Source organism: Tamandua tetradactyla, chromosome 1 (assembly GCF_023851605.1).
Source record: "Tamandua tetradactyla isolate mTamTet1 chromosome 1, mTamTet1.pri, whole genome shotgun sequence".
Lineage (NCBI taxonomy): Eukaryota > Metazoa > Chordata > Mammalia > Pilosa > Myrmecophagidae > Tamandua > Tamandua tetradactyla.
This window is the reverse complement of record NC_135327.1, coordinates 67,426,145-67,677,820: the sequence shown is the minus strand read 5'-3', so window position 1 is coordinate 67,677,820 and position 251,676 is coordinate 67,426,145. Positions and strand designations below refer to the sequence as shown.

At 46.0% G+C, this 251,676-nt stretch overlaps 1 protein-coding gene and 1 pseudogene across 3 annotated transcripts; both read right to left on the bottom strand.

The window, feature by feature from the left end:
• Nucleotides 1-10,682: 10,682 nt before the first annotated feature.
• ADCY1 (adenylate cyclase 1) lies at nt 10,683-226,199 on the bottom strand. Of its 3 annotated transcripts, XM_077118667.1 has the most exons (20): nt 225,567-226,199; nt 183,042-183,191; nt 151,644-151,762; nt 147,768-147,879; nt 118,652-118,779; nt 108,038-108,196; nt 101,281-101,422; nt 94,383-94,538; nt 71,541-71,735; nt 71,226-71,323; nt 69,983-70,067; nt 61,818-61,907; nt 60,732-60,988; nt 60,256-60,382; nt 38,827-38,943; nt 37,260-37,406; nt 36,396-36,494; nt 31,010-31,124; nt 29,069-29,193; nt 10,683-21,769 (listed from the first exon to the last, which is right to left on the bottom strand). In XM_077118667.1, exons 1-20 carry the CDS (start codon nt 226,197-226,199, stop codon nt 21,431-21,433), a joined length of 3,393 nt encoding a protein of 1,130 aa, XP_076974782.1. In that variant the 3' UTR covers nt 10,683-21,430. The 3 variants fall into 3 exon arrangements, 2 of the variants coding, with proteins under 2 accessions (XP_076974782.1, XP_076974786.1); XM_077118671.1 differs by lacking the exon at nt 29,069-29,193 and having other exon boundaries at nt 21,543-21,769; nt 225,567-225,672; XR_013158577.1 differs by lacking the exons at nt 10,683-21,769; nt 29,069-29,193 and having other exon boundaries at nt 31,012-31,124; nt 36,396-36,513; nt 225,567-225,672.
• On the bottom strand, nt 40,993-50,691 carry LOC143648494 (anaphase-promoting complex subunit 7-like; annotated as a pseudogene).
• Nucleotides 226,200-251,676: the final 25,477 nt, after the last annotated feature.

The window sequence follows — 251,676 nt, the reverse complement described above, 5'->3', positions numbered from 1 at the left end:
GGCAAGGCACTTTGCTTATCTGAGCCCCATTTCCATATCTAAAAAGTAAAGAGGACCCATCCCAGGAGAGAAGAACAGAACACAGAGGCAATGCTCATGCAAATGAGGCTCCTCCAACTCCCCATCACATCTGAAGGGAAAGGAGGTGGGTTGGCACGGGCATGGAGCTATTTTGGACTCTTGTTCACTTAAACCCTCAGACACTTGGGACCAGAAGGGAGGCCGTTACCTTAAAAAAAAAAACAACAACCTAAAAACCCTATCTGGCCCCTAGTTTCTTACCCATCCCCTCCCAGGGCATATATGAACCAGGGTCAGAAACTAATGAGGAAGGTTTGTGTCTAAGACAAAGGAATTAGAAGCCCTGATTTCCTCAGACGTTGCCTCTTTGAAACCAACCCTCAGTCCGTCTGGCCTTTCCCAGCTAAAAGGAACCGTGTTCTCTGAGCTGGGAAATACAATTCTGGAGGAGGAGGCAGGGCTAGGAAAGTACTGGCTTCCACACTTGAACCTGGGGCTCAGGCCCTGCCCCACCCCTAAGCACAGAGAAGGTCTCCCTTAGAAGGTTAAACTCCCCTCCTGGGTACAGTCAGCTACTTTGTCTAAGTCTTCTGAGAAGTGTCTGCAGGAGAGATGAGAGGTGGGTGCTTTGGATGGGTTCAGGTTCTCTGAGATCAAAAGAAACTGGTGGGGCCTGGAGTTTTGGATTTAGTCCCCTCCTTAGGAAAGGATCTGGCTACTTCTCTGTGGGGTGGGAATCCTTAGGGAGGACATGATTAGAGCGAAAGTTTAGTGCGGGGTGGGGGCAAAAAATAGTCTCATCACTGGATGGAATGTTACCACCCATTTCGTAATTGTGATTTCCTTTGAAGGACCAAAGTTAAGGTATTTGCCTTTTTAGTCTAAAGAGAAAGGATCAGGTTCAAAGAGGTGAAGTGAATTTCCACCATACCACCGGTGAGAGGACCCCAGAGTCATACTATAGCCCCCCCACGTACCATACATCCTTCCACAGCATAAGCCACAGGAGGAAAGACAAAGTGTAAGGTCGTGTGCCAGAGGGAATGGTGACATTTCGCAGTTAAAGACCAGGTCGCTCTGGGGGCTCAGAGGCTGGCCCTGCTGCAGGGCCAGGGAGTGAGCCAAGCCTGGCTTTTACCCCTGGGTCTGGGCGATAGATGGGAGGCTGCCGCCCCCTGGCTGGGCTGCAGGTGTTGCTGGCTGACAAGGTGCAGCCTCGGGCCGGCCTTCTCAGAAGACTCTGTCCAGCTGGGGTGTCTGGGAGACCCAGCAGAGAGGCTTGGAAGGCTACCTCTTGGGGATCTCCAGGCCTGCTTCTTTCCTCTATGCTGCGGGTGACTGACACAAAGCCCCCAAATCAAACTGCCCAGCTCTGTGACTCGCTTTGTAGTGTAACAGGTCCTGCGCAGGCGTGAGTGAGCCGGGAGCCCAGGGAAGCTAGAGAGATGAAGCCCGGTGGGTGAGCAAAGGGAAGGGAGCTCTAGGCAGAGGAGAAGCCAGGGAGGAGGCATGCTCACATGATGTGAGCATGTGAGTTGGAAGCAGCTCAGTGGTGCTGGTGCCTGGAGGTCTAAGTGGGGGTGCTTTGAGGAAGCAGTTGGAGAGGGGGCCTAGGGGCAAGTATGAAGGCCTCCAATGCCATTCTGGGGGTTTGAACTTCATCCTGAGGGCTGATGAAAGCTTTCAAAGTCATGCTTCGCAAGTGGGGGTGGGCATTCTGGAAATTTGTGGGGGGTTAGTTTGCTTATTAAATGATCAGAATTTCTACAGCACTTAGGTGGTCCCTCCCTAGCTTGGATAACATAAAAAATTTTCACTTATATTTGGTTGTAATAAATTTAACTTTTTGAGTCCATCTTGAATTTATTTTTGTATATGTTGTAGGTCATTCTTCTCTATATAGAAAGACAATTTTCTCAACACTTTTCTGAAGGGTCTGCCCTTTCCCTCCCACCGTGCGCTGCCTTCCCTCAAGGTACTAAGGACCCACATATCAATGTGTTTGGGTTTGTTTCTGGGCTCTCACTTGTACCATGTTAGGGGGATGTTCATAACTTTGGTAGACTTTATTCTTAGGTGTGCAAATGCCACTCCTGACTACTTCAAATATGTCTTGGCTCTTCTTAGAATTTTTACTTCCACGTTTGAGTCTTCAAAGCAGTTTCTCTATTGCCAAGGCAGATTTTTACTCTGTTGTTCTTGTTTTCCTTTGTGGTGTCTTGATTTCTTTTAATGTAGAGATATTTGTTTTAGATTCCTTGACTGCTCAAGCAAATACTATGTAATGGGTAGGCTTAAACAATGGTAATTTATTTGCTTATGGTTTTGAAGCTGGGAAAAAGTCCAAATCAAGGCATCATCAAGGTGATGCTTTCTCCCCAAAGACTGAAGTTCTGGGGTTAGTTGCCAGTGATCCTTGGTCCCACGTTCCTCCATCACATTGCAGTATACAGTGGGGGGGGCTCTCCCTTCTCTTCTGGGTTCTTTTTCTCTTCAGCTTCTTACTTCCTTTGACTTTCCATCTGTCTGAGTTTCATTCTGCTTATAAAGGACTACAGTACAAGGACGAACCCATCTTAATTGGTTTGGACCACACTTTAAATGAAGTAGCCTCATCAAAAGGTCCTACTTACAATGGGTTCATACCCACAGAAGTGGATCAAGTTTAAGAACATGTCTTTCTGGAGTACATACAGCTCCAAAACACCACAATATTGAAAACATTTGTAGTAACTTGTTCAGTTTCATTGCTTACCATGTGCACTTTATGAGCTATCTGCTCTATGCCTAGTCTTTGCAGAACAGAGGAGAGAGGAGGTAGTAGAAGAACAGAAGATAGTGGAGAATGTTCAAGGTCTTATCACAACAGAGGCTTAGGTATGTGGAAGGACTAGGCAGCAATACAGGGTTCTTATGGAAACAAGGAAAAGAAGGTAGGTTCTGGCAACTGTGATGATGTTGGCCAGACCATAGCAGTTGGCATGGGACTGGCATGGTTGAAAGGAATATAGAAGAAATCACTTCAGTGAGGATGTTTCCATCCAGGTGATCAGGGGGAAGTCAGTTGAGGCAGGTAGCTGGATGGACGTGATACTTGGTAGGTTGACTTGTGGGTTAGGGTTCTCTAGAGAAACAGAACCAACAGAAGAGATCTGTAAATATGAAATTTATAAAGGTGGCTCATGCACCCATGGGAATGGGAGAGTCCAGAATCCGTAGGGCAGGCTGTGAAGCATACAACCTCAGTGAAGTGTTTGGAAGAATTCATGGGAGAGACTTGCTGGCTGAAGAAGCAGTGAAAGAGTCTTTCTTCTTTCCTAAAAGTCTTAAATTGATTGGATTATCTTATTGTGAGAGACAGGCCTTAGTTGATCACAGATGTAATCAGCCACAAATGCAATCAACTAACTGATGACTTAATACACCAGCCTTTAACTTTATCAATGAGCCACAAAATATCCGTGTAGCAGTGGGCAGGCCAGTGTGTGCCTAACCAGACAACTGGGCATATCATTTAGAAAAATTGACACCAGAACTTAATGATCCCAGTCCACCACTTGTCAACTTGGCAGCTATACAAACATAAACTTGAGACACACTTAATTTCCAAATAGAAAACAATAACAGAGATATGTTTCACCTAACAAAACTCAACTGTTCTGTGTACAACAAGAAATGCACTACATCTCTTCAGAATAGGGTGCAAGTCCTTAGGTCACATTTACTCTTAAACCTTATGTCCTATGACTTAAATACTATAACATGAACAATGCAATTTATTTCATATGATAAGAGTAAAACAAGATATTTGCTTATGTACAAATGCAAACATACTTGTAGCAAAGCAGGGAGGAAGTATTCTTATGATCACTGTCCTCATTTCTATAACTGGTCATGTGATCATAGTTAATATTTATCACTACCTTCTTCTACTACCCATTCCATGCTCCCTTTACCCCCGGCAAACATTTCAGCTGGCCGTGGTTCTTTGCCAGGTGGTGTGACCCAAACCTTCATTCCCGAAGTTTCTGGGCCATTGGTAGTTCTGCTTGGATTGGTTTTGCAGTTTTCCATTTACTTTAATCACAAGACATGGAAGTAATAAGAGACACACTAGAGGATCTGCTGTATTTCAGGAAATCTCTTCTTTACCTCCATTGTGTAGTTGCAGTCCTATTTCCCCTTGACAGGATCAATTACCCCAGACAGAACAGTAATCCCCTTTTGTGCCTGTTGATTCAGTGGCATGAGAATCCCCAAGTGGCCAGGTGGCTATCTTAATTTCCAGTTCAATGGAATCATTATTGTGTCTCTTGGAAGAAGCACTCCTCCTTTTGGAACTAAGACCTGTAGACCTACAGACCTTAAGGTTTCAGGGACAGGAAGCAAAGCTTCTCCTAGTAGATCACTAGGGGTAATAGTTAGTGGTGCCACTCCCATTCCACTCCTTGATTCCTGGTGAAGGGAGTAATAGCACCATAGAGTGGAAGCTGATTCAGAGCTTACCTAGTCTTCTGGTGAACATTGCCCCAGCCCTGCAAGGTATTTCCACCTAGTTAGGTCTTCAAAAGGCCATTCCACGGTTCCATCAACACAGCTGCCTCTGGATGATGGGAAAATGGTAAGGCCTGAGAATTCCATAATCATATGCCTCTCCTGCACTTCATTTGCTGCGAAGTGGGTTCCTTGACCAGAAACAGTGCTGTGTGGAATAACATGATGGTGGATAAGGCATTCTCCAAGTCCATGTATGGTAGTTTTTGCAGAAGCATTGCGTGCAGGAAATTCAAACCCATATCTACAGTATGTATCTATTCCAGTTAGAAAAAATCATTGTTCCTTCTATGATGGAAGTAGTCCAATTTAATAAACCTGCCACCAGGTAGCAGGCTGATCACCTTGGGGAATGGTACCATATTGGGGACTGAGTGTGGATCTCTGCTGCTGGCAGATTAGGCACTCAACAGTGGCCATAGCCAGGTTGGCTTTAATGAGTGGAAGTCCATCTTGCTAAGGTAATGCATAATGACCATTCTTACCACCAAGACCACTTTGTTCATGAGCCCATTGGGCAATGGCAGTAGTAGCTGAGGAAAGAGGATGATTTGTATCCACAGGATGGGGCACCTTATCCACTTGATTATTAAAACCTCCCTCTGCTGTAGTCATCCTCTGGTGAGCATTCATATGGGACACAAATATCTCAAGTTCTTTGCCCATTCAAAAATGCCTATCCACATATCTCTTCCCTAGACCTTTTTGTCACTAATTTTCCAATTATACTCCTTCCAAGTCCCTGACTATCCAGCCAAACCATTAGCAACAGTCCATGAGTCAGTATACAAATGCACCTCTGGCCAGATCTCCTTCCAAGCAAAATGAACAACCAGATGAACTGCTTAAAGTTCTGCCCACTGGGAGGATTTCCCCTCACTACTGTCCTTTAAGGACATCCCATAATGGGCTTGTAGTGCTGCAGCTGTCCACCTCCAGGTGGTCCCTGAATATATTGGAGAACCATCTGTAAACCAGGCCAGAGTTTTCTCTTCCTCAGTCAACTCACTGTAAGGAGCTCCCCAAGAGGCCATAGCTCTGGTCTGGGAAAGAGAAGGTAATGTGGCAGCAGGAGTGGAAACCATGGGCATTTGTGCCACTTCTTCATGTAACTTACTTGTGCCTTCAGGACCTGCTCTGGCTCTATCTTGTATATACCATTTCCACTTTACAATAGAGTGCTGCTGTGCACGCCCAACTTTATGGCTTGGTGGGTCAGACAATACCCAACTCATGATAGGCAACTCAGGTCTCATGGTAACTTGGTGGCCCATGGTTAAGTGTTCAGTCTGTACTAAGGCCCAGTAGCAGGCCAAAAGCTGTTTCTCAAAAGGAGAGTAGTTATCTGCAGCAGATGGTAAGGCTTTGCTCCAAAATCCTAAGGGTCTGCGTTGTGATTCTCCTATAGGGGCCTGCCAAAGGCTCAAGACAGCATCTCTATTTGCCACTGACACTTCCAGCACCATTGGATCTGCTGGATCATATGGCCCAAGTGGCAGAGCAGCTTGCACAGCAGCCTGGACCTGTCGCAGAGCCTCCTCTTGTTCAGGTCCCCATTCAAAATTAGCAGCTTTTCTGGTCACTTGATAAATGGGCTGGAGTAACACACCCAAATGAGGAATATGTTGTCGCCAAAATCCAAAAAGACCAACTAGGCGTTGTGCCTCTTTTTTGGATGTGGGAGGGGCCAGATACAGCAATTTATCCTTCACCTTAGAAGGGATATCTCGACATGCCCCACACCACTGGACACCTAAAAATTTTACTGAGGTGGAAGGCCCCTGTATTTTTGTTGGATTTATCTCCCATCCTCTGACACGCAAATGCCTTACCAGTAAATCTAGAGTAGTTGCTACTTCTTGCTCACTAGGTCCAATCAACATGATATCATCAATATAATGGACCAGTGTGATGTCTTGTGGGAGGGAGAAACGATCAAGGTCTCTGCGAACAAGATTATGACATAGGGCTGGAGAGTTGATATACCCCTGAGGTAGGACAGTGAAAGTATATTGCTGACCTTGCCAGCTGAAAGCAAACTGTTTCTGGTGGTCCTTACTAATAGCTATTGAGAAAAAAGCATTTGCCAGATCAATAGCTGCATACCAGGTACCAGGGGATGTATTGATTTGCTCAAGCAATGATACTACATCTGGAACAGTAGCTGCAATTGGAGTTACCACCTGGTTGAGCTTATGATAATCCACTGTCTGGATTATCATAATGTGTCAGAGCAGCACACCCAAATTAGGAATATGTTGTCTCCAAAATCCAAAGAGGTCAACTAGGATTTGTGCCTCTTTTTTGGTTGTAGGTGAGCCAGATGCAATAGCTTGTCTTTCATCTTAGAAGGGATATATTGACATGCTTCGAACCACTGGATACTGGATACTAAAAAATTTCACTGAGGTGAAAATTTTGTTGGATTTCTCTCCCATCCCCGGAATTTGGTTGGATTTCTTTCCCATCCCCTGACACGCAAATGCCTTACTGATCAGTCTAGAGTAGCATGATTTCATCAGTATAATGGACCAGTATAATGGACCAGTGTGATGTCTTGTGGGAGGGAGAAATGATCAAGATCCCTGCAGAAAAGATTGTGATCTAGAGCTAGAGAGTTGATATTCTCCTGAGGCAGTACAGTGAAGGTATACTACTGGCTTGATAGTGGTTCTTACTAACAGCTATTGAGAAAAAAACATTTGTCAGATCCATAGCTGCATAGCAGGTACCAGGCGATGTACTGATTTGCTCAAGCAGTGATATCACATCTGGGACAGCAGCAGCAATTGGAGTCACCACCTGGTTAAGTGTATGATAATCCACTGTCATCCTCCAAGACTCATCTGTTTTTTCCACAGGCCAAATAGCAAAGTTGAATGGGGATGTGGTGGGAATCACCACCCCTGCATCATCTGTCAAGTCCTTAAGAGCAGCACTAATCTCTGCAATCCCTCCAAGAATATAGTATTGCTTCTGATTCTTTATTTTGCTATGTAGAGGCAGTTCTAGTGGCTTCCACCTGGCCATTCCTATCATAATAGGCCTCACTCCATGAGTCAGAGAACCAATGTGGGGATTCTGCCAGTTGGCTTGTGTGTCAATTCCAATGATGCATTCTGGAACTGGGGAAATGGCCACAGAAAGGATCTGGAGAGCCATTAGACACACAGTCGAGATGGACCTGAGTTAAAACTCCATAACCTGATCTCCATAAGCTCCTACACTGGTGGATTAGTGTGATGTTTTGGGTCTCTTGGAATTTGTGTTACTTCTGAGCCAGTGTTTAATAATCCCTGAAATATCTGATCATTTCCTTTTCCCCAGTGCCACTGAGTCTAGTCAGAGTAGAAAAACAATTGTAAAAACACATTTTGAAGATTCTGTTTCTCAAAAACCCCACTTCTGGTACCAAGCTGTGTTAGTAACGTTCTCTAGAGAAAGAGAAAATATGAGATTTATAAAGGTGTCTTATGCAATCATAGGAATGGAAGAGTCCAAAATCTGTAGGGCAGGCTGTGAAGTTGGTGGCTCCAATGAAGGGTCTGGATGAACTCCACAGGAGAGGTTCACTGGCTAAAAGAAGCAGTAGAAGAGTCTCTCTTCCTCCTTAAAAGCCCTCAACTGATTGGATTACCCTCTGCCTGAATGAAAGACGGGATTGCCAGGTGAGCCATATTTACTTTTTATAGACATGGAAATATTGCAAGGGAGAATGGACGTGGAGAGTTGATTAGGTAGGTGAGTGAGAGGTTTGGGGAGGAGGGAATAGCTATGGAGAGATGTCTGCAGGTAACTGTTGTACCTCTCCAGCATTCTTGAATGTTAGGCAGAGTTATTGGGTTAAGAGACAGATTGTCCAGAGCACGGAAGACTGAATGCACACATCTGAAGAAAGCTTCCATATATGAAATGAGAAAGATGGGAATACAAATTGTTGCTGCCACTGTGGATATCAGTTTGGCGATTTCTCACAAAGTTAGAGATAGAATCACCACGTGATCTGACAATCCCACTTCTATGTATATACCTATGTTCATGGGTTGCTCTCCCATGGACAGTGCTTCTCCCCAGGCTGTCATGTGCCCTTAGCATGCAGAACCAGGCAGGACATGCTTGTCCCTATCTAGCAGCAGCCTGTGCCCCACTGACTGCTTCAGTCCCATTTACCCCCCTCTTGAATTTTCCTTCTGCCCTGCTCTGCCCATCACTTTCCAGGTAGACATCCCCATGACTTGTTCCTTGGCCTCATCCCCTTCCCCTCCCTACTCCCTCCTGCCCACCTCTTTCTTGGCCACTCTTCCATCACTTTCAATCTGGACTTGAGATTCTGTGAAGGTCTAGGGATACCATCTAAACTGTTTTGAGGGAGGACATGGGGATGGGAGGCAGAATCCAGTGATATTTTCTGAGAACAGATGAGATTTAGAAGCTGCCAAAATGAGGGAGAGGTGGTACAGATGGTCATATCCCTCTGCCTCAAAGAAATTTAATTATCCAAGTTAGTTCATACCCCAGTGATCTGGGTTCACTCGAGGAATGTTAAAGTCTTCTCAACCTTTCCCCCTATTTCTCATGGGCTTACAGGAGTTCCAAGCTGAAGGACACTCCTCTCTGAGCTGGAATGTATTTTTGTCTAAATCACTGTAAAGAGAAACAGATGATGGCATGACTAAATAGGGTTTTAGTCACTGTTCCTTGCTAAAGGCTATTCTGAGCAATTCTGGATGGATTCAGCTTTGCTGCCACCCACTGCCTGAAGGTGAGACTCTCCCCTCACCCAGAGAGCCCAAAGCCTTTTGGGGGTGAGGGCAAAGCCAATAATGAGAGTGAATCTCAACTTTGATACTTCATTTGGGGCAGGAAAGATGCTTTCCCATTTTTGATGGTTACATTCTGATGTTGACTTTGCCAAGTGATTATGCCCAATTGTCTGGTCAGGCAAGCACTGGCCTGATTGTTGCTGCAAGGATATTTCATGGCTGGTGATAAAATGGAAGGCTGGTGTATTAAATCATCAGCCAGCTGATTGCATCTGTGGCTGATTACATCAGAAGTTAACTAATGCCTGTCTTCCACAATGAGATAATCCAATCATTTGAAGGCTTTTAAGGAGGAAAAGAGACTTTCACTGCTTTTTCAGTCAGCGAGCCTCTCCTGTGGAGTTTGTCCAGACCCTTCATTGGAGTTGCCAGCTTCATAGCCTGCCCTATGGATTTTGGACTCTTCCATTCCAACAATTGCATGAGACACCTTTATAAATCTCATATCTACACATCTCTCCTGTTGGTTCTGTTTCTCAGGAGAACCCTTCCTAAACACCAGTCTTTTATAAAAGATTGAAACAGTGAGAGCACACTTTTTTTTTAGAAGAGAGACTGGTCAGGGATATACATGAATAAGGCAAATTATTCTTTCCTGGGAGTCTTTTGTTTGGGGTCAACAGGCAAGAGCAACAGCAGGGACATCCCTCCTGCTCCCACCTGTTAGGGATGATGTCTGGGACCTCAGGCCCAGAAAAGACCCTGCAGGGTTTTCTTGTAAGACAAGTAATCCTCATGTCAGCTCTCCAAGAAGCATTTGGACAGACAACCTTTTAAGAAATGTTTTAGTCTCCTGTGCTGTTCATGCAAATACCATGCAGTGGGCTAGCTTACACAATGGGAATTTATTAACTCATGGATTTGAAGCTGGGAAAAAAGTCCACATCAAGGCATCATGAAGGCCACGCTTTCTCCCTGAAATCTGTGGTGTTCTGAGGTTGGCTACTGTCAATCGTTGGTTCTTAGCTTGTCCCATGGCAAGGCACATGGCGAGGTTTGCTAGTCTCTCACTTCGCTACTGGGTTCTATTGATGCTCAACTTCTGGCTCTCCCTCTGTGGCTTTCTCTCTCTTTCTGGGTCTGAATTTCATTGCACTTTTAAAGGACTCCAGTAATAGGATTAAAACCCATCCTGATTGAATTGGGCCACACCTTACCTGAAGTGACTTCATCAAAAGGTCCTACTTACATCTTTTTCTGGGGTCTCCAAACTACCACAAGAAACTACAGAACATCCCCTAAAGGATAAGTGAAACAATCAGGAGTAGTCTTTAAGGTATCCACACAACCATTTATTTTTCAATTAAAATGGCCACAGGGTTTAGTCAAGCAGATTTTCCCTTTATTTTTGTTAAATAAGATTCCAGAAAGTATAGTGCAAACACTTAGTAGAAAAGTTGCAATTAAGAAATGTACATTCACAATTTAACATTTCAGTCCATTCACTTTTTTAAAATAAAAATAGGACAAATTATTCAATTACTTGTCTCAATTTAACAATCTTGAAAAAGACTGGAAGATACTCTACAGTGTTCAGTTGACATAAAAATAGACCCGTATTGTTTATACAAATCTATCATGAGAAGTTACCCAGTGATATTGAGTTATTGTAATTCTGAATATAGTCTTATTGTTTTGTTTTCACACCTACAGAAGCATCCTCAATGAGTTATATTATTTGGGAAAAATGACATCTTTGCCTGCTACATTCTCCATTCTATTGTGGGACACACCCGCCTTGAGCCAAATACAGGAGGGACATGGGAAGTTTACACCACTTTTCTCATTGAGTAAAGAGAGTCCAAGAGTAGACCTTGGGTTTATCTAAATTGAATATGGAATGTATCTCTAAAAGATGGTCTTAATTATTACATTACTTTCATTTGTGCAAGTTGGTGTGCAGTCATCAAATGAGAAACTAATGGAGGGAAGGGGGTTTGGGTTGATGGGAGATAATGCATAAAAACTGTATAATAAAGATCAACACCCAGCCCAGATTCCACTGAATTCACGGTGGTTCGTGGGATGCTCTGAGGCCAGCCTACAGATGATCCAAGAAAGGGGCCTGGGCCTGTCCATTTGTATATGCTACAAGGTATCAAGTTCAAACTAATTTCCACACAATTAGAAATCTCATGGCATGCAATTCCAGAGTGCAAGAGGGTTTGCATATACACAGTTTTACAAGATGAAGGCAAAATTGCACACCTCTCTAGCACTGGGTGTTTGTGTTATTGATTTGAGTATTTCAATACTCCTGATTTATGCAAGAGGTGCCATGGGCTTCCTTGGGATTCCCAGAATGTGTGAGGGGTCTCCTGAGACTTGTGCTTCATGGGCCTGGGACCCAGGGTTGAGTGGTGGTTGCTGGTGGAGGCAAGAAACAAGTTCCTGCTGCTGCTGGGCAAACTCCATCACCACACGTATCCACAGCTGAGCTCCTCCAAATGATTCTCCTTGCAAATTATTCCCCACAGTTTATTAAACCCAAGAGGTGCAACCAGTCTCTTGAGATTTGGTCTAGGACATGATCTCTGAACATTTTTTCCCCACACATAGGCAAAACTCGTTTGCACATCAACCTGTTTGAAAATCTGAGCCACCTGCGAGTGGCAGGAATTGGCCAATGGGAAGATACAGGACACTGTATACTCCACTTCTCACTATCCATCATAATCCCCTTCTTGCATTCTGAAAATCCCTGATGGAATTTGCTCTTTAAAGGCATTCTAACCCTTGGAGAGAACATCAATCCATTTAAACACATGCCAGAATGTGCGACAATAATATGGGATAGTCCTATCAAAAAGGAAGATAAGCCTGGAAAAGCCAAACACAACCAACTGCCTTCCAGCAGCTCATGTGATTTCCTGGCCAGGAATGGGCTCAATGGAAGTAGAGACATGTTTGGGGGAAGTTTGGGCATGAATGGACCATACCCACACTTCTCTCCCTATTTGATGTCAGAGGCCTGTCCTCCTTAAGACATGACAGGCTGTGCTGCCATATAGTTTTAGAATATAAAGTATAAGATAAATTAAAGGTTTTTCATGCTGAACATTTTATTTCCTTGCTGGGGGTCAGTTATCCTTCTGTGGACCCAGTTGAAGAAGAAAGATGGATGTGCATTTTTCTAATTTAGCAATGTGAGGTCAAGAAATGCAGCATGCTTATGCCAGCAGAGGAGGGCATGCCACCTGAAGTCTGAGCTCTTATCCAAGGACAGACTATAAGCCACACCCTGCCCACTTAGGACCTACAGTCAACTGTCTGGAAATTGTCACCTTGACCATGGGCATTTGTGTGCCCAAGAAATAGGGTTCTACATCAAGTCCAACACAATATTTGCAGATTTTATCATTAGCTACAAGGCAATAAACTATAATGGAAAACAATGAGGGCTTAGAATTGCACAGAACTGGCCACCCACTGGCCATATGACTTTGCTAAAATCTGTGGCCTCTCTGGGCCTCAAAAGTCTTTATCTGCAAAATGAGTGTTATAGGAAGACTGACCTCAGCTGGCTGTTTGAAAGAGAAAGTGACATAAAGCATAAAAATGATCATGTGTTCACTGTAAAGCTATATTTGGATATTAGTAATTATTGTTTCCTTAATTTGTGGTCACACAAACCAATCAGAGTCATATTTTAACTAGAGAGGAGAGTGATTATTGCTCACTTCCCTGTAATTATTACCACAAAACAAATTGAATCTAAGGATGTGTAGAAAGGAACTCACTAATTTCACAAAGGAATGAACTCTAACATGACAAATACATATTGGGTGTGGAAGAAATAAACAGTGGTCATTTGCAGCCAGCTTTAGACCAAATGGTTGCTCTTGGGGTTGATTTTCTGATTTCCAAGATGTTTTCTTCCAGTCAGCTATGAACTACAACCCAGGGAGACCACTTTATAAGGTTTCCTTTTCCCATACCCTAGTGTTACACAGCCAAGATTTAAGCTGACTGGCAAATAAAGAGCTCAAGAGGGAAGCCCCTCACTTGAGAAGGATGGCCAAGTTGGCTGCTGAGGTAACAGGGAGAGGAGATGTGAAGAGTTTGTGGTACCCTCTTCCAGCTTTTCTGGGGCCAACACTCTCCTTGGGGGCCCTCCCTATAGACCTTCATGCAGAGTAAAAATTCACAAAAAATAAGCAAAACAACCTACCCCCCCAAAAAAAAAAGGAAATAAGACCATTTTTGTCAAGAATGCTATTTTAGAGAAGGACTGAAAAAGAAAAATACAAAACAAGACTTTCTTATTCATAGAGCAGTTGTTAAGAAATGGAGGCCAAGGAACCATGTCAAAACCAGTGGGGATGTTTGTCAGGCAGCAGGGAGGCTGTGGCTGCTGACCACTGCACCAAACTATGCCTTAAATGATCAGTATTTTCCAAGTGTGCTCAAGCCAAGAGCACTTCACAACTGTTTCACCCAATGTCTTGGAGGAGGGAGTGGGGGGGTCATCTGGCTGTATTAAAAAAATTAATTTTGTTCCTTATATGAATCATCTTAATCTCAGGACCAAGTAATTGATTTTTATTTTGCTTATGCTATGTAATACACACATGCAAAATAATTTCTATTCATCACTGCCTCTAGCTGAGTATTTTTAAGATAACAAGCACATTTGATATGGGACATAATAGATTATACTTCTATGGAAATTAAAAAATAAAAATGTAGGAGTCATCACTGTAAATTCAACGTGTTTAGGAAAAGTCTAGTCCCCACATATGATATCTTAGATCAGGGTTTGTAATGTCTATGGAGTGGGCAGAGGAAGGTGAAAAATTTTCATATATCACACTGCATGATCTGCCACAAACAAATGTGAAATATTAGGAGGTCAAATGGAGAAAATTCACGGGAATATTTTCAAGTGTCTTGTTTGGTTTCATGGAGATGGATCATGGCCAAGAGGGCTATTAGCTCTCACTTGGGCATGGACGTCTTGGGGTTAGGCTCACAGGGCTAATCTGACTCCTTCAGACAGAAATATATACATAGACACCAGTTAAGAGTCCAAAGCAGTCCAAGGGGCCTCACAAGGAGGTGCTAATCTGGGTCCTGTTCTGAATTTGGCTTGGTATGGTGTAGATGCTGATGGCCTTCCAGGCTCCCCCTGGCTGCCTTAGGGCTGCTCCTCCTCCAGCCTTTGGGATTCCTAGAGGCAGCTGCCCCAGGGCCATGTTCTCTCCTATTACACAGGCTCTGGCCTCCAAGGCAGCAAGGCCTGGACCACCCTCCTCTATTTATGGATAACTCACCACTAAAAGACAAGAATTCTCTTGGCTGAGTCTAATTCTGCTTTCCTAGACTTCTACCCATGGCTGCAGTTTCACTCTTTGGAATGGGGTCCATTTGATGGCCTTATGGAAGCAGAAGATGGTTCTTACACACTTGACCTCAGAAGTCTCCTCTCCCTCAGTGCATAGGTTGCAAACCTCAGTATGGTGTAGCTGCATCCTGCAGGGCCTGGCTGGGGAGATGTGTCTCACTCACTAGACTTTATATTTGCATCCTATAGGATGACTGGGTGACTGGCCTTGAGAAAGCCCAACATGACCCCGAGTCCCCACTGGCCACCTGTCCAACTGTGTCATGTGGCTGCTAGCCCTTTGCTCTTAGTGCTAAAGAGAATGGAATGATGAGTGAGCCTATGGTTGTTTTGGATATTTGTGTTCCTCAAAGAATACATATCTCTGGGGGGGAGGGGGTCTCAAGAGCCTGCTTGCTGAGCTCTCTTCTGGACTCCTCCTGAATCTAATTTAAATTCACCCCCAGCAGCTCCCTGTTCGGAGACCAGGAGCCATGAATGCAAAGCCCAATTTACTTTATAGGGAAATGATCACATCTTTTCATCATTGGCATGCTATCCAACCTGGAGTTTTAAATGATAATGAGGAACCACTGGCTCAAAAATCAGATGTGGACTTTCAAAGCAAACTATAACTGGGCAGTCAGGAGATCCCAAAGCCCAGGGCAAGAAGCTTGCTATTTCACCTTCGAGTCTGCCCTGCTGGCTTGCCCTTTATTTATGGATTTTAGCAAACCAAATAAATAGTTTGAAATCAAATTACCTCCTATGTTTTTTTTTTTTTTAATTGACGCCACTGCAAAACATCTTAATGGAACCTGGCAGTAAGCAAGTTAGCTTTGGGGGACAGAGGTGTCAGTTTATATGTAACTAGTAGACCTGCAAATTTTCAGAATTAAAGAGTATTACCAGCAATTCTATTAATCAGCTCTTGTTACGTGCGCAAGATACTTAAGTATATAATTGCCTTTCCTGACTATAATGTATAGAGTGACGTGTGTAAAGCAATGCATCAGTTACTTTATAAACTGTGTACAAGCATGCTGTGTGCAATATACCTTCCACAAGGGGAGTACAGACCAGACAGTATTCCAGGAAATGCACATGGCTGAAGGGCAGGCACTGTCCCACAGGAAACACTGATGGGTCCAGAGTTTCCAAATGACACTGAGACACAGGTCTTGATATGCCATTTCACATTCTTTCCTTGGAAAGTGGCAGGTTCAGACAAATAATTTAAATAATATTTCTAGGCTGCTAGTAGGAGAGCACAGCACTCTACTGATATCGAATTGAAATAAAATATGCTCACTCTGCAGGTTGACTAGATCCTATCCAAGGCTCTGACCCCAAATCCTCCAGATTAGGCTTTCCCCAAAAGGCAGGCATCCTGCTTAGAGAGCTGTCTCCCACCAGGAAAACACACCAGAAGGGGAACGGGGACTAGTGTGCTTATTTCATGGATAACCCTCAATGCCTCATCAGTTATCTAAAAAATGCATCTCATAAGCCTTGGGATTTTATCCTTTTAACCCTTGGCTGTGAAATCCTTTAATGACAGATCCCCTTCTGATCACTGATCTGAACAGACTTTGGGATGAGGGTGAGCCTCTTTGACCCTGCCTTCCCTCCATTCTTGCCCCTGGGGCATGGTGATAAAATGACCTGATAAGGTGTTTGAAATGGCTCTGCCTGCTCCCCACACCTGGGCTGCTGAGTCTTTACCCGCATGGATAGTTCAATCCACAGTTGTGCCCAGAGCTGGGACATCATGCAAGGGGACAGAGAGGTTTTGGGAGGCCTGGTCCCCTCCCTGGCCCCGACAACACATTTGAATTCAGGCAAACTTAAATGCATGGCTTGTCTCTGAAATGCAAATGTACTCCAAACCAGGCAGGTCTCTACAGTATAGAGTTACAGTTATTGCTTCTAGTGACAGAAGGTTGGAAGGACGGGTCAGGTTTAGAGCCTGATGAACAACGGCCTGGCAGCTCGGATCACGTGGGTCTGTGATGTCCACTCTGCTGAACACACACGTACAGGCGGGTTCCAGCCCTGGGTCAAATTGATCCATGGAGCATCTAGAGGTATTCCTGGGCTCCATTCTATTCTACTGACTCCAGGCATGAGAGGCATGCAAGGGTTGCTAAGGGAATGCAGAAGGGTCATTTCCAAAGGGCCAAGCCACCACTGCCAAGTAGGGGCATGACAGGCATTTATACATACCACCCCTGGTCAAGGTATGCCTTCTGCCCTGGTGTCAGGGTTGTCTTCATTTTTGGTAGAAGTGAACAGGCAATACCTGTGATTGGTATACTATTTACAGAACGGCCTGGAAGAAAGAATTTAGAGATAATCCTACTTGAAAGGCTCTAGCGTTGGTATATGAATAGAGTACAAGAGTAAAAATAAATAAGGCAATATAATACGGTTTTATCACATGTAAAAAGAAAGTTGCTTTTTCACCAAACCCCACAGAACATTATGGCTAGATACAGTTCCTGTGCTAACAGGAAATCAGTAGGATTTGGGATTGCTGATGATGAAAGAAATACTTGCTCATTTAAGGAGAAACCCTGCCACTGGCTGTCGCTGCATGCCATCCACTTCAGAATAGTCAACTGCCCCGAGATGCAGGGTGGTCTCCTGGATATGTTCCCAATGGCTGCTATAACAAAAGGCCCCAAGTCAGTGGCTCTGAACAACGTATGTTGGTGATCTCGTGGATCTGCGGACCAGAAGTCTGGACACAGTGTGGCCAGTTGGTTCTTCGCTCAGGGTCTCACAAGGAGGAGATCGGGGTGCCGGCCAGGCTGGGCTGTCCCCCAGGAGGTGCTGGCAGGTGAATCTGCTCCCAAGCTCACTGGAGCCATCAGCTCACTCCAGTTCCTCATGGTGGGAAGTGAGGTCCTGGCTTCTTTGCCTGTTGTAGGCCCCAAGTTGTTCTCAGTTTCTAGTGGCCAGGGCACTTGGGGCTCGTGGCTTCTCCATCTTCAAACCACAACAACAGACCAAGGCTCTCTCATGCTTTGAATCTTTTCTCTTCTTCCCCTCCCCTGTCTGACTTTTCTATCTCCCTCTTCACCTTGTAAAATTATCACGTGATTATGGTAAGCCCACCTGGGTTATCAGAAATGGCCTCCCTTTTTTAAAGCCTGGAATCTTAACTCCATCTTGCAAAGTACCCTTGGACATGTAGGAAGCACATTATTGACAGTTCCAAGATTTAGGGCATGGGCCAGTATTCTGTCTGCCACCCCCCAACCCAAGCTTCCCTGAGGCGGGCTGTACATGGGGCCAGGAGCCCTGCAGGAAAACAGGAGTGAAAAGGCTCCCGGGGTTCGGCCAGGCCAGGGGGCCACAATGCTCATTGCCTCTCTGATGGTGCCTGTGCCTGCGCCTGCTCACGGACAGCCTGCAGACCTATTGGAGGAGGGCACAGACCCCTGCAGAGCCCAAGACCCCATGTTCCAGGGCTGCATTCACTCCAGCCCCTGGGTGCAACGGGGGCTCCAGGTGGCCTCTATATGAAACAGCCTGCTTCCGATCCAGTGATACTGACATGGCGTTAGTGAAGGAAGGAAAGAGGGTGGAGATGAAGAGAACACAGAAGCAGAGACAAGGCCTGGTGGCTCAGACCTGGCATACCAGCAACAGATGCCCACCAAGGGGAGAGCAGGTGGCTGAACCAGCATGGACCCCCTCTCTTGGGTCCCCAAATCTCAGATCTGCTTAGGAAGAGCTAGGACTCGGCATCCAGGGTGAGGTGAGGGCCCTGCCCTGTGGAACTCTGCTGTGCGTGTCTCCAAGGAGCCACAGGAACAAGATAGCTGTGTCACTGGACAAGAGAGGCCTGGGTGCCACAGCCCCACTGTACAAGGGGACACAGTTATCACAGTGGATGTGATCAGTGAAGAGCCGGCAGGGACAGGGCTCCCAGCTCTGGGGCTTGGCCTGCCCCCCATCCCACCTGGCACTCAGAGCTGAGCAGGTGGGGTCCCAGAGGCCCTGTAAGCCCAGAATCGACAACTGGGCAGAATGCCCAGGGATTCATTCTGCTGAGTGAGACTGGTCTTCAGAAAGGGGGCAGGCACCAACCTTGGGTGGGTCGTTTGGGAGGTCCTGACTCAGGGGGCTGGGAGGAGACTGTGGACCTGACCTCAAGAGGGCAGGGAAGCAGGAGTGCCCCCTCTGGGGTGTCTCTGCCTTCTCCCCATGCTGTCTCTTTCTGGGGGAGAGCCCCTTTCTGTACCAGACCCATGTGGGTCTTGGACCAGCTTGGACCAACTCACAGCTCCTTCTGGATGCCAGGGTCACCATCTTCTTAGGAAACCCTTGCACAGTTCAATACACCCTGAGCTCTAGTCCGAGCAGACCCTGGGAGCTAGGAAAGAAGTCTAGCCTATTCTCAGAAGCCCTTGCAGTAGGTAAAGGGATGCTGATAGCATGGAGCTCCTGCAGAAGCACAAGGGCCTGGTGGATCCCCCACATATCAGCAGGCCTCTGCTTGCATCCTCTATCCCCATGGCCCCTGCCCTTAAGCTTCACAATCCTGCTGTCCCCAAGAGCACAGCAGCAATGCTCAAGGCACAACTCACACCACCAGGGTCCGTGTGAGAGCCAAACGAGGGGAATGGGGAGCAGCCTGTCCCCAGCTGGATCTGTGCAGTGGAGAGATGAGCCAGCCGGCCCGGCCAGGGCAGGTGCAGAGGGTTAACTGATAGCAGGCATGTCTCAGTCACCCAGGAAGCCCAGCCCCTTCCCCACAGAGGATGGACTGAAAGCAAAAGGTACCTTCCTCACCACGTCAGCCCACCCACGGCTCTAGGCCTCACGCTCGACCCCACTCCGTCCCACCCCACACAGGCTCTCCCACCTGCAGCTGTCTACCTGCCCACTTGGCCTGGAGCTTCTGCCAACAGGTTAGGGAGGCCACTGCCCATTGACCCCTGAGACTGCTGTGCAAAGCTGCTCACCCTGCCCTTCCCTTCCTAGCAACACCGTGTCACCTGCTGCCTGTGAGTACTGCTACCTCCCTGCCTGTGTGTTGTGTCTCCTCCTCCCTGAGCCCGCTCAGGTGGGAACACCACCACTAAGGCCACCCTAATCAGCTTGAGCAGGAACACAAAGGTCTGTGTTCTTGGGAGAGAGGCCTGTGCTTTCCTCCACTCCTACGCTGAGAAGGCGTAGCCCCAAGAAGGATGGGGAGACCTCGCTCGGCAGCACATATTCCATAAGAAGGGTGCCGAGCCCTGGAGAGGGGTGGGGAGAAGGACTTTGAAATCAGCCCCCTTGAGCCCGCTGGCTGTGACCTGGGGCAGGGCTCACCATCAGTCCACCCAAACCCTCCTGGATGGGCTTAGGGGCTGGGCTGTGTGGGCTCCGGAAGCTCACCCTCCTGGCTGGCCCAAGGACAGATGGCAGGACCTTCTCTCCCTTTCCTGGAGGGGCCCTCCTGCATGATCCAGAGCTATGGGGTCTACTTGCTGTGGTTGCTCAACCAGGACTTTCCCCAGGCGTCGCTGCCCTTCTTTCTCCCACTCACCTCCAAATGCCTCTCCTCGGTGCTCACCTCTATCACAATCCATCAAGAAGTCCGAGATTGGAGGTGCATGGACTACAGCCCTGCAGTTGCCTGCCCCTTGGGAGCAGAGACCTCATGTTTCAGCCTCAAGTGGGAGCTGCAAGACCGGGTCTTATGACAACAACCTAAGTCTGAGATGACATATCCAGAGAAACAGCAGAGTCCATCAAATCAGCTCTCATGGGGCGAGGTCCACTTGTTTTCAAAATAAATGAGGCTTTGTTCTGTTCAACTTAGAGGGACCCAGAAACCCTAGCTGAACAGTATATGAAAAGAGGCCCCTCTCCTTTTCTCCCTTGAACAAAAACATGAGGATGTGAGGAGTGAATTGCTAGGTGGACAAAAAGCCACTTGCCGTAAATGGGGGGTAGGGTGGGGGGTGTCCAGTCAGCGCCACTTGCCAACACAGGTCACACTTATGGAAGTGGGGTGGCAGGTCTTCAAGGCTCTTACATAGCACAACACCGCTCCTGCAGAAAGCTGGTGGAACCGCTATCCGTGCAGTTGAGAGAGGGCACACCAGTTTCCTCGACCTGTCATACCTGAGGCCCACTCTGCTCCGCAGCCCTGCCTGTGTGTCTGTGACTCCCACAAAGGCTGGGCTGCCAAGTGAGGCCTGGACTCCTGTTTTCCCACTGCCGGGGCTGCCCCCGACACCAGAGGGCCCTTCCCTGGGATAGGCGTGGGCCTCCGGACCCAGCCAGGTTTGGCACGGGGCAGGGACCTCACCTGCTCGGTCACCTCAAGCCTGACCAGCCACACTTTTGCCGTCCTCACTACCACCCTGGGCGAATGTTCTGAAGTTCCCAATGCCCAGTGCTAATGTGGCCAAACACCTGTCCCTATACCATGATGGAAGAGGCTGTATGAACGAACCACGGTGCCTTTAAACCTTCAATGTCCATGCAGAGGAACGGGGGCAGGAGCCTAAGACACCCCTCATACAACCTGCTGCAGTGCCTCTTCTGCAAAGACCACAGACCTTCGGACAAGCCTCTCCAAGCCCTGGCTGTCCAGATGCCTCTCCCCTGGCTGGGCTGGTCCTTGGTGCAGCTGCTGCCTGTGGCCTCTGCCTTCTTTGCTTGGGAAGAGACCCCTGAGCAGTCCGGCCAGCATGGGGTTCTACTAAGCCTCCTTCCTAGTGGCTCCGGAAAGGAGGTATTGATGGGTAGGGTGTGGGGGAGGCCCCGTGCTCTGCAGCGCCCCAAGCCCAGCTCTGACTGTGAAGCCGGCCACAGAGGATACTGGGGGACAGTTCGTGGCCAGCCTGGTCTGGAGGTTGGCTTGTCCAAAAGGGTACATTTTCCGCTCCAGGTTTAAAGACCTGGTCTGGGAAGTATTCCCGTCAGTTCTTCCCTCGAGGAAGTAGGTCAGCATTTCGCCTTTCCCCTTGACGCTGACTTTTCCTCGGCACACAAATTGGTAACTGCACCTTTTCAGGAGCCGATGGACTTCCTCCGTCACCTGTCAAAGGAGAGACTGTGTTACTGTCCCTTTGGACTCTGTGGAGAGATATCCGGGGAAGGCCCAAGGTGTTTGATCTGGTAGTGCCATCACCGTGGGGACCTGGATACAGCTTTCTCAGCTCACTCAGGCTTGGAGCGTCACGGCAATCTGCTTTTCTTCCAGACCAAGCTAATGATTCCACAAGAGGCAACTGGGGCCAAAGTTCGGCCTGGGTAGGGTCTTGGGGGTGTTGGGGAGCAGGCCCTCCTGGGGGCCTGGATAAGGAACGGCAGGCAATACTTCATATGGGGTGGGAGAGGAGCTGAAAGGGAGGTTCGGCTGAGCAGGGCTGGATCGAGGCGCACCTCAGAAGGGGTGGCAGGTGGGGGTGAGGGGAAGGTGGGCGTGGGACCAGAGGGGGTGGGCCTCGCTGTGGGTGGGGGCTCCAGGCACAAGCAGGACCCTCCAGACTCCAATGCTGGTGGACAGAACTGAGTCAACTGGCTGCAGAGGTGTTTGAGGAGGTGGGGTAGCTGCAGAGGGCTGGGAGCTCACAAGGGGTCTGTAGCAGCTACAGATCCGAGCTCTCGTCACTTGATGGGGTGGTGGTGGTTGAGTGGGGGAAACAAGTGGGTAAGTTACCCAGAGGGGATGAGGTTCATTACTAAATGCCTCAGTGTCCGGCTCCCACCCAATAAATCAGCTGGAAGAGATAGTACTTAGTAACAGATGAAGTACTATACATGGGAGGCTCATGACTGGTTTCTCTTTGCTTTACATTGGGGAGATGATTTTGGAACTGCCAGCCTCTGTCTTTCCCTCACTCTTGGTCCCTGGATACCCCTCCCTCAAAAATCCCTGTTTCCCCTACAGGTACTCCCTTTCCCTAGAGGTGCCCCTACCCCCCAGAGATGCAGCCCAACAGATGCTCCTCTTAAACACAGATGCTCCCCTTGCCAAAGAGATGTCCCCACCCCCCCACATATCCTTTTCCCCCCACAAATGCACCTTTCTGCCCCTCATACTTCGCCCACCCATAATGTCCTACAGCCAATTTTCAAGGCACAGCCATCCAAACTCTGGCATCTCTAGTTCTAACAATTCAATCCATTCCAAGGCCACCTTCCGACATCCCCCGGGGGAGTGGCAGGGACATGCTTTTCTGAGGATAGCTAAACTTGTGCCTGGACTGGCTTGCTTCATAGCTTTTATCACTGCCTAAGCACGTCAGCATCACCCTGTCTAGTTCCTTCACCAGAACACAGGTGCCATAACCTTGTCTATGTCACCCCCATTGTATCCCCAACTCCAAAACACACATCAGGCACTTAATGGACACTCATTGAATGAAAGAATGAGAGAATGAATGAACAAATGAATGAACGAGGACAATTGCAGCCTGCTGGAAGCACGTTCAGGACATAACAAAAATTAAAAATCAGCAACAAAACAACAGCACCTGCCCAGCTCCTTGTACTGTGAAATCAGCCACCTGCAGTGCCATGATCTATCAGTGCAATGTAAGGCGTGAGCTGTCAGTCATCCTGGGGTGGGTGGGCAAGCGGGGAGGGCAGAGGATGGAGAGCATTCACATGGAAAAATAGAAATGGGAGTTCTGAAATTCCCCAATGGTGTTCCCCTGGTTGAAGACCCCAAGACTGCTGACCCAAGGCCAGGGAATAGGAGCTTCACTGTCTCCAGCCCACTCTCAAGTGCTAGCAGGAACTTCACACACGCCTAAAATAATGAGCCAGTATTGGGCAATAGCCTGGCAGGTTATAAAGAGGACTTCACTCCATAAAATAAACAAAAATAAAACAATTGAAATAAAATAAAAGTCACTACTCTGTTGCCTCTTAGATCCAATGCGGCATAATGGATTGCAATAAAATGTTATGTTCACTCTTTCTACCATCGACCCCACAATTCCTCCCTTCAAAGCCACAGAAATGAGATCTGGGCTTTCTCAGCCCCTTGCCATTCAGTGTGAGCCCCAAAGCATCACATCCAAAAAAAGGCTACAACATATTATCAGTGCAGGCCCTTGAATTTTGCCATTTTTCACTCATTTTATGAAAGGCAAAAAGCAATAAAACACCCAAACAATTACACAAAGAGACATTAAAAGCAAAAATGACCCCCAACCACTGCTGGCTAGTATGCAGTTTCCTGTTAGGGACTGAATTGCATCCCCCATGAAGACATGTTCAATCCTAACCCCTGTTCCTCCGGATGTGAGCCCATTTGTAAACAGGATCTTCAAAGATCCTTCTAGTTATGATGAGGTGAAATGGAATCGGGTTGGGGGATGCAAACCCAATATGATTGCCTGGTAAACAGAGGAAATTTAGACACAGCAGGAGGAGTCAGAGAGGGAGAGATGGCCAGGGGATGGAGACATGAACTGAACTAAATGGTTAGCAAAATGTGGCAGACTTTGGATGTTGGATTTCTAGCCTCCAAACCATGAGATAATCAGTTCCTGCTCTTTAAGCCAACCGGCCTATGGCACTTTGTTATAGCAGCCCTGGCAGGGTAAGACCCACGTCCACCTCTCACACTGGATAGCAAGAGGCTGAGAAAGCCCAGACTTCATTTCCATGGCTTTGAAGGGAGGAACTGTGGGGTCGACTGCAGAAGGAATGAACAAAATTTAAACACTTTATTGCAATCCATTATGTCACATTGGGTCTCGCGCAGAGAATGCAGGTTACCAGGGGCTAAGCTGAGGGTGGGAGGAGTCTGGGCATTTGTCTGGGCCACTGAAAGGTCAGCTTGTACAGGTCCACCCATGGACTCCCTGCTTTCAGAGGTCAGCTATGAAGCTTAGATGTGTGGTGTCCCAGTGCAGAGCTTGGAAAGGAGCTGGGTCAGGAACTCGGAGAGAGGCTGAGGGACGCAAGAGTAGTGCCCAAGGTCAGCGAAGGGCTGGGAGAATGGTCAGGCCAGGAGCCCCTTTGAAAATCCAGGTGACTTAGCCATCTTCCATGAGCCCAGTCCTTCTTGCATCTCTAAAGCAATGGTTTGATACCCTGTCCCTAGAGTTCTTTCTAGTTCTTTCTGTGGTACCAACAAGGGGAGGGAGAAGACCTGCTACCAACTGGCTATATTTGCACTTTGGTCTAAAGGAGCTGCCTGCTGAGGCCAATCTGCCACTTCCAGAGAGGTGCCCTGCTTGGGGACCCGAGTGACATGGGAAGGCCCTACGGATGTCATCATGGCCACCCAGCCCTGGCTGCCTCCCTCATGGGAAAGCAGTGTTGTGAGATGTTCTTGGGACTTTGCCATGCACAGACCCTCCTGTCCAGGTTTGGAATTTTGACACAAAAGAAAGCAAAGGGCTGAGCACTCAGAGCAGGTAATATCTGGTTAGTTGTTGTCTTAAGAACAAAATAAAAGACCTCTTTGCAAATCTTTTGGATTTGATGTTTGTTTCTCTTTTTGTTTGTTACTTACTTCCTTAAAAACAGCAACAATGTAAAGTAAATGCTTAATGGGGGTCCAGCAAAAGGAGACAAATCTCTCTTGGGCCTTGACCATGAATTCCACAAACTGTCCCATAATGGAGCATCCACGATGGCTTATGGGAGAAAGAAAGTAAAAAGCTTGGAAGGGAACAGGGACAACAAGCAGGAAGGTGACAGCCAAACTGGTGCGGGAAGTGACCTTTGTCCTGAAAAGAAGCTTCAAGGCTGCAAAGGGAGTGGGCTGAGGCCTGAAAAGGCGAGATTCGTTGGGTCTTGAGTTGGGAATTGAGTTCCAAAGCTGCCTCTCACTGTAAAAGCTCCAGTTCCAGCCCTGCACCTAGCCGAAACCCACAGATGTGCTAACCTCTCTGAGCCTAAAATGGAGGAGGGGAGTGGATTCCGTGGCCCATGAATTCCTTCCCAGATGCAGCACCCTCAGATGTGGTCCATGAGGGAATGGGATGTTTGTGCAGGCCTGAGTCCAGCCATGCCAGACAGGTCAGGAAAGCAGGCCCTGGTGGCAGTGTGTCGTGAGAGGGCAGGGAATGGCAGAGGTTTGGGTGTCCAAATTTTGTCCCTACTATGCTGAGTGGTCTTGAAAGACTCTCTCCAGCTCTCTGAATAGGTTATAAAGCTAGCTGTGACCTTTGGGGCTGGACACATAACAGGAAACCTGGAAAGGCAGGCTGAGAGTGCTTTGGAACCTGGAAGATGCCTATGGTACATGGGGCCATAGCTATACTGCAGGTTCACTTGGAAGCACACTCTATCCTCTATACCCAGGGTTCTCTTATCTGGGTTTATGGTCATCAGGGCTCAAGGTCTGGTGGGTAGCATGCCCTGCAAAAGAGACCCCAGCCATGGCCAGGGCTGCTGCAGGACACGAGGTGGAAGGCTGGCCCCTTGGAGGATAGCACCTGCCCTGTGGCCCACAGCCTAAGGAGAAGGCCCCACACAGGGTAGGGGCCAGAAGCCAGAAGGCCTGTGTGTGGAAGTGAGGAATAGCTGGGTCAACCAGCAGCTGGGGTGGGGGCTTTGTCAGGGAAGCTACAGCTGTAGGGTCCAGTCTTGGCCACAGAGGGAGGCAGGGATGGTTTCTAAGTGGCAACTACATGGTCAGATCTGGTTAGAAATGTCACATCATTGGCAGCTGTGATAGCCTGGAGAAAGGAATGGGGTTTCTGCCACACTCTCCTCTGAGGAATAATCAGCTTTGAGGGAAAGTTGAAGAGTGCAGAAGGGGTGAGAGCAACTAATATAAAGTCCAAAGAGATGCTGTGTGGGAATTACTGTCTGTGTTCTAAGCAGTAGAATAAAAACTTCCAGAAGATTCTGGTTGACCTTTTTAAAGAAACTGTTGACTCCAAGGAACTAACCAAAGTACCTCACCTATACTTAGTACCTAATAGGTGCTTGACGGATGATGTATGGATTGAATGAGGCAAGGAATCTCCATCCTATGCCTTGTACTCAGTAGATGCTTGATGGATGATGTATGGATTGAATGAGGCAAGGAATCTCCATCCTATGCCTTGTACTCAGTAGATGCTTGATGGATGGACATGGACTTAATTAGAAGGAGGTGTATGCCCTCTAAATTTTTCATATAGCTCTTAGCCATAGGTTATCACACCACCTGAGTGGTCCAGAAATTCCTTGAATTAAGTGTATGCGCTCAGCTCCCTACCTTTCCAACACCACTCTTTTATTTTTTTCTTTCACATGGGCAGGCACTGGGAATCGAACCCGGGTTCTCTGGCATGGCAGGCGAGCATTCTTGCCTGCTGAGCCACCATGGCCCACCCTCCAACACCACTCTTGCCTGCAGAGGTAGGCAGGAAAGAAAGAGCAATGCTGGATCTGAAAATAAGGGGTTGCTTTTTTGGGGGAGAGAGAGAAGAAAGAACACCCAGTAGAGTGTTGATGTGGGCACTGGGTAGAAAGGGGAGCCAAACTCCTCCCATCATATGTTTACACTTTTGTCCTTCTCATCACTCATTCTGAAAGGTGTCGCTGAACAGAACTATTGCCTTGAGCTAGCTTCCATGCTGCTCGCTGCCCACGTGACTTTGGATAGGTCCACTCCCACTGCTCGGCTCTGCTTCCTTATCTGTGATGTGAGGAATAAAAACCAGGGATGCAAGGAGGATTATACGAGCTCACCAATGGAAAGCACTTAGAAATCTCTGTTTTAAAGCCAGTGCTTGGTCTTCGTGGCTTTCATATTACAGCGTTTGCAGGTAATTGTTTGTCAGCATTCATAATTTCATAACAGTCATTCTGAGTTCTGCAACTGTGGAATAGGACTTCACATCAGCCCCACATGAGCCTCAAGAATCTGGGATGAACAGGTGCTGAGAACCCATGATGGCATCCAGGGGCCTTGGATGAAAGACCTGAAGGCAGTGTTGCTAAATGCATGGATTTACCAGGCATGTGAAGAATGCATAGGGTGTAATCACAGATGGACATCATGTTGAGTGAAATAAGCCAGACTCAAAAGGGTGAATGTTGTGTGTTCTCACTTATGTGAAATGCCCAGAATAAGCAAATCTACAAGACAGAAAATAGATAATAGGTTACCAGGGGCTGGGATGGGTATGGGTTTGTGAGAAGGGGGAGTTATTGCTTAATGGGTACAGAGTTTCTGTTATGAAAAAACTGGGGCAATGGACGTCAGTGGTGGTAGCATAATACTGTGAATGAAATTAATAGCACTGAATTGTATACCTTAAAGTGAAATAAAATAACAAATTATTTCAATGAAATGTGAAAAAAGAACCGAAAATGAAAACAGAAACAAACAAAAAAATTGGAGTGGCTGGGGGTTCTTTACGTGCATCAAGGCACGGAAGAAGGGAAGAGCTCCAGGACTTCAGGGCAAGAAGACTGACTATGGAGGCTGGGGTGGCAGGTGAGGAAAGCTGGGGAAGGGGCTGGACATTTGCCCTGGGGCCTACTGGCAAAGGGCCTTCAGCAACCAGTAAGGGATCTGGCTTCCTTTTAGGAAATGTGGGCCAGGCAGCCTTTGGGGTGGGCAAGTGGTACCCTCAGCTTTGTTTGGGAAAGACGCCCTCTCTCCCTGCAGCCTCACTCTACCCTAGGAGGTTCCAGATGAATACCTGCTCACTTGCCTCTGGCTAGGAAGGAACTGAGATTTGGAGGAATAACTTTGTCCCAGTAACACAGTCAGAAAAGGTGGGCTCAAGCTGGCCCACTTCTCCAGTCAGCGGAGCCTGTCCAACATGGTGCTTTGTGCCTAAGCAGGTGAACCTCAGGTGATTAGTGAGAATCTGGTTATTTCACCTCTGGTCCCAGCTCTGGGAGAGGCTCACTTTGCTCATACAACTCTACAGGGCTCAGGTCAGGGCCTCCAGTTCTCTCTGCTTTGTGGGAATGCAATGAAAACTGTGAGAAAGCCCTTTCCCTTTAAAAGTGGCCAGACGGGTGTCAAGGAGTTACCAGGGAACGATGGTGGGTAATAGATACCTGGGCCTAATTTTGGGAACCTCCCAATGCTCACCAACACTGCACAGGGTTTGCTACAGCCAGTACCTCGGAATGCAGTGACTCACGCTGGGTGACTAGTTAAATAGCAAAGTCAACGGTGAGGACTAGCCTTATCCCACATGGCAGACTCACAAGAATATTCAGTGAAGTGTTTCCCACACATGCAGGCTGTGGGATCTAATGGAAAATACATGGCTTTGGAGTTGGACATGGTTTCATTCTGCTCTGCTGCCTATGGGCTGGGCAACCTTGGGTGTGTCCTCCCTTTTGCTCTGATGCTTCACTTTTCCTCATCTGTTAAATGGGCATCTCTACCATAGGGATATCTGATTGGACTGACCTGAATTTTCCCCTGGACCCCAGTGCTGTCCATCCGGCTGGCCACGTTGACCGTGTTTCCCCAGATGTCATATTGTGGTCTCCGGGCCCCAATCACGCCAGCCACCACAGGGCCAACGTTGATGCCTATAAAACAGCAGCCACATAGAATGTAGTTAACTGAAAAGTTTAATTTACCTCAGCTAGGACCACTCCTGTTTCCCAATGGGGAAGTCTTCTACATTTGGGGTTTTGGATCCTGGGGTAACCTGGTATTCTCCATAGAGAATTGGAGAGGGGGTGGGAACTCTGACTGCATAAAGGGGAGTTTACTCCCCTGCAATGCCACCCCAGCTCCTGTGGAGCAATGCTGGCTGCTGGAAACTCATCCCTAACCCTGAGACATGGTCTCGCTTCCCAGAATGTCCACCTCTGAGCTGAGATCTGCCCTGGAGCCTCAGAGACATCGATTGTCCAATATATGTGATCATAACCGTATACAGTCCCCCCACCCCAATGCATCTTCTCTTTTCCAGACAGGGAAAAGCATCTTCTAACTTCCCCCCCTTGATGTGATCCTACTGCTCAATATCTCTTCTATCTGATCTGAACTGATCATAGCAAACCCTCTAAGGGAAGGAGTGAAGGCCTCCTACCCTTGATGTAACCCAGATGTCCTGGCAGACGCAGACCTGGAATGTATCCTGGCGACCCAGATCCACCGAGATAGAATCATCACTGTGAGACCTTTGGCCAAGGATTAACCGCTCAGGTTTCCCTAGATTTCAAATGGTGGATAATACAGCTGCACATCCCAGGGCTTTTTCACGGGTGGAATGTCAGAGGGCTGAGCCCACCATGGCTTCTGTTATAAGGCTGTGTCACAGCCAACTGCTGCAACGGAGTTCTCATCCAAGCTACTTTCTGTATGTGTGAATATATATTTCTGAACTTGTCTAAGGGGTTTTAACAATGTTTTGGCCACCGGCCCAGTAAATTTCCTTTTATAAAGACGGCACAGAAGAGCTGGCATGGCGCAGGAGGAGAGCAGAGAGTGCAGACGTGACTGCTTGAGCAGGCATGGGCTCAGCCTGCCAGGGGCAGGTGGATGTGTGAGATCCCAGAGAAGCTACAAAGGGCCACATCCAAGACGATGGAGAGGAAAGCGGAGTGCCCTCCTCTGACAAGCCTGATACCCAGCCCCATGGAAAAGAATGAGCTGGAGCCAGCTTGATGGGCACTGGGGCCCCAGGGACCGTCCACCCAGCCCCCACCATAGGATACCCAGGGAGACCTCAGTGAAGGATTCCTACCCTGGAGTCCTCTATGGCAGAAAGAAGATCTGAACTTCCCTGCCTTGAATGGTTCTGCTTTCTTCATGTAGGTATGCCTACCAATCAGAGCCCTGGGCCTGGAACAGTGAGGTACCCCACCCCTGCCCAACATCACCCCCCAAATTATAGCCAATTGGAGGTGCTGCTGGGCCAACGTCCTGCCTGATAGAGCTTGCTGTTAAGAACATCAGAACTCTGGATGCTCTGAAATGGATCTGGTACCACCACTGTTCAAGATAGCCTGGAGATTTCTAGTGAAATTTTAATTATTTATTTATAAACAATAGTTAAAATAATAAAATTATTATTATTTGTTAGCTGGACAATAAATCTTTAAGACCCTAACTCTTTGTTCTGCATGAAGCTTCTTCACTTCTATAACCAGTGTTTGGAGGCAACTCTGAAATATCTAAGGCTCTGTGTCCTATTGCTAATATCCATGCATTCTGCAACCATACCCCCTCTTGCTGAGAGGCTGGGAACTGTGCCTGCTGACCACACTCCCAGGGGACCATAGCAGGAACTCAGGACCAGACCACCCGGCCCATGGGAAGAGCCAGTGTGCGCTGACCTGTGGGTCTAGGAAAGGTGACCTTGGCCCCTGCAATGGGATCATCTTAGAGCCTTACCCACTCGGAGGACAAAGTCGTTGTAAGACTGATAGTTGATCTCATCCAGGACGTCAAACATCTCCATGGCAAAATCTGCGAGGGTGCTGAGGTGGGAGGAGATGGACTTTTTCGCCTAGGCATGGAAAGACACAGATAGTTAGAGCTGGGCAGGGCAAGGGGCAGTCGGCCTGTACCATTGACAGGACTAGGGGTGCTGAATCTTGCATCCACAACACAGTACAACACAACTCTCAGTGTTCAGCTGGGGAAGTATTTGTGGATGCTTTTCATCAGACATTGCTCTTGGTTCCCCTGTGGTCTTACAGTGTGTTTATAACCCAAAGGCTCCAGGTAGGAAGCTGAGATGAGAAGGAAATCTTGCCCAGAGTCAGAACACCCCCTCCCCAGTCTGTGAGAACCTCAGGCTGTGCTCTTCTACTTCCTTATGCATGTACGGACTGGACAAGTGCATTCAAATTCCTGCTTGGGGACAGTGTTCTCACTGGTCCTTCCCAGGGGTACATGGACACATGGGGAAAGTTCCAACTCTCCCTCCTGGAGAGCAGGATGCAGAGATCCTGGTTTTTGTTTCCTTTTTTTTTTGGAGCGTGGGGATTTCAGAGGTCTTTTCCTTTGTGAAGAATGACAACCCTAGATGGTTTCCTTTTTTAAATGACGTCAAGGTTTCACATTTTTCTTTATTGGGGAGATTTTACTTGCCCTCAAATTGTGGAACTTTTTCTTCAGCCACTATTTCTTAGACTGTCCTCCAGGTAAGGATCCCATAGGATGGTCTGAGGAGCTGCTGGGTAGCAGGAGTGGGTGGGAGGTTGGGGCAAGAGGGTCCCAAAATCCCTGCTCCTAGCCAAATAAGTGGCTCTGTTCTGTCTGCTTGGGATACAAAACAAAAGGTCATCTGACTAAGGGAGGGGGAACATTTTGAGGACCATGCCATAGAGGAGAAGCTGCTCCCTTTTCTGAGGTGCCTGGAATGTGGGCATCACAGACCAAAACACCCCAGCAATCAGGGGCCTCCAGTTGCCCAAAGCCAGGGCAGCCTGGCAGTGAGGGTCTGCAACCTGAGGTTGCACATGGGATTGTAACTCCACACATGCATTTGAATGGATAGGTTACAGAAAGAAAAAAAAAAAAAACCACTTGAGTCCAGATGCCCTTATTTTTCAAGTCAGTGTATGCCCTGGCTGGAGCCATAGATTGTCCCCTCATTGTTGAGCCATCCTGCCATGCCCAGCTGCCCCCAGCCCCACATGTAGGCCTCTGCTCCTTTCAAGCTGGGGTGCAAATGGATGTCGGTCCCCCAGGTACCCAGTGACCTCCTGTGTGTGGCCCGGTTGGGGGCTCCCACACAGTAGGTAAGAATGTCACAATCATGGGCCAGGTGTGGGCTTGGGATGCCTCCAGGAGGTAGGCAGTGGGATGGCCTGGGCGGGCAAGGGATGCCACAGTTCTCATAGGGACATGCATCCAGCCACACCTGGTAGCCGGTGCTCGGAGCAAGAACTGCAAACGGAGCTGAGACTGCGAGGAGGCACATGCACCGCAGATGCGGGAGGCATTTCCTAGTTTGCCATCCCTGGGCCCTGACTGTGCATGGAGTTCTATGGGGTGCCCTGCCCTGAGATACGCCCCCTCCTGCAACACCTGATGGCGGGGGTGGGGGTGGGGACAGGAGTGTGGGTAGGGCAGCCCGTCTGTGCGGAAGGGAATCTGTCTCTCTTACTCCTGCCAACATGTGCAAGGAGATGGATATACAAAGATGTGGATCCCTGCATCTTCCTAAAACAGTTAAAAAATAAGCTTCAAATCCAGACACAGTCATTTATACCTGTTGAATAGCAGTCGGGGGCAGACAAACTGAAAAGACAAAGCAAGGCTGGGTGAAGAGACAGCCCTGGCGTGACCCAGGGGCAAAGGCACTTAGGTGCCCTAGGAGGTTGTATGTAGACTTAATCGTGGCCCCCCACAAGGACATGTTCACGTCCTGATCCCCGTCCCCTATGGGGTGGATTCATTTGTAAATGGGATCTTTGAAGATCCTACTAGTGGAAGCCAGGTGAATCAGGCTGGGCCCTGAGCCAATGTGACTGTCCTTCTGAGCAGAGGAAATTTGGGCACAGTCATTAGAAATCGGAGGAGGAGACAAGGCAGATTGCCCTGTGACCGAGGCTGAGATTGAGCCACCACCAGAAGGCTACAGACTTGGGAGAAATCATGGCCTTGCCGACACTTTGATGTTGGACTCCCACACTCTATAAACTGTGAGACAATAAATTCCTTTTGTTCAAGGTCTGCAATGACTATCATAGCAGCCCTGGCAGTCTAAGACACCCCTCACCCAGGGTATACTCTGTGTCAGCTGAGGGTGGAATGTTGTTAGAAGTCAGAGTTCAGCTCTGATCCACTTGTGGACAGAGAGAAAGTACGAGCTGAGAATATCCTAGTGATGTTCTAGCTCAATCTCCTCATTGACAGGAGGGGAAACTGAGGCCATGGCAGGGAGACTTCTCTCTCCCAGACAACTGGTATCAGCAGATGACCTCTGCATTCAGGGTCTCCCCTAGACTCTGATGCCTCTGGCTGAGAAAGGCTCTTGAGTGGAAGCCCCAGGGCTGGTTCGAACGTGCACTGTGGCTTTCTCTCATTACTCCATGAGGTGGCCCCCTCTTCATGGTCAGTTTATACACCCTGACCCACCAGGGTCACCCAGTGGCACCTGCTCTCATGTCTCTGCATCCTGTCCTGTCTGCTCCTGGAAGAGAGCTGGCTTTGAGAGACTGTGGCAGGTGGCTCAGCACCAGGTGAGGCAGAGCCTCAATTAGCCACAACCCTTCCCTCTTCCTCAGCTGCAGCAAAAAGAAATGGAGCTGGTAGCAGGAGGGGTCAGCCCTGATCTCTGCCAGATGTTTTAGGTGAAGATGCTCTCCTTTCTCCTGACGGACTGGTACTGACTTTACTTTCTGCTTCATCTGCATCTGCAGACATGGGGGTGAGTGCGATCGAGATGCTTGAAAGGCGAGGCCAAGAGAGTCCTGTGTACAAGTACTCAGTGTGGTTCTCTGCTCTAGGCCACCATCTTGCTTTTTTCATTTTAATCCTCACCAAAACTAACTTTGCAATCCGCTTTTTATGAGAGACCCCGTGGAAATATCCTTACTCTTTTGGGTGCCTCAGGGGACAGACCTAGTCCTGGTGAGTTTCCTGCTTCCAGGATGGTTTCTGACATCTGCCTCTGTGATGTAGGGCCACCTCCCTGACCTCCAGACCCCAGGAATTACACAGGCCAGGGGCAGGAAATGTACTCAAATGTGACCACAGAGTTTGCAGATCTGGTGGTCACACTTGCTGCTGATCTCCAGCAAAGTCCCTGGGGCATGAGGGAAAAGCCTGGCCTGTTTTAGGATTGGCCTGGACAGCCGGTGTCTACCTCAGTTTCCCAGTTCGTGCCTGAGAAGCACTGAACCTCTGGAAGAGGAACTCTTCTTGGACCAGAGGCCTCCTGCTTAGAGTCCCTCCCGGTGGCCCTTGACAGCCTGTCCTGGGAAACAGGGAGGACCACGGAAAAGGGGAAGGACATTTGGCTCTCTGCTCATTCTGTCTGGGTCCATCTGTACAGGGTTCCACAACAGCTGACCAATCCTTTCTCTGTGCCTTCTCCTACCAAACAAAATCCACTTGAATGGGGAAGACTCTTTGCTGGTGGCAGAGATATTGTTTGGTATGTCAGCTCCCTGAGTTAAAGGGCCAGCAGCTTTGTCCCTGGGCTTCTGATTCAGCCCGTGGCAGGGAAGGATGACATCTGCTGGTGAACTCCCTATCTTGGATCCTGATGTCATCTAGAGCTTATCTTGAAAATGAAACACAAGACATTTTCAAGTATTTTCAACCTCTGGCACCTAATGTACTTTGGAGAATCCATGCTAAGGCACTGATTCTAGGTGCTTCACAGATAATCAGAATTTGATGTTCAAGAACAAGAAGTAGTTAAATGAACAATGGTGCTTTCAGACAGCTGATTACCATGCAGCCATTAAAACGTTCATAAAGACTTACAGTTACATCAAGAAAGTTTAAATATAATGTTAAGTGAAGGGAGGATGAGAGAAAGCTACACACTCCACAACTTCAAACAAGCAGCAGCAGTCCATGGAGGTGAAATCAGAAGGAAATACATCTCCATTCACTCTTTTGGCACTTGTCTTAAATAAATGTCCTTGGAACTGGTATGCCATGCCCACTGCAGAAATCTCTGGTTCTGCTTGTAGCTAACTGGAGTTTGGCTCCTCCTGCCTGTGATGGCTAATTTTAATGTACTAGCACAGTAAGGTTATGGAGTCCAGTTTTTTCAAACACTTCCCTGGATGATGCTGTGTAGGAATGTCATAGATAGGATTAGCATCTACAATCATTCAATCAAAGATTACTCTGCACTGGGGACTGGATCATGTACTCCGGGAAAACATGTTTATTTTTAATTCATTCGTATGGTTGTGAACCCTTTGTGAAAAGAACCTATGGGAAGATATTATTTTTGGTTAGACTATGTCTCTTTTCCTGCCCCCATCACCCCAGAGCTCCTGTCCTGAGGCCTTGAGTTGCTACTACCTCAGGGCCCTGAGCTCCCCTAGACTTTGTCCTGCCCAGAGCCCTGCCGGCTCCAAGGGCTGTAGCTGGGCCCCAGTGACCTGAAGCATGGATGAAACTGCAACTCTTGAGCCTGGGCTAGCAGCAACCCTGCCAGATATTAGCTCTCCCTCCTTGCCATACTCCTCCTGCCCTCCAGTCAATGCTCCCACCCCAGCCCTTCTCAGAAGGGCTCACTGCACAGGGCTTTGTTTTCTCAAGTGAAGCTCTTGGAGGGGCACATTTTCCAGAATGCTCAGAGGTCATTATGAACTCCCCACTGGGGTGTCTTCCGCCACCTGTCTCGGGATTGGGGAGCTTACTGCTTCCAGAGCCTGTGACCCACAGTATGCTTTGTAGACATCTTAGCTGTACTTGGGAGGCAGGTAGGAGGACGAGTTGCTGTCATTTAAGGGTAATTGCAGCGGTTTACCCAGAAGGAGCTTGAAACACTTCTAGAACATAAGTTCTGTGATATTGAGTTGAGAATGTTTCTCTTTGGGAGGCCTTGGGAGTGTCAAGAGGAGCCCTGTCCAGGGACAGCGGGGAGGGGGAGCTAGGGGAAGCTCTGTGGAATCTGCCTTCTGGATTGAGGTTTCCTAAGAGGCTGATCTGGAGAGAGAGCTGCACTGATAAAATCATCTACAAACTGTTCCCCTGGGCCAATCCACAGGGTCAGACTAGACCAGAGAAGGAGGGCAGGGGGGAAGTGTTTCAGGTCACAGAACATCCCAGGCCAGCCTGAGGCCTGGGCAACACCTACCTTGGTCCCCGCAGTGGGTGTCAGCCCCACGGCCGCCATGTAGGTGCTTCCGATGGTCTTGATCTTCTCTAATTCCTTATACAAGTCTTTGTCCATGAGCTTTGTTTAAAACATAAAACTGTTAAACATTACATAACATTTTAGACAAGTTACCGCAGTCACCAGCCACGCGAGCAAAAATAGAACTGACAAGCACATTCTCAACGGCAAGTTTTCTTCTTTGTTTTGGGGGCACTGCAAAGGGTGTCCTGGGACTGAACTGAAAAACACAAGGCTCAGGAGGCTTGGCCAAGATATTGTGAAAATGGAGGCAAGGCAGGAAGTTATAAAAACACATCCCTCCCCTTTCACAGCCAAGCTCTGGGTCATCTAGGAGAAAAACCGTGTCTCTAATTTCGAAGGGAAAAAGGGAATGACCCAGAGTCCAGTAAAGCTCAAGGAAGGATCTTAGAGGTGCTGGACCTTGTGGACAGAGCCACTCGGCCCTCACAACAGAAACATCCCAGCCCCGATGACTCCAATGTCAAGGTGAGGCCGAATGGCATGGCATGTCTGGCTTCCCTGCTTCCTACCAGGAAGCCTTCCTCCCACCTCCCAAAAGAGCATCTTTCTTCCTCTGTAACAGTTAACTTTCATTTCCAAAGGAGATACAATGGGTAGGTATGCTTCCCTGGGATGTACGTATTTCTTAATTCTCCCTGCAGAGAATGTAACTGACTGTAGGCCACAATTCAAAATTCAATTAGGGAATGGGGCATCTGAGTGAAGCCACAAAGCCAGACATGCTCCCGGTACCAGCCCCCACAGACCCAGACTGCTCAAGCACAGCAGCGGGTTTTAGGAGGATGGAAATGTGGACATCACCTCATCGAAATCCGCGATGATTTCATTCAGAAGGCGCAGACACTCCACACCCATGTTGTTGCCATCCAGCTCAATGTAGAAGTCATTGAAGTTGGGGATGGAGGCAAACATGACACCCACCTGCGAGTACGACTGGTAATAGAGGTCCTGGAAGTTCAAATAATCAAGCAGCTCAGGTAAGATCTGAAGAAACAGCCAGGCTGGCCCTTGAGAGGTAGAGTTTGTTCAGCCCAAAGGGATCCCTGAGAACTGGATTCTCTATGTGGGTGCTGGATGGCAGTATCCCAGTATATCATATACTTCAACACATACAATGGCACTGCCAAGGGAGGTGGCACAGCCCCATTCTATAGATAAGGGAAGTAGGGCTCAGAGGGGTTATGCAATCACTCAAGGCCGCACAGCTGACCAGTAGCAGGCTGGGATTTGACTCAGGAGTGAGTCCAAAGCCCCATCGCTGCCTCTACTCCACTGCCTCGTGCTTGACAAGAGATACATCTAAAAAAAGCAACTCACTCTGGACAGTTTCAAAGCATGGCTAGATTAAATATCTGTACTGAAAAATATCTATAGCCAAAGCTGTTCAAGCTGAACTCTGGAATCTCATCTGTGCCTTGAGTAGCTAAAAAAAACAGGATCCAAATCTTTTTACCTTTGAATTGGCACTTTCAGGCACGCTTTGCACAACACTGGCAGTTATTGCTCTATATTGCAGCAGTTGATGGTATTAAGAAATTAAAACTGACCCAAACCATGCTGAGAACAGTGAATGAGAAAATGAGATAAGGATGGTTCAAACAGATGGTCAAAGCTGTCATTCTGAAGCTGGGCAGATTCTATTTTTTGAAGGTGCATATTTGGCCATAACTATGTAGAAAGGAAGGAAACTCCATTCAAAATTTTCAGGCTTTATGGGGAAAAAATACCCCTATATAAAGTATGGACAATAGTAATAGTACTACCTTAATAATCTTTCATCAATTGTAACAAATATAACTACTGTTAAAAAAATAGCAGAAATACAGAGTGTTATCATCAATTGTAACAAACTTTCCTCACCAATATAAGTGTTGGTAGTGGGGAGGTACATGGGAATCCTTTATTTTATGCATGACTGTTCTGTAAACCTACAACTTCTCTAATAAAAAAAAAACACTTAAAAAATTTTTAGGCCTTGAAACAAAGTACCCCCACCTCCACCCCATTTGTGGTTTATTAAAACCCATTTTCTTCCTCATGGAGAGAAGGAGTGCTATTTTCTCTCCCACCATCAAAGGAGAGAACAAAAAACAAACTTATACTGTGTTCACTATCCACCCAGGAATTTTCCTTATGGCTCTATGGAGTGGGCAGGGGGAGGCAGAGAAGGAAGCATGTTCCATTCAATACAGGGTCTGAAAATAGGTGATTTTAAGCAGAGAGAGAAATAATAAGACAGTAGAGGTGAGTGGGACCTCCAGATTTGTAACCTCCACTGACTATATGAGAAATCCAGCTCCTCGCTGGGTTCAGACACAGTGGGCTTCCCTATGCAAGATCCATGGGTCTTGCCAGGTGTTCAGCTCACCATGTTCCTGGGATTTGACATGAGGAAGTGCTGGGCGACGTGGGCAGGCAGGAGGTTGAAGAGAATCCTCTTATTGTCCAATTTAACCCTCTCCATGTCGTCTCTCTCCTCTTCTGCCTGAGGGAGGGTTGAGATGATGGTCCATCAGTCACCTGTCACCTACTCACATTTCAATGGGTTGCTCGGCCCATTGGAGCTTCTTTCAAGACAACCAAATGGAACACCCAGGCTTCTCTCTAAAATCCTTGCCAGACAGAGGGCACTGAGAATAAAAGTTCAAGGGTCCATACAACCCAAGAACTTTTGCATAAGATACTACCCCAGTCAGCTGGAACTTCCAAAGGACAGACCGTGACTTCCCACCATGTCTAGGGTCTGCCCATAGTTGCTTCTGGGGATGGTGCCAGCCTCCTGGAAGCCGCTAGTATACCTCCCAGGGTATGCATGGGGCACTACCTTCTGCCTCACCCAGAATGCCCATGGCTTGTCAGGATGGGCCCTTTACTAAGGCTAGCATCTAGGTCCCTCTAGAATCTCTCTCTGCCACCACTGGGCGCTCACTTTTCTGCAGTGCTGAGGCAAGGAGAAAGTTGCATGGACCTCGGACAGTGCAGATCTGGGGCCAGTTCAGGTAAGCAGAACATGTGACTCTCCACATCCTGGGGGACAGTGAGCAGCACCAGGGCTCAAATTCCAGCTGGTATGCATTTAGCTGTAGGACTTTGTAGCGGTCATTTAAACCAAATGGTGAGGGTGAGGTGAGGGAGAGAGAGCGCTGACTGCAGCATCCTGGAGGGCACCAGAACTCAGAGACAGGCCACAAGGAGGACTGCTCTTTACTCACACTCTTGGCCCAAAGCCATGAGTGGAGCTCGGTGTATGCATGCCCCTGTACTGAGCTCAGGGATTATGGCTGAGCACGTTGCAGCAAATACAGAGGCACCTGAGTCTTGCATGTAATAAAATGGGTGTATATTTAGAGGCATTGTGGCATGACTTAGAAGGCGGCACACCTGGTGTGCGTCACAACTCTGCCCCCAAGTCCTGAGTGATGTGAGAAGCACATGCTTGTTCCTCAGTGCTTCTGTTCCCTAGTCATACAATGGGCGTGAAAACACAAATTTTTAGAGCTTCTCAAGTGGCTAGAGAGGAGCAAAGCATGCTACCTAGTGAGCTTCAAAAACTGTAGCCTATGTTGGGTATTGTTGTTAAAGGTGAGTTGGCTGGTTTACATGCTGCCAGATTTCATGCAGTGGTTCTAACCACTTAAAGTAAGAGGTTGCAATTTCCAGAGAAAGAGGGAAGGAGGCCTCTGACCACAGGAGCCAGGCAGGAACAGGTCTCCAGCCAGAAGGGGGCAGCAGTTGGGCCCAGCCAGGGAGCACCCCCTGAGGGCTATATGCTGGGAAAACAGGGCCAGTGACAAAAAGTGTTACTAAGGAAGGTGACTGCCATGCTTTCTCAATTTCTTTTATCATGCACCTCCCAAGAGGATGTTCCATCACCAGATGAGGAAAACGAAAGAAACCCAAGTATAGGATTAGAACTCTTGGGCTGTGACTAGGAGATTGTGACCTAACAGCCAACTCTAAAACCAGTTTAATGGATGGCACCATGCCAGGGAAGCAAGTCCTAGAATGGAAGAGAGAAGATGGGCGCAGGACCTCAGATCTGGGTGCGATGGGCCACGCGTGCTGGCAGTGAGCCTCGAAATCAAGTCAATTCCCTACTCGGGGTTTTGAAAAAGTCTGGAAACCAGTGATTCCCAGTGACAGTCTTCAAAGCTTTTTACCTCACACACTCCTGTCAGTAACAACCTCCTGAACACATGCCTCTCCACAATGGATAGTTATTAGTTATTTGTTAATATGTTAATTGTATTAATCACTGGTTAACTTGTATTAATTATATGTCAAATATATTAATAATTTGTCATTATGACAATTGCATGAATCATTTATTAATTTACGTCATTTAAAATATATCAATTATATTGTTAATTTGCTAATTTATCTTAACTATTTGTTAAATATACCAGTAATTTGTTACTTCATTAATTGATAAATATCAGTATGTTAATTATTTTAATTAGCTGTATCAATAATCTGTCAATATGTTAATTATTTTAATTAATATGTTGATACACAAAAAATTTTATAGGGTGAAATAAAGAGAAAATACTTTTAAAATAATAGCTTTGTTTTATTTATAGCACAAAATTTCTTGCTCCCTCAAAATAATATTATTAATATTAATAGTTTTTTAGTGAGAGCAATATGATTGTCTGGGTCTTATTTATAAAAAGATCTTGCCTTCTCAAATTGTGATTAAAAAATCTGGTTCTGACTTCAGTTATTTCAACATTTGGATGTAATTTAATGGTTACCACAGTTGACTGTCCTTGTCAAATCATCGTGTATTTTTTCATCCATCCACAAATGCTGAGGTATTTGTTGAAATTTGACGGACAAATGGCCATCTTTCCCACACCAGTTACTCTTACAAACTAAGTGGAAGTAGTGGTATTGTTTCATTTTTAACAAATGACATGAAAATTCACTAAAGTTCTCTGTAAGATTTTTCCTCTAGCCAGGAAATTTCAAAATGTTTTTAACAGAAGTTTTTGCAGTTGCTACCCACTGCTTCTGTTAGCAAAATCTCATGACTGATAGACACCAAACATTCATTTTCAAGGTGTTCTGTCTAGGGCAAAATGTTTTCTCTGTAGCCTAATGTGTAATATCCAATAGCATTTCCTTTCTCATGTCATAAAACTCACTTTTGACTTTACAAGACAGATGATGCATACTTATGTTTTAGAAGTCATTTACTAGAAGGCATTCTATTGACAGTTCCTTGACCTCTCAGGAAAGGTCACTCACTACTTTGGAACATTTATCTTTTGGTCAACAGCAGAATGGAACAAAACAAAAAGTAGCCTAACTTGAGGACTCCCTTGACCTTCTGACACTGATAACTGGTGAACTGCTCTGTTCAGAATGACTCAACAGTTACCCCTACAAAGGGGTGAAGAATTGTCATTTTGCACTAATAAAGTCAGTCAATCCCTAATCCACACCTGTAACCAGCAGCTTGGTTTCTCATTTTCTTTCCAAACCCCACTGGGTTGTCTTGTGGGTCTTCAGAGGTGTCCACAACACTCTTTGGGAGACAACCCATGTTCTGAGAACCACCACCATTTGTGGAACGGCAGAGGGGGAAGGGGTTTTTCCAAGCATACAGAGCAGTACAGACAAAGGGGCTTCAGCTCCCAGGTCTGTAGAACTTAAATTCTAACTTGGGAGAAATTTGTGTCATGTTACTTTCCTTTGGTAAGTTATTTTCACTTAAGAGTAAGACACTCTAGAAAACATCCAGAACAGCCCTGACCCACTCCGAAGGGTGAGCGCCCCTGCTGACAAGAGTGCTAAAACATGTCTGGGTGGGGACAGTGTCAGACCCCACACCCCAGAGGGTCCCTTCTACCACCGAGCATGCTCTGATTCAGAGTCCACTCAAATGAATGCTTGTGGTTTTCCCTCCTCTCTTAAAGGCTTTGGAGTAGAAATTCCTCCTGTTCACCAATGTCTGGCTTCCTCTACTTTCAAGGGACAAAGGAGACTAAAAAAGCTCACTCTCCTGAACACAAGCAAGACCATGTGACTGGCCCAGCCAATGCCTTGTGAACTGAAGCAACGCGCATTACTTCTGGGCTAGAACATTCCAAGGTCAGCGTTTGAAGCTCCAGTCCCCTCTTCCCCTGCCGTGGCAATTGAGGAAGCCCCTGTGTCCATCAGCCTGGACACCCAAGGGACTACAGTGCCATAACCTCCCACCCCCCTTGCTCAATTGCACTGAATATATAGTAAAAGGAGGAATTAACCTTTGCTGATTTGGATTGCTGATTTGGATTACTCGTTTGGGGGACTGCATGTTACTGCAGCACAACATAGCCTACACCCTCCAAATGCTACATTTGGGTGTGATTCTAAAGCTCAGAACCAAGAATATTTTCCACTTTCCCCTTGCCATCCCCTCCCTTGCAAGTTAGAGCCTTCATGTGCACCTGGTCTCACTATTTCCAGCTTCTTGCCCATTTCTGCACCTGCCAGTCCCATGTGGGTGCCCTCATGTGTCCCTTATGGATGGGTGTGACCCACAGCACCTTTCCCCACACCTATCCAGGGTTAGATCTGATATCCCCAGGGCTCTCCCTTGGCTGGTTTAAAGGATTCCCCCCAAATACTGAAATCTCAAGAAGCAATTTTAGAAGATCATCTTGCCTTCAAGGTGATTAATGAATTTAGTCTACAGCATCTCCTTGAACAGCTTTCCAACCGTGATCTGAAAACTCACAGAGATGGTACCTCATTACTAGCCTGTCTCACTTCTAACTCTCAAGTAATTGGAAAAACTCCCTTACATTGAATCAAATATACCCACTGCTCCTAGTTCTGTCCTCTTGCTGTCCCATAGTCCAGCCAACAGAGTTGGAGGGCTGGAATCCCATCTCTCTACACCCTCCCTTATGAGAGGTGAGTATACTAAATTCCTCTTATCTCTGATGATTTCCACAATTCCTCACTGTCCTGGATGTCCAAACTGGAATCCAACAGGCTAAGGCCACGGACTGTAAGCTTTCTCAGGTGGGAAACCAGCCCACATCCATAGTTAGATGCACAGTGCTCTCAGCCAGCAAACACCAGCTCCCACCTGCTGATGCTCCAGGCCTCTTGCCATGAGCTGCTGTTGCAAAGCTGGACTCAACAGAGCACTTTTTTCCAGTTTTTTTTTTTCTCAACATACAAAAAAACATTTTTATTAGTTAATCACCCCAGGTGTGTCTCTGTACATGTTTTAGGTGTCAGCTGTTTCTCAGATTTGGCTCAAGCTCGTCAGCAAATAGGAAACTTGTTCTGTAAAAAAGCAACTGTCAGCCTGAGGCATTACTGACATTACAGAAGCCAGGTTAGCTGGGAAGTTTTGGACAGCCTAGACTTCTGGGAAGAGGAAACTTTCTGACAAAAATCTGGCTGGGGAGAGGACTGCTCTGGGATGGTAGGTTACTCCTTTCAACTCATTCACAATATCAAAGACAAAACACACTTCTGCTCCTCAAGCTTGCAGATTTAGAAATCAGTTATAAAATAGTGCTCTTTGTCCCGGAAGTCCCACCATGTGTGTGGGTGTCAGAGTGCTCCCTCTGTCTTCCCTGGCTGGAACATGGGGGAGAATGGAGACATAGGGAGGTTGGTCAGGCTTAGTTTGAAAACTGACATCACAACTAGAAATATGGAACAAGGGGCAGAGACCCCTGCTGCAATCATGTCTTCCCAGAGCGTGAGCTCCTGGGGGTCCTTGAATCCACAGAGAAGTGCTCCAAGCAGGGCCAGCCACACGGCATGCAGAACCACTGCTCCTGGTCAGCCCACGGAGCTGCTCACTCTCACTGCACTACAGCACCCCCTTCTTCCCCACTCTCATCCCTGTTGTCCACATGCTCCTTCTGAGTTATGTCTGTGGGACACTCCTCCTCCTCCATCTTCTGCATCCCCTCTAGAAACTTCTGGTCATTGGAGACTGTTTTAGTTTCTTAGGCTGCTCCAGCAAGTACTGTGAACCGGTTCAGCTTAAATAATGGGAATTTATTTACTCACAGTCTGAGGTGAGGCTGGGAAAATGTCCAAATCAAAGTGTCTTTAACGTGACGCTTTCTTCCCAAAGACTGGCCTTCTGGGGCTGGCTGGCAGTAATACTTCGTTCCTCTGTCCCACGGCAATGCACATGGTGGTGTCTGCTGTCTATCTCTCTCTCCTCTTCTGGGTTCCACTGATGTTCTGGCTGCTGCCTCTGTGGCTTTCTTTCTTTGTGTCTGAATTTGATTCAGTTTATAAAGGACTCCAATAGTAGGATTAAGACCCATCCTGATTGATGGGCCACACCTTAACTATTTACAATGAGTTCACACCCACAGGAATGGATTTAAGAACATGTTTTTCTGGGGTACATATAGTCCCAAACCACCACAGGGTCCAAGCTTAGTGCTAAACCATACTGCTCCATTGTTTCCTGATACTGACAGTGACAAGGAAATCTCCTGGGATCTGATGTAACTCTGATTAGCTAGTGTATTCCTCTGCAAAGCTAACCCATCTTCATATTTCTATTCTCTGCTAAGTAGCTCTACTTTTTTCACCACAGCTTTGATGTAATCTGGCTTTGGTGTCAAGACCTAATCTAAAAAAGTCTTGTGACTGGGTCTTCAAAACACACTGTGGCCAAAAGGGTACAGATTTCTGTATTTGCTCCTGGAGTTTTATAAGCATCCTTAGCCACAGCCATTGTTCCACAAATACCACAGGAGGCTAGATAACATTCAATGCAAACTTCCAAATAATCAAAGCAGCAAGGTGCAAAGTTTATGGACCCCTCAAAGTGGATGTTTGCTTATTGGACCCCACCCCTGTCCCTAAGTGCTGTTCCTAAGGAATTAAGTTCCTTAAGTAGCAAAGCTTGAACACTATTACATTCACTATTACTATTACTATGACTGAATGACCTTGGCTCCTAAAAAGACGGCCTGGGAGTGGCATTTGCCATAGAAGCTAGGACACCCAGAGGCCACCCTAGGTTCTTTCTGCATGATGATCAGAAATATCGAAAAGTTGACAGCCAAGATCTCCATATCTTTCAGCTACCCTTGTTGAGCCCAGGAGACAGCCATATACATCCATTCCTTTTATCAGATATGGATAAAACATCTGTGCCTGTTCAAATTTGAGGATGGAGTTTTCATTGTCAACAGCTCTGAAGTATAGACATCGCAAGTTTCCCAGTAGGTCCCCATTATCATGCAATAATGTTTCTCTAATGAACAGATGGTACTGATGGCTCTTGAGTTATCAGCACAGAAGCATATGCTGTTGATCCAAATAGAGGACCAGTCGGGTTAACCTTGAGCACATTCAGTGTCATCAAGGTGACCTCTTCTCCACTTACAGAAAGAGACAGCAAACCCAGAATGGCATCAAGGGCTCAAAGTCACTGTCTTAGAACTTCCAGAAGGGTGATGCTGTCCAGCCTTCTAGTTGAGGTTTGCCAGTATCACACTGATTTGGGGAGTTGTCTTGGACCTCATCAAGTAGAGCCATAACATCTTTATCTTATTTTAGCACTGCAAAGCATTTGGCCACTCTGTATTTCAGATGGAAGACACTGACTTTGTGGAGTAGATGCAGAATTTCTGGTTGAAGGTCACATTTCTAATGTTTTACTCAGGGCTTTCTTCCCCTGTAAATACTGGTGTGCTTACAGCAGGCCAACACTCCTTACCATGAAAGAGAGAATCTGCATGACACACCAAAAGCTGGTACTTCTGAGGTGGGGAGAAGAACTCGGAGTTGTCGTTGCTCATTGTATTTTGTCAACCTGCTGTGGGGCCACCCATGGAGGGCAGGCTTGTGGACACTGTCCTGCACAGGCCCAGCACATTCATCCTGCCAGGTAAAGCCTCAGGCAATGGCAGTGGGAAAATCTTTTCCCTTTTATCATCTTCAATTCACTGCATCCATCCAGACTGTTAAGGTCAGCTTGGATCCCAAGGGTGGCACAGATATTTGGTGCCCTCGCGGAGCTTCGTACCCTCCTCACAACACATTGCCAGGGCCAGAGGTGTGATTGCAAACAGAAGAGAAGGACATGAGGCTGTGGGCAGTTTCTTGGTCCCTGCTGGAGACTTCTGGCTTGCCATGATCATGGTGGGCACTAATATGTCAGCATTTTCATGTAAAGATTTCTCCAGGTTATGCACAAAGATGTTACGAGTGGCTTTTCTAATCATGAGATGGGTTGACTATGGTACAGAAGTGTCTCCTGGTCTAGAAATTGGACATTTACTTTGACTGTTCAGTTTCCCTTATTCCCCCATATCTAACTCGGACTCTGAAGCATTGAGTCCCATCAGTGTGGCCCCTTACCTGCTTTCCAATTCCACCTGCTTCCCCAGGTCACCGCTGCCTCCTGTTCCAATTACCTCCCCTTCTTAAGTAGCAGAGAACACATTTAAAAAGTGCAGGTACCTTTTAAAATTGAAAATGCATTCCAGTTAAGGCCTGCTTCTGACATATGTTTCTCATATACTTACATTCCCATAAGGTGAAATCTTAATTTTAAATTCAAAGAACTCAATGAACTGAAAACATTATCCCTGATTTTTATCAGAAAATAGGGAGTAAACAAAGGCTATAATTAGAATATGTGCATGCAGGTATATGTATGTATTTATTTCTTCTATTACTACCCTGGAAAGCCTCTGTGTGTGTGTTTCTATAAAACACATAACTACTCATTGCAGCTGTCCTCCCTAAAAATAAAAAGAGAGAAGGCATTTCTGAGATTTGTTTTGCCTCCACTTTATTGTACCAGTCTGAATTGTTCTTGGGGAGGTGTGTGATTTACTATGGTCATGTCACAGCTGCGGTGGTAGCAACAAAACACAGGATCTGGGGTTAATGAACCAGAGAGCAAACAAGGAAGATCAAACATATGGAGTTTCTCCAACGGCCATCAGCCATGACAGAAACACTGGGGCAAACAGTGGTGAACTGGGAAGGGCAGCTCAGTTTTGGGATATGGAGGTTAAATTCTTCAGGGGTATCCCCAGCGGAAAGAGTCATATAGGCAACTGCTTGGCAATTCTTTATTTCTTGGGCCAAAAGTCCAAGGCAATTAATTTGAAGGCCAGGATTTGCTCAGTGTTTCAGGCAGGAAGCAAACTGGGTAATCTTTTAAAAGGTGAACAAGCCCTCTGGTGAAGAAGGGGAAGCCATGATACTATGGTGGGTGGGCTGGCCCTACCCCCAAGAGATTTACTCTCTTATACTCTGAAGAACCATGTGGGAAACCACGGCCAGAGGACAGAATCCAGGTGCCCCAATGAGATCCTCACTCTCTCTGCCAAAAGCTCCCTGAACAGAATCAAGGCCTTAGAAGATTCTAATCTTCCAGACTTGAATTAATATTTACACTGATGTATAAAACAATACAAATGTTTACACCAATACAAAATGAGGGACCATGACCTGTGGGAAGTTGCTCAAGCTCAGCTTCAGGATTTGGATTCTCAGTCTAAGTGAAAATGTCAGAAGACTAGACCCAAGAATTACCACTTCTCAGTGACTATTTCCTGTGAAGGTGGAAAGACCTGGCACAGACGCCACTTCTCCATGAGACTGTTCTCAGCCTCACTCAAGGACTCATCACTGCTTTCAGGCTGCTCAGCACATCCCAGTGGCCCCATTTTAGTTTTCTTGGCTGCCGAAGCAAATACCATGAAATGGGTTGACTTAAACAATGGTAATCAGACTTAACAATGGCATCAGAGTTCTTGCATGTCACAACCACATGACAAGGCTGTGGAAATTTAAATAAGCATGTGGAGCTCAGCTTCTGGCCAAGCTGGAGTAGTAGGTATTGCGTTTACCCTCCTAAGAACAACAAGGAAACCAGAGAAAACATATAAAACAACAGATTTCAAAACATGGATATGAAGCAATGAAAGACAATGATCCTTGAGTGAATGGTAGACAAGAGAGAGGACCCTACTATTTCCCAAGCATACAGCCCAGAGAGAATGACCAAGACATAGCATGGCTGGTGACCTCTCAGAATTGAGGAAAGAATGAGGAAGGCAAAGGAACTGGGGTTTTGGGGGTAGAAACTGCAGGTGAGAAAGAGCTCTAGAGATTTGCAGAGAGTCCCCCTCAAGTTGCAGTTGAGTATTGATAAGCACATGTGTATGAAGCAGTACCAGGGACAGAAGCATCACACAGGATTACACAAAACTACTCCCAAATCTCACACAATACTTATAAAAGTTCCTGCGTCCACTGATAAGAAGAGAAAACCTTATAATTCACTCCGCATCCTGTGGAGTCCTGGAAAGGGTTTTGCTTAATTAGTAGGAAAAGTGAGTCCTAGAATAAATGTTCCTCTAATTCACTGCAATAAAGTGTAAAGGCAAGATCCCAAAGGCTCAAGCTGTTTCCAAGAAACTTTTCTGGATCAGAGAAGAAAGATCAAGAATACTTAGAGAAATACAACAATATCAAGCATCCAAGAAAGTAAAATTCAAAATGTCCGGCATCCACTTAAAAATTAGCAGATGCAAAGATGCAGAAAATCACAACCCATTAGAGGAAGAAAATCAGTCAATCAACACTGACCCAGGAAGCTGAAGTTTACAGTATGGTTTGGTTTGCTAAAGTTACCAGAATGCAATACACCAGAAAAGGGTTGGCTTTTAGAGTGGGAGGTTATTAACTTATAATTTACAGATCTTAGGCATGATAATATCCAATTCAAGGTATCAACAGGACGAAACCTAAACTCTGAAGACAGGCCACTGGCATCTGGGATACCACTATCACATGGGAAGGAACATGGCTGGCATCTACAGGTCCTTCTCTTCTGGGTTTTTTTGCTTTCAGCTTCAGGCTTCAGCAGCTTCCACTTAGCTTTTCTGGGTCTTTTTCTGTGAGCTTCTCTTAATTTCATCTCTTTGTGTTTTAGCCTCTTATAATAGACTCCAGTAAGAGGATTAAGACTCATCTTGAAGGAAGTGCGTCACATTTAAATTGAAATAACTTAATCAAACGTCCCTCCTACCATAGGTCTGCTCCTACAGGAAATGAATTAGAAGAACATGATTCTTTCGGTGGTACATATGGCTTCCACACTACCATACAGGGTTAGGAGTCAAGGTCATTAAAACAGTTGTTATAAATGTTGCACACAGTCTCCAAACTACCACACAGGGTTAGAAGTCAAGGCTTTAAAACAGTTGTAATAAATGTATTCTGTATGTTTAAGAAGCTAGGAAGAAGCACTGAATATGTTAGAGACAAAGAAGATACAAAAAATGACCCAAATCTACCTTCTAGAAATGAAAACTACAACATATGGGATGAAAATGTACTGGAGAAGATTAAAAGCAGCTTAGATACTACAGAAGAAAGGATTAGCAGGTTTAGAACTACAACAGTAACACAATAAAATCTGAAGAATTTCTTAGAGAAAAAAGAACTACAACAAAAAGAACACTGTATTAGTGATTTATGAAACAACTTCAAGAGTCCTAATCCATGTGTACCTGGGGTCTCCAAGAGAGAAAAGGGAAAAGGAGGATAGAAAAAGAAACTGGAAGAAAGGATGGCTGAAAATGTTCCAAATTTAATAAAAGCCATAAACCCACAAATCCAAGATGCTCAACAAACCCCAAGCACAAGAAGTATGATAGAAACTATATCAAGGAATATCATAATAAATGACTTAAAACCAGTTATATGGAGAAAATCTTACAAGCATTCAGATGAAAAGACATTATATACCAAGGAACAAAAATAAAGATGACATCAGGCTTCTCTTTGGATAACGCCAACCAAAAGACAGTAGAAGACATCTTTTAAGTACTAAAAAAGAAATCAATTTAGACTTCAATACCCAACAAAAATATCTTTAAAAATAACATGAAGGTGAGCTTCCTCAGACATAAAAAGCTGAAAAAATTAATCACCCACAGGCTGAAAAGAAATGTTACTACAAATATTTCAGGCAGATAGAAGCTAACACCTCTGGATCTACACTGAAGAATGAAAAGCACCAGAAATCTTAACTATGTGGTTAAAAAAAATTTTAAAACCCTTCTTTTCTTATTATTAGATAACTTTAAAAGATAATTGTTTATGGTGGAAATAATAACAAAAAAATTTTGGATTTATAACAAATGTTGAAATAAAATCTATGACAACACTATCAAAAGCCTGAGATGGGAGAAACAGAAATATATTGTTGTAAGGTTTTTAAACTTGATGTGAGGTTATATAATAGCACTTGAAGGTAAACTACAATATGTAACCACAAAATAATACAACAGAGATTTATAGCTAATAAGCCAAAAAATAGATTAAATGGAATTAATTTTCAAAAAGACAGGCAAAGGAAAAAGTACAGATGAGACAAATAGCAAGATGATAGATTAGAACCCAAACATATCAATAATCATATTAATCTAAATGGCTTAAGTGGATCAGTTAGAAGGCAGAGATGTATATATTGGATACCAAAGCAAGACCTAACTTATATTGCTTATAAGAAACCTACTTTATATAAAAAGACAGAAATTAACAATGTAAAACAACAGAAAAAGGTGTAATAAGAAAGCTGGTTTGCCTATGTTAATTTCACACAAAATAGACTGTGGAGCCAAGTATCTTACCTGGGAAGAAAGAGGGTCTTCTCATAGAGATAATGGGTGATAAAAGTTTCAATTCATCAAGATTACACAACCCTAAACATTTATGCACCTAATGATAGATCATTAAAATACAAGAAACAAAAATTGACTGTACTGTAAGAAGTTTTGTCGGCAATTATAACTGAGCGTTCAGCATTCCTTTCTTGACAATTGATAGAATAAATATAAACCAGTTAAGTGTGTAGAAAACTTGAAGAAGACTATCACACAACTTAACTGATATTCATAAAACACACCATCCAACAATGACTGACTACACATTCTTTTCAAGCTAACACAGAACATGGGTCATGCAGTGATTCTCCAGAAATAGAAAAGGGTTCAAATCATGCAAAGTATATCCTCTGACTATAGAATTAAACTAGATGTCAATAACAAAAAGATCACTGAGAAATTCTCAAGTAAAGAGTACACTTCCAAATAACTCTTGGATCAAAAAAGAAATAAAAGGAAAATTAGAAAGTATCTGAACAGAATAAAAATGAAACCATATACAATATGAAAATTTGTGGAATTCAGCTAACATGGTACTTGGAGGAAAATTTATAATACAAAGCACCTACATAGAAAAGAAAGAATGCCTCAAATCAAATTCATATGCGTCTACACCTCAAGAAATTAGAAAAATGAGAGCAAATTAAGCCCAAACTTAACAGAAGTAAAGAAATAACAAAGATGAAAGTAGAAATCAATAAGAGAACAGAAAACTAATAGAGAAAAATTTTTTAAAAAGCTCACTCTTAAGAAGATCAATAAAATGTGTAAACCTCTAGCCACAATGATCAGAAGGAAAAAAAAGGAAACTACACACATTTTAACAACAGGAATGAAAGAGGTGAAATCATTGTATAAATAATTATATGTCAATAAACTTGACAACTTTCAACTGAAAGTTACAAATATCCAAGGCTCACTCAATAAGAAACAGAAAACTTAAATAGCCATGTACTATTAGAGAAATTGAATTTTGGTTAAAAACTTCTCCACAAAATAAAAATAAATCCATGTCCAGAAGGTTTCATTTACCCAACATTTGAGGAAGAAATAATGCCAATTCTACACAAATTCTTCTAGAAGATTAAAGAGAACAGAATACTTCCACAATCATTCTGTGAAGCCAGTATTACTCTGATACTAGAACCAGACAAAAACACCATAAGAAAAGAATGCTAGAGAACAATATAGTTCATAAACATAGATGCATATGTTCATAAGAACATTTTCGCAACTAAATCCAACAACATATAAAAACATGTCATGACTCAGAAAGTTTTAACTCTGCAATGTGAGATTAATTTGATTTTTGAAGCTTAAAACCAATGTAATTCACCATATTAGGAGAACTAAAACACCTCCACCACCACCATCTCAGTAGATGTTGAAACTTCTCCCGCCCTGCATCCTATTACCTCCCCTTGGCTAATTCCTATGCATTCTTCCATACTTAGTTCAGGTATTCTGCCTAAAGGCCAAATGCACTGGGTCAGTGTCCTGGGGTAAGTTTTACATATTCTTAGCTTACTGAACTGAAATCAGTGATGACAAGTTGGGTTCCTTTAATATTCTGTGAATTTCTGAAGGCAAGGATGGCAGCCCAATCCCATAAACCTGCCTGGCACGGGCTGTGGTACATTATGGAAGCTCCCTAAGTGTCTGCTGGGTAGAGACCTGCCACAGGTAAAGAGTGACAGTCCACCAGAGGCTATGAAATTCCAGGATGGCCAAAGGGCTTGATTTTTGTAAATGAAATGGTATAAAGATCTGGCATCAATGCTTGGGAATTACGGTAGTGTGCTGCAGAATCCAGCTGCAATAAGTCTGAAATCATCAGTCCCCCATAAAAGCTGTTTTTGAAGATGCCCCAGAGATGAAACTCAGAGCTAGAAACAGAACAAAATAATGTCTCGTACGTGTTCAGTGTTTCAGAGTTGGTAAACCATCCTTGCAACTTGTGTTAAATGTCAACTTTCCAGAAGCCGTTGTGAGAAAATAACTGTTATGAGGCTTGAAGAAAGTCATTGACTGAAGGCCACATCCTGGTGAGGGTGGGATCAGGTGTCTAACTCAGCTTCAGAGCCTAGAGATTCTGTTTCTTCAGCACACCTGGAATCTCCTCTAAATATCAGTAACAGCCGCTGCACAAATGGGATTACACTTGGATTAGGCATCCATTGGTAGAGACATAAATTGTTTCAACTGCAATCGATAATATTTAGCATAAACACAAAAATTATAATTGCCATTATGATTTGCTACCCAGTTCAAAGAAAAAATACTGGAACAAAAGCATTTAAATAGTTAAAGATTAAGCAGTTAGGAATGCCTCACAAGGAAAAAGTCTATCTATTTAGGTCGGTTTACACTTCCAGTCAGGACTCAGTAACTGATTAACCCACCTGGTATTTGGCCTAGTAATTTTGCAATAGTATGAGGCACTCTGAGGTCTGTGCAACATGCTGAAATGTCCAGAGGGCAAATGGGCAAAGTCTAGAAAATTCCTTTGTTTTGCTGAGGTTACAGGAAAGGTTATGTGTTATGTATCTATGGAAAATATGTCAGTATGTTCCAATTTAGAAACCCCTTACCTCCTCATGACACACTCAGCACACAATGGTCTCAAACTTCACCTGGCTGTTTTGAGGCTAGGAAATATAATCTCATTCTCCCACTGAAGTCCCTGGTAAACGCATTTGAATCTTGGGGTCAGGGGTAGAGCTGGGTTGTGTTATTGGATGGAGAATCCCTTGACAGCGTCAGATATTATACCTGGGGACACTGAAAGGGACAACAATGTCAAGAAAAGTCCTTGCCAACCAAGATGAAAGCAATCATCTCACACTGAAAGGCTCCATTGGCTGCAAGAGGCTGCAAAGGCTCCACACTGCTATATAAGCATAAGGAGCCAACCACATGCCCTTGCAAATAATTTATAAACCCTGATTCCATATGCACTCCCAGTCTGATCCAGGTTTCCCTCATGCATCCCAAGGCTGTTCTTCAGAGGCCTTGAGGAGGTATTTCTTATCTAAAAGATCTCAGACCACTGGGGCCAGCTGAGGGCTAGGTACTTAGAAGGACCAGTCTCGTTAAGTCACTGATGCTGGAGGGCCAACCAGAGTCAAAGCCCAAGTTGGTGGCACAGCTGGTCATGGAAAGGCTCTTCTCCCATTATCTGGTATGGCTGTTGCCAACGGCAGTTAGCCAGCTCTCCCTTCCAGGAACTGGAACATGCTGGCCATCTTCTCTTGGCAACTGTGGCCTCTTCCCCACCCTGCTCTGTCTCTGGAAGGTTTGCCTGGAGGACTCGATCTGCAGGTTCCCTGACCCTCTGCTTCCAGTTGGGTTCAGCCAATGGGGGCCATCAAACGAGCTGGGTGTGAGAACACTGGCTTCCTCTGGGCACAGTCATTGTTGTTGGCTGTGTCCCTTGGCTGAAAGTCATAAATCCTGCCAGGTGGCTCTTACTGTCTCCTGGTTCTGGTACCCAATCTCCTTGACCCCTAGGCCTAGAATGAGAACCCTTTCCACCCTGACTGCCCACTGGGTATATGCAACCAGCTTTTGTGGGTTCCCACCACCCTGCTCTATCTTTGTAAATAGGCCAATTATTATCACACTCTCCTTTTCTCCCCCAGATGTGAGGGTGCCATCTGTCCTCTGCCTGGACCTTAGACATCCAGGATGCAGCCCTGGACCAAAAGCTCTTGTGATCGAGACGGGTTCTCTAGTACTCAACCTTACCCCTCTTAGCCTCCCTGTGGCCATGTGAGATGTGTCCCCCATGCCTTCTGGGGGTTACCATGAGGTACCATCCTACCCCTTGGCTCCAGTTCATTTACGCCATCGGGCCACCTTCCCGAGACAGGCATTGAGGATCGTCAACTCCTATAATGGAGTCCTCCCCAGCCTTCACTGTCTGGAGATGAGGAGAGGACCCAAGGCCTCCGTGACCAGCTCTGACCCCTCACATGGCATCTGCCTGGTCCCCTGTCACTTCATCAAGTATGTCTCACTTAGCACCCGTATGTGCTACCTAACCCACATGGAGTCTTTACTGAACCTGTCCCTCCTTCTGCCATGTTCCTTGTGCCAAATAACCCATCCCTTTCCCAGCAATGCCAGCTCATCCTCTGTGCATAGTCAAGTCTTAAGCAGCCTACGAGCTCCAGAGAAAATCCAGTTCTTCCATGACCTCCTGACTGAGCTTTGTGGGTATGTGCCCTCCTGCTTCCAGTCATTCTCTCCTGCATGATGTCTATTAATAAGCTTCTTAACTCTCTGCTGTAGCCTAGAGGGGAACCCTTCAAGGGGAGGACCAAGCCAGGTTCATATGTGTTTCTGCACGGCAAGGGCACCAAAGGCCCATCCCGTTCCACAAAAAAAGAGTTCTGTATTCCACCCCAGCCTGGACACTGATGGACACTGACTGAGCCCCACAGAGAGGGGATGGGGACACAATGATCTCAGGGGCCCCACCTGCTCCAGAATGAGAGGCAAGGTGAGAACATGGTACCAAATCACAGGCTCCAAAGAACCGGAAAGGGCCTGGTCCCTGACAAGGCCCTTCCTTCCGTCTGGAAGCCCCCAGGAGGTGGCTTTGCCCACAACAGGCACTAACTGATATGCACGTTGAAGAATAAAGGAAACAGACCCACAGAGACAGAAAGTAGTACAGAAATGAGGCATAACTGCTAAGGGGTACAGGGCCTCTTTCTAGTGCTGAAAATGGTCTAAGATTGATTGTGGCAATGAACACACAAATTTGTGAATATACTGAAACCTACTAAATTATGATCTTTGAATGGGAGAATTGTATAGGACATGAATTATGGCTGAACAAAGTGTTATAACAAAAGGATAAATGAGCAAATAGACAATATTTGCCCCCAACATCAACAGAAAGATAAGACACAGTTATGTAGACACAGATTCTTTCCCTATTTTACCCAAAGAAGCAAAATAATTCCTCTTTTTGTTAACTATGCAACTTGCCCTGATATGCTGAGGAAAACCTGCTTGGTTGGCTCCTGACTCTTTTGGATTGCTGAAACTAGTGGGCAAACAAGTGTTCTCAAGGGTCTTCATCTGAATTAGCCTGGCCTTTCTGCCCCCTAAGCGCAGGATGATGGCTTCCAGATGCAGTGCACACCTGCCCATTGCCCCCTTCCTATCTCTCCCCAAGTGGGAGCCCTCTCAGGGTCACGGGGCTGAGAGAAGGAGTCAGAGGCAGGAGTTTCTAAAGAGAAGCTCTGCCTCACTGGGTACCTACTATAGTAGGAACAGAATTCCAGTTACCCCTTGTTAGTTTGCAAGCTGCTGGAAGGCGATATACCAGAACTGGAATGACTGAAAATGGAGAATTTAATAAGTTATAAGTTTACAGTTCTCAGGAAGTAAAAGTGTCCAAATTAAGGTACCAACAAGAAGTTACCTTCCTTCAAGAAAGGCCGATGGGTCTAGAACAGCTCTGTCTGCTGGAAGTCATGTGATTGGCATCTGTTGGTCCCTTGCTCCTGGGTTCCATGGCTTTCAGTCATTTTCCATGTGGAGGTTTCTTGCTTTGCTTCTCTGGGGATGGCTTTCATCTCTTGGCTTCCCTTGGCTCTCTCCAGGTTCTAGCTTGCTTAACATCTCATGATGAAGTCTGCTGGGCTCCAAGCCTCTCCAAACATCCGTGTCTCTGTTCCCCAAGTGTCAACATCTGTGTCAGAATCTGTCGGCTCTCTCTCTGTTGGCTCTGTTGCTTCTGTCATTTTTCTGTCATTTCTGACTCTATACAAAATGCTTCCTCTTTTAAAGGCTTCCAGTAAACTAATCAAGACCCACCTGGAATGAATGGAGTCACATCTCCAACTAATAAAAGTTCACACCCACAATAGGGTGTGTCATGTCTCTGTATGATAATCTAATCAAGTTTCCAACCTATAGTACTGAATAGTGATTAAAAGAAATGGCTGTTCCCACAAGACTGGATCAGGATTAAAACACAGCTTCTTTGGGGTCCATAATACTTTCAAACTGGCATACCCCTCCCTAGTTCAATTGGGTTATCATCAGCATTTTCCTGCTGATGGCTAACTGGCCAAGGACTCACACATACCCTAAGTGGTGTAGCTGGGATGGGGAACAAGGGCTCTCTAACATAGGCCCAAGCCCTGTCCCTCCATTGCTGCCACTTCCCAGGCCCTTAGCCACTCCTGGTTCTGCCTGTCCCTGCTGCTGGGCCTCAAGGAATCTGGATGTCCCACCTGTGGGCTTCAGCTAACCCCTCCCAGAGAAGAATGCACAGGACAGGTAAAACACTAGAAGCCATGCCTCCTCCGTGCCTGTCCTTGCTTCTGGAAGGGATTCAGGGGTGAAGGGCATGATTTCCTGGGCATCTGGGAGTCTCCAGGATAAGTCCACGGGGGTCCTGTTCACCAGTTTCAGACTAACATCTGATAGCCAAACTTTCCCTTTGCCTCCAGCTCCAGGCTGGGCCCTTCTTCAATGTGGGGTACAGAGAATGCCCCTGCTGGGAGAACCTGTCACCTGACCTGAAGCATTGCTTAGATGGGTGTTTAAGAGTCCGGGAGCCAGCCAGCCTGGGGCAGGGTTCCAGATCCCCACCCTGGGCAAGGCACGGACATCCTCCGTGCCCACTCTTCCTATGGAACACCACCTTCCAGGTGGGGCTGCCGTGAGGACTGAAGGAATCCGATAGTGAGAACGGCGACAAGCTACTTTTCCAGGTGCCAAAACAATTAGAGTACTCTGTGGCTTATTTCAGGTATCAGTTTGGCTAGGTTATGGTGTCCAGTTGTTTGGTTAAATACTGGCCAAGCTGCTGCTGTGCAGGCATTTCATAAGATTAGCAGTTACAACCAGCTGACATGAAGTAAAGAAGGTGAGCCTCTGTCTTGGGGGTTGGCCTCATCACATCAAATAGGGGTCTTAATGGCAGAGGACTGAGGGGTCCAAGGATCAGAAGGGATTCTGCCTCCCAATAGCACTTTCCATGCCTCCTTGAGTTCCCACCCTGCTGGCCTCTCCTACAGATTAAGACTTAAGAAAACTCAACATTACATGGGATTTCCAGCCTCAGACCTGCCCTACAGAATTCGAACTTGCAAGCCCCTACAACCACGAGCTGATTCCTTATAATAAATCTCCTGGCATATTTGTGTAGATATATACACCACTGGTTCTATTTCCCTAGAGAAATTCAGCTAATAAAAGCATCTTACAAAAGCAAATATTTATCAGCTTCATCCTATGCCCTGATCCCTCACTTTCAGATGTGGAACACAAGGTTAGGTAGGTTGTCTGAGGACCTGTGTGGAAGTGCAGCATGTGAGGTATGCGGCTCTGGAAAGGTGGAGCAGAGTACACAGATGGCAGCGTGGCGTCACCCCCTACCCCCCATACCCAGACCCTGGGCTCTGTTATGAAAGGGGCTTTGGGCCAGGCCCCACACATCTGCATGTTGGTTTACACAGCTGGTGCTACACCTAGACATAAAACCATCAAAGCACTTCAAGGAACCCTAAGCCCCCCACCTGGCTCCCTAAATGTTCAGGGCCTAAAGATGGCTCCTGTGTTCTCTGACCCACAGTTTCTCTCAGCACTCCCCCTTCACCACCACATCCCAAGGCCACTGGCATGAGAATCCCCCAGGGGATTTGTTCAAGTTCCTAGATTCATGGCCCCCGCCTGTAGACCTACAAAATCAGGGTGTGTGTGGCAAGAGCGTGCACTTCCCTCGTGTTCCCCAACAATGCTGACGAAGCCCACATTACTGCCTGATCCCAGGAAGAAGCCTAACTCCCCTCAGTGCCTTCCCTGGGGCAGCATCTGCCCAGGACACTTAGCACCTTGGGTGGGGAATTCACTGCATCATGAGATAGCCTGTCCTTGGACTTCTCCCTGCAACCTCCCTGCCTTGTCTTCCCAGACATTGGCCCTATTCTGTGCAGCCCCACTCTGTGCAGTCTCCAGCATGCCATGGTGGTTTGAAGCTGTTTATGGACCGCTGAAGGTAATGTTCTTAAAGCTCATCCATTCCTGTGGGTGTAGACCTGTTGTGAGTGGGACCTTTTGATTAGATTATTCCAGGTGAGGCATGTCCTGGACAGGTCTTAATCCTCTTACTGGAGACCTTTATAAGAACACGAAATTCAGAGAAACACACCAGAAGCTGAGAGACAGGGAGAGCCACAGAAGCAGAGGGGAAGCCACTGAAGCCAGAGGCTGGAAGCAACAAAACCGAGGAGAGACAGGAGAGACAAGAAGATGCTCCCATGTGCTTGGCTGTCATCTGACAGAGGAGTCCAAGTATCATCTTGATGATTCCTTGATTAGGACATTTTGATAGCCTCAGAATTGTAAGCTTGCAAACCAATAAATTCCTGTTATGGTATGCTAAGGCTACTGGAATGCAATATACCAGAAACAAATTGGCTTTTACAAAGGGGATTTATTAGGTTACAAATTTATAGTACTAAGGCCATGAAAATGTCCAAATTAAGCCATCAACAAGAGGATACCTTCACTCAAGAAAGGGTTTCTCTGTCACATGGGAAAGCATATGACAACATCTGCTGGCCCTTCTCTTCTGGGTTGGTTTCCAAAATGTCTCTCTCATCATCTTGGGTCCTTCTGCCTCTACAAACATCTGTGTCTTGATTTCATCTCTCTGTTCTCTGTGGCAGCTCTTTTAAGGATTCCAGTAAACTAATGAAGACTCACCTTGAATGAACAGGGCCATATCTCCATGGGAATAACCTAATCAAAAGATCCCACCCATAATAGGTCTGCCCCCTCAAGACTGGATTAGAAGAACATGGCTTTTCTAGAGGACATAATGGTTTCAATTTCAGCACAATTCCCTTGTTCAAAGCCAGCCCATTACTGGAATATTGCATTTCAGAAGCTTTAGCAAACTGAAACACACGTTTCTCTGCCCCTTAATCTTCAGCAGTTTCTGATCCTCCAAAGCCCTAGGGTTCCTGGCAATACAGCTGAGAAGTGGTGCCTGGCTCAGGGCACCTATGGGCGGGGACTCAGGCTTGAGCCCCTGGAGGAAAGACCTTTCCCATCATCACCCCCTCCAAGGAAGTGGACTGGGCTTGTCTTGCCTGCACGGCCCAGAGGTAGTCCAGCCGCAACTTGAGGTCCACCTGCCTGGAGTGCAGGGCAAGTGCACAGGCGAACAGAAGCACGGCCAGGATGGGCTCATGGCTGCGCAAAGACACAGCGCCACCCCTGGAGAGTGAGGAAGAAAAACCTGAGTTAGCAATGGGTGTCCAGGTCCTCAAACCCAGGCCAGTTCAATGTGCCCACAGATCCTGGCAATTTCCCCCCAAATGGCTCTCCACGGTGGGTCCAGGCTGACAGCACTTCTGGCCCCAGAGATACCCACCCCCCTTGAATTTGTGACTGGATAAGAAATGGAGGAGCCACCTAGACTAAACACTTTTTTTCTACAATTGGTGCTTGATAATTGTCAAATCAGAAAATGATAACACAGAGCTTTACTATTAAAAGGAGAAATTTTAAAAGAAGTCCACCTCCCCTCTGCACATCTTCAGCTCTGGGGGCAGGGGGTACGTACCGGCTGGCTCGCGTGTACCCGCTGAGCTCCAGGACGAGAATGGAGGAGGTGGTGAGCACGGCCAGGAGGATCATTTTCGGCAGGGAGGACACGCGCAGGAAGAGGGCCAGTGTGAGGGTGCCCACGAGGCAGCAGAGCAGGGCGTGGGGTGTGGACTCACAGGGCAGGGCTGACAGCAGTGGGGGCTGGCCCCCTGGGGAAAGGACCACCAGGGAGCTGTTGGGACTGGCATTCCAGGCCCAGGGCATACAGCAGGCCTGGAGGAGGGAGGAGAGCGCCCCACTCACCACCTCGCACAGGGGCTCCATTCTCACCCACGACCCTCCCCTGCCTGCAAGCCTTTCCCAGCCTCAGACACTCCCAGCCTGCCTACGGCCTTCACTGGTCCTCTCAGCTGCTGGGCAAGGCAAGGTCCTCCCATCCGGACTGGCCCCAGCCCCACCACCTGCTCCAACTGCCCCACCATGTCCCCTCCACACTCCAGGGCCCACCTGCTGTTCCTACCACTGGGAGGTGCAGCCGGCCTCTTCCCAGAGTGAGAGGACTTCTCTGTCCTCTGACAGCTAAGCCTCCCTTCCTGGGCACCCCAGACTCCTCTGTGGACTCCTCCTGGTGCCACACCTCCACCCCACAGCCTCACCCCTACCCTGTTCCCCATGCTTGACCTCCATCACCTCACCTCCCACCCCCCACTCATCTCCCACCACACCCCCACCTCATCCCCTATGCCCCATCCCACCCCCCACACCACCCCATCCATCTCACCCCTACTGTACCCCCCTTCCCCTATCCTCTCACCCTTATCCACCTCACCTCCCACCCCCATGGATTTTACTCTCACCCCCCACCTCATCCTTCCACTCCATCTACTTCACCCTCATCCCCCACTTCACCCCTCCTCCCACCCACACCCCATCCCACTTCATCCCCCTCCCCCACCTCATCTCTCACCCATCACCCTCCATCTAGTCACCCCCACCCTCCACCTCCCAACCCTACCCCCACCCAGCAAAACCCCTCTGGCCCTGGTACATGCGCAATAGCACTGCCCAGATGCACCTCCTGCCGAGAGGTACAAATGCCTACCACGCATCCTTGGGCCACTGAGTAGATTAACACCACGATGAAAATACACAGAACAGTGCGGATCTGAATTGTCAGGCACCCTGGAAAACACTGAACAATGAAACATTATTTCTAAACTATAAAATATTATTTTTGCATATTTATATTTTATTACAAAGTTGATTCTCGCCCAAAGTACCTAATTTTCGCAGTAAGGAAGTGTACAAAGTAATCTGAATGTCGCTAGATTTTTGCCCCTCAGTATTATACTTCTGCAAAAATTTCTTGGCTGTTTTCACATATTTATTCTCCCAGGGAAAGAACTTGTCAGAGTTATAAACAGAAAAACAACAACTGAGCTCCTTAAATTAATAAGGAAAATCTCCCTCTGTGTGACCTGCATTTTGATTCTGATTGGCACTGAAATTAACAGGTTGGCCAACATACTTGACTAATATTAATAGCATTATTAAATATTTTTATAATATTAAATGCTTCCATCTCAGAAATGGTAAAGTTTTCCCTTTATTTATGTCTTTTCTTCAATGCTATAATTGAGTTTTATCATTTTCTTCATATAGGTTTTACACAGTTCTTGTTAAGTTAGTCCTAGAAACCTAATTTTAAACCTATTTATTTTGGATACCTTTTAGAATATGGTACAGACGATTTCATGGATAGAATTAAGATGCCTGGTCTTAGTTTCTCAGCTGCCAAGACCAATACTACACCACGGATTGGCTTAAATCAGGAATCAATTATCCGGGAGGTTGGAAGTCCCACACTGAGGGAATGGCCTGCTGGCTTCGTCCTGTAGTCTGCAGCCTCCCCGCTACGTGGAGATCTCCCCCTCCTAGGCCTACTTCCCTGGCTCCCGCTGACCCCCGGCTTCTACTTCCACATCAGATTTCCCTGGCGTAGAAAGGCTTCAGCCCGACCAGATCAAGGTCCACCCTCATTCCGTCTGGCCACACCTCAACAAACAACAACTACTTCCAGGGTCCTGTCGGATGATGGGTTCACACCCAAAGAGCAGCAGGTTGGGACCTGAACATATCTTTTGTAGAGGGGACACGATTCAATCCCTAAAAGGCCCCTCTCCACACTTGTACCCCTGAAATTAAAAACCAAAATACATACTCACAGGGACCTAAGAGATACCCACGACCCTGAGAGCTGCCAGCCAGCTGGAACTGTAATGAGTCATTTACCTGGGTCTGTTCCTTTCTTTCTCCAGACCTACAGGAAGGATCATTAGTACCTCGGAGTCACAGTTGAGAAAGTGGAGGCATGCAGGAGGAATATCACGTTCCTCCAGAATAAGAAACAAAGTGCTTTGTTCAAGATCACATGGATTTTGTGATGAGATTGTGAATTATTGATTATGTATGTTGATGTTTTATTTTCTTTCTTAATTTTTTAATTAATAAATAAATTTTAAAAAGGAAGTAAACAAATGGTATCTCCTCAAAATTAAACACTATTGTGCATCAAAGAACTTCATCAGGAAAGTAAAAGAGACTGTCTAAGCAATGGGAGACAATATTTGGAAACCACACAATTAGATCAGGGTTTAATATCCAGAATTATAAAGAGATTCTACAACTCAACAACAAAAAGACAAACAACCCAATTAAAAATGGGCAAAAGACATGGACAGATCCTTTCTCAAAGAGGAAAAACAAATGGCTAAAAGGCATATGAAAAGATGCTCAACTTCACTGGCTATTAGGGAAACGCAAATCAAAATTACGAGACATCATCTCATAGCCATTAATATGGCCATTATAAAAAAAAAAACAGAAAATGTTGCATACTTATCCACTATTGGTGGGAATGTAAAATGGTACAACTGCTCTGGAAGGCAGTTTGGTGTTCCTCAGGAAGCTAAGTATAGAATTGCCATAGGATAACAGCAATAGTTTTACTGGGTATCTGTTCAGAGGAACTGAAGACAAGGACACAGACATTTTCACATCAATGTTTATAGCAGCATTATTTATGATTGCCAAGAGATATATATAAAAAAAAGATGACATGGATTTACATCTACCCTCCATATTTTCCCACAGCATCTTTCCCATGGTGGTCCAGCCTAACCAGAAACGTATAGGAAAGAGGTTATGGGGGAAAATCATTCATCCTGGTCACAGTGCCAGCTGCCCACTCCTGGGGTTCTGCAGCGGGATGGGCTGATTATCTCAAGCTAAATGGGGACCCTTATGAAGCCTGAAGGGAGTCCGGCCACTGTTTTATTTCACTGAAACATTAATGTGGTGGGTCGAATGGAGGGCCTCCAAAAGATGGTGAAGTCTTAACCCCCAGCATCCCAAAGTGCGAACTTATTTAGAAATAGGGTCATGAAGATTGGAATGAGGCAAGTTTCAATGTTCACACCAGAATAAGGCAGACCCTCAATTCAATACAATGGATGTCCTTACACAAAGAAGAAATGTGGACATAGACAGAGGGGAGAATGTCAGGCATTGCCAGCAAGCCATTGCCAGAAGAAGGAAAAGGCAAAAGAATAGATTCTTCCTGCGATCCTGCGAAAAGCTTCGGCCTGTTAACATCTTCATGGGGTCTTCCAGCTTCCAGAAGTATGAGACAATATATTTCAGTAGTTTTAAGCCTCCTAGTTTGTGGTATATTGTTCTGTTAGCCCTAGGAAACGAAGACAAGAGCTGTTCTGCCTTGGTGCTGGGCCCAAAGCTTTGAGTGACCTCAGCTTAATTTATTTAAGCACAAATCTTATCTCTTAGCCCACGGGCAAAATCACAGGGTAGTCATGTGATTCCTTCTTTCTATTAGAGGAGGTGTAATGCCAGCTCATTTATTCATTCCACAAACTCTAGCAGAGCTCCCCACCAGTCAGGCCTGCACCAGGGGCCCTTGGGACATGGCTATCGGTGGGACCTGGGCCTGGGCCTGTGGAAGAGATGGTGAGAGGAGATGATGGTCTCCCCAAGAGGTGGTAAGAGGCCAGAGACTAGACAGATTCTGCTTGGGAGTGCTGGGAAGTCCTCAGAGGAGAATGTCCAAGGAGTTAGGTCTACAAGGCTGGGTGGGACCCACCAGAAGAAGAGGGAGAAAACTACTTCTGTGGTGGGATTGGCTTATGCAAAGACTCAGAGACACAGGGACATGGGGCCAGAAACCCATCAGCTGAACAACATGATATTGACAGTATGTAGGTCCAAATGGCCACTTGTAAGTGATTTGTTTTAGATTGTTTCATTTCCAATAAGTACAAACAACCAAAGAGAATTATCCAGTATCATTATTTCTCTTCTGTGGATTCCACTGACTGGATACCAAACAAGGCAAATTGTAATTATTCATTTCTTCATGGATTCATTTATGTAGTAACTATTTTCCACCAGCTGTGAGCCAGGACCATGCTGAACAGCTAAGGAGTTTAATGTGATTTACGGTTTTCTTAAGCATTATTTCACTCTTATTCCAACCACACTATGGAGGCAGGCCAGAAAATATTATTTTTGCCCCAGTGTAGAGTATTCATTGGGTGCCTCTCCAGTATCTATTCTTTCATCTTCCTATCAGTACTTGGAATTTCCTCCAGGTATTCAATCTTTTCATAAAACCCTAGTGCTTCAGGGATGGCTGGCCCTACCCCAGTACCACCAGAGGCCCTCTGTTTAGCTTAAGATAACCCACACATCCCATTGCAGGCTATAGGAAGGAGGGATTTGACACAGTGGGATCAATGAAAATTAGGGAATATTGCAGCTCTGGGATGTGACAGCTTGGCCAGGCTGAGCTACATTTCCTAGAGTCCCACTCCCTGTGTGTTTCTGGTTAGCGTGGGCCACAAAAAAGTTCTGGTGAGACATTCACAGGGGAGGATGAATCTTCAGCATTAAAAAAAATGCTCAAAAGGTCTAGCAAGTGCTTTTGTAGCTCATGAACATTGTTGCTTACCGGCTGGCTGACCTGCTTGGCTTGTAACTGCTTCCCATGGCCCCAGACATGGCTTTAGCTTCCCAGACCCCTCACCTGATATGCATGTAGTTTCTTAGTGAAGGGTGCCAGCTTTTCCTGCAAGACCCCTCTTCATCAAAGTTGGAGGCTGTGTGAGAACAGATGCTCACACTCCAGTCCATCCCTGTAGATTCCAGCTAGTTCTTGCACTTCACCACGTTATATCCATCTTCCCCTCTTCACCGCCTGCCTTGGCATTTCAAGTTCGGGAGCAGATGCAAAGACACAGCCTTAGGGAGGCCATTTAACTGGCTCTCATGGCTGCATGGGCCCAGTGCTGGAAAGGCAAGCCGTGGAGCCATGGGGCACCCTCAGGTGTAAATCCCAACACCGATCCTGCCACAGAACTTTGGAGCAAAGTTATTGCCACCTTCTATGGACAACTACTCTCCTTCTGAGAAACATTTTGGCCTGTCACTGGGCCTCAGTAGAAACCAAATGTGTAAGGTGGGCCACCAAGTGATCAGGGACCTGAGTTGCCCATCACGAACTGGGTATTGTCTGCCTCACCAAATTTGGGTGTGCATAGCAGCAAACAGTATTGAAAAAAAAATACCGACAACATATAACACATGCTAAATAAAATGCGTATTTATTTCTGTAGGATTGACATGACCTGGAAACAGTGAATGAAATGAAACCATTTGATTTTACTCCATCTTGTCTCTCTTCTGTGCTGCTGAAGCCTCCACATCCCTCCTCTGAAGATGCCTGGGCCAATTTTAGAATCTTCCATTCACTTTCAGTTCTTCAAAGTCCATGCAGTTTAAAACCCTAACTGCATGCCTGATGGGAATCTCCTCTCCTCTCACTTGCTCTTCTGGTGGCCTGGGCATGCCCAGAGAGCACCCCAAGACCAGCAGCCAGACAACCGGGGCAGGCTCAGGCAGGGGCAGCAGAGGGGGGAAGACCACCAAGTACCTCCCCCTGCCCTCCTGATCGGTTCCCTTCTGCCTCAGCTTACAAGACCATATATGGTAGGAGATTCAGAACAGCCCTGAGTCTAGCTGAAGAGAGGAGGATGGTGGAAACAGAGTCTCTGATGCAGATCTTTCAGCTCCAGGCAGGGTAAAAAGTATGGGGATGAGGGCCATGCCAGCCTTTTTGGACTGCACCATACTGGACAGTGCCTCAGGACCCAGCGAGCTCTGGAGCCAAAAGTACCCTGCAGATGTAGGATGGCTTTATCTGCAGCGACCCCCTCCCTCCCCAACAGTTTACACTCTCCCAGCCCCAAGCGGGGATCTGGTGAAGCTCCCACTACCCTCCCTCGCTCCCCCTCCTGTTCCATTCCTCACTGCTTCTTATCTCCACCCAGCCACCCAAACCTCAACTCTGGACTAGCCTAGCAGCCTCCCCTTGCCACTCCCACCTGGGGAATGGCACGGTTACAGAAAGATCACTCAGCCGGAGACCAAAACAGATGGAAATGCTCTGTCCCAGCCAGTATGAGGTTCTCCATCTCAGCAAGTTCAGCTCAACCTCAGTTGAAAATCCTCACCACCACCCTGGAGCTCAGTTCTCTGACCCTCACAGACTAGTCTCAGTTATGAAAAAGGTAGGGTTCAGCTTATTCAACAAGTATGCATTAGTTCAACATGGGGAAGCCTGAGGCTCATGGGAACCATCCTCCCTCTCCAGGTCCATTCACATCCCTCCTGGATACCAGGATTTCTAGATTTAGGAGCTTCGGGGATACAGCCCCACTAACTGGCCCCTTTCCCTCCCTGGACTTCTCCCTCTTATTGGACTTTAAAACACTTACCTGGTGATGATTATGAGCCAGGCCCTGCTCCAAGTCCATTTCAAATATTAATTCATTCAATCCCTAAATCAAGCCAGTGAGGTAGATGGTATTATCCCATTTAACAGGATGAAATGGAGATCCTGAGACTTTAATGCTTTCCCAGGGTCGCGGAGCTACCACCATCCTTGATGGATGGTGGCACCAAAATCTGGGAGAGTGAAGGTCCCAGAAGACTACACTGGGCTGTATGCCCATCTCTGGACCCTTTTTGCATCAGAGAGGAAAACATACCCATTGTGTTTAAGCCACATCTTCTCCAGGCATGCGTTACTGGTACCGGAACTGTTAGATAAGCCATACCTGTTAGCATCTCCTTTTTGTTACTCATGTCTCCTTTTCATTGCATATTTTGACTCCTCCACCACGATAACCTTGAGTTCCTGCCTCCCTGACATTGTGCAAACCTTAACTCTAAGTCCATTCCCCTTCCATTGTCTATTCTCACAGTCTTTTGCACAAAGACTCCTCCTCTCCTACAGCCCTAATTGCTGCCAAGTGTGGAGAGTCAGAGCCTCGTGTGGAACCCAGCAGATAGCGAGCCTACATATGGGTTTGTGGAGTCAAAACTTGAATTAATGCATAAGCGTTGAATAAATTGAACTCCATGTCTTTTCACAAGGGAATCTTTTCATTGTCTGGGCATGACCTTTCCTTCTCCAATATTGACCATGTTGGGCACTGATGGCCACTGGTGGGAAAACCAAACTCCCTGAGTTTTGCAAGCGTGATGCTTTGAAAACACATGATGAAGAGAAGAAAAAAAAAATTCATGTTCATGGGGTGGAGGTGATAAGGGGAGGATTTATATTCAGAAAGAAAAAAAAATCCTAATCATACTTAGAATTGATTCTAACCAAAGAAAAAAATACGGGACTGATGGAGGTGTTAGGTAGTATAATTTAGACAATCACATTTTTAAGGTAATCACCCAGGGATTGTTCTGGACAAAGTGTGGAGCTACCAGGGTGACTGCTTTGCAATAACTGAGGCTCGTAGTAGTCAAATATTCCCAACTACCAATTTCTCTTGGGACACAGATGTTTCATGGAGCTGAGTGGTTTTTAAGGTCAATATTCTTTTATGGACAGAAGTTCTGGCCCATATCTTCTGGGTCCCATGAGGAAGTCACTGAGCCTATCTGAGCCCCGCCTTCCTTCGTGTGAAATGAGGGAAGCTGGGTCTCCCTGCCCCATTTGGAAGCCTGCATCAAAGTAATGTCAAGTGTATAAATCTATACAAGAAAATCATTATTTGGGGAATAAGATACTGCTGGCGCAAGTCTTCTGGGTTTTTGTATTTCTGAACTATTTGGTTTTAGGGTTGTATGGTGGTTTGGAGCTGTATGCACCCCAAAGAAACATGCTCTGAAACTTAATCCATTCCTGTGGGTGTGAATCCATTGTGAGTAGGAAATTTTGATGAGGCTACTTCAGTTAAACTGTATGCCACCTCAATCAGGACAGTTACTGGGGTCCTTTATAAGAGAAAGAAATTCAGAAAGACAGAGAGAAAGCCAAGAAAGCAAGAAACTGAAAGTCAATGCAACCTGGAAGAAAAGAGAGAGGCCAGGAGTGGCTACCATGTACATTGACCTGCGGCAGAGGAGACCAGAACCAGGGATTGCCAGCAGCCAGCCCCAGAAGGCCAATCTTTGAGGAGAAACCATCCATTTGATGACGCCTAGAGTTGGACATTCTCCCTAGCCTCAAAACTGTGGGTTAATAAATTTCCATTGTTTAAGCTGAATTTTTGCAAGGTATTTTTGCCTGGGCAGTCAAGGAAACTAAAACAGGTTGCAATATAGTTTTGTAGTTTGTTTTTTATCCCCCAGCAAATATTGTTGCTTTCTGTGTATCTTATGATCCATTGCATAGTATTTATTTGAGCAGCCAAGGAAACTAAAACAGGTTGTAACTACAGTTGTGTAGTTTATCTTTTAATTCTGTGTATCTTATGCTACCTGTACATACTGGCCAACAGTGCCCAACAGTGGGGACAAATGTGCTAGGTTTTAGAAATTGCCATCCATTTGTCAGGCTGTCATTTGAAATTATATGAATAAGGTAATCTCATTTGAAGCTGTTAATTCTAATATTTGCTGTACCATCTATCACTTGAATTGCAAAAGTGAAGGATTATAGAGTTTAAAAAATGGTATTTTTTTTATTTGAAAGAATCAAGAAATTACCTATGATAATTAAGAGATTAAATGGCTAAAATAAGTTTTGATCTTTTCAAGCAATACGCAGATTCCAATAATTATGCAAAAATAACACTGAGTCTGCTAGAGGGAATAACTAGGGATATACCAAGAAAAATGGGACATATTTGGAAATGAAGATTAATGACATGGTACAAAGGAAGCCAAGGCACGTACCTGGACCCGTGCGATGTGCAGATACATGATACAGGCCACCAAGAAGCAGATGCAAAACACAAGTAGGACCAAGACGACTGTGCTCCTGGGAGGGGACAGGAAGAGACATGTTCAGTGCTGGAGGGGGTGGTGGGGGCTAGGGGTACCTGGGGCTCTCCAGGTGTGCCTGGGAATCAGCCCCTCCTCTTCTCCCACCCCACAGACCCCTTCCCAGGGAGAAACAGGGTGGCAATTAATCTTTCTGGACACGGACCTCTGGACTTGCCTGGGTGAGTGGCACCTTCCTCGCTTCTACTGCCCCCACCCCAGTTTTACCATCAATGCCTCACTGCTGAGCTCTCAGCTCAGCACTCAGGGATATGTGGTTTTTCTAGAGGCCCTTTTATTCTCCTGAAGGAAGGACTGGAGTTATCTGGATTCCACGTGTTAAATGCTGAGCACTGTCCTTTTGCTGTGTTTTGTTTGAAAGGGTTTTTCTAGAAATAGTTGCCACTGCCACATCTCCATGTGGGAGGATTCAGTCAGTCAGAGTCACATCTGTGGGGGCATCGGCGGGGAGTATGTTGGAGGGGTCACTCCAATGACATCCTCTCTCCTCGGAGGTATGAGGGGAGGGCTTCTATTTATTTTCTGTAAACTCGAAGAGATATCATCCCACTAGGCAGTTTTTATTTTCCTTAATAAGTAAAAAGGCATATCTGGAAGAAAAGTGAGAAGTAGAGATTTTCTGGTGTTTGGCTTGACGAAGAACAAAAACTGCCAGACTCATGTCTATGTATACAATGATTAAATATTAACCGGACTAAATTCCCTCCTTTTAAGAGGCACTTTTTTCATTCCAATGTTTCTGAAAAGAACAAGTACCTAAAAATCAAGGTGTCCATTTGGTGAACTGTTTCTTTTTTACCCAAAAAAGCTATGATTAGGTCAAGAGTGTATCTTGCATTGATGGAGAAGCTGTAAATATATGAAATCACAGAACTAAGTAAATACCAACTTGAAAGTGAAACGTGACCAGGCTGATACTATTTGCCATGAGGGCTTGTTAAACTCTTTATGTGAGTAAACTGTGACCTTGTGGTGTTATCAGTTGTCTTCCTAAAATGTGGGGATAACTGGCAATTCAGAGGAATACCTTGAGAGTCTGGACCTTGACTATAAGAAGAAAACACAATTTCCAACATCAGAAATGTAATTCCTGATAACCTTACATATGATTGATTACAATAGGAAAAGTACTCACTGTGGGATTATTAGAAGGTAGACGAGGCCGAATAAGGCAGCCAGAAGCAGGGAGAGGACCACGGCACAGCTGAAATATTCATCTTGGAGCTGGTGATACTATAAGGAAGGGAAATCACACCCTCAGTAGCTGTCAACTTCTAAAAGACATGCAGTCTTCACAAATGGCACCAAGGAAGTTTAAGAGACCATTACATTAACCAGAAAGGACCCTATGTTTGCCCAAACACAGAAAGGCATGGTCTCCGACGGACATCCCCACCTCCAACTGGCCCTGGGGGCTTGTGGCTGACACTCAAGGCCCAGAGTCACTGACCTTTTGTTCTCGTTCAGCGTGTTTGTACTTCAGGGTAAAGAAATTCAAGTCTGCCATCTCCAACTCTGTCTGGCGGGCTTCCAAGAGGCGGCTGATGTACCTGTTGACCCGAGAGCCTGGTGTGGTGTAGACAATGTTTGTAGAGAAAGACGAGCGGTTTCTGAGTTTTTCTGAGGCTGTTCTCAATGCCCTCCGCTGTAGCCACCGGGAAAATAAAGGAATAAAGGTCAAATTCTTCATCTATTCAAGGAAAGAATCTTTTGTTTCCCTGCAGCCTGTGTCCTCATCCCCTGCAGCAGTGCGGGATCTGGCCTGGGAATCTGGGATGCCAAATTTTGTCACCTTCCAGCAGGATAATTCTAAACAATTTATGGATCCATCCCATGTTTCCACTCTTGTAGACTGGAGATAAAAACAGCTGCCTGATAGAGTTGTGGTGAAGGTTTCAGGATTGCACACCTGTGCTGTGCTGAGAACAGGTGCCCAGCACAGAGCAGACACCTGCTCTCACATAAAAGCCCCTACCAAATGAAAAGAGCTGTCCTGTAGTTCTAAGAGCAGGGGATTCCAATCCCCAACTTTTACTGGAGTTGAACAAGCTGATACCCAGAAATGCCAATGGGTAAAGATAAAAAATGAAATAAAAATATACTGTAATATCAGTTTAAGTTTCATAACAATAAAAATTACCAAGGACAGAGGGGGACATTCATTATGAAGGGCTAGTATAATAATAAGACATAGCCATCCTAAATGTGTATTGCCCAAACAACAGGGTTATAAAATATATGAAGTAAAAATTGATGGGATGAACAATTGACAAATCCACAATTATAGCTGTAATTATTAAGGAAATTGAACAGCAGTGTAAAAACTTTCCCAAATGAAATTTCCAGGCCCAGATGGAAATGAGTCTTCACATGAGACTTCTACCATGTATTTAAATAATAAGCAGCAATTCTGTGCAGTCGTCACAAAAAAACAGAAGAGGACAAAACACTGTCCAACATACTTCATGAGGTCAGTATTATTTTGATACTAAAACCAGACAAAGCCAATAAAAGAAAGAAAATTACAGCAATATATAAATAGAAATATACATCATGCCCAAGTAAGGCTTATTCTAGCGATATAAGGCTGGTTCAGTATTCAAGCATCAAAGTTATTCAATATATTAACAGGTTAAAGAAGAAAAATAAATGATCATATCAATTGATGCAGAAAAAGCATTTGAGAAAATTCAGTACCCATTCATGGTGAAAGTTCTCAGAAAACTAGAAATGGATAGGGAACTCTCAGTTTGGTACACATACAAAAATCTATAGCTAACATCATGCTTTATGTGAAAAACTGAATGTTTTCCCCCTCTATGAGGAACAAGGCAAGGATTCTGCTTTCACCATTCCTACTCAGTATAGTGCTAGAAATCCAGAAAGAAAAGGAAATAAAAGGTATACAGATCAGAATGGAAGAAATAAAACTGCCCCTATTTGCAGATGGCATGATGATCTAAAGTGAAAACCCTAAGGAATAAACAAAACTCCTAGAACTTATAAGTGAGTTTAATAATGTCACAGGATACTAAAGAAATCTTAAAAAAAACCCCAGAAAATGTCATTTCCTTATACTAGATGAATACATGAAGACCAAATTAAAATGTAACACAATTTACAATTGCTCAACAACAACAAAAAGAAATATTTAGGTGTAGGTCTAACAATATATGTACCAGACGTGTATGTTGAAAATTACACCAGGCTGATGAAAGAAATCAGAGAAAGTTAAAATAAATGGAAAGTCATACAGTATTCATGGATCAGAAGACTTAGTATAGTAAATATGTCAATTTCCCATACAGTGATATACACTTACGTATATATCACATTATGTATATATATGTAATATATTATATATATATATATATATATATATATATATATAATAGGCTTAATGCAATTCCTATCAAAATTCCAATAGGATTTCTTGTAACTTGATAAACTTATTTTAAAAAGCATATGGGAAGGCAAAAGGTATATCTAAAAAAAAGTGAAATAAGAATAAAAAGGGAGAAATAACTCTGATTTTAAGACATTAACCAGATATCTTCATCAAAACTGGATGATGTTAGCAGGGGGACAGACATATAGGCCTATGGAACAAAATACAGAGCCAAGAAATAGCCCCACACAAGCATTGTCCAGTGACTTTTGACAACAGTGCAAAATCAGTCAATAGAGGAAAGACAGTCTTTTCAACAACTGGTGCAGGAGAAATTGAATATCCATAAACAAAGAAATCAATCTTGACCTAAACCTTCTTTAAAAATTCAAAATACGTCACAGATTTAAATATAAAACTATAAACCTATTAGGAGAAAACTACATGAAACTCTGGACTTAAGTCTAAGTAGAAAATTCTTAGACATGACACCAAACTCACAATTTATAAAAGAAAAAAATTCAATGAACTATATTTTATCAAAATTAAAAAGGTCTGCTCTGCCAAAGACCTCGTTAAAGAGGACAGAAAGATAAGTTACTGATTGGGAGACAATATTTGCAAGCCTCATATCTGACAAATGAATTGCATCTAGAATATATAAAGAAATCTCAAAACTCAACAGTGAAATAATCAAATAATTCAATTAGAAAGCAGACAAAAGAGAGAGGGAACATTTTGCCAAACAGGAAGAGAACATATGGTTGGAAAATTAGCACATGAAAAAATGTTCAGTATCATTAGCCATCCATAAAATGCAAACTAAAATAATAATGGGATATCCCTTTACACTTATTAGAATAGCTAATATAAAAAAAAATAGGAACAAGACCAAATGTCAATGAGGATGTAAAACAAATAGGCCATTCATTCTTTGCTGATAGAAATGTAAAATGGTACAGCCACTCTGCAGCACAGTTTGGCATTTCTTAAAAATCTAAACATGACCCATGGATCACGTTCCTGGGCATTTCTCCCAGAAACTGAAAATGTATGTCCACACTAAATCTGTAAATGAATGTTTATGACCGCTTTATTTGTAATAGTCAAAAATTGGAAACAACCAATATGTTTTTCAATAAATTAGTGGGTAAGCAAACTAGGGTCCCTCTATGCCAGGGGATTCTACTTAGCAATGACAAAGGATTCACTTCATTCATTCAAAGGAATGAGCTGTTGACACACACACAACCACCTGGATGGGTCTCAAGGGTATAAAGACAACCTCATAAGGTAACATACTGTATGACTCTATTTATAGAACATTCTCAAAAGGACAAAATTAAAGAGACTGAGAACAGATGAGTGGCAGGTAGGAAGTAGGGCAGGTGAAGGGGTGGGAGATAAGTGTGAGTACAAAGGAGTTGCAGGAAGGAGAGCTTTGTGGGTGCACCAGCTCTGTACCTTAACTGCGGTGGTGGGTACAAGAATCCAGGCATATGATAAAATGACAGTGAACTATACACAGACTTTATAGTAATGTCATTTTCCTAGTTTTGATATTGTATTGTAGTTGCATAAAAAGTCACCATTGGGGCAGACTGGAAAAAGGGGTTAAAGACCTGTGATCATGTTGATTGATTTCATTTGTATAAAGTGCAGTTTACATGTGGGCAACTTACTGTCTGTCAATGTTCTCTCAATAAAACCATTTTTAAAACCTAAATAATATTTAAATCATAATATTTATTTAAATAAATTAATATTTAAATCATAATCTCTGCTGGGGAATAGTTAATATTTTGTAGGGCAGCCTTCCAGGCTTTTCCATAAGTGCAATCCTACAAGCATGCACTTTTCCGGTCACAGAAAACAACCCGACATGGTGAATCAGCACTTCCAATTCCAAAGGCATTTTTACCCTCTATCAAAGACCCGGAAAAGAAGTACAGCAAAGAACTGCAAGCAAGTGGAAAGCTACTGTATTAGTTTAATTTCTGTGAGAATGTAATATATCAGAAATGGATAGGCTTTCAAAAAGAGAATTTTTACATTACAAGTTTAGAATTCCAAAGCCATAAAAATGTCCAAACTAAGGCAGAGAAAGACACCTTGAATCAAGGAAAGGCCTATGTCTGTCACATGGGAAGGCATGTGGCTGTCATCTGCTGGTCCTTGTTTCTGGTTCTGTAGCTTCCAGCTTCTGATGCCAGTGGTTTTCTCCTAAGCATCTGGGGCCCTTCACTTAGCCCCTCCAGGACACAACTCTGGATCCAGCTTGCTTTAGCATTTCATGAGAAGTATGTGGTAACATCTACTGGGCTCTGCATCTCCAAACATCCGTGCCTAAGTGTCTGCTCTGTCAGCACTCTAGCATTTCCAAATGTCTGCATCTCTGTCTGCTCTGGTCCTTGTTTAGATTCTACCAGCATTCTCAGTTCCTGACCTTTTCTGGGACTTCTGCATTTCCCAACGTCTGTGTTTTTGTAGGCTCTGAAGCAACTGTTCTCCAAGCATCTATGTTAGCTCTGAATAGCTACATAGCTAACATCTATGTTAGCTCTGAGTTCTTTCCCTTTCCATGAGCTCTTTTAAAAACTCTAGTAAGCTAATTAAGACCTATTTTGAATAGGTGGGGTCACATCCTCATCTAATCAAACAGCCACACCTACAGTTGAGTGGGTCAATCTCCATGGAAGCAATCTAATCAAAGTTTCCACTTTATAGTATTGAATCAGTATTAAAGGGCATGGCTTTTCTGGAGTACACAACACTTTCAACACATCACAGCTGCCTTCAAACTCATTTTTAACATGTCTTTGGACATCTGTGAATCCTCTCTTTCCCCTCTGGACCTATCACACTTGTAAGCATTCATGAAACTTCTAGTCTTCCTCCCCTGCTGGGTGAGGTGTCCAGCCTGAAGGCCAGGGCTGTCAGGTACTCCTGTGTCTGAGGCGAAGGCAGGAGAGGCTTGTGTTTAGCCACTATGAGAAAGCAGCTCCTAGGCTGTTTAGCTGCCTGCAGAGGCACTTGGATGGGCAGAAGGCTTTTGCAAGGAAAGGCCACGACCATGTTGCAGGGCAGGGTGGCAGAACGAGGGGCAGGGTTGGCAAGGGGGCTCTGCTCCCTTATGTAATCCTTAAGAACATCAGCTGCAGAAACCTGTTCTTCGGAACCAGTGTGCACTCACTAACTCTCTTGGAACACTTCAAATGGCTAAACAATGACTTCTTCATTGGGACCAAATGTTCACTGTGATTGCCTCTTCATGGTGGGATTATGACATTTTCCCCTTTAATGCTTTCTTTTACTTTGCTCCAACACACATTTATTTTCTTGAAAAATTAAACAGGATTAAGGTTCAAAGAAGACTTCTTGCCTGCTCCAAAGCAGAATTCAGCTCACTGAGCGTCTTCCTTGTTCCACTGAAGGGAAGAACAAAGGCTTAAGGGCAAGAGCTCAGAATCGGGCTGCCAGGGTAGGTTGAGATTCTGGCTCAGCCCCCTTCCAGCTGTGCCGAGGAAGTTACCTCACCTCTCTGTGCACTGATTTCTCATTTGTAAAACGGGAATGTGTGTGGCTGCCTCATAGGGTTCTCATGTGGATTAGATATGCTAATATTTGTAAAGAGCTGGGGCAATGCCTGGCACAGGGTACCACCCTGCCCCCCTACCCTGCTCCAGCTATTATCTTGCTGCAGCAGGTAGATTAGAGATGTGCTTGCCAGCCTCCAAAAGTTTCCACTCCAGCTTGGCGACCCTGGGCAGTTCAGGTGGCCCCTCTGAATGTCAATCTCCATTCAGGAAGTGCAGAGTTCATGGGAGAGTCAAAATAGAGCTTTCAGACGAAAAGAAGTGAGTTTTATTTTGCCTAAAACTTAATTTTCTGTAACACACAATCTAACTTAACCTATCTAGCCAGTTCAGTTAAACAACCTAAACACACAGAGCCTAGAACTGGGAATGAAGTCTTGCAATTCTGCATAGTTTAATGTAATACCCAGATACATTCCAAAGTATGTTGGGCAGAGGTTTTGCAATTATATATAGCTTAACATATTACCTGGATACATTCCAGACTATGTTGAGCAGATAATTTAAAAGCACTGGAAAATTTCCTTGAGGGACTGGAGAAAAAATATGGAATTACTAAACTTTCCCACCTTCGAAATCTCTGATAGTGTCTTAAACCCTAGGGACTCACAGTTAATAGGCCAAGCCCTTGATCTTGATGCTTCTTATGAAACATGGAGACGCTAAGCCCACCTATAACTATGCTTAAGAGTTACTTCCAGAGAACCTCTTTTGTTGCACAGACATGGCCTCTCTCTCTCTCTCTAAACCTAACTCTGCAAGTAAAACCATTACCCTTGCCCTACATGGGACATGATGCCAAGGGGTACAAGTCTCCCTGGCAAGGTGGGGCATGACTCCCTGGGATGAGCCTGGCCCTGGCACCATGGGATCAACAATGCCTGCCTGACCAAAAGGGGGGAAAGAAATGCAACAAAAAAAGGTATCAGTGGCTAACAGATTTCAAATATATTTTGAAAGACTATTCTGGAGGCTATTCTTATGCAAACCTCAGCTAGATATTTCTAATTGCCATGGTATGCCAAGTCCCAATCAACAGTCTTCCTGTAAATACTAAAGAATATCCAGGACTCAACCTGAGACTCTATGAAAGTTTCACTCAGTTTATTTTTCAGAAATCTCAGTTTATTTTTCAGATGGTTTCTAGGCCAGATAAGCCCTGAAACCCAGAGTTACCAGTCCTCCAACAGCATCAACCAGTTGCCTCCTCCTACCCCATAATGCCAACATCCCTTTCCAACATGAAGAAGTTCGAATGGTCATTGCCCTAATATCCTAATATCCCTAGAGTGGGGGAAGGATCAAATGAGGAGTTGTATCAGAGAAGAAGGATTTAACAAATGAGTATGACTACTGAATCATTACACTGACAGTTCTGTTTAGTCTCCAGTGTCTTAGAGCAGCTGGAAAGAAATACCTGAAATTGTGGAACTGTAACTCATACTGTACTTTTAAATTCATTCTATAACTACTTATTAAAATGTACTTTGAAATTTATAGTTTTGTATATATATTTCACAATAAAAAATGTTAAGAAAAAAATGCTTACAAGTGGCACTTACATATAAAATAAAACAAAATAAAAAACAGAGAGGCTTTGGACACTGTCTGGCACACAGTATGTGAACAGTCATATCCACACCTGTTGGAAGTGTGGGTTGGGGAGACCGAGAGAAGCTTGATGAGTGGTGCTGGGTGTGTGTCCCCTTCCTTCTGCCCTCTAGTTCTCAGGCTCATCTTGTGTTCTGTTTTGTTTGAGCTATTTTAGTCTCCTTTCATATCTGGAATATCTTTCCTTTGAGCCTGAATCGTTATCCAGCAGTTTTTAAAGTGTGGTCTCTAGCCTGCAGCATCAGCACCTTACCTGGGAGTTTTCTAGAAACATAAGTTCTCAGGCCCCACCCTGACTCACCCAACTCAGAAGTTGGAACCCAGCCGTCTGCACTTCCACATGCCCCGCGGGGAAACACTGATGCCCACTCAAGTTTGAGAAGCACTGCCTTCTACTTTCACTTTTAAAAATACCACATAGGTTTAATCTACCAAAACTGGACTTGTAGAAGGAAACTCAGGGGTTGATTATACCTGCCACTGAGAAAGCAGGAGGATCTCTATCCACAAGGGTGCTATATGCCTCCCAGCATCCATGTCCAAGAGTCTTTCTCCTTAGTTATGGACCCCTAGCTTTCAGAGGCACTGTTCTCAGCCCCAAACACAGCATTTCTCTCCATTCTTTTGCAGCTGACTGTGGACATGCCAATGAGCTCTGGCCAATACACATCATTCAGCTATTTGGGAATATAAGGAAGCATCCTCAATAGGATGCGTATTTCCCCTGTTATTCCTCCTTTCAGCAGATTGGAAGGTGGGTGCAATGATTGGAGCCCCAGCATTTATCTTGGGCTAGGAGGGGATATATTAGCAACCAAGCCAAAACATCAACAGAAGGGGACTATACACAATGACTGTGAAATCCAGTAGGCCTGAGCTGTACTTTCTCTGGGTTTACTTTGTGCATGAGAATATTAACCTCCTCTTTTATTTACATCACCATGACTGGAAACTTTCTTTATACACCACTAATTCTACTCCAGACTAGTATGACTCCTGAGAACACACAAGTCTAGGGTGGCATTTTGGTTGCCATGCCTGGTCAGTTTCTCCATTTGCAACTTGCCCTCTTTACCTGTCATGGGATAAAAACAAGAGGTGATGGACTGGGAACCAGTTCCAGAAGCATGGAGTGTAGGCTGTGGCCTAAAGTGCACTTAGAACTGGGTTTGGGACACCTCACTGCTTGCTCCCTATTACAGGAGAGCAGCCAGAGAACAGAAACATTTCCCTGAGTTCTTTGGTGCAAGTTGGTGGGTCTTGGTTTTCCCTTCCTCATGTACCACCTGGGGAAGGCTGTGCCCTGAGAGGTAAGTCAGTAACCTTTGCCCCCACATGGGTCTGCTCTCCTCTGGGTTAACACCCCGAAACACCTCCTCACTGACATCACTCTCCAAAGGTCTGACTCTTGGCATTCTGAAGAGAAATCCTCAGGGCTTGGTAAGACCCCAGCTGGTTAATATCATGCTTGCAAATAACTTTCTAGGAAGGACACATCCATCACAAGCACTGGCTTGGTTTTCTCCACCCTTCTCCCCAAAGAAGCCATTGTTTAAATATTTTTCAGATGCCACTCAAAAACGGGCAGGGTAAGAGCAAGCCTTGCAGAGCTGTGGCTAAAAGCAGGCAGCCATGCTTGCCCATATCCCAAGGGTCATCCCAAGCAGGCTTTGATACCAGAGAATCTGGCCACAGGAAATCATGACAAAGAGTGCCTCCCTTATTCTCTCACAGAGTTTGTATAGGAGACTAGAATCATTTTTTCCTTATATGACTGGAAGAATCCACTGGCAGTGTCATCTGGACTTGGACTTTTCTCTGTGGAAAAGTTTTTAATGATGGATTCCATTTCTTCATAGATAAAGAAGCACTCAGAGTTTCCACTTTTTCCTATGTCTTTTTGAATTGTCAAAACATTTTGAAACATTGTCCAAATCTAAATTGCTAAATGTATCACTGTAAAGCTGTCTATAAAAGCCTTTATTATCTATAATGCCTTTAGGATCTATAGTGATGGTCTTTTTTTCATCCAGGGCAGGAGGGTATGTGCTGAATTTTAACAGCTGACTGTCTCCAGGGTGACCCATTCTGGCTACAGAATGGGTCAGCAGAAGGCCTGAGCCCAAAGACTAACAAAGAGGAGGAGGCAGGGAGGGAAGAGGGATCAGTCTCGGTCCAGCCTGAGGGGTAGACATTGTCAGGTGGGAAATTTCAGGCTCTAGGGGAAAGCTCTAACCCATGAGGAACAAGACATCCTTTCTGATGCCTGAGATAAATGCAGGAGCCACTTTTGGAGTCTGGCTCAGTCTGAATGTCTGCTCTGACAAGCATCTGTTCTGATGCTAACACAGATTAGGCCCCAGGTGAGCAGAGAGTGGTGGGTCCTGCTCTGTGCATCTGCTTGAGGATGGGTGTTTCTCTGGAAAACAAGCCTACGGTGGAGACTGCTCCCTGGTGGGACCCAAGGGGGACTGACAGACAAAGAAATTCTTCAGGTCCTGGGGGTGGTGAGAGACACAGACTCTGCTCAGGAAGAGGGCTTATGGAGAGCACTCCTCGGTCAGGGAAGCTGTACTGGCTTGAAGTGTTATGTACCCCAGAAAAGCCATGCTCTTTTAATCCAATCTTGTGCGTTCAGATTTATTGTGGGCGGGACCTTTTGATTAGGTTGTTTCCATGGAGATGTGACTTTGCCCATTAAAGGTGGGTCCTAATTAATTTACTGGAGTCCTTAAAAGAGCTCATGGAGAGAAAGAGCTCAGCGCCAACACAGAGAGCAGAGAGATTAGACCAAGACACAGACGTTTAGAGATTCTAAGCTAAGAGATGAAACCCAGAGTCCGCCAAAGAGAAGCTAAGGACCCACAGTCACTCAGAAGAAAGCATCTATAGAGAGAACCAGGAACTGAAAGAACCATTTGAAACCAAAAGCCAGGAGAGAAGGACTGTGTATGTGACCATGAGCCTTCACAAGTGACAAAGAAACCCCGGACACCACTGGCCTTTTTTCAGAGTCAAGGTATCTTTCTCTGGATGCCTTAATTTGGACATTTTCATGGCCTTAGGACTGTGAATTTTTAACCTAATAAATCTCCTCTGAAAAAGCCAGCCTATTTCTAGTATATTGCATTCCAGCAGCTTTAGCAAACTGAATCAGGGCCTGATGGACACACGATCCAAGGCCCATTCCACCCCCAGTCTCACAGGCCCTTGGCCCCTCTCTCTTCACAGTGGGGGTCTCCCCGACTTTACTTCAGGAAGCTACTTCCCTAGCCAAGCCTCTTGGGTACTGTCCCCTCCAGGATGGGTGCCTCCGGTATATGCCATCCTACCCTCTCCTTCTCCAGCCATCACAGTCTCATGATGCTGTCTCAAACAAAAAGTCATTAACAAATAGATATTCATGGCTCTAGTGACAGAGAAGGGAGAGAAATGATGCTCCTTTTAGTGAATGAAAGGTACAGACATTTCTAACAAGATACTGAGAGCAACTCATGGGAACTAGGATAAAAAGTAATGTAAAAAAATATTAAAATGTGAAAGAAATACCTAAGGATCCATCCAAAACATTTACCTTATTATCAGGTCAAGTGAGAAAAACCACCAGATTGATCACCTTAATTCATGCTGAAAAGTATTTTATAAAATTCAACATCCAACTCCCACTTTGAACAAAACACAAACCCTCACTAACACAGGGCTCCCTTTTTGAAATTAAGTCATACGTTATTATTTCTAACCTAAAGTATCACACTTAATTGTTTTAACTTATTAAAGCTATTTGTTTTTAATTTAGCAAGCTGGAAGCCAAATTAATGTCCTCCCTTGTTACTATCATTTAATAGAGTAGAAATTAGGAAGTAAAATCATCACTATTCGAAATAGATACTTGTGTACATCAAGAAAACTCAAGAGAATTAAGTACAAATGAAGTTAAAAGTGATGACAGTAAGTTTTAATAAGGGTAGACCAGATATAAGGTGAAATATGATCTTCATTAACATTCAAGTAGAAATAATGCAAATTATAATTTAAAAAACTTAAAATAACAAGACCTGAAACAGAGGAGATACAGAAGACCCAGCCCCTGTTGTGTTGGCAATATCTCTTAAAGGTGCTATGACCTCGTGTTGGTTAAGGTTGAGGTAGCAGGCATACTACTGCAGGAGTAAGCAAGGCTTCTTAGAGAACAAATTAAAATACACCCATCATTTAACCCAGCAATTTCACTAACAGAAATTACCCAAGCCTATATTTGGTAAAGTTCACAAGGTACATATGGAAAGGGCTACTGGCAGCACCACTGGTGATTCGGACAAAAATCTAGAAATGACACCTCAATCCACAATCGATTGGCTAAACAGATTATTGTGTCTACAGTGGAAAGCCATGCAGCCATTTACAAATGACTCAGATTTGAATACGGTGGTATGGAACTAGCTACAAGATCTATTATTGAGTAAAAAGACAAGATGAAGAACAGAATGACAAATTATTTTTACCTGCACTAATCTTCCGGTATATACATGAACTACTTTGGAAAGGAAATAAAACTGGTAAACAGCTTAGGGGATTAGATTTTTGTGTCGTGCATATTTTACTTTTAATAAATATTTTGAGGTAAGTATGAAGAGATGTACAAAAGCAGCATTTTAAATAAAAGAACTGGTAAAAAGCTCCTGGTTATACACTTTTAAAGTGACAAAGGTACATAGGATATTAAGAAATTAAAATAGAGAAAGTATTATCACACTGCCTGGGTTCCAAGGTCTCTTACCTTCTGTAGGGATCTGACTGGCTCCAATTTGGAGACATGTATTAAAATCTCTAACCAGATATGTTTCCACTAATCCACATAGCATCTTGTTTTAAGAAATGATCATAGATGTGAAGGAATTTTCATGACAAAATGCTATGAATTATTTACTTTGACTTAAAAAAATGAAGAAATAACCTAAATATCAACAGAGGTTGATTTAAATAAAAAAGTCTATCCTTAGGCTGGAATACTATGCAACAATTTAAAAGTAATAATTTGAGGAACATTTAATACTATAAGGAAATGTTCATGATATATCAATAAGTGAAAAAAAGAAAAGCATGCAAACTACCTGCCTATCAACCAATCGATTTTAGTTAAAACTAATTATACATACCCATACACTTAAAAAAGTGGAAGGAGTAAATGCTGATAGTAATTTTTTGGAGGGTGATAGGATTATAAATGAGTGCTTTTCATTTTCTTTGCTCATTTTTTGTATTTTTCCCATACTTCCATGATAAGGTACTTTATAATCAGAAAAAAGAATTGAAAAAGAAATAGAACAAGTGTGAACACATTTGGGGGAGGGTTTAGGGTCTCTATATAGGGCCCGCCCTGAAGGTTTTAACAAGGTCAGTCGTTAGAATTTCTCCTGCAGCTCAGTGTGCACGAATGAATGAGACCACATCACCATCAAGTGCACCATAATTTGCGGAGCCCTGCTGGTCCCGGCACGTTACTTAACACTGCCACCTAGTGGCCACATTTCCAGCACTTCTGGTCTCCCGTTGCATTATTAGACACATACCCCAGAATCCGGAAAGCCTGGAAGACATTGGAAGGTGGGTGGGAAGGTGGTTCCAAGCTGACTGAGAACTAACTGTGTAGATCACCCACCTAGATCTCTGCAATTGTTTTTTCACAAACCCACTTCCCGCAACTCCATCACGGAGATTCCATTTGATTAAATGCTATGCTGTGAGGGTTTGGAGCTGTGTCTACCCCAGAAAAGATCATATTCTTAAAGCTAATCCATCTTAACTTAAATTGACATGTGACCCACCTCATTCGGGGTAGGTCTTAATCCTCTTACTGGAGTTCTTTATATGAGGATAAGAGATAGAAGACACAGAAAAAACAGCCCCAGAGAAGCTTATAGAGAAAAGCCAGGAAGCCGAGAGACAAGGACACACAAGAAGCTCAGAGAGGAAGCCACTGAAGCCAGAAGCTGGAAGCAAACCCCGGGAGAAAAGGGAGAGACCAGCAGATGTCGCCATGTGCCTGGCCATGGGGGAGAGGAGCTGAGGCTCACCAGGAGTCAGGCTTCAGGGAGAAGGTACTGTCCCAATGCCTTGATCTGGACATTTTCACAGTCTCAGAACTGTAAACTTGTAAGCTAATAAATCACCATTGTAAAAGCCAACCCATTTCTGGTATACTGCATTTTGTCAGCTTTAGCAAACTACAACACTGCAGTATGCTAGACAGGACTTAGGTCTGGTGACACAAACAAGTAGAAGATACGCCCACTCCCACCAAAAAAAAAAAAAATCAAATTAAGGGAGACATTGAGAGAGATGGGCATGTAAATAAAAACTTTATATATATAAACTTTCCTAATAAAATAGAACGCAGGCTCCGGGAACATCTCAAAGGGCAAGGCAAGCTGCAGGCAGGATGGCAGGTCAAGGCTTCACCCTATCAGGAGGTTGAAGGTGGCCCCAAGACAGGACATTTCTGGTTGCTCCTCCCTGAATGCAAAAGCTGGAAGGTGGCCCTGCCTCTCCTCATTGAAATCGGGGATGGCTTCCAATGACCACTACAGGTGTCTCTCTCCAAGGCCACCCATCAGGCCACCATGCTGTCTTAAACCCTCTTGGACTTGATTATATTACTTGCAAAGTAGCAGCAAGGGGCCCAGATGGAGACAAATGGGAGCAGTCAGAGAAACCAAGGGGCTCCAGGCTCCCCAATTTGGGCTCCCACCCAGATCTGCAGTTACCCTCCTCTCTCCAAACAGGAGGCCTTCACCCTAAGAAATTACCTGGGCTTTGCAAGAGGCTTCCCAAGGGGTAAGGAGGCTGAAGTTAGCTCCTACAGGTAGGGCACCATAGAGCATAAGGGATGGGACAATGAAACTGGGACCTAGGCTGAGGGCCCAAAAGACATGACGCTTCAGCCAAGTCTGGGAGAAGGAGGAGCTACTAATCATGTGGGCAGGAGAAAAACTGTTTTGGTTTGCCAGGCTGCTGTGACAAATATCAACAGGAACTTATTGCCTCCTGGTTTTGGAGGACAAAAGTCTAAAATAAAGGTCTTGAGAGGCTACACTTCCCTGTCCAGAGTCTCTAGCCTTCTGATACTGCCTTATTGCAATTCTTGGGGTTCCTTGCATCACTGTCCCTGGCACACGGATTCTCCTTTTGCCTTCTCCTCCTGCTAAGTCTGTGTCTCTGTCTGTATTTCCTCTCCTTATAAGGTCACTTTGGCCTCATTCAAATGGGATCTTCAAAGATCCTATTTACCACTGGGTCCACACCTTAACTAATAATAATACATTCCAAAGTCCTATTTTGAGATGGGTTCACACCCACAAGAGGGTGGCTTAGGACTTGAACTTGTCTTTATGGGGGATATGCATCAACCCCTAACAAAGACCATGTCCAGACAGAGAGCTTGTGTAAACATAGGGGCTGCGAAGCAGTGCAACTGGTAGGGGACACAGCTGATAGCACTGAACATCTGGAATGAAGGGCACAAGGTGACAGGGTGGAAGGAGTAGACAGAGGGAGATGGTCAAGTGGGCAGGGGGCAGACCAGGAAGTGTTTTGGCTGCCTGTCACGTTTGCAGGTATGTGAGCTTATTGTGCAGGCCACCAGAGTCAGGGAAGGCTTGAGAGGTTGAGGACCAGGTGACGCTTACATGGGAGAAGGACATCCCTGGTGGGCAAATGTGACTGGACCCAGTGCTGTCACCAGAGAGAAAGGGGCAGCATCTGAAAGGGGTGTGGCAGGAGAGGAGGGCTACTCAGGGAGGTCCCCAGGCTGAGTGGCATCTGCTTCATCTATAGTGACTTAGAAGCTGGAGGGGCCTGTGAGACAGCAGCAGGCTGTCTGGAAGCAGCGAGAGGCATTCACAGGGATGTCCACGTTGGGCCTGGGAACCCAGGTAAGATGAGGCTGTGGGGTAGATGTCCCCGTGAGACTGCAGGAGGAAGGAGGATGAGGACGCAATCAGGGAACAGGGCTGAATAGGGCCCCTCAGAGAGGGAGGATAGCCCTGCCAAGGGCCATGTCTTCAGCCACAGTGACCTTGGTGGCATGGTGGAGGCAAAAGCCACACAAGTGAGGTGAGGGAGGAGTGGCTGCGAGCAAAGATGCAAACCTGTTCCAGACCCAGGCAGGTGTTTGAAGGGTGGGTGGGGACCATGAGGACAGCCAAGGTGGGAGCTGGGCCCCAACCAGCTTTGACAAGGTCACCGAGGAAGATTGCTGAGCCACGTGGGGTCTCCAGAGAAAAGTGGGAACACGGAGGGACAGAGAATGGGACTGCAGACCCTGGGGTCTGCCCTTGGGCCCCAGGGAAGGCCTGGAGAAGGGGAACCAGGGGATATCTTTTCACATGTGGGCTTGAAGTCTGAATGGGGAATTTCCCTGAGTCCGGGGGATGCATTTATTCAAAGCACCACATACTTGGATGTCTCCTTCCCAAAAGGGGGAGATGTCATCCTAAATTTGGGGGTTCATCAAATAGTCTGAATATAGGAGTCAGAGGTATCCTTCCAGGTCTTAGAAGGATCTGGCCAGAAGAATGTCAGAATCCCTACATCTTATTATACTCTGTCCCCCTGAGCCATTTTAAAAATAATGATGAAGTGGCACCCCTCCCCGAATCCCCATTCAAATTCTGAGGAAGTCTTAGGAAATAAGCCCTGGCTTTTGAATTTTCCTTTCACCTCAGGCTTGGCATGAGCCTGCCTTTATTTAAAATTTTGATATTTTGTTCAGCATGGACTGTTTTACATTCAATTTGATTTTAAAAAGATTGTGTGTAAATAGTATTTATCTCAATGAATGAGTTTTTAGAACCTAAAGTATCACTCTCCTCATCCAGGCCATGTCTGGGCAGGGGTAGGGGTGGGGTTGAGTTTTTTAAGGGGGGTGCCAGGCACTGTGGGAAGAAGATAATGATTAAATCAGGGTTTCTGCTTCTGGCAGAAACTTCTTGTTTGTACAGCAAACAAGACAGCCTAGAACAAAACCAGAAGTTGGTTCTTTGATAAAATCAATAAAATTGATGGACTCTCAGCTAGGCTGAAAAAATAAAAGAGGTGATGCTAATAAAATCAGAAATGAAGCAGGGGACATAACCACTGACCCTGCAAAAATGAAGGAAATAATAAGAGGACATTATGAGCAACTATATGCTAATAAACTAGACAACAAAGATGACATGGACAAATTCCTAGAAATGCATTAACAACAAACATTGACTCGAGAAGAAACAGATGACTTTACAAACAAAGCATAAGTAAAGAGATTGAATCAGTCATCAAGAAGCACCCAAAAAAGAAAAGTCCAGGACCTGATGGCTTCACATGTGACTTCTACCAAGCATCCAAGAAATAATTAGTAACGATCCTGTTCAAACTCTTCAAAAAAAAAAAAAAAAAATGAAGAGGAGCAAAAGCTACCTAACTCATTCTATGAAGTCAACATCACCCTAATGCCAAAGTCAGACCAAGAAATTACAAAAAAACAAAATCATAGACCAATCTCGTTAGTGAATATAGATGCAAAAATCCTCAACAAAATACTTCCAAATCAAATCCAGCAGCACATTAAAAGAATTACACACCATGACAAAGTGAGATTTATTCCAGGTATGCAAAGCCAGTTCAACATATGAAACTCAATTAATGTAATACACCATATCAATAAGGCAAAGCAGAAAAAACAGATGATAATCTCAACTGATACAGAAAAGGTATTTGATAAAATTCAACATCCTTTCTTGATGAAAATACTTCAAAGGACAGAATAGAGGGGAACTTCCTCAATATGATAAAGGGAATATATTAAAAGCCCACAGGTAACATCATCCTCAACGCAGAAAGACTAAAGGCTTTCCCTATAAGATCAGGATCAAACAAGGATGCTCACTGTCACCACTGTTATTCAACACTGTGTTGGCAGTTCTAGCCAGAGCAACTGGAAAAGAAAAAGAAATAAAAGGCATCCAAATTGGAAAGGAAGAAGTAAAACTCTCACTGTTTCAGATGATATGATACTACATGTCAAAAATCCAAAAAAAGTCTACAGCAAAGCTACTAGAGTTGATAAAATTGAGTACAATGAAGTATCAGGGTACAAGTTTAACATCCAAAAATCAGTAGTGGTTCTATACAGTAGTAATGAGCAACCTGAGGAGGAAATCAAGAAAAAATTCCATTTTATAATAGCAACCAAAAGAATCAAATATTTAGGAATAAATTTAAGGATACAAAAGACCTATACACAACAAATTAAGAGACATTGTTAACAGAAATCATGGGAGACTTAAATAAATGGAAGGTCACATGTGTTCATGGACTTGAAGACTAAATATAGCTAAGATGTCAATTATATGCAAATTGATATATGGATTCAACGCAATTAAAATCCTAACAACTTACTTTGTAGAAATAGAAAAACTAATAACCAAAGTTATTTGGAAGGGCAGGGTGCCCCGAATAGCTAAAAGTATGTTGAGAAACAAAAATGAAGTGGAAGGTCTCACACTACCTGACTTTAAAGCATATTACGAAGCTATATGGTATTGCATAAAGGTAGATATACTGAACAATGGAATTGAATTAAGTGTTCAGTTCAGATGTCTTCTCATCTATGGAAAAGAGATCTTTGATAGGGTGGTCAAGCCAATCCAACTGCACAAGAGCATTCAAGAAACGCTGTTTGGAGAACTGGATATCCACAAGCAAAAGAATGAAAGATGATCCATATTTCACACTCAACACAAAACTTAACTCAAAATGGATCAAAGGCCCAAATATTAGAGCTAAGACCATAAAACGCTGAGAAGAAAATGTAAGGAAATATCTTATAAATCTTGTAATAATAGGTGGCTTCCTATACTTTACATCCAAAGCATTAACAATGAAAAAAGAAATACATAAATGGGGTCTCCTCAAAATTAAACACTTTCATGCACTAAGGAATTTCATAAGGAAAATTAAAAAATCAGCCTATGCAATGGAAGACAATATTTGGAAGCCACATATCAGATAAAGCTTTAATAACAAGAATATATAAAGAGATTATACAACTCAACAACAAAAAGAGAAACAACCTAATTTAAAAATGGGCAAAAGACACGAACAGACGCTTTTCAGAACAGGAAATACAAATGGCTTAAAGGCACATGAAAAGATGCTCAACTTCCCTGGCTATTAGAGAAATGCAAATCAAAACCACAATGAGATATCATTTCATACCCACTAGAATGGCCATTATCACAAAAACAGAAAACAATAAGTGTTAGAGAGGTTTTGGAGAAAGAGACACACTTATCCACTGTTGGTGGGAATGTAAAATGGTGCAACTACTCTAGAAGGCAGTTTGGCAGTTCCTCAGGAAGCTAAGTATAGCATTGCCATATGATCCAGCAATTCCATTACTAGGTATATATTGAGAGGAACTGAAGGCAAGGACATAAATGGACATTTGTACACCGATGTTTATAGCCACATTATTTATGATTGCCAAGAGATGGAAACAGTCCAAATATTCATGAACAGATGAGTGGCTAAACAAGCTGTGGTATATATTTAAAATGGAACACAACACAACTGTAAGACAGAATAAAGTCATGAAGCATGTAGCAATGCAGATGAACCTTGAGACATTATGCTGAGTGACATTAACCAGAAACAAAAGGACAAATATTGTACGGTCTCACTAATAAGAGCTAACATCAATGAATGAAGTTTGAGAGACAAAGTTAAGAAGACAGGTTATCAGGAGATAGAAAGAGGGTAAAGATTGGGCACTTGGTAATGAAGGAATACAGAATATGCAGCAGGACTGATTGCAAATATTCAAAATGGATAGCACAATACTATCTGATTGTAGCACAAAAATATAAATATACTGAGTAAAGCTGAATGTGAGTTTGGTTGAGGGAGAAGGGCTGGGAGCAGATATGACACCAGAATGAAAGTTATATAGAGGATAAAGGCTGAGATGGTAAAACTTAGGAATGCCTAGAGTAGAAAATGATAGTGATTAAATGTACAAATATAAAAATGTTTTTGCAATGGGAGAACAAATGAATGTCAGCATTGTAGGGGGTTGAAACTGAGAATGGTATGCAGGAAAAATATATAATCAATGCAAGCTAGGGTCTATAGTCAACAGTAACACTGTAATATGCTTCCACTGTATGTAACGAAGGCATTATGCCAAAACTAAATGTCAAAAAAGCGGGGGAAATGAGGGAGCAGTATGGATTCTTTGCAGAAGGAAAGGAAATGTTTTCATATAGATAATTGTGGTAAAGGCATGGCTATTTACTTAGGTTGGATTGCACAATGTGCAAATAAATCTCTTTAAAATGAACAGAAAAGAAACAAGTGCTTAAGAAAATGTGGAGAAATAGATGTACTTATTCACTGTTGGTAGGGAAGCTGAGAGGTGCAGCCCTTGCAGAGGGCAGGGTGGCAGTTCCAGAGGAGGCTTGGGATGGGGTTGCCACATGATCCTGCAACCCCATAACTGAAAGAACTGAGAGAGGGGAAACAAATGGACATTTGTACACTGGTGTTTATGGTAGCAGTGGATGGAGGTGGCCTAAGGATACAACGACTAAGGAATGGAAGGCGGAACTGTGCTGTGTACATACAATGGACTACTGAGTTGTGAGGCATGCAACTAGGTGAGTGAACCTTGAGGACACAATGTTGAATAAAATGTTAGAAATACAAAGACAAATATTACCATGCCTCAGTCATGGACTAACTATAATATACAAACTCAGAGAACTGAAGTTGAGAGCATGGTTTATCAGGTTGGGCCTATTGTAAAAGGTCCTAGATTGCAAGCTCTTACAGCAGTCACATCTATTCTGGAATTGTAATTGTTATTTTTAAATTCTGAGATAGTGTGCTATTTGTGTACAACCTGGTCTTTCCCACAAACTTCAAGTATTTATGGGACACCTGAGACTCAGATTTAGAGCTCTGAAGCTATAAAAATCAGCATTACCCCACAAAGCAACTGTTTAAAAAGTTGAAAAGTGAACAGCCTTCAACTAGAGGTACAAATGAAGCTGACCTGGATAGGACCAAGTTATGTCTGAATACAGGGTAAAGGATGATATGGTTCATATTTTAAAGCTTCAACTACTATATGAGACCAAAAGGAGAGATGTTAATTTCGTGCAAAATTTATATTTTGGGTAGTGTGTTATCTGATTTAACTTGCATGGTCAGTTCATTCGAATACCATAATTACATGGAATCTTGAATAGGGAGTGAGATCTTACTGGTTTTTACAGGTTAGTGTGATGCCCTGATATATCCCAGAGTAATCTGGGCAGAGAATAAAAATGTATTTCCAAAGGCCCTTGGGGGACTGGGAAGAAAGGAGGAAATATTCAACTTCCTCATCTGGAAAATTCCTGATATTCTCACAAGCAATGGGGAGAATCAAATCAATATTAGAGTTTGCCACCATGAAACTTATTCCTGCAAAGGATAGGCTAAGCCTACTTAAAATCAAGCCTAAGAGTCACCCCCAGAAACTTTTTTGTGGCTTAGATGTGGCCTCTCCCTCTAAACCAACTCAGCGAGTGAACTCATTGCCCTCTCCTCCTACGTGGAACATGACTCCAGGGTGTAAACCTCCCTGGTAATGTGTGACAGGACTCCTGGGATGAGGTGGATCCTGACATCATGGGATTGAGAAAGTCTTCTTGACCAAAAGGCGGAAGAGAGAAGTAAGACACAATTAAGTTTCAGTGGCTGAGAGATTTCAAACAGAGTCAAGAGGTTATCCTGGAGTTTATTCTCATGTATTATATAGATACCCCTTCCTTTTTAGTTTATGGTGCATCAGAGTGGCTAGAGGGAAGTACCTGCAACACTTGAGCCGTGTTCCAGTAGCCTTGATTCTTGAAGGTGATTGAAATACTATATAGCTTTTACAAAGTGACCATGTGATTGTGAGAACTTTATGTCTGATGCTCCTTTTATCCAAAGTATGGACAGATGATTAAGAAATAAGGAAAAATAGCGTGGGCCACGGTGGCTCAGCAGGCAAGAGTGCTTGCCTGCCATGCCAGAGGACCCAGGTTCGATTCCTAGTGCCTGCCCATGTTAAAAAAAAAAGAAATAAAGAAAAATAAATAAATAATGGGTGGGGTAGATAAGGGATAAAAAAAATTGTGTAGATTGAACTACTAGTGGCCAATGAGAGGGAGCTGTAAGGGTATGGGACGTAGGGGGTTTCTTGCATCACTCTTTTTCTAGAGTGATGCAAATGTTCAAAAAATGGTCATGATGATGAATACAGAACTTTGTGATGTAAAAAAGGCCCACATAAAGTTTTAATTAAAACAATGAAATTTTCCATCGAGTTACATTTAAACAGCAATTTCAAAAAGGATAGGAAGAAACAGTAGGTTCCTCAGTGATTAAATAGGTTTTGCTTGAAATGCAATAATCAGTCCACTGCCTTTGACTTAGAAAGCACATCCTTTCCTCAAAACTTAGAATGATCCATTTTATTTTTCCACACAAATTGTGTTCTAACCTTGTGTATCCAGATGAAACCAAAACATGAATAAAGTTATTTCTTGAGCTTTTCCTAGAAATACATATATTTTTAATGTCCTGAGAAGGAAGCAGTGCCTGAAAGACTAGAACGCCAATCTTCATTAGTGCAATACATCATAAACGCAGTTCCTGAAGAACTGCTAGATAAAGTTCCAGCAAAAATGAGCTCACAACCCAAATTACACAAAACCTTGAGTTAATAAGCCACCAGGACTGAGTCAGCAGAGTTCCGTTTCTTCCTGAAAAATCCTCTTATACTTGAGTCATGACATTTCTTTAAAAGACATAAAACCCATAAAAGCAAAACAAAACAAAACAAGAGTGGAGAGAGTAGCAACCAAATTTTAGAAAACTGAAAATTGGCAAATGATGAAGCAGACTTATGAAACCTGGAACTGCACCTGGTAATGGAGAAAGTGCAGAACTTTCAGAAGGCTCAGGTACTGCTGGCAACAGCGACCTGTGGAAGAAAGGGTTGGAGGGTGATAAAGTAAGGAGGGCTGGATGGAAACTGTTCCAGAAATCTTAAAGCCCTAGAGTTGCTCCTGGGAGATTGGCATCCTTGGCCATAAAGAAGATGGGAGATGCTTCAGTGGAGGGGAAGCCAAGGTCCATGTGGTTGAAGTGAATTCTTAAAAACAGGATGCTCAGCTCTACCTCCCACCTGCCATACACACACCCAGGGCTCCCCCACTCAACACAAGATCTTATGCCAAGGCCCCCACCTCCAACCCCAGCAAAGATTAGAAGAAAAGGGTGGGCAACAGTAGTTCAGTGGCAGAGTTCTTGCCTGCTATGCCAGAGACCTGGATTCGATTCCCAGAGCCTACCCATTCCAAAAAATATTACATATATATTAGAAGAAAATTCACAGGTGAATCTGTCCAAAACAAGAAGAAAGGATGAAAATCCTGAATCTGCTGCACCAAAGTCCAAAGAGGAAAATCTCCAGCCACAGGTTTAGGAGTTTGAAGCAGCTTTTTAATCCCCCATTGCTAATCAAGAACAGAAAAACAAGGGTTATTAAACATCTTTGGAAGACAGTTATACATGAAGACAAAACAAACCCCGTAGTTGTGTGTTTCCCTCAAAGATATCCCACCTTGTCATCGTCCTCGCAGGTCATGACGTTGGAGAAAGGAATCTCAGCCTTGAACATCTTCCTGCAGTGCATGAGCTGAACCAGCAAGTAGCAGACAGTTTTGAACTTCATCCTCTTGGCTGGTTTTATATCTGAGAGAATCAGTCCTGGAAATATCTGTGCAAACACACAATAGGCAAAAATAAATACTGTAAATTAGATGTGTTTTGACTCTGGCCAGTTCTATTAGGATCATGAAGGGAGGCAGCCAACAGAGTGACCATGGGGCCATGAGTCAGCACCTAAGTGGCTGCTTGTGGGGAGAAAGGGTGGTTCAGCCATCCCAACATCAACATTTGTAATAGTTAGGTTCAGGTTATCAACTTGGACAGGTGCCAAGAGGTTCTGTTGTTGTGGACTTAAACCACCAGTATGTGGAATTCATGTAAGGCTGGTTACATCTGTAGTCAGCTAAGAGGAGTGTCCTGCAATGAGTGAGGCTTAAAAGAAGCAGTCAGAAGAGAGGAGCTCAGAAACAGCTGAGAACCAGACTTCTGGAGATACAGAAAGGACATGCGTCGGGGAAAACCGTTTGAACCCAGAAGCCAAGAGAGAAGGCCAGCAGATGTTACCATGTGCTTCCCCAAAGCAGTAAATTTGTAACTAAATAAATCCCCACTATAGAAGTCAGTCCATCTCTGAATGTTGACTCTGCACTGACATCATCACCTCTTGCCCCCTTTGGGCCCAGAGACCTGTTCCACACTTGCCCTGATGGTGATGATGCTCTTGACATTTCAGTGACCTTGACTGCAAACTCAAACTCCACATCCAGGTCTTTATCCAGCCTTGTCTTTCTGAAACCCCTGCAGTGGGGGCACTGAGGCTCAACCCCTCCTCTTCAAAAACCTTCTATCCTTTGTGCCCTCTCCAAGCACCAGTCTCCTTGCCTTGGTTTGCCAGGCTTCCCTCTTCAGCCCCTGCTCGCCTGCTCTTCCTGGGTGCCTCCAGCTGGCCTAAGGTTCAACCATTGTGGTCCCTGCCCTTCCTCTCTAACCAGCCCTTGTGCACTATCTCGAGCTTGTGTAAGAAGCTTCTCTCATACTCACGCCCATTCAAAAGTGCATTTACCATGCCTCCTCCCCACTGGTCCTGCTCTCCATTTCATTCCTTCAATTGGTGCTGCTCCCACTCGCCTAGGCACTGGGTCAGAAGGAGACCTTCTGCCACCACTATCCACTCTACGGGCCCCGTGAGCACAGGACCTGGCCTCTTGGTTCTTTCCTAGGATTAGGGTCCAGCCCAGGGTGGGTGCTCAATGAATAGTTTGCTAAATCAATCAATAAGTCACTGATCAAGCCCAGCCAATGCTGACCCCAGAACATCTCTGAAGGCTGCTGTCCTGCTCTCTCTCTCACTGTCTCCATGTCCAGTTCTCATGGGGACCCATGCAGGCAAGCCCTTGGCCAGTGAGAGTCCTAGTCTGTTTGCTCCAGCTCTGGCTAGAGGGTCTGCATGCCAGGACTCCTCCCCAGTGGCAGAGAAAGCCAGAGACTCTCCCATGCAGCAGAACCCTCCCGCTATTGACCTTGCCTCTCGCCTCCCCAGCTCTGGTGCCAGTTTCCTGAGCTCATCTTCCCCCAATTCCGTGAGGCTGCAGGCAGTAATGGGCTCGGCTCCTTCCACAGGCCTGGAGCTGCAGTCCTTCCCTTGACTTCATTCTAGGGACTGACCCTCTCTCAGGAGCCTCTCCTGACCCTAGCTGAATTAGGGAGTTCATCTTGCTCCCTAATGCCCTCTGTGTACCCCATGACTGTGCTGGGACAAAGGGATCAGAGTGGCTTTCTGAAAAAGGGAGATGGGGACACTGCCTCATTGCCATTTTCAATGAGCTGTCAGAATGAATTGAAACCAGGCCTAGTACATGCTCAGCAAACACAGTTTCCCTGCTCCTTCCCTCTTATTACCAGAGAATATGCATGCACGTGTGTGTATGTGTGTACTCACTCATGCACACACATGCATATCCATATGCACACACGTGTACTTACATCCATGCTCTCACAACACATGTACCTGCACACATGCACACACATACGCACATGCATCCATATGCCTGCACACTCATACACACATATGTACTCACACCTAAGTACACATGCACATATTATACTCACATGCATACAGATATGCACATGTGTATACTCATACCCGTGCTCACACACCTATGTACCCACACACACATATGCATACTCACACATGCTCATACTTACATACTCACACATATGCAAATACACACACAATATACTCATGCATACACACTCTCATACAAACGTGATCACACATATACGTATGCACACATGCATATGTACACACATACATGCACACACTCTGCCCCTCCTCATCAGCAGGTAGATCCAGAGTGGTTGGTGATTGGCATCTTTTCCATATGCCTATTTCTGGAGGAGAGGGGCTGTATTTGCCACTTAAATCCTGGAATATGGCTGTCTCATCAGTTCAGGTGCACTGGGACCTGGGATTAAAGCTGTGTGGATGGACCTCACATCAGCCTCCCCCTCTGGCCTGTGTGACCCGACCCGAGTGGGACCTCTAAGGCTCCCCTCTCCCCTACAGCACCAGCCCCTTGCAGGTGGGCAGGAAGTATTTCTGGGTGAACCAAGGCCAGTGCACCCAGAGGCTCAGCTCCACATCCCTACTCAGGCCCAGAGGAGACCTGGGCTGCCAGAAAACACCCTCCATCCTCCCGAGGCCCAGAGGTGCAATCAGAGCTACACAAAGAAGAGGAAGGAGGCAATCTGTGTTTATAATCACTTCAACAGGTTATTTTAAAACATTTTCACTGGGAGCAACAGTTGGGGCTGGGAATCAGGACCAGGCAGGGAGAGGGAGACTCAATTCTCACTTCAGCATCCTCCGAACTGTTACCATGTGTCCATGTTTCACTTTCAAATAATTTTTTTAAAAAAGTGAAAAATGTCTCTAGTCTCGGTGTTGCTTACCCACACCAGGAGAAAACAGAATCTGAAGTCACCTGTGGGTTTTGTTCCTGGTAAAGAGAATAAAAACTCAGCATCTTTCCTCTCCACACCTCCCTGAAAACCTGCCTTCCCTTCTGTACAGGGCAAGGAGCAGTAGAAAGGTTGGGTGGCCATGGCCAATGAAGAGGTCCAACCCCCAGGCCACCTATGGAGTAAGCCTTGACTGCACCAAGAGGCTAGTAGGACTCTAACAGCCCTCAAGAGAGCACAGCCCCGAGCGGAGCTCTGAGTGGGCAGCCTTGTCCAAGTATGCATGACAAACGTCCTCCTGTCTGCTCCATTTGCCTGACCCTAAACCTCAGACCCTTCCCCAGGTCTCATCCTTCACTCAACTCCAGGATGCAGGCGCCCCAGGCTGGAGACCCACTGCACACCCACCTCTCTCACGTCTCTTTGGCCTACAGATTCCTTTTATATCTAGTCCCCGTTGCACATCACATCAAGCTAAGAAGGCGGGAACTGACGTTATCCCCTTTCATGAATGGTAAGATGGAGGCAAGTCCTGTGATGCAAAGTTACAGCCCCTCCAAGCTAATGCCTGCCCTCCCCTGTCCCCTTCTCCAGCCAGAAGCCCATGGGCTTGTCCCTCAGTGCCCCTCCCTGCCTGCTGGTCTTTTACCCAGCATGGACACTGGCAAAGAATGGATTTATGGAGCTGCTGTGAAAGCAAATAGGAGACTGATTTTAAAATACATTTTCCTTTTCTCTTCTCATAGTCAAGGCCACTTGGGAAGTCCTCTGGGAAGGGAATTAGGAGTTGGTTTGAACTGAATGTCTGCCTGCAGCTGTGGCAGCAGCTCTTGTACATTCAGGAAGTTGAGGGCTGCCCACTCATTTAGGGTTAACTGACCCCAGCCTGGGCTCAGCTGGGCTCCTTTTCCGGGAGCCCTGATACACCTCAGTCTCCTACTGGCCTGCCGACCACCTGCTGCTGTGATCAACTCCATCTCTGTGAGCTGTCTGCTTGACCCAGGACCTACTACCCGCCCATGCCCTGCCACAAGCCTGTCCCTTGGGGCCTGCCTTGTCCCACATGTATGCCGATGAGACATGGCGTGACAAGCGTATGTCTCCAGTAGTGACTGCACAGGACTTCACAAAGAGCATCTGTTTGGAAGTTACAACCAAAAAGATAACACGATTTTAGCCTTCCCTCATTTTAAAGATCAGGGGCCTCGGATAGAGATGTGGTTCTAATGCACATACTAAACACACACTCCGTAGCCCAGGGCAGGTGGGGAGGTCAGGGCCCCTGGGAGAAAGCCGTGCTGGTGCAGCTAGAAGAAGGCGCTGCTTCTGGGGAGTTAAATCCTCCCACGACCCACGTGTAAACTGGGGAGGAGCTGGGGGTGCTTTGTCAGTGTCTGCAAGTTGCCCTCTAGGGGTGTTTAAGAAAATCCTGCCAAAGTCAATTTGTGCCATCTTCATTTCTCCACACCTCTGCTTCTTCCTCTGTAATCAGGTATACTTAAGTACGGCTCTTCCTATGTCATGTGGCAGTGGAGACTCAAATGACAGGAGGTGAGGATCCTCTCTCTACACTTTGGGCATCTCAACTCACCAGCTGCCCTTCTAGCCATCTTTTAAGCTCCAGATAAATGTTCCCTGACTTCCTCACTTTTAGGAAGCCACTCTCCCTGCCCTGTGTTCAACTCTTTATTTGGTCTTAGGATGACGGTCACGTGTCTGTTTGTTCACATCCTTTCTCCTGCTGGACTGTGAGCTCCTCTACTATAGGAGACAATGAGAGACATGTCTGCCTCCCCCGGTTCCAGTTTATAGAAGAGATTGCATAAATACTTGCAAAAAAGGATGGGAAAAAAAACAGCACATAGAGGGAGGGCTAAAATTCTTATCTTCGCAGACGTAGCAAATCCCCATGGCAGGGAGAAAGTGTGTCTCCATGTCAAGGTAAGCACAGTTGCTCACAATTCTGGAACTGGCACCCATACCCACTGGCACTTGACGGTGGTACCCAAGGAAGCCCAGGTAGCCTCTTCTCCCCCAGCACCAACTTGGAAGCATCTATACACAAAATCCAGTCCCAGGGCCATGAGAGAGACAAGGCTGACCAGCAGGGGCTTGGCAAGGTTCAAGAGGGACATCTTACAAGTGCCCTGGAGACTTCAGTGCATGAAGGCGATGAGCAAAGTGTGGCTGAATAAATGGCCAGCACACAGTAAGATAATTCTGAGCTATGGGGCTTTGAGTAATTATTTCTATCATTTCTGGGCCTCCCTTTCCCCAAGAAAAAGACTGGATTCTTCCACACTTGGATGGGGAATGGGGAGAACATTTTAAGATGTCACCTGGTTCGGGCCATAGGATAAAATCTGTTCTCGCTCATCTGGCTTTTGCCCACAGGAAAAAAAAAAGGCCAAGAAATTCAATACCTAGAGAAGGCCAATTTAGAGTTAGGAAGACAACTTGCGCCTTTTCTCAGGGGATTTTTCAATCATACAGACTTTTCGCCAGGGAGGAAGTGGACCAGGTTCAGAGGCAGCCACCTGACAGCTGGAGACAGACACAGTGGTCCACTCGCCAGCAGCATGGCCACGCCTGCAAGATGGTGACTCCAAGGGGAAAAGGCAGTCATTCCAGTGTTCAGGGCAAAACAGGGTCACGTTTAATATGGGCAGTTAGTTAAGGAGAAAGGCAGGTGTTTATTCTTCAATTAATTTATTTCCTTAAATTGTCCCATAAATTGTCTCCCTTTTATAAAAAAAAAAAAATACAGCAAATAGGGAGGCTGACTAATGGTTATATTTTGCCTTTTGTAATAGGCCTTTCTTATTTAATAGAAAGTTAAGGTGTGGGGCCCCTGGGTTTTCTGTGCCTCTGAGGTGACCATTGTGTGACTTGGCTGGAGAGAGCCCAATGGAGAGGGAGCACAGAGATCCCCTCACGCCCAAGCGCCAGTGGGAAAGGAATCCATAAAACAGAATCCTAAAATCTAGAGGTCTATCTAACCAGAATCATTGAGGAGAGGGTGGCTGGGGCCTGAAACATCACTCAGATAAGACATTAACAAGCAAGTTCTCCAGGCAGCTAAGCTCTCTTTAGCATGCTGGAAATTGCTTTGAAGTCTGGTCAAATCCTGAAAATCCCTGAGTGCACAGAGGCCCACTCTGACCTTGGGCAGCATGGACACCCCTCACCCAGTCCAAATCCACAGCTTTCAGGGGAGGAAACTGAGGCTCAGAGGATGGGAAACTTGCCAGGAGGCCCCCAGCACACTGGAGTAGGTACTGGCTTCTGGTTTCAGCCTGCAGGGGACACAGTGTGGGGAGGCCCTTTCCCGTCCCCTGCCCAATGCTCCTGCCTGTGCGGCCTGAGTCACCTGTGTGACCACCGGTCCCACCTGTGCACAGGAAATGTCAGGGTCACCCTTGATCATCTGCCCAGATCCCCTTTCTCTGGCCCCTGGTGAACTGCCAGGAGTGTACACAGCAAATGATCACCTGCCCTCAGGTGTGCCTGGCACCCCAAAGTTTCTAGAGCACTCCCCATCTGTGACCTCCCTGCAAGGGGCTCTTGTACCCATTTGGCCTGAGAGGACACTAACTCCCTAAGAGGTGAGTGGACAATGCAAGACTGTCCATCTGGAGGCTGAGCCGCTCCTGACAGCAGGTCCCCCAACCAGGAGTTCAAGGCCCCTTCCCTTTCCCCCCTTCATGCACAAAGGCAAAGCCAAGGACAGAACTTGAAGAGGGAGCACCCCTCCCCATCTTAGCCAAGCTCATGGCCTCACAAGACAGGGATTCAAAGAGGAAGCACAGGCAGTTAAGTTTTCAGAAGGCTTCACGCAGTCAGGCAGTTTTAAGGGTGCAACAAAATAAGGGAGGAATTCCAGTGCCTACCTTTCGCCGGTGGGATGGCACAATAAAAAATGTTTCGATTTTATGAGTTTTCAAGAAATTGTTCCTCTCATGTCCATAACCTGGTTCTACCTCGTAGTCCCCATTCAAGCACTCTAGGGTCGTCTTTGTGATATGAACCTTCCTACAAAAAAGGAGGCAGAGATTTGGATTGGAGTCAGGTTCGGCTGTGGCTCAGCGTCAAGGGTGGAGGGCTCCTGGGTGGGGGCCCTGGGCCGAGGCCCTCCTCCAGGTCCAGCCAGCATCCGAGGCCCTGCAGGGTAAAGGGGTAGGGCTCCACCTGGTGGAGGTAAGGGTAAGGTAAGGGTAAGGGTGTTTCAGTGGGATGGGTGCTGGCAAATTCCCCCAGGGTTGCTCCCACTCTCGGGTGTGCCCCCATGGCACCTGGGAGCTGACTCACAGCTCACCTGGGGAGAGAGGTGAGGGCAGGGCTGGCCACAGGCAGAGCAGAGCCAAAGAAAGGGGACAACCAGGGTGGCAAAGAGCAGAATGGATAAAAGCCAGAGGGAGAAAAGAGGTGCTAAAAGAGAGACAGGAAAGCAAATCAGGAGGATGCATTAAAAAGATGAGAAGAGGAAAGGTGGGTGTGAGGCAATGAAGAGAAATGCAAAAGAACTGAGAGCCCTTCCCCAGAAGGTCTGGGTTCCATCCCCAAAACTCCTCCGGCAGAAGGGTTCTGGCCCCCCAAGTCCCACCCCAGCCAGCAGAGGCTAGTGGTCAGCTCTAGCTCTGTCCATAGCTAATGGGTCCTCACGGGTTCTGCTGTTCCCAGGCAGAGGGCAGGTGGGTCTGGAGTGGAGCAGCTGTGCAGGGGCCACTGGTGGCCTTTGTGCTGATCCATTTGACTATTTTGGGGAGGGAAGGAGAATTCCCTCATAGTTAGCATATCCAAAATTAACAGGTCTGCACAGAAAACCCACCCAGGAAAATCCATACATGGTCCCTCATATAAGCAAGATAAAACGAAGGGCAGCTTTTGCTCGTTAGGGAGGCCTAAGCACTTGAGCTCGTGATGCAAAACTCAAACTCTCCAGCTTTCAAATTCACCCATTGAAACTCCAAGCCTCCTGACACCAGTGCACTATCTTCTAACCGCCTTATGGGAATAAAATTTGGTTGCAAAAATAAATCCCCTAAGGGGCTGCTTGGAGACTCAAGTAGGTTCAGATGCAAGAGATTCTGAAGCTTGGGGGTTCCCTGGGATCCAGGGAGTGCCTGCATCTCTTAGAGGGTCAGATTCAGGCTGTAGGCAGCTGCCTTGTCTTCCCAGTCCCAGGGCAGGAGGGTTGGGGTGGGGAAGCATGGGACTGTTAGGCCACAAAGTCAAGAGACCTGCAACCCTGGAAAGGTGCCTCTTTGTAGCAGCGCCTCTGCCCAGGAGTTTCTCGTCAGCTCCTGGGCTGGCTTCCATCATGGATGCAAACTGGCTGCCAGGGTGCCTTCCTCACTGACTCTCATTGCCCCAGCATGGGTGGCTCTCACCCCTGCTGCTAGCCAGTCTTTTCCCAGGGGACCTGCCGTCCCCTATCCACCTGGCCCCCTGGAGATGACCAACCATCTGAAAGCTTTCAGGTACCAGAGGTGAGTAGAAACCACTCACATATCCACCCATCTATTCATTTGATCCTTCATCCATTCATCAGTCAGCTGGGGTTGAGGGCAAGGCAGCAGAGGTGGAAGCCAAAATCCCAACAAAGCTATCTGTGCAGAGCTCTAAGTGCTGGAGGAATGGGGGGACTGGCACAGGGCCTTCTATAACACAGATGGGCTTCAGGAGTGGACCCACCCAACCACTGCAGCAAAAGTAGGAATTGGACAAGAAACCCAGATGCAGGATTAGCCTTGACCTGCGAAAGGAGGGAGGTGGGCAGGGTGGTGGAGAGCATGCTGCCCTCTCTCGTGAATCTTAGCTCTGTCACTCACTTTTACTGTGAGGTCTGGGGGTAGCCTGGATGCTCTGCCCTATGCAGGCAAGTAAGTATGTATGATGCTATCTGTCTCAGACAACCAGTGGTGGGAACAGGTCCTCAGAGGGTGCCAACTCTGCCTTCAAAGAAACTTGCAGGCCCCAGGGCCAGGAGGCCCCATGTCCCTGGAACACTCTGCACCTGGAGGCCCCCAGTTGCCTTGTACCTCTGGTACCTCTGGTACCTGAATCAGCTGGGCATTTTCCCCCAAATAAATGCCAACATTAGCATCATCTGTGGAACATCACCCTTTCCTACAGACTTTGTGGCCTCTGTAAACAACTCCCATAGAGCCCACAGTCCTGCCCGGCCACAGCAGCTCAGCCCCACAGTGGGAGGTGTGATGGCTGGAGAATGCTGGGAAGCAGCGACACCCAGGGCAGAGACAGCCCTGCTGGTATCCAGGGGAGGCCAACCCCAGGGGTTCCCAGGGACAAGGGCCATGCTTGGAACCCCATTTCACATGCTTCAACACAGACCGGAAATGGCACTCAGCACAACGACTGTGGGACACAATGCTCACATGGCTAGGCAATGTCCTTAACAAAACCTATTTCCAGAAAGCTACCAAGCAAGCTCTGGGTGACGCTTTAATTCAGAGCTCGCTGGACAGCAGGGCATGAAAATCATCCCCGCTTCCCACCAGGAATGCCCAGTGTGTCACCACCAAGGAGCAAACAGGTGTGCCACTGCCCCTCTCGTATCAGTGTCTCCAAAACCACTTTCTAGGGCACAAGCACCAGCCACCGACCATAGTGGTCGACCCATCTGTCCATCTGTCTCCCCGTCAATGCATCTGACTGCCCTTTGTTCAAGGCTGACTCCCTGCAACCAGCCCTGTGGTAGATGCAGAAGAGGTGCCCCATAAATAAATGTTTGTTGAATGAATAAATGAGTGGTCAAGCAAAACAAAAACAAGAAGCAAGTTTAAAAATCATGCAAGAAAGAAAGGTTGGGGGAGGATATGCCAGCACTCCCCAGGCTTCTCCTCTCAAAGGCGAGTGTGTCTCCTGGAAGGTTACCAGAAAGTCTCACTGGGTTCCTAAAGACAGAGTAAAACCCAAAAAGCTGAGGATCACTGCATGCACTGGGCCGAGAGAGGCAGAAAAGATCAAGAAAACTTCCTGGCCCTGCTCGGGGCGGGGTGGGTTGGCAGCCACCCGCCCTTACTTCTAAAACAACTTTCTGGCTTATGCTTCTCAGCCCACTTGCTCCAGTTTTGCTCACAAAAAACCCTGAAATGGCCACCTTTACTTGTCTCTGGTCCCTCTCCTCCAATCCTGCATAACGAGCTGCCACCATGCCTCGGCCTCCCCACTGCCTGGGACCTTCTCTGGTTGAGGTCATGGCCAGCACCTCTGTTCGGTCACCACTGGGCTCAACCATTCTCAGCACTGGACAAAGGTAACACTCCCTTCACCGGCCCCTGGACACTGAACTGCTGGATACTCTTTCTGCCTTGTTGCTTGCCCCTTCTTCTCACAGACTTCATCCTCCTGTTCAGTAATCACCCCTTGTGTTCACGTTTTCCGTGCATTTAAACGCCACCCCATGCCGATGACTCTCCCAAATTCACCCCTCCAGCCAGGGAGAAACCGCTGCCCAACACCTCCAAAACCTCTCACCTCAAAACCTTCTGGATGCCACATCCCCCACCCAAGGGAACGTAGCCGGATTTAGCTACCTCACCTTGCTCAGCTCCTTGAATTCCCAATACTCCCCACCTACCCTTTATAACTTATCACCTTCCATCTGGGGGTCCTAGAGCAGCTGAAACAAAGTGCCACAAACTGGATGGCTTAAAACAGACATTTATTCTCTCATTGTTCCAGAGGTCGGAAGACTGAAATCAATCTGTTGGGCAGGGTCGTGCTCCTTCCAGGAACTCTAGGAAAGAATCCTACCTCGTCACCCTCAGCTTCTGGCAGCTCCTGATTTTCCTTGCCTTGTGGCAGTTTCCCACTGATCCTTGCATCCGTCTTCCTTCCGTGTCTGTGTGTCCTCTCCCCTTCTTACAAGGACACCTGTCATTGGATTGATGCCCCACCCCAATCCCTTGTGACCTCCTCTTAACTAATTATATCTACAAGGACCCTATTCCCAAGTAAGGCCATACCCTGAGGTTCCATATGGACATGCACTGGGTGGGGGTGGGGGGGAGGTGGGGAGGTAGATCGTCAATCCAGCACACCTTCTAATATCATATTATCTGCAGAGTTTACATTTCTCCTCACTGGGTCCCCCACTTCCTGCCATGGAATATAAGCTCTGCAAAGACAGGGGGCTTTGTCTTCTTCTTGACACCCCAAACACCCAGCACAGAGCCTGTACATATTGCATACTCTATAATATTATGCTAAAGGCTGGCAATATTAATGGGGGTCTTTCAAAAAAGGAGGAAGGAAAAGAAGGGCAAAAAGGTAGAAGTGGGGCAGGGGAGGAAGGAGTCAGGCAGCGAGGTTCCCAAACTGCCTGGAACAGGAGTTTGGAGAAGGATGAGCTGGTACTGGTCAGGTGAGGAGACACAGGGAGACGGCATAAGGTGGAGAAGGTAGTGTGTTCCAAAACATGGAAGGGTCCAGCATGGCTTAGCACATACAGCTTGCAGAGGTCAGTGCTGGGAGGCAAGTGAGCTCACGTCAGGGGTCGTTGGATGTCAGGCTGAGGGTCTAGGCTTTCTCTTTAGGATCATCCAGCTGCTGGCAAGGGGCCAGGCTAGGGGCAGCTGGGTAGGGCAGGGGGCAGCAGCTGGGAGGTGTCTGCAGAACTCCTCACCCCTGCAAGACAGGGAAACCATGTTGGGCAAAAACTCAGGATGAAGAAGGGTAAGAAAGAAGTGGGGGAGACTGGAAAAACGGAGGGGCATTCAGGACATGGGGATGGAGGGAGCTGGATGGGTCGGTGAAGGGAGAAAGGACTCACTCCAGCTGGTATTCCAGAGTAGGCACCCAGAAGATGGCTGGAGTCCAGGGCTGGAGCTGGAGGGGTGTCTGGATTGGAGATGGCTACAGTCGCTAGCCAAGCTCAGGTACAAATGCAATGGGCAACTATGACAGGCCTCCATCCTCCTGTGCTGGCTCAGCCCTGGATTGCAGAAGGTTCTCAGTCCACATCTCTGGCTACCACCTGCCTTTTGTTGTTTGTTTCTAATTTATGGACTTGCTCTTTCCATGAACCCTGTGAATTATTTTTTTCCTTAGTGATTTTGTAGCCACTACCCAGAGCTGGCAACTTCTCTGGAATGCTGCCTGCTGTTTTGAAATGTCCTTGCTGTCCCAGGGCTGTGTTTGGGGGACTTTGCATAATGAAAAGGGAATCTGTCTCCACTGACCCCACCTTGACCAGGAGGGAAAGGGAAAAATGCACAAGTTGGGGGATCCCACCCAGCTTGGAGAGAAAGGGCTGCATGAGGGGGGTAGGAAGTGGGCAGCCACACAGGAAGGGGGACCCAGAGCGTGATGGTGGGGGGCCGGCCCCGTGGATTCAGAGCTAACTAGAGTACATGGAGCAGCTGCCTTATAGGAACAGCACTGGAGCACCGGGCCAGGGGCCCAGCTAGTCCTTGCAACCACCTCGTCAGGTGTGTCTTATGATCCCCTTGTATAGGAGGAAAACTGGAAGTCTAAAGGATGAAGCTGCAAATTCAGGCAGAAATTAGGACACAGGTGACCAGGGGCCGGATGTGGGTGGGTGAAAGGTTATGCTTAATGGGTACAGAGTTCCTGTTGCAGAGGTGAGGGATGTAATGGTGGGACCCTGTGACTATAATTAACACCACCGAATTGCACACTTGAAAGTGGTAAAAATGGAAAATTTTAGGTTGTATACATGTTATATCACAAAAATGAAACAGACAATACAGAATTATAGAACATGAACAGTGAACCCTAATGTAAACTATGGGCTATAATTTAGAATATAATTATAATTTCCTCAACTGTAACAATGGTGCCACACTAATGCAAAATATAAATAGGGAGACTGTGTGTGAAGCAAAGGGTTGTACGGGAACTCTGTACTTTCTTCATGATTTTTCTGTAAACCTACAACTGCTCTAGTTAAAAAAAAAAAAAAATAGCAAAAGATGAAGTAACTCATGTGCAAGGCAACTGACTGGCAGTTCAGCCCCCGCCTCTTTTCTTACAGTACATCCTTCTCCTGGCTGCTACCATGTAAAGGAAGGGAAACTTTCATTCTGCTCTCAATAAATCTTTTTTTTACAGAATTTTATGCAATGACTTGACATCATGGCATGAAGAAGATACAGCACTACAAGAGGCAATGGTAAGAAGATTTTTCAATCAACGGTCTACAAGAAATCTATCCCATTTCTAGAAGGAAATCAATAACTCCTTTGGTACTAGAGAAGTCCCCAGTTAGGCTTTCCCACATGCACATGTCAGTCTGAGAAAACAAAACAAAGGAAAGCAAAACACAAAAGCGGTCGTAACCCAAGGACACAGGGTCCCTGGCAGCTTTCTACCTTCCCAGCTAATGCTGGCTTTATGCAGACAGGGGGCCAAGGCTCACAAGGGTCTGTGATGAGGCTGGGGTTCCGGGGTAGGGCAGGGATGGCTAGTATTGAAGCCAGGCTTCAGGGGCCCCCTCGTTCTTCCACCCCTCATATTGGCTGGTGAGGCTGGAGCACAGCCGAGATGTCTCCTCTGTGGGTTCCGGGATGCAGGGTCGCTGAATTCCAGCCTCTGGAGCCCAGAGAGAAGGCCTCAGTCCTGGATGCATCCCAGCCCCACCACCAGCCTCACCCAACTTACCCCGGCAGGCCAGCAGCCTCCATGACGTTGGCCAGGCTCACATCGTTGGACCACACGTCGTACTGCCACTTGCGCAGGCCCAGGACTCCGCAGAGGACCCGGCCTGTGTGCAGCCCCACGCGCATGTTCAGATCCACCTCGGTGGCCTCCGCCACAGACCTGCAACACAGATACAGGGCTGGGGGCTGGGCACATACGGAACCTTCCAGCTCAGCTGCCCCCATCCTTCCCACCAGATGTGCGCTCCAGGAGAGCAGGGTCTTGGTCCAGCCCGGGGGCAACCAGCCCCCACACGGTGCCGAGGATTTGGTCAAGCCCAAAGAGGGCTCCTGGGGAGCTGGTCATCAGAATCCCAGACCTGAGCAAGCAGGCAGGCCCAGGACAATGCTGGCTTCCCCTACCAGCTCTGCAAGCTCCTCCATCATCCCCACTCCCTACCTGAGATGAACCCAGGGAACCCAAATCCCCCAGTAGCATCTCATCATCACTGTCTCTCTCTGGCCAGAGGACACAGAGAGTACACCATCAATTCAGTCCACCTCTGCACGGTGTGTGTGGCACCAGGGATAATTCAGTTACTACAGAAGGGTTTGCACCCACCACTGGGATTGACAGCAAGTTCACACCCCGCTGGCTGGTGGACGCTGTGTTGGTGTCCCACCTGGGGAAATGATGTGACTAAATCAACCCCCAAGAGCCCCAAACATGGTGTGTAGTTAATCCCCAAGTTCTGCTTTTTGGGCCAATCCAATATCCTCATAGGGAGCATGTGCTCTAAGACCCGGCCTGGAGTGGGGGCCTTAGAACTCCACCTGTGCTCTTACAATGGGTGAATGTTATGTTGCTTAAATTCTATTTCAATAAACTCCTGGAAATAATAATAGCGCCTGTGTGCTCTGAAATCAGTCTGCCAGTTCAAAGCTGAGTTCCACTGTCCCTGCTGCGTGACTTTGGGCAGACGGCTTAGCTTCTCTGTGTGCAGTGTTCTCATCAGGAAAAGGTGGCAACCCTGAGTCCCCCATGAGACAGCTTGGAACCCAGCACCCCAAGAGGACCAGCTGGGACCAATGTGACTGGGGTGAGAGTTGGGGAGAGTAGCCCTGGAAGCACTTGTAAAAAGCTATTTGTAATAAAGCTGTGTGGATAAAGAGATTTAGTATAGAATCACTTAGGGTACAAATGCTTAGAAAACTTTTCAGGGTGGGGATGTGCACAGAGACTCGGAGCAGTTTCCCAACCTCTATGGCATTCATATTACGGTAAAATGCAGGATACAAGACTATGCATGCCTGTGATCACCCCTATTGGAAGATTAAGAGATTAAGAAAATATGGTGAAATGATGCTGGCGGTTCCCTCGAGGGGGCTGGGTCCAGGTCCTGGTATTTTATTTTTTGATATTTTCCACTTTATCCCTAAAAAGCAGAAGATAGTTTATTATGTTACCAAAATAAAGCCAAAACTGTCAGTGGGAAAGTGTGATAGGTTCAATTATATTCTTCGGGAAAAAACACCAATAATAACCACATTCTGAATTTTAATCCCTTCCTCTGGATAAGAGCCCATTGTAAACAGGACCTTTGGAAAAACGTTAACTTCAATACGGTGTGGCCAACTAGACGAGAGTGGGGTTTTATCTGGTTTATTGGAGTTTTTTTTTTTTTAAATATATTTTATTGTGAAATATAACATACATACAGAAAGCAATATATTTTAAAGTACATTGTAACAAGTGGGTATTAGAACAGATTTCAGAGTTTGGTATGGGTTACAGATCCACTTTTAGGTTTTTCCTTCTAGCTGCTCCAAGGCACTGGAGGCGAAAAGAAATATACTCATTTGTTAAATCCAATCTTCTCTGTCATAATTTATTGGAGCCCTTTTTAAACAGAAGAGATTCAGAAAGAGAGCCACAGCGAAGAGAGGGTGCAGAGTTATAAGTCAACGGAGCCCGGAAGAGAAAGACAAAGAAGAGGAAGTGGCCATGTGATGAGAAAGCTAAGGAACCAAAGGATGCCAGCCAGCCAGGACGCTACCTATGGGGAGGAAGCAAGCCTTCCAGCCTCTGAAACCGTAAGCCAATAAATGGGGAGCAGCTGGGAAACTAGGCCAGGAAGCAGTATCATAGGAAGAGAAACGAAACCAGGCAAGAGGTGTCGAGGGGCTACTGGGGATTGGCAGGCGGCCCCCTCTTAGTTTCCCATTGCTGCTGTAGTCTCCAGGGCATTTTTCCGCTCCTCTGCTCTGCTGAGGCCTGGGGTCTTCGTAAACCACCTGGGAATGGCTAGAGTAACAGTCACAAGTGAATACTGTGGTCTTCCAAAGAAGCCCATCCCCACGCCTCCCCTAGACCTTTATGAATGCATCTGAGAACCAGCGTGGTAGGAGCTGGGCTTTGGGGAATGATTCTTTCTTTTTCACCCCATCTTTCCACAGGCTGCTGGATTTTCATCTCTGCTTCATCTCTACCTAAATATTTGACAGTTTAAGTGTGAAACAGCTATAAGCCGTGGTAAATCCTTTTTGGAAATGGCCAGGATAAAGTGCGGGGCCTGCAGTTCTTTGCTTTTATTTTGCTCCATGGAATAGACGAATGTTGTTCTAGTTTGCAAGTTGCTAGAATGCAATATACCAGAAACGGAATGGCTTTTAAAAAGGGGAATTTAATAAGTTGCTAGTTTACAAGTTCCAAGGCCAAGAAAATGTCCCAATTAAAACAAGTCTATCCAATCTAAGGCATCCAGGAAAAGATACCTTGGTTCAAGAAGGCCAATAAAGTTCAGGATTTCTCTCTCAAGTGAGAAGGCACATGGTGAACACAGTCAGAGTTTCTCTCTCATCTGGAAGGGCACATGGTGAACATGGCATCATCTGCTAGCTTCCTCACCTGGCTTCCTGTTTCATGAAGCTCCCCAGGAGACGTTTTCCTTCTTCATCTCCAAAGGTCGCTGGCTGGTGGACTCTGCTTCTCGTGGCTATGTCGCTCTGCTCTACTCTCTTTGAATCTCTTATTCTCCAAAATATTTCCTCTTTTATAGAACTCCAGAAACTTATCAAGATCCACCCAAATGGGTGGAGACGTGTTGTCACCTAATACAGCTTAACAGCCAGTACTGATTAAATCAAATCTCCAGGGAGGTGATCTGATTACAGTTTCAAACATACAGTATTGAATAGGGACTATTCTGCCTTTATGAAATGGGATTTTGATTAAAACATGGCTTTTCTAGGGGACATACATCCTTTCAAACCAGCAAAAATGTCAAAGTCTCCTCAAGCCCCATAAAAACCATATGTGTCTGTGCCCACTAACAGAAGGCATGTGTTATGGAAAACACACATTCAAGTCCAATCCCCAGTGTCCCATGAATGTGATCTTATTTGGAAATAGGATCTTTGAAGATGTCATTATGAAGTTATGTCGGATCTGAGTGGGCCCTAACTCAATACCATGGAGTCTTTATAGGAAGAGGAAATTTGCGCCCAGACAACAGGGAACAGACAGACAGAGGCAGCCACATGATACAGGCAGAGACTGAGTGGTGGATTACTGGCAGGCCACCACCAGAATGCTACAGATTTCAGAGGGAGCTTGGCCCTGCTGACACCCTGACTGGGACTCCCAGCCTCTGAAACTGTTGTTTCAAACCACCCAGCTTGTGGTACTTTGCTACAGAAGCCAACAGTGTGTGTCTGTGGGGTGCCAGCTGGCCAGCAGTCAAAGTGCCAATAACATGGGCTGAGAGGCTAAGCCTGGGCTCTGGGGACATGGCACCCCAAATGATGGACAGTGTCTTTCTGGGAGAGTGAAAGGAGAGTGCGGGGACCCATACCAGGAGAGTGGCTCACCTACTGAGCCCAGACCCTGAGGGCCGGCATCGAGGCTCAGACAGTGTGGTCCTCCCTCGCCACTTCCACTCACTTCCTGCAGCAGGGACCCTATGGTCACATCCCATTCAGATCTCTCCAATAAAGAGATGCTCTGGGCTCCTGGCATCAGGTCATGGCAAAATCTTTCTCCAACTAGAAGATAAGGGTACTGATGTATGGGTGCCCACCTCACTCCAAAAAAGGTCCAAGGCAGCAGCCTCGAGGCCCAGAGCAGGCCTTGCCTACCCTGCAAAGTCCCCCAGACCCCTCCTCTACAGTAAAACCAACCCCCGCCGTGCCTCACACCCCGACTCACTCCCACATGTCTCAGCTCACCCTCAGGACACACAAACTGAAGTCTACTTGTAGGGAAATACTCGATACAGATACCTGATAAGTGACTTTCTACCCATGGAAGTTCAACGGCACTGACTTAGGCCTTAGGCAGATCCTTCTGGAACATGGGGATACGGGCACTCTGTGAAGGACTGCCACCATGCACATATCTTCCCTCCCTGGCTCTGTTGAGGCACTGGGCCTTCCCACCTCTCTGCCCCCAGATATGGCTGTGAGTGTGAGCACTAAGCCTGCTTAGCCTCAATACACATGGGATCCCCAGGCACAGGGTGCCCCCCAAGAATACTCCCCTCACACAGCCCCTTAGGCTGGGTGTCGTCCTGTGGAATGGGGGGGGTGCACAGGGTGCTGACGCCATGCTGACCTGGCTTATGCTTTCGATGTAAGAATAATGCATCTGGGCTCACTGCACTCTTACTGGCACCATATATGACAGAGCGCCGAGCCCAGTTCAGCAGTGGCTGTGGCTTAGGGGCTGTTTGTATGTAATACTGGGCACTGATGGCTCAGTCCCCAGCCAGCCTCTGCCTGCTTCACAAGAGAGAGCTGTCCCGGGCATCACTGCATCCCCCGGTTTCAGGATGCATGAGGAGCAAACTGGTCCAGGGTGGATGGAAAGTTCTCTCAATTCTTCCGAACCACTCACAGGGGTTGGGAACCGCCAGCTATCTGACCACTGAAGGAAAATTGTCCATTAAAAAAATGAGAGGAAGATCAGGGCTTTCGAAGGAGAATACGATAAAAAAGAGTAGAGATCTTCTTTGCTCTAGAAACATAATGAATATACCAGGGACAGAGTGAAGTTGAGGATGTTGCAAAGCGGGATGAGGATGTTGCAAAGCGGCAGGGGAGGAAGGTCAGGGAGCTTCATTCTGTGGAGCTGTGGGCCAGGGGAAAGAAAACACTTTGCATCCCAGCGTGAGGGGAGGGACAAGCAACCGCAGACCCATTCCATCCACAGGCAACACCATTTGGAATAAAATCCTCAAGGAGGGTTTAAATCAGTCCATGATAGCGTCACATCAGGTTAATAATCCATTTGATGGCCACTATGTTGATATTAACACTGACAACAGCAGTAAAAGTATTAAGAGTGGACACTGATGGCTGCTTACTACCCCTCTAAGCAATTTGCATACATAATTGATTTAATATTTACTACAACTGCAAAAAGTTTTCTTTACAGCCCCATTTTACTGGTGGGGAAAGTGAGGCATGGAGAGGCGGCTATAATGGGCTGGGCTGTGATGGTGATTGAGGGGTGCACACCGAGACTGCTGGCACATCATCAATCAGTAGCGCTGTGTCCCTGGGAGCCGTCTCCCTGCCCCCACCCTGACCTCTGCCCCCTCCACCTTAGGGCTCCCTCTCCCCCCGATGCAACTTACACTTTAGATGAGTTAGGGCTCAGGTAAACGCCCCGCCCTCAGAGTTAAGGGACCAGAGGCTGTGAGCAGAGGTGTGGTCAGTTGCAGCAAGGAGACCTGCACCAGGAGCAAAGGACAGGCAATCTGGGCAGGGGAAGGTAGAGCAGGTATTCAGGGAGATTTGGGTCCCTGGAGGTATCCCAGATCTGTTTTAACAACTTGGAACATTCCACCAACACCCCCTGAGCCTCCTTCCTTGCCAAAATAACAAGGCGGGGTGGCATTAGCTCCAGAAGGCCCTGAACGCTTTTACACTCTACCCCAGAACACCCATGATGCCCTGCAGAGGAGGCCAAATTCCTACTGATTCTTTGTGTTCCATTCAGGGTGGAAATGCCAACAAGGCTTCAAGGTTAATGCTGGCAGGGCTCGGCCAAAAACAGCTCAACGCAGCAGTGCGGAGAGCTCCTTCCTGCTTCCCTCCTCACCACGTCCAGCAGTCACACCTTAGAGATTCCTGTAGTGTGGCTGCCAAAGGCCCCCCATACAGGAGGCTTGGGTTGGTCCATCCCCACCTGGGGAGTGGGTATCTTGTCTGCGCAGCATTATTTTCCTCCCAACGTCCCACCGCAGACTCCTGCCCTGTTCCTGGGGGTGGGGTGGGGCGGGAACTGTGCCCTGTCAGAGCGGCCAGAGGTTCCCTGATGTGGGGTCCTGCTGAGGGTAGGGGAGAATCCACCACAGAGCACCAGGCCCAGCACATCCCACATCGCCTCCCTTGGCATGCTCCTGCAGGTACAGAGCTTTCTTTCTCAATTTTTACAGTTGCTTCATTTGGTTCCTCTCCCAGTCCAGCAACAGAGAATGCCCGACTCCCCCAAAATCAGCTTACATGCAGATAGACTGAAATTGATGGCTACAACTCCAGAAGCAAGCTGTGCTGGTATGAAACTGTTATGTACCCCAGAAAAGCCATGTCCTTTAATCATTCAATATTGCTGGGTGGGATCTTTTTTATCATTGTCATGGAGATGTGATCTACCCAATTGTGGGTGGTAAATTTTGATCAGGTGGTGGCCATGGAGATGTGTCCCCACCCATTCAAGGTGAGGTTGTTTACTGGAGCCCTTTAAGAGGGAACCATTTTGGGAAAAGCTTCAGTGCCCTCAGAGCCCACACAGCCAGATATCTCCAGGGAAGTCGGTCTTGAAGTCACTGGTAGAAAAAACTAGCAGGTACCAGCAACATGCCTTCCCAGTGGACAGGGGTGTTCCAAATGACATCAGCCTTTCTTGAGCGGTAAACTCCTATTGGTGCCTTAATTTGGATATTTTCACAGCCTTAGAACTTTAAAATGGCAACTTAATAAAGTCCCCTTTTAAAAGCCATTCCATTTCTGGTATATTGCATTCCAGCAGTTTAGTAAATGAAAACACAAGAGATCCTGGTAAATGGGCTGTCAGCAAAACATCAGCCCAAAGGACGAGCTGACAGTGCTGGACCAGTGCCAGTACAGATGGGACAAGGGGCATTCCTGACCCTGGATTTACAGAATCTTCAATGACCATATTGTCCACGTGGTATGCCACTGAGAATCTCACAGTATGCCAAGCCCACGGGTGTGCCTTTGAGTTTTCTCTGCCCACTTGGAATTCTCCAAGCATGGAGCAGCATGCTGTGACCTTGGGAGAAGCAAAGGGCATCTCTTAAGGGCAGTTTCATCCCTCTTCCCGAGCACCCCATGGTGGACTTGGCCACACCACACCATCACCATGGGCCTTGCCTTAGGACCCTTTCACAAGATAGGGCCAGTCAACAGCCCCGAGTTCAGCTGCACTCTTCTGTAGAGTGAGGGAAGAAGGGAAAGGAATCCTGAAAGACAGATGTGCTCGTGCCCAACAAGGACAGAGGTCAGCCTTCCTGCTGGAGCCAGGAGCATAGGACACAGCCTGTGGAGCCCAGCATAGGAAGCAAAAGGATACACAGAGAAGAATCCCTGGAAAACTCTTGGATCTTTTGAGTTCTTCCCCAGGAAATTTTGTTTCCCCAATCCAAATCCAATACTCCATTTAACAGTAGAGGAAAAAAATTACATAACATATCTGCCTCCATCTGATATGCTGCTCCGTCTGGTAAACATATCTTGTCCTGTGTGTGCAGGGTAGGGCCCTGTTGCTGGTGATGGCAGCAATAGGCTGAGAGCAGCTTCTCCCTGGAGGCCTCTCTGTTGGAATTTCGGCTCCTCAGAGCACACATGCATCTGTCCCTGACTCTGTGACAATTGGAGGAGGAAGGAGGGCTGGTTTGAAGGGAGGGAATTTTCCCAAGCACCATCTGCCCAGGGTTTTCCTGCCTGTCCAAAGCCAAGGACCCTGGTGGGACAGAAACTCTTAGCTTGCTGAGGCCCTGCACATTCTCTGAGGTTTGGAGCTGAAGTGCCTCCATGGACACTGGAGTCAGACTGGTCCCAGGTGGTGAGGCCAGAAAGCTGGGGCTGGTGGAACCAGTGAGAGTCCCAGGAAACTGAAAGTTTACAAGGCAGTGGAGGCAGCCAAGAGGGCACTGTGGTTTCATGGAGTAAATGGGTCACAGAGCAAAGGATGGCTGGGTGGCACTGCCTCCAATGATCAGTGTGGCCAGCACAGCCTTGCACCTTTCAGCACAGAATGGGCAGGCTCGAGGTTCCCGGCCAGGGACAGGGAAGGGGTGTGCCCTCAGAGATACCTTATCACACAATGGTACCCATGCAACAAAATGGAATCAGGAGTGAAGGAAAGGAGCAGCCAGGTGATGGCCAAGAGCCTGTAGTGAGAAACAAGGCACTGGCCACTACAGAGCAAGGCTGAGCAGAAGTATCTGGAGATCTAGCCCAGGGAACACGTCCAGGTGGGCAGGCGAAGTGCTGAAGAACAGAACCAGGATTTTCCTCAGGGGAACACCTGTCGGTGCAACTGGGGCCAGAAACTGTTAGGGGGTAGAGGACATCGGGCACAGTTCCACCCTGGTCAGGCCTGTTGTGAGGAGGTCCACAGCTCCCACATGCATCTGTTCAAGCATCTCTTTATCTGGGCTTGGCTCATACAAGGGACTTCATAGACACTTTACAAATGAATGAACTGACACTTATCTCCTTACAGTTTCTACCTATAGAATATCATTTTACCCCAAGGAGATCACACAGAATAAGATATGATATGATATATGATGGGATATAATGTGATAGGATAGGATATGATGTGGCATGATAAAAGGTATATAGGATATGATGTGATATATGAAATATAAGACACGATACATGATACGATATGACCTATATGATGTGATATATGTGCCATGATATTTTGTGACATGACCCATATAAGATATGATGTGGCATGATTTATATATATTTATATATGATGTATATGATGTGATATAAAATATGATATGATATGGTACGTATATATGATGATATATAATGTGACAGGTATATAATGTGCTATAACAAATATATATCCTACGATATATGATATGCTGTGATGTGATATGGTGTCTGTGACAAGATATAAGGCACCCTTATAGATGATACTTATCTATGATGTGACAACAATAAATGATATGATGTGGCATACGTTATGATGACATATAATGTGATATGGTATACAATCTGGTAAGATATGATGTGATATATGATGGGATATGATATGTGCATGATACCCTTTCAGAGAACAGAGGACACTCATCACCATTCGGTCTCATGTCTTCTCCAGGCCACACATCTTTACTTCCCTCACTGTTTCTAACCAGGGTTTAAGCATTCCCACCAATCTAGCTTCTTTTCTCCAAGGCGGTGGTCCTCATGTTTTGCTGCACTTTGGAATCACCCAGGGAGCTTCTCCATCCCTCAGCGTCTAGACTCCACTCCGGAGGAGATGCCTCAAGCTCCAGTGGTGGGGTGGGGAGTGGGAACAGCAGTGTTTGCTAATTCTCCCTGATGATTCCACAGTGCAGTCCAGGTGATGAGAAACAGGTTCTGAAGGGCTTCATTTGTTCATGTCCCCCCCCAACCTCCAACAGGTGTGGTCCCCAGGACTGAACCCGTCACCTGCTGATATTGCCCCCTTCCTTCACAACACTCAGCTTCCATGAACACGGTCTAAACACGCGCTCCTTTTGTCTCATCCATATCACAATGAGGGTGCACACCAAGCCCTTTGTTTAGCCCTATCTCCAAAGCTTTTGTTTGGGTATTCTGTTTGTTGATTCTTTCACCCTAGCAACTGCTTCACTATGTCTTCCTCATACAATTCTTGGTTATTGATTTTCTGTTCCTCTGTGTGAAACTACTCCAATACCAGTTACCTCCTATCACTGGACTGGACCCATCACTCCACGCTTTTGAGATTTCTTGAATTCAAATCCATATTCTGTCTTTTTAGCTCAAGTTTCCAGCTCCCCATCATTCCCTAACTGGATAAAGGGCTCTCAGGTCTTCATACAAGTCCTGATAAAAAGCCGGATGAGATAAGGCTGGATAAGAAAATAGGGTGATAGCACTTCAAGGTGTTTTCATTCATTCAGTCCCGCTCACTGGCTCAGACCCCAACCGCCTCGCCACCAAGGCCCTGAGATCTTTGACACACACCTTAGCAAAGAACAGTCACACCTACTTGTCGCCTTTGTAAAAGGCACTTGGCTGGATCTGAGCCACTCACTGCCCCCAGCCCCGCCTCCACACTGTGCCTGGTTAAACTGTACATGCAATTCCGTTTGCACAAGTAAAGCATACCCAACATGATGCTGCGATCACCAAGGGCAAAGAAAAACCACCACAAACATGTCGTAAAGGAGGGGATTAGAAAAGCAGACCTTCACAGCTCTGGTGGCTCTGTCCCCTGTTGGCCTGGGTTCTCTGTAGCCATGGAAAGGAGACCCCACATGGGGACAGACTCACCACAAAGCAGGGCCTTGAGAGGTGAGCCTGCAGGTTGCAGGCCTGGTGTAAGGGTGGGAGCCCCTCCTGATGCCTACGGCATACTCACGTAATGGTGTCGATCATGTCCAGCCCCATCTCCACGCAGCAGTGGGCGTGGTCGGTCTTGGGCTGTGTGAGGCCCGATACGCAGTAGTAGCAGTCCCCCAAGATCTTGATGCGCCGGCAGTGGTTCTCCTTCGGGGAGAGAGTGCAAGGTCTGCAGGTCACATACCAGATGCTTCCCGCCCTGACCCCACACTCTGCCCCCAGAGTTGGCCCTCCCCCAGCCTCTACCTCCTTCATCAACACTAGATAATGGAGATGGCTCAGCATGCCTGTACTTTCTATGGTGCCTCTACCGCCTTCTAACCCAGGACCTGGCCTGGCGCACATGATTATATCTCATGGTCCTCTGGCAGGCCAGCGAGAACATAAGAAGCCCCCAAATTCTCAACCAGGCTCATCCTGATGCAGACCCTACTTCCCTCCCTCTCTGCCTTCACTCACAGTTTTTGTTCCACATGCTCCACCTAGTGCATCCATCCCTCCTGCTCTTACCAGCACTTGGCCCAATCCTATATTTCCATTAAGGCCCCCTAAGAGGAGGGTCTAACCTAGCCCCAAGAGGCAGGAGCCATCTCTTTCTGAGCTGGTACCAACACTGGTCAAACTGTGGCAGCCCTTGTGGAATGCACCATGTCCCCCTGAGGCAGCAGCTATCCAGGGGATGGACAAGGTCATGCCTATCTCTGTATCTCTACAGCCTTTAGCCCAATGCCTGATCCACAGGAAGGCCCCAGAAAGGAAACCCAGTCCAAGAACATGTGTACCCTGGGGTGAGACTGCCAAGGTCAGAGCTCTAAGGAAGAGATTTACCATGCCTGCACATCATCCACATCCTCATTTGTAAAATGCTGAAAATAACAGCACCTACCCCACAGGCCATTCTGAGGACGGAATCATAAATGTAAAGCACTGATTCTACTACTTAGTATGTGCTATTCAATACACATTAGCTGATATTATTATAAGGATTGTTATTATTTTTATTTCAAGGAAAGCATTAAAATGGGAGTTCTAAAATATTTCGGTCTGAGGATCCTTTTACTCTCTTAAAATTATGAAGAATTCATTAAAAAAAACTTTTTCCTAAGTGGGGTACATCTCTTGACATTTACTACATCAGGAACTACAACTGAGAAATGTTAAATAACTGTATTAATTCATTTTAAATAACAATAGGAAATCCAATACATGGTAACACAAATAACACATTTTCATGAAAAATTATGACATTTCCCAAAACAAGAAAAAAAATAATTTTCTAAGCGGCCTTATTGGACACTTTTGAAAATCTCTTTCATTTCTGTCTTATAGGATACCTGGATTCTTGTAGCTAAATCTGCATCACATCTGTTATGCTGTGTTGTTTTAGTTGAAGTGTGTGAAGGAAATAGGGCTCATGGAGATGTATGGTTGGATGAACATGATAATAGAGTTCAAGTGTCAACTTGGCTATGTTTGGTCAAGTAAGCACTGGCCTGATTGGTACTGTGAGGGGTTTTTCAGAGATGGATTTGCATGTTGGTCAGTTGATTGCATCTACAGCAGATTGCATCTACGACCAACAATGAAGATTGCCTTCAGGAATGTGGGAGTCCCTTAATCCAATCAGCTTGAGGTCTTAAAAGCCAAAACTGAGAATTTTAGGGAACAGAAGAATTTCTGCTTCTTCAGCTAGTCAGCTTCCCCTGGTGAATAAGGACTTGCCAGACTTAAAATTGCCTTTATCAGTTTCCATATTGCAGCCTGCCCTATGTAATTCAGACCTGTCAGTCCCATGGTCACATGAGTCAATTTCTTATAATAAATTCCTTTTATAAACACATACAACACCACATATATGTATGTATCCTATGGGATACACTTTGAGAATTATGACAAATGGCATATCCTATATCTTACGGTTAATCTTATTCTTTGGTTTCTTACAAATAATCTGATTGCTCCCCATGGTCTCAAATGCTATGAATTAACACAAGTATGTTTGGTGAGAACGCTCAGCTCCCACTATCTACGTGCTCAGGTATGCATTCCATTTCAGCGAGATGCTCGTTCTCAGGGGCTGGAGAGCAGAGACATGAGAACAACTTGCTGACCTCTCAGGGCCTGAGTTCTGTCCATGTCAGGGATGATCATTGCAGCTGGATGGTTATGGAGCTCTCCTTTCACAGGGCTGGGCAAATGGCTATCCCAATGTTGTCAGGCCAGGGCCACAGGGGCCAGATAATGGCCCCATCTACCATCAAGCATGGGAGGAGGGTGTGATGGTTAGGTTCATGTATCAACTTGACCAGGTGATGGTGTCCAGTATGGTCAAGCAAGTATCAGCCTGATTGTTACTGTGAGAACATTTTGTGGACTTAAATTTTTAATCAGCTTATTGCCTCTATGGCTGATTACATCTACAGTCAACTGAGGAGAGTGCTTTCAACCATGAGAGACATCTCATTTAATCAGTTGAAGTCTTTAAAAGGAGAAGTGATGGCTTCAACAGTCAGAAGAGAGACTATTTCTACTTCAGCCAGCCAGCTTCTCCTGGGGAATTCATCGAGGATTTCTTCAGAGATCCCAGCATGCAACCTGCTCTATGGAACTTGGACTTGTGCATACCCCCCAAGTCTCATGAGACAATTTTTTAAAAAGTCTCATAATATTTACAATTATCTCCAGTCAGTTCTGTTTCCCAGAGAAACCTGACTAATACAGAGGGTATGACATCAGCCCTGCAGATAGAATTCTCTGCTCACTCCTGACACTCCTTGCACCTCCTTTGGCTAATGGTAGTACATTGAGTATGGACACTAGCCAAACATCTTCCTCATCTCAATCCACATTCCTGCAGGTGTGAGCTGATATGTAAGCAGGACCTTCTAAAGATATTATTTTAGTTAAGATGTGGCCAACTGAATCAAGACAGGTCTTAATTCAGATGACTGGAGGCCTCATAAGGAGAAATTGGAAGGCAGCAATCAAGAGGAGGAGAAATCTGAAAGTCAGTGGAAACCAGAAGAGTAGATACAAGGGGAGGACATCACTATGTGGCAGGTGGGAGAGATATAAGCCAAGTATATTAGTTTGCTAATGGCTGCCGGAATGTAACATACCAGAAATTGAACAGCTTTTAAAAAGGGAATTTATTAACTTACAAGCTTAAAGTTCTAAGGCCTTAAAAACGTCCAAATAAAGGCATCCAGGGAAAGATACCTTCACTCAAGAAAGGCCAATGTCTGTCACATGGGAAGTCACATGGCTGGTGTCTGCTGATCCTTGTTCCAGGTTCCATTGCTTCCAGCTTCTGATGGTAGTGGTTTCCTCTCTAAACATCTGTGGGCCTTCACTTTGCTCCTCTGGAACACAACTCTGGATTCTGGCTTGCTTAGCACCTCATGGGAAGGCACAAGCTGACATCTGCTGGGCTTTGCATCTCCAAACACCTGTGTCTAGACATATGCTTTCTCTACTGGTACTCCAAGCATCTCCAAATGTCTGTGTCTCTGTTGGCTTTGGCTCTGTCACTTCTGAAGTTTCTCCAAAATGTTTCCCCTTTAAAAGGACTCCAGTAAAACTAATTAAGACCCACCTTAAATGGGCGGACTCACATCTCCAACTAATCAAAACCTCATACCCACAAGTGGGCATGCCACATCATAGAGATAATCTAATCAAAAGGCCACACCCACAGTTGAGTGGGTCAATCTCCATGGAACCAATCTAATCAAAGGTTTCACACTGCATTACTGAATCAGGAGTAAAGGATATGGCTTTTCTGGAGTACACAACACTTTCAAATTAGTGAAGCAAGGAACCCAAGGACTGTGGAAAGCCAACACCAGAACATACTGAGTCTGGAAAAAAAGCAAATCTTGTCAATATCTTCATTTTAGACTTCTCCTAGCCTCAAAACTGTGAGCCAAAAGAAATCTTGTTGGTTAAGCCATCCATTGTGTGAGCTTGTCACAGCAGATCAGGAAAACTAAGCCAGCCACAGACACACAGATGGATGGGGCAGGGAGTGCTGGAGCCGGCTCAGAAAGGCCAATGGCTGAGGGTTGCTCTATTGATGGCCCCACAGGGTCCTCCCAGGACAAGACCAGCCAAAAAGAAGATGCAAAAAAGTCCAAGGGTGTGTTTACAGCATGGCCACTCAGAGCCCATGTCTCAGACATGTCACCACAGTGAGTTATTTCACCTTGTCTGCAAAATGGATAACCCTACACCCTGCAGTGCTGTGCTGGGCTGAGACAAGGCCTGGGAAGGCCCTGCACAAAGTTACTAAGTCCAATGGGTGGTGGGAGCATGAGATCCCTGGCCAGACAGCACAGCTCAAGTCTGTACTCTTCCCTGTTGTCCTCTATAATGTGGGGGCCAGAGGGTCCCCACTCTTATTACCTGTTGTCCTCTATAATGTGGGGGCCAGAGGGTTCCCACTGTAGCTGTGTGGGGCTCCCTCAAGGTAACCTGGCCCTAAGTGGTCAATCAATAAGGCCACTGCTGGTGCTGCCTCTATGGCAGACGACCAGTGACTGAGAGTCATGCTCATGCAAAGAACTAGATATCCAAAAGAGGGTTGGCCAGACAAGGGGACAGAGGACAGGGAGCCTCTGAGAGGTTGTCACAGGTGACCTGGGCCAGGGACATAATCCCCTCCCAGCACCACCGTGACCTGCAACATTGAGAGCAGGACGCCTTGGTGAATTCACTGGATAGGGATCCTTGTTGGCAGTCAGTCGGCCTTCTCCAAAGTCACACTCATCCAAAGTTACAGACCAGCAGGAAGACTGAACTTTCTTCTGGAACATCTAGAATGTTCTGCCTCCACCCTGAGCCTGTCATCACTGTCCAATGGGACAGGTGCCCAGAAGTTCCCCCAAACAGAAGCAGGGCAGGACACACCACATGAGCAAGGGGAGGAGGCAACTCTCTCCTCCCATTCTCAGCACTTCTCAGACTCAGGGTCTTTTTCTCCAGGACTGTGTGATAGAGGATAGGACTAGGAGCCAGATACAGAGCCCTCCCCAGCATGTGGCCCTCTCTGGTAACGACCCCCAGAAAGTCAGTGTCTCTCATCTGTGGCCCCCTCTGCAAGTGACGTCCATGGAGCAGCCTGGGATAATGTCTTTGGGCACCTGGACTCATCTTGCATGCAGCTTCATGCATGAACACTCCGTTTCTGGGGACCTGTGTTTCTGACCACAGGACCTCAGGGTGAAGTGTGCCCTTGGCCATCTCAGCATGTCCAGTGTGCCAAGTCAAAGGCCCATACAAGATGGGCTGGTTGACCACAGGGTGACTATGGGATCCCTTGTGGTCACCCTAACCCCAGGCCCTCTGTGCCCAGGGTTATGCTAGGGCGTTCCCCGCCCATCTCCCCATAGCCCCATGAAGGAGGCTGGACTCTCCGTCATTTCTGTGTGGCCACAACCAGCCCTTTCCAGTATCAGAGCAGGTGTTCATGATGGTGTATAGTCACTAACAGACCAGTGGAGTGGACAACAGACACTTAAAGGGCAGTAGCGCTGGAGATCTAAAATACCAAACAGGGATCCTTTGGTAAAGCAGCCTTGAATGGCTTCATTCTGTGATGCTAAGTGACCTTCAGATCAAAGGTGCACTTAGCCCTAAGACCCAGTAGGGCAGTCCTCCAGGAAAGGGACAATACATGGGTGGGCCTGAGTGTGACCTCTGATTTAGCCCCCACAGCAAGCTACTACAATGGAGGTTAGTGCACAGCCACAGGGTGATCTGAGGCTATCACGTGGTGGGGAGGGGGAAGGAGAACAGAGGCCCAATAAGGAGTAAGGGAAAAGTCATATTATGCAGAACATCCACTTTGTGCATCACCATTCATTAACACCATGGGAGGTCGGTGCATATTCTGGAGAAATCTTCTGATAAAACTTTAATCTTCAGCTAGGATTCCGCCAACACAGTATACACATTTGGATGCATTAGTGCAGCTCCTCTAGAGAAAGCTGTGTCTGCTGGAAAAGCTGATCTCTGGGCCCACAGGCTCACCTACCCTGTACCCTCCAACCCTGCTCGTCTCTCTGCCTCAGTGTGCCCTAGAGACAGCCTAAGACCTAGGACAGTACGGGGCGTAAAATGCTGAATAATTTTTTTTTTTTAAATCATCTCAAATATCCTGGCTTCTGTTAGCAAGCAAGAAAGAGACTAAAATGGTTCTTTTTTCTTTAGTTGATTTGTCTTTGAGATGTTAAAATCTTCCCCATAAATATCAAAAGCTAAAGCCTCCTCAGCTTAGGGACTAGAGTTCACTGCATGAAATTAGCACTTAAGAAGCATTTGTGGACAGGCCATGGTGGATCAGTGGCCGAGTTCTCGCCTGCCATGCTGGAGACCCAGGTTCGATTCCCAGTGCCTGCCCATGCAAAAAAAAAAAAAAATTAAGAAGCATCTGTGAGGCCTGAAAACTCATGTTCCCAGGAAAATTAAAAAAAAAAAAAAAGAAATGGAAAATAATGGGGAGATTTTGAGGAGCCTGATAAGTGTGACAATGCTCCAGAACCTGTGTGAAGGAGGCTTGTGCTCCACTCTTCCTCTCAGCCTTGGATGGGACAGGACAATGGAAATGCATGGTCAGACCCACCACAGCTGTGCCTGAGCAGGTACCCAGGATGGCAGACCCCGCCATGCTCCATGTTCCAGCAGACCTGGACGTTTTCCAGCCCCAGGACGAACCCTACAGGGCTGTGGGAGGACCGAGAAGACCACAGGACAGCAGATGGATGTGGAGGTGGAACAGGAGGGAGCGGAGAATTCAACATGATCATGAAGATCCACTGCACCTTCCAGAACCTGAGTGCACCCCAGCCAGCTCTACATCAGTGGAGTCCTGTGAAGCCAGAGGATGACCGAGGCCCACCTGAGGCTGGGGAGGCAGGTGAGCACTTAGGACCTAGGAGCACCCCCAAGGGAGACAGAGCTCAAACTAACCCAGTTTATACCCTGAACAGACTGCGTTGAAAATCCAAACTCAGCAAGTTACAGAACATCGTAAGATTAAGTTTCTGGCTGCCAGCGGAAAAGGGGACACCACAGTGAAGGCAAATTCAGTGCTCTGAAATTTGAGAAAATTTTATCTCTGCATACCAGAATCCTGACTATGGTTAAGGCTATAAACATTTAACCTGCTGCAGTCACATAAAGTTGGGAAGAAATATGCCAACATATAAGCTGCGGCTGTGTCTGGAAGGTAGGAAAAATGAGAATGAACGAGCAGTAAGATTTTAATTTTCATAATATATTCATTCACATTTCCTCTGTAGTAGGGGAAGGGTACCAAATACTTCATCTGAAGGAATGGTACCAATGACATAACTTGGTGGATGTTGTTACAACATGTAGAAAAGGCAGAGGGGAACTTCACACCCATACACCGCCGTGGGTCCCCAGAAGTCACCCCCATGGCTCTGAGAAAGTCAGCCTGGGGCTGAGCTCTCATCATCTGTGCTTCCTGGGGTGTGCGCCTCAAAGAGACTCTGTCAAGCCAAATCCCAGAGCTGCCATCTTGTACAAGTTGGTGGTATGGCCACCTAGTCTTTAATGGTTCTTACCTGCACATTCAGGAAACGAGTCTTGGGGGCAAGTAGGTGGGGACGGCTGACTCGGAGTGGCCGGCTGAGGGGGGTGAGTGCTGTGTCTGTTCAATCACTATAGAGACAGAAAATCACAGCGACCCTCCACAAAGGCGTCTGACCCTTCACATCCCCTTTTGATTGAGCTCCACTGATATGCCACTCACTGAGTTAATCACCAAAGAAATAAAGGTGAATAAGGGAGAGAAAGTTCCTGTTCTCATAGAGCATATCCCCAAAAAGGAGAGAGGTAAGACAAGAAAAAAGAGCTGAAAATTAGAGATGGGGGACACCCACCCATCAACAGGGTCCAGACAGCTCAACTCAGGTGCACAGAAAAGACGAAAGGCATCAACATACCCAATCGGGGAGTGCTCTCTGGAAAATACTGTGACTCAAAAAAAGGAAGGCACAGAGAGTTGCTTGGAGGATGCTGCCTTTATGGGCAAGAGGAGGGGGAAGCAGATAAGTACACAAATTTGTTTCTGGTATGAGGAATGAACAATGGCATAACAACCCAACAACTGCTACATAACTCTATGGGGTGGGAGGAGAGAGTACGGTCAGAGGGAAGACCTCTTTCAAGGCAGCTTGTCTTATAGTTTTCACTTTGGAACTGAACTATGCAAATATTTCATGCACTAAAAAAGAAAAATGAAATTTCAAAAAGTGAACCTTAAAAAAATCGAAAGTAAAATAAAACAAATCAACCTGCTACTACCTTGGCAGCATAACTATGCAGGGAAGAACTATTCCACATGATGTGAAAATATATTTTGACTAGATAGCTAGGAAGATGAAACCCAAGAACAAACATAACTACAAAGAAATCTTAAATTGCATTCAGTAGTGTTATTCTTGATAATGATACAGGCAACTTTGAACCTAATGTATATTAGAGGATAAAACAAACTATATCACTAACATTAGGATTTTCAGCATCAAAGAAAAGAGATGCAAATATGAAAAATCAAAGGAGCAAAATTAAGTGCACATAAGAAATACCAATATAAATTCACAATTTATTTTTCTTTTTCTAAATAAACCTAGATGACAGTCTTGAAATGCTATTTCCTATGGCAAGAAATGAGGGCTCCTTGTAAAAATTCGGAGTCTGTGTCTGGGGCAGGCACATCTCACTGAGGTGACAGGGGTCACGTCAAAAGGAGACAGGAACCAACTGAGCAGAATTGAGAGTTCAGAAATATAGCCAACCTCTATAGCCAACTGATTTCTGATGAGGGTGCCAAGTACATTAATTGGGGAAAGACAATCTCTTTAGAAAATGGTCCTGGGAAAACTGGATATCTATATGCAAAAGAATGAAGTTGGACACCCACCTCTAATGAACTCTAAATGGATCAAGGGCCTAGACTTAAGAGCTAAAACCATGAAATTCCTGGGGGAAAACATAGGGGTAAACCTTCATAATCGTGATTTGGTTGGGATTACTTAGATACGGCACCAAAAGCACATGTAAAAACAGAAAAAAGAGTCAAAGTAGACTGTATCAAAATTACAAACTCTTGTTCATTAAAAGACACTATCAAGAGAGTGAAAAGACAACTTACAGAATGGTAGAAAATAACTGCTAATCATATTTCTAATAAGGGTTTAATATCTGAAATATATAAAGAACTGCTACAACTCAATAACAAAAAGACAAATAACTCAATTAAAAAATGGGCTAAAGGGCGGGCCGCGGTGGCTCAGCGGGCAAGAGTGCTTGCCTGCCGTGCCGGAGGACCCCGGTTCGATTCCCGGCCCCAGCCCATGTAAAAAAAAACAAACAAACAAACAAAATATAATAAAACAAGAAAATGTTTAAAAATGTTTCCCTTTCTTCCTCCCTTCCTTCCTTCCATCCTTCCTTCCTTCTCTGTCTTTCCTTCCTTTCCTCCCTCTCTCTTTAAAAAAAAAAAAAAAAAAAAAAAAAAAAAGGGCTAAGGACGTGAAGATATTCAAACGGCCAATTAACCTATGAAAAGAAGCTCAATCTGGTTGAATCTGCATCAGTGAACTGCAAATCAAAATCATAATGAGAAACCACTTCACACCCACTAAGATGGCTGTTTTTAAAAAACAGAAAATAGAAAGGTTTTGCAAGGATGTGGAGAAGTACAAACAAACCCTTCCACATTGCTGATAGCATTATAAAATGGTGCTGCCTCCATGGAAATCAGTTTGGTGGTTGAAAACAGAATTACCGTTTGACCTGACTATCCCACTTCTTAGCATATACCCAAAAAAAGAATTGAAAGCACAAATAGGTGTTTGCACACCAGTGTTTATTACAGTAATAATCATAACAGCCAAAAGGTAGAAGCAACCTAAATGTCCATCAACAGATGAATGGATAAATAAAATGCAGAATATAGGCACAATGGATATTAGTCAGCTGTAAAAAGAAACGAAGTTCTAATGCACGTGAGAACATGGATGAACCTTGAAGATATGCTGAGTGAAATAAGCCAGACACTACAGGACAAATATTGTATTATCTCACTTATATGGAATACCTAGAATAAGCAAATTTCATAGGGAAAGATAGTAGATTATAGGTGACCAGAGGTGGGATCAGGAGAAGGAAGAAATTATTGCTTAATGGGTACAGAGTTTCTGGTTGAGGTGATGAAAAAGTTGGGGTAACAAATGTTGGTGAAGGTAGCACAATATTGTGAATGCAATTAGTCTACTAGAATGTTTGCTTGAAAGAGGTTAAAATGGGAAATTCTGAGTTGCATATATGTTTCTACAATTAAAAAGTAAAAAAAAGAGTAAAAACTATTAAAATTAAATTAAAAAGGAAAAAGGAGTCAACTTGAAGGGCTCTCACCTGCCAAAGGCAGGAAACTTTAGCATCAAAAGAAAAAAAAAAAAAAGACTACAGGACATCACAAAACTTTAAAACTCCATGAATTTATAATGACATTTTAAAAATGGTAGGAAAAATATCACAGATCACCTTTGGAGAGTTCAAAGGCACAAATTCATTATTTTGAAAATCGATAAATAAATGAAAAGAATCCAGCACTTACTAGTTTTGAGGCTTACCTAATAGCTGATAAGTAAATCCTTCTTTTTAAAATAATCAAGAAGAAATAAATACAGGAAGAAAAATGACATAATTAGAGAATCACCATTCTGCAAACCCAAGTGCAACACCAAATCTAGGTGATCATTCCTAGGCAACTGTGGTGAAACCATTAGGCACAGCTTAGTTGAGGAAACTGCTAACACATGGATCAAGGTGATAATCCCTGAACCCACTGATCAACTGCACCCAGCAAGAGAGGGAAGCAGACACCACATGCCTTCTGGTAAAAGCTGTGGGAAGTACATAGCACCTCTAAGGAAGTAAGTGTCTTCACCAAAGATTAAAACAGAAAACCAACCCAGGAACCTAAATGAATCCTCCAGAAGATCTGGCAATTTGTCGGAAATACTGAAAGAGCGAGAGAGAAGCATATTATATTATGCAACGCCACGAAGACACAGCCAAATTCAGGCAATGAACGAGCAGAAAGGGAGGAGAAAGTATTACAGATTAAAAAAAAAACACTTCTATACACTGAATGTTATATGGAGAGCTCATCTGTATCCTGCTTGGAACAAACCAACTGAAAAGACATTTTTGAAACAGGGACAACCTGAACCCTCACTATGCATTGCATATTATTTAGTTATTTGCACTTTTGCTGGACCTGATAGATGCAATGATAGTTTTGAAATGTTCTTATATGGCAGAGTTAGAAATGGAAGAACTTAGGGATGGAATGAAGTGAAGTCTAGGATTTCAGGATGGGGGAGAGTGTACAGATCAAACACGACTGGCTGGAAGGTAATAACTGTTGAAGCCAGGTTATGAGAAACACAAGGGTTCTATTATATTATTCTCTCTGCTTCTGTGCATGTTTGAATTTTCCCATAATAAAGCTTTAAAAGGCCAACTGCACAAATGCGGGGATTTTGTGTCTGACTTACTCAGGCTGCATCCCTGCTACCAGCACAGTGTCTAGCACACAGGGGGGACCTGCAGTAATTTAATGAATGAACGAATATACTGACGTGTTGATGGAGACACAGTTCTCCTCTGTGTGGCCCTTCCCTATGCATCTGACCTATCTCTCCCTTGGCCCCTCTTCTCATCATTTCCAAACAAGCTCCCACAGCCCCACACTATGCTCTCTGCTAGAGAACTGCCTCCCCAGGCAGCTCAACCTCCCAGAGGGCTCAGGGCCCCTTTCCCTGACATGTGCCCGCCAGTCGTCCTTTGTAACTTCTGCACTAGCATGCATCTAGCTGCCAAAGCCCTGCACAAAGCAGACCCATCTCCCCTGCTGGACCCAAGGCAAAGGGAGAGGGAAAACCATGCTGTCTGCATGCTGGCATTACAGCTCTAAGCCACTGCAGCGGCTGAATAAATGTCTCATTGATGAGCAAAAAGAGCTGATCAGGGAATATTAATGTAAAGAAAACAGTTGCATTTACAAACATACTTTCTCTTCAAAGAGAAAACAGGCGGGACATGGAAAACAATGTAAGTAACTGGTGAGCATTTGTAGTTCTGGCCCTAAATGTTCACACTCCAGATATAATGCTGGAATCTACTCCAAGACAGGGCAAACCAACCTAGATGTTCTGACACCATCTGCTTGGTAGCTCAAAATCACCTTTAGCAAACCCGCAAAGATAAACTCACTGTTAAACTATTCCTAGACAGACTTGAGGCAAGTGCCCGCAGATCTGGGTGGCCAGGTCGGCACCCACAGGCATGGGGGTTTCCTTCCCTGTCATTGCCCACTGCAGCTACATGCCATCTCTTTCTATGGAAACAGTGCTCTCAAAAACTGCCACACTCTCATGCCCAGTAGACACTTTTCTTCTCCAGGTGCCTATAAGGAACAGAGTTTAAGACATCCTGGGGAAGGTCACTGCTCCAGACCTATGTGGCCCGATGCCCAGCAGCTCAGAGCTGCCCCGGCTCGCATGCAGGGGTGGGCAAAGGATCAGTCAAAGGCAGCATTAGAAACAATGAGAAACATCAGAAGCCCCCAAACCTACAGTTTTTTTGAGAAACAATATCTATTTCCTGATAACTAAGGAATTCTAAAAGAAAACCACATTCCTTATAAAGAATTTAGAAAGTTCAGAAAATGAGAAATCATCCCTAATTCCCTACTCAGCAAAAATGATGGTTATTCTGGAGAATTTCATTCCAGCCCTTTCTCTATAGTGTATATACACTTACACATTTCCTAAAATTGTGATTATACTTTATATTCTGTTTGATTTACTATTTTTATCACCTAAAATTGCATCCAGATATCTTTTTTTTTGAGCTGAGCATGGAATATAACTTGCTTTTCTTTTTCCTATGGGCACAATTCAGCATTTCTTGCTTTTTATCCTGACCACGCTTGATTTTGCTTTTTCAGCAAAATCGTGGGTTAACGCAGTTATTTGCTCATAGTTCTCCCTTCCTAAACCTAAGTCAGCTTTATTCATCTTTCTGCCCTCAGCTTGCCCCATGCTGGTCAATAAGTGTAACATACAAGTTTGTTAAAAAGAACACTATGCAACATAAATTAAAACTAACCAATACATATGCATCAGGCTTAAAATGTGCTAATTTTTGAACAGCTCACAGAACAAGGAGGGGTGAGAAACAAGAGTCTCTCCTCTCTTCCTCAACCTGTTACAGGCAGGAAAACTGAGGCATGAGGAGGGTGGCGACATGCTTGAGGTCTTGCGGCTGCAGGATGTCATGGCTGGGGTCTGATCCCAGGCCCGAGTCAATCCTGACGCTTTCCTCAGTGTCCGTGACCTTCACCTCCCGCCACAAGGGGGAGAGAGGACAGAAAGGGGTACAGGAAGGGCAGAAGCAAATGCACAGCCTAAGTGAGCTCAGGACTCAGGGTGGGAGGCGTTCTGGCTCCTGTGCCAGCTTCTGCATATCATTTTTTAAAACATCCAGAGTAAACCCAAGGAACTAAAAGAAGAACGACTTTATAGGTCATGACAATGTCACCTCCCGGTAATTTAAAAAGTGAACAAAAGGGTCAGATTAAGTCACGAAGCCAGGCGTATGCCCTTGTCCTCTGTGAGCCAGGGGTCTGAAGACATGTCAGCCTGCAGGGGAATTTGTGAATTCAAGGCTAGAATTGTTATATCTTTCCCCTAAAACAAAATTGCATCAGCAATTCTAATTTTAACACTCATCATATTCTTGTCCAACCACTCCACCACATTGGGTCCTCATGCATTAGACAGACTCATAGTGACCCTGTGTTCAGGGAAAGCACAGACTGACCGAAGCCTAAAGATAGGTGTGCCCTCAAGGTGAGATGCCATCAGCAGAGGCTCAGCAAGCCCCACAGGATTACACAGGTTCAGGGAGGCCAGATCCTGACACCGGGAACATTTCCTGCAGTTTTCCAATGCTGCTGTGCTGCACATTGACAACTGCACAAATTGGGTGATTTCTAATGGTTCAGCAGCCTGTATCATTTTAAACACAAATGTGTCTTCTGACATGCTAGGCAACAGTCATGTTGAGACATAAAACGTAAAGCAATGCAATGCGCTCAACTGGGGACAAATGTGACCAAGAAGATTCGTGGGGTTAGGACCAGCACCAAGGAACTCTTTCATCATACACCTCCTGTGCTGAAGGAACAGGAGCGGGACCAGCCCAGGTAACCCAGTAGATAAGAGGCCAAGCTGAGATTTAGGTTCATCTCTGCAGCTGGAAAAAACCTCTTCACTTACCATGATGCCCCGTGGCCTCTTGAAACTTGCCTATGGGACCAGCTGTTCAGTCCAGCCTGTTCGTTTTCCCATTAAGAAAATCAACATCCAATAAAGAAAGACAGTCACTGCACAAGGAGGTGGTGGAGCAAAATTGAGCTCCAGGGGCCAGACTCCCAGGCCAGGTGTTTCTATATCATTCCAAAGGAATGGGGGTCAGTTTCCCAAATATGCATAGGTATGAGAGCAAATGCATAAACTAAAAGGAATCAATAACTGGGGGAAAGGTCAAAAACATTGTTCACATCTGTGTCCACCAACCATGACTAAGGAGGTAAATACACCATCAGCCGCTACTAAGACTAAGGCAAACATGCTCTATGTTTGCTTATCTAAGAGGCTATGACTTCCCAGCAGAGACCTTCATAAAAATTATATACGTGTGTTTGAATTGAAGCTGGGTGTAATTTTCCAAGCCTGCACTTCATCAGGCTCTCCCTGCACCCTCAACAACTGGGCTTTGGTTAGAAAAGCACAGATAATGAAAATACACACCATGTGTTTCCTAAAAAGGAAACCAAGCAGATTATAGTAATATATACATATACATATATATATATATATACACACACACACACAAAGCACCATCAATGCACAAAGGAAAAAAGAAACAAGTAATAAATAATCAGGAAAAGAGAATGATTCTATTCTAATTTTGAGCTCCCTAGTAGTAACCTCAACAAGGCAAAAATATCTAAACTGAGCTTCCAGAGATAAAAACTACAATGTCAGAGATGGGAAGTACACTGGATAGGATTAGTGGCAGATTGGACATCAAATAAAAAAAGATCGATGAACTTGAAGGAAAAACAACGTTCTGTAATGAAATAGAAAAGAGAATACAAAAAGAAAAGAAAAGATGATCAACGAGTTGTGGGACAACTTCAAGAGACCTGACATATGTATAATTAGAGTTCCTAAAGAGCTGAGGGAAGAGGCATGGAGGGTATTTGAAGAAAGGACCAAAAGGACAGAAACTTTTTGCTCAAATCTTATTAAACTATAAACCCACAGGTATAAGAAGCTCAACAAACTGCAAGCAAAAGAAACATCAAGGCACATTATAATCAAATTTCTTCAAACCAGTGATAAAGAGAAAATCTTAAAAGTAGATCAAGAAGGACAGTGCAACAGTGGTTCAGTGTGTAGAATTCTCGCCTGACGTGCCAGAGACCCAGGTTCGATTCCTGGAGCCTGTCCATGTCAAAAAGAAAAAAAGCAGATGAAGAAAAAATACGTTCATAGAAAGGAACAAAAATTTGTTGGCAGAATTATCAGAAATATAAGAGAAAAGACAATGGAACAATGTCTTTAAAATTTAAAGAAAAAGGGCAAGCCACAGTGGCTCAGCAGGCAAAGCTCTCACGTGCCATGCTGGAGACCTGGGTTCAATTCCTGGTGCCTGCTCATGCAAAAAAATATTAAAGAAAGAAAATAAAACCATTCATCTAGAATTCTATACATAGAGAAAAGATATCCTAAAATTTGAGCAAAAATAAAGAGTTGTTCAGACATACAGAAGCTGAAATGACTCATTATCAGCAGATGCACACCATAAGACATATTAAAGAAGTTCTTTAGGTAGAAAAATACCCAGGTTAATATGGACTACACAAATCAATGATGAGCAATGGAAATGTTAACAAAATGAATACACACGATATTTTATTTATTATTTAAACCTCACTAAAAACAGAAGTGACTATGTAACAAAAATAAAGATACAGAATGGGAGTTATAGCTCAAGTAAAATTAAAATGTATGGCAACTTCATAAAGGCCAAGAAGAGAGAGGGGCATGGAAGTCTACAAGTGCAAGCTTTTTATATTGTAAGTGATATGATATAATATCAAATGATAGCCAACTGTTGTAAGTAAGGATATTAACTGTAAGCTCTAAAGCAACCACTAAAGTAACAAAACAAAGATTTATGACTAATAAGACAACAGAGGAGATAAGAGATCATAAAACGTAATGTAATAAAACATAAAATAGACCCACAAGAAGGAATAAAAAGAACAAAACAGATGGCACAAAATGCAAACAGCAAGATGACAGCTTTAAACCAAACCATATAAAAAACGGAGTCTAAATACCCCAATTAAAAGCAAAGACTGTCAGATCTAAAAGCAAAATGCAAATAGAAATGCATTTTGAATAAAAAGATGTAAACTCTAAAAATAAAAGGATGGAAAAGGACACACTTTGATAAGAATAAACGAAAGAAATTTAGAAGGCTATATTAATATCAGGCAAAGTAGATTACAGTGCAAAGAAGATTACCAGGGCTAAAAGAGGTACTTCAGTAAAAAGACATACCTCTGGAAGTTTAAGAGCCTGCCTCAGTTTCTAGGGCTATCAAATACCACAGACCAGATGGCTTAAACAAGAGGAGTTTATTGTCTCACAGTTTTAAAGGCTAGAAGTCCAAAATCAAGGTCTTGGACAGGACCATGCTTTCTTCAAAGTGTGTATTGTTCTGGTGGTGGCTTGTGCCACCCAATTGATATTTATAGAACACTTTATAACAGCAGAAATGCACATAATTTTTAAGTGTATATGGATCATTTACCAAAGTATATTATATTCTGGGGCATACACTTAATAGGATTAAATACTAAAATACATGTTCCATGATCACAACAGAATTAAATCAAAAATAAAAAATATGAAGATCTCTTAAAAAAAACCCTCCAAATAACACCCTTCTAATCAAAAGGGAAATTGAAGGCATTTTGAAATGAATAAAAAATACAACATATCAAAAATTTCTGAATGCTGCTAAAGCAAATTTCAGGGATAGTTTATAACACTTAAATGCCTATATTAAAAGAGAAAATGATCTCAAATCAATAATGTCAGCCTCTAACACGAGAAATGACAAATAGAAGAGAAAGTAATCAGAAAAAGCATTTAAAAATAAAGATCAGAGCAGAACTTAATAAAGTAGAAAACAGAAAAAGAGAAAACCAATGAAAACAAAAGCAAGTTTCTTAAGAAAATATATAAAATTAATTCACTTCTGGCCTAAAGGAGATAAAGAGAGAAGACACAAATTACCAAACAGGAATGAGAGGCATCACTACTGCCAATTCTACAGGTGTTAAAACGATCAAAGGGACATATTATGAACTACTTTGTTCTAATAAATTCGACACTACACTTGTAATTAAGGCAATTGAACTGTATAATTAAAACTGATTTATGATATAATGATTTTACAATACATTTAATATACATACAATCACACACATATATTATGATAATAAATATATATATATATTTCCAACATCCATTTCTGATAAAAACCCTCAGCAAACTAGGGGGAAAAAGTAATTCTTCAATCTGATAAAGGTATCTACGAAAAACTCACTGCTATCATAATACTTAATGAGAAGAGGCTGAATGCTTTCCCCATAACATGGGAAAAAACAAAGGTGGGCTGCTCTCACCACTTCATTAAACATTGTACTGCAGGTCTAGCCACTGAAATGAAATAAACAAAGAAATTAGACACATAGGAATGGGAGTGCAAAATTCTCTTCATTTGCAAATGACAAGATCAACTATGTAGAAAATACACTGGAAAACTACTAGAAATAATAAGTGAGTTTATAAGGGTTATAGAATAATAGATTCAATAGACAAAATTCAATTGTATTTTAATAGACCAGTAGTGGACAGGAAAAAAATGACAGTTAATGAACAATAACACTTACGTGAGTATCGAAAATACAATCTGCAAGACCTCCATACTGAAAACTAAAAAATATTGCTGAGAAATTTCAAAAGATCTAAATAAATGGGGAGATGTACTATGTTTGTTCATGGATCAGAAGATTAGATATTTTTAAGATGCCAATTCTCCCCAAAGTAATAATACAGATTCAATGCAATGCCAATTAAAATCTCTTGCAGGCTCTGTTGTAGAAATGATGAGCTGACTTTAAAATTCATATGGAAATGCAAAGGACTGAGAAGAGCAAAAATAACTTTGAAAAAGAACAAAGTTGGATGAATCACAGAACTTGATTTCAAGACTTATTATGAAGCTATAGTGATCACGATGGTGTTGTACTGATGTCAAGATATAGAGAAATGGAACAGAATAAAGAATCCAAAAATAAACCCACCCCATATATAGACAACCTATTTTTTGACAAAGGGGCAAAGCCAAATCTATGGAGTTAGGATAGTCTTTTCAGCAAAGGATACTGGAACAATTAGATATCCAAATGCAAAATTCAATATGCTTCAGTCGATATTTTACATCCTATAAAAATTTAACTCAAAATGCATCATAGTCCTAAAACTACAGAACTTCTAAAAGAAAACACAGGAGTAAAACTTTCTGACCTTTGATGAGACAATACCTTATTGATTTATTTATTTTTGACATGAAACCAAAGTTACGATCCATAAGGGAAAAACTGATAAATTGAACTTCATAAAAATATATAATTTCTCTGCTCTTCAAATGACACTGTTATGAGACTGAAAAAGCAAAACAAATGCTGGGAGAAAATATTTGCAAATCTTATATTTGATAAAGAATTTGTATGCAGACTATATGAAGAACCCTCCAAACTCAATAATAAGAAAAGAATCAACACAAATTAAATAAAAATGTGGGTAAAAGATTTGAAAAGACACTTCACTAAAGAAGACATACAGACAGCCCATAAGCAATGAAAAGATGCTCAATAGCATCAGTTATTAGGGAAATGTAAATTGAAACCACAATGAAATGCGGTTTCACACCTATGAGAATGGTTAACATAAGGAAGAATGCCCATTCCATGTCCTGACAAGGATGTGGAGGAACTGGGGAACTCTCATACAGGGCTTGCAGGAATGTAAAATGGTGTAACCACTTAGGAAAACGGTTCAGCATCTACCATATATCCTAAACATTTCACTCTGAGTTATTTATCCAGTTGAAATGGAAGCATACATCCATACAAAGGCTTGTATATGAATGTTCAAGAATGCTTCTTCTGGGGGGTGGGAGGGTATGTGTGCAAGTGTAGTCTAATGGTAGAATTCTCACCTGTCATGCAGGAAACCAAGATTCAATTCCTAGTCCATGTACTTTCCAAAAAACAAACAAGCAAAACAAACAAACGAACAGAAATTCAACAAATGGTGCTACAACAATAGGATATTCACATGGAAAAAAATAATGAAATGTGACCCCAACCATACAGCATACAAAAAAAAAAGAATGCTTCATCTGTAATAGTCTAGAAATTAACAGGTGAATGGATTAAAAAAAACCCTTCATATCCATGCAATATGCTGTCCAGCAATAAAAAGGAATGAACTTTTAAATACAGGCAATATCATGGGTGAATCCCAAAACAATCAGGGTAAATGAAAGAAGACAATATTGAGTATATATTGCATTATTCCATATGGAATATACATGTATATAACACTAGACTCCTGCTTTGCTCTCTACAGGCAGATATTGCCCCCAGCCCAGACTGGCCTTCTCTAAAGGTTGCCACAACCACACCAGCAGCTATCTCTGCAGCCACACCAGCCCTTTCTCTAGGTCTCCTCTCCAGTAAGACACCACTTATATCTCCCCCCATCATGGGTGATGATTCCAGAGGCTGGTGCCTTGGAGCTGGTGCCTTGCATAGCTCAAGTCCCATGTGCGTCAGGCTCTAGGCTGGGCACTGGGAGCCTCTATTCACATCAACCACATGTGCTGCCCCCAGAGGGCACTGTCTCACTGGGAAAGTGGAACCATCTGCACACCAAAATGGTAGCAAATGTTGGCTCAACCGGAGTGCCCATGTTTCACAGAAAGGCTTTCTGTGGTCAACCAGAATCAATTTGTTATTAATGTGTTATTAGAACACACCCATGCACCCTCATTTACATATTGCCTCCAGTTTCTTTCATGCTCCAGTGGCAGAGTTGAACTGTTGTGACAGAGACTGTCTGGCCTGCAAAGCCTAAAATATTCCCCATCTGGCCCTTCACAGTACAAGTTTACTAACACCTGCTCCTGGAGTTGGGAGACCTGGAGCAATGGCATGATCTGGAATGAAATGGATCCTCTCCCACCCTTGGGCTCTTCCTCTTAGGTATGGGGGCAATACCATACTACATGACTGTTGAGAGGAGTTCTAAGAAGAAACAGAAACAACAAGGCTCCTCCTGTTTCAGCTCATGTCTGTAATACATGTCTGTTCATATGTGGCAGGTAAACGGAGGAACAGAATCCCCAAACACAAGCTCATTCTTGGTTTTTCATAAGTTGACTAGACTTTGTGTGCCCAAATGCCAAGACAATGGGGAACTGCCTCTATTCAAATGTAGGTACCTACAGGGACATGCTCATGTACTCTCTCACACACATATACACACTCACACACATACATGGACACTCCACATACCTATACATGTGCACACACTTTCATCTTACTCCTGTCAATCTATCACGCAATTTCCTATGTGTATATATTGCTCTTCTTTGGAACATGTAATTTTCCCAATAAAAATATTTAATAGAGCATCCAAATGTAAGTGCCATGGCTTAAGAATTCAAGCAGTGAATAGAAAAGGAAAGTCTGAAGTCGAGAAGCTTGAAATGCTTGTGAAAAGAAAAGAGAGAACCTGTGATATCACCAGGACAGACTGAGTGAGATCCCAGCATGTGTGTGGGCGATGCCACAGGTAAAAGGAAATGGAAGCTGATGCCATGGTCATGATGCAGTCTGAATGGCACTCCCCAGGACTTCAGGTGACCCCCATACCTGAGTCGTACCACCAAGGAAGAAATGAGCAAAAACAGAGCTGTATTTCTATATTAAGCCAATGGAGAAGAAGTGAAGCAGGACATGGAGCTACAGGCCTCCACATCTGTGATTACAGTTCTCCCTTCTAAGGATGATGATGCAGATTTCATTTTCCAAGGAGGGCCACAACAGCTCCCCTCCCCAACCACATTCCTCTCTCTGTCAAGAGGAGTCGCCACTGCATCCTCTGGGATCTGGTGGATCTTGGACCCACTTTCACTAAATGCAAAGCAGAGAAGCAAGGCTGCACAGGACACTAGTCAGGCAGCTTCTGCTTCCTGCCTCTTGGACCCAAACCACCACCACACTCAGAGAAGCCACAGACACCAGGCAGGTCCACAGGAGAGAGCCCCAGATGACATCCTTGCCAAGGGCCAACATCAACACCCAAAACTGTGTGTGAACATCAAGGTTCTCCAGTCATAGAGGACCCTCAAGAGAATTGCCCAGCTGAGCCCCATCAACCCTGTCAATGCACAGCCAGTAGAGAGAATCTACTTTGGTCTCTTTTGTTACACAAGCATAAATAACTGAGACACCGTCCCTATGCTTCTCCATGACTCAAAAGTGCACACTGCGGGTCTCTCGGGAAAAATTCTATGCCTTCTATAGTACGTCTTCCTTTATTAGCATTTTAAGGTGTTTAAACCTATGATAGCATTTTTGTGTTTTTTATTGTGTGTGTGTTTATGTTACTCATGAAACTACAAATTGGAGTCCCCTGTCCCAACCCTATTTTCCCCATAAGACGTATTACTTTTAGCATGTGAAATTTTGAAATGGGGAGATTCATCATGACACACATCTGTAGTTGCAGCAGAAGGCATTGTACATGAAAGACTTTGAAACAAACTGGGTTCAAATCTACCCTCTGGCTGTAAGAACCTGGACAAGTGACATCTCCCTGAGCCTCGGTGTTAGACTGGGTGTGTGCCCAATGAAAGGCAAACTCTTAACTGCAGTCTGTGTAACTGTGGGTGTGAACCCAATTGTGAATAAGACCCTTTGAAGATGTATTATCAGAAAGGAGCAGACCCATTTGTGAATAAGACCTTGCGAGTTAAGACCTTCTAAGTTTCTACTGGAGTGTGACCCAGCTGAATCAGGATGGGCTTCATGAATACTCCTGGAAGTTTTATAAAATGAAAGCCACAGGAAGAAGTCAGAGGTCAGTGGAAACCAGAAAAGCAGACGCAAGAAGAGAGAGATGGCCATGTTGTGGGAGGCTGAGAGCAAGCCAAGGAACCTTAAAAAATGTGGCAAGCCAGCAGCAGAATGCTGCAAACACTGAGGGGGAAAACACAGCCTTGCAGATCCCTTGATTTTGAACTTCTGGCTTCCAAAACAATGAGACAATAAATTCCTTTTGCTAAGCCAATTCACTGTGTGGTGTCAGTTATAGCAGCTCTTCTCTCTACATCCTTGGTCTGTCCCATGGAGATGATGACCTTCCTTGAGGTCACTGTGACACGCATACAAGGCCACGAGTGTGGTGTAGTAAGTTCCAGCGAGCATCAGTGCACAGCACCAGCAGTCCTAAATCTCGCCCTTTCTCCTCTCCCCCGGATCAATATCCCTTCCCCACAGGTGCTGTCTGCTCACACACAGCTGGAGGGCCAGGAAAGCAAGAACATATATAAGGCTTTCTCCATCTCGAACATTTGATGATGCTATGACACATTCATGCTTCTAGGAAAAAGTCCTTAGAAGTTCTTGTAGATAATAGAGGTTCTGGAATCTGTCACCTCAACCATCCTTTCAATGTTTCATATGTGAACTGAGGCAATTTCTCCTCTCTGAGCCTGTGTGTACTTGAAAACCAGCTGTCATCTAGGAGTTGGGAAGTACAGAAGTTGAAGAAGCAATTCATATAGAGTGAGTGGTTTTGCTTGAAGGCAGTGGCCTGCCAAGGATGGGGGCCAAGCCAAAACTGTCCTGAGAGCAGGTATCTGGGGCACACTGTCTGAAGAGGCAGCATGCAACAGAAACCCAACTCACATCACTCTGTTTTTTATCATTGCTCTGTACCATGTCAAGGTATCAGCAGTGAACCAGTGAGGAGGGTCAGGGAGCTGTGCAGCAGACGGCTCAGCGGGCACACACATTCATGCATGCATACACATGCACTGCATATACACAGATGCTACACACACAGTATGTGTATGCATGCATCATGCACATACACATATGCTTGCAAAATGTGTGCTGCACACACAAGCTTGCACATATGCACAATGCACACACAATTCATGCATGTGGTGCATACATGCTGCACACATGCTACACATGCACATGCATCATGCCTGCACAAGGCATGCTGTGTGTTCATGCTTCTGCACATGTGTGACCCATGCATCACAGCTGTCATATATACATGATGCACACACACACTTATATATGCTTGCACACATATACAGACTGCGCATACATGCACACACATTCATGCTTCAGACACAGCAACCTCATGTCCTTGGGCTGCACAGCTCGGGCAGCAACCATAGCCATGGAAGCCTCTGCTGTTGCTCCCCTTCTAGGAATGTGCTGGCTCTCAATACCATCTCCTTCCCCACCTCCTTGTTTATCTTCTACCCCTTTAGCCCTTTCTCCTCTACTTCAGAAATGCCTGTGCTTCCTCAGATGCTTTCTTTCTCCTGCCACCCTTGAAACCCTGATGGGTATCTGGCTTCTTTTGCAAAGTGCTTCCAGCTGCCCTTCCAAAGGCTTCCCCAAGTTCCAGTCCCATGTGTTTCATCCATCCATCTACCAAAAACTTGTTGAGGGCTTGCCACGTGCCAGGCTTTGTGTTTGAACACTGAACACTATAGTCAAAAAACAGAGAAGATACTGCTGTCTAGGCAAGAGACACAAATAAACATGTGCTGACAAATAGGGATGAGTGTCCTATAGGAAAGGAGCAGGGTGCTGAGAGGAGAACCTCGCAGGGATGCATAATCTGTTGCTAGGGTCAGGCAGGAGCCACTCAGGGAGAGCCAGGAAACAGAATCCTGGAGCTGGGCCTCAGTGACTTTGGTGTATTAGTTTGTTACTGCTGCATAACAAATGACACAGTCTTAGCAGTTTGAAGCAGCACTCATTTATTAGCTCATGTTCAATGAGTCAGAAGTCTGGCAAGCTCTGCTAAGGTCTCTGTTTCAGGTCTCACAAGGCCAAGTTCAAGGTGTAAGGGGAGATTCTGCTTTCTGAGTTCATTCAGATTGCTAACTGAATTTAGTTCTTTGCAGCCACAAGACTGAGTAGCTGGTTCTTTGCTAACTGTCAGTCGGCGCTGCATTCCTTTTCACACAGCCCCCTCTACCTTCAAAGGCAAGAGGAGTAATGCCTCAAATTCCCCTCGGGCTTTGAAGCTCTAACTTCTCCTTCTGTTCCCAACTGGGAAAGGCGCCCTGTGTCTCTAGAACTTGCCTGATTGGGTCAGGCCCACCCAGAGAATCTCCTGATTTCAAGGTCCACTGATTTCGTACTTTAACCACATCTGCAAATGCCATCGTAGCAGTCCCTGTATTAGGGTTTCATTCAATAGCCAGGTGATGGGAAGCATGGGGGTCCAGTTTTAGAATTAGGACTTGGAAATAGGGATGGAAGCGAGGGAACTTTCTAGGCAAGAAAATGGCTGAGAAACCAAGGTAGTCTTTGCTTTAAGAAGAAGGTCCCGTGGATTGTGTCAAATAACACAGAGGGATGAAGTCAGATGAAGGCTGAAGCCCACTCAATGGCTGATGGATGGTTCACTCTGAAAATCCCCTCTTCTCTCTGTCAACAAGTGACCACTAACCTGGACCCACAAAACCAGCCCCCTCCTCCAGCCCCTGTCTCTGATGAAGGCCCACCTGCTTTCCCAGTTACCTCGCCTCAATGAATCAAGCCTCTCCCAGAACTGGGGATACTAGAGATAGGCTGAAGACTCAGAGGTCCACAGTCCAACCCTACAATGTGCCAGGCACATGGTTGGCTTCCTGCCTCCCTCTTTGGGGGCTGGGGAGCAGCCCTCCTGGGGTATCCTTCCTTCCCTGAGCCAGCTATGTCACTATGGCCACTAAGATGCCATCTGGAAGGGAGAATACACATCCCACTTTCCATCCTAGTGAGAGATGAAGCAACTACTCCCAAACAGGGTCCCCTGGAATGCTGGTGCAGCACACTGATGGTGCGCCCCACAAGAAAGGATTCCATCAATCCTGCTAGCCTTCAGTCATCAGCCACAGTTCAAGGCATGAAACTGTCCTTTCCTCCTCATCTTCAGAAGGAATGACATCAAAGGGAACTTCTCTTTCCTTTGTAACAGACTAGAAGAACTAGAAACAATACAAAGAAGCCAACTAGAAGAACTTGGATCTCCTGGGGGATTACATTCTTGAGGAAAAGGCAGATGAAAAGGGGTGAAATCCAGAAGAACTGAAGGGCCATGATGTTCACAGTAGCATTATTCACAACTGCCTAAAGATGGAAACAACCCAAGTGTCCATCAACCGAGGAATAGAGGAATAGATAAACGAAATATGGGATAAACATACGATGGAATATTTTTCAGCTATAAGAAGGAATGAAGGCCTGATGCATGCAACAATATGGATGAATCTTGAGGACATTATGTTAGTGGAATAAGACACAAAAGGACAAATACTGCATGATCCCACTGATATGAACTAATTATATTATGTAAACTCATAGATACAAAATACAGAATATAGGTTGCCAGGAGACAGAATGAGGCTGGAGTATGGGAAGTGGCTGCTTAATAGGTACAGAATTTTAATTAGGTTGAATTCAATATTTGGAAATGGATGGAGGTGATGGTAGCACATTATTATGAGTACAATTAACAGCACTGAATTGTATGCGAAGGTGACTGAAAGAAATTTATAGTCACTTATGTCACCAGAAGTAAAGCTAAAGTTTAAAATATGGGATTGTATAACCAAGTGAATCTTGTGGTGGACCATGGCTGTGATTAACAGTATAAATATAAAAAAAAAATTTTCATTAACTAGAACAAATGTGCAAAACTATTACATGGAGTTAATAATAGAGGGATATAAAGGAAAATGTACCTATTGCAAATTATGGACTATAGTTAACAGTAATATTTTAATATTCTTTCATCAACAGTAAAAATATACCACACCAATGCTACAGGTCAATAATAGGAGGGAATTAGGGGTATAAGATATAGTGTTTTCTTTTCTATTTTTATTTTTTTACTGTGGTAATGAAAATGTTCTAAAATTGTGGTGATGAATACACAACTATGTAATGATACTGTGAACTGGTGATTGTATACTTCGGATGGATTGTATGGTGTATGAATATATCACAATAAAATTGCATTAATAAAGGGGGGGTGAAAAAAACAAAAATCAAAGAAAAAAGGGGGGGTGAAATCAGTTACTCAATAAAGCTTGAAGTTTTAAAAAATTTGAGAACCTCGTCCTTTCCATTTGGAAAGTAAGCAGTGGCTTTTGAGGATCTTTTAATATCCTACCAGGAGTCTCCTGAAGGGGGTCAGAAATCTTCTATAAGGGAGCCCATACTCACTCCCCAGCCTTCCCCCTACCTGGTCCTCCCTTAACCCCTCTTTATTTATCCAACGCTTCCGCAACAGGCTCCCAGGATTTCTCCACACCTCCAATCACCTCGCTAAACCTCTGCCAGTTAGAGAGAATCTGAGCTGGCCTCCGCCCAATCTAACTCTTTAGCCAGGTAGATATGATATGTCTGCATTTCTGTCCCCACTACCTACGTAGGAGCATGCGGCAGCACTTCCCACTCACCTCCAAGTCACCGCTGTACACCAGCTATGAGTGCCCACTCTACCCATGGCCGCAGGCAGCTCTTTATGACTGCTGCAAGGAATGTGACTAATGGAGCCTGTAACTCCATTTCCCTACATGCACTACAGGGTGGTCAAAAGGATTACACGAGAGCAGTGTCTTCCATCCACTATCTGAAATCATCAGAGCTAGATACACATTGGAATTAAGATACATAGATTCCATAAAGCAAGGCAGTCTATATGTGGTATGCCACCCCCACTGGGGGCCCTGCGAACCCCCCACCCTCCCCCCTCAGAAGAATGTATAGTCACACTACGTGAGACAAAGATTTAAAAAAATTTCCATTGTTAGAGCTCTTAGACATTGGAATGGCAGAAAAGGGGCTATGGGTTTATAACTCACAAAAGAAGCCTAAAAACAGGCAGAACAGAGAGCGGGCCTGGCCCACTTTAAGTAGGCAAAGAATATGAGTCACAAATATTGCCACAAATACTGCTCAGTGGCTGCTGACCAAAGAAGTATGAGTGGCAAGAATCCAGGGGAGCCCCATTCTAAGGCAAATGTTCTAGAATAACAGAAAAGCAACAGGCAAGGAGCTAAGAAAACGGACTGCCTTCCATGCCCAGGACAGATGAGGTACAGCAAAGTGACATTACACTTGTCCCTGACCCAGCTGTCTACACAAAGGATCGGTTGTGGGAGGGCAAGAAAGTAGGGGAACTCTTTGCCATCAAAAACTTAAGGCTGTTGAGCTGTGTTCCAGTAGCCTTGATTCTTGAAGACAATTGTGTAACTATATAGCTTTTATAATGTGACCATGTGATTGTAAAAACCTTGTATCTGATGCTCTTTTTACCCAGGGTATGGACAGATGAGTAAAAAAATAAGAATAAAAAACAAAAGGTGGGCAACGGTGGCTCAGTGGCAGAGCTCCTGTCTGCCATGCCAGAGACGCGGGTTCCATTCCCAGATTCTGCCCATGCAAAAAATAAATTAAATAAATCAATTAATTAAATAACGGGGGAGATAAAGGGAGAAAATTGGGTAAATTGAAATACTAGTGGTCAATGAGAGGGAGGGGTAAGGGATATGGGATGTAGTAGTTTTTTCTTTTTTTGCATGTAGACAACGGCATTGATTGTACACATACACTGTATGTGTGTGAAGATTTCTTAATAAAAACATTTAAAAAAAAAAAACAAACAACTTAAGGTGTCTGTACTGTCTTGGAGAAGCCAGGGGACTCATCCAAAACAGGCAGAGCTGCTTTGGGGCCCCAGCCAGGAGAGGGGCTTCATGTGAGGGCAGAGACACCCCCCGCCTACCTTGAGTGCCTCCTGTATGACCCTTGTGAGCAAAATGATGACACCCCCTTTCAACAAGAGGGGGCTGAGGTTCACGGGACAGATGGCAGCAATGGAGAGGCTCAGAAGCTAAGCCAATGGGCTGAGAAGCCCTCATTCCCGGGCAGAAGGAGAAAGGAAAGGGAGCATTTGATCTGTCTTAGTTTCTGCAGTACTGGTAATGAGATACTTTGAGGAACTATCCCCTGTGTCTGCAAGAGGGGGAGTCATGGACAGCACTGCCTGTGGGATGAGAATGAGAATTCCACTGACATTTGCTTCCAAATACTCAGGGTTTCTCCTAAGCCACAGGCAGCAAAGAGCTGTCTGCCTCTGGGCCTGCACTGGTCCATGGAGCACAGTTTCGAGCCCCGAGGCAAGTACTGCTGTAGAGTAAAGTGGCTGTGCCTGGCCAGGGATATCGTTTCTGGGGTTGGAAGGGTGGAGGGCAGAACAGGTTCGTTCCCACCCAGGCACCCCATGTGCACAACTGAGCTAGCACTTGCCACTCTGAAACTCTTTATGCAAAACAGTGCTGGCCTCTGCTTGGGCAAACACTTTCTTATCTAGTAAGTGCAGTGCAGGCCCCAGGCAATGAAGCAATGAATAGTTAAGCTAAAAACAATGGGTGATTTATAGACCACACTGGGCAGAAGTGCTTAGCCAAGGGTCTATATCACATTGCCACTGTGTGGAATCCACCTGGCACATGGTTAACTGCAGAAGCAAGTCAAATTTAACTCACACAAAGAAAAGTGCTATCCTTACCGTGGCCAATTCGTCAAACTTCCCAAAGAGCTCGTTAAGGAGTTTCACCAGTTCCTGGGCTGTGCACTGCGAGGCCAAACCCGTGAAGCCCACAATGTCCGCAAACAGGATGCTGCAGAGAGAAAGGGGGGGGGGCACCATCTGCTAACCCCCGAGAGACAGACACCACCTCGAGTAGTTTCAGCGGAGGGCAACCCAGCTAGAGCTGCAGACATTTACATGGACACATCACTTGAAAAGAAATCATCTCATTTATTCCTGGAAGCAGGTGCTGTACCCATTTTACAGGTGAGCAGACTGAGGCTCAGAACCGCTGTGAGAGCTTGTCTTAGTCACACAAGTGTCATGACGAAGCCATCTGGAGCCCTGCTGACCATGGTCCACAGTCTATGGGAGCTCTAGCTCACCATCAACGCCCACCTCCCCCCTTCCTCCACCACCCCGCCCTGCCTCCAGGGTGACCAGATGATGGAGGCATGGCCAGTGGCATGTGAGCAGAAGGCATGTGCTTGTAAGGAGTGAGTAGTCTTCCTCACACACCTCCCCACCTCGGCCACTTTCCTCTTTCCCTTTGACTAGCTGGATGCAGGTAACCACAAGGGCCCAGGGAGGGTATGAAAGAGGTTGCCTGGATTACTGCCTGGAGGAGGCGACCGACCCCCATCGGGGATGAGGGCAGGAAACATACTTCTCTTGTGTTGAAGCCTTTATCAATTTGGGTGTCTAGGCTTTCCAGAACCTAACACTGACCTAACTAATCCACAGTTCATCACAATCCATAACTTTCTAGAGACTCTAAGACATTAAAAAGAACACATTCTACTGTTTTTCTCTTTTTATGAAGTTAAAGCATGTTCATTACAGAATATCTAAGAAATGAAGAAAAAATGAACATGGATTATTTTTGTCTTTAAAACTCTGAGACTTGAAGAGGCATCTGAAAATATGGTCCCACTCCCCAATCATGTATTCATCTTTTTTCAAAGTGTTCTTGGGTTTTCTGTAATGCTGGGGCCTCCTGAACCTACACTACCTCCCACCACTCCACGTGGTGCCAAGGTAAGGAAAAATGGCCATTCCTGGCTATTAAGGAAGGAGTCACCAAACAGCTGCCCTTTGAAGATGGCGACCTTAGGCTAGATAGAAATTTCTATGAACTTGGCCCCACTCCTTCCTGCCCTGCTCTGTCTCAGCTCCTCCTAAGATGAAGTGTCCTATTTCATCTCCAGCAGCAGGCAGTATAGAAGCGGCCACAGAGCCCAGAATGAGAAGTGGGCTTGCACCCTCCACCCCTCACTAGCCCAGAGTCCTCAACAGGGAAGGGTACAGCAGGAGTTGGAAGGTGCCTACGCTTGTATCAGCTCTTTGATTTCCTTGCCATGAGACCCACTTTCACCAAGCTCACGATCATGCATCAAAACCACATTTCATGATGTCCCACTGTCTGCTATTTGACTATGGGACCCATCTCAGGACTAGGCGCTGTACTGAACCCACTTTGGGTTCCTGCTTGATCAGCCAGATCAAGCCTGAGCTTTTCAAAACGGCCTGTGGACAACTCATTCCCAAGCTTTTCCTCTGATAACCTATACTGTTATCACCACTTAAGACAGCTGTGAGTCAAACAATTGCCACGGAGTGTTTCTGAAATATGCACTGAGGAAAGGCTGCTCACACTAAGTGAACGTTGAATCAGGTCACATGAAGATGAGCCTTATGCATGGGGAGCTTACCAGGGAATTTCCAGGCAAGTTAAATAATGATACTTCTCTTAAAATGCGGCTTTGAAAAGGCTCCAACCCCATTCTGGTCCTTCCAGCAGTGGCTGGTTTTTCACTGTGATTGTGGCTATTGACTTCCAAGGCTACCACCAAGCTGAGGTACGACAGAGGAATTGGGCATGTCAAAACACCACAAAGCTTGCTCTGTTACTGAGATTTAGCCATTTTTCTTGAGTAAACACTTCTCATATTGTTGCAAGCCTTTAATTAATTTCTAGAGATCTGAAAAAATTGATGTTAACAATTCTTGCAATGTTTGCATTGTGTTTTTTGGGGGGAGAGGATTTTTGGGTGTCCTTAACACACCAATCCTGATGACATCAGCCGCTGAGCCTACTGAGTCTAATCCTGAAGGGACATGGAACCACTAGACGGTTTTAATAAGAATCACAGAGGAGGCAGTGAGGTGCTGGTATCTGGGATGTAGAGAGGTATCTCTGACTGCTGCTGGAGGGTGACCGGAGGAGGAAGGGGAGAAACTGAGGCTGTCAGTGATAGGTAGGCTAAGCTTCCTTTCTGACCTCAGCTGTATCCAGCAGAACTGGCTCCAAGCTGCTGAGTTGCCAAGAAGCCCGACTAGGGGATGGAGATGAAAACTTTTCGGCAGTAAAGAAATGTAGTTACTATCCAATCTGTATTTGCCCTTTCTGGATCTGAGAGTGAACTGAGGGAAAGTCATCCAGGCATCCATCCCATGCTGCCCACATCCACTTACAGCCCCAGGAGGCCTGGGCCACATGATGCCCTCCCCATTGCAAGGGGAGGCTCTGACTTTCCCTTGAGATGCTACCTGGCTTCATTCTGGTGGGCTGGCCTTCTCAGCAGGGGGCTGGGCACTGCATCATCTCCTTACCCATTAGAGAGGGACAATGAGGTGAAACAGGAAAAGTCCAGAATGACATGCCAGTCGGCTAATCGCAGGCTAACCATGGTCTCCCGAGTTCCGCTGGGTTGGGTCTAACTTCCTCACCTATGAAACGGAGGTGACGAGGCCCAGTATTCACAGGGATGAGGTGAAATCAGACAGAACAGAGAAGTTAGCAGAAAGGGTCTGAGGCACTGTCTAGGGTTGTCCCACGTGGCTCCATGTTTGCTTTCCACACACCATAAGCCTCACCCAGCTCCAGCTTCCTTATCTGCACATTGAAGAGAATGTTGGTCCTGCCACACGGGATGAGAGAGGAGTAAACAAGTTCTATAAAGAAGGAGCTCAGGCCACTGCCTGGTAAGCAGCCATTGAGATATCAATGGACAACTCTGGCTTGACATACAGGGAGACTGGACAAGGACAAAGCAGCAAGCCTCCTCAGCTGAGGTTTCTCAAAGCATTTCAGATGCCCAAGTACCAGCTGGTGATGCTCTACCCTAGGCCTGCCCCAGCAGGCACAGTAGTCAGCAAGGACTGACCAAAGCCCATAGAAACTAGCAAGGAACAGCAGAAAGTTAAAGTGCTTTGGGAATGTTTCAAACCTGCTATCTCCCTACATGCATGTGTATGAAACATATCCATCCAGAACAGAGAGCACTCACCCCTACTCAGTTATCTCACACTTCAGTGGAAAGTTTTTGGAAAGGAATGTACAATCTAATAAAATCAGATGTTTTTAATAGCATCTTAGAAAATAAGCCAACAAGCAAACCTCGGAGTGTCCCGGGATGGCTTCTGCATTCTGAGGGCTCAGTCTCCTCACCTGTGAAATGGGAATAATAATGCCTACCACCTAGGCAATTACAAGGTGGAGAGAGTGGGAGACATGGGAATGCCGATCCCAGAGCCTGGGACCAATCAGCATCACCAGCAGATATTAATCTGACACGGGCAAATTCCCAACTCAAACTGTCAATGTCCAAGCCTGGTTTCAGGGACTGAGTTCTGACACCCTGTAACCATCAAGGAAAGCTCGAAGGGGCTGAAATAAGAAATTGGAAAGAGCCAGGGTCACCTGCATCACCCGAGAAACCAAAGCGTGACCCCACTGCCCTGTTGGCCAGGCCATTTGCTCACCAGCACTCCCTTCCTTCACCACTGGAGACCCCCACACCAACACATCAGCTGGCCCCTACGGCCTGCTGCCAGGCTGCCCCCTAGCCCTACCTCACATTGTCGTGCCTCTGGATGTAAATCTTGTGGAAAATCCTCTCGGGGGGTTTCAGGAAGTCTTCCTTCATCTCCATGGCAACGTTCCGGGGCAGGAGGCTCATGAGGAGGCGCTCCTGGGCAAGGAGAGATGGCACACCGGTTAGATGGTGGGGCCCTCCCTGTTCCACCCCAGTATACCCCACCTATGGGGTTCTTAATGAGGTGCAGCTCTAAGGCTTCTCATTCAGGGCAGGGGCACGCAGACCCCTTCCCTCATGCACACAGCCGGTTCCCAGCACACCTCGCTCACGGCTCAGTCAAGTACTGCAGAGCCAACCCATCCCTGCCTCCCAAGCACACGAGCACCGCTCTGTCATTCCAGGTAAAACTCCAGGTGCTCTGAGCAGGTGCCCTGTCCCCACTTGAATGCCCAACCCTGCCCCCAGTTCCGCTCACAATGGTCCCTGGGAACAAGGTCCTGCACCTTGACCTGCTGTGACTAGACCTGCCTGAGTTCTCACAGTCAGCAGGAGACCCGGCTTCACTATGACACAGTCAAGAAAATACCACTGTCTCAGACCAGGATCTCCCATCCAGCCTCTCCCTGCCTGCCCTGAATGCAGAGAGTGCAAGGTTTGCTGCAAAAAGTTGCAATTCTCTCATGAAAAGCAAAGGGTCACCCCAGGTATAATTCTCACGAAGATGAGTGACCTTGGGGAAAATGTGGCATTTGCTCTTTGGCCTTTGTCTTTCTCTTTCTTATCTGAGTAGGTCAATCTTTTTTGGTTTTTTTTTCCCCATTAGAGAAGAGAATTGGTATTTTTAAAAGGAGTATGCCATCCTGGGTAACTCTAACCCTTCACAGGCTTTAGTTTCCTTGCCTGGACCAGGGTCTATGAGAAGGTCTTAAATCTCCTTCCCTGGGTCCAGAGCTGGTCAGGCACATCCAAGAAAGCTCTGAAAAACTGGTATTGAGAACACAGTCTGAAGGCCTCACATTCCCCAGTCCTCTCACGCCTCCTTCCTGCTCTGTGGGAAAGGAAAACAAGAGAGCAAAGTGTAAATTTCTTGAAGCAGCACATCCCACTGGCTGCACCTCAGGAAGGACAGGGAGATGTAGGACAGAGGTGGTATGGGGGAGGCCCTGTGCTTCTGTCTGCTCTCTGGGCTGCTTGTAGGGTCTGTTTCTGTTTTCTGCCTTGTTCTCAGGGGCACCAAAGACTTGGGCTCTGCCTGGACACCAGCCATGTGGTGGATGGCAGCTGACGCTCATGTCTCCTCCCTCCCCTGTCCTATCTGCTGGTGATCAGCGAACTGCAGCATCACAGCCCAGAGCTCTTTCTGAACCCATGGGATCAGGGCCTCCTGCAGCCATTCTGAATCCTGAAGAGGCTACTCTTTCCATCTGACTTTCTCAAAAGCTCATGCATCCAAATTACTTAAGGCCTGTCCAGTGCAGGAAGATACCTTTGGGCTCAGAGAGGTTCAGAGCAGCAAGGAGAAAAATTGTATGGATCCTAATGCCCCATGGGTCACTCCATAACAGGGGCTACTGAGGGGGGAAAGGGTTTTAAGAGCTTACCTCTACCCCCATTTGCTCCAAATTACAAGGTAAACTTCATGTTCATGGTTTATATATAATAAATGAAAAATATATTTGATACCCTTGGAGAGTCCCCCAAGATTATATATTTCAAAGTTTGAAAAGGGGAGGCAGTGCTCAGGTCAAGGTCGGCCCTGCCCTCATCCTGGAACCTGGGGGTCTGGGCTGGATGACTTGAAGAAGTTTCAAGGTGTTTCAGCTTTCTTGGCTGCTAAAGAAAAGGCCATGCAGTGGGTTGGTTTCAACAATGGGAATTTATTCGCTCATGGTTGTGAGGCTAAGAGAAACCCCAAATCAAGGTGACATCAAGGTGATGCTTTCTCTCTGAAGACTGTGTTGTTCTGGGGCTGGCTGCCAGCAATCCTTGGTCCCAGGCTTGTCAGATAGCAATGTACATGGTAGCCGTTGCTGGCCTCTCCCGTCTCCTCCAGGTTCTGTTGATGTTCAGCGTTCAGCTTCTTGCCACTCCCTCTGTGGTGCTAACGCTTTCTTTCTCTCTCTCTCTTTCTCTCTCTCTCTCTCTCCTTCCTCTCCTTCCCTCCCTCCCTCCCTCCCCCTCCCCCTCCTCTCCCTCTCCCTCTCCCTCTCCCTCTCCCTCTCCCTCTCTGTATGTCTGAACTTCATTCCCTTATAAAGGACCTCAAGTAATAGGATTAAGACCCATTCTAAGTGAGGTGGGCCACACCTTAGCTGAAATAACTTCATTAAAAGGTCCTATTCATAATGAGTTCATACCCACAGGTATGGATTAAGTTTAAGAACATGTCTTTCTGGGTACACACAGCTCTGAACCACAGTAGAGCTAGGCTGAGCCACGTCTACCCTCTCCCATGCAGCTCTTGGCTGGATGGAGCAGGCCTGTCAGACCCTGATGCAAGGGAAAAGATGTTATAGAAGGCTGCTGTGTCCTCAGCCATTCTCTAAATTAGACCAAATGAAAAGCAGGCCCCTCTAAGCTGCAGTTGCGGGCAGCAATTGTCAGCAGGCCACAGGGATTGGATACACCAACTGGACACATGGATCGTGGAAGCAGATACCTGGCTCACTCTGGTCTTTTTGCCTCAGGCTGTGCTGTCCCTATCAGGGTCTCATCACACAGGATGCAGCAGCTTGTACAGGGTTTATGCCTGGCCAAGCACACATCCAGTCCTTTCCTTAAACCAGGGGCCTTTGTAGGAAAGGCCTGAGACATCTGCCAATGACAGCAGCTGCTGGCTGAGAGGAGGGAGCTGGGGTAGGGTCCACTCTTAAGCCAGCACAGAAGAACCAAGCAGGTAGGCCACCACACTGAGGGATCTGGGAGCTTCTAGAGAATGTCAGAGTCCCAAGCCCAAAGGCACTGATAAGGTATGCAAACAGAAACAGCTGGGCAAGCAGGGACATTCACCTGCTCTAAAGATACTCAGGCAGCAAAATACAGGGTCTATACTCACTCAGGGCAATGGCAAAGTCACCAGGAGAGTCAAAAGCCAAAGGCACACTTCGGCCAATGAGCCAGGATTAGTGACCCCAAGAGGAAGGGTCAGCCCCATGGCTATCATGGACCTGAGGTCAGATCCCTTAGCCTCTGAGGCCCCTGAGCCCACACTGGGAGGATCTCCAGTGTGTACGTAGAAGAAATATTTAAGGCAAATTTATATAAATGTTGGAGGGTTCATGGGCATTGTTTCAGTTTGCTAAAGCTGCTGGAATGCAATATCCTAGAAATGGGTTTGCTTTTTCAATGGAAATTCATTAGGTTACAAATTTTGAAGGCCATGAAAATGTCCAAATTAAGGCAACAAGAGAAAGATAACTTCTTGGAGGAAAGGCAACTGACATCCAGTATTCCTCTGCCAAAGGTGAAGGCATATGGTGATGTTTACTGGTCCTTCTCTCCATAATGCCTCTGCCTTTTAGACTCTCATAAAGGACTCCAGCAAGGGAATTAAGCCCTACCTTGAATAGGTGGGTCACATCTCCTTGGAAACAACCTAGGCAAAAGGTCCCACTCACAACAGGTTTGCACCCACAGGGATGAATTAAAAGAACATAGGTTTTTCTGGGGTACACAGCGGATTTAAATCAGCAAGACATTAAACAAAGTAAGGTTTCTACACTGCATTCTAACTGATAAAATGTCAATACCAGTAGGTTGTGATAAGATATGGATACAAAAGCACAAAAAAGCTATAAAAGAGATATTCAAAAACTCTATAATATATCAAAACTGAATTTATAAAAACATGTCCAAGTGACAAACAAGGAAGCAGGGAAAAGAAAAAAAAAATAAAAGAGAACAAAAATCAAAATGGCAAACTTAAACTCTTAACATAATAATAACTACATAAAATATTAATATCCTAAATAAATCAATTTTAAAAATTTTGCAGAATAGATAAAAACAAAACAAATATGACCACTATGTGGTATCTATAAGAAATGCACTTAAAATATAAGAAGATAGGTAGGTTGAAAGCAAAAGGATAGAAAAATGTTCTATTGTGCAAGCATTAATCAAAAAAAAGCAATATCAGCTATAATAATAACAGAACAGAAATTGCCAGTGGGGAACATTACATAATGGCAAAAATATAAATCCACAAAGAAAACAAACTCCTAACTATGAACACAACAAGGAGAGAGCTGCAAAATATGTGAGGCAATCACCGATAGAACCAAAAGGAGAAATGGGCAAATTCGTAATTATTGTTGGAGACTTCAACACCCCCACTATACAAAAAATCAGCAAGGATACAGAGGAACACAATAACAATATCAAACAACAGTATCTAATCAATAGAACACTCCACCTAACAACAGCAGAATACACATTCTCTTCAAGTACTCACAGTACTTGAATATATACCAAAATAGACCATATCCAGGGTCATAAAACAAACCACAATGTTTCTGGAAGACTTGAAATAATACAGCATGTTCTTTGTCAACAATGGGCTCAAATGAGAAATAAAAGAAAAAAATAGGAAAATCTACGAACACATGGAAATGAAACAACATTCTTCTAAACAATCCAAGACACAAAAGGATGTCTCAAAGGAAATGAAAACAAATAGTACTGAATGAAAATGAAAACACAACAGACAAAAATTTGTGGAAGGCAAAGCTTAGAGGGAAATTTATAAAGCTAAATGTTTACAACAAAAAGAGTACAGTCTCCTATAAATAATCTAAATGAAGCTAAAAAAAAAAAAAAAAGAGATGAGCACCATAAGCCCAAAGTGGCAGAAGGAATTAAACAATACAGATAAGAGTAGAGAAAAATTATAGAAAAATTATAGAAAAAATATAGAGAAAAATTAACAAAAGATGATTGCTTGAAAATAAAACTGAAGACAAGGCTCTGGCAAAACTAAGAAGAAAAATGAGAGAAGACACAAAGGAACAAAAACAGGAAAGAAAGAGGGGATATCAGAGACCCTGCAGATATCAAAAGGATAAGGGAATACTATCAATAACTTTATATATTTAATGTTACAACTTGGATGAAATGGACCAAATTCTCAAAAAAGCACAAACTACCACAACTTACAGATATGAAATAAATGATAATAAATAATTTGAAAAAGAAAATCCAGACCCAGATAGTTTTATTGGTTATGTCTACTAAGCACATAAAGAAGGATGAACACCAATTTTACATATTCTCTTCCAGAAAACAGGAGGGAACACACCCCTCTTCATTTTAGCAAGTTATTTTTATTCTTATACCGAAAGTAACAAATACAGTACAGGGAGAGGAAGCTACAGATCCACATCCCTGAAAAATATAGATGTAAAACCCTTAACAAAACATTAGAAAATTGAATTTAACGATATGTAAAAAGAATCAGATACCATAACTAAGAGGGATTTATTCCAGGGATATAATGCTGATTCATTATTCAAACATTAATCAGTGTAATCTGAATATCAATAGAAGAAAGAATAAAATCATATGATGTAAATGGACACAGCAAAGGAATCTGACAAAATATAACTCAACATCCATTCATGATAAAAAAAAAAACACTCAGAAAACAGGAATAGAGGGGAACTCCCTCAACTCAATAAAGAGCATCCAGAAAAAAGGCTAAAGCTAATATACTACTGATATATAGTATATTCTCAGTGAATGACTGAAAGCTTTCAGCAGGAGCAAGGCAATGACGCTTGCTCTCACTCCCCTTATTCAAAATAGCACTGGAAGGTCCAGCATTGCAATAAGGCAAGCGATGTTAATAACAGGAAAGGAAGAAGACAAACTGTCCTTATTTGCAGATGACATGATAGCCTAGGTAGAAAATACAAAGGAAATATAAAAGCAAAACAAGACAAACAAAACTCTTAATACAGATAATTATAGCAAAGTCACAGTGTGAAAGGTCAACCTACAAAAACGAATCATATTTCTACATATCAGCAATAAACACATGGAAACAAATTTAAAATACAGTATCATTTACAATCATTCAAAATATGAAATACTTATGTGTAAATCTAACAAAGCGTATAGAATTTGGAAACTGAAAACTAGTAAATATTGATTAAAGAGATCAAAGAAGATTAAAATAAGTGGAGAAATAAAGCATTTTCATGGATTAGAAGACTCAAAATAGTAAACACACCAGTTCTTCCCAAACTGATATACATGTTAGCACAAACCTTATAAAAATCCCAGCAAGAGTTATGGTAGATAAAGTGAATATTATTCTTAATATGGAAAGGCAAAGGAACAGGTATAATTAAAATAATTTTGGAGAAGAATAAAATAGAAGGAATTACTCAGTAACTGATTTCAAGGCTAATTATAAAGTTTCATAATAAGACTGTGGTATTGGGAGAAGAATAAATGCATAAATCAATAGAACAGATTAGAGAACACTGACATAGACCCACACCAATATGCCCAAATGATTTTTAGCAAAGGTATAAAAGCAATTCGTTGGAGGAAGTATAGACTTTTCAACAATGGTGATGGAATAATTGGATATCCATATATCAACAGGCAAAAACAAAAAACCTTGACCTAAACTTCATACCTTATCAAAAAGTTAACTTAAACTATAAAACCTTAAGAGCAAAATACAGGAAAAAAACCCTTGGGATTTAGGGCTAAGCAAAGAGTTCTTAGACATGGCAGGCACCAAAAGCATGATTCACAAAGGAAAAATTGATAAACTGAACCTTACCAAAATGAAAATTATTTCTCTGTGGAAGACCTTGTTAAGATCTTGGAAAGACAAGCTACATGCTGGGAGAAACTATCTGAAAACCACATATCCAACAAAGGACTAGTAAGTAGGATATATGAAGAACTCCCAAAAGCAACAGCAAAATAACAATCCAATTAGAAAACAAGCAACAGACATGAACAGACACTTCTCTGAAGACAATATACAGATGGCGTTGAGTAAAGTCATTAGTGAAATGCAAATTACAACTACAATGACACACCTATCAGAATGGCTACAATAAAAAAGACTGATAACTCCAAATGTTCATGAGAATGTAGAGAAAATAGATCACTCATGTACTGCTGGTGGGAATGTAAAATAATATGAACACCTAGAAAATGTTTTTCAGCTTCTCATTAACGAAACACTCAACTACCATAAGACTCAGCAATTGTACCCATGGGTATTATCATGGGAGAAATTAAGACTCACATTCACACAAAATCCTGTATATGACTGCTCATATCAATTTTTTTTCAAATAGTCAAAAACTGGAAATCACTTAGATGTCTTTCCACAGTTGAATAGTTAAATATGGTTCATCCGTATCATGTATGGTGGTTTGAAGTAGTATGTACCCCAGAAAAGTAGGTTCTTTAATTTAATCCATTACTGGGGGTATAAACCCATTTAAAACAGGATCTTCTGGTGAGGCTACATCAGATAAGGTGTGACCCAACTCAGTGAGTATGGCACTTAATTACTGGAGTTCTTCATAAATGATTGAATAATGAGAATGAGAGCAAGAGTGAATGAGAGAGACAGAGAGGTAGAGGGAGAGGGAGACAGAGAGATATGGAAGCAAGAAATTAAAAGCAAAGAAACCAGGAAGAGAAAGGCAAGAACAGCAGATGCTGCCATGTGCCTTGCCATGTGGCAGATAACCTAAGGATCACCAGCTGCTGGTCTCTGCCAAGAAATCATCGCCTTAATGATGCCTTGATTTGGACATTTTCCTGGCCTCAAAACTGTGAGTTAATAAATCCCCATTGTTTAAGCTGAATCATTTAATAGTGTTCACTTTAAGCAGCCTAGAAAACTAAAACAGGGTAATATGATTTCTTTAAAAATCTATCCTCCATCACTTAAACAGTTTCCTTTCTCTTGATAAATTTCCTCAAGGCCATGAGAACTCAAAATTGTTCCATTTACCTTGTTGCAATGTCAAATTTAGTATGTACTATATAAATAGCTTTACATTATTTTTGGAATCATGATTTAATAATAGCATTTGGGGAAGTGGCAGGGCCCTTGGAGGTCAGGAGCCCAGTCTCGGTACTTAGAGAAGAGGGTGAATTTAGGAGTATGGGATCTGTAGGCTGGATGTAGGGCATGGCAGGGGAGGGGGCTGCTTCTGAGAGAAGGGATGCTTCCTCAGATGCCTCTCCTCCCCTTCGCTATGCTTTCCACCTAGTAACAGGTTCAGACTCAAGGTTAGAGGTGAGTAGGGAACCGTGAATACCCCAAGTTCCTAAGGTCACCTGCACCACTGGTACAGGGTAGGCTTCCCTGCAGGAAAGCAGAGCTCCAGCTTACCAACTGGCTTGCCCTTTCCTGAAAACAACATCCTTGACCTCCCATCTCTTTGCCTACATCCATCTGCTACCTTAAATGCCACCTATTGCTCCCTGCCTGCCAGCCCAACTCTTCTATGTAGAGAACTCCTACACATCTTCCAAAGACCCAGCAGAATATTTCTTCCCCTGGTGTCCATTCCCGACCTGCTCTTCATGTCCCCACAAAGCACGCCTCACAAGGGACGGATTGTCTGTTCTCACACTACTTGAGAGCTAGGAACAGGTTTTATGCATCCCAACATCTCCAGGGCCTACTGTGGCCCTAGCATTCAGGTATGTTGAATCCATGACTAACATTTCCTATGAAAATTCTATCAATGCTTAAACTTTTTAGGACTAATTTTTCAACTAGAAAGCTCCATTAGCAAATGAGAATACCTCACTTAACTTATGCTTTTCATTCACATTCTGAAATTATTTCCTACCCTGTTCTCCCTCAGGGCAGAGGTGGGAAAAGGTTGCATACAGATGCTGTCTTAGTCTGCCAAGGCTGCTATAGCAAAGTACTCCAGGCTAGTTGGCTTAAACAACAGGAATTTATTGCCTCACAGGTTTAGAGCTTAGAAGTCCAAAATCGAGGTGTCAGCAGGCTGTGCTTTCTCTGAAGTCTAGCATTTTGGTGGTGGCTTGCCAACAATTCATACATAACTCAATCTCTGCCTCCATTTCACAGTGATCCTTCTTCTGTCTCCTCCTTCATGTGTCCAAATTTCCTCTGCACATAAGAACTACAGTCATATTGGATTGAAGGCCACCCCCCCCCCCATCCAATTTGGCCTCACTTCCAAAACATCTTCAAAATCCTATTTACACATGGGTTCACATCCCCAAGACCGAAATTAAGACTTGAACATATTTTTGTGGATGATACAATTCAACCCATAAAAAATGCACTTTCTCTGGCTCTCTGGGCAATGCTGATATGCTAGGAGCTGCTTTGGGAGTGAAAGAGAATGCTTGGATGGCAAGAAGTCAGAGACAGAAATACATCACCTGTCAGACCCAGACACTTTCAATCTAAATGGAAAAGAACATATTGTGAGACATATTTAACTTCATTGCTGATGTGTGCTGGCATCAGGCATTTCCACTTCAGTGGCAGTGTATATGTTTAAACACAATCCATCAGCAGACTCTGACTTAGTTTCTCTCCGGATCAGGCCTCATGTAGCTTGGTAGTGGCCCAGGCGACTGTATCTGTCAGGAAAAGCTAGGCGATCGTGAGTGTATGCTGCTGGAACAAGTAGCCCCCAAACTCCTTGGATTACACCACCAAGCTCACTCTTCCTGACTGGGCTCCCATGTCCAGCATAGGCTGGCTCTGCTCATCAGAGGACTCTAGAGTGAGGCTGGACTAAAGGTTCCCATCTCGAACCCTGCAAGTGCCAGGTGGCAAGAGGAGAGGAAGTGGTGGAATATGTCTGCAAATGGAAGTGACGCCCAGTACTTTCATGAGCAAAGCATGTCCCCTGGCCACAGGTGACTTCGGTGGATGGGGAAGTGGTGTTCCACTGTACTCATTTTCTACTGCTGTGTAACGAATTGCTGCAAATGCTGAGGCTTACACCACTACTTAGGCATTGTCTCTTAGTTCTGGAGGTCAGCAGTCCAGCACAACATGGCAGGGGCCTTTGCTGATGAGGCTGGAATTACAGGAGAAGAACTGATTGCTTTCAAGCTCTCTCTGGCTATTGGCCCAATTCAGTTTTGTGTGGTTGCAGGACTGATGTCCCGTCTCCTTGCAGGCTATCAGTGAAGGCTGTTCTCAGCTTCTAGAGGCCACTGCGTTCATTGTCATGTGGCCCCTCCACCTCAAAGCCAGCAATGGCAAGTCAAATTTTTCACAAGCTTTGAACATCTCTGACTTCTCCTTCTGCCACCAGCAGGAAAAAAAAAACTCCCTGCTGTAAGGGGCCCAGGTGATTAGGCCAGGCCCACCCCAATAACCTCCTTTTGTCAGAGTGTAACACTAGGGAGCAGAGGTCAGGAGGACCCATGCTAAAATTCTGTTGGAAGAGAAAGAGCCAGCCCCAGAACAACCCTGGGCTCAGTCCTGCTGACTGACGTAAGGCCACGGAAGGCCATGGAAGGCCACAATTTTAGCAACATTCTCAACTGACTTGACAGAAATCCAAGTGGGCCTCCCCTCCCACCCACAGCTTAAAAGGCTGGAAGCCACACGGGGTCAACGGAGCAAGCTAGCAGTTCCAATCCCTTCCCTGGGATACTGTCTCGGTGAAGTGTGGTTATCCCCTCCCCAACCAGCACCTACGCCCATAGCCTGGTCTCCTTGCAGTGCTACCCTCCTCCCAAGTCTGGTCCCCTTTCCTGCTCTGGATCCTCACCTGCTGCCCTCCAGCTGCACTGACCCCAGGCTAGCCCGGCACCCCTACTCAGGACTGCCCTGGATCTGCCCACTTCACCCCAGTGCACACTGCCACCTCCCCCATCCTCCAGGACCACTTCCCCAAGACCCGGGCCTTAGGCTGACTTCTCCCCTGCCCAAGGGTTACTCCTCTACCATCTCAGCCCTGAGCTGAGAAGTTTCTCAATTCTAGGGTTCTAAGAAGCAAATTCCTCTCAGTTGGAGCCCCCAGCTGTGCCCCACATAGGCACCTCCTAAAGTAGCCCTCTCCAGCCCGAGCAGGACCAGCTGCCCCCTGCTCCACACAACAGCAGGAAGCCAGGCAGTAGCCATGAGCATCTGACCCTGTGCTTGGTCTCTTTACTCTCCTTTCCAACACCAGCCTGGTGAGTCTCATAGACAATTTGCATCCTAGCGCCTGACACCTCCCTCCAGGACTCTCAAAGGGTAGTGTCACCAGCCACGTGTGTGAAGTCCAAGAGCTAGAGAAGCACAGGTTGGCATCAGAATACACAGCCAGAGAATCAAACATGCTCCTTCTCTCCTCCCTGGAAGGCATTCATTCATTACCTAGGCATTTACTGACTAACTTATTTGGCCAGGGTGGCTATGACACCTACCACAAAATGGACTGGCTGAAAGAGCAGGGATGTATAGTCTCAAGGCTTGGGAGGCTAGAAGTCCAACATGGAGGCATTGGGCCAGCTTCCATTCTCCTGGAGTCTCCAGTGTTTGGGCAACCCTCCATCAAATGGAGATCGCTCTCCCTCCTTGTGTCTGCGCCATGGTTTGCACCGAAACCATGCCTTCTGCTGACTGCATCCAAATTCCCTCTCCTTCCAAGGACTCCAGTCCCACAGTGTAAGGCCCACCCAAATTTAAACTGGCCTTGTATATGAGTTCCTCCTTGTCACAAATGGGTCCCCACCTCAACTAACTGTAACACCCTCCATGGTCGTATTTACAAATGGGCTCACACCCACAGGATGGGGTGTCAGGACCTGGAGCCTGTTTTTGTAGAATTCATGACTTAATCCCTAACACAGGCCACCAACCATCTACCAGTCACCATACCAGGTGGGTAAAAGAAATACAGAATGAAATTCCAAAAGCTAGACACAGAAAAGTGGCAGTTTCTCAGTTCTAGGGTTGCTGAGAAACAAATTTCTCTCCAGCAAGGTACCCTGGCCATGATAGAGAGGATCAGGACGAAGGGCTCAGAGCCCTTCGTTATCTGGCCTGCACTGGGGAGGGAAAGGATGGCACTGGGGGCTGTGAACTGGCCCACAACAAGCCTGAGCTTGAAGCTGAGGCCCAGAGATGTTAAGTGACCTGCTAAGAGTCACACAGTGAATAAGGGGTGGCCAGGAACCTGACAGCCAAACTTAGTCTCCTCCCTCCTGCCAAACACACCCAGACTAGAAGGAGAGGATTCCATCAGGAAAGGCACCCCTTCTGCTCAGCCCAAGCCTGCTTCTCTCCATGGTCACCTTCCCAGTGGCTGAGACATATCCTTTTGATGTGTGCATGCCTGTTTTCAGGAAAAGGCCTTCCATGTGCAGGCCAGATAACGGGGGCCCACCCACCACCACCAGCTTGGTGACTCTCAGCTGTGACTCAGCTATGACTCCAACCAGCTACTTTTTCTGTATTTTTAAATCATTTACTTGACTGTTACTTGAAATGGAGGAGCATATGTTGTCTGACAGACTTACACCAATAACAACACATAAGAGCATAGGCTCAAGCACTTTGGAGCGACTAATTTGCAGTTCTGGATCATTTAGGACAAAAATAAGGACAGTAGATCTGGAGAAATGAAAAGAGGAATTCAGAAGGCAAGCCAGGCAGGTATGGGTAAGGGAAGTCAGTGTAAGAAGTCGCAGGAACTACACAAGCTAAAGGTTCCTTAAAAGCCACTGGGCCTCACCGCCTTCCAATCCTTGAGTCTGTTCTGTAATGTCCCAGTAAAGTGGTGACTCAGAATCTGCATGTTTTTAGTAGCATGAATCTCACCACCTGCCTCTGGCAGGGACTGCCTAGCATACATCTATTCTCCTCTCTCAAGGTAGCAGAACCAGATTTGTAGCTGGGCACAATGAAGCCAATTAAACAGCCTCCCATGAAGTCAGGTGTAGCCAAGCCACTAAGCGGTGTGCCAAGGCAAGCAAGCAGAACTGTTTTGCAGCACTCTTCCTTAAAGGCAGAACACTTTCCTTGTGTCCCTTATTCCACTCTGCACTTTCTGTCCCGAAGATACAAGTGAAGGCTGGAGCATTGGCAGCCATCTTTATCCTATTACTGATAGTCCTTCATAAGCAGAATGAAATTCAGACAGAAAGCCAGAGAAAAAGCCATGGAAGCAACAAACTGAAATCATCAAAACCTGGAACAGAAGGCAGATGCCATGTGCCTTGCCATGTAACAGAGAAGCCAAGGACCAAGCACCACTGGCTATAAGCTCCAGGAAACCAGTCTTCGGGAAGAAAGCATAACCTTGATGAGGCCTTGATTTGGACCTGATTTAGACTTCTACTGGCCTCAAAACTGTGAGCCAATTAAATTTCCATTGTTTAAACCAACCCACTGCATGGTATTTGGTTTAGCAGCCTAGGAAACAAAAACAGGTGGCACAGGGAAAGGATACCCTGTAGACCACTGGAGTAGAGCAGAGTCCAGAAAAATACCTGCCCATATAGAACACCTCATTTAAGGCAAGATGGCATTGCAGAACTGTGGCGATATATTTTTTTTTCAATGTTCGATGATATGCTGAGAAAACTATATATCTACATTGGGAAAAAATAAGAAATTACTTCCACTTCACATCATGTATAAAAATCAAACTGAGGTGGATTTTAGATCTAAATATGAAAAGCAAAGTGTTTTGGTTTGCTAAAGCTGACAGAATGCAATATAACCAGAAATGGACTGCCTTTTAACGGTAGGATTTATTAGTTTACAAAGTCTGCAGTTCTTAGGCCATGAAAAATGTCCAAATTAAGGCATCAACAAAATGATACCTTCTCTGAAGATCAGTTACCAGCGAGCTTGTGCTTCTCTGTCAGGTAGCAAGGCACATGGTGATGTCTGCTGGTCCTTCAATCCTGGATTTTGTTGCTTCAGCTTCTGAGTTTGCCATCTGTGGCTTTTTCTCTAAACTTCTCTGGTTGTTTCTCTGTGAGCTTCTCTTAATTTCATCTCCTAGCTTCTGTATGTGCTTTATACTCTTATAAAAGACTCCAGCAAGAGGATTACGACTCAACTTGAATGAAGGGGGTCATGTCTTAACTGAAGTAACCAAAAGGGTCCCCATCTATGATAGGTCTACACACAAGTAATGGATTGAAAGAACACAACCTCTTCTGGGGTATATAACAGTTCCAAACCATCACATTAAGCAAGCTTATATTGGCCTGTTGGAATGAGTTTTCTATTCCGTGGAATAGATCCGCTGTTTCCCTTGAAACTTTTGCATAAGTCACCTGTGAAATCATCTGGGCCCACTATTTTCTTGGTAGTAAGGTTTTTAGTTACTGACCCAACCCCTTTCATGCTGATGGGATTTTGTATGCTTTCTTTTTCTTCTTCAATCATCTTGACTAAATTACACGTTCCTGGAAACATCCATTATGTCTAAGTTTTCAAGTACATTGGCCTAACATTGTTGGGCATTTTCCTATATGCTTTTTTTTTGTATGCTGTATGGCAGGGTCACATTTCATTCTTTTTCCATGTGAGTATCCCATTATTGCAGCACCATTTGTTGATTTTTTTTGCCTGTTTGGTTTTTTATTTGTTTTTTGGGGGGAAGCACACAAGCCAGGAATCGAACCCAGGTCTTCCACATGGCAGGCGAGAATTCTACCACTGAACTACCCTCGCATCCCCCAATTTCCCTATATGTTTTTTTAAAATCCCTGCTTTTATCTGTAGCTGTATCTTTGTCATGTCTAATACTTGTTATTTGTGCCTAGTCCCTTTTTTCATAGTCTGTCTCGCTAAGGCTTTTCTATTTCAAATAGCCAACTTCGAAAATTTTTGTCCTGAAATGGAAAGGTCCCTGTTAAAAGAACACTCACAGTCCTTTGGAAACATTTCAGTCAGTTACGTATAAGCCTAACATCTCTGCAAGAGCCTGTATATAGTTGATGAGGATCAGGATTTAAAAAGGGGAAAATGGACCATGAACAAATCATCAATTTGGACATCAGCCAAATTCCCACTCTGCTTCTTTCTACATTAACTTTATTTATTTATTCATTTTTATTATAGAAATTGTGGGTTTAAAGAATAATCATGCATAAAATTCAGGACTCCCATATATAACCCTACCACCAACACCTTGCATTGTGTAGAATATTTGTTACAATTGTTGATAGCACTTTTTTATAATTGTACTATTTTTTTGTATGCTGTATGGCAGGGTCACATTTCATTTTTTTTCCATGTGAATATCCCCTTTATGACAGCACCATCTGTTGAATTTTTATTTGTTTGGCTTTTTATTAGTTTCTTTGCTTGTTTTTTTTGGGAAGTGCATGGGCTGGGAATCAAACCAGGGTCTCCCGCATGGCAGGCACAAATTCTATCACTGAACTACCTTTGCACCCCTTATAATTGTGCTATTCTTAACAGTAGTTAAAATTGTTACAATTAATGAAAATTATTAAATTAGCATTATTAATAATCATCCATAGTTTACATTAGATTAATATTTTTATCCATATACCCCCTTATTATTAATACCTTGTACTAGTGTCAAAAATTTCTTATACTTCATGAAAGAATATTCTTATACTATTAACTATAGTCCATCATCTATAATAGGACTCAATCTGTTGTACAGTCCTGTGTTTTATCCTTCAATTTTTACTCTAGTAACATATACATCCATCCTAAAGTTTCTTCTGTTAACCACATTAAGCTATACAATTCAATGCTATTGATTTCACTCCCAATAATGTGCTACCATCAGCACCATCCATGTCCAAATCTTTATTACAAGCCCATATAGGAAATATGTACAAGTTAGGCATCAACTTCCCACTCCATAACCCTAATCTATCTCTGGGTAACCTATATTCTAGAGTCAAACTCCATGAGTTTGCAAATTATAATTAGTTCACATAGTGAAATCATACAACATTTGTCTTTTGAGTCTGGCTCATTTCACTCAACATAATGTCCTCAAGGTTCAGCATGCATCAGGACTTCATTCCTTTTTACAACTGAATAATATTCCACTGTATGTAAATACAACATTCTGTTTATCCATTCATCAGTTGATAGGACACTTGAGTTGTGTCCATCTCTTGACAACTGTAAATAATTTCACTATGAATACTGGTGTGCAAATGTCTGTTCAAGTCCATGTCTTCATATGCATAGTACGATTGCTGGATCATATGGTAATTCTATACTTAGCTTTCTGAGGTATCAAACTGCCTTCCACAGCAGCTGCACCATTTTATATTTCTAGCAATGAATAAGTGCTCCAATTTCTTCACATCCTCTTCAACAGAGGTATTTTTTGTTTTTTTATAGTGGTCATTCTAGGAGGTGTGAAATGATACCTCATTGTGGTTTTGATTTGCAATTTCCAAATTGTTAGTGATGTAAAGCATCTTTTTTTTTTTTTTTGCCATTTGCACTTCCTCTTTGGAGAAAATGTCTATTCAAGTTTTTTGCCCAATATGCCCAATATTTAATTAGGTTCTTTGTCTTTTTTATTGTTGAATTGTAGGATTTCTTTATATATTCTGGATATTAAACCCTTATTATCTGATAAGCTGTTCAAATATTTTCTCCCACTGGTAGATTACATTTTTACTTTCTTGACAAAATCCTTTGAGATACAAAAGTTTTTTATTTTGAGGAGGTCCCATTATCTATTGTTCTTCTGTTGCTTGTGTTTTGGAGCTTTGGGAGTAAAGTCTAAGAAACCACTGACTACCAGAAGATCTTGAAGATGCATCCCTATGTTTTTTTCTAACAGTTTTATAGTCCTAGTCCTTATATTTACATTTATTTATATTTTGGGGTATCTACTTTGAGTTAATTTTGTATATGGTGTGAGATAGAGATCCTCGTTGATTCTTTCACATATAGATATCCAGTTCTCCCAGCACGAGTTTAGAGACCATTCTTCCCCAATTAAGTGACGTTGGCAGCTTTGTCAAATATCAACCCTATATTAGGGTCTATTGCAGAACTCTCAGTTCAATGTCCTTGGTGAATATATCTGTTGTCTGCCAATACCATACTGTTTTGACCACTGTAACTTTATAGTATGCTTTAAAGTCAGGAAGTGTTAAGTCTCCCAACTTCCTTCTTCTCTTTCAAGATGTTTTTGGCTATCCAGAGCCTCTTACCCTTCCAAAAAAATTGACAATTGACTTTTCCATTTCTGTAAAGTAAGCTGAGGCAATTTTGTTTGGGATGGCATTGAATCTGTAAATCAATTTGCATAGAACTGACATCTTAATGATATTTAGTGTTCCTGCTCATGAACATGTAATGTCCTTCCATTTATTCACATCTCCTTTGATGCTACTAGCAAAATTTTTTAATTGTTGGTGTATATATCCTTTATATTCTTGGTTAAATTTACTCCTAAATATCTTGACTTTTTTAGTTGCTATTGTAAATGGAATTTTTTCATTGATTTCCAGCTCAGATTGTTCACTACTAGTGTATAAAAACACTGTTGATTTTTTTATGTTGATCCTGTATCCCACCACTTTGCTGAATTAGTTTATATGCTGTAGTAGCTTTGTTGAAGATTTTTCTGGACTTTCTGCATACAGAATCATGACATCTGTAAAAGGCAAAAGTTTCACTTCCTTTCCAATCTGGATGTCTTTGTTTTTTTTTCTTGTCTAACTACTCTGGCTAGAATCTTTAGCACAATGCTGAATAACAGCTGTGACATTGGAGAGCCTTCTCTTGTACCAGATCTTGAAAAACTTTGTGTTTCACCATTCAGTACAATGTTACCTGTGGGTTTTCTACATATATTCTTCATCGTGTGGAGGAAGTTTCCTTCAATTCCTATTTTTCAAAGTGTTTTATCGAGAAAGTATGTAGGATTTTGTCAAATGCCTGCTCAGCATCAATCAAGAAGATCATGTGGTTTTTCACCTTCAATATATTAATGTGGTTTATTATATTAATTGATTTTCTCATGTTGAAATACTCTTGCTCTACCTGGGATAAAACCCACTTGATCATGACATGTAATTCTTTTAATGTGCTGTTGGACTCAACTTGCAGTATTTTTTGAGGATTTTACACCTATATTTATTAGAGAAATTGATCTGTAATTTTCTTTTCTGATAGTATCTTTATTGGGCTTTGGTATTAGGGTAATGTTGGCCTTATAAAAATGAGTTAGGTAGTTGTTTCAGTTTGCAAAATTTGCCAAAATGTATACCAGGAGATTTATGAAGTAACATATTTACAGTTCTAAGGCCATGAAAAGTTCCAATTTAAGGCATCAACAGGAGGAAACCTTCACTCAAGAAAGGCCAATAATGTCCAGGTGACATTTGCTGGCCCTTCTCTCCTGGGTTGGCTTCAAAATGGCTCTCTCAGCTCCTCTGGAATCTTCTGGCTTCTGGTTGGATGCTTCTTTTCTGCACCTTCAAACATCTATGTTCTCTCCAAAATGTCCCTCTCTTCAAAGACCCCAGTAAGTGGGTCAAGACCCACCTTGAATAGGTGGACTCACATCTCCATGGAAACAACCTAATCAAAAGGTTCCACCCACAATTAGTCTTCCCCCACAAGATTGGACTAAAAGAGCATAGCTTTTCTGGGATATATAATTGTTTCCAAACAGCATAGTAGCATTCCCTCCTTTTCAATTTCTTAGGAAGAGTCTGAGCAAATCTGGTATTAATTCTTCTTAGAATGACTGGTAGAATTCACCTCTGAAGCCATCTGTTCCTGGGGTTTTCTTTATTGTGAGGTTTTTGTTTGTTTGTTTGTTTTCTCCACACCCCTGGGAGTCATGTCCCACGTAGACAGGGGGAGGGTGGTGAGTTTGCTTGCTCTGTTGGCTGGAGAGAGAGGCCACATCTGAGCAACAAAAGAGGTTCTCTTGGGGGTGACTCTTAGGCCTAATTTTAAGTAGGCTTGACCTATCCTTTGTGGGGTTAAGTTTCATATGAACAAACCCCAAGATTGGGGGCTCAGCGTATAGCTTTAGTTGTCCACACTACTTGTGAGAATATCAAGAATTCAACTTGAGGAAGTTGAATTTTCCCCTGTTCTCACCATTCCCCAAAGGGGACTTTGCAGATACTTTTTTATTCACTGTTCATATCACTGGGATTTACCGGGGCACCACTTTGGACAACCAACAAAATCTCGTGTTCTACTCAAGGTTCCATGTACTTACGGTGTTCAATTAAGCTGTCTACATAAGTTATATTAGGAAATGCACTAGTCAAAATATAAACTTTGTACCAAATAAACATTTTTTGCTTTAGTCTCACACATAAGTTGAAATTTTAAAATAATAATTACCATCTGTTTTCAGCACCCTGCAGTAGTGACATTCCTTTGTTCTTCCTCATGAAAAAACATTTTTTAAATTTGAACATTTAGTCACTCTCATTATACAATCTAGACATTCCTAGATTATACCATCTCAGTCTTTATCATCTATCTTTCTTTCTGATTTCATTTGTGCCCCCAACCCTCCTCCCCCTCTATCATTCTCATATTCAGCTTCATTCAGTGTTTTAACATAATTGTATTACAGTTAGGTAGCACTTTGCTGTCCATTTCTGAGTTTTTACATTCAGTCCTGTTGCACAACCTGTATCCCTTCAGTAAGGTTTTTGAAGGACGATTTAATCTCTTTACTTGTAATTGCTCTGTTATAATCTTCTATTCCTTACTGAGTCAGTATAGGCTGTGAAGTTTTCAGATCTCCTCCATTAATAACATTCATTCCATTATGATCAGAGTAAGTACTTAGTATAATTTCTATGTTATGAAATGTATTGAGACTTGTTTTGTGACCCAACATGTGGTCTATCTTAGAGAATGACCCATGAGCACTTCAGAAGAATGAATGTTCTGTTGTTTCACGGAACAATTTCTAAATATGTCTGTTAGGTCTAGTTCATTTATCATATAATTCAAGTTCTCTGTTTCCTAATTGATCCTCTTGTCTAGATGTTCTATCTATTGACAATAGTGACATACTGAAGTCTCCCACTGTTATTGGGAGATGTCTATTTCTCCCTTTAGTTTTTCCACTGTCTGCTTCATGTGTTTTGAGAAGCCATGGTTAGATATAAACATTTATGATTATTATTTCTTCTTGCTGGATTGCCCTTTTTATCAATATATAGTGTCCTTTGTTGTTTCAAAGCAGTTTTGCATTTAAAGTTTATTTCATCCGATATTAGTTTATCTACTCTAGCACTCCTTTGGTTACTGTTCGAATGGAATATCATTTTTCCAACCTTTCAATTTCAACCTATTTGTGTCTTTGGACCTAAGATAAGTCTCTTGTAAACAGTTATATAGTTGAATTATACTTTTTAGCCATTCTGACAATCTGTGTTTCTTGACTGGGGAGTTTAACCCATTAATAGTCAATGTTATTATTACTGTAAAGGTAGTACTTACTTCAGCCATTTTATCCTTTAGATTATATATATGATATTTTTTATTTTTTTTGTCTCTCTTTTTACCTTTTTAGTTACCATTACTGATAATCATTTCTACACTCTCCTCCAGACTTCTCCCTCCTGTCTCTTAGTTTCAGCCTGCAGAACTCCCTTTAGTATTTCTTGTAGAGCAGGTCTCTTGTTGAAAAACTCTCAGTTCCTGTTTATCTGTGCATATTTTAAACTCTCCCTCAATTTTTAAGGACAGTTTTGCTGGTTAAACAATTCTAGACTGCCAGTTTTTTCTCTTTCAGTGCCTTAAATATATCATTTCACCGCCTTCTTGCTTTCATGGTTTCTGATGAGAAATCACACTTAGCCTTATTAAGGATGTCTTGTATGTGAAAAATAGCTTTTCTCTTGCTGCTTTCAGAAGTCTCTCCTTTATCTTTGGCATGTGACATTCTGATTAGTATGTGTCCCAGAATACATCTATTAGGATTTATTCTGTTTAGAGTATGTGTGCTTCCCGGGCATGTGTATTTATGTCTTTTGTAAGAATTGGGAAATTTTGGGCCATTATTTCCTCAAATCTTCTTTCTGTACCTTTTCCCTTCTCTTCTTCTGGGGAACACATAATGTATATGTTTGTGTGCTTTGTACTATCATTCAAGTCCATGAGACCCTATTCATTTTTTTTCCATTATTTTTTCTATCTGTTCTTCTGTCTACAAGATTAATTGTCCTGTTTTCTGGCTCACTGTTTCTTTCTTCTGTCTATTCAAATCTGATGTTGTATGACTCTAGTTTATTTTGAATTTCTCCTATTGTGTCTTCCATTTTCATCATTTCTGTTATGTTTATCTCTATACTTTCAAATTCTTCTTTATGCTCACATAGCGTCTTCTTCGTATTCTTTATCTTGTTAGTCATATTTTCCTTCACCTCCTTGAATTGATTCAGGAGCTTTGAACATCTTTGATTAGTTATTCCATATTCTGCAGCACCTTGAAGTTTTGATTCATCCCTTTGACTAGGTCATATTTTCCTGTTTCTTAATCAGGCATCTGATTATCTTGATGAATTTACTCTGGAGGTCAATTTCTCTGTCTTGCTGGAGTTTTATTGTTGATTGTTTTTGTGTTAAGGCTCTTCCTTCACACTTGTTCAAATAGCCTGTGTTTAACTGATCAGATGTGTTTCAGCTCTTCTTGATCTGAATCTTGTCCTGGATATATGGCATAATTTCTGAGATTGTAGTATTAATGCAATTGCTTCAACCCCAAGAGAAAGCTTTCTTTCCTCTGTTCCTTCATTGCTAATGTTGATCTGTTTTACTTAGTGTGTGTGTGTGTTTTGTTTGTTTGTTTTTGATTCTACAGCAATATAACTCTCCTTTTGTTTTCTCTGGCTGCTTTTGCCCAAAGGGCAAATTCTGGGAGGTGGGTCACCCTGGAGAGGACTTTCCCACATCAGTATTTCCCAGTCCATCCAGGGTCATGGACCCATGAAGTGGACATAGACTGCTTTCAAACTGCCCTGGGGAGGAGACCAGGGTGGAAGCCAAATGTCTCTTTAACAGCTCCCCAAATCTGTGCTTTCCTGGCCTGCCAAGAAGATAGTGCTCTTCAGCAACCTGCTCCCTGCAGTGTAAGGAGGGCCTGTGTCTTTAAGTCTCTACTGACTCTTCAGGGGCAGGGTTAAAACAGTGGCTGCTGGGTACTTTTTGTCCAGGGCAGGCTGAAACCAGAGCTCAAAGCCAGAACCCAGAAACCTGAATTTGCCAATCAAAGCCACAATTAGTGCTCAGCTGTGACCCCCCCACCCCCCATTCTTAGGGGAAAAAAGTTTTGTGTCCCTTTCTGACAGCAGCAGCCAACCAGGAATTGATAAAGAAACAACTTAACTATCAAAGCTGTGGATAATTAGAGTACCCCAACTATCCACCAACCACAAACAATTTATCTAATCATCCTCTTTTTCCTTAAAAACCCTTGCCTGGAAATACCAAGATGGGATAGGACAAGATTTGGGTTGCTCCCTGAATCTCTGCTCCCCAAACTGCAATTCTCAAACCCCAAATAAATGCCTTTGCTATTTAGTTTAGTTTGCTGCTTAGTTTGCTATTTCTAGATTGACAAAACTGAGGCCTGATAATGAGTTTTAGCAAGATGTCATAACTCAGACAAAAACTCCTTTGGTTTTTTTGCCTTCTTCTGTTCACCCCTTCAGGGAGGGTCGGCTGCTCCTGGGTGAAGGCTTAACTGTGAGTTTGTTTTGTTCCATTGGGGCAGAGATTAATTTAGCATATCCAAATCCCTCTCAAAGGAATCAGCCCCAGTGATGATTTCTGCTTATACTGGGGTAGACTTTGCTCCTTGACACTGGTGTATAGAGATCCCATGTCTGATGCCAACAGCAAGGGAGAGGGCCAGAGAGCAGTGCCATCTCTTCAGATTCCTTAAGTATTTCTGCTTCATGGAAACTGAGGTGCTAGGCAACAGAGGTGAGGGTCAGGATTCCAGATACCTTTAGCAGTTGTCATTTACTTCACAGGGTTACTGCAAAACTCAGCCACAAAGGCACAGAATGCCCAGGGAGCACCTGGCTCCATGGGCCCTGGGCAGTTCTAGGAGAAGACATGGAGAGCCTCTGCACAATATAAAAGGAAGTTTTCCGTGCTACCTTTGTGAGAAAAGGAATTTATCACCTGGATGGACCTTGAAGACCAATGCTGAGTGTGAGTGACAGGAGCCAGACACAAAGAGACAAGATTGCACCATCACACTGATATGAACTTAGAATAAGCAGATTTTAGAGACAGAGAGTAGATTACAGGTTACCAGAGGCCAGGGGGTAATGGGAAAGTGGATGGGGGCATTATTACTAAATGGGTACAGAGTTCCTGTTCAAGCATTGAAGAAGTTCAGGTTAGGGATGTCAATGATGATAGCACAATATTATGGATGTAATTAATGCCACTCAAACAAGGTTAAAACGGGAAACTTTGAGTACATATAGCTAAATATAATTGAAAAGTTTGGGGAAAAAATGGAATTTATCAATTTGGTGGCAAGGACAATGTTGGCAGCAGGGTCCAGGAGTTCAGATTTTGTACGCCGGGTGGAGCAGTCCTGAGACCTCTGCCTTGTCAGCACCTGGGGCCAGCAGTCTTCTCACAGGGACAGCTGACCACTGGCAATGCTCACTTGGTAACGTTCGCCTGCTGATTCCTGTGCTGCAACAAAGCTGGGGACAGCAGCTAGGACAGGATGAAGAGTTGAATGTCAGACACTGATGCTTCAGAAAAATGGCTCCTTCATCTTCACCTTTAGCAAACCCTGCCACTCAGCAGAGTCACAAAAGCCCAGGGCTGTCCCACCAGGCATATCCCATTCAGAAGATAACTTATGGATTACTCAAGGGAAACATCTGCTTTGTGACCTGAAGTACAATTCTCTATGTGCATCCAGAAACCTCTAATCAGAGTACCTCTGGGTTAGATACTCCTCCCCAGGGAGAAAGAGACAAGAAAAATCCCCACCCAATCTCTACTTCTCCCACTTGCTCCCCCAACCCCCAAGGTCTGCAATTCTTCCTTTGCATTGACCCTCTCCCCAAAATATGTCTGAACATTTCTCTGTCCTGCTAATCAGAGGCTCCCACCACCCATACAATTAAATCTAATCAGCTAAGCCCACTGTGCAAAACCATCTTTGAGCAAAGCATCATTAGGCCAGTCCCTGGCCTAAAGCTCTCCAGCTTCCAGGCTACGTCTCCTTCCTGCTGAGGCCACAACTGACTAGCACACTTTCCTCAAACCTCCAGACACCTTCCTGGTTCAGCATCTCTGCTCATGCCCTTTCCTCCAGACTCAACCTCCCCTATAAGTGAGTCCTGCCAGCCTCCCTCTTGTATCTCTACCAACTCCTGCAACCAGCGTCTGAGAGCCACTTCCTGAGCTGTCAGCCTTAAAGTGTCCACCTGGGAGCCCTCGACACGAGTGCATACACCTGACACCTCCTGTACAGAAACTGGGGTGCAGCCACCAAGGACTCCTCCCCTGGAATCTGGAATGTTTCTGCCTGGTACCCCCTCCATATAACTTTTGGTGTGCTCACTTGGCATCCCCTCCAAGCAAGATGAGGTACCTCTAAGACCTCCTCCAGGAATCTGGGGTGTATCCAGCCAGGAACCCTACCTTGGAACCTGGGATACATTTACCAGATACCCCCCTTCACCAAAGCAAGGGTGGTTCCACCTGGTAGCCCCTATAAACTATGTAGAGAAGGCCCTGGGGACCCCTCAGCCCCTGCACCACCACCCCCCAAAAAAGTACTCTACTTTCTTTTTGAATTGCCTCTTGAGTTTCCTCTTTAGAAATTTGAAATGCCCACCAAGGCGGCTGACAAAGATAGCCAATCAAGCCCCCGGTTCCTTACATTTGACACAATGCAAAATAAAGCCCACCTGCCCTACACCTACCCTTATAAATTGGATATACCCTTGTCCAATCAACAAGAATCAAGCTGACATCCTTTTTATGCCTAAAAATCATCTGCCATCCATAGAAACCTAAGGCACCTTCGTTTCCTGTAAGTGACCTGCTTCCTTGCTGCAGCAAAACTTCAGTGTTTGAATAAAATGTTATAATTTGCAAACTCGACTTCAATTTATCTCAAAAGATTTGTCTTTTGAGACACCTCCACAGGACCATTTCCCAGAACCTGGGCTGTGACTACCTGGTACCCCCTCCCCAGAACCCAGAGTGTGTCCACCTGGGACCCTGTTGGGGATTGAATCATGGTCCCTACGAAAGGCATGCTCAGGTCCCAGCCCCTAGTCCTGTAGGTATGAACCCATCTGTAAACAGGATCTTTGAAAATGTTATTAAGGTATTTCAGTTTGCTAAAGCTGCAAGAATGCAATATACCAGAAATGGATTGGTTTTTACAAATGGGATTTATTAGGTTACAAATTTACAGTTCTAAGGCCATGAAAACGTTCGAATTAAGGCATCAAGAGGGAGATGCCTCTTTTGGATCCTAGCTTCAAAAATGGCTCTCTCAGCTCCTGTGAGTTCTTCTGGCTTCTCCTGGGGCATTTTCTTTCTCTGCTTTTCTAAACATCTCTTGGCTCTCTCAGCTTTTACTGTCTTTTTACCCTCTCACAAAGACTCCAGTAAAGAGGATCAAGATCTACTTTGAATTGGGTGGGTCACATCTCCATGGAAATAACCTCATCAAAAGGTCCTGCCCACAATAGGTCTGCACCCACACAAGAATGGATTAAAAGAACTTGGTCTTTCTGGCATATATAACAGTTGAAAACCAGCACATAAGGTGTGCCCAAACCGAATAAGGGTGGTCCTTAATCCAATATGCTTAAGCACTTATAAGAAAAGGATCTTAGACATGGAAGGAGAAGCCATGACAAGCAGCTAGAAGCTGGAAGTCAATGGGACCCAACAAGAAAAGACAGGATGCCACCATGTGCATTGCCATCTGACCAAAAAGCCAAGGAACCCAAGGGTTGCCAGCCAGCCCAAAGATACCCACCCTGGGAGGAAGCAAGGCTTCTAGCTCTGAAATATAAGCCAATACATTCCTGTTGTTTAAGCCAACTCTCTGTACGGTATTTGTTTCAGGAGCCAGGAAACAAAAACAGACCTTTACTACACAACTGGGGTAAGACCAACTGGGACACCTCCCGAAAACCAGGTATGTCTACTTGGGACCCCTTCCACAGAACCTAGGGTGCATCCCCCAGCTGCCCTGCCCCAGAACCTAGCATGCCACCATAGTAGGCTAGCACAGTAGGCCTGAAAAAACACTAGAAGTATGGCTTCTGAATTGTTTTGTCAATGAAATTGTGCCATGAAAGCACAAACAGATAAAGATACATTCCTATTAAAAGACAGGTCCCTCAACTAAAATGTGGGGAGGCTGAAGTTTTCAAACTGATAAAAACAATGCCGAGCTGCCTTGGGGCTCCGGGCCTCCCCAGAATAACCATAGGCAGTCCCTTAGAGCAAGGTTTGCATATCCAAAAGGTACCTGAGCACACCTGGGGAGGTGACAGCACCACATCTGAGCACTTGGTCCCCTTCAATGCCTTCCTCCTGCATCCCAAAGAGACAAAGTTTCCTGAACTAAATTGGGCCACTTCCTCCTCCCACACAAGGCAGGGAAAAAACCCAAGTGCCCAGTGACAAGCTGTGGGTAATGGCAGTTGTCATATGATACAAATACTCACAGTCAACAGAGAGATCATAAAACATAAACAGATCTATAGAGGTTGTCCACTCTCAGAGTCAACAAGTGAACCCATGGAGATCCTATTCCCCCCACCAATTGTGATATACTCAAACACTTCTTTAGCTTTGGAGCAAACAGATGAAATCACAAAGGAAAATGGTTGTTACGTTTGACCATCTTAAAGGATTGAATTTTCATACAAAACAAAATAAAGCCAAAGGAACAGATGGGAAAACATTGGCATCCCTTATGGTGAATGGGCTAATATTTCTATTCCACCATAGGCTGCTCATTCAGATTCATAGGAAACAGTCAGAAAATAAATGGGTAAAGGACATATTATCCTCCCACAATACTGACATAGTACTTGGACCCCTAACTTTGGATTTAGAAGGGAATCTTATAAAATTAGCCCCAATTCTCAACTGAATTCTAAACTAACATCAATGAAATAATTTTTAGCTATTTCAGTTTTTTTTTAAATAGGGTTAATGGGCTAAAATTTTTATTTTTACAATTCACAAAAAAAATGCAATTGGTAAACAAGCCTAAAAAGTCTTCATGCCCATTAGTAAGCCAAAAAGGAAAGAAGAAATAAGAGATACCACATTATAACAATCAGAAATAATAATGAATGAAAGTTGATAAGATGTAAGCACTAGAGATACCTGCTAAGCCAGTAGAATAGTTACACACACACACACACACACACACACACACACAAACACCACACAAGCTTTCTCACTCAGTGGGGCAGGCAAAGCCTGAGGTTTCCAGACGCTGCTGACATGGCAGGCCCTAGGACCCACTTTGAGGATCACCGCTACAGACAGAAAAATCAAACATTACATAACAGACATAAAGAATCGCAACCGTTTCGGAAGTACCCCAAGACAGGGAGAGAAATGATGACATACTTACACTTCTGAAAACGTAACTACGGGAACACTTGCAACTCTATGGACATAAAGGTGTTTATTAAGAGAAAACATTTTTAAAAACACTGTGCCTAAATGCCTGACAACAGGGAGATGCTGAGAACATGAGAGAGTCCACTGAGTGGAAGAATGAGCAGTTGTATTAAATCATCTTTATAATGCTGTTGGATAAGTCTGTGAGAATGCTAAGTAAAAAGTACAGAAGCACTAAAATGACAATTATGTGGGAAATAAACACCACACTGTTGGGTTAATAGGATCTGGTGACACTTATGATTCTGGAAGTTTTTCAGGTAAGGAATCCAGCTTTGCAGCTTTAGACCTTGCTTCTATCCAAGCCTCCTGGGCACAGCTTCCTCATCTGGAGAATGGAGAAAATAACTGCTTGCTCTCGGAGCTGCTAAAAAATACAAATGAGATGGCACATCTCAGGAAGCAAACACTGGACACTGATTTCTGGGCACGCAGGGATGGATGTCTGCATGGCCACCATGTTCCCGGGACAGCATCGTGGGGACACAGGGTGGGAACAAGTATATTTGTGGAATCTTTGCATCATTGCCTTCACTGTTATCACTAACATCGTCATCAGCAACAACGATGGATGGGTCTGAGCTCGAATCACAAAGCAGATTTTGAGCACTGGACACTATTGTAAGACTGAAGGCAAGATCTTCTTTCTGTAGGAAAGGTGGCAAAGGTGAAAGGAAAGAAAGAAACAGACAAAACAGGAGGAGGTGGAGAAGGAAGATACTTAAAAGGAGAGGGAGATGGGTGAGAAAAAAGAGGAAAAGTAAAGGTTCAGAAATACACAGAAGTAGGACCCACAAATGAAGTTTTTCTAGGATGTCTAAGGATGAATTTAAGGCAAAAAAAAAAAGTTTTGAAGGAACAAAAATGAAATTAAGCACATACTGGAAAGTACCAAATAAACAGCTTAATCAGGTATGATGCCTTATTTAGGTTATAAAATAAGGCTCAGGGAAGAGCTCAAAAAGTACAATATTTATACATACACACAGAGAGAGAGAGAGACACACACACACACAGATTCATACGCACACAGAAATACATATGCACACTTAAGTACAGACATACACACTTATACACACATACATGCATTTATGCACACACACATATGCAGAGACTTATTCACGCACACATATACATAACATACAAATATATGTACACACATATACATTTATATACACATCATATCTATGCACACACATATGCACAGAGACTCACACACATCGCACACACACATACACAGAAACACACACATGCAAACATTTGTATTAATAATGGTGAACTTCACCAGACCCCTGTCATCTGGCAAAGAGGCAAGGTTAAGGAAATCCCCCATCCTTTGTGCTCCAGAAACAGCTCACTACAAAGAATTCCCTCCCACAACGGGATGTAAATAAGACTCACAGATGCCCCCTTGTTTGCCTATGACAAGGTCAGACCCAGACCTCTCATCTTTCCATTCTTTGCTTCATAAATTATTAGTTACACTGCTTGTGGCCACTGATCAATCAGTACAAAAAAAATGCTTGTTAACCAGACTATGTTGAAGCTTCTCTCCTGAACTATGCTCCCTCCACTATCCAGAGTCCAAAGAGAGCCCCTCCTAAGGAGCTCGTCCTGAGAACAGGCCAGCCCCAGGATAAAGCACCCACTGATCTACCTCTGATCATAATGGCCTTTCATCCCACTTCCCCACACCTCTTCATTCCTCTCTAGAAAAGAACTGCCCTTTGTGGCTAACCTTCTCCCCATTTCCAATAATCCTTTTGAATAAAATCTTTCCTTACCTAAGTCTGTTATTGTGTAGATAATACATAAACACACACGTTTATCCAGACATGCGTATGCTTCTGTACACATGTGGATCCACATACGCATGCAAACACACACATATACCTACATGTACCCATGCAGGTACACACACAAATAACACACATAGAACACATATATGTTCAGATATACGCATACATGAACAACCACATATCCACAGATATGCACGTAAATGTGCCCATTTACACATCTATACACATGCACACCTGCACACATAACATTCAAACATATGCACAGACACCTATTGACCACTGTGATGGCTTGAAGTTTTATAGACCCCAGAGAAGATCATGTTCTTAAAACTAATCTATTCCCATGGGTGTGGACCCATTGTGAGTAAGATCTTAAATTGAGATGTGAACCACTTCATTCAGAGTGGGTCTTAATCCTCTTACTGGAATCCTTTATAAAATTATAAAAGAGACACAGAAGCTGAGAGAGAAAAGCCAGAAGCTTAAAGCAATAAGACCTGGGAGAGAAGTACAGCAGATACCCCATGTGGCAAAGGAGCTGTGGATCACACATAGCCAGTCTTTAGGGAGAAAGCATCACCTTTTGATACCCTGATTTGGACATTTTCATGGCCTCAGAACTCTAAGCTTGTAAGGTAATAAATCCCTACTGTAAAAGCCAATTCATTCCTGGTATATTGCATTTCACCTATTTAGCAAACTAAACACGTCTGCCCCTATGTATATACATTCATATAAAATACACACCCACATACACTCAGATACCTATACATACACTCACAGACACACATACACATCAAGAAATAAACTGCCTTTACACACCTACTATACACATACACACATCTAAACATATGTATATAGGACCTATTTCTAAATGCCACTTCATTATAAATATTATTTATCATTTCACTGTCTAACTTCATTATAAATACTATTTATCATTATACTGTCTAAATGAAAAATAAACATGTCTTGTTAAAATTTATAGACGATAAGATACATATATTTACAAAAGAACAAGACACAGTGTAGGAACATCCCTCCACCATGGGAATAACAAGTCTAAGAAATTGACTGCCTGCTAGAACCAAAGGCTCAAGAGCCCAAGTCAGGAGAAGGTCTGGACTCTCTTCAAGACCCAAGTGCCTGTGAGGTGCAGATGGCCCTTTCTCAGAGCCCCTGAGGGAGGTAGGGGGGCAGCGTCAGGAGCCTGAAGACCATAGGAGACCACCCAGCTAGGGCAGGAAGTGGAAGCTCAGGCTCCCACATGCCCTCCTTTGCCACCTGCTTCCTCTTCAGCATGGGAGGATGGTCATGTTCCTTGGCTGGTGGTGGGGAGGACAGCATGTGGGTGGCCCACAGTCACCGCTGCTGCACCCCCTCTCCCACCCCCACTTTCAAACCCTGGCCTGGACACTGCCCTGTCCTCCCGGACACCATTGCATACCTGTCCAGGCCTCACTTAGAAGCCAGCTCTCCCGAATGCCCACCCTGAGCCCACAAAGTTGAGCCCAGTCCAATGCATCCATAGTCTGAGCATCCAGGTCTCTGTTTGGCCCCTGACGAGGGCCAGCAAACTACTGCCCAGCCTTACTCCAGCTCACTTCTATCAATCTGTTTGATTCTTATAAATTTTGTGGGCCTCTCGCCCCCAACTCCCCCCAATTGCTCCTGGGCAGCCCTGGGAATGGCAGCCCCCTTTTACCAATGGGTAAACTGAGGCTTGCTCAAGGGAGCCTGGGAAGTGGGCAATTCTTTCCCCATCTGAGGCCTGGATGGCTCATGCCACCACAGCCACCCCAATTTGGCAACCCCAAGGAGGTGGTGAGCTCCCCCAACCCCCAGCCTGGAACAGCACCAGGCAAGCCAGAGAGAAAAAGTGGGCCAGGCAGAGCCCAGTGCTCTGAGCACAGCCCCAGCTCTCCCTGCGAGCAGAGCACCGCTGCACAGCACCCACGTGTGCGGGCCCCAGGAGAAGGGGCTGGCCAGCGCTGACCTGCTTCTCATTCTCGTCCTCCAGCTTCAGCCTGTCCTCGATGCAGTTGCGGGCCTGCAGGAATGCCTTCCTCTGCGAACGCTCGGTGAGGATCCTCACGAAGACCCCATACATGTTCACGCTGACAAAGAGCAGGGCATTGGCTCCAAGCTGCAAAGCAGAGGAGAGGGGCAGGGTTCAGGGGCCATGAGCAGGGCCGCACTTCCACTTGTGCGGAGACTCGCGCGGACTCTGTGCGGAGAGTTCCAGGCTGACAGCGCGGCTTCCCCACCCACAAACTGCGGAAGCACCTGCTGCACCAGGCAAACAGGGGCATACCTGCTGAGGGTGCAGTCTGAGGGGCGGGGGCAGCCCTAATGCTGCTGGGCCAGGTGTGCTCACTATGAATACACAACAGAATCAAATATGCCCAGAAAATAGGAACTGGAAAGCGAACTGTTGTTTTCACAAAATTTAAGGGGGATTCTTTTGGAAAGATTCAATAAAACTGAGGTCAGGAAGAAAAGAAGGAGGCATGCAGTCAGGAAAGAAGGAGGGAGGGAAGGGGAAAAGGACGGGGATTTGGAGATGAACAAAACTTTAAAGGATGGGGGGGAAAACTTCAGAGTCCAGAGACCTCTGCTTTGCAAATGCCTCAAAGTTCTCACTCCTCTTGAAAGAAAAAGCAAGCAGCAGTGATCTTGGCTGAGGAGGGTCTGGCGGGGCATGCCCGGAGAACCAGACTGCAAGGTGTGGCTGCTGCAGAGACTCAGCACTGGAAAAGCAGGCTGCACATCTGATGCTAAAATAAACTGCTTGAAGCATGCAGCATTGCTTATGAATCCTGCTCTAATTTGCTTTAATGCAACACCCTCCATGACTCCACAGAACTCAAAATGTGAAACTTTCCAGAACAGCCCTCCATGGCCTGGAGAGTCACCACCAGGGTCACTCCTAGCTACTGAGGACCGTGCTGCAAAAGGCCAGACTCACGGACTTAAGTTTGCATCTCCCACATTGCCTCTCCAGACCTCGCAGAACCTCTGGCCATCCACAAAGAGCCCCCACACCCAACACAGGGTCCACCTGGCTCCCAGTGTCAGGATGCCCACCTCCTTGGGGGACAGTTATGGTTTTATCAAGTGATTTATAAAGGGTTGCCCCTCCATCAGCTGCAAAAGTAGAGGGAATTTATGTCTGATTCAATCAGCATTTCCCCAGGCCATCCCAGGACTCCCCAAATAGCAGGAAATTCACAGGCTCCCCTTGTCCCTGTTCCTCCAAGGATTCACCAAAAACGCCTCTGGAACACAGCCGTGTGCACACACGGTTAGATGGAGGCAGACACAAGACACAGCCCTGCACCTTTGTGGACACATTCTCTTCTTCTCATGGTGTGAAAGCAATGCCAGAAAATGAAAATTTAAAAATAAATAAATAAAAACAGAGCTCAGGGCAGCATCAATTTGAGGAAAGTCGGGAGCCAACAGGTGGTGGAGGAGACACAGATGCCCAGGGGAGGGGCTGGTAGCCCGTGGCCACTGCAGGACACTGATGTGGAGACCAGAAGACTAGGAGGACAGGGGAGAAGAACAGGTCTAGGCACTCTGATGGGGACTTTTGATAGCCACAAAGGAACGGAAATGCAGGATGAGGTCACCTCTGTGCCCTAGAGCTGCTAATGCAAAAGTGGCAGGGCGGGTAGGGCAGGCAGGGTGGAGAGCACCCAGATTTGCCAGGCCTGGGGATGGCGGGCTCTTGCTGAGACCGCCCTCTGTGGGTTCTCCGCTGCCACCTACCTGACAGTCAGCAGGATCCTCTGGGTCTCTGCCACTTTTTCTTCTGCGAACTCTCACCTGTCCTACTGCCCTCTCATTAACATTCCACCCTAGACTACAAACTCAGTGCTGGATGCAGCACCAGAAGCCAAAGCAGAGGGGATGGCATGTCCTTGTGACAATGTGGAAAATGTGACTGAGCATCTTATCTGCAGTCCCCTCATCATTGCTTCCCACACTCTTTCCCCCACCCCACCCCCAGCAGCTTCTCCCTTGGCTGAACCAGCAGGCCTGAGGACCCAAGACTTGTGATAGCTGCTGTGACACCTTCTTATGGAAGCAGGGTGGGACCTGCACCCGAGGCAAAGCAATGGATCCAGTGTTTATGAAGGGCCTTGTCTAGTGGGTGCTGGGGAGACTGGCCTCTTTGAAGGGACGAGCTGCCACCTGTCAGAGGCAGGACCTAAAAACAGATGGGACTCAGTCAAGATACCCGCACAAGGGTAGGGGAGCAGTACCAAGAAATGGTAAGCCACTGCCAAGGACACACCTCTGTTTCCAGCAGAGGCATAATAGCCCCATGGCTCCTGGACTACCCTGCCCTGCCCTCGGGGAGGTTTTCAGCACTCAGGGCAGTCTGGTTCCTGTGGGGCAGGCATTGTGCCCACAGAGAGCCCAGGTGCTGGGAGGGCCCGTCTCTCTAGCCACATGACCCTGTGGCCAACACGCCCATGTTCGGTGGTTAATGCTCCAGGAACCCTGCTCAGGAGGTGGATGGCTGCCTCCAGATCCCCCATCCCCACCCCCCAGCCATCTGCTGCCTGCCATTAAGCCCTTCCTGGAGCCCTGGGCCACACAGTGGGCAGCTGAAGCCAGGTCTGCTGAGGGGCCCTGAGGGGTGGGTACAGTTTTGGAGCCTGACTGTCCCTCACCCCAGATGTAAGGCCTCACCTTGCAGAGGGAGGTGGGTGCTCTGCCTACCTCCGAGCCCCCTTTTCAAGGCACACACTGTGCCCTCTACCATCCTCCAGGAGTTGCAGCCAGTGGTATGCATGAGCCGCTTCCCAGCGGCCCAGATACCCACGGCCTTTGAAGGCACCCCAACAGAACATCTGTCACTGCTACCATCCCCAAGAAGGACTGGCTATGGGGAACAATGAGGCCCACCCAAAAGTCTGCCAGGGAGAATACCACGCATGGCAGCGCCAACCAGCCAACAGAAATACTGCCTCAGGGCACAGACTAAGGCCAAAAGGTGCCCAGAGAGCTAACGGCATGACCTAGGGTGGAAAGGTGATGAGAGGTGCTGAGGGGCCAGCTGGGTGAGTGCAAAGGGGCAAAGAAGGGATGGCAGAGCCTCACCCCAGCAATGGGCTGGGGGTTTTGGTCAAAGGGAGAGATTTGAGGCCTGACAGAAGGATATGCTGCATTTTCACCCAGACCACTCAAACAGTAGAGTGGGTGGCTGGCTGCCTCTCCAAGGGCCCCATCTTGTCACCCCTACCCCCTCCCTTTACCTTAGGGCTAGAGGTATCCCCCACAGGAACACTGAGGTCCAACTGGCTTTCCTCTAAGATTGAGCTGCACCAACTAAACCACTGTGAGCTGCAAATATCTGTGAGGACTGGCACTCAGATAGAGCAGGCCAGCAGGCAGGGCATGGAGCAGGTACCTGCAGTGGTGGGAATCTGCGCAGGTAACAGCCTAGAGCCCCAACGCGTGCCACACGCACCCCAGAGGATGGCAGAGGATGGCCATGGGTGTGTCCTCCTGCCCCATGTCTGCACACCCTCATTTACCCCCACACACCAGAGGCTTGCACAGGAGACACAGTGGGGCCAGAGGCACTGAGCTGCCAGAGTGGCATGGTGTTCTTGGTTGCAAGCAGGGGTAGGAACCAGCAAGGCACCCTGAGATCAGAAGGAGGGATGGGGAGGTTGGACAGGGAATACTGGGGCAGGGGAGCTGGTGGGGTGAGCAGAGAGGAGGGGCCATTGTGTGGGTTGTACAGGCAGACCCTCCACCTCACAGAGCCTGTGCCAACCCAATCCCCTAAAAGTTGAGCCTCTGGTCTGCAGAGTGGGCCTGAGAGCTGCTGGCCCTGAGAACTGGCCTGAGAGGTAGCACAAAAGGTGGCCCAAGAGCTGGCCCTGATAGCTGACCTAACAGCTGGTTAAAGAGCTGGCCAGAGAGCTTGCCCAAGAGCCAGTTAGAGAGATTGCCCAAAACCTGAAAGCTGGTCCTGAGATGTAACCCTGAGAGCTGGCCAGAAAGCTGGGATATGCCAGGTGGCCCTGAAGGGTCATCTCCTTAATTCCTGTGACTCCCTGTACCCCTGATGCCGTGCTGTCATTTCCTCCCCCATTTCCCTCTACCCGTGTCCTCTCCCTTTCCTGTTCCCAAGGATGCAGTTCCCCACACAGTCCATGCAGGACCAGCCGGCATCTCCCTGACGGTCTTCGGCAATGGGGCCTGGGGTGTGGTCTCCTCAGTCCCCTACAGCTTTCTTGGGCCACGACTCCTACGCAGTTGGTCAATCTCTTCCCATGGAATCCAGGGGGGGTCGCAGCAAACACATCACTGATCCCTTGGCACCCACTGTCAAAACCAACCCCCCCCAGCTCAGCCCCCTGCCTTCCAGCTACCACCTCTGTTCCATATTTGGGAGCACATAGCATATCCCAAAGGGAACCCAGGGGATCTTCATGAGTTAACTCAGTGCGTCCTCACAACAGCACCATGGGGTAGGGGCTGGGGCCACCCCAAGGATGCCTGGAGGGACTTGTCTGGGTCACTGTCAGCAACAGGCAAGAGCCCTGACGCTCCCCCAACAGTCTCAGCCAAAGAGGGTGCCGGAGAAAACCTTTCGGGCATCCAGAACCTTTTTGTCTCCCTCATCAGGAAGGCCTATGGCCTCTGCCTTCAGCAGATATGAAACAGACTTCCTACTAGGGGAGGCACAACTGCCTTTCCTGGGTGGCCCACTGAGTCCCCAACTCACCTCGTCTCTCCTCCTGCCCCACTCATCAAAAGCCCAAGCAGTCTGTCTGTGCCTATACTGGGCTGTAATCTCCCGGCCCTGTCATTCTGTGGGCCTCGTGGCCTGGGCCAGGACCCTCTCTCCCTTGCCCTTTCTTCCCCTGTACCAATCCCTCCCTGAATGAGCTGCTCCCCTTGGGAGCCAGTAACTTCCTTCTCAGACCCTATGCAGTTCAACACCACGGTCTGCAAAAGCTTTGCTCAATGCTAACTTCTCCACGTAGCTTACTCTGACAACCATGTTCAGAAACTGCACAAACCCACACAGGCACTTTAGCAACCATCCCTACGGCCAGTTCTGCTTTGCTTTTTTTTTTCTTTTTTTCATCACAGTTTCCTCCCTGCAACCTTCCATGTAATTAACTCATTTACCACGTTCAGAGTCTGCTGCCTGCCCCATGAGGATGGGGTCCCATGCTACCTGTAAAATCCCTGGACCAACTGGTCACAGGCATGAAAGACAGACACCCGGACTTGAGCTCCCACTCTTTCCACAGCTCTAACACCATGAGTGAAAGGGATGTTTCCAACCACCATGGACTGACATGGAATTAACCCACCTGGTCCTCATTCCCTGCCCTTTTCTAGAAAATGAAGAAAACAGAGAAAGAAACATATCACCCTAATGTTACCCCCTGTTGGGGATAAGGATTTCCCCAGCTAGGGGGCAAATTTGTAGAAAGAAGCACATAATCGTACCAGGTCCTGAACTGTTTCCAGTCATCTGTCCATCCATTCATCCATATCTGTCCATCCATCCATCCATTTTCACTCCAGCGCCACGTGAGCTGGCTACTCATTCCAGCAGGCCCCGGGCTCCTGCAGCATGAGGTGGCTGCTGGGTCACCTCCTCAAGGTCTGTGAGGTGTGAGTGTGGCAATATGGGTGCTTTACAGACAAATGGACACATCCATGGGTAGACGCTACGGAGAGAGGACACTGTGGGCTCTTCCCCATCCTGGTTCTGCACCACACTGATGGCTTCTTGAAGGGGAAACAGATATGGACAGGGAGCCAACAGACACTGGTCTAGGGAATCCACAAATGGGGCAGCTCTACACTCCCAAGACATCAACAGGGTTAAGGGAATCCCCCAGAGCCTGCCGCACTGCAGACAGCCCAGTCCTATACAAGCTACCCTATAACATGGCAAACGAAATTCCACATCTGCATCCAAACCCAATTTCAAACCATGGAGACCACAAGACAGCACAGCATAGCTGCACTGCCAAGTATACTGATCCCGCAGAAAGACCCGCCCCCATGCGGCTCTGTGAAGGGCTGATGCTCGAACTCAGCCTTCTGCCATGTCAGCAGGAAGATGGGCACCCAGGGCCCAGCGGGAGCAAGAGGGGCTCAGCGCCTCCCTGCCATGCACCAGAGGGGGAGCTGTCCGTTGGGAGGGCAATACAGCCAGACAGCCCCCCAACCCATGAGCCCATGGAGACTGAGCTAGGGTACCCTAGGGAGTGTGGTGTTTGGAGACAAATGGAGGGGGCTCCGCACCCAGAGGACCCCTTGATCTCATCACTTTAAGTATGAACATGTACACAGCAGAGACTCACTCAACTGCCCTCTGCCTCCTGAGGATAGGTGGGTACCATGGGCAGCAGTGTCCCCACTATGCCGTGCAGTCACCTGCAGGTCAAGGACCTTGAGGGAGGGTAGAGGTGGACAGAGAGGGGAAGAGCTAGAACTGAGCCCCCCCCATAAGCCCCCCCATAGCATGTGAGGCCCCCCGCGGCAGGGTGGCTTCACTAAGACCCGGGAAGTTGGCATAGTCCAGATGGGACGTAAGACATCATCAAAGCATTCACAAGGATGGGTAGGTGGGCAGGCTGACCACACAAACCCCACCACACACCAAGGAATGCAGGGCCAGAAGGGCTGGAAAGAGGGTACGGCCCCGAATGGGTCCTACCCATGGTAGTCAGACTGGGTATCCAGTAGCCACAGGGACACTGTGGGCTGGCCAGGGTGTTAAAAGCAACCCCTGGAAGGCGATGGTGGATGGAGGGGAGAGGTATTGAAATATAAATATAAAAAGCCAGGATCTGTATGGCCCTTAGAGCCGAGACCCCTCTATGAGGGGGGTCCAGGTGCAAGCTTCCAAGCACACAAGCCTGAGTGTTTCCACACACTGTGCATAGACAATCCAGATGTGGGTCAGGTGTTAAGCACAGGGCACAAAGTGCTGGTGTGGGCAGGTGGTGGGGAGGCTGCCATCCGGGGGCTTGGGCCCGGGATGCAGAAGGTCCTCACAGGCTTCCTATGCTTCCAACACATCCACCTGCCTCTTGTGAGGGCTGTGCCCTCCCAAAGCCCCTCAGCCCCTGTTCCTGACCCCACTGCATTGGCCTTGGGGAAATAAGGAGCCAAGCAGAGGCCGGGAAAATCAGGGGTAAGAACCCATTAGTGGGTGAGGCCTAAAGTATAGCGAATGCACCTTGAGCCACTGGTCTGACCCATTCCCACAAGGGGTTGTGCATGTGATAGGGGTCGGCCCCTGGGGGATGCTTCAAAGGGAGCATCTGAGCCCAGATGTTGCACTTACCTTGAATTCAGAGAGAACTTCACCTTTAACCTTAAGATCTGCATATGGACAATGACCCCACTAAGTTTCTGAAACACCACCAGGGCAGGAACATGCTGATAATGCTGCTGGATCCCCCTTGTGACCTCTCACTGCAAGTACAGCCCCAGGAGCTTTACAGAACTGCCTTTCCTTGGGACCCAGGCTCACCCCGAAACAGCTTGTGGCCACCCTTAGGTTTCTTGGCCTCAGGTCATGAACAACAGACCCCAAGCCCTGGCCCAGCCCCAGGTCCCCCATGTCAAGGGCTCACTTCCCTGCAGGAGACCCTTCCCAGGCTGTTGCAAGCCACCTCTGCCCAGGGAGGACTCCTGTCCTGCCCTCGAGCAGAGCCAGGGCTGGCATCACTGCCTGGACCCTCGGTGCTGAGATGAGCCAAGTCACATGCTCCGGGTCTATATGCCTGAGTCGAGGCTGGGAAGTCCCTGCCCAGCCTCCACAGGGACTGCCGTCCATCAGTGGGCCCCTGACCGACATCCCCAGGGGAAGGAACTCTGTTCCTGCAGTTCTGACACCACAAGCAGCAGAAATGGTCTGACCGTCAAAGACCCACGTGGGTGTGACCATTTGCATGAACTCCAGCCCAAGCCCATCCTCACAGACATGGGTGTACCCTGTCTGGGGAAAGGCCTGACACCCTATTGCCCCAAACGGTGTCATGATGACCACCTTCAACATCAGGCTGGGGGTTGTTGCCCTGCCCTGGTCCCTCTTCACACCCCATGACTTCGGCTTCTTCATGCCCTCCATGCTTCACGGTGGGCCCGCTGGACTTGGGACAGGTAACCTCCCAGAGTGCCTTAAAGTTAGAACATACAGGGTTTCCCAACGTCAGACACACCCTAGACACCAGGGCGTCCCACATCTGTTTCACTAGCACCCCCCCCACCCCCCCACCCAAGACATGTTGCTTATAACATTAACATATGTATAGAAAGAGCATAGCCACCACCTGGGTGATGCCTATATGCTGTCCCAGCCTCAGAGACGCATGGGGCCCATGTCTGAGGCCCCAAGAAGACTCTTATGAACAGAACACCGTGGCCTTCACGGATACCTCTGCTCAGGCACGTAGGCACCAAAAACACAGCACCGTCTCCTGCTATGTGACAGCCAGTTCACAGTTCCCATTTGGGGTTGACAATATAGGGCACCTGCCCCCTTCTGCAAATATACACTTATTACAAATAAGAGCATGGAAGCCCAGAGAAGTTAGCCATGGATTCGAAGTCAGGCCCTGCTTAAGTGCAAAGCCGGGGTCCAGCTCATGCACATTTGGTGCCAAAACCTGTTTGTGGCAGCTGCTGGGAGCGACTCAGGACCCTCAGGTGGACCTAGGCGTGTGCCGTTTCATCTGGGGTTCTTCAACTTCCACTTATTCTGTCGCTGGAATTTTCTTTAGGGAAATGCAGTAAGAAGTTATTACAACAATGCTTCCTACTATAGCAAGGACTGTAAAGCAGTGAAAATTGTAAAACTCAATAAAAACTTAAATATCTAACTAAATGTTCTGCCTTCATTCCAAAGGAAATCACAAGCCTTCCGGTGGATTTTATGTCTAATTTGTTTCATTAGCTCTAGTTACAATTAAATGGGGTACTTTTCTGGTTTATGCCACCTGCATGAAAGCTCCTGTGAAATCCACACTTCTTAGGTGAGTGGAAATTAGGTCCCTATTGCAGGACAAACTCTTTATATGCAGGGCCTGAATCAGATGGTGGAGGTTATGGAGACAAATAACACAACGAAAAGACAGGCCCACTTCTCAGCCCAAATCTAGAAAGCTCAGCATTAGTGTTCATCTAGTTTTCCCAAGGACTTTGGAAACAGACAACCCGAGGGTCAAATCACAATCCCCAAAGCCTTTTGTATAAACCGGTTATGGTCAAACCAATACCAGGCCCTGCTCTACCAAGAATAAATGAAATGAAGCTTGGTGGCTGCAGCCTGGCCTATGGGACAGATACCCCTCGCTTTGGGAGCTCAGCAGGGACCTAAAGCATGAGCCCCCACTTCACACCCAGCCTGTTCTCCCATCATGGGCCTCTGAAGACTCCAAAATGAAGCTGAGGAGTTATCACACTCAAGAAATTCCACAAGAGACCCAGGAGCAAAAAGGCTGCAACTGACCCCTTGGCCCCTCCCCTGCAGGCTCTGCTTATAATAATTAATGCCGACCCCAAATTCTAATACCCTTCAAGAAATAAAATGAATTTAACCATATTACACAAACTTTAGGAAATAAAAAAGAGAAAGTCACCTGTAATCCTACCACCTTAGCAATTTTGGTCTATTTCTTTTTCCTTTAAACCCAGTGCTTTTTATATAGTTGTTAATCATGGAGCAGATACAATTTAGATCTGTCTTCTACCAATGTGATAAAGCAAATGCTCTCTGGTGGTGTAAGGTTTTTCAGGATCATCTTTTCAATTACTGCATAATATTACAATGAATGGATGTAGCACCTTTCGTGCGAAACCATGACCCAACAATTGCATCATTGGTAATTCCCAGTAAATGGCATAAATAACAAGAATAGTGGGAAAGAGGCCAAGACTCTGCTATTGGGCACACACTGGGTCATGCCATCACTGGGGGCTTCGATGGCAGAGGCAATGCTGAGCCTTCAAGTCCTGACATCACTTACCAGGAGCCTCAGGAAGACCAGCCAACATACCAGCAGCAGCAGCAACAGTTTGGCCCTTGCCACTATGAGATGAAACATTTTCTGGAATGTGCCCAGAACCAGGGTGGCCTTAAGCTTTGCGAGGGTTACAGCAAGGTGCTGAAGCAGTGCAGATTTGCAAATGGATATGCCTAATCAAGAAGTTAAAAAAAAAAGAAATGGGGCGGGCCGCGGTGGCTCAGCGGGCAAGAGTGCTTGCCTGCCGTGCCGGAGGACCCCGGTTCGATTCCCGGCCCCAGCCCATGTAAAAAACAAACAAACAAACAAAATATAATAAAACAAGAAAATGTTTAAAAATGTTTCCCTTTCTTCCTCCCTTCCTTCCTTCTCTGTCTTTCCTTCCTTTCCTCCCTCTCTCTAAAAAAAAAAAAAAAAAAAAAAAAAAAAAAAAAAAAAAAGAAATGGAAAATCTGCTCTAATGACTAAGTTAATTTAGCATAAAGCTATAAGTAATAGTGAAAGTACAAAGTATAAAACCACCAGTTAAACCTATCCTCTATCATTAATAGCTTCCTTGCTTCAGAATCACAAAGGAAGAGGCTATTCTTACTGTACAGAAGTATGCACTGAGATGGTGTAGAGTTTGGGGTTGGACAAATGCTTGTGTAGCCTCCTTAAACCACCTGATGTGATGTTATTATCTGTGAACCAATTAGAATAAAGTGATTTTCTTCAAAAAAAAAAATGGGTCTTGGAACTTACTGAGGATAGGGAAAAGTACTCGTCTTTCTATACCTGTTTAATTTGACAGGCCACCTTCACTGCTGCACAAAATAGATGCACACACCCATGTGCATGTGTGCATACATGCTCTCTCTATATGTGTGTATGTATATATACATATACATATTATCACTATATATATGTGTGTGTGTGTATCTATGTGTGTATGTATATATATATTAGCCATTGTGTTCCAGAAAGGAACTGACCCAAGAAAGGAAACTTCCTAGAGCCTGTCTCACACTTCCCGGTGCAGAAAGCACTGGCTAACACCCAGGTGCCACCCAGGGGCCACAGCCGCAGTTGACCAGGATGCAGGCTTGGGGCATGAAGGAAACATGAGGTACTGGCAAATATAGAGGGAAGAGGAAGCTGGACGTGAAAAGGACTGCTAAGACCAGGTGGGCCCTGATGAGGAGAGGGTGTCAGAAGTATCATGACTGCAGGCCGCACAGAAGTCCCAGAGCTTGGGGAAGGGGAGCCTGTAGAGCATCCTGCACAAGAGGTCTCTGTCCACCTTCAAAGGAAATAATAGCTGGATGCCAGCCCTTAAAACTACAGTTAAAGAAAACTAAGAACCTCTCTTTCGAGATTCTTTCATCATCTTAGTTTCCTTTCTTGGATCAATCCCTTTCTGGAACACAATGGCTAATTTTCTCTTCCGGAGCACAATGGACGTAGATTACAAGCACTGAAAGGGCCGTGTTGGGGGCACATAAAACAGCTGGTCTGTGAGTTTGTCACAATAATGGGCCAGCCAGTCCTCATTCTTGACCATGCCTGGGCCAGCCTTCCTGTCCCAAGCTGAGTCACAGCAGTTACAAAATAGAAAATCAGTGACCACAGAAGGTAGAACCCGCCAACCCTGCCCCACAGCACCTTATAACGCAGACAGACCCACCCTCCCTTTCCCACGGGGCACTACGAGAATGGCCTCACCTTTCCTTTTCCACAAGACACTGCGAGGACGGCCCCACCTCCCCTTTCCCACAGGGCACTGTGAGGACAGCCCCACCTCCCCTTTCCCACAGGGCACTGCAAGGATGGCCCCACCTCCCCTTTCCCACAAGGCACTGCCTGGCGGATGGGCCCCTCTGTTCCATCTGACACTGCATTCTGAGGCACTTACTATGAGCCCACTGGGTTTGCCACACTGCTCAGGGCCTTACGGAGCACCCCGATTTCCTAATCTCATCTGACCTCATTATCATGGGGACTATGATAACCATAGCCAGAGTATTTGAGAAACACCAGGAAATCAAAATCAATCCTCAAATGAGTTTCGGATAATCTGCTTGCCCACTCAACGCAAAAAGGCTCCATTTATGCCATCAGTGAAAAACTCAGCTCATTATAAACTGGACGTTGTCTTCCCACAGGGGAAAAGAACATTAAAGGGATTTGCTGAGAAAATGTAAGATTGTCGTGGGGGAAGGGACGCCCTAGCAAACTCACCCTCTGCCCAACAGCTGCCTCAGCCCTCACCTGGGATCCACACCTTTAACTCAGCTGGGGTTTGGCCTGCCTGCAGCCCCTGAGATGCTGATATATTGGGACCATGTCCTTCTCACCTTCACCTTCCCAGACTGTGCTTTCCCAAATACATCTATGGATTAAACACGCCAGCCACAGAAGTTTTCCCCACAGCTTGGGATTCTTAATTCTCCTCATGAAGCTCTCTGAACTCACGGTCCAAGCAGCTTTTGGGCCCAGAAACCCCACCGCTTGGTATAAGATGGTGGTGACAGAGCTTAGCAATTACTCATGCAAACAACAGTTCAAGGAGTTGGGGCTTGAATGGACAGTGAGTTCCTAAGATCAGTTCTCAAGGGCAGAGAAGATTGAACCGGCTCACAAGTGACCAGCCTGGCAGAGGAAGAGCCTTCTGAGAGTGCAGCATCCATTTGAGAAGGACCAGATTAAAAAAAAAAATTAAAAAGGAGACTTTTACTACATTATTCTGATTTTTTTTCCTGATTTTTAGAATACTCCATAAAATGACTGAAGGCTCTTATTCAGAGGGGCCCAAGGAAACTAGGAAAGGGTATCCCCCAAGGAGAGAGAGGAATGGTAAGGAGGGAGTTGTCCCCAAAGGAGACAGAAAGGAGGGAGGCATCTCCCCAAATACCAAGAGGCCCGAAACTGACAGGGATCCCCTGGGGTCATGGCAGGCATGACCCCACAGAGGGTATGGGGTCAGGAATGTCCCCACCCCAGGGCCATCATGTTCAACCCCACTAAGGATGACAAGGAAGGAGAAATTAATTCTGACTCCCCCCAGATGGAAGCAGCTTTCTCTGCTGACTGCCACCACAGTTAGGCCTGGTCTCACGGCCTCTCCCAACATCTGCTGGGCACATGCTGCAGCCAAAGGCACTTATCTAATTCACTCGCGTGCGACCATCTCACCCACAACCACAGAGTGGGGTGAACCATGTGGCAGGCAGGGCCTTGGCTGGGTGGTTCTCTGTCAGGTCTGAAGAACTGTCCAGCATTTGGTGAGTCCTCAAGGATTATTTACTGTTCAGTAAGTGAAAGTACAATTTATTTTAAAGTTGCGCCCTTCTATTCTCTCTATAGAGGTTTTATAGGACTATGCTCCACATCCCTTTCACCTTCAATTCTGTCCCGCTCGACCACCCCCCCACTCCCCCCCACCCCCGCATCCCAGCACCACCCTGCAATTGCCTGCTTGCCCAAGGCACTAGCTGCTGCCCCGCCTACCCACCAGCAAGCTCACACCCAGCCTGTCCAGAGGCCGTGGGAACAAGTAGCTGTCCTTCCTCATGGTCCCAGGCGTAACACATCTGTAGGTGTCTATTTCAGCAAATATGAGTCATGCAGCCTGGCTCACATCTCCACCTGGGTGGGGTGGAGGGTTGCCAGCCAGGCCCAAGGCCCAGCAGAGGCTCAGACAGGAGGAGAAGCTGCTCTGGGGGAGAGGAGTTATTTGTCCATGGCCTTTGAGACTAGTGTCTTCCTTCTCTCCCTGCTGGGACCACTCTTGCCCTCACCCAATAGAGTTCTAGAAGGAAATCTGGAGGAGGTACAAAAACAGTAAATCAGACAGTACTTTAAACGAGGGACAGCAATGATGGCCCGCAGGGCAAATCCAGCCTGCCACCTGCTTTTTTAAATAAAGGTTCACTAGAACACATTGTACCCATTCGTTTATCTAGTCATAGCTACTTTCATGCTCCAATGGCAGAATTGACTTGTTGTGACAGACTATCTGGCCTCCAAAGTCAAAAATATTCTCCATCTGGCCTTTTAAAGAACAAGTTTGCTGACACCTGCCCTTGGATCTGGGAGAGCTGAAGTCAATAAGCAGGCGAGGAAGTAAGGAATCCTCTCTGATCCTTAGTCTCCTCCTCTTGGATGTGGGGGGGCAGTACGTCCTGCAGGGTCTCCTGCAGGGTCGTTGTGAGGAGCCATCAGAAATGCAAGGTTCCCTTTGTCTCCTTCAATGTTTTAAATGCACACATTTGCCCACATGTAGGAGATAAACAGAGGAACAGAATCCCCAAACCTGACCTCATGCAAGCTCATTCTCAGGTCCTCATGAAGCGAGGACACTCTGTGCTACCAAATAATGCCAAGAAAATGGGGAAATGCCCCTGATCAAATATAGAAATCTGCATGGAAGCACATCCACACATACTCACTCACACACACATACATATACACACATATATACATATACACACATACATATATAAACACTATCACGTGCATACATCTACACACACACATGCTCATATACACACATGTACCTCTACACATATATATACACACACATACACAACCACACACACTCACACACATATACCTACACAGATATACACACACTTCTCTCTCACTCCAGTTTACCCACCAAACGTTTGTGTATCACACTCTGCCCCCAAAATGCCTTCTTTCCTTTTCAATATTTTTGTTCACTTATAATTTCTCCAACCAAACACATTCTGAAGTGTGAAAGAACAGGATTCGCCCTCTCCACGTGGAATAATTAGAGGAGGCTGTCCCAGCAGCATCTGTCAGCAATTTGCTCTGCGCCTCTGGAGCCACAGCTAGTGCATCCTTTCAGCCCCAAATCTGAGACATCAGGTATTGTAATGGGTCCACTTTATGCAAGTCCCTAAGCTAACTGCTTCTCTCCACTTCCCCACCTGCCCCAGGGTCTCTGACAGCAGTCTCTACGCAGAACCTACAAAGCTGGTCCCAGCCCGCTGCATGGGCCCTCACAGTCCAGCTCCAAGGGGCAAGCAGCCCCCTCTCCTGAAGGGGACCTGGGGTGGGACCTGCCCTACATGGCCACACCCCTCCCCAAGGCACCTGCCCTCGGCTCCAGTTGCCTTCATGCATCTCGTGAGGGACTTGGCTTACCTGCCTACCTGCCCCTGTAAACCGACCTGCTCCTCTGGCCTGACCTAACTTGTGACCTCAGCCTCCTCCCATCACTTAGCATGGCCTGTGGCCTGCCCTGCTGACCAGGGAACCCTAAACATCCACACCCCCTCTGTTCCAGTGTTCTCGGGCTGCAAAGCACCACAAATGGAGGCCTGACTTATTCTTTCACACTTCTGGAGGCCAGATGTCCAAAATCAGAGGTTCAGCAGAGCCACACTCCCTCTAAAGTTTCTAGGGAACCATCCTTCTTTGCATCTTGCAGCTTCTCATGGCCCCTGAATCCCATGACTGATGACAGGAGCCCCCCACCTCTGCCTTCACCTTCACAAGGCTTCTGTGTGTGTGCCTTCCCTTCTGTCTCTCTTCAGGACACTCGCTATTGGGTTTGGGGCCCCCCAGGTAACCCAGGATGCCCTGTTCTTGAGATTCCTAACTTAAGTTCATCTTCAAAGACCGTTTTTCCAAACAAGGTCACATTCCCAGTTCTGGGGGTGAAGACGTGGATATATCTTTTGGGGTGGGGCACAATTCATCCCATTACCCCCTCTAAACCTATTTCTTCTTCCCAATATATTTGGGCAATAATAATACCCACCTGCGATGGCTAAGTTCCTGTGTCAACCTGGCGAGGTTATGGAGGCCAGTTGTTTGGTCAAGCCATGCTGGCCTGATTGTTTCTGTGAGAGTATTTCATGGTAAATAATCAGTCAAATGATGGCATCTATGGACTGATAAATATCTACAATCAACAAAGGAGATTGCCTTTTGCAGTGAGAGAAGGCTCCTCCAATCAGCTGAAGGCCTTAAAAGGAGAATGGAGGATTTCAGAAGGAAATTTGGAACTCAGAAGGAAGATTTTTCATCTCTACTTCAGTCAGCCAGCTTCTCCTGGGGAATTCATCAAAACCTTTAGTGAGAAGTTCCCAACCCGCGGCCTGCCCTAAGGAAATCAGTGCCCATCCCCACTGTCACTTGAGCCAAATCTCATAATAAATCCCTTAATATTCACACACATATATATCTGGTCGATCTGTTTCCCTGGAGAACCTTAATACACCACCTGTATACAGGTCTAACAAGTCTATTGTAAGAATGAAAGGAGACACTCTGGCCCACTAGGAACAATCGCCCCTCAATATGCCTGCAGCCTGCCCTTAGGGTGACCGTTTCCTGCCCCCCTGTCCCCATGCTCCCAGGGTAACAGAGCCACAGTGAGGGCTGTGCTCACAGCACTCACTATGGACCCTGCTCCCTGGTGTTATAAACACATTTACTAGTTAGGCCTCCCAATGGCCATGCAAGGAGGGACTACTGAGACCCCCTAGTCAGAGCTGAGGATACGGAAGCAACTGAATACAAGGACCCCAGGGAAGACACTGCTAGCTCTGCCTAAAATCCGTCCCTCATTACCAGGGAGACAGCCAGACTGCATGTCCCAGCCCCAGGCTGGCTGCTGGCACATGAGCATAAGGCACATTCACACATTTGAGTTTGGTCACCCTGGGCCATGTGCAAGCAAGCAGCTCAACAGTGCCGAGGCTCAGCCCCCTCTGGGATGCGGACCCCATGCTCCCTGATGGGCAGGGAGAGGATGAACTTGGCGAGGTGTGTCAACCCCCAGCGTGGTGCCTGACGACTTGCAGACAGCCTGCATGCACTTCTTTCCTTGGCCTTATGTGCTAGGGGTCTGTAGAAGGGACTGGGTCCCCATGGGCCCTCTGCCACCATCCTGCAGGTGGAGCAGCTAAAATGCCTGAATTGGACTATGCATCCACAGACCTCAAATCCAGATAACAACATTTCTGCCAAGTGTGGTTTTTAGTTTCCTGAGTTACTCAGGAAAATACCATGCAATGGGCTGGCTTAACCAACAGGAATTTACTGGCACACGACTCTGAAGCTGGAAAAAAAGTTCAAATCAAGGCATCATTAAGATGATGCTTTCTCCCCAAAGACTAGCATTCTGGCTCTGGCTGCAGCGATCCTTGGTCCTGGGCTCTTCTGACACATGGCAAGGCACAGGGCAGCCTCTCCTGCCCTCTCCCTTCTCTTCCAGGTTACAAAGAACTTCAGCTTCTTGCTTCCTGTGGCTTTCTCTCTCCCTCTCTCTCTCTCTCTCTCTCTCTCTCTCTCTCTCTCTCTCTCACTCGCTCTCTCGCTCTCTCTCGCTCTCTCTCTCTCTCGCTCGCTCGCTCTCTCGCTCTCTCTCGCTCTCTGTCTGCATTTCATTCTCTTGTAAAGGATTCCAGTTAGGATTAAGACCCATCCAGAATGGGCTTGCCAAATCCTAACTGAAGGAGCCTCACTAAAAGGTCCTACTTACAATGGTTCACACCCACAGGAATGGATTAAGTTTATGAACAGGTTTCTTTGGGGTACATACAGCTCCAAACTCCCCCATGTGAGTGACAGTATGCTTTCATGCTACTGCCCGTCCTCCGCTTCTATTACAAATGGGAGCTTGCCCAGGATGGCACCACTGGAAGACAGAGGAACTAGGATGCAAGTTCAGACCTGGCCAAACCCAGACACCACTCACTTTCCATTAGGTCCTACTGCCTCATTAGAAACTGGGAGACATAATAAAAAGTATCACATAAACCTATGGATCAGATATGTCTGAGAAGCACAAGAGAGGGCCTCTGTGCAAAATGGTCCCTTGCCCAACCCTTCTCCCAAGGTCATCTGTCCAGAAGGCATTGGCCAGCCTCCCCTGCAAGTGTTATGCGCCTGGGCTGAAAAAGTGCAGCAAAGTAAAGGCTCTTAAGAGGCTCCATTCCTCCCAAGATGGGGCAGGCAGCAAGAGTCAGGAAGGCCCCAGACCTTCAGCCTTTAGCACCAATTTGCCTTACTCCTTTTGACCCCTTAATGACAATCTCAACTGAGTGCTGCAGACATATCTGTGGGTTCCTCCTGTGCACTGGGGGGAGGATAGATAGACAGATGAGCACACAGTTGGAAAGAATAGAGGGAAAGGGACCAGCACTATGGCTCTCAGACCTCTACTACATTCTTAGTATTCTGCAATGTACAAGTGAGGAAACTGAACCACCCACACAGGTAAACTGCATTACTCAAGGAAGTGTCAGAGCCCAAGTCTGCCCCCCAGGATGGTAAGTTCTAGAGCCCACACATGCCTTCCATCCTTCATGTGGGCTCTCAGGTACCCACATGGACACCACAGCCCATAGGCCATGCTCCAGATGGGTAGCACTGGAGGTCCAGTGCTCCATGACCAAAGTGGCAGAGCTTGAAAGCGGGCAGCTGGTTCGGCTGAGAAGAAAGGAAGGGAATGCATGCAGGCCCTAAAATGCCCCAGCTCACAGGACTACTAGAGGACCACAGAATCTGAGCCATGGGGCCATCTGGCCTCAGAACATACACAGCCTTCTCTTTGTCACTGGAATTCTGCCTCCCAGCTCCATCAGATAAGGGAAAGAAGATGTCACCTTACCCAGGGATCCTGCACACTTACCCCCCCAAGTTCCCACCCATTCCTCCCTTGCTCCTGCCCACTACACTCTATGTACCCACCATGGGTGGTGCCCCCTGCCCTCCTATACAGGTCTCCTTGAGGGGCAAGGGCACCCCCTCCACTTACTGGCTGGGCCTCACTTGCTCAGTCCCCCATTCCACTTTTCAGTCTGTAAACTGGGGCGAACTTCACTAGCCTCCCAGGACTCTTGTGATGACTGAGATGAGAAATGCATGCAAATGCACACACAGTGGCTGGCCCCTAGAGATGTACAGCAAAGCAAATGTCCCGTCTTGCTGCATTCTGTGGGCCAGGACCCTGGGACCAACAGAGCTAGTGATCCAGCTCACCTTCATGGTCCTGACAACAGGCCAGCGTGCCGGTAAACAGTATCTGCTGGCCAGACTGGGATCTCCATCTGAGAGAGGGGGAAACTGAGACTCAAAAGGCTCCATGCCCAGCCCAAGGGCCCTTGGCTTGTCAGAGGAAGATGTGGTCCAGAAGGATCTGGGCCAGGTGCTCTCTTTGCCATCCCCCCAGCTAGGACACAAGTTTACCTATCAGAAGCTACTGGAAAATCTTCCCCAGACCACCGCCACCCTGCCCACTGTCCTTTCTCAATCAGCCTATCAGCTGGATAGGGTCTCCGAATATTTCTGAACCAATACAATCTTATTTGCTCTGCCAGTTCTCCTAAGTCATACTCCTTCTAAGTCCTTTTCCCTTCATTCAAATGTTGTCCCCTCCTTTCTAATCCTTATCAAAAGCTCTTGGATCCCTCTATTACGGCTTCTTACTCAAGCAGTCTCATGCACGGATATGTCTAAAGTAGGGACATTGTTTCCAGGGCCTCCTGGCTGAGGCTCATGACTGATTACTGTGGTTCCAGGCCAGCCTCTCTCACAGCGTGATCCACATATATGGTAAGGTCCAAGAAACCTCACACCAAAACCCCTGGTCCTGTGGGCTGGAGAAAGCATGGGATGTTCCCAAGTTTGGCCTTTGTCCCTAGGGTCAAGAACTAGACTTGGTGTGACAGACACACCTGGATGTTCCCACACCTACCAATCAGAATCAGCACCGCAAGGCAAGTGGCCACACCCACTTTTCTTCCTGAAGACCAAATGCCCAACCTGCAAACTTCAACATCGATGCTTACCTCTTATTTTAAAAAAATAAATAACAAATCCAAAAAAGTTAGTCAATGCTCCAATTTCCCCTGTTGTTTATAAGTGTGAGTATGGGTATACAGGAAACAGGACCCAGAGCAGTTCTTTCCCAGCTCCCTCTGGGGATTAAAACCAGGGAGAAGGTTCTTTCTCAAGATTTCCATCCCTGGGCTCAGTGTGGGAAGGGTTTGGTTTCCGTCTTGCCACCCATGAGGAACAACCCTGGGGTGAGGTATTTCTAACTGGGAACTCGGACCTCCTTGGCCTGAGCCTGAGGTCACTGCAACTGACTTGCAGGGGTTTTCAGAGAAAACGGAACAATGGAAATGCACACTGCAGAACTGCAGAGAAAGAAAATCTGGTGATAAACCCATTTCCATCCAGGAGAGCTTATCAGAATGGATAAACGTCCCACAGTAATCAATGTTTACCTGCTCCCTACACTGTGAGCCCCACTATGTAAAACAGAAACGTAATGGAGACAATCAGAACATTTTTTCACATCCATCTGTGTCTGCCCTACCTGAGCACCCTCTCACACCACCCTTGGCCAAGTTCCTTTCCATGAGCAGTTTGGAAGCTGCCTGATTCATGAACCGTAAACTGCTCAAAGAAACTCTTTAATGTCTGGTCTAATATTTTATTATAACCCAAACTCTAAATAGAAGTAAAAGAATGGATAAATAAATGGGGGAGAGGGAGCAAACCTCACAAGCAGAAAACTCCCAAGTATTTTATGCATTTATCCTGCCCTCAAGAATGTGGAGCACAACTCCCCACCCCTTGAGTGTGCATGCAGAGGGACTTCTGTCCACAGAGCACAGGAGGGAAACGGGAGAGACAGTGGCTTACAGTGGGGAAACCTGACAGCACTGCTTCGGCCAGGGGACCAAGGTCAATAGCATCTGTGACGACTCATGCAGACAGGAGCTGTGAGTCACCTGTGGCCGCTGGCCCCATTGGGGACTCTCCCACCAGCTCTGCAGGGGCCTGGCACAGAGCATGCAAGTGGGGAGGGCGGCTGGAGCAGGGGCACTGAGCTGCTCCCTGCCTATGAATGCAGGGCAAGACATCCTGTCTGTGGGGCTGCCACCTCGCGGCCCACTCCGCAGCTCTGACCCTGGGAGCCCATGTGGCCACCAGGATATACCAACAAGCCTGACTTCCTGGTGCTAGCACATTAAGAGATAAACCACGGGACAGTGCTTGAAAGCCAAAAGTCCTTTATCAGGACATATGAGGAAAAATGGAATATTTTCATATTCATAAAGGCTGTAAGATTTGAATCAATGTTAAATTTCTTAAACTTGATAACTGCTCTTAGTGTGGTTATATAAGTGACTAGCCTTTTTCTTAGGAAATGTAGGTAGAAGCATTATGTGTTCAAGGAGCAGGAAGTATACAACCTACTCTCAATGTTTAGAAAATAGACAGATAGTAGATGGATGGATAGATAAGACAGTTCAAATGATAGCAATAGATTAGATAGCTAGAGATAACAGATGATGGGCAAATGTACAAATGATATAGATATTAGATTATAGATAAAGATAATTGAAGATGGATGGACACATAGATGATATAGATGGACATATGATAGATAGATAACTACATAGAAAGATAGATAGATATAGATAGAATGATAGGGCAAATGTAGCAAAATGTTAAGAGTTGTGGGATCTGGGTATAGAGTGGGGTGTTGGAGTTCTCTGTATGGGTTTTACTATTTTTGAAGCTGTCCTGAAAGTTTGAAGTTATTTCAAAATAAAAGCTTAATACAAAAATAATAAAACAACAACAGAAAAAAATCTTTCCTTCAAGAATATAACAAAGCTGCAGTTTCTTCCTAGCCACCCCAAGACAAAGGCATGAAAATGGAAATGAGATGTGTGTTTTATGAATCGGCTTTTTCCTGGGAGCAAGAGCTGGCAAGGGATGTTGGGAAAGGCGAGGTGACTAAAAAAGTGGGTACAGTGAGTGGGCACAGGTAGAAGAGGTATGTACACCACAGAGCACTATCTCTATGGGGCGGGCCTCAGAAGATAGGTGAGAGGGGCCACTGGGGGTGTATGGGGCACCCAGAGTCAGGTAAAGGCCGAGGCCAAGCCATGACACATGCAGTGGGATTACTGGAAAGGTAGACATGACCTCTGCCTCAAAGTCACCCAGGAAACTAGTTTCTTGTTGCCTGTTCCCACTGGTCCCGCTGACTTTCACAGTGACCGCCTTACTGGCGACTCAGGCCCATCTAGGGCTCCATCCAAGAGGGTGAGAAGAGACCACCCTGGATGGTGGTTTGCAGCCCTTTACTGAGGGAAAGCCACGCTCCTGGGTGGGGGCCAGGGAGGTACAGAGCAGCTCAGGGTTCCTGGAACCCTGTGCCCTCCCACCTCCCCCACCAGCCACTGCCCAGGCACACTCCCCCTCTCCCCATCCCCTGCCCCAATACCAAGGCCTTCCCCATCTCCTCAGCTCCGCACATGGCACAGGAGGACCTTTCAAAATGAACTTGTCTTACCATGGTGAGAGAATAAAAAATTACAGGAAATACAACTGGCACTCCCAAAGCCTGGACTGCAGGGACAGAGAACTGCCTGGTCAGGAGGGAAGTCAGCTTGTCTTTGTCCCAGATCCAAGGGTCCAGATGGCCAGGCCCTGGTCCCATACCCACACTGCCTCCTGCCAGGTCCACTGGGAGAACCCTGGCTTCCTACACCAATTGGCCGGGCAGGTGGTGGGCAGACACCTTGGACTCCAACCCCAGGCCTCTCCCCAACCTGGCTCCTCCTGCTTGCCCATGTCTGCACACTCTCCCACCCTGATTTGGCTTCCAGAATCTTCTCTCGCAGCCCAGGTCCCTCTCTCACCATGGGCTCTGTCCAAATCCCACTGTTGGAGTCTGAATTATATACAGCAACAAACACATGTTCTTAATCTTAATCCTGATTACTGGAGGTCTTATAAGGAGAACCTGGAAGCCACAGGAGCAAGATAGAAGAGGATGTTGCCTTGTAATGGACGCAGAGATTTTGCAAAGAACCCCAGGGACCCCCCCAGCAGTCAGCACCAGATCGCTATAGATTTGAGGGAGAAAGCATCACCTGGCTGACAGCTTGATTTTGCACTCCTTCTAACATCAAGACCACAAGTCCACAAACTCCTATCATTTAAGCCAAAACAAATTGGTGATATTCATGACAGCAGCTAGGGTAAACCAAGACACCATGTCAGCCAGGCACCTCCAACCTGCTTCTGGAGGTTTTTTCCCCCACTGCCCGCGGGGCTGTATCCTAGCTCCTTAGATGGCAAAAAGGCCCCCATGCTCCTCACCAAGTGGTAGGGAGCTATGCACAAGCCCCTGCCCCCCCGTCCCCTTATCCCACCCACCCCACCCCGTCTGAGAGTGCACCCACTCTACGCTAGTCCCGCCCCACCTCAGAGTTTTTATAACTTTGGGTAGGGGGAGATTCTCAGGTCCTCAGTCCCAAAGTATCATTCCATACTCAAAACATCACAGCAGGACAGAGCAATAAAAATCCAACGCAGCTGCTACCTGCCACAGCATGCTGGCCAGGATTCTGGAATTTTCTACCTTTGGCACAGGTAGACGGGGCCAAGAAAAACCGAGGGCTAGGGCTATCTCCCTGGTGAAACTCCTTCTGGGGCTCAGGTAGCTGGAGGCTGAGTCCCTCACGGTTGGGAATAGAGCCCTTGGGACATGACCCAGGGAAGTGGGCTTCTCGTGGGTCACTCTGTACTCACAGGCCCCCCCAATCCTGAGAATGTCACCCAAACCAGCTCCATTCTAACTTTCCTGACATCTTTCAGCCTGAGGAAACACTGTCTTCTGGGCCCTTTCCCCATGCCCTGAGCTGAAGTCTCACCTGCAGGTCTCTGAATGCATGGACAAGCACTTTTCCAGAATGGTCTGTGCCATGTCTCAGCCCCCCTTTACAAGACTACACAGAGGAGACCTCCTCCAGGCCTGCAGCATCTGAGTGTCCTCTTGACCCCTGGGGGAACCCAGAAGGCAGGTAGTGCCGCCCAGACAAACCTCTCTCCTTTACCTTATGTAATTCTCAGCTGACCAGGGAAAGCAAACCCCGCCTCCCTGAGCCTTCCTGCTGCCTTCTTGCCCACGTCTCCCATGTATGGTCTGCAGGTATATGGCACCCTACATAGATACACCATGATCAATGCTAAGAGGCAGGAGCAGCTACTGTTTGAGCTTCTGTGAAATGAGACTGCTTCCCAAGGTATGTCACTGGCACTGCAAGGCCCCTAAGGCTACCCATCCTCAAGGCCTTGTGCAGTGTCTGGGCAGCTGGTCACAGTGGAGATCTCAGAAGGTGCTCTTGCCCCTGGCATGCCCTGCCCCCTGCTCCCTGAGGGATCCCCATCACTCATGCTAACCTCACCTGGTTCAGGAGGGCAGGACAGATCGAATCCCAATTCTGATTCTAGGCCTGGCCAGAGGTCTCCTCCTCTCAGCCCCAGTGACCGATTCTAGGATGGACAAGGTCCCTCAGGACCATCCCTGGTGCCATCTTTCCTTTCCTGAGCAAGGACCCATCTCTGACGTATCCTGCAGAGGGATGATGAGCTAAGAGAAGACAATGTGGGGTCTGCAGCATGCCCAGCAGCCTCGGAGCTGTTAGGCCCTTGCTGCTAGGTTTTGTCACTCATAACCAAGATGGTCCTGGACAACAGCCACCCGCAAACAGAATGTTACCAGCTCCCATAGAAGGATCACTCTGCAGTGGTGTTTGGCCACACATGGGGGGAGGTGACAGGAAACGGACCAATGCCCAAGGTGAGAACCAGCTGATCAGGAGATATCCAGCACAACCCGGCCCCTGGGGCCATGACAAGACCAAGCAGCCCAAGGTCTGATGACTGAGCTCATGAGAAGAGAAGTTAAATCCACCTCCCTTGCAATCCAGTCCCAACAAGGAGAGGTGGGAGTGGGTAACGCACTCTGGGTGCTGTTGCGAGACTCAAACTCACAGAGTGAAGGGTGCCAAGCCTGGCCCAGCAGACAACTGGGAACAGTGGTTGTTCTGTCAGCCCTGTCTTCAGCTAGCAGGTACCAAGACAGCCACATCAGTTATTACAGGCATCCATGCCACCCCTCAAGCCTACTCTCTGCCCAGCCCATGGCTTCGGTAACACTGGCCCTTCTCACAAAGTTCTCCAGCAGTCCTGGGATAAAGGAGTCATGCCTAATACAGCTGGGTACTCCAGCACCCATCCCAGCCCACAGCCATCTGCATGTTCCTTAACTGTGGGAATAATCCCTGGTTATTACTAATTCAGAACAAGTAGATATTCAGTTTAAAATGAAGGCCCCGTCCCCTAATCCCTCTCTTAACCCAGCACGTCCAGTCTAGGGCAGAATAGCTCCTTAGGATGTGTCTTCAGGTACAAGAGCGTCTCCTGTTCCTTTCTGGGTAGTTTCCAAGTAAGCACAAGTGCTCTGCCAAGAAAGAAGCCTGCTGAGCAGTGAGCAGGTGCCTGGGCAATGAGCCCTGTGTGAGCGTTAGTAGACCTATGCCCACTGTGCAGGAGGTGGGACCACTGATGAGAGGCATTATTAATGTTAGCCAGTGTGCTGGTTTGTAACTGTTATGTACCCCCAAGAAAGCCATATTCTTCCAATCCAATCTTGTGGGTGCAGACCTATTGTGTGTGGGACCTTGTGATAATGTTGTTTCCATGGAGATGTGACCCACACATTCAAGATGGGTCTTAATCCTTTTAGTGAAGTCCCCTATGAAGAATCTAAAAGACAGAAAACACAGAGAGAGCTCAGAGCCAATATAGAGAGCAGAGAGATGAAACCAAGTGGAGAAAACACAAACATTTGGAGACAGAAAATGCCACAGAATATGCTAAGCTAAGAGATGAAATAAAGAATTGGCCCTGGAGAAACTAAAAGAGGATCCACAGATACTTAGAGAAAGAAAATGCTGCAGAAGAGGCCAGAAGGACCCACAGGATCTGAAACCACCCTAGGACAGAAGGGCCAGTAGACATTGCCGTGTGCCTTCCCATGTGACACAATTGGCCTTTCTTGCATGAAGGCATCCTCTTGTTGATGCTTTAATTCAGACAACTTCATGGCCTTAGAACTGTAAATGTGTAACCTAAAAAGTCCCCTTTGTAAAAGCCAATCCATTTCTGGTTTATTACCTTCTGCCAACACAAGTAAACTGCAACAGCCAGACATTACACACCCATGTAACCACCCACACCCTCTACCCCCACAGACCTGGTTAGGGCAGGGCAAAAGGCAGAACTGCCATGGGTTGTGTATTTGAAGGTGAAAAAGAATTCATTCCAGAGCAGCAGAGTGGCCCATGCTACTACAACCATGAGCAAGGCTCAGTTTGGAGCTGTGGATGTGGGAAGAAAACAGCCTCCATATGGAAATCACCCTGAGGGCTCAGGTGTGTGTTTCAGACAGCAGGAAGCAACCATACAGGGAGAGCTGCTCAAAAGCATGTCTACCTCTGAGTTTCCATGTCATTTGTAAAATGAAAACCACTCCCATCCTTTCCCTCTCACGAAGAAAGCACTATTATTGCGGGGGGGGGGGGGGGCTTTATAAGTTCTCTTTCATTTGACCCTTCCAGCATATCATCCCCATTTCCCACAGAACAGGCCCACAGCTTATGTCCAAGGTTACCCAGAAGCAAAAGGAGACACTAAATCTCACCATGCAGCTAGGCAATGAAGTCAGCGTCCACAACCACTGCTCAGCTACTAGTCAGATAACTTACTACCGTCCACAGGGCAGCACTAGCTAGGACAGTCTGTGAGCCCCGGCCACCTTCACTGTAAGTGGAAGACACTTTATTTTTTGTAAATTGGCAGCTTTGACACAGACAGAAGCTCCTCTGATCCTCATTCTACATGAGAATCCTTGGCTTCTTTACAGTACTTCTTCTTAAGATGGACTTATGCATGCAAAGCAATGAAGACAAAACAGTTGATGACAATCACACAGCCGGTTATACCAGAAACAGCGGGGCAGTAAGTCAACACCTTCTCATGTATGCCCAGTTTTGTGCCCCATTTCTTTCCTCATTCACTACCTTGTGAGTTCCTTATAAGCCTTTTAAATTCATGTCAGGATTGCCACAGCCATTCACACATCATTAGGCCACATCATCACCTGAACTGCACCATGCCTGTGCTTTCTCACGAGGGAGATCCTGCATTTGAGCCAGGGATACAGCTCCAAACCCTGTGATTCTTTCCTGAACCTTTTGTCCTACCACTACCTATTCTGCAGATGGAGAAACTGAGGCTCTGTGAGGTTCAGGTGCTGACGCAGCAAATGAGAAGCATCCACCCTCTTCCTTGGGAATAGCCTCACTGCCTAAGCATGCCACCTAGACAGATCAGACTGGGTAGGTTGTCTACACTCATGAAACCCTCATGCTCACCTGGGAGAGTCCCCCAGCCCTGTAGCAAACCACTGTATCACATGAGAAGCCAAGGCTGAATGACAGATGCACAGCCATATTGATGCCCTTGACTTTCCAGGTGACCAGAGTCTCAGCCAGCCACTGCTTTCTGGGGGCTGGCTATTTTTTCACTTTGGGGTGCTAGACAAATATGCCTTATACATGCTGTGCCTCAAAAAAGACTGGAGCACATTGATCTGGTCCACCCCCTGCTGAACAGAGGAGGCAGGTGAGGCGCAGGTACTTTCTCTGTAGATGCACATGATGTTAGATGCCCATAGAGGGCATCTCCAGCACTTTCTACTGCTTATCCATATGGCCTCCACCAACCTGCTCCAAGAGCTGCCTCTGGACCAGCCCCATCACAATGTGCTCCCTGATTGTAGTTCCTGCTGGAGCCAGCACCAAGAGGTCCCCACAGCAAATGGAAGCAATACGACATCACCAATTACACAGGAGGTGGAAACATACTCAGGGTTTCTGTTATAAAACCAGGGGGTGCTGGGGGGTCAACGTGGATAAGGGGCCACCCTCTAGTCTCTGTCACAGCCCTGGCCGCTCAGCAGCACCCCAGTGTCTCACAGGTAACCTGAAACACATTATCATCTCACCTCTTCCCCCAAGAGCCTGCTTCTCTTCCCTTGCCACACTCACTCCACTGTCCAAACCAGACCCAGCAAGTCTACTTGACTCCTCCCTCTCAGCCCCCACCACTAGCCATTCATGCTGGGCCCCACACTGCCCACTTGTCTCTGTCCCCCTACCTGGCATACAACACAACCGCACTGCATCAAGAGCATTCCCCTCCTCTGGATGGGTCCACCAACCCGTCCACAACACAGTACCCAACTTAGCTGCCACCCTGAAGGCATGGCTGTCTGATGGCACCTACTGTCTCCAGGGAAGCATCCCACGCTGCAGCAGGAGACCTCCCAGTTCACTTCTCACTAGTCCCCCCCCCATACCTCCCAGCCTTGTGCACAAGATTGCTGCACACATACATTTATGCACATGCATGTGCACAACACTTGCATGTATGCACAATGAATACACATGCACACACTTGCATACATGAGCACATACTGCATACACACATGCATGCACATGCTCACACACGTGTACATAATACTGCCCATTTTTGAACATGCACACCTGTACAAACACTTGTGTATATACACATGTGCACGTGCACACACAAGTGTACACACACACATGCATACACATGAAAATTCTCCAGCCAAACCAGCAGTATCCAGCTCTCAGCAGACTCATGTTCCTTCTCACCCCAGGACACACCACTACCTTGCCTACAATGGTTTCCCTCCTTCTACCAGGTGGCCTTTCTAGATCCCCAGAATGGGTCAAAGGCCTTCCTAGAATTTCCATATTCCCCCACCCAAGTTCTCCCCTGCTCAGGACTCAAGCCTAACTGTGGAGCCTGCTCCCATGTTTAGCCTGCTGCCCCTGGGCCTGGCACTCCAAGGGATTGCCCCCACACAGGGCCAGGCCCTTGGCAGCATTCAAAAATGACTATCAGGATGAAAGGACCAGCTCCTGGAAGGGCCAGTTCCAAACAAGCACTCTCATCTAAAGATGCATGTGGAGCTCTGAGGAGGTGCTCTGTCCTGGTCACTCATAGCAGTGTGGACTCAGGAAAAAGGAGCCAAGCACCACACATGGACCCTCCCAGATCTCACCAGGCATATCTGTTTGGTAAAGCACTGAGCTGCCAATGGGTGCTGAGAAAATCCTAGACACACTCGCTGGCCATCTCTCAGACCTCATCCATGCACCTCCTTTACCCCTCTTGCTATGTATGTTTCCATTTCACAAAAAACCCCAAGAGCCTGGGGGAGACATTAAATCTCAATCAGCCCCAGCTGCTTGCCAGGACACAGGAATTGCTTGATGCCTGCTTTTAGCTCATTGTTAACGGGGCCTCCTCATAGAGAATATGAAAACTCAGCACCTGGCAGCACAGGGGTCCCTATCTCTGACAGGAAGCAAGGCAACTGAAAGTCTTTGCTGTGCCTGAGCCTGGGTTCCCACAACATGCCATGTAACAACTTGTTCCACAATGAAATCTCGGGATTCTTGTGGGTTCAGTGCATGGGTATCAGGCCACAGGAGTCTAATAGGATCCCTGTGAGCACCTATCATCAGGTCTCCAGAGCTGCAAAGCTGGAGTCACTGGATCTAGCGATGGTTTTCATAAGGACCCTGGGGAACACAGGTTTTCTCTGATGTTTTATATGTAAAACTTATGATCTCAACTCTAATGGGGATACATCCTGGCTTTAGGCCCCAAATAGTAGCAGCTCTGCTCTCACCCCAACCCGCTGGCTGTGGTTACACAAGCTCCATGCAAGGCAGCCCCTGCATCCCAGAGTACACAACAGCACATCTCCAGGTTAGAAGGGAGAGGACAAAGCATAACCAAAATGAAATACACAATCTCCAGCAGGAGGATGAAAATAAAGAAAGGTAGAGAAATCAGTAAAAGAGGTGTAAGTACCAGTCAGCAGAGTGTCCTGGGGCCAGTTAGTAAAAAAGAACAAGCACTTCACCCGCATAGCACCAGGCTTCCGCCCTATGCAACAGTGAACTACATGCTGACAACTTGGAGCTTTCTAGAAAGGGCTACTCTGGATTCAAACACACCCATTCTGGACTACAGAACTGTTTCACTTCCATACACTTCCTCACTGCCAATCCACTGCACTCTACAATGCTTCACATCATTTCACATTCAGAAATCGCACCCAACCCACCCACCCTGTCTTACCATTTGGTCACAAAGAGGCTGCCGAGTCAACACCATTCTGGTGCTTGCATAAACTGCCTAAGGCCAGGAGAAACTTGCCCACCACCCAAGAAGTCCCACATGGCACTGAACCCCACCCCACCCAATGCCCAGGATGTGGTTGGGGCTCAAGAAATATCCAAATATCTGCAAGTTCAGATTTTTTTTAGTGAAATGCAAGAAATATTTCAAAACCTACACATCAAACTGATGGCTCCTGAAATGTAACCATTCTGTTAATCACTGACATAGCAGGGAAGGTGGTATTTCAGAAAACGGAGTCATGGGAAACACATTCAAGGTACAAGAGTTTCAGATTCTGACACCTTCTTAGTTGAGAACATGGTTGAGGAAGGAAGGCTACAACTTCTCTGAATAAAAGACTATTTCTCTTGATAAGCAAATACACCAAGTCACTAAAAAAAAAAAATGCACTGACAACTTCAGAGAATGGCATGGGGAAGCACTGCCCCAACTAAAGGCTCCTTGCCCCTCCAACTTTCCCCAGCATTAGCGAAAGACAGTGGAGCAGAGAATCAGGGCCCCCAGGCCAGGCGTGGAGCTGGCCTGAGGTCTCCTCCTCTCCATGACCCTCCCAAGCAGGCTCACTCTCCAGCATGGCTGGTTTCCCATTATTCATGACACAATAGAGGGGTCGGGTCGAGGGGTCGCATACCTAGAAGGCTCCAGGCATCGTATTGCAGAGACATGCTCTCCAATCATCACAGCCACTTCACCTTCACTTCTTCGGCAGGGAGAAAGCCAATGGTGAACCCAAAAGCCAGACAGGCAGGTGAGCCATTTCACTGCAATACTTGGCAGGCTGCAGGCCTGGAGTACGTTGAGCCTGCTGTAGACCTTGCAAGTAGGAGTGTGGCAGAGGAGGCTCCCGCAGAAAAAGGTAATACCATACAAATTCATCCAAATGGCTCATGGCCACAGCAACCAGAGGTGGGAACTGAAGGAACCACATACAAGACACCAACCCAAAGAAGAACAGAGCCAAGGACAGAAAGGGCCAAGGTCAGGGCCAAGAGGGAGGAGGCCAATGAGTGGTTCCATCCTAGACGAAAGGAAATCTAGGCTTCCAACATTCGGATCCCATGATCAAATGGGGGCCATTCATTTTCCAGTATGCAGTGGCTAATTATCTGTAAATGTGTGTATGTGCATGCTTGTACCCCACCAAAGTTGCTGTGTAAGCTGCAGCACGTCACAGAAGGCTGCCGAGCTCCCGTGAGGTCAGGGAGTGTGGAGTGAGTCAATTCATGAGGCGAGATCAACCACATGTCACCATGAGGGCCAAGCCAGCTACCATCCAGCAAACCATCTGCACTCAGAAGCAGAGACCACTTCCAAAGTGGGAGCATCTATTTCTGAAGAGGAAGCACTATATTATAGTGAAAGCTTTACTCTGTATTTTTGGAATCAAAATAAAAAACTGCATCTTGATTTTGCATGTGCCACAGCATCAACTTCCTCATTTGTCCCGCACAGATGCAGGAGGAGAGCTCTTGGCATGACTTTTGGTAGGTTAGCCAGGCAGGTGCTGCCTGGCCCATTGCCCCTGTCTACCTGCCCCAGTGCCCCCAGGAACACCACCGGGACACCCTGGGTCTGGACCCGCAGGGGGCTCAGTACCCATGAGGCAACCATGGGCTGTGCAGCTTGCACACCAGTATTTTGCCCAGTGGTGTTGTGGAGCCCATGGGAATCACGGGCTCCTTGAGTTCTGGGACCCCCGTTTTCAGCCTGGCCAAGCACCCTGGCTCTGGCTTGCAGGCCCCCATGGAGGAGGTGGGGAGCACGTGGCCCCCACCAGATAGCAATGGAATGGACCCTCCTTTGCTAGCTGTGCCCTCGGGGGATCCAGGAGTCACCCCCACTTGACAGGGCAGAAAACCCAAGTTCGGAGCCTTGGGGGACTGAGGCTGGGGCAGGCACTGTCCACCCCACGGGCACCACCCCTGGCCCTGGAGACGCTGGTGGAATTTGGGGTGCAGGAGCCCACGTGCTTGAGGGAGCCAAAAACCCCACCTTGAGCCCCGAGGCTGTTGTGGACATGTGCATGGGGACATCCCTCCTGGCCCCAGGCCATGACAACCACTTTGGGGCCCTGCCCCCATTCCCACTCACCTCCCCAAGCCCTCTAGCCCACTCAGAGCTGGAGGCCGAGGTGGCCTAGGTGCCCCTGGGAGCTCTGGCCCCTCCACAGGGGGCAGCTCCCCCGAGGAACTGGCTCCCCCTGCCTGGACACTGACTGGGGGCAAGGCGGCCTCACTTTCCCCAGGGGAGCCTATGGCTTCGTGGGCCCCCCCTGGGCCCCTGCTGCCCACCTCCCTGGTCCCCAGGGAGCTTGATCTGGAGGACGTGGCAGGGGTGCCAGGTGTGGAGGGCTTCCGGGAGGAGGCAGCCCCAGTGGAGCAGGGCCGGCCCTGCCAGGGTCGCCTGCAGATGGGAGCATGGCAGATGCCCCCTCTGACCCATGTGAGAACAACCCTTGCCTGCAAGGGGGCACCTGTGAGGCTAACGACACCATGTACAACTGTAGTTGTGATCAGGACTTCACTGGGAGAACTGCAAGATCGACGTTGACAACTGTGTCTGCAGCCCCTGTGAGAATGGAGGCACCTGTGTCAACGAGGTCAATGGCTTTGTGTGCCTCTGCCTCCCCAGCTACGGGGGGGCAGCCTCTGCAAGAAAGACACCGAGGGCTGTGACTGCGGCTGGCAGAAGTTCCAGGGCCACTGCTACCACTACTTTGCCCACCGGCAGGCGTGGGAGGATGCAGAGAGGGACTGCCGCCGCCGGGCCGGCCATCTGACCAGCGTCCACTCGCCCAAGGAGCACAGCTTCATTAACAGTAGGGAGCCCCACCGGCAGGAGGGCGGGGTGGCACCTGTGGGCTCCTCTCTGCCATAGGCCACGTCCCCAGGGGCCCAGGGTGCCACTCGAATGAGCCATGTTCGAATGCAAGCAGCCACCACTTACACATTCACACTTCTGCTATGCCCTCTTCATTGCCATATTCACACCATTTATTCATTCACCCACTCATTCACCACATATCGATGGAGCTGTGCTGGGCACAGTTCCAGGCACTCGAACATAGCAGTGGGCAAGAAGGACATTGTCTTGGCCTCAGGAAGTGACATTCTAGCGAAGGAGATAGATAAACAAGTGCATCTCTAATTAAATAAACTACACTGTCATGTCAGCTCCTCCTAAGCAAGCTGATAGCAAATAAGTGCCAGGGGGCAGCAGAGATGATAGGAAGCGTAAAAAAAATAATACCTGACTTTCGTCTCAGCCCACTGCCCACATTGCAGACCTGGGCATGCACAATGGCCCTCCTCCATGTACACTCTGCCCTTGCCGCCAGGTCTAAGCTCCCAGAGGGCACAGGCCCAGACTCAACCTGGCACAGGGCACAGTCTGGATCCTGAAAGGGCAACAGAGAGCCAACCCTAGAGGTCCAGGCTCAGCAGGTCACAGTAGGAGTTAGGCCTTGGAACATTAACATGCACATGTACACAAGCACTCATACATAAACATATGCGTATATACACATACACACACACACACAGGCACACAGTCACACACCCACACATGCAGGCAACACATGCATATGCACACATGCACATACACTGGAAGGCTACATGGTCCAACTGGGAGCACTGGGAAGCCAGATGTGTCTAGCAATTCAGTGCCTTTTTCCCAGCACTGAACTGCAAACAGTGTAACCCCCCAGTGCCCTAAGGTATTCCAGCAGCTCTTGCCCTCCCTCAAATCCAGAAGAATAGGATCTATTCCAGGATCCACAGATGCCTGCAGTGCCAACTCAGAGCTGGGTGAAGGGGGGCTTCCATTCTCCTTGCCAGGCCTCTGGGGACCCTCTGGGTACCCTGAGGGCTGACGTATCTTCCTCCACAACCCGCCCCCCTATCTTTCCCGGAAGCTTACATCTTTGGATTACAAAAGAAAGTCCCTGAAGTGAGAGGGAGGAAAGGGAAAGCAGAATAACTTACAGGAACTCCCAAAAGCCTCATGACCTGACTGAGAGAAGAAGCCTCTACCTGCCTGGAAGGAAGCAGAGAGAGCAAAAAGGTTGGGGGAGTTGCCAATGGAAGAGGCATGGGTGGAGGTGAGGGCAGAGCAAGGGCCACCCAGCAGAAGGGCTGCCCACCATGGAGGACCTAGGCTGCCATCAACCATTCCCACCCCATGCCCCACTGGGGATAGGAGGCAGGATTTGGCCTGGTCTGCTTCGTGTAGCCTATGTGGAAACAGAGAGACAGAGGAGACACATGAGCCATGATGGGCCAGCTCCCGTTCCCATCCATGCCCAGGACTCTTTGTCACTTGCCCACACAGCATGGGGCAACCTCCAAGGAGCCGTCCATCCTGCCTTGCCCAGCCCACCCCACACTCCAGATGGGACAGTGGAGTTCTCACTCACTTCCTGGGCAGGCCTTCAGGTTCCCAGAGGTGGCATGTCACCCGAGGCCCCCTCTGGGTCAGCCCATTCCCAGTGGACCCACACCCTTCAGGGCTGCTGGTATGGCCATCACTCCCTCCTTTCCCTGGGCCTCAGGTCCCTCAGGAACAATGAAGCTTCTCCCCACAATGTCTGCCTACTGATAAATGCCGCTGTGTGTATGCATGTGTATGCATGTGCATGTTTGTGCTGGCGTATGTGCGGGTATATGTGCTGCGGATGCATGGCATCTGCATGTGTGTGCATGCACATGTGTATGTGCATGTGTGCGCATGTGTGAGAGTCAGTGTTGGGTTGTATATGTGTGAAGGGTTGTATATGTGTGTGCACGCATGTGAAATGTGCATACATGTGCATGTGGTGTGGGAATATACAAGCACATGTGGGGATACATATATGTTGTACATTTGAGTTGTGTGTGTGTGCATACATGCACGTACATGTTGGTGAGTTGTGTGTGTGCATACATGCGTGTCTGTGAGTTTGGAGTGTATACATGAACATGAACATGAATGTGTGAACATGTATATGTGCATGTAAATGTGTAAGTATGCATGTATATATGCACATGTGAATGTGTGCACATGTGAGTATGCATGAGTGTAAGTATGTATGAGTGTGTGCATACATGTACACATGAATATGTATGTGAGGGTGAGTGGAGGAACATCTATGATTCATATCCTCAAACCCAGGTCAACTCCAAGGGAGTCTTTTCAGCTGATCTATTTCCACCCCTCAGTGCAGAGAAGAGGAGCATGTGGCCCGGGTGGGAGCGGGACCTTGCCTAGGGACTCAAGGATGCTCTTCTCACCTGATCCCATCCTGGTGCCACTTCAGCTGCCTCAGAATCTTGGCTGGAAAGGGCCCAGACAAGCATTATATACAAGAAGGAAGAAGTTCTACCTGGTTTTCCCCTCAAAAGCTCCAGGGAGACTAGGTCATTCCCAGGCTGCCACCTATCTGGGGATTCAGGCTGAGGTTATTCTGGGGGAAATGAAATCAAAAGCCAGCTCCCACTGTACAAATAGCAGGAAACTACTAACAGCACCTAGAGAACACTCGAGCACTTCCACCAGCATGCCAGGTGTCCACTCCAACATTTGACCAAGGTCAGCTCTTCACCCAGGTTCCTCAGGAACTGGAGGAGCTGGTTCAGTCAGTCAGAGATGAGCTAGTAGGTCACAGATGGTGGGCATCAGATGTTAATAGGTGGTGGCCCTCACTTACCCAAGTGCTGCTACATGCTGACTGCTGTGCCGAGAGCTGCTGTGAGGACAGAGGCAATCAGCTTCACACTGACCCAAGGGGACCCTCTGTTGCTATCTGCATCTGACAGCTGAGGAAACTGAGGCACAGAGGGACAAGTCACTGCCCAAGGCGACACAGCTAGCACAAGAGCCTGACGGTTGGAAGCTGCACTCCCCAGGCCAACCACTCCACTCCGTTGGAGTCGGAAAATGATGGGACAGTGTTTTCCAGGTTCTGTGCCTACAGGTACATGGTGCAGGTTGCCTATCAACCCAGGTAGCAAATTCCCACCCTCAACCTCAGAGCTATGACAGAAGGACATTGTTTTAGTTTGCTAATGCTGCCAGAATGCAATATACCAGAAATGGACTGGCTTTTATAAGGAGGATTTATTAAGTTACAAGTTTACAGTTCTAATGCCATAAAAATGTCCAAACTAAGGCACCCAGATAAAGATACCTGGACTTTGAAGAAAGGCTGATGTCTGTCACATGGGAAGACATGTGGCTAGCATCTGCTGGTCCTTATTCCTGGTTCCGCTGCTTCCAGCTTCTGATTCCAATGGCTTCCTCTGTAAGTGTCTGTGGGTCCTGACTTAGCTGCTCCAGGGTAAGTCTCTGGAGTCTGGCTTGCTTGCAGATGGCAACATCTGCTGGGCTCTGGTTTCTAATAGCACTCCAAGCATCTGTCTCAGCACTCTAAGCATCTCTAACTCTGCATCTAAACTTTCTCCTACATGTTTCCCCTTTTAAAGGACTCCAGTAAACTAATTAAGACCCATCTTGAATGGACAGGGTCATACCTCCATGGAAACAACCTAATCAAAAGGTTCCATCCTAAACAATAGGTCTGCCCCCCCAAAACTGGATGAGGTTTAAGGAACATGGCTTTTCTAGACATAACAGTTTCAAACCAGCACAGACATGGTCTGAGCATCAGCAGGAGCTCTTTGGAGAGGATGTACTGAAGCTTTGGTTCCCAGACAGCAGGTGGGCAATGTCAAGCAGATATTTCTCTGCAATATTCCACGAAGCCTTGATGACCCTAGGAGATTCGTTCCTGATCTGATCCCCGACACTGCTTTCCTGCTTCAGCACAGCAGGCTCCCCACACCCCACCCATCCACCCACTCATCCCCACTCTGGCCTCCACAGGGATCCTTCTATGCAGGAAACTGAGCAGGCCACTCCCCTGCTTAAAAGCTTTCTAGGACAAACCCCTTACTGTAATCCTACACAGCCACCTGTCTCACACAGCTGACCCCCTTTCTCTGTGTCCCAGCCATCCTGGCCCCAGGATGAGCAGCCTTTAGTTCCCCTACAGGCCCACCTTCAACCCCAGAGCCTTTGTACAGACACCCTATGTTCCACCCCAGAAGCCCCTTCACCTATTTCCTAAATATTTGCAGGAGCATGCGCCATCCTCAGAGAAGCCTCTCCCTGAACCCTTTAGTCTAGTTGGCTGTCCCTAGTATATGCTTCTAAAGGTCACATAATTCCCTGCCTAGCATACACCGCAGCCACAATTTTTATTTGACTTCTCTGACCAGCCTCTGTCTCCCCCCCCATAGACAGTGCCATCCTGGGAGTGCTATTTACAGTGACTATTGCACAGAAGTCACTTATAGCTTGCATACATGCTTTACAATTATATCTGCTCTTGAGTTCATCTCCCAAGTCTTTAAGGATATCTTCCTGGCCACCCCCTCAGCTCACCAGTCACGCATGGACTGGATCCTCCATGGAAAGCCTCAAGGGTTCTCCTGGCAGTGAACCTGCCATTTGGTATTTGGTGAGAGATGCAGAGAAAGGTCCCTAGGGGCTATTAGGGTCCCACAGACACACACCCCAAGCCACAGACCCTCTGAGACTTCCATCACCACTGTCCAGGACTTTCTCCCTTCTGCTTGCTTCAATACTCCATTTATTGCTCACTCCCATTGCTGGTGCTTTAATTGATCATTTTACCCTAAATTAATAAAGATTGATTCTCTGGCAGTTCGGAACACTTTTTAACATTAGAGTCAGCAGGACTTCATTAGATATGTAGCAGAAAAGAAGGGAATCGAGGATGCTGCCCAGATTTCCCAAGGGCCCCCCCATAAACCATCTGCCAACACAAGAAGCCTTGGGGACAAGCTAGCCTAGGAGGTGAGCACGTCAGAAGCTCCACGGAGGAGGTGGGGCTACAGAGGTGTTTTCTGAATTACCACGAGATGCCAGATGAGATTGAATGGGAGGATTGATGGGCAAGTGGCTAGCTGACAATCACACAGCATGTCTCCATGCCGGGAGGAGCACAACCCTGTCACCTTTCCAATCAGCCACCCCCAGAAATATCCCAGCCCCGAGCACATGCCAGGCCCTACCATGGAAACAGAGACACCAGCAGCACTGGGTCTGCCAAGACACATGGATGTACAAACATATGAGCACAGCACAGGCGTACACAGAGGACCACAGAGGGTGTACAGCTGGGACAGGGGACCTCCAGGGGAAGTGAGCCTTGCACCATGAGGAAAAGGGAAAAGAACTGCATTCAGTGGGAACAGCATGAGGTCTGGGCTTTGCTAAGAACAAGCCAAGTCATCACGGGATCTTGTCCACCTGTTATTTTGAGAAGTAACTCCATTGATTTGCTTCAGAATAACTCAAAGTTTCTTAAGAGCTTTGACAAAATTAAAATTGCAAAAAGGAATTACAGGGCAGGCCACAGTGACTCAGCAGGCAGAGTTCTTGTCTGTCATGCCAGAGACCCGGGTTCAATTCCCAGTGTCTGCCCATGCAAAAAAAAAAAAAAAAAAAAAGGGAATAACAGCTAGCTCACTCTTTCCCTTCCTCAATCATGAGGTAACCACTCTTTCACCATTTCTGGGCAAGAACTTGGGAGAAACTGAAATATATTCCACTTAACACAGAGGGACAGCCAAACAAAAAATAGATATTTTGTATACTGCCATCAACTCTGGCTGTTTAAAAAGAAACAAAAATATAGTAATTCTGATTCATATTTAGGCCAAATGTCGGTACTGGGGGGATATTAGGAGAGAGGTAGCACAGGAAAAAGCCTGGAGCTAGAGGAAGTAGAGTCTCTGCCTCCATGACCAGCAGAGCCAGATGCTGACCCTGGAGGGCTCAAAGCCAAAAGCCAGCAGCTAGCCAGCCTCTGGCAGGGTCGCCCCTCTCCCCATTCACCCCCATCTCCCTCCCCTGTGCATCTTCACCCACACACTATACATTCGGTCTGCCATGCCTGGCCTTGGCATTCACAGCTCTGCCTTCTCCAGTCCACTCACTCCTTCCTTCTGCCCACTCTCCCTAGGCATGCCCTGGAGCAAATCCAGTGGGTCCCAAATAGATCTTTCCCCAGCCCTACTCCCCTTTAAGGCTCTAGAAATATATCACTGGGGAACTCAGGCCTCAAATCTGGGCATCTCCCATCTGTTTCCCTCTTTCCCCATCCCAGAGCCCCCGAGGCTGCCACACTCATCTCACCAAAGGTGCCAGGTCCCCCTGGCTCTGCCTCCCCACCACACTGGCTCCCAGCGAGCCAGGAATGATCGTGAACATCATACTTTTAGTTCTGACACGTCACTCAATTAAAAACAAATAACTTATTGGATTCATCTTTAGTTGCGACCATTGGGCCGAAGGCAAAGAGCTGGGGGAGAGAAGGAATCAATTCTGACCCACACTTAGCAAGTACTTAAGGCTGTCCTCTTCTGGGCAGGGTCCAGTGGCAAGAAGGTCACTCCCTGTAAAAATCCCCTGTAGGGGAAGCACAGAGGACTCTGCCAAATTTCAACTGCACAGGTCCGTTGCAACAATGCAGGCTTTCTGTGTTCTCTCCTGCAGGCTGCCCGGCCTCCAGGCTGTCTCTGTTTTACAAAGGGAGAAGGATACTCTGAGTGGCCCTGGCCCTGAATTATGGCAGGACACCCCAGAAGCCTCCCAGAAGAGGGTGCAGAGTCTGGAAAGAGGAGGAACGTGCTCCGGGTGCCAGAGCTTGAATGTCAGGGAGCCCAGACTCAGACACACAGCTAAATCCGAACACAAGCCTCTTCCAGATGCCCAGTGGTCCTCGGACACCAAAGTATCATCCTCATGCTGATTCACGCAGCGATGACTGCACAGACTCCCTCATTCAATCCTTCTTTCACCTGCTCTTGGCCAATGATTTCATCAAGCCAGGCCCCAGTAGTCAGGGAATGGGCAGCACCTGGCTTCTGCAGCGCAGAATTCAATGCCGACAACACAGCCCTGAGAGCAGATGGGTCCACTGCAGAATGTCAGGAATCTGAACAGAGACACCATGGCCAGGGGAAAAGCAACAGAGGCAGAACACTTGAAAAACGTGCAGGCTGTCCTCTGCAAGCATCTCAAATACCTAGTTGTCAAGTTAATTAAGAACAGATTCACAGACTCACAGAATTTTCTAATTGGAAGGGAGAATCCCCGGGACATCATTTAGCCCCTCCATGTTTCACTGCACTGATTGCAATCTATTTATCTATATCAAGACCACCCGTCATTGATATGCATTGAATACAGACACTAAACAAACCAAGATGATTGAGAAGCAGCAGAAGATCTTCAATGGGTGCTTTTCCGACATGAACAAACCCTCATCACAGCCTTCTAACAGGGTAGGTTAGGAAACTGAGGCACAGATATGGAAGGGTTGCACTGCCCAGGGAGTCGGGGCTAGCAGCAGTGAAATCCAGATGTCTGCTCCCTAAGAATGGCACCCTATCCCCCTAGAATATGAGAACCGCATGAGAGTAGAGGGTTCTATGCCCAGAAGCTTCTTTACAGACACTCCTCTGTCTCTCTTTTTGGGTCTTCAATGCTCTAAAAAGAATGACTAGAGGCTATGTAGGAAAATTTTCTATTTACAAAAAGAAAAGGAAAGTATAAAGCCTTTTATTGTACTAGCTGCCTCTTGGGTGTGCCAAAACACAGCCTGGCCCCCACCCATAGGGCAGGTCCAGAGCTGGGCTCCCGCCTCCTCCCACTCCAGAGCTGGCCTTCCCTACGTTCTTGTTAGCAGAGGACAGGTCATCCTTGCTGAGTGGGCCTGGCTGCTGTGGCCAGCAGGAGACCCAAACTAAACACAGAATAGATGGTGGGGTGGGGCGGGGAACCAGTGGTCTGGGTTACTCCTGAGAAGGGTCAAGCAGGATCCATCAGCTGCCTACACCACATTAGGACAGCCCCATCCCCTCCCCATGTCTGGGCCATGCAGTCCTCTGCTGTTTTCCTTTTCAGTCTTTGTGCCAGCTTCTCTGTCTCTGGTCTTCACCCTCTACTTCTCTTTCTCTCTTTCCCCACTCCTTGGCCCCCTTTGCCAGGTCCCCCCAGTTGCCATCCATGTGCTTCCCCTCCACTGCCTGGCCCATGGGTTTGAGCACCTGCTTGTCTCTCTCCGAGTCCCCTGTGTCAGGCTGTGTCCCCAGGCCCCCCACCATCACCCCGAGCATGTGGGCATTGGTCCCTCGGTCCCCAGAGTCACTGGCTGTTTGACACCTTTCCCAGTTGTTGGTCACCAAGCTCCTTATGTCCAGCCTCTCATCATGACCTCTGGTCTCTCCCTCTGCTTTCTTTTCTGGGATGGAGTCGTCAATCCCAGCCCACCCCATCCTCAGGATGGCTGGGGCACACCACACTCTTGCTAAACTACAGCAGGACACAAAAAACAAAAACCCCCTCTCAAAGGCCCTCCTAGCTGTGGGCAGGATGTGGCTGCATTCTAGACTCCTGCCCGCAGGGATCAGCTCCAACAGCCGGTGGGGCAAAAACTACTGCAGCCAGCCTGGGCGCCACTATGAGTCCATGAGGAGTCCATGAGGGGACAGGGAGCATCCCTGTCACCTTCTAGCTTTTGGGGCCATGAAAACAGCCATAAAGTTCAGCAGGCAGTGGAGCCAGGGGTCAAGGTGGCTGGAAAGCAGGGGCAGCAGGGACCAGAGCACTATAGGTGACATTGGTCAAACCCTGCTCCCTCCAGGTCGAAGGCGGATCCATAAAGGACCAGCCAGGGTCACTGGAGGGGCCAAAGTCCCTCCTCACCCTACCCCGCCCCCCTGCCGCCCAACACACACACACACACACACACACACACACACACACACAGAGACATACACCCGGGTTTGCTGGGCTGGGATGGTGGCTCTGTATGCCCTGCAAGCGCTAGCATGCACCACAAAGGAGCCCCAAAGGTGGCGTTGTACCACCGCTGGCGGAGAAGCCCTCCCCAGAGCCGGCGGGACCGCCCCCAGCCCGGTGCGGGTTCCCTCGCCCATTCCCCACACCCCTAAGGCACGAGGAGGGGCACCCCTGCGGCCCCCGGCTTAGCCACTCACCAGTTGCATGACCTTGGGAGAACGTGTCCCTTCTCTATGTCCGTTTCCCCATCTCCAGACTAGACATTCACTAAGGATTTGTCGGCTGGAACTCTAGAAAGAGCCTGGATCCCGGGATGCCAACTCTGCGTTCCCAATTCTCAGAATGACCTTGAGCGCGCACCCCCCACCCCAAGTCAGGGACTCAGTTTCCCCACGTGCCCAATGGGAAGAAGTGCGCCACCTTCCCGGGCCTGCCCAGGCAGGTGTTCCCCAGTCAGCAATCGGGAACGTATTGCCGGCACTTACCGTCCTCCAGAGACGTGGGCGCTTGGCGGGGACCAAGGTGGCTGTGACCAGTAAGTGCGAGGCAGCCACCACGAGCCCGAATCCGATGGCCAGCAGGCTGCGCACAGGCAGCAGGGCATAGGACACGAAAGTGACCAAAAGGAGCTGCCAGACGCCCTGCTCGGCAGCCCCTGGTCCCGCAACCACCCCGGCGTGGGCACTGGCGGGGCCGCCCAACGCGAAGGGACAGCAGAGCAGCGCGAAGGTGAGACTGAAGAGCAGCGTGAGCTTGCCGATCTGCTGCAGCTGGGGCGCCTGCAAGTACTTGACGTTGGTGACCACGAACAGCGAGAGGAAGAGGATGCAGTGCACGGGGTGAGAGCCTTTGGCCAGGCCGGGCGCAGGGCCAGGGCCGCCCAGTAGCTCGGCCAGAGCCAGCGCACCCGCCAGCAGGCTGAGGACGGCCAGTGCCTTCAGCGTGGCCGCCTGCTCCAGCCGCAGCGTGTAGGTGCGGAACAGCGCCTCCAGCTCGGGACACGCGAACTCCTCATCGCACACCCGGAGCCCGCGCCGGCCGCCCGGCCCGGCCGCCCGCTCTGCGCCCCCGGGCTCGCCGCCGCCGCCGCCGCCTCCGCCGCGCGGCGCTCCCGCCATCTCAGCGCCATGCAGCGGTCGCGGGCCGCGGGAGCGCCCCTCGCCAGCCCCGGGGCGGCCCGGGCGCGGAGCCGGCGGCGACCGGGGCGGGCGGCGCGCGGCGGCCGGGGCGCGGGCGGGCGGAGAGGCGCCGGCTGCCCCGCTCGCCCGCCGCGAGCATGTCCCCCGTCCGGCCCGCGCGCCTGCGCACTGCCACCCGCCGCCCGCGACCGCGGTCCCTCCGCGCCGACAGCGCTGCGACAGTCGAACACCGGGAGCCGCGCCGCTCTCGCGCGCTCGCGCGGAGACTCCCGCGGCCGCCGGCCTCTACACGCACAGCCCCGCGCGCGCGCACCCGGGTCCACGCCCCGAACCCGCGACGCGCGGCCAGCCAGATTCCCGCGCCCCGGAGGCGGAGCCTACCACGCCCCCACGGGAGCGCGTGACGCTGGATGCTCGCCCACCCCTCAAGCCTCAGTTTCCCCACGCGTTCGCAGTGGAACCCACCCCTCTGTTGCCTCTGGGGGCGTGAAAAATTCTCGAGTCCTGCGCAATTTCCCGTTTGGGGGCTTCGTTTTGCTAAATGCATCTCCTCGCCTTCCCTCCCCCAATAAATCCAGGCCACTGGGTAAGAGAGGAGTCCGAGGCAGGTCCTGCAATCGATTAGGAGCCTTAGGTGTGGTCCTGGGGGCTCGTCCTTTGAACGCAAGACGGGCTCTGTAGGGGTGGGGGGGGGGGAAGCAAATCCACGGATCCCCGGGGCCCGGTAGGAAGGAGCCCTCCCACGCGGGACCCTTCACTTGTCTCGGGGCAAGTCCTTTCCTGCTCTTCTTGAAACCCTAAGTGAGCACGGGGTCGGCTGAAGGAGATGTAGCGAGATGGCAAAGTAAGGAGAAGCAGACCTGGGGAAGTATTTACCTGTCCCCTCCTGCATCCTGAACTGAGTTCACCTGTATTGGCAGAGATGTGTTTAGAGGAGAAGGTGGAAGCCATTGGTGCAGGGATGGGTTGAGAGAGGAAAGGAGAAGGGATTCCCCCGTTTGCCGGCAAATAGAAGCTGGAAAAAGTCCCTTGTTCTACCAGTAGGGCAAACATGGAAGCTTCTGCTCACGGTGTGGGGTTACACACCCAGATATGTGTATCTCACCGGCTTATATTCTTCCATTTTAGGCAGAGGGATTTTGTGTCCGGGCTTTACATACATGTTCTCCCGTGATGTCCACAGTAGTCCCCTGAGATGGGTGCTGCCACATGCTCCTTTTACATAAGAGGAAATCGAGTGTAAGCAGCTCACCCACCCTTGGAGAGTAAGGACGCACTTGAATGGAAACCCTTATTCTCTCCTTTATCCCACTGCATCTCATTCCTTCATTCCATGTGTACGGACCCCCTGATGTGGATGGAGCTAAGAACTGGAGCTCCCCTGAAATCACAGATGGCCCACCTCCATCTGTAAGAGATTGCTTCCCTGCTCCAGCACAATACCCAAGGCCCCACTTCCAAACACCCGGATTTGATTGCTCTATTTTAGAAGTGTCTGGTCCTGGTGAGAACCACTGCACCATGTTGTTTTACATGAAGAGTTGCCATAATGTGAGGTGTGCTCTGCTTTCTTCTAGAATTGGCATTAGGTTTATGCATATGAAAATGCCATTTTGGTACAAGTTCCAAATTGGTTGCATATCAGCTATTTTTTAATCTATGTCAACCTAATAGTTGTATAAGACTCATTTTAGGTTGTATTATGCCTCACAGTCTTTGTGAGGTATACTCCCTGTACCTTCCTTCACTGTGGATCCACTAGTTTACACAAGGAAGGACCTCCCAAATATTGGCTGATGAATGAGTCCTTCCTTCTGGAATGTTCTCCTGGTTCACCAGCCCCTCCTCTGCAAAGTACACACTGCCCCAGACTAAGTTCACTGTTTTCTCCCTCGAGTCCCCAGTCCTCCACTGACATTAATATCCATCCTTCAGACACAATCACATGCTCATTTGTCTTCCTTCCCTCCTTAAACTGAAAGTTCCTCTGGGGCAATAACCATGACCATGAGGCTTGCCTGGCACAACCGCGGTTTGTCGACTGACTTATTAAAACATCCATCTTCCTTTCCTTCCCTGCTTGTCCCTAAATAGTAGCAGGCTGCAAGATTTTTCTTTCCAAACTATGAAATACCAAGATTAGATTCTGTTGTTAAATGGGAGTGATGTATTTTTATGTTCTAATGATTTTATGAAAGCAAAGCTATGAATAATTTCCAAAACTATGATTAAACAACATGAAAATGAAAGAAGTACAGTAACGTGACTTGGGTGCAGATTTCACACATAGACCCGTCCGGGCACCTGTGTTGGTTCTCAAGTCTCCCCTCCCTCGGAAAACTTAACTGGCGGGATCTGCATCGATTGTTTTGAAAAGCATCCATTGTGATGATTTATAGTCAGGGTTTGAAGGAAAGAGGGTCACTTGTGGACACCCTTTGTTCAATGCCTCTGTTATTGCCACGGATGCTGTGTGGTGAGTTAGAGGTTTTAGATCATTTTCGTGTCTATGTTATCATCTGCTACTCCCAGAATTTATGTCAAGATGGTTTTATTGTCCTTCCTTTATTGATTAAGAAACAAGCCTAGGGAAGTTCAAGAGTTGCCCAGTGATAGGTCATGCCAGAGTCCAGTGGGGGTATGGGGCTCCTAACACCAATCTGTGTGGTTAAGATCCTAGGAGGGGCAAGAGTCCTGGGTGGTGCTGTGGATTTTTACAGCTACCGCATTCATATTTTCTTTTCCCCTTTGCCAGGTGGAAAAGAGAACTCCTTTAAATGGGCAGTTGGCAGCCAGAGAAACAGTGAAATGCAGTGAATGTTGTTTCGGTTTACTAAAACTGCCAGAATGCAATATACCAGAAATGGGTTGGCTTTCACAGAAGAGATTTATTAGCTTACAAATTTGCAGTTCTAAGGCCAAGAAAATGTCCAAATTAAGGCATCAACAGGACAATACCTTCTCTAGGAAAAGGCTGCTGGCATCTGAGACTCCTCTGTCACATGGGAAGGCACATGTCTGGCGTCTGCTGGTTCTTCTCTCCCAGGTTTCATTGCTTTCAGCTTCTGGTTCAGTGGCTTCCTCTCTCAGCAGCTCAGGGAGCTGTTTCTCTGTGAGCTTTTCTTAAATTCATCTCTCTGCTTCTCTGATCTCTTAGCCTCCTGTGAAGGACTCCAATATAAAGGTTAAGGCCCACCTTGAATGGACTGGGTCACATCTCATTTGAAATAATCTAACCAAAAGATCCCACCCTCAATAGGTCTGCACCCACAGGAATGTATTAAAAGAATATGGTCTGTTCAGGGGTACAAACAGCTTCAAACTAGCACAAGTGTGCACATCCCAAGCCCTCAGCAGGAAAACCTTGAATAGCAGCATCCCTTCAGAAAGGAAAGCAAAGGGGCTACATGGGATTCCAAGGAGAAATTCTGCTCTCTAGGCAGCACCTGCTTCCCCAGCAGAGGCTTGCAAATAGGAAGGCACCATCACTAATCCATGGTATCATTTATTGCCTGGGAAGACAGTGCATCCAGGATACCATTCTTTATCCACAACAGACACTGCCCTCTCAATGCAAACAAATTATGATAATGTGGACCCACCTGTTTACCTGGGGGTGGAAAGACTGGTAGATTTCTCTCCTTTTAATAAGGAAGGTTGGATGCCTGCCTGGAGACAGTGATAGTGCATCTGGATAGCCAGTTCATCATGTACAAGAACTTTCGTGTTTATCTCTGCCTTTTATCTTCACCACTGCTGAGAGCACTGGAGTTGGGATTATAGAGGTGGTCTGGGATAGGTTAGGCTAGTAGCCACAGCACGTCTGAAGCCAGGACTAGCACCTATTCACCAACAGAGAGACCGCCTGGTGTCCTGGCTAAGAGTGCAGACCAGAGTCCCGCCACCAGCCCCCTGCCCGATGTGATGTGTGACTCTGAGCAAGTGACCCAACCTCCCTGTACCTCATCTCCCCACCTGGACATTGGGGGAGACAGCAGCACCCAGCTTCCCGTGCCTCATCTCCCCACCTGGACATTGGGGGAATGAGGGAGGCCTTCATGTGCAGAAAGCCTGGTATACATAGATTTTGAGTGTAACATTCAATGTGCTGTGTGCACAGACATTGTACAAGTGACGTTCAAACTGTTTGAGCTAAAGACCTCAAATTAGACATTCCAGTCTGAGACCTTAATAGTTGGGGCAAGAATGGATATGCTCATTGATTTCCAATGACTTCAGCTAAAGATTTGGCATCTAGACAAATGTGTTTTTCGTTCCACTTCTACTTCAGGTTTGGGGACCAAATTTCCCTTGTGGAACTGGAGGGAAGAGAGCAAGTTCTCAATTGACTGGTTTGCAATCACTCGTGGCAAGGCAAGTTGGTCAACAAAGAAGTTGTTGATTCTGTTTATAAGAAATTCTGTACATTGATATTCTATAAAATATTCACTAAGATGTAAAGGAACTAGAGTTGGTAAATTGAAATTCCATCTATCTTCTGTAAAATAAGTGAAAGCCTTTGAAGGCAGTGGATATACTTTGTGGCAGATTTGGGGTTCTAGGACTTTGGCTTCTTCCTCTTCCTCCCCTACTCCTGTTATTAGGCGTCTTTCTGAATACCATACCTGACTTAATGCATGACAACTGTACTCCCCAAGCTTTTCTTTGAGTAGTCTGTTATTTACTTATTTGTTTGGAGGACGTGGAGCCATAGGAAAGGGTCTTTAATTCACTTGTGGAAATTATATATCTGAAAGGGCTTCTCTAGTCAAAAAGTTACAGAGAATCTAACTCAAACCTTCTTAGTCCACTCAAAAAGCCCCCAGGATGGCTGAATTGGGCTTTACACTGCACTTGATCTCTCTCCATCACTCACATGCCCGTCTTCTCCTTCCTCGTTGGCCACACAGCAGCAAATGGCCAAGGAGCTGGAGACGCAAGCCCCAGGGTGCCAGGTCTGTGGTTGGAGAAAGCCCCTGAGCCAGTGGCTCCCACCAAGACCAGTGAACATTCGGATGGACCAGGTCACAGTCCACCCTTACTCACCACAGTGGTCAAGGGAGGTGCTGACAGACTGGTCTGTTCTACTCCTGGAACCAGGAAGGGTATGATGAGGCACCTGGGCTGAGGGTCACGGGATCCCCAAGCTCAAAGCAGAGTCTGTGCCTGGAAGACGGAGAATGGACAATGGCCAGGCAGAACACCAATGTGACTGTGCTGCCAAACCTGCAAGGGTCTGAAAAGCATGATCTCCCTGGTTTGGTCCTGTTGGGGATTGCATCACATCCCCCACCAATGTCATGTTCAAGTCCTAATCAGCCTTCCTGTGGATGTGAACCAACTTGGTAAATAGAATCTTAACTACTAGTTAAGACGGGGACTCATTTCTGAATAGAACCTCCAAAGAGCCTATTTAATAGGACCAAACTGAATCATGTGATTCAGAAATGGATGCATAAATGCAATCCAAGGAACCCCAAGTCTTGTGGCAAAGCAGCACCAGAACTCTATAGACTCAGGGAGAGAGCGTGGCCTGCTGACACTTTAATGTCAGACTTCTAGCCTGCAAAACTGTGAGACAATAAATTCCTGTTGCTTAAGCCAACTCGTTGTGTGGTATTTGTCATAGCAGCCCTGGCAAACTAAGACAGGGTTCTTTAAGCATCTCTCTCCCTGCACTGTGCCATGTCCAACTGTGTGCCAGGAGGAAGTCAGAAGGGGGAGGCAGGTGGCCAAGCTAGCTCTGTCACTTTCCCCTGAATGGCCAAGGGCAGTTTTCCTGGCTTCTTGGGAACACAGTGTCCTTGACTCTGTGCCAGGGTCTCAGTCTGGCCTCAAGGGACTTCAGACATCAAATAAGTATCTAACAGTGTGCCCTGGTTTGCAGGGCGAAACAGCTGGCAGGGGAAGGTTTATGTTACAGTCATTTATTGAGTATTGTTCTTATTACAGAGGATGATTGAGTATGGACCAAAACAAGCATGGTCTCTGATTTGTCAGGACGAAAAAATGTGTGATCCTAAGTGATCAGTGTTTTGAAAGCAAGGTATGGCAAGGGCATTTATTAAGGGGCCAGGCCTGCTCCGGAGGGAGTATGGTTGGGTGGATGTGATAGCTTGATTTATGTACCCCAATTTAGACATGTTCTTAATCTTAATCTGCATTCCAGTGGGAGTGAACTCGTAAATAAAATCTCTTGAAGATGTTATTTTTAGTTCAGGTGTGGCTCAACTGAATGAGATTGAGCATTAATCCGGATTACTGGAGTCCTTTTCAAGAGGAAGAAATTCAGACATGAAGAAAGCCACGGGAGGAGCATGAAGCAGAACGTCAGCAGAACCCAGAAGAGAAAAGGAGAGGACATTGCCAATGTGATGGGAAAGCCAAAGAACCCCAAGAATCGCCACCCAACCGGAATGCTATTGGTCTTAGGAGGAGCAATCTTTCCAACCTCTGAAACCATGAGCCCGTGAATTCTCATTGCTTAAGGCAACCTGTTGTGTGGTTGTTTTGGTTTGCTAAAGCTGATGAAATGCAATATACCAGAAATTAGTTCGCTTCGTTTTTTTCTTGGCATGGGCAGGCCCCAGAAATTGAACCCAGGTCTTCGGCATGGCATGAGAGAATTCTGCCACTGAGCCACCATTGCACCACCTATGGGTTGGTTTTTACAAGGGGATTTATTAACTTACAAACCACAGTTCTGAGGCTGGGAAAATGTCCAAATCAAAGCAGCAACAGGATGACACCTTCTTTATGAAGAAAGGCTGCTGGCATCTGGGACTCTTCTGTCACATGGGAAGGTACACAGTGGTGTTTGCTGGTTCTTCTTTCCTGGGTTTCATTGCCTTCAACTTCTGGCTTTTCTCTCTCAGCTTCTTTGTGTGCTTCTCTCTGTTTTCTGTGTGTCCTTTATCCTCTTATAAAGGACTCTAATAAGAGGATTAAGACCCCCCTCGAATGACGTGGGTCACATCTCAACTGAAATAATCTAACCAAAAGGTCCGAACCACAATAAGTCAACACCCACAGGAATGGATGAAAAGAACATGATCTTTTCTGGGGTACATAACAGCTTCAAATCATCACAGTGGTATTTGTCACAGCATCCCTGGTGAACTAAGACAGTAGAGGTCAAGATGATACAGGAGGTCACCCAGTTAAATTCTGCCCCTTCAGCTGCTGTTTGCGAGTGGATTTGCAGGGCAATAAGGATGCTATTACACTGGTCCAAGCAGGAGAGAGGGTTGCACAGACCAGGGTAGGGGCAATATAAATAAGAAGAACTCAATAGGACTTCTGTAGGAGATACCACAAAACAAGCAGTAGCATGGTGTCCTGGTTATGCTTGGCTCCAAGGAGTATGCCTGAGCCCTCTGGAGGGATGGGCTGGAGGCAGCAACAGGAACACCTAGTTTCCAAAGGCTCCTGAAGCCAAGGGTCATGCCTTGGGTGTCCAGACAAGCAAGTAAGGCTCAGTGGGCGTGGGTGCAACCTAAAAACTCACAGAGACACAGGTTCCACACAGAGGGAAGGATGGGACCACAAGTAGCTTCCCAAGCTGTGGACATCAGCTGTGGTCTGGTAGAAGGATTATAAGTGATTCCTTGGAAGGCTGAATGAGGCTGTGGTAGAAGGCAAGAGGCTATGCCTCAGTAAGCAGGGATCACATGTGGGTGCTGTATAAATGACTGTGAATATGATCTGCCTGGCACCCCAGTAGGGAGAGGCCTTTGGAGACTCAGGCCCTGGTGTGGTGACAGGCACCAAGGCCCCATGATTCTGCAACCAGCTACTGTAGCACAGAGGATTGTCGCCTGCCTTCCCCCAGTTCTTCTGCTTTGCAGGGTGATTGTCTCCTTTGTGGACAGCAAAAAGTCTTCATGCAATCAGTTGTGGGAAAACCAGTGTCCCTCCAATATCAGCAAGGATTCATGGGGCCTGTGTGGCATGGATTGTCTCTTGCCTCCTCTTCGTATCTCAGCTCCTGCACCTTGTCATCTCCTCCTCACCTTACCCTCATGTCTTTACTCCCCAGAGGCATTGCCAGAACAGAGCTCTCTGTATAGCACACTCTACAGAGGTGCAGGTATGAAGGGGAACAAAGCTTCACTCAGTTGAGAGATTTAAAATTGAGTGTATGATAGCAAGTTGAAATGTATCTCCTCAAAAGTCATGTTCAAGTCTTAATCCCTGGTCCTGGGAATGTGACTTTATTTGGAAACAGGGTCTTTGAAGATGAGGCCAAATTGGATTACGTTGGACTCTCATCCAATATTTGACCTGTGTCCTTATAAGAAGGTGTTGTGGCTTGGAGCTGTATGCACCCAAGAAAAACATGCTCTTAAACTTTATCCATTCCCCTAGGTGTAAGCCCATTGTAAGTATGACCACCTTTGGATGAGGTTACTGTAGTTAAAGTCTGGCCCAGCTCAATCAGGATGCGTTTTAATCCTATTACTAGAGTCTTTTATAAGCAGAATGAAATTCAGACAGAGAGAGAAAGCCACAGAGGAAGTAACCAGAAGCTGAACATCAACAGAACCCACAAGAGAAGGGAGAGATCAAGAGATGCCACCACGTGCCTTGCCATATAACAAGCTAAGGCCCAAGGATTGTCAGCAGCCAGCCCCAGTGTACCATAGTCTCTGGGGAGAAAGCATCACCTTGTTGATGCCTTTATTTGGACTTTTTCCTGGCCTCAAAACCATGAGCTAATAAATTCCCATCATTTATGCTGGACCATTGCATGGCATTTGCTTTATCAGCCTAAGAAACTAAAACAGAAGGGGAGAATTGAGCATAGGCAGACAGAGAGGAAAATGGTCATGCAGTGGCCGAGGCACAGCACAAAGCCCTAGGACGGCCACCTACCACTGGAAGCTAGATGGGGGCGAGGAAGGATTCTCCCCTACATGTTTTGGGCTTCTACCTTCCAGAACTGTGAAACAATAAATATCTGTGTTTTAAATTCGTGGTCCTTTGGTTTTGCATCCCCAAGAAACTAAGACAGTGTCCTAAGACTATTCTCCCAAACTCCTTCATCCCCAGTTGGCCACTGACTCCCTGAAATCCCTTTAACCCCTGCAGGACTCTTCTTTCCTCTCTCCTCTCTCCATTTTTCAGAGCGGTTAATGCCCCAGCCTCTTGGGATTCCCATGGAAATTTTAAAATCTTGATAATGTTCATAGGCAGACAGATGCAGCTTGACTTGTTTCCTCTTGTCCTCATGGACCATCCAGCTGAGATGAGGCTTCCTCTTGCACACCAAAGCCCTCTGCGTTCAGTGCTTTTCTTAACTAAGAGCAATCTTCCCTGATGCAAATTATGTACCCCCTCAAGAGGCCAAAGCAAGCACATCCCATTTCTTCTTTTTTGATTGCAACTTTTTTTCAAAAGGAAATTAGATGTGCTGCAGCTAGGGAAACTCCAAGTCTCTAATTATTGTGTTTTCCAAAAACAAGGGTAAGCTTTCCCTCCAAAGTGGACATGGTAGGTAGCCAGTGCTCACTCAGAAGAGGCTGTCCTTGTCGAGCTCTCCTGTGGCTCTGTGGAACATCCTGAGGCTTCACTTCCACCAGGAGGCCGCTGATTCCTGCTTCCCTGAAGCCTCTCAGCAGCCATTCTACCACAATGTTGAAGAAACAGCTTCTCACACAGGCATTTTGGCCACCAGTGAGGTTTCCCTGGGCAGGTTTTTGCATGTCCCACGTCATTCTGGGGATGATTACTGACTTTGCAGATGGTTTTTGACAGATTTCCTTATGTGGTTGTGTTTTCAAAGGACAGTAGCAATGGATGTAGAAACACTTGGATGCTATGGCAAGGATGTCAGGGTGCCTAGAAACCCTGGAATCAGAAGAGCAGATGCAACCTAACCTCAAGTCCCTTGCCTTAACTGAGAGTGGATCAAGAAGCTTATTAGAAAAAAAGCTGAAACTCTAATGCCTCCTCAGAGCATTTCTTGTGATTTTTGAATTCATGTCAACATGATTCTCTCAAGAAGGATTGCTGTGTGGGGTTATTTTGGTATCTGCTGGATGAGGAGAACTTGGTCAAAGTCACAGAAAGGAAAAGATTATCAACACAACAGCTCTATTTTCCATATGATGTATCAGTGAAAAAAGTGTTTAAAATTTGGAGCACCATCCTAAAACCAAGAGTTGCAGCTCATAAGACTAAGATGAAGAGGTCTAAGTGTCCTTCTTTAGAGTATTCTTATGAGGGCGGAAAAGAGGACAGAACTTTCTAGAACATGGCCCAGTGAAAACTGCTGCTTGCTGGGAGAGAAAAGACTTTTGAACTAAAGTGGGACTGGGAATAAGAATTCCCGGGAAGCTTTGGCTCTGGGCTGCGTGAGCTTATCTCCCTTTCACCAACATCCTTGCTTTGAAGGAAAAGGGGCTCAATTTTTCCTGCTCATGATTCCCCTTGGAAATCTGCTGACCTCGATGGACTCCAGAAATATGCACATAAACATCCAACCCTGTGCTCAGTCTCTTGTGGCAGCAACTTCTTAGCCCCCAGCTGAAGTGAGATGCATTCCCTTCACACAGGGTGTCTCACCTCATAGAATGAGAGTTCACTGAGGAGCAAAAGACCTGGGTAGCCTATTGGAAATGTTAATATATCCCCATAGGATATACTGTGCTAATTTCTGGATCCACCAAGATGGAGAAGACCCAGCCCTGCCCTTAGGAAACTCAAAGTCTAAGCAGAGAGGCTGCTGCAATCCAAGAGGTTAAACTCTGATGAGGGGAGGCCAAGGGGGCTGTCCACAGCCAGAGAAGCACCCCGACCCACCTCGGAAGCATCCAGAAGACCCTGGAGAGGAAGATATCTGGTCCTTATCAAAGCGGAATTCCCTGGCCAGATGAGGAGGGAAGGTCACTTTAGGCAGCAGAGAGAGGCTCACTCTACAAGTTTCCCAGCCACTTTCATGGGCCCTGGGTTTAGGAAACAGTATTCTCCATGGCACAGTAGTTGTCTATCCCCTCAGTTCTGTCATTGCTCACTCTCTCTAATCTATCACCCACAACAGGGACAAAAGGCAACCAGAAAGGGGCACATCTGGATGCTCCCCACAACTCGCTGCCTGCCCTGGGTTAATTATAGTAGTGAGCATGAAATGGACTTGTGTAACTCATCTTCGGTGGGGGTGGGACTGAAGCCTGGGAGGCGATGGGGAGGGCTGGAGAGACGGGCTCACCTTGACATTTATTGGGAAAATATTTAAACTCCGGTCTTTGTCTGTTGGGGGAAAGTCGGAGCGCAGAGGTACGTCGGCTCTGACAGCTGTGCCTGGAAGGCCGAGTAGCTCCGGCTTGAAGATTTGCACTAAAAATAGAAACGCTGGCATGTGGGGAGAGAATTTGACCCAATTAGAGATTACCAGTTTCAGGAATTACTGGAAAAGAAATCTCATTAACCATGTTAAATATAGGTGCAAGAGGCTTAAAAGGCCATTTGGAATTAACAGGAAAACCAAAAAACTCCAGAAAGATCTTTAAATAATGTTTGCTGTTTCTTTAAAGGGAAGGGGGAGATAGAATCCTACAAATACAAACCACCTCACTACACCTACCCTGCTCTGGAGGGGCCTAGTGAGATGGACCAGCCCTACATGTAAAGGAAAGGAACGGAGGCTGGCTCACAACCAGGGCACTGGTCCCTGGCGGGCCCTGTGCCCAGCGGGGTCCTCACTGGGGTTGTGGCTAAGCCAGCTACCTCCCCCCACCCCTCTGTGTACTAAAGACTCAGGGACATGGAGGTGGCGTTTGATCATGCACTCGTGTTGGCACAGGGTAAACAGGGGACCTGCACCCCACCCCACCCCCATGCCTGGATTCTCTATTTCAGCTGGTGGCAACGACACCCACCCCACCCCACCCCCATCCTCAAGCCAGGAACTTGGCAGTCACACTCTGCACCTCCCTCTCCTCACCCCCATGTCCAATCTGTCACCAGGTCCTATGGATCCATCCCTGAAATAGCTTTCTCATCTGTTCTCTCTCCTGCCTTCACCCAGGACTTCACCGTTTTTTGCCAGAAACATGGGAATAGCCTCCTGCCTGCTCTCTCTGCCTCCGCCCTCCCCTCCCTGCAATCGCTGTTACCAGAGCACTTTTCCTAAAATGTAGAGAGGCTCTCATGCGTTCCTCACTCTAAAAGAAAAATCAGTGGCTTCCTCTTGCCACCAAGCATTTCCCCAAGTGTGTTTTTGCAGCACACAAGTCCTGAGAAAAATCTCTAAAAAAAGAAATGTGTTCAGATGCATTCCAGAGATGCTGCGTTACTCTCGTGTAATGCAGCGTTTTCCAAGCGTATTTGACCACAGGACACCAGATAACACCCCTTGCATTGCGAAAATGCTCTGAGTGATGTTGGGCAAGGTCAGGTTCCTTAGCCTTCTCCCTTCCCCATCTCTGCACACCCCCTGTTATGGGGGTTGAATCCTGCCCCCCACCAGGACACAGCCAAGTCCTATCCCCAGATCCTGTGGATGTGAGCCCGTTTGTAAACAGGATTTTGAAAGATCCAATTAAGATGAGGCTAAATTGAATCAGGTGGGTCTTGATCCACTAAGCCTGGAGGTCTTTCAAGCAGAGGAAATTTCATCAGACACTGTGATCCTGCCCACCCCTTGATTTTGGATTTTTGGTCTCCAATGTGGAGAGCCAATAAATTCCCACCAGTCTGTGGTATTTGTGATTGCAGCCGTGGCAATCTAGGACATCCTGGATTTCGGTCAACCCAGAACTACAACTTGTAACTCTGTCTGTTCCTTGCATGATCTCTTATCCTGTGTCTTTTTGTTCCTAAAGCCCTCCCCTGCCTTGCAGCAACCCTTCAGCTGCACTCGACCAGACTGCAAATCAAAGAGATAGGATCCCAGAGCAGCTGCCTGTCCCCAGGTCCCGAGATCCAAACTTGTTTTCCAGGTTCCATCTCTTCACTTTGCTCAGTGTACTTCTCTCTGTCCTGGCATCATTCCCAGGCCAGCTCTGCCCACATGGCAGTAAAAACAACCCAGCCACCCCCAGCTTGCATACTGGTGGTTCACAGTTACAAAGAAGAGAGTCTGTCTCTCTTGCCATTCATTTCAAATCTCTGGGAAGAGTCTCATTGTCTGGCCAGGGTCCTGTGCTACCCCTGGGATAATCGCTGTGACCAGAGCCCAGGTTTTTCCCACCAGAGAGTCCCGGGGCCTGGGCCATGAGGCAAAAGGTATTGGGGAGACACAAGAGCCTTGTGGATTGGGAGGCTGTGGTGTGGTATGATAGAAAACAAATTCATTCCATCTACCATTTCCCTCCCCATCAAAGGAGCCTCTCCCATCACCCCACACAGTTCTTCTCTCTTCCCTCCCTCCAGACTTGCCACTACTCAATGACTGCCTCGGTTATAATTATCTGGTGATCATTCTCTCTCTCTCTCTCTCTCTCTCTCTCTCTCTCTCTCTCTCTCTCTCTCTCTCTCTCTCTCTGTTTTAGGGCACAGTGGCCTCTTCTTTTTTGTTTGTAAATCCCACTCCTCCATTCCAGGGCTTAGATCTTGAAGGGTCCCTTGTTGGATTCAGGTACATTGCATCTTACAGAGCAGTACTGTGCCTGCCCAGTGAACGGTCAGGCATTTCAGAGGAGAGAGAGAGAGAAAGCCACTGCCAGCGTGAGTTACTTAACCATTCTGTCATCCCATCTTCTCTTCTATAAAACCGAGAAATTGTAATGTCAGCCTTGCCAGCTTGGGTGAAGATGCCCCAAATAGTCCTCATGAAGCACTTAGAGCAGCGAAGGCTGACAGAGCCAGCTGTCGGTGGCACCTCTGGCTGGTGAGAATATGGTGGCTTTTCTTCCCTCTCTCTCTTCCATGCATGTTTCTGTAGTTCACAGGGCTTTCACAACCAATTTTTATAACCTGAAAAAGGCAAATGATAGGAGGAGGTTTTAAATCAGCACATTACAGATTTGCTGTCATTTTGCAATTTTACAATGCGCAGCATCCATTGTTATTATAAACAATTGTACATTGTTTTTGTAATAATGTTTCCTTTGGCTGATAGGACAGATTTTAAATGGGGAGAAAAACAGGCTGGTTCATTCATTTATTCGATTCACAATTAGTAAGTGCCTGCTGGAGGAAGGTGTAGATGTTACTCAGCAACCTTGACCTGCTGACCTGAAGTGCAGTGTAGTCAGTGCAGATTTCTTTGGGGATAATGTTAAAAGAAGGAGAGACCTGTAGCACTTTAGGCCAAATGTTGGTTCTCCCCTTACACAACACACACACTTCCTCCGGCTTCTCTCCTGGAGCTTCACGTGTGCAGAAAGCACCCTGCTTGGCCCCTGCAAGGGTTGCTGTCTGCACCCCACCCCACCTAACCTTACTGAAATTTTGGCTTATTAAAAGCAGTTCACAAAAGAAAAGAAAACAAGCAAACGGTAGTATCAGAGTTAAAATGCTATTGAAGGCTTCGAGGAAATGAGAATCATGACTATAAGGAAAGGTCACTACACAGCAACAAGAAGGGCTAACATTTAAAATATTGGCCCTCCTCTGTGCGCTCCTGGGCTCTTCTCTACTGTGATTTTGGTGGGGTTATTTGGCCAGGGTTGGGGGGGTGGAGTGGGTGGGGGGTGGAGAGGCCACCTGGTGGGAGCAGCTCCTTTCTGATCTTTGATTGACCCCTTTCCTGAGAGAGAATTCTCCCTCTCTGCGTCTCCCTGAAGGCTCTCCCTCTCTCTTGGCCTCGATATTTTTATCCGTAAAAAAGGTTTACTCCAATGACCTCATGGCCCCCTCGGAGCTGTCAAAATGGAATAATTCGACCCTTTTTGAAGTGCTGGGAAGAGACTGCAGTGCAAATGCCCTGAGAGATTGCGAGGTGAGGAGGAAGGAGGGATGGGGCGGAGGCTGGGGAAAGGCTCCAGGGCAAGGGAGCAGATTAGGAGCACCAAGTACTGGGTGGGCAGTGGGGTGCAGAGGTGGGCACTGGGTCTGCGGAGGTGGGCACTGGGTCTGTGGGGATGTTATTTTCTCAGCTGTATTAACGAGAAAACCGATCCTTACAGAGCCCTGGTTTGCCCAGGCTGGACAGTGTTTGAACCCTGGTGGGCCTGCCAGTGCCTGTCCCTACTTAGGAATCACAGCCCTGCCCGCTGCCCAGGTACCTGCACCGCCGCCTCCTGCTGGATCTGGGGCGGTCCAGTCCACCAGTGGCATGACAGAGGAGCAATAATCAGGGACCACATGCTCTCTGCGAGAGAGAGAGAAGTTTTGGATGTTTTTCGGCTCTGTAAATCCGTATGACTTACACTTACCCATCCCTGCGGGGGACCGCCTTCCACTCTACTCTCGGTGGGAAATGTGCTTCAGACTGTTTGGCTAATGGCTGCTGGAAAATGGGCCTCCTTGAGCTTATTTTCTTGTTTATAATGACTTGCGAAAAAGTGTGGGGCTCTGCGCCTGAGCTGAGCACTTCCCGTGTGCAGCTTAACCGGGGCTTCAACTCCTGGGGAGAAAAGGAGCTGTTTCCTGGTTTCCAGAAAACAAACACCTGCTCCACAGAGAGGATGCCTTTGCCCCACCCTGGATGCCCACAGAAGCCAGAAAAGCAATGCAAGAAGTCAGTAAGGCACGCCCATTTTACCATTTTTCCAACACCCAGCGTTCCCATAAATCACCTTCCACATTTTCTGGGAATGTAGTTTCTCCTCAGGAAAGAAAGGAGCTCATGGCAGAAAAAAGGCCTCAGCTCCAATTCCCAGACAGATTTGGGCCTAAGGGTTCAGCTTCAGCTCCGTCATTTGCATGGGGTAAGGAATGTTGGCTGACAGATTAGCTCTGTGAGAGGACCCTCCTAGGTATACAAAATCAACCCTTTGGAAGGCAAGGACCTGATCAAGCCAATGGCCTGTCCTCTCTGTTCTAAACCCGTAGGAGCCTTGCTGGCTCTCAGCTCTGCCATCTAGACCTCTTCACTTCTTGCAAGGGAAGAAACACCACATTTTGGTGAAGCTAGTTAGCGAATGTATTTTATGGAGAGTCAGTCCCTTTGCAGATGTTAACTTATTTAATATGCAGAAGAAGCCCCTTTGGTATCTACTATTCCTACCTCAAATATGAGGACATGGAGATGGAAGCAGAAAGCAATTTGCAGGGCCTTGATTGGACTCAGATCTGTTTGACCCAAGGACTTTACTTTCTTCCAGAGCAGGAAAGGCAGGCAAGTCAGAGGGACGGTGGGATTAGGGGAAAGCACCTCATTCCCCATTGCCCTGAGTCTGGGAGATTTCACTCTGCGTGTCAGCTCTGCCACTTACAATCTGTGGGGAAGAGGACAAGTGGTTTCCCATTTCCAAGTTCACCTTCCCCGTATAAAAAGGCAACTGCCCTGCCCACCTCACCAGAAGTATCAACATGTACAAAAATCCTTGCCACCACAATGCGCTTAACAAATGAGAGGGACTGTGAAGGTGGAGGTCGCTGTGGATACCGGCCTCACTTCTTGAAACCGTGGCTTTGCTTCGTCCCTGGCACGGATTTAAGGTCTGTAAATAAGTACTTATGAAATCATCAGAAGGGCTGGAAGGGTGAGGTCTGGGCTGAGTCTCTGGGACCCTAAGCATTATAATGACTGAAAGGAGCTTAGAGGTTTCTCAAGAGCCTAGGAGTTTGTCTAAAGAGCTAACCGGTTCTGAACTAAGAGGGGAGGAGAGTACAGGCCTGTGCTCTGCCTGCCCAGCTCTGCTGCTGTAGGGGAGTACAGCGTTGGCCAGGCCAAGGTGCAGCCTGGCCCTCAGAGGAACACCCCGGATGGAGTCACGTGACTCACATCAAATCTGACCGTGAGAGGGCAAACAAGAACTCACGGAGAAACAGAAAACCACTGTATTAAGTCAGGTGTCTCTCAGTTGAAAGTGATGCAACTCCTATTGAAACTGGTTTAAGAAAAAAAAATGAATGTGATTCATCAGGTGGATGCTGGGGTTCATCAGAGAATTGAAACAAGGTCTTCAATAGAAAGTAGAGTGTCTTGTATCCAGAATCTTAGAAGCAGAGCCCGACACAGGGATTTTTGTTCAAGGTTTGTTAAGTTTGCCTACAGGAGAAGGGTGTAAGAGGAGCAAGACAAGAAGGAAAAACCTGAGAAAGGTGTGGGCTGGCTGGAGGTGAGTCTCAGACTGGACCTGTGGGGAGATCTGGAAAATACTTTGCACTACAGAGTTTAGTCTACCTTGACGCAAAGGAGATAAGCATCAATGCCCCCATGCCAGCCTGCACACTGCCCTCAGAGGGGCCACTGGACCAGGTGACTGCCCCTTAAGGCTGGTAGGGAAGCGGTTTGGGTGGGTCACAAACAGCATCCACTACAGAGGGCACCTCTGGAGGCCTTGGTGATTGGAAGGAAAAACAACACCACTTTCTGTCATTCAGCATGGCTTTGTCTTCTATTGCAAGGAAAATTTTTCTTCATTTCAGAGTATGTGGGTGCCAGCTGCTCATCCTTCCTGCTGCACAGCCCAAGAAAAAGGGACCTTTTCCCTTTAGCTGCCCAGAGGCCCTCCTCTGATCCTTCAGGCCCGGCTCCAAGAACCTGCCATGGCTGGTGTGAACCTCTGTCCACAGGATTTCCCAGAGCGATAGCTGCAAGCATGTTTCCTATCTCCAAAAAAAAAAAGGACAGTAGAAGAAGAAGAACTATTGCCACAGCATTAAACACCAGGTGCCTGAATTACAATCTTTCCACACATCCTCCTACTCGCAGATCGAGAGGAGACCACAAAAACCATTTATAGCCCATATATAGTATAGTGCAGAGAATACTACAAACTACCCACATATGCATAGGGAATTAAACAGACAAGCCAGCAGAGACAGCTCCATGTCCCATGTCAGAACAGAGTCGACTATAGGAGAGAGGAGGGGGTTTAGGGGTTCAGTAGGGGAAAACACAGAACGTAGCAGTTTTTCTCTCACAGAAGAAGAGCACCCTGGTCCAGGTGGCATCAGAGGACAGGGTATGTGGAATTGCAAGGAAAGTGCTTGGAATGTGAATAGAAGAAGAAACGTTCATCTTAAGATATCCTCATTTCTGGGGAGACAGGGGCATCTAGCAAAGGAGGAGAAGCCCCCTGTGCCAGCTTGAAAGTATTATGTACCCCAGAAAAGCCAAGTTTTCATTCTAATACAACTTGTGGAGGCAGCTGTTTTCTTAATCGTAATTCAATACTGTAGGTTGGAAACTTCTGATTAGATTATCTCCACAGCAATGTGACATACCCAATTGTGGGGGTGACCTTTGATTAGATGGAGATGTGACTTCACCATTCCAGGTGGGTATTGATTAGTTTACTGGAACCCTTTAAAAGAGGGAACACTTTGGAGAGAGTCAGAAATGACAGAGCAGAGCTGACAGATACACAGATGTTTGGAGATGCTTGGGGCCCAGCAGGCATAGCCATGAGATGTTAAGAAAGCCAGAACCTGGAGAGAGCCAAGGCAAGCCAAGAGATGAAAACCCAGCCCAGAAGAAGCAAAGTGAGGAACCCCCACAGGAACAGAGGCTGAAAACAAGGGAGCCCAGGAGCAAGGGACCAGCAGATGCCAGTCACATGACTACCCAGCTGGCAGAGGTGTTCCTGACCCATCGACCTTCTTGAGTGAAGGGAACCTCTTGTTGGTGCCTTAGTTTGGACAGTTTCACTTCCTTAGAGCTGTAACTTGTAACTTATTAAATTCCCTTTATAAAAACCATTCCATTTCTGGAATATCACATTCCAGTAGCTTGCAAATTAACACAACCTCTGAAGGCTGGGAGGGGAAGAGAAAGAAAGGAGCCACTAAAGATAAGTTTCCCTGGGCAGCAAGTCAATAGCAAATAATTAGAAAAAATAAAGACAAAACAGATGATCTTTTCCCCAAAAAAACTGCCATTTTGGGGGGGAAAAAAGTATGCTATTGAACTGAAAAATAAGGGAAAAAGCACTTAGACCTCACCTGGCTCCTCTGTAGAATCACTCAATACTCCTAAGCCTGGAATATACAAGCAAAACAAATATCAGCAGCCACAACCAACCTCCATGCAAACTTATTAGAATAAAATTAAAAGTTCTAGAATATAAAAAGTAAAGTGTTGTAGCAAATAATGACATAAAGAGAGAAACAAAGTCACTATGTAGAAGAAACCTATAATAGAAAACTTCAGCATGAATCATATATAATTAAAGTGATTACAAATATAAAAGAATATAGATCAGAAATTCAAAAACTCAGAAAAGAAAAAGAAATATTACAGGAAGATATGAATTAGTGATGAATAGACACAGGAAGAAAATTGAGGAAAAAGACAAAGTTATCTCAGAAATAAAAATTAAGTGACAAGGTACCCAATGGAGAAGAGAAATCCAAAGTTATGGAAAAGAATAGGCCATAGAAAGAAAAGAAAACCAAAATTAAAAAAAAAAGGAAAAAGATCAGAGAAAAATCATAGAAGATAGGTAAAGAACAGTCAATGACATGTCATCAAGTTACCTGAAGAAGAAAAACAACAAAGGAACAGAGCTAATATTTAAATCTCTAAGTCAAGAAACCATTCCGAAAAACTATAAACCTGAATGTGGGGGACTTTGTACCTGAAAAAATTGACCCATAGTGACCCAGACTAAGACATACTCCAGTAAAACAATTTGACCTTAAAGCTAAAGAAAATCGTTCTCTGTGACTCCAGGCAAAAAGACCAAGTTACCTACAAAAGAAATAAAAAGAGACTGGCATCCAATTTCAGGATCACAACTTTTATAGTAAGAAAATGAATAGAGCAATGTTTTTAAGAAACTCAAGTAAAGCAATATTTCTGTAACACTCCAGGAAAGAAAGTGCCAGCCAAGAATTTTACATCCAACCTAGATATCCTGTAAGTATCATAGTCATTATATATATATAAACAAGAATGAACTCAGGAAAGTCCCAGAAGTCCGTATTCAAGAAACTACCATGAGGCAAACTTCAACAAATCAGGCGATAAACTAGAAATGAGCACTGAATACAGTGGTGGATTTGAGACTGAAAAATGATAGGCAGAAGGGTGGAAGAATATTATGTAAATGCTCTGACAAAGCAGAAAAATGCAAATTTTAAAACTTGGAGAAGAGAAAAATGAGAAGGTAGAATAAGTTCACTGACAGTCTCATAGGCAATATGCAGGAGTTCCAAGATTGCATTTAAAGCTGAAAATCTGAACAGCAAAGCTCATTTAAAGTAAAGGGGGCATTAAGCACATGCTGTGAATTTCTTCATATAAAAGTAGCTACTACACTGAAAATACAAATCATCATAAACACCAAAAGAAATAATCCCAAAGGTAAACAAGAGTAAGTAAAAGTAACTTTATAAGAAAGACATTTGGTAAATAAAGCAGGAGGCTGTCTGTTAAAAATATCATAACATAACATGAGACAACCGAGAACAAATATGTCACTCATATCAATAAATGTAAATGAGCCTAACCCACCCATTTAAAAAAAGATTTTCAGATTGGCTCACAAAGCCACATCAAGTTTATGCATTATGCAAAAACAAACAAACAAAAAAACTCCACCTTAAACAGGAAGGCTGGAAATACAGGCAAGGGTGAATGTCCTGCAAATGAGAGGAAAGCAGGGACTCAACTTCTTCATTTCAAACAAGGTGTAATTGAGCCAGAAAGCATAATCAAGACAAGAATGGGCACTTTATAATACCAAAGTCTAAAGGTCATATGAATATATAATAACTTTGAGCATTCTATGTGCCAGATAATACAGAAGCAAATTTCATGAAGCAGAAATTACAACAGAGGCAAGAAGGAAGAGGCAGACATACCCTAATAACAGCAGAATTTAAAAACTCTCTTAGACCAGGACAGGTCAAATGACAAATAAATTAATACAGATGTAGAAGATCTAGACAGCTGTAATATAAAATTTTATGGATCCATATCAAAACCATGAAAAAATAGTGGGAAACAGACCCTTTTATTAAGTTAATTTTCAAACCTTGGTCTGCATAATAGAGCCTATGGAAAACCTTGATAGATTTTACAAAGTTAAAGCAAACACAAAATTTTTGTTCACAAAGAAATAATACTAAATTAATAGCAAAAAGACAACAAAAGACCCTACACTTAGACATTTCAAAGCTCTATTAAATAACTGTTAGTTCAAAGGGAAAATAAAACCAAAATGCCAGAACTTTTAGAAATTAGTAGCAATGAAAGCACAAGCTATCAAAATCTCTTGAAAAGAACAAAAGCATTCTTCAGAGAAAAATTCAGAGCTTTAAATACTAATATCAATAAAATGAGGCAATGAAAATAAATGAATTAAACATCCAATTCAAAAATTTAGGAAAAAGGACAAGAAAACTGAAAATAAACAAAAGGAAGTAACAAATATAAAAGGATAATTATGAGTTAAAAATAGCAAAATATTAGGATTAACAAATAAATTATAAACAAATAAATATGCTAGTTCTGTGAAAAAGTCAATGACGTAAAGAAACTATAGGCTATCCTGACAAAGGAATAAAGAAGGAAAGGGCACAAAACAAAAAGTTGAAATGATAAGTAGGAAATTAACCACTGAAACATAAGAAATGAATTATAAGAAAGTACTTTATACAACTTTATTCAAATATATTTAAAACCAAGATAAAATGGACAGTATCAAGGAAAATAATTTTAAAATATGATACCAATAGAAATAGAAAGTTTGAGTATCTCAATTTCCATAGAAGAGACCAAACAAGATACCATTGGAAAAAACGTCAGGTCTACATAGTTTCACAGGGAAACTCTACCAAGCCTTTAAAGAATCTTTAAAGAACCTATAATCTCAAATGTGACTTAAATTCGGTTCCTAAGGACTCAATCAATCAATCACAAAAGGGACTTCCAATGTCTTTATAAAGTGAGTACATTATTGATACAAAAAGCCGACAAAAATTGCACAAAAAGTAAGACTACTGACAAATCTCACTTTGTCAACTGGTGCAAAAATCCTAAGTAAAATATTAGTAAACAAAATCCCACAGTTCCTTAAAAACAGAATCTACCACGACCAAGTAGGGTTTATTCTAGTAATGTAAGAACAGTGCAATATTTGAAATTCATTTGATCATATGATCATCTCCATTGATACCAAGAAGGCTTTTAATGAAGGATAATATGCATTCTTGATAAAAGCAGAAATTGTGGCTACTTTCATAAAAGTATACATATATATGCACATACATATACTGTAACCCCTGAGCATCACTGCTAAATTCGGGAACAAGGCAAGAGTGCCCATAGCTATTAACTTTCTATTAAAGATATTAACACCTGCAATCAAAGAAAATGATACTACTGTACAGGATTTTGAAAGAAGAGACAAGTTATTTGCATTTGCAAATGATTATCATACTCCTGAAAACTCAAAAGAAGCAATAAAAATAATCAGTATGTTACATTACTGAATAGGATAATGTTCAATAATGTAATAGGATAGAAAAGTAATAACCAATATTAAAAAGATTGCATATATTCCAAAAATAACCAATTAAAAGTTAAAATGAAAGGGACTTCAATCACAATAACAAGAAAAAAAGGAGTGTGCTTAATAAAAAAATGTGATAAAACTTTATAAGAAATCTTTAAGACAATCCTGGAGGAAATAAAGGCAGACTTGAATAAACTGAAAGATATTCCATGCTGTGGGATAAGATGATTCAACACGTCACAGATGTTAAATTTCTCCAGTATATAAATGTAAAGCAATTGCAACAGAAGTGTAAAGAAGTGTGGGTTTTATATGAAACTAGAAAAGTTAATTCTAAAGTCAGAAATATGCTGGAAAAGAAGATCAGTGTGTTAGATTTTAAAACATACTATAATTCTATATTTAAACATTTTAGTATAGCTGCATTAATAGAAAGATGAGCAATTGGAACAGAAAATAAATATTTTAACTGGTAAAGATTGTTACTGAAATCACTGGGGAAAAGATGGAGTTTTTAAAAGAAATTGAATTAAAATAAGCAAATAGCCATATGGAAAAAAAATTGGAAAAATACCTATAACTAAAACACCTCCAAACATACAAAAGGTATTGCACTGGTTTGAGGCCATTATGCACCCCAGGAAAGCCATGTCCTTTAATCCTCATTCCATATTGCTGGGTGGAATATTTTTTATTGTTCCAGGGAGATGTAACAGACCCAATTCAGGGGTGGTAACTTTTGATTAGATGGCTTCCATAGAGATGTGTCTCCACACATGTGCCGGTTTGAAAAGGTTTATGTATCCTAGAAAAGCCATCTTTTAATCCTAATTGACCTTGTAGGAGCAACGGTTTCTTCTAATGCCTATTCAACATGTATGTTGGAAACTTTAACTACCTTATCTCCATGTAGATGTGACTCAATCAAGTGTGAGTAGAGACACGTCTGCATCCATTCCAGGTGGATCTTGATTGGTTTTACCAGAATCCTTTAAAAGAAGCACTTTGGAAAAGCTAGAGAACAACAAGAGAGACAGCCGCAAGATTCTGAGCAAGCAGAGACCACTGCAGAACCACTAAGCAGAGAGTCCACCAGCCAGAGACTTTTGGAAATGAAGAAGGAAAATGCCTCCCGGGGAGCTGGAGAGGAAGCTAGCAGATGATGCCATATTTGCCATGTGCTTTGCAGGTGAGAAAGAAACCCTGACCATGTTTGCCATGTGCCTTTCCACTTGAGAGAGAAACCCTGAATTTCATCGACCTTCTTGAATCAAGGCAATTTTCCCTAGCTGCCTTAGATTGGACATTTTTATGGCCTTAGAACTGTAAAGTAGCAACTTATTAAATTCCCCTTTTTAAAAGCCATTCCGTTTCTGGGATATCACATTTCAGCAGCTTAACAAACTAGAACAACCCATTTAAGGTGGGGTTCCTCACTGGTGCCCTTTAAGAAGGAACCATTTTGGGAAAAGCTTAAGAACCAATAGAGCCTGAACAGCCAGAGAACTTTGGAGATGTGAAAGGAAAACACCCCTGGAGAAGCTTTATGAAATGAAGACAGAAAGTTAGCAGATGTCCCAAGTACCTTTCCAGCTGAGAGAGAAACCCCAAATGTCATCAGCCTTCTTGAACCAAAATATCTTTCCCTGGATGTCTTAGCTTGAATGTTTTTATAGCCAACCCTTAATTTGGACATTTTCACAGTGTTAGAACTGTAAATTGGCAACATAATAAATTCCTTTTTTAAAAGTTGTTCTGTTTCTGGCATATTACATTCTGGTAGCTTTTACAAACTAAAATGTGTATATATGTAAAAAAAGTCTAACAAATATTGAAAGCAAGCATAAAAGAATTCCTTTGTAAAATGGGAGTGGAAAAATCTTTCTAACTATACTCAACAAAAGATTAATAGAATCAATAGCACAAATATAAATACTTTTTGTCAAAATAAATTTAAAAATTGGGATAGTGGAATTTGCAACTTGTGTTACAAAGTGCTAACAATGCTCATACATATGAACTTTTAAATTTAAAAAAGAAACAAAACTAAAAGCTCATTTAAAAATGGGCAAAAGTCATGAATAGATAATTCACAGAAAGAGAAATGCAAATGACACTCAAACATATGAAAACACAGGAAGGAAAATGATCATTGAAACTACATTTGGATATAATTTTTCATCCAGTAGAATGGCAAAAATCCAACTGGCAGCACATGGTTGCTGAAAAAGACAAAATGACACAAGTCTATGGATACACATGTAGAAGCTACACATAGTGCATCACTGGAAAAAATCCAAATGCCTATCGGTAGAGAATTATGCAGTGGAATACCATGAAGCTGCAAAGAATGATGACAACAATCTTTATCTATTGGTGTGGATAATCTTCAGGAAATATTGTGAAAAGTTCAAGATGCAGAATAATGTATATAAAATACTGTCTTATTTGTAGGAAAAGGAATATATAAATAGGATATAAAAATATTTACCTAGTTTTTAAATATATATATACTGGAAATAAAAGAAAAAAGGTGCAAATATAAAACCAGATAAAAACCCTGTCCTGTTAAATTTGAATTGGAAATATCAATATATTCATTATACAGAAAAATATTTCCCCTCTCTCTCCCCTAAAAGTACCCGTAGCATGACTCCATTGTAAAGATGAATACACCTAGCACTTAGATATTAATTTTTAGACATCATTCCTCTGTAAAAGGAGCAAGATCTCCTTGAATAAATGATGTCAGCTCTGTAACATCTTGAGTCACAAAGCCAGGAAGCACTAAAACCCAAACAGAAGCATGAAATTACTGTAAAGGGGTTGCCACTGGCTACTATGGGGAGCGATTGACTATCAAAAGGAATAATGAAGACTTGTGTTTCTGGCCATGAAGGACTAACAGGGACCAGGTTAACTTCCTCCCTACCTAACAC

Coding starts and splice junctions, on each gene's coding strand:
- ADCY1 (XM_077118667.1), bottom strand. CDS start 226,199: ATGGCGGGAGCGCCGCGCGGCGGAGGCGGCGGCGGCGGCGGCGAGCCC. Junction 183,192..225,566: donor GCCCACGTCTCTGGAGGACG/GTAAGTGCCGGC, acceptor TCTGCTTTGCAG/CTTGGAGCCAATGCCCTGCT. Junction 101,423..108,037: donor GAGGCTGCTGGCCTGCCGGG/GTAAGTTGGGTG, acceptor CCTTTTTTGTAG/GAAGGTTCATATCACAAAGA.